The sequence below is a fragment of the Eumetopias jubatus genome, unplaced genomic scaffold (assembly GCF_037043125.1).
Source record: "Eumetopias jubatus isolate StellerSeaLion01/CBP00866 unplaced genomic scaffold, mEumJub1_p1.0 scaffold_16, whole genome shotgun sequence".
Lineage (NCBI taxonomy): Eukaryota > Metazoa > Chordata > Mammalia > Carnivora > Otariidae > Eumetopias > Eumetopias jubatus.
Window position 1 is genome coordinate 39,062,043 of NW_028274822.1, and position 288,358 is coordinate 39,350,400.

General features: G+C 37.5%; 1 protein-coding gene and 1 pseudogene across 1 annotated transcript; one reads left to right on the top strand and one right to left on the bottom strand.

Moving 5' to 3' along the window:
* Nucleotides 1-4,618: 4,618 nt before the first annotated feature.
* ASXL3 (ASXL transcriptional regulator 3) lies at nt 4,619-158,549 on the bottom strand. Its single transcript, XM_028098189.2, has 11 exons — nt 158,473-158,549; nt 123,924-124,032; nt 122,595-122,703; nt 106,678-106,799; nt 95,785-95,902; nt 94,698-94,817; nt 75,913-76,076; nt 19,113-19,209; nt 17,131-17,236; nt 11,101-13,051; nt 4,619-8,332 (listed from the first exon to the last, which is right to left on the bottom strand). Exons 1-11 carry the CDS (start codon nt 158,526-158,528, stop codon nt 4,619-4,621), a joined length of 6,666 nt encoding a protein of 2,221 aa, XP_027953990.2. The 5' UTR covers nt 158,529-158,549.
* A 21,189-nt stretch (nt 158,550-179,738) lies between these two features.
* Nucleotides 179,739-179,817, top strand: LOC148162268 (U2 spliceosomal RNA; annotated as a pseudogene).
* The last annotated feature ends 108,541 nt before the right edge of the window (nt 179,818-288,358 follow it).

A 288,358-nucleotide genomic window follows, 5' to 3' on the forward strand; every position in this document is an offset into this window, starting at 1 on the left:
GCTACTTCATTTCACAAAAAATTAAAAATGACAATTATTTAATGTTTAATTTCTTTATTTTCTCCAGAATATTTTAATATTGAAACCCAAATTGTTACTTTGAGAAAGGGAAAAACAGAGAAACATGAAGAGACAAACATTTCATTTCATTTAACTTATGCTATTGTGAGCAGTCACTTTTGTAGGCAACACTTTTTTCTTTGTAGAAAAGAAATAAAAAACAAACAGCACCATTAAAGAATGCATGATCCCTGAATTCTAAACAAAACACTGTCTAAAAATTGTTTAAATGCTCCTTGCACTCAGTCACATTTAGTCAGGTATCAAAGCAAGCATAACAGTATTAAATTGTAGCAGTCTTACTGAATCAACTGCTCCCCCTTCTGAGGATTTTACACACCTTTTCTGAGTTTTTCCTGTGGGAATAATATATTCTTTGGTAGAGGACTGAAGGAGGGTTTTACTTTTCTGTATGCTGATATAAAATGTCTGTATGTTCAGGGCCTGCGCCCCCAATCTGTGTTTGTCATGCATGTTATGTTTGGGTTGATTTCACATTTTGCTGTTACACTGTAGGAGTAATACCGCCTTTTTTTTTTTTAAAGGCATTAAATGGCTAATGTCAAACAGATGTAAACATTCAGAATACTGACCCCCCCCAAAAAAATACACACACACATTTAAAAAAAAAAAACTGTACTGAAAATATGAATCAGATTAGGTTTCCAGGAAGCAGGGGGAAAAATACAGCAGTACAAGAAAATTATGGCAACCAAGTAAAGCACTTTCTTTGAAACATTCATGAACAGTACAAATACAACAAAGTTTTTCTACAGTCTAAATTATTCTGCAACTATCAAATATAGTACAAAGCGAAATAGTATGTGCTATAAAAAAGCAGCTCCTTTAAATTATAGTAAAAATGCTTTCTGTTCGCTTTACAGTGACAAAGCATGAGGACTGAAGACAAGATTTTTATATTCAGTGACATTTTGGCTACATAGGCCCCTGACAGTCTGACGAGTTCCATTTCTAGGACTCTTCACATTGTTCTCTAGAAACACAGAAAGACAGTGACTCTGGGCTCTGCACGCTCAGCGGGCTCATTCCCACCAGGCAGCTAGTGCGGTGCTGGCCTCCACACCAGAGAGACGCTGCAACCCTAAGCTTGGTTTCAGCTTCTGTGACCTGGAGGCTCACCAGACCAAGGAGGAACTGGGAACCCAAGGCCACAGTAACTTCTTCTCTTGAAATTGTGTGAGTGTTTAAAATGGGGCTGCAACATCACATATTCTTACTCTTGGCTGCTTTATGAAGCACCATACGCACCAGCCCGTTGGGGTCTGTAGGTTTATTCCGAACGACTAAGAACATCCAAGGTCTAGAAGTCACCTAAACCTGCTAGATCGTTCATCCCAGAAACACATACCACCATAAAGTCTTTATAGCAACCGGGCTCAACCTCATAGGTTTGTTTTCAAGTTTTTTCTTCAAACTAGACCTTAGCAGAGAAGTATTATATAGAACTATGGTGCTCAGTTCACCAACATTTCTGCTCTTCTCACTATGGGGAAGGGAAACTATTTTCATTTTGAAAATGAATTTGCATCAGAACGTTCTTATTAACATGCCCATTAACTACTTAAATGTCTTTACACACTTCAGGCATATGCATATCATAAGAGGAGGGGGATGGGGGAATAGCAATTTTCTTCCTTCCCCTGCTCCAAAAGTGCTACTTAGGGAAATACATCCTTTGTGATAAAAAAAAAAAAAAAAATCACATGTTACATGTGCAAGTTCTATTCCTGATAGGGATTATCATAGTGTCCAATAATCAGGATAATGCACACACTAACATTTGCACATCACACCACAATAACCATGTAGTAAATAACATACTACAGTTGCACATGGGCAGACACCTGTGGAAATCAGGAAACTAAGAACCTACTTACCTAATCCAAATATACTGGCTTTCATATATATATGTTAAGGAGACATTTGTAAAACATCTGACCCATATTTTACTTCTGAATTTTTCTTTCCATTATTTTTTAGCCCAAAGATACTAATTTTCACTAATATAAACCATATGCGAACACCAGGAATTTGAACGGGGGCAAAAAAGAGGGCACAGAAAAATTATCCTCTTTGGACCTGGGTGACAGAATCCATGCACGATCAACAATCAGTTCTCCAAAATTATGTGAAAAATCACCTAGTTTGTGAAAAATCAAAACATAGGGAAGGACACTTTTTCGTTTTTCCCAGTAAGTATTCCACAATGATGGAACTGATAATGAGCTCAGTATCACTTTAGTCTCAATTGTACCTCATATACAGAGTACAAAGTTTGGTAGACCAGCGTTTCTTCAACACGCCGTGCCAGTTACTGATGTAGTAATTTTGAATCTGCTGGTGTGGACAGTACCTGACACTGGTCGAGGGGCAAGTGGATTTGGAGGGAGTTGGCATGTAAGTGTCTATATTGTAGGGGTCCCCTCTGTGAGACTAGAGCATGCTCTTCTGAACCAAGATGGTATTGCAGCCAAGGGGACCACAAGAGGATGTCGCTCCAACACAACCTGGTGCAGAGTGAGCTGGGACTTCTGCATTCCTTGGGAGGGGCTGGTGAAGTGCACTGCTAACTTTCTCAGTCACTAACTTTGTTAATTTCAACGTGAACGCCAACAACAGAAGTGACGTTACCGAAGCACCGAATCTCAGCCACAGAGGCAGACCCTTCTCTACTTTTAAGTATCTTTCACTATTAGCAATGTATTAATAAAAGTGACGTTTGTGTCACCTAATAAAATTTTGCAACATCACAATAATAAATATGGAGAAAAAAAAGAAACATATACCATGGTTGATTATTATAAAAAAAAGTCACAAGGTGTTTTTTTTTTTTTTTCCTTTTCTTTTCAGGAATGTAATCTCTGCTCACTCCAGTTAATTTTTAAGACATCTTTTAAGGGAATGTCAAAAGTTTACATTGATGTGAGAATGTCTGTCATTCTTACCCTGGATATAGATGATTTCTGCCCCCCCCATGTTTTTCTTCTTTTTTTAATTCTACAGCCACAATCAATCAATGGGTTAATGGCACTCCACATTTTGTGCTCTGTAATCTGAAGTTAAATGGGCATGGTTTCTGTTGTCTTTCATCTTCCCACAGTGTGCATGTGCTTTTTGAACTTGCTTTGGGGAACAGAGCCTCCTGAACTACAGCTGTTCTCTGGCATGAGGGTGGCCAAAGTATGTGGAATGTAACTCAAATACTCAACACCCATACTTTACTGGATAAACACTGACGATATTTGTAAGATGCAGTATCCCATTTTCAAAAGCAGTTCCACTCCCCCAAATATGAAGAATGTACTGAATTCTACCTGGGGGGGGGGGGGGTGTGGAACCAAAACATGCAATACCTAGAATGATTTTTAAAATAAGAGCTATTTCAGAGTCAAATATAATGAATTATATGGATTGCGAATCATGAGGAAAAAAACCGTTCAGAAATAGATCAACATGTCAGCCTTCTCTAGTTCCTTTTTATCATCAATGACGCTTTAAAAGAGAGGTGGCCAACCTCTGCGGAGTCAGAAGCCAGAATGTATGTACTGGTGTCATCAAGAAAGGGTACAATTATCCCCCCCCAATTTTAGTATCTAGTAGTTGTATTAGAGTGAATAGAATGGACCAATATTTACATTATCAACCCACTTCTATGTGTTTGCATACACAGCATTTTACGTGATTTCTTAAATTCTAGGGCATTTTTTTCATACTTGCTCTTAAAAGTTACACATGATGCTCTGCAATCCTAAGGGCCTCTGGGCCTCTGGTGGTCAACTGACCTTACAGTATCAGGTGTCCAAGGGCTGGAACCAGATTCCTGGGCTTGAGGCCCACATGGCAATTTCAGGTATCAGACACATTTCACTACAATGTGTGCACAATGTCCAAGGCAGACCCAGACATTCTGCCAGTCTCTGAAAAGAGTAAACAGGGAGGGAAGAGAATAAGGAGAGTGGAGTGCATTACTGGCATACCTCCTTTAATGTATCTTTCATGATATGAGCAAATACAAGGAATCATACATTTAAATCAGATTCCCCTTTCCAAATATGATTTAATCACTGCGGTAAAGGTAGGTCCAGAAGAGTCAACTGTGAAAACCCTTGATGAAATGGTTATCTACAGAAGAATGAAAAACCAACTACCTTAAATCACTTTCGCCATTCTCTTTCTACATTTGCATCTCTGGTTAGCATTAAGTAATTAAAAATGTCCTTTTCCTATCTACACCTGGATTAAAAAACAAAACAAAACAAAACGAATGGGTTAGTGACCTGTGTACACTTGGACAGAAATTTTCCAAAGCTGCGGATGGTAACTTAATATGCAAAAGACATGCCGCTGAGCCATTCGGTTGGGATGCGATCTCCCCTTTCTGGGAAACGCAAGTAAAGAATCCCAGAGAGAAAGGATAATCTGTTCCAAAGTAAAATAAATTATCACGATATAAACCACTGAGTTATTCAATGTGTTGCTGCTGACGCCGTTTGGCTTTTCCGTGTTGAAAAGGGATACTGCATCTTGCCTTAGCTCTTTACCGCACAACCAGGCAAGCTACACAGAGTTTGGAGGGACCTATGCAGTCGTCATGGCAGAAGGCCCCACAGCCTTTGCACACAATCATGGCTTTCAGCCGGCAAGAGCATTTCAGTTCCAATTCATCCGCGTTGCTGCTGTCGGCAAAGTTCTGAACGGGCATCTGAGCGTTCTGACCAGGCAGGCCCGTGGCGGGATTGGAGCCGCTTCCCAAAATCCCAATGGACTTTTCAATTGCAGATGCTGCCCTTTTGAAGCTCGTGCTACCAAAGTGTATTGTTGGATAATTTCCACAGAGCTGCTGTTGTTGCTGCACCTGCATTTTCTGAGCAGCTAATTGGGTAAAAGGCTTTTGTGGCTCAGAAAGCAAATAGGAAGAGAAATCTGCATTTTTTAGCGCAAATGCTTTTAACTGTTCTTTCATTTCATTCTGGTCATAGGAAACTTGTTTCATGCCCAGTTCACAGCTGCTGCTTAAACCTTCCTCAAAAGAAAGAGGTTCCGATTTTATATTGCTACATATGCCCGTGGACTGTGGCCAACTAAGTCTCTTAGTGGTTTCCATGGTAACCGGTGGTTGCTTTTGATCGGGTGGGACTTCTGCATTAGGGAGAGGTGGAGGTAGCGGAGGTGGTGGTGGGGGAGGCGGGGGCAAGGCCAAGGGCGGAGGGGGCGGAGGGGGTGGGGGCGGGGGATGCGCGAGTGCTTTGTTTGGCATTGCGTGGGCAGCCCCTCCCACATCATCACCTTCTTTAATGGGCATGTTGGGGGATACCATGTTGGCTAACCTTAGCTGGTGTGATGCGGAAGAAAGGCCAACCTCTCCCAATGCCTTCTGTTCAAGATGCCTGTTGAAGGCAAATGCATTACAGCCCACGGGGCTCTTGGCAGAGGCCTGTAACAGGGCTGCACTCGGAATGGGGCCCCTGGCAGCCACAGGCATTTGGTAAAACTGCTGTCTGTGTGAGGTACCAGCATCAGGGTGGAAGCTGCCGTTCTTTTCGACATGGAAGAGGTTCTGCTGGAAGCTACAGGAGGGGAGCAGCCGCTTCTGCTGTTTGACCTCGGGGCTGTGAACAATTCTGTTCTGCATGGGGTGCTTGTTCAGCCACTCCTGCTTAAACGGCTGGCTGTGTCCTCCTAGCGGGGTCAGGCCCGAGTTGATGACACAAGGCACCCCTTTCACATCTGGCTCCACCAACAATTTCCCTGGCTCGCATTTAACTTGAGTGTGCTCCCCCACAGTCCTGGCGACTCTCTTTTTGGGGTGGTTGTCTCGCTTTCTCATTTGTAGTGGTGCAAGGGTCCCCGCCAGGTAGCCCTTCCCGTCCGGGTTCGGAGAGCTGGACGGCATTTCGACGATGTTCCTCTCCGGTGCTGTCTTCCCCGCTGAGGTAGTTTGAAGAGGCAGAGGGAGCCTGCTGATCTCAAGCTTGGCTCCCAGTCTGGGCTGAGGCAACACTTTTTCCAAAGGCAGGTTGCCCTGGAGTAACTGTGTCACCAGTGGATTGTTAGCCTCCACAGAGGACAGCCGGCAGCCGGAGCCCCCTGTGCTGGGGACTCTTTTCAGGGGGTCTGTAGCCAAGGAAATCACCTCTTCCATGGGGCCAGAGGCGGGAGCCTTCACACTCTGTGTCTGCGGCATGCTAGGTGTGACCTCCGCGGCCGGAGGAGGCAGCTCAGGGCCGGGGAAGTCTTCAGTGTCCATTCTAAAGCCCTTGTCCACTTCATGAGGTTCAGACTTCACGGGGAGAGGGACATTCGTTATGAGATTCCTGGGATGAAGTTCTGACATGTGGGAGTAGCTGGTGTGTTCAGTTTTGACGGCCTTTGGACAGCTCTGCTCCAGATACTCCTTCTGTTTACTTGAAGCAGGGTGACCAACCAGAGGTTGTCCTGCGCTCCGCATGCCCTCATCATTCCAGCAAATCCGGCTGCCTGGGTTGTACTGACTGCTACAGCTTGTGTCGGCTTCACTTTTGAAAGTGGCAGGGCCACGTGCCTGCTCGGCAAAGCTAGTACCAGGAGCGGGCCCTTCGCTTCGTTTGTCCGGAACCACCAGGGGTCCTTCTCGGAGACTCGAGCAGGCTGCCGGCACCGTTGTGCACTCCTGCTTCGCTGCGGCAGCACTGAGGAAACTCGAGCCGTGGTCTACACCTTCGGGGGCAGCCGCCTCCGGCCTGCTGATGACAGATACCTGGGGGCACGCCATGGGCTGCACGGAGGCTTCTGTCCTCGCGGACCTGCTCTGGAGGTCCAAGCTGGCTTCTGCACTCTCGATGGAGACAGTCAGAGACAGAGTGGAGGTCAGCGTGGCACTGTGGTCCACGATGACTTTACACGGGATCGATCTGTTTATGGCTGCTGGTGCGAAGCCCCCCGCGGGTGGCTGAGGTTTCCCAGAATTGTCTGCCCTGTTTCGAGGCCCTGAATGTTTGTCTGAGCTCTCTGCACTTAACTTGGGAGGACTCTCGTAGGAGTTTATGGTCAGCATGCTTCCAGTAAACACTGCGACAGGTGGGCGTGTGGCCAGAGCGTCTGTGGCCGTGGCCGACTCCCTGCAGCTCAGGGCAGCTCTCACAGTGGTACCCAGGGGCCCAGGCGCCTGTTCTTCACTCCCAGGCATGGCTAGCTTCTCAGAAGGAAATCTGCTGCTAAGTCCCGTCGGGGGAATCAAGACGGAACTCGTGGAGAGATGGTTTGGCAAGTTATTTCCAACGGAGGGAGGTGGCACGGAGGCATACTGGCTGGGGACCAGGTTACTAGCACTGCTGCTGGGCAGTAGCAACTGCTTGTCGTCCATGGGGCTCGAGACACTGCAGCCCTCGGCCGGGACGGGGACAGGAGTGCTTTCAATACATTTTGGTATAATGGCTATGCACGGAGTGTCCGTTCCCTGGATGGTTTTTAACATGCTTATATTACAAGCAGAAATTGTGGTGTTTGCACTGTCAACAGACATTAGAACAGAGGATTTATCAACAGAACTCACAAAGGGATGTTCTTTAATTGCTCCCGACATAGCAGTGCTGCAAACAGACACAGGGACAGAATTTTTATTAAAAAGCATGGGCACACTGCTATTTTCAGAAGAGGTAGATGAAACAATTTTCTCAGATAAATGTGACACGGGTATATTCTCATCAGAACTATGCACAGATAAGTCCGTGGCAGTTTCTGGAAGTTTAGCTGGGTTAAGAGACTGCTGTAATACAGTGGTGGTCTCTCGGAGGTGCGCAGACTTGTTGCTAGGAGATCTGCAGTTTGGATTGACAATAATCACGCCGGTTGACCCTTCAATTTTTGTTTCAGGGGTAGAAGAGACTTCTAAGCTTGGAGGCCCTTCCTTTGAGCCGAGCGGAGGCAACCGGGACTCTTTAGTGTTCTGGAAGAGGTGGGCTCGGGCTTGATGCTTTGCAAAGAGCTTTGCCTTTGTCTGCTCTTTGATATGTGCCAGGGTTCTCGCCTTTCCACTCTCTCCTGGGCTCCCCATGGCTCCTGAGACGATGCTCGCCGCAGCGGCTACAGCAGCTGCCGCGGCCGCCTCTCGCTGGGCCCTCGCTTGCTGGGCCCGGGCCTTGATGTCTGCAAGGGTCCTGGCTCCTGTGTTCCTCCCACCGCCGACTGATGTGCTAGGGGATGCTCGAGACTCTGGTTTGGAGACGGGCTGGCTCTTGATAATGAAAGGTGGCCCAATTTTGGAAAGCTGGATCTACAGGAAAGGGAGAATAGAAAGAGAAAGCGCTTGGTACATGATCACAGAGGCAGGTGGAAGGTGATAATGCAAGAGACAAGATGGGCTGCATCCTCTCATAATGTGGCATCAACAACACCTAAATCCCCAAATGGGCCTTTAAGGTATAAAGCGACAATAAATGTGGCATGAATGTGAAATTAAACTTTTTAATCTCTGTTTTTCATCTACAGAAACATCAACCGGTGACTTCATTTGGTATGGAAATGAAACATCTTCTTAATGCCTCTTATAAATGGAAACAAAATCCCTGCTTCTTAAAATGAGGTTAGCTAAAAAAGACTTAGAGATACTTAGCTTTTAAATTATCTTCCTTCCTGGCATGGAAAACTGGGACCTTCATTCTATATGAGTTTCTCTCTTCATTTGCCACAAAGAAAAAAAGCCCTAGCCAAGAGGTCAGAAGACTAGAATTCTCATCCTGCCTTCACTCAAAGAAATTCTGTAATCTTGGGCAAATCATCGTGTACTTCGCTTTCTCCAGTGACCTCCGTGAGCCACAGACTCTGTCGTTTTTCTGTACTCTCATACCACCTGGCAGGCTGACTCATACCTTTATAATCAGCAGACAATAAGAGTTTGTAAACTCACTTGTAAAATGAGACTAGTTATTTCTGGTCTATTTCCTTCACAGGGCTGTTATAAAGATGGAATGAGACTGTATTTGTGAGAGTGCTCTGCTTTCCAAAGGGATTTGGTATCATCTTTTCATAAAAGCAAGGGCAACTCTGGTTTTCTGCCTCTAAAAGCAACTACAGGTTGGGCAGTTTCTTCGGATATCAGTAATCTACAATTTGTTGAGTTTCATAAATATCCCAACCCACACTGTCCACCTAACTCATGCTAATTAAGAGGCTCACAGTCATCACCAAATTAATGAAGCACAAGACTCAAAAACTAACATCCCATAGCAATGCCTGTGATGTTCTAGTCACTAAAAACATTCTTAGGGTCATAGATTTGGAGAGCTGGAAGGCAGCTAGTTAAAGCCCCTCATTTTACAGTTGAAAAAAAAAAACTGAGCCTGTGGAGGGAAAATAGGCTGCCCTGGAGTCATATAACTAGGGAGTGACAGAGAGAGTCTTCGGGTTCCCCATTCAGGGCTCTTGACAGGTACTACTATGCTCCCTTGTTTTCCTTCCTCTAGGAAAAGCTTTTCCTAGAAAACATATCTCCCTTCTTAACATATGTATATTTACACTATAAATGCTTGACACATACTATAGGATCATATCAATCTGAAATCATGCTTTGGAACTTTGGTAGATGAAACGATCTTTCTGAGCTATCTCATTTCTCATTTTCCAACCTGCGATGTCTCTCTTCTAATCCAAAAGCTTCAAAGAAAAAATGAATTTAGAGAGGAGATTCCATTTCCCTTTTAAATATTTTCTTTAGTTAAAAAAGGAAACAACTAAAAACATTTAAAAAATTACACCTAGATAAGCAAGAGCTCAAGGCCAAACACCAAATATACTTATGCTATCCATCTACCGTAAAATGTACATTGAAAACAAGCTTTTGACAAGAAAAATCAGACTGCTGTGTTCAAAAATACTTCCTATGAAATGCATGCTTATATTTTTCTTTCCACTGCTTCAGAAATTAAAATGCATAGTGGGGCTTTAATTGGGGCTTAATGTTCATCTTTCACATCTTTAGAATCTTATTTAATAGGGGTTACTTTATTAAGTAGAATAATTACGGCTACACTCTTAAAAGTCAGCCTTATGGATATCATGAGACACATACATAAAATAGATGTCAGGGCAGAGCAAAATAAAGAGAAAGAAATTAAGAGCAACACAGCTTGAATACGGTTATAATTCTAGACCAAACCTATGGTGGAATAATCCACTTAACTGTTGGACAAATGGACTGAAATGAAAGCACCAAATAAATATAGATTATGTTGGGTAGGATTTTTTTTTTTTTATTAAACAGAGTATTTCTTTTGAATTAAACTTAATTTTCAGTTTACTTAGGCAGGGCCAATTTATATAAAAGATTTGTTTTCTGAGAGTTAAAACCTATCTGGGACCAAAAGAGAACATGTAAGTCGGAATGTTTCACTACAGGTTTTATTATTTGTGAAGTTAAAAAGCTCTTTACTATCTCAAAAATTAAAAAAAAAATAAGATTTGTATATCTGTATATCTACAGCATTTTTCCCTCAGGGTGTGCAAAGCAATTTCATTGATTTCCTCAAGAAATATTTAATGAGGCTCTTCCATAAGTCAGGTCCTTTCTGCTAGGAAATGGTGGGGTGGTGAATATTTGCTGGAAAATAAATGAGCCGATATTCTCGACCTTCTCCTCCTTCGTGTATGCCTCTGACTTTTGACTACTTTCCCTAGTCCTACTGAACTTTGATATCTTTACTTTCCCCAAGTGCATGTAGGTCTTCATCCTATACACCTTGGAGTCCCCAAAAGACCCTCTATCTCATGGCCTATCGGCTCCCCCGGGCCCTGTTCTCCCTCCCCATTTCTCTTTCCTTAAATGTTGAGGTCTAAATATATACATATATCTAAGATTATCTTGTGAGCTCAGCAATCCTTAAAAAGGATCATTTACTATTAGAATAGTGCTGAGAGTATTAGATCATGAACTGCCACATAAAACCTGGAGGGAAGAAAACCTTATTTAATTCTGAAAATTAAGCATCAAAAAAGGGAAAGCCTAGCTATGGAGTTGTCTTTGATGTTATTATTGGCGTTCCATACCTTGAGAGGCGGAACTCTGGGCTCCTCTCTCGGAGGCTGTTCTTTCTCAGGTGGGCCGCCGGGTGCTACGCTCCGGGTTGACTGGTCCTCTTCTATCCTAGCCCTCTTTTCTTTACAGATCCCAAAACTGTGTTGCTCTGCGGTTTTCCTCTTTGATATCTCCGAATCTCTACTTTCATTTCTTACCCCGTCAGGTGACTTGGAGGGCTCTGACAACTTGGAAGAATGTGAGGTCTCCAACCTATTCTGTGAGCCCCCTTGCTTATGTGTTTTATTTCTAGAGCCTTCCGAAAATGAAGTCTTATCCACCGATGAGACATATTGCTTGTCTTGTAATTTAGCTGATGGAAGCTCATTTCCCTTATTCTCTGTCTCTTCAGAAAAGACAGGTAACTCCAGTGGTGAAGACGCCCCTTTCTTTTCTGTTCTTTGCAGGACATTATGATTTTTTACTTTTATCATTTCTATAGAAGGAAGTTCTGGAATTGAAGCAGGATAGGGCTTTTCAGTTTCAACATGTGATTTACAAGGCTGTTGATTCAGAGTCTTACCGTGCAAGTCTTCAGATGGAAATGCTTCAGGAGCAATGGAGGAACCCATTTTGATAGGTTCAGGAGTATTTGATAGAGTCTTCTGTTGAGAGAGAAGGCTCTCTCCCAGCGGCTTGGCAGGGGCAGAACCTTCATCTTTCTGTGGGGAGAGTGGTTCTTCACATAGGGAAGGAGACTTTCTTTGCTGATGCACCATTCTTTCATTCATGGAAGAATTAGAAATCGGAGATGTTTCTGAAGGAAGTGGCAAACTGGATATAAAGGTGGTCTCAGATGTGAGAAGCATGGAAGACACTGAAGACGTTTCTGATGTCAAAGGTAAATCAGACATGGGTGATGTTTCTGATGTTAAAGGTAAATTTGATACTGGGGATGCTTCGGATGTCAAAGGTAAACTGGACATCAGAGATGCCTCTGATATTTCAGGTGAAGTGGATACTGGAGATATTTCTGACATCAAAGATGCATGAAGGTTTTCATCAGGGGGATTTCTCTGATTATATTTGTCTGCATTTTCAGTGCTGGACACCTCAGAACAAAATGTTGTCTCAAGGGAGGCTGGAGTACATGATTCCTCTGAGGTGGATTGGGTTTCCCCTCCTGGGGATGTCAGGCTGGTACAGGCTCCCTCTGGGCTCTCGGAAGAGAAGGAAGTTTCAGAGATGCAAGCATTTTCAGAAAGCTGTTCATCAGGATCACTCTGTAGCTCCATATCTACAGCAATTCCTTCATTGGGAAATTGGCCTTCTAAAGAAGATGACCCTGTTTTTATTTTTGGAATATTGGTCTCTATTGCAGCTTCTGGCTCCTTCTGTTCTGTGTCACTGACATGAGTCACAGATGAAGTGGAAGGAACGAGAGAGTCACAGACTTCTAGCTGATCGATAACAACCGACATTTCTTCCTGGGGAGATTCGGATTTCTCTTCCACCTTCACTTCAATATGAGGCAGAGTTTCTAAAACATCATTCATCATAACACAGGATTCCAAGTTATCTTCCGGAGGTGCTACTTGGGGCTCTTCATGAGAGTTGGCTGGACTTTCAGACACCTCAGAAAATTCAGGTATTGTCTTATGATTTTCATCCTGACACTCACAGATACTAGTCTCTACCTCTTCTGCAATCTCCTCCTGAATCACAGATTCTTCAGGGATCAAGATATCCTCTGATTCTGATTCTGCCATCACATCTTTACCTACATCTACCATAGGACAAAGCGTAGCACAGAACTCAGGCTCTGGAGAAGCTGGACTTTTCATGCTTTTTGGCTGTTGTTCTTCCAAGGGAGTCTGTGCGGAAAGACCTGGAAGGCCAGAGGTTCCACACGAACTACTTTCAGCTCCATTACTGTTTGGTCCAGAAGTGAGCTTCATCGATTCCTCTCTTGACATGCCCAACCTGAACAGAAATTAGAAAGATTAAATTATTGTTCAACCACAAAACATGAAAGGTACAACTTACTTATGTGTGTGTATGTATATTCAACAGAAGTAAATGCATCAAATTAATTATATAATCACTAAGTAACATGCTTAGTGTTTTTATTTATGTAATGTTTTAATTTATGTAAACTAGTTTATGATGACTTAGTTCTTCTACTGCTTTTATAATCATAACTAAAGTAAACTCTACTTCTGGTTAAAAAAGGTATAGATTGATTGATTGATTTGGTATAGATTTTTGTTCTGTAAGCAAGGAGATATGAACTTTGCCAAATGTTATGTAAAAGGAATTAAAAAATTACAGACTACAAAAGATTAGAAAATATGGGCAGAAAAGCAAAAGAATGGATAAGATCAAAAATTTTTTAGTCAGAAATTAGCAATCTATCTTTATCATAGAAAACTGCACAGTCTTCAAAGGATGCCATATAAGCAAATAAGATCAATGGAATATAGGTATGTTGTAAAATCTTAAAACTGAAATGACTTCCAAAGATTAAGTTCTCTTAAACCAATGTAAGAGGTGTTACTAACCTTATTTTAGTCTCTCAGTGTCTAACCTAAGACAATATGGAAATTTCACTAAAGAATAACAAACGTATTTGGGGTCAACAAAGTTGATTCTATTAGATTACATTCGTAGGAGGCAAGACCTTAAAATTCTTTCATGTCATCTCTTACTGTAAGGATACTCCATGAAAGACAGCAAAGAGTATCAAGAAATAATCTAACCTAATATTCTTGTCATAAGGGAAAGTTCATCAGAATTACAAAAATATTGTAAACCACTATTTCCTGTCATACTAACTTATGATGTCAGCATCACATGGTAGAGAAATAAGCTGTTCTAAAAGAAGAGTACAGACAATTATTACAAAGAGAGACATATTCTTGAACATATTTGACTGAAGAAATACAGCTAAAAGTATCGATGTGGGAAAATACCTCAGTGAAATCTCCTTCAACCTTTTACTTAAATTCTCAAAATGAAAGGAAATAATATTGAATAGATTTTTTGGGGTGTATTCATTGTCTTCTTTACTAACATTGAGAAGGCTCAAAAAGAAAGATAGGAAGTACTGCCCTCATAATTAGCCTCTTTTCTTTCAACTTTTCCTAAGATAGGTTCAAAATAAGCTCCAATTTATAACTATCCTACACTGAGAGGAACAGAATAACTACACTACAGATAAACTTAAAGAAGAATAATCAACTAGAAATACGGTCCCTTGGGGCTAGGTCAAGCAGAGATACTACTGATATTAGGTTAGGTGTAGAATATACAGTAACTATCTACTGGCAGCCAAATTTCTGCTAGTTGGTTAATAAGGGTATAATAAATTTATTAATTCATATGAAATATACTTAATATTAAATATCACAAATGTATGGAATATATAAATGTATATATTATGAATGTGTGTATATGTATATTATATATATATATATATATATATATATATACGTGGACAACAGCACTGTATAAAATATACCTATGTCAGCATTTTATTATTTTCATGAAAAAAATGGATTTAAGATGGCATAAGGCATAGAAGGTTGGTTTTCACAGCACACCACATAACAACACAAAGGAAAACAGTTAAGTCCAGAAATCTAGACTGCAAACGAACAAACCAACTCCTATAATTCTGAGTTAGCATACATATGGGTGAGCTCTAAGTAACTAAAGCAAATATGGAACAGTACTATGTTATAAGCAGAGTAACCATAATAAAGAGCTCAAACAAACAGCTGAAAACTACAGCAGACAAATCTTAACAATAGGGGAGTTTGGATGGCAACATTCTTGGGAAAACTTAGAGCAGTGAAAAGGCACATGTCAACTGAAAATTATCTGATGCTAGGAAAAACAATCCTTCACACACTGCGGTAGCTTAAGTAATCTAGAAGTAACAAAATTTGAAGGGTATTCAATGAAATGTCCAAAATATAGCTGTCATCCAATATGTAATCGAAGATGGAAAAAGTCAAGCAAGAATTCCAGTGACATAAGGGGATAGAAACTCTATGGATAACTACAGCAAGAAAAGGGTCAAATAAAAGAAGTGTTTGTATTCAGAGCTCAGGGATGGTAAGACGGAATCATGCTTACTCACAGTATTGTAGCTGTTACCCTCCAGGGCAGGGGCCTTTAACCTGATATGCATGGGAGTCTGGAAGCCCTCAAATTTTATGTAAAAATATTATATATGTGTGAATTTTTCTGAGAAGGAATTGCGGCACTAGGACACTGAGCAAATTACTTAACCACACTGGGTAAACCTGGAAAAATTACTTAGTTTCATGGTCTCTCAGTTTCCTAAACCCCTTTTTAATGTAAAAGTAATAATGACATCCACCTTATAGGACTGTTGGGTGGGTTAGTGAAATAATACTTGCGAAGCCCTTAGACACATATCAGAGCTGACTATGTTCAATCACAGCTTGCTGAACAAGGGAAAGCCTTCTGTAATGCATGTGCTCTAGGGTACACGCTCTCCGAGGGCAGAGCCTAGAAAGTCCTATGAATGTCTATACCTATGGCATCTAGACGAGATGTTGGATCAATTTTGCTGAATTTAAAAAAAAAGGGGGGGGGTCCAACACTCAAGACCAGTACATTGGAGGTAACTAGTTCAGTTGTGCTTTTACCAGCACTGAAAAGGGTGTTCCCAACATTCCCTCTGTCAGACACAAGGTGGGGGAGCCCTCCTGAGTGGTCTGCAATGTCATTCTCCAGGGTTCTTAATCCTGCTGGGCATCAGCATGACCTGAAGAGCATCTAAAAATACGTATTTCTCACCTGCTGGACATTCCCAATCAGTCTGTCTGCCATGGGTCCTGGAAATCTGTATCTATTTTTAAAAGCTCCAGTGAGGATTCTGATGCAGCCAGGCTTGAGTAATACTGCCGGTGACAATATCTGAAGGCATATAAGGAGCCTGCTGCATTTTTAATTTTTGAGAAAACACATTAATTATCTCCTGTTAGTTCTGCTTAAAGATGTATATGCATCCATGGTCCTAGGATAGCAACTAAAAACAAGCCTTCCTACTTGAGAATAACTGCTACTTAGGACACGCCACAAAATGCGAGCCTACTCTGGGTAAGCAGGCTGTTAATCACATGATCCTTTTTTAAGAAGAGCACTCATATGAGACTCCTGACATTGTTTTCCCTATTTATGGGGGGAAATTTTATGAAATTAAATCAAATGATACAGATTTTGTAACTTGCATCCACCTCAGTGTCATTTACACAAAACAACTTCCAGAACCATTAAGTATGTACATGGGAGTTCCAGGAAAAATTCCTTTCTGAGGAGGATCTAAAGTCACTGTCAATTGTCGGCTCTGAAATCCTTCCTTCTTCCTTAGGGATCTGATGGTCTCTGAGGCTTAAATTATGCTCAAGTACAATACGTCCCTTCTAAATGTAAGGCAAAGGAGAAACTACTTTCAATTTAATTCAGTCACTATCACACTTACGTGTGGCTGGCGTTATTTTAAAAAGAAACACACATGAAGAAAAATAATAAATTAAAAACTGGTTACACTCAAAGAGCAAGATGGATAGAGTGAAGAGTAATACCTCAGGCTCTCCCCCAAACAAGGGACTAAACAATTGTATATGCATAGCCAACATTTTTCAGAAAAATGTGAGAATTAAGGGTGTCTAAAACTACTTAGCTCTAAAGTATTCCTTAATGAGTATACTTGGATTAAAAACAGGAGATTTTTACTAAAATCTAGTTAAGAAAGCCATAATTGACTTCTATAGGATTTCATGTGCTACTTTCAGTCCAAAATGAATTTTCATGGACAAGTTATAAACCCTTGAAAATGCATTTTTTTAAAATTTAAGTGCTGATATGCCACTATAATTTTACCTGCAATTTCTTACACTGAGGGACTATTGCCTTTTATCACAGGTTTATTAAGTTTTACAGCATATGAGTGTGCTATGTGAAGCAAAGAATTACATTTTCATTTCCTTCTGAGAGAAATGAGAAAAAAAAAATGCTCTAGTACTTACTTTTCTCCATAAAACCTTTCAAAGAATTTTTCTTTCCAAGGTTCTGTTTTCTTTTCCTTCTCAATTTCTTGCCTTATCCGCAACTGCATTTCTGGAGTAAACTCTCCTAGGAAGCAAATGCTTATATACTGAGTAAAAGTTGTCATATCTTTTGCCGGTTAATAAAGAAAACGTAATTAATTTGAATAAACTTTTATGGATGTTGAAAAGTAAAAGGTTGAGTACTGACAATATTTCTACAGCTTCTCTCTTTATGAACATCGCTCAAATAGTCATTTAGTTGTAGGTGAACTTTAAAACCCTCAGCAAATATACTGTATGCTAGGGGCTGTGAATGAAATGGCATATATTCAGAGTCCTTAATGAAATCAGTCTGGTGGGAGAAAAGGCACACAATTGACTACAATATAATGTTGAAAGCCCTGTACGGGCTGTAAGAATAAAGGTAGTGAAAGCAGAGAAGAAAAGGCACTTAATTCTGCCTGAATCGATTAGGGAAGACCACATACAGGAAATGGTACTTGAGTTGGCTTTTGACAGATGACCAAGTTTTATAAAGTAATTAACTCACAAGGCACAGAGATAAGAATATGTATATTTTTGTTCTTTTGAGTGGCCAGTTGTGAGAACGTAGGAATAGAATGAAATGAAATGGGAAAGGTAGGCTGAGGCCAATTAGCAAATACATAGTTTAAAGAGAGTTCTAAATTTTTCCTACAAGAGACAGAGGGAGGTCCTGATGGCATTCACTCAGGGAGGAATATGGCCAAACAAGTGGCTTAGAAACCAGGTGTAGACATGGGAGGACTCCAGCCAGGAGGCTGCTGAATGGCACAAATGAGAAACATAGAGTACAGTCAGGCCAGCAGCTGTGGGAACGTTCAAGGGCATTCAGAGTCACAGCACAATTGACAGTTCATGCCCAGATCAGGAGAAGGAAGAGGGCAAGAGAGATCATCAAATTTCAAAGTAGGGAGCTCTGTGCACAGTGGTGACATCAGTAGAGAGGGGGCAGAAGGGAGAGCAGAGAGTAAGGTTAAGGGAAGGGAAGATAATGAGGTCAACAGTGACATTATGGTTTTCAGGTGCTTGAAATCAGCTCGGGAGATCCAGCAGGCATTTGGAACAGAACATAGGAATAGGAAAGAAGAGTGAGAGCCAGATGTGGAAGATTTGGCATAGGGGCCATACCAAGGTGGTGAAAGAGGCTGCTTAGTGAATGTGCACAGCTACAAGAGAAAGTATCAGAGAGAATAGTGGAGACATCACTATGTATCATCAGATGGAAGAACAGAAGCTCTGGACGGAAGCTGAGGAATGGTCATTGGCAATGCGGCCGCGGGAACCAATTTAAAATATATTGTAAATGTCTAAGGTACCTGGTTTTAAATTGGATGGGGTAAAAAAAAAAAAATACGATATTGCAGAAGGAACATAAAATGTAAGGACTAAGAAGAGGAAACTGGGCTTTGCCATTAGAAAGCCATTAATATTCTCCAGGAGGCGTTACTTCAGTTGTGGATAGAGGAATCACACCTACCATAACACTTTGAGAGGGTAAGGGAGTAAAAATGTAGTACCATTCGTTATTTTTCGTCTTTCAAGAAGCTTGGTGACTAAAGGAAGAATAAGGTGAATGGTGGCTTTAGGGGAAGAAAGTATTAAAAGAAGATTCTTTAGGCTCTAGGACATTAAGAGAATACATAATGCTTCAAGCAAGTGATTAAAATTACCATTCCAAAGAAAATCTAGCTATATCAAAAATTTTTATGTTCCAGATATCATGCTTCCTTCAAAAATATTGGACCTCAAAACTGCCAAGGATAACAAAGAATTAGTGAAGTCATTTGGAACAGAATGGAAGTTTTTACTAATTTATACTTCAGGGGGAGAAAAAGACTCAGAAATCAGAGAAAGGTGCAAAGCTCAGTACAGTATGTGTACTCAGATATGCCAAAGAATAATGGAAAAGAGAAATTTACCTTCCGCCAGTCGCTGTTTCCATCCTTGAGCTGCATATGCAAAGAATTCATTATTTAGTGCTGAAGAACTGAGGCGTAAAATTCCATCGCTTCCCATCTAGGAAATAAGCCGACAAAAACAAGATCCATCAAGGATAATTCAAAGCAAAAGTACTCAGGAAAGAAGCAAAAACAAGGTGTGTGCATGAGAGAGAAAGTGTGGGGTAGGAGAAAGGAAGAAAAGGAACCTAGCAGAAGGGGAATCTCCCAGTAGAAAAAGTGCACTTTACAGTGATGACTATAATGACAAAAATTTAAAGGAAATCTTTATCAGGCATTTCCATTATTGGTGGTGAGGAAAACAAATGCGTGGGATTTCATCACAACAGTTTGATATCTTTATTGTTTTACTACACCTTAAATGGTACCACATTAAAAATCACCATGTTGACATCTTCCGATTAACTTTCATAAATTAAATTTTCTAAAATTTGTGAAAGCTAAAGAAATCCAGTTGGATCACTTGGGTTCATTCTCTGGCTCAGGTTTAGACAAGAAAAAGTTCTAAAACATTAAAACAAATACCCCCACACTGTCATACATACCCCCTCATCTTCTAATTTGGATGCACACAAAAAACAGTAAGTTTTTGGTAAAAAAAAAAAAAAACAAAACCTTGCTATTTACTAAGGTAAATAGTAAGGTGTACAATATGTGCAACTGTAAGCTACCGACCTTTTGCCTCAAACATACTAATTTTTAAAAACTCACATGTAGAAGGGATTCGGATAAGCATCATCAAACTGGATGCTTTTAACTTTCCAATTATTTACTGCACCTATGTGCATGTAGTCTGCTTGCTAACATAGAAGATAAAAGAAGTGGCCCTGACCTTTACTGGCCGCTTATGTGACCAAGGAGTGAAGATAAAACAATGTCAAGCACTGGGTGAATGGGAATTAAGGAGTACAAAAAATAAAAGCTGGGGGATGCTATCTAGGTGGACATGAGCGGTTAGGAAGAACTTGATGCCAGAGGCACAGCCAGGTCCTGCAAGATAGGATCTGGACAGCACGGTTTCAGAGATAAAGCACGTAGTGCACTGTAGAGCTCGGGAGCTTTACTGCGAAGACAGGACATCACAGGCCATCGGTAACTGCACCGCGTACGAAGGTGTGAGGTGCTTTAACCTGCTGGGCAAAGGCCTGGCAAACTGTAGCTCCAATTACATTTTCAAAGATTTCCTCTTACTCCCATATACACGATTCAGGTGTCCTAATCTCTAATTGTCACTGCTACCTGAAAACACACCCAGAGATTTCTCATCCCCAGGTTTCTGTTTGTTTGTGGCCTTTTCCACACTGCATCTTCACCACCGAAATACTCCTCCGCTTTTAAAATTTTACTCAATGCCTTCATGAACGTGTCAGCTGAACCACCATTCAGGAGCAAAGGAGAACATTGAATCTAAAAGTCATTATTTTACCAACTACTCTGGATAATGCTAGATCCAATTCAGAAGAGAGACGCTGTGAATAAACACGAGGTGTGTTGAATGCTGCCATCATGACATCCAGAGGGAAGCCACCGACTTGGCATTCTAAGTTTCTTCATCTAAGAAGATATGGATAACGACGCTAAAATATTCAATACACTTGGAAAATTTCAGGCAAGACTTTGTTCATTCATTGAATCATTATTTACTCACCCAGAGCTATTTCATCTTTATTCGAGACACTTATTAAGCCACTCATATGAAGCCATGTACCCGGCATGCGTATACAGTGGCACTAAAGAAAAAGCCCCTGCCCTTATACTGAATACATTCTACACATGGCAGATGCTTCTGATTCCTGTAGATCTCTTCCACCCACGCAACTGTAACTGTAACACTGTAACACAGTTATATCACCACACCACCTCAGTGTCCTACCATCCTACCACAGCCCCAGGACCTGAGTGGGTAAGTGCCCCAGCCTTCCTATCTTCTGACTGGACAATTCTAGGACTCCTTCCTCTGGAATGCAGTCCATACATTGAACCAGTGGATGTCATTTGGTCCTGTGTCCCCAATAGAATACATGGGCCTGGGAGCCAAGGGATGGAGTGAGTGAATCTTTGTACTCTCTCTCTCTGGAAACCACTGGCAGACTGTATACTTTCTGTCCCCACAGCTCTAGACCATGTGAGATTAAAAGTCCATGTCCCCGGGGGGAGAATCATTTCTCCTAGGGCAGGGTTTCTCAGCCTCGCACTATTGTCATTTAGGTTCAAGATACTTCTTTATCGTGGTAGCTGTCCTGTACGTTGTAGGTTGTTGAACAGCATCCCTGGCTTCTACCTACTAGATACCTGTGGCAACCCCTCTGCCAAATGTGACAACTGTAAATGTCTTCAAATATCACCAAATGTCCCTTTGGGGAAAAATCATCCCCAGGTGACAATCATCGCAGTATTGGACATGGTGAGGGCTCCACTGTAGCTAAGCTCAGCCTGGTTACTGTGTGCCTCTCATGCTGGTGGGTCCGTAGGCAAAGAAAGGGGCTACTGGACAGGTGGGGTAATCAGCCCCAACAGTCATGAGGAAAGAGGACTGCTGCTGTAGGGCAGAGGCAGAGAGAGGGATGGTGGGAGCACTGGAGATTCACTGGGACTTCCCTGGGCGCTTCTGCGTCTGGTGGTAACCGTGAACATGGATTACAGCAATGACAGCCAAAAAGGGCAAGGGAGCCAAAGGCTCAGACTCCTCAGGGATGACAGTCTGGGCCACCTCCACCAGGCAAACTAGCAGAATTCCTGCTGAGTATGAGGGTGTTCAGAAATGGGTGACAGAGAAGGGAAATGATGAACTTCAGTCACAGCCTTAAGACCAGCTTGAAACTAGCGGAGTCCACAGCTGGTTCACTAACCCCCTGGCCGTAAGTTTTGTTCTTTTGTCTTTTTTTTTTTTTTTTTTTCCTCTCCAAAATATCATGACTGGCCACTCCTTAAAGAGTTAGTGAGAGCACACTTAACATGAAGCACAACGAGGTCTGAGCGGTCCTGAGTAGAGCAGACTGGACACTGGTGATTCTGTATCTAGCCTGCGTGAGTACAGAGCAGCTGGGGTAACAGTTAAGTGCACTTGTCCTGCCCACACCTACAAATCTCTAGGACTTTCTCTGCTGCAAATGCAGCCTGGAAGTGCAGAGTCTGGCTCTGGGGGCAACTCTCCATCCATAAGAGACAAGGGTCTGTGGTGAAAGGTCTTGCTTCCCTGTTCTCCTGGCAGACAACTGTGGGACTCATTTTACACATTTTTGAAGGTCCTCAGTAGAACTGAGACCCAGTCATTTGGAGGGTTTTTCCTCTTCCTGTCTTCATATCATCTAATCCCTGGCTTCTGCTTCCAAACTAACTGTACTCAAGTTCTTGTTCCAGGCTCCACTTTTGGAGGGAAGGGGCACGGGAGGATACTAACTAAGACTCTGAATCAAAGGAGTTTGGGCTTTATCCTCTCTGTGGAGATGGCCCAGTGAATGTCCATAAGGTAATCCTGAGGCTTGAGGCAGGGCTGGAATCAGCATGGCGCCTCCGGCTAGTCACCTCCAGGTCCACGTTTGCCTCCTGATTTGACCCTGCATATTAACTGCTTTTTCAATCACAATAGGGAAAAGGTCAGAAGCACTCTTCTAGGTAATGGGAAACTACCGTTAAAAAGGTTGAAGCCTGGGAAAGTCCAAAAAGATGTGTGTTTAAAAAGATAACTTTATTACCTTTGAAAAGGATGGAATGGCGAGGAATGCACAGATAGAAAGACATCACAAGCAGGTAATGGAATACTTCCATAAAGGATAAGAAAGGCAAATTTGAGATATTCAGGACTAGGTGGAGGGCTTTAGGACTCCTTTAGAGTAAAGGATTTATGTAAAAGCATTGGGAGAGTATTTTAGCAGACAACCGAACATGCTCACGATGATCCTGGGAAATGGGGTGGATGAAAGAGGCAGCTGGGCTTGAGTGGAAATCTTCAAGCAGGGTTATGAAAGAGGCCTAGCAAAGATAATGGGATGAAGACAGTCCATCTAAAAGATATGCTTCTAAGAAGTCTGAAATTTTCTGCGAATGTTGACTCTGTCTGCCCGTGGTTTGGGAGCCTTGGGAAAAAGCAACTTCACTTAGGCAGACTAACAGGGAAGAGATATTCTTATTGTGTAGATTTTAAATAGGACTAGTGGATGGAAGACAAGTTCCCTGAAGAGGTAAAGAAATTTGTTTGCTATGAAGTGCATTTATAGAAGGCACAATGAATAGGTTAGAATTTTTCTGTATTTGAGGACATTCATGGTGCTTTGTTAACTTCCACAGTCTGTGCAACACCTAGCATACTGCGGGTACTCAATAAATGTTTACTGCTGCTCTTGCTTCCTATAATGAAAGATTTAAAATTTAACTTCGGTAGCTGATACACAGGATTTTCATTTCACGTATTCTCCCAGGCCAAGAGTGTGATTAGTTATTAACTGAAATTTCAGCATAATTTTAAGACACAAAGAAATACCAGATCCAGATTAGCTCTGACGTAGTCTCAAGATTTCAGCACATGAAAATGCAAGGCAGTGTGAAATAAACACATTCAAAAATATGGAAGCTAGCCCTGAAGGAAAATGTCTTTCTTTTAAAACAGAAAATATTAACTGCCAGACTTCCAGCCTATATGAGACAGCACAATTAAACACTAGGGCTAAATTGGACTTAGGAAATACGTGCCAATAAAACTTTTAAAATACACTATTAATTTTATGGCCTTTAAGAAATACTGTCCAAAAGACATAACATTTTAATGAGCCGGAACAATAAACATTTCTGAAAGGTTTATTTATTTTTTTATTGTTGAGCTATAAATTCTTGTTTTTCAGATTACCCGTGCTAGAAATGTTCATTCTAAAAATTCCCTTAACTCTCTTATAATTAAGTGTCTAACTAAGCTATTGATAAATTATGCTTCCTTTTTATAGGAGGAAAAAATCCTGAACATTTTAGTTGTTACAGAGGAAAATAAATATGCGTAAAGGGAAATTCCTTCGTGTTGAGATCCTTTCACAAAGGTTTAAATTCCTTATTGGTGAGTCTATCATTTGTCTTTGGTATTGGTTATAATAACATCCATTTTGTGGGATGGATGTCCGTGGAATTCAAAGGGTTGAAATGACAATTCTGCTTGCACCCTATTCAGTTTTTGAAGGTCGATGAATTTTAATTCTGTACACGAATATATCTATTTTAATAATAATCCTTTAAACCTCTAATATATTCTTTATCACTTTTTTCTTATTTTACGTTTCCTGTAGGTGATTTAGAATGCATGACATGTGGGCTGCAAAGTGGAACAGTGAGAGATGTGTCGGAGAGTTTGAAAATAGCCCAACAATAATGGGACACCTAGATATACTAAGCAATGTGGATTTCATTCTATAGACAATGGGGAGCCATTCAAAGTGAAGCCACCCCACATTGAGTGTGTGCAGGTTAGTAGGCCGCTGGTTTAGACAGGGCAGTCAGGATGGGCCTCTCTCTCGACTGCTCACTGTTGATAAAGGATGTTCATGTAGACACCTGAAAGAAACAAGGAAGGAGCCTTGAAACCATCTGAGGAAGAGTGTGCGAAGTGAAGAGATGCCACCAGAGACAGACCCTTGGAGGGGAGGGGCCGCCAGGAGACCTGAAGACCCGGAGGCACACTGGACAGGGGAGGCACAGGAGGGGGCAGAAACAGGCTGGGCCGCGGACCCACTTTCCAGCCTGGCTTCTCCAAGTGAGCTGGGAAGCCTTTGGGGGATTCTGGTCTGAGGAATGGGAAGTTCTGACATTTCGCAAGGATAGATCTGACTGCTGTGTATAAAAAAGACTTGAGCGTTATGCCAGCTAATGGTAATATGAATGTCAGCCACATATGTGATTTCAAGTTTTCAGTAGTCACTTTGAAACAGTAAAAAGAAACCATGTGAAATTCTAGTAACACCCTTTATTTAAACCAACCTATCCCAAATGTTACTGTTTCAATATACAATCAATATGAAATATTAAGATATTTTTCATCGTTTTTGTGTATTAATTCTTCAACATCCGGAGCATATTTTTAAACATCTCAGTTCAGATCAATCCTGTTTCTATTGCTCAGCAGCTACCGGCGGCTCGCAGCTACTGTACAGAAGAGCATAGCTTTTGGTGATAAAGACTTATGAGGACACAAGTATGTAGTTACAGCGATGATCCAGGAAAAAGATGATAGTAGCTCGGACTACAGTGGCAGCAGAAGAAATGGTGGGAAATGCTCGGGTTCTGATTTTCTTCCAAGGGCTGAACCAACAGAACTTGATGATGGGTTGGGTGTGTGGTATGAGAGAGAAAGAGATCAGGCAAGGATGACACCAAACACTTTTTTTTTTTTGGTGTTGGCCATTACAAGTATGAAATTTCTATTTACTAAAATGAAGAAGACAATGGGAAGAGGAGGTTTGGCTTTAAACCAGTTAAGGGTGAGATGCCGATAATAATTCTAAGCAGATGCCTCTGATCGATCATTCTGCATATAGTGTAGGGGATGCCCTGGACATAGGCAAGACTAGCAGCAGGGATTCCTGTCAAGAATCATCAAGGGAAGGCCAAAGTATAAATGATGAAAAGTCTTAAGATTATCCAGGCAATGGAAGTAAAGAGAAGGGAGCTATTTAAGAGAGGTATAGGAACCAGACTGATGGGGTTGTGTGCACAGGTAGTAGGTGGTGAGTAAGACTGAGGTGCAAATGATGAGTCTCAGGCACTAAGCTTGGATAATTTGGTGGATGCTGGTAGCAGAAATCAGGACAGGAAAAGGTACAAGGAGGAGCAGTATTCTGGACAAAGAAGTGATGGGTTTTGTTTTGGATGTGCTGACATAAGGATATCTTAAAGGCATCCAAATAGAGATCTCCAATCAATAACCAAGACTTAGGGCGAGAAGCTCAACAGCAAGGGAGGGATCAAATAAAGAAAATGAGAAACTGTCAGCAAAGAAAGTATAGTTAAAAACATGGATATGGATAAGAACACGAAAGAAGAATTTACCAAAAAAGAAGACGGCTTTAAAGCAGAGCCCTTAGAAATACTAATCTAGAAGGAATGGGCAGAAAATTTAGATCCCACTAGGAAGACTGAGCAAAAGCTCTCTGACAGAGGTAGGAAGAAAATCAGAGCATGGGGCCTCAGAGATGCAAGGGAAGTTGTGATCTGTATTATGTGTGTGCTAATATCTATCAAGCCGGGCGGAATTATTTAGGTCAACAGAATATACAATACACTATATAAGTTGCGGTGCCCAATTAAAAACCAAAAATCCATAGGTCTTTACAGCAAAGACAAGTCAGGCAGTGGGAGACCAACCAGGAGACAAATGCAAAAGACTAATGAGCAGATGAACTATACATTGTCATCACTGACCCTCTTATACTCCGATCAAGCACCTGTGCTCTTGCGCTAAGTACCCCAGTAAGAATTAAAGTCAGGGATTCATTCTCTCTAATGGGTAATTTTTCACCTTATCATTTAGCAGGATGCGGGTGGCTCAGGAGACTCCATAAGTATGCTCAAGGTTTATCCATAAGGGAGAAATGCAATTCTTTAAGCATAAAGTTAGGCATAAAAATGAAAGAGGGCTACTGACAGAGAGAGAGAGGACCAGTAAGGGAGACAGGACTGACAATATACTAGGACAACTGGGCCACTAACTTTTGGGTGCTATTTCCAAAACTGCATTAAGACAGTATTTCCCAAACTGTACTTTGCAAAACAGGAATTTAAATAGGTAATTTTAATTTTAATGGGTACTCTATCTATAAGGAAACTGATTCTGCCATCCGATAAATAGAGCTTGTATTTACTAAATATGCTTAAAATAGCTTTCTTTACTGTATTTTCTAATATACTATATTTTAATACCCAAGAATATATCTATTATGCAGTATTTTTCTAATTTTTTAACCCTGTAATCCTCTTACAGAACAATTACCAATATTTCATGGAACAAGTATTCTCCAGAATATAATTTGGGAAATGATGTGTTAAGAGCTGCAAATCAGTCAGAAGCAGTCAAATGAAATAACCTAAGTGCAATGAATTTGGACATGCTAGATACAAAATCCCTGTTGAACAAATGAACAAAAAAATGCTCTCAGATCTGGACATGGGATAATTTTCACTACAATGCAAGAATCAAACATTCAAAATAAATAAGTGAAAGTAAAACTAGAGACTATTATGATAAGTGAAATAAGTCAGACACAGCAAATACCATATGACTCCCCTTATATGTGGAATCTAAAAAACAAAACGAACAAGAACAAAAAAACACCCACACTCTTAAATATAAACTGGCAGGTGCCAGAGGACAGGTGGGTGGGGGATGGGTGAAAAAGGCAAAGGGGAGTAAGAAGTACAAACTTCCAGTTATAAAATAAGTCATGGAGATGAAATGCATAGCATATTGTAATGCCGTTGTATGGTGGTGACACTGTGGTGAGTACTGAATAATGTTTAAAATTGTAGACCTCAAACAAATATAGCATTGTATGTCAACTATACTTCAATAATAAAAAAGATGAGAAGTTAAGCAATGATTTTTAAAAGTAGTGAAAACTGGTTATGGATGATGTAATATGCTTTAGTCTACAGGCCTAAACAACTTCAAGTTCAAAGCCTACTTTAGGAAACAACTATTTGGCATTCCTTAAAAACAAAAAACAAACAAAAAAACCACCAAAATATAAGCAAATATAACAACTTTTCTTTTAAAAAGTAGAGACTGTAATTTTAGGGGCCCCTGGGTGGCTCACTCAGTTAAGCATCCAACTCTAGATTTAGGCTCAGGTCATGATCTCAGGGTTGTGAGATCAAGCCCCACTTTGGGCTCCATGCTCAGTGGGGAGTCTGCTTGAGATTCTCTCTCTCTCCTTCTTCCTCACCTCTCCCCCCCTGCATTCAGTCTCTCTTGTGCTCTCTCACACTCTCTCTCCAAATAAATAAATCTTAAAAAAAAAAAGAAGATAGCAGGAGGGGAAGAATGAAGGGGGGTAAATCGGAGGGGGAGACGAACCATGAGAGATGATGGACTCTGAAAAACAAACTGAGGGTTCTAGAGGGGAGGGGGGTGGGGGGATGGGTTAGCCTGGTGATGGGTATTAAAGAGGGCACGTTCTGCGTGGAGCACTGGGTGTTATGCACAAACAATGAATCATGGAACACTACATCAAAAACTAATGATGTATGGTGATTAACATAACAATTAAAAAATTTAAAGAAAAAAATAAAAAGTAGAGACTGTAATTTTAAAGTTGTAACCAAGATTATTTGGAATTACATGGAGGTTAAAGGAAAAAAAATGTTATACCATGTTCATCCTCCTTCCACCTAATTTTTAAGAAATATGCATGGAATAAGATGAAGTAAACAAAAGGGAAATCTCAGAGAGAATATATCACCCCTCCCAAAATCAACAGTTAGATGGAGAAGTAGGAGGCTTTTGTGTTATCACTGTTATGATAGGGCTTTTATTACAAAAGTCCCTCTTCTGAACTGAACTGATGCCTTTTCTTTCTATTACTTGCTCCTTGAGGGATCACTGCTAAGCACTAGGGCAAAAATCACAGGGTATAAAGTTCAGCATGGAAGGGTTTGGGAGATGGAAGCTCCCCCATGCTCTGGATAATGCCAGGTGTAATGCTTAACTAGAATGAAGTTCTTCAAACAGAGGAATGGGCAAAAGAAGTACATAGCAACAGTTACTTATTCAATGAGATTTCTGTGTATGTAAATTGCAAAGGGCTTTGAGACTAAAGATTTTAAGATGGCATAATGATAACTAGTCCTATGGGAACTGCTTACTGCCTTCTCATTTAAAAATGCATAGAAACATATATGTGTATGAATCTATATATCTATACATATATATACATATATCTGTGTATCCATGCATATATATATATATATATATATATATGCATGGATACACACACATACACACACACACACAAAACCAAACACACACAAAGTTTTCTACTTCCTCTGGAAACACAATTTGTAAGCAAGCCAACCACTTGGCTAAGATAATGGTCTTCTTTAAAATGGGATCTCTTGCACATTCTAAGAGAACTGTTCTCTCTCCCACCAGATGACCTCACCAAGCCCCCAAGTCCACAGAGGAAATGTTGAATCAGAGGTTGGGGAGGCCATTCCCTAGAGCAAGACATGCTGGCAAGCAATTTCTCAGGCCCAAAGCAAAGGGAAAAAGGAATTCCCCAGCAGTAAGAGAAAAACAAAATTTTTCTCATAATTACTGCTATGAATTTCAGCATATACAATAAGGAAAACCACATTTGTGGGGTGTGCATATTAGAAATAGATGAAAAAAGAATTTTTATACTGATTCTTAAAAGTTTTCAATTATTGAGTTTCAATTACTATACTTACATGAGATTTCCTCAGTCTTCTATACAACCTTATTAGCAACAATAATCATTTTCTAATGACATTAATTCTATGTTTTTACACTCTGCCACCTTTTCCACGAGTCATCCCATTTGCAGATTTTAAAGGGAGGAATCTCTATTCAAAGTGCTATACTGTCTTCTATGGTACTGGCACAAAAACAGACACATAGATCAATGGAAAAGAATAGAGAGCCCAGAAATGGACCCTCAAATCTATGGTCAACTAATCTTCAACAAAGCAGGAAAGAATGTCTAATGGAAAAAAGACAGTCTCTCCAACAAATGGTGTTGGGAAAATTGGACAGCCACATGCAGAAGTATGAAACTGGACCATTTTCTTACACCACACACAAAGATAAACTCAAAATGGATGAAAGACCTAAATGCGAGGCAGGAATCTATCAAAATTAGAGGAGAACACAGACAGCAACCTCTTCGACCTCAGCCATAGACTTCTTGCTAGATACCTCTCCAAAGGCAAGAGAAACAAAAGCAAAAATGAACTATTGGGACTTCACCAAAATCAAAAGCTTCAGCACAGCAAAGGAAACAGTCAACAAAACTAAAAGGCAGCCTATGGAATGGGAGAAGATATTTGCAAATGATACATCAGATAAAAGGCTAGCATCCAAGATCTATAAAGAACTTCTTAAACTCAACACCCAAAGAACAAATGATCCAATCAAGAAATGGGCAGAAGACATGAACAGACATTTTTCCAAAGAAGACATCCAAATGGCCAACAGACACATGAAAAAGGGCTCAACATCGCTCGGCATCAGGGAAATCGAAATCAAAACCTCAATGAGATACCACCTCACACCAGTCAGAATGGCTAAAATTAACAAGTCAGGAAACGACAGATGTTGGCAGGGATGCGGAGAAAGGGGAACCCTCCTACACTGTTGGTGGGAATGCAAGCTGGTGCAGCCACTCTGGAAAACAGTATGGAGGTTCCTCAAACAGTTGAAAATAGAGCTACCATACGATCCAGCAATTGCACTACTAGGTATTTACCCCTGAGATATAAATGTATTGATCTGAAAGGGCACCTGCACCCCAATGTTTGTAATAGCAATGTCTACAATAGCCAAATTATGGAAAGAACCCAGATGTCCATCAACAGATGAATGGATAAAGAAGATGTGATACACACACACACACACACACACACACACACACACACACACACCACGCAATGGCATATTATGCAGCCATCAAAAATGAAATCTTGCCATTTGCAACAACATGGATGGAACTAGAGGGTATTATGCTAAGTGAAATAAGTCAATCAGAATAAGGCAAATACCGTATGATTTCACTCGTATGCGGAATATAAGAAATAGCACAGAGGATCATAAGGGAAGAGAAACTGAATGGTAAGTCATCAGAGAGGGAGAAAACCCATGAGAGAGTCTTTTTTTTTTTTAAGATTTTATTTATTTATTTGAGAGAGAGAGTTAGCGAGAGCAGGAACACAAGCAGCGGGAGTGGGAGAGGGAGAAGCAGGCCTCCCGCCGAGCAGGGAGCCCAATGCAGGGCTCGATCCCAGGACCCTGGGACCATGACCTGAGCCGAAGGCGGACACTTAACAACAGAGCCACCCAGGCGCCCAACCATGAGAGACTCTTAACTCTAGGAAACAAACTAAGTGTTGCTGGAGGGAGGTGGGTGGGGCGATGGGGTAACTGGGTAATGGGCATTAAGGAGGGCACATGATATGATGAAAAATTTTTTTAAAAAATAAAAAAAAAACACAGTGCTATACTGTCTTCAATGTTTTAGCCGTTTTCTCAGAAGAAATATAGCCAGCAATGGAATAGGTGAGAATAAATGAAATAAAGATACCTAAAGGCAAAAATAAAGTCACTGACAGATCAAGCTTTGATCAACTTCTCAAAACTAGAAAAGTGTGTTTTGATGCTTATGGTTCATCTCTTTTATTTAATTTTGCAGACAACTCCTGGCCAATTGGGACATTTTGACAGATCTTCATATGAAGTGATTTTTTTTTATACAAAGGCAGATAAATAAAATTTGAACAAGCTTCAGCAAATAGGAGAATGTATATATGTCTTAAAAGAAAATCTCTCTTATAAATGCATTTTCATCAATGTTCCCTCTGTGGGAGGGAAATAAAGAAAACTTTCAATGTATCCAACTATGAAACAGAATACTAATGCTTTATTTAGTGAAAATCAAGCTCATGTTCTTGTGTAGATAAAATAAGATTATGTCATAATGTAGTGGAAAGCAATGAATCACTGTTTCTACTTGTAATACACTGAACAGCTGTGTTTAAGTGACTATCTATTAGTCATTCATTTCTTTAACAAACATTTCATAAGCATCTACTACGTGCCAGGAACCATGAAATGGACAGCTTCTGCTGCTACAAAAGCCCAGCACCTAGAATAAGACAGACAGAATGATAAGTACCCAGAGCAGAAAAAGATACCATGGGAATCCCCAGGCCTGGGGATATGGAATGCTTTTAATTCCCCCTTTACAGTCTGTTAATATCCATGCCTGAACGTAGCTCTTTCCTCCTCTCTACAGTTTAACAATGGCCCCAATCTACTAATTGTTCAATAATAACTAAAATCAGTAACTATAATAACTATATTTAATTTTGTATCTGCAACAACCCTGAAGTGGTGAAGTGGTGATGAAGTGGTAAGTGGTGAAGCAGGATGTAACCCCCTAAAATGATACTTCTTCCTACCATATGGTTTCCTTTAATTAACATGCAGTCATTCATTCTTCCACTCAAAATCTTAAATGCTAGGTGCTGGGAATGCAATGATAAAAAATACACAGACCCTGTCCCATAAGGCTGTAATGACAAATTGTGTTAAGGTCCTTGAAGGAGGAGTAACAAATACTCTAACACAATGTTCTAAGTTCAAGTGTGGGCAGGAAGGATTCTCCGAGGTATTAATATCTAAGCAGAGATGTTTAAGTGAATGATGGGGAGGTGTAAGCCATAAGGTGGATAAAGGAGAAGTCCAACAAACTATTAGCGAACTGAGTTAAAAAAATACATTAAAAGGATCAGAGACCACGATCAAGTGGGATTTATTCCAGGGATGCAAGGAGGGTTCAATACTTGCAAATCAGTCAATATGATGCAGCACATTAACAAAACAAAGAATGAAAATTATATGATGATTTTAATAAATTCAGAAAAGGCATGTGACAAAATTCAACATCCATTTATGATAGAAACTCTCAACAGAGTGGGTATAGAGGGAATATACAACATAATAAACACCATATATGACAAACCGACAGCTAACATCATATTTAATGGTGAAAAGACGAAAGCTTTTCCTCTAAGATCAAGAACAAGACAAGAATGCCCACTCTCATCATTTTTATTCAACATAGTATTGGAAGTCCTAGCCACAGCCAAGTAGGCAAAACTAAAACAAACAAAGGAAAGAAAAGAAAGAAGAACAGACACACGGATCAATGGAACAAAACTGAGAACCCAAAATGAAGCCAACACATATATGGACAAATAATTTACAATAAAGGAGCCAAGAACATACAATGGAAAAATGACAGTCTCGTCAATAAATGGTGTTGGGAAAACCAGACAGCCTGCAAAAGAATGAAACCAGACCACTATATTACACCATACACAAAAATTAAATTTAAATGAATTAAAGACCTGAATGTAAGACCCCAAACCATAATATTCCTAGAAGAAAACATAGAAGATAAGCTCCTAGACATCAGTCTTACCAATACTTCTGTGAATCTGACTCCAAAGGCAAGGGAGACTAAAAAACAAAACAAAACAAAAACATAAACAATGGGGGACTGGTAGAGCAAGATGGCGGAGGAGTAGGAGACCTAGATTTCGGCTGGTCTCAGGAATTCAGCTGAATAGGGATCAAACCATTCTGAACACCTACGAACTCAACAGGAGATCAAAGAGAAAAGTAGCAACAACTCTCTGAACAGAGAAGCGACCACTTACTGGAAGGTAGGACGTGCGGAGAAGTGAATCCGAGGCGATATTCGGGAGGATAGACGGCGGGGGAGGGGCCTCCGTCGGCCGCTTCTGGCAAGTGCTAGAGCCGCGGAGCACAAAATCGGACCTTTTAGAAGTCGGCTCCGCTGAAGGACGTCGCTCCAGTGGCTAAGCGGGGGTTGAACCCTCGCGGGACAGTGGGGTCTCAGGACCCTTGGGGTCACAGAAAGACCGGGGGAGCCTGAGTGCGCCAGAGCTCCCAGGTATCGGAGCAGGGAAGCCGGCTGCAGAGACGGAGCAGAGGCACGGGCTCTCAGCTCGGGGTGGCTATAAACTGTGATCCGCGGCCCAGTCGGGCCACTGCTCCTGCAGCCGGGACTCAACAGGCGGCAGATCCGGGGAGACTCCCCTTCCTTCCCGGGGAGGAGCGGCGCGGGAACGCACCGCAGGGATCTGCTGGGTTTGGAGACTCCACACGGGGTCGGGTACCAGAGATACAAACGCTGGGTCACAGGCCGGGTGAGCACGGAGTGCGGCCGGAGACCCGGGACAAGGGAGTGACTGCTTTTCTCTGGGGGCGCACTGAGGAGCGGGGCCCCGAGTTCTCAGCTCCTCCGGGTGGAGATTGGGAGGCCACCATTTCTGCCCTGGTCCTCCAAGGCTGTACGGAGAGCTTGCAGGGAACAAAAGCTCCTGAGATCAAACCCGAGCAGCTTGCTTAGCCCGGACCGACAAGGGCGGGGCAATTCAGCCTCCGGCAAAGACATTTGGAAACCACAGCAACAGGCCCCTCCCCCAGAAGATCAGCACGAACAGCCAGCAAGCCAAGACCAAGTTTACCGATCAAGGAGAACGGGAGAACTCCAGCGCTAGGGGAATACTGCACATAGAATTCATGGCTTTTTTTTTTACCATGATTCATTAGTTCATCAAAGTTAATTTTTGTTAACTTTTTTTCTTTTTCTTTTTCCCTTTTTCAACCAACATCTTATCAATCTCTTTTTAAAAAAAAAAACATTTTTTATTTTTCATTTTTAGAGTCATATTTTATCCCTTCATAGTAGTTACCCTTATTTTTGGCATATACATATATGAGTTGTTCTCTCTTTAAAATTTTGAGATACAGTTTCTTCTAACAGATAAAAATATACCCTAAATCACTAGTGTATGGTTCTGTTCTAGTCTCCTGCCTGATCACATTCTCTCCCTTTTTTCTTTTTTTTTTTTAAATCTTCTTTCTTTTTTCAAACAACTTCTTATCTTATCAAGTCCTTTTATAAAATCTTTTATAATTTTCATCTTTACAGTCATCTTCTATCCCTTCATTGTATCAACCCTTATTTTGTACATATATGTCTTTCTTCCTTTAAAATTTTAGGAGGCACTTTTTTCTAACAGACCAAAATACGCCCAAAATCTAGTGTGTGGCACTGATCTATGCACTAGCCTGATCATATTTGATCACATTCTGCTTTTTTTTGTATTGTTCTGTTTTTGTTTTTCTCTTTTTTTTCTTTTTTTTTTTTCTCTTTCTTTTTTCTTTCTTTCCCTTTCTTTTCCCCTGCTTTCAGGTCTTTTCTGATTTGTATACAGTATATTTGCTGGGGATGTTGTAAACCTGTTAGCATTTTGTTCTCTCATTCATCTATTCTCCTCTGGACAAAATGACAAGACGAAAAAAATCACCTCAGCAAAAAGAACAAGAGGTAGTACCGTCAGCCAGGGACCTACTCAACACGGACATTAGTATGATGTCAGACCTAGAGTTCAGAATCATGACTTTAAAGATACTAGCTGGGCTTGAAAAAAGCGTGGAAGTTATTAGAGAAACCCTTTCTGGAGAAATAAAAGAACTAAAATCTAACCAAGTCGAAATCAAAAAGGCTATTGATGAGGTGCAATCAAAAATGGGGGCACTAACTGCTAGGATAAATGAGGCAGAAGAGAGAATCAGTGATACAGAAGACCAAATGATGAAAAGTAAAGAGGCTGAGAAAAAGAGGGAGAAACAGCTACAGGATTACGAGGGCAGAATTCGAGAGATAAGTGATTCGATAAGACGAAACAACATTAGAATAATTGGGATCCCAGAAGAAGAAGAAAGAGAGAGAGGGGCAGAAGGTATATTGGAGCAAATAATAGCAGAGAACTTCCCTAATGTGAGGAAGGAAACAGGCATCAAAATCCAGGAGGCACAGAGAACCCCTCTCAAAATCAATAAAAATAGGTCAACACCCCGACATCTAATAGTAAAACTTACGAGTCTCAGAGACAAAGAGAAAATCCTGAAAGCAGCTCGGGAGAAGAGATATGTAACCTACAATGGTAAAAATATTAGATTGGCAACAGACCTATCCACAGAGACCTGGCAGGCCGGAAAGGACTGGCAAGATATCTGCAGAGCACTAAACGAGAAAAATATGCAGCCAAGAATACTATATCCAGCTAGGCTGTCATTGAAAATAGAAGGAGAGATAAAAAGCTTCCAGAACAAACAAAAACTAAAGGAATTTGCAAACACGAAACCAGCCCTCCAAGAAATATTGAAAGGGGTCCTCTAAGCAAAGAGAGAGCCTAAAAGCAGCAAAGACCAGAAAGGAACACAGACAACATACAGTAACAGTCACCTTACAGGCAATACAATGGCACTAAATTCATACCTTTCAATAGTTACCCTGAATGTAAATGGGCTCAATGCCCCAATCAAAAGACACAGGCTATCAGACTGGATTAAAAAACAAGACCCATCCATATGCTGTCTGCAAGAGACTCATTTTAGACCCAAAGACACCCCCAGATTGAAAGTGAGGGGGTGGAAAACCATTTACCATGCTAATGGACACCAAAAGAAAGCTGGGGTGGCAATCCTTATATCAGACAAACTAGATTTTAAAACAAAGACTGTAATAAGAGATGAGGAAGGACACTATATCCTACTTAAAGGGTCTATCCAACAAGAAGATCTAACAATTGTAAATATCTATGCCCCGAACATGGGAGCAGCCAATTATATAAGGCAATTAATAACAAAAGCAAAGAAACACATTGACAACAATACAATAATACTGGGGGACTTTAACACCCCCCTGACTGAAATAGACAGATCCTCTAAGCAAAAGATCAACAAGGAAATAAAGACTTTAAATGACACACTGGACCAAATGGACTTCACAGACATATTCAGAACATTCCATCCGAAAGCAACGGAATACACATTCTTCTCTAGTGCCCATGGCACATTCTCCAGAATTGATCACATCCTAGGTCACAAAGCAGGTCTCAACCGGTACCAAAAGATTGGGATCATTCCCTGTCTATTTTCAGACCACAATGCTTTGAAACTAGAACTCAATCACAAGAGGAAAGTCGGAAAGAACTCAAATACATGGAGGCTAAAGAGCATCCTACTAAAGAATGAATGGGTCAACCAGGAAATTAAAGAAGAATTAAAAAAATTCACGGAAACCAATGAAAATGAAGACACAACTGTCCAAAATCTTTGGGATACAGCAAAGGCAGTCCTGAGAGGAAAGTATATAGCAATACAAGCCTTTCTCAAGAAACAAGAAAGGTCTCAAATACATAATCTAACCCTACACCTAAAGGAGCTGGAGAAAGAACAGCAAATAAAGCCTAAACCCAGCAGGAGAAGAGAAATAATAAAGATCAGAGCAGAAATCAATGAAATAGAAACCAAAAGAACAGTAGAACAGATCAACGAAACTAGGAGCTGGTTCTTTGAAAGAATGAACAAGATTGATAAACCCCTGGCCAGACTTATCAAAAAGAAAAGAGAAATGACCCAAATCAACAAAATCATGAATGAAAGAGGAGAGATCACAACCAACACCAAAGAAATACAAACAATTATAAGAACATATTATGAGCAACTCTATGCCAGCAAATTAGATAACCTGGAAGAAATGGGTACATTCCTAGAGATGTATCAACTACCAAAACTGAACCAGGAAGAAATAGAAAACCTGAACAGACCTATAACCACTAAGGAAATTGAAGCAGTCATCAAAAATCTCCCAAGAAACAAAAGCCCAGGGCCAGATGGCTTCCCAGGGGAATTCTATCAGACATTTCAAGAAGAATTAATACCTATTCTCCTGAAACTGTTCCAAAAAATAGAAATGGAAGGAAAACTTCCAAACTCATTTTATGAGGCCACCATTACCTTGATCCCAAAACCAGACAAAGATCCCATCAAAAAGGAGAATTACAGACCAATATCCTTGATGAACATGGATGCAAAAATTCTCACCAAAATACTAGCCAATAGGATCCAACAGTACATTAAAAGGATTATTCACCACGACCAAGTGGGATTTATCCCTGAGCTGCAAGGCTGGTTCAACATCCGCAAATCAATCAACGTGATACAATTCATTAACAAAAGAAAGAACAAGAATCATATGATCCTCTCAATAGATGCAGAAAAAGCATTTGACAAAGTACAGCATCCTTTCTTGATCAAAACTCTTCAGAGTGTAGGGATAGAGGGTACATACCTCAATATCATAAAAGCCATCTACGAAAAACCTACAGCGAATATCATTCTCAATGGGGAAAAGCTGAGAGCTTTTCCCCTAAGGTCAGGAACGCGGAAGGGAAGTCCACTCTCACCACTGCTATTCAACATAGTATTAGAAGTCCTAGCCACAGCAATCAGACAACAAAAAGAAATCAAAGGCATCCAAATCGGCAAAGAGGAAGTTAAACTCTCACTCTTTGCAGATGATATGATACTTTATGTGGAAAACCCAAAAGACTCCACCCCAAAACTGCTAGAACTCATACAGGAATTCAGTCAAGTAGCAGGCTATAAAATCAATGCACAGAAATCAGTGGCATTCCTATACACCAACAACAAGACAGAAGAGAGACAAATCAAGGAGTCGATCCCATTCACAATTGCACCCAAAACCATAAGATACCTAGGAATAAATTTAACCAAAGAGGCAAAGGATCTGTACTCAGAAAACTATAAAATACTCAGGAAAGAAATTGAAGAAGACACAAAGAAATGGAAAAATGTTCCATGCTCATGGATTGGAAGAACCAACATTGTGAAGATGTCAATGCTACCTAGAGCAATCTACACATTCAATGCAATCCCCATCAAAATACCATCCACTTTTTTCAAAGAAATGGAACAAATAATCCTAAAATTTGTATGGAACCAGAAGAGACACCGAATAGCCAGAGGAATATTGAAAAAGAAAATCAAAGCTGGCGGCATCACAATTCCGGACTTCCAGCTCTATTACAAAGCTGTCATCATCAAGACAGTATGGTACTGGCACAAAAACAGACACATAGATCAATGGAACAGAATCGAGAGCCCAGAAATGGGCCCTCAACTCTATGGTCAACTTATCTTTGACAAAGCAGGAAAGAATGTCCAGTGGAAAAAAGACAGTCTCTTCAACAAATGGTGTTGGGAAAATTGGACAGCCACATGCAGAAGAATGAAACTGGACCATTTCCTTACACCACACACAAAAATAGACTCCAAATGGTTGAAAGACCTAAACGTGAGACAGGAGTCCATCCAGATCCTAAAGGAGAACACAGGTAGCAACCTCTTCGACCTCAGCCGCAGCAACTTCTTCCTAGAAACATCACCAAAGGCACAGGAAGCCAGGGCAAAAATGAACTATTGGGATTTCATCAAGATAAAAAGCTTTTGCACAGCAAAAGAAACAGTCCACAAAACCAAAAGATAACCCACAGAATGGGAGAAGATATTTGCAAATGACATATCAGATAAAGGGCTAGTATCCAAAATCTATAAAGAACTTATCAAACTCAACACTCAAAGAACAAATAATCCAATCAAGAAATGGGCAGAAGACATGAACAGACATTTTTCCAAAGAAGACATCCAAATGGCCAACAGGCACATGAAAAAGTGCTCAACGTCGCTCGGCATCAGGGAAATCCAAATCAAAACCTCAATGAGATACCACCTCACACCCGTCAGAATGGCTAAAATTAACAAGTCAGGGAACGACAGATGTTGGTGGGGATGTGGAGAAAGGGGAACCCTCCTACACTGTTGGTGGGAATGCAAGCTGGTGCAGCCACTCTGGAAAACAGTATGGAGGTTCCTCAAACAGTTGAAATTAGAGCTACCATTCGATCCAGCAATTGCACTACTGGGTATTTACCCCAAAGATACAAATGTAGGGACCCGAAGGGGTACGTGCACCCCAATGTTTATAGCAGCAATGTCCACAATAGCCAAACTGTGGAAAGAGCCAAGATGTCCATCGACGGATGAATGGATAAAGAAGATGTGGTATATATACACAATGGCATATTATGCAGCCATCAAAAGGAATGAGATCTTGCCATTTGCAACGACGTGGATGGAACTGGAGGCTGTTATGCTGAGTGAAATAAGTCAATCAGAGAAAGACAGGTATCATATGACCTCACTGATATGAGGAATTCTTAATCTCAGGAACACACTGAGGTTTGCTGGAGTGGTCGGGGGTGGGGGGGATGGGGTGGCTGGGTGATGGACATTGGGGAAGATATGTGCTACGGGAGCGCTGTGAATTGTGTAAGACTGTTGAATCACAGATCTGTACTTCTGAAACAAATAACGCAACATATTTTAAGAAAAAAGAAAAAGAAGAAGACAGCAGGAGAGGAAGAATGAAGGGGAGTAAGTCAGAGGGGGAGACGAACCAGGAGAGATGATGGACTCTGAAAAACAAACTGAGGTTTCTGGAGGGGAGGAGGGTGGGGGGATGGGTTAGCCTGGTGATGGGTATTGAGGAGGGCACATTCTGCATGGAGCACTGGGTGTTATGAACAAACAATGAATCATGGAACAGTACACCAAAACAAATTATGTAATATATGGTGATTAACATAACAATAAAAAATTAAAAAAAAACATAAACAATGGGATTACATCAAGCTAAAGTTTCTGCATGGTGAAAAAAACCATCATTGCAACAAAAAGGCAATCTACTGAATGGGAGCAGATTTTTGCAAATTATACCTCTTACAGGGAATTAATATCCAAAATATATAAAGAATTCATACAAGTCAACAACAACAAAATAAAAACCTGATTCAAAAATGGGCAGAGGATTTGAATAGACATTTTTCTAAGAAAGACATACAAATGGCCAACAGGAACATGCAAAGGTACTCAACATCACTAATTGTAAGGGAAACACAAATCAAAACCACAATGAGATATCATCTCACACTTCTTAGAATGGCTATTATTAAAAAGAGAAGAAATAACAAATGTCCACAGGATGTAGAGAAAAGAGAACCCTCATGCACTGTTGGTAGAAATGTAAATTGTTTGAGCCACTATGGAAAACAGTGTGGAAGTTCCTCAAAAAATTAAGAATAGGGGGCACCTGGATGGTGCAATCGGTTAAGTGTCTGACTCTTGGTTTCGGCTCAGGTCATGATCTCAGGGTCCGTGCTGTGTGGAGTTGGGATTCTCTTTCCCTCTCCCTCTGGCCCTCCCCCTGCTAGCATGCGCTCTCTTTCAAATAAATAAATCTTTAAAAAAATTTAAGAATAGAACTACACCATGATCCAGATATTCCACTTCTGCACATCCATCGGAGGAATACAAAAACACTATTTGAAAAGATATATAGACCCCTATGTTTATCCATAAACATAAGCAATGTTTACAATAGCCAAGAAATGGAAACAACATAAATGTCCATTAATGCATGATAAAGAAGATATGGTATATATAGTATATATATATACACATATATAAATATATATATATTTATACATAAGTATTACTCAGTGATTAAAAAAAAAGTTCAATCTTGCCATTTGCAGCAGAATGGATGGACCTTAAAGGTATTATGCTAAGAAATAAGTCAGGTGGAGAAAGAGAAATACCAAATGATTTCACTTATGTGTGGAATCTAACAAAACAAAACAAATGAACAAACAAAACAAAAACAAACTCATAGATATAGAGAATTGGTTGGTACCATAGGGGAAGGGAGTTGGGGTGGGTGAAATTGGGGGTCAACTGTACGGGGATGGATGGTAACCGGACTTTGTGGTGATCACTTTGTAGTACACAGATGTCAAATTATAATGCTGTACACCTGAGACTTATATAATATTAAACACCAGTTTTACCTCAGTAAAAATGAGAGAAGCTACCAAAACTCTGCAAAGGGAGGTAAAGAGCCATGTTATAAAGGAAAACTCAGTAAGTGGTGGCAGCTGAAGGAGTAGTGTGGCACCAAAAGTTGTTGCTGTTGTTTTGCCGGTTTACATTTATTTATTTAATTAATTTATTTATTTATTATTTATTTTTGATGGATAAGGATTGGCTGAGAAGGTCCACCTCTCTATGCTTTAGTTTCATCATATGTAAACTAAGAATAACAAACTCTTCACGTCACAGAGTTTTTGTGATTATTAAATCAATAAATATACGTATAATGCTTGGAACAGCGCTGGTTTAGGGAAAGAGCTCAAGAAGTGCAGCTGTAATAATAATTATTATTATTTGGTAGAAGGTGTGACAGTCACACCCTAGGGTACCCCCAAGGAGTCACACCTTTGTATAATCCCCTTCCCTGAGTGTGGGAAGAACCTGTAATTTGCTTTTAGTCAATTGAAAATGGGAAAGAGGATGGGCCGTCCGCCCTTTTGATTATGTTACAGAGAACTCCATCTTAACCAACAGAAGCAGAAACACTCTCCTGCTGGCCCTGAAGAAGCAAACAACCATGTTGTGAATTGCCTATGGAGAGAGGTGACCTCTAAGAGCTGAGGGCTTCAACCCTACAGCTGTAAGGAAGCGAATTCTGCCAGCAACCTAAATGAGCGGGGGAAGAGGATTCCAAGCTGCAGAGGAGAATGCAGCTAGCCAAGCCCTGGTTTCAGCCTGAACAGAGAAATCAGCTAAGCTGTGCACAGACTCCGGACCCATGGAAACTGTGTGATAATAGATATGTGCTATTTTAAGCTGCTAAATTTGTGGTATCTTGTTACACAGCACAGAGAACTAATATAGGGGAGGTGAAGAAAATTTATTTGATTGCTTCTATCAGTTGAGAAAATTATCTATTGATAAGTGTGTGTGTGTGTATTTTTGTCTAGGGGATGGGAAGAGAGAACACAGGAATACAAGCAGGATTATCAAAGATGATGGATTATAAAGAAAGGGCAGGCTGTAATCTCTATGAGGGCAGCAATTGGCATGCCACGACAGATTAGGTGCTTAATAAATATCATGGAATGAACCAATTTTGTTGCAGTTTAGCTGTATCATTATTTGATGCATCTGTGTAACCCTATCCAGTCTTTTGATGAGGCAGTACCCAAAAGACACTTTTGTTAGGGGATATAAACAATGGATTTTGTAGGAAACACACAGGTAGCTGGAGATACTTTTAGTTACTGTCTTTGATGTAAAAAGTATTGAAGAGGGAAGAAAGCAGACAATGGATTTCCGTTAGGGGTTATCAACACCACAGTTATGTTAATGTAACATCACATTCCAGAGTGTAACAATTTATCTCTTCAAATTAAATCAATCCGTTGTGTGCAAAACAGAAAATGGAAGAAATACTCTGGTCGGCTTTAAATTTTATGTATATCCTGGTCCCTCTAATATCTTCTTTCATTTCTAATTAAAAAAACAAAAACAAAAACAAATACCTTCTGATAGACGCAAGAAGTTTCCTGATACTCTCCTCCAGTAAGGAACCCAGCATACCACAGTGAAAAAGGGCGGACTGGGTTTAAAGTTAGAAAATGGAGCTGCTGATCCCAGCTCTGCTGTTTTCTTAGTTGTCTGAGATGTTCCAGTTTTGTAACAGCTTTGAGTCTCTGTTTGTCTCATTATTCAAATGAGAAAATCAAACATACTTTCAGAGCTGTTAGATAAATTGCAAGTAGTAAGTGTAAAGAACCCAGTATACTACTTAGCAAGGAGTGAAATTTTAAAATACTGCATATGAAGAGTGAGATTTTAAAAGATTTTGAAAGATTCTGAAATTTCTAATAACACCAACAATCAGTTATTGAATGCTGAGTTTGTGATCTTCCAAATCTTGCAATTCTCAAGTATGTCCTCTTAAGTTTGTATCACCTAAACAGAGATACCATAATTATCTTTTTTTAATTTTTATTTTTTTAAAGATTGATTGATTGATTTGTCAGAGAGACAGCACAAGCAGGGGGAACGGCAGGCAGAGGGAGAAGAAGGCTCCCTGCTGAGCAAGGAGCCTGATGCAGGACTCCATCCCAGGACCCTGGGATCATGACCAGAGCCGAATGCAGACTGAGCCACCCAGGTGTCCCGGTACGATGATATCTAAGAAGCAACATTTGGAGGGGACTATCTGCTTTGACATGAGGCATCACAGCTGGACAGAGTCTAGTTTACTGGGTAGGCTTTGCTGCCTCAGTCCCGGCTTGTCACCTAACCTCTACTATCCCCTGAGAAATCAGCTCCTTAGCCAGGAGCAAAACCAGTTGTACTACCCAGGCCATAGCTGATTGGCCATGAGACCAGTGCCAGAGACAAAGCTGCCACAGAGAGACATACTGTGACTTAAGATAATCACCTTCTCCTTGTTTAAGGGAAAGGGATAAGGTCTGAAATACCACAAGAGACCCTTGAGAAGAACAAAGATACCCCAAAATCATATAGCAACAGAAAAGAGGTCAAATGCATGTTTAACTCCCTCCTCTTCCCCTGCGATTACTTAAAGTTCCTCCTGCCCCCAACAGATCTCTATTTCTTGCAACCTGCGCAAGGCCAAACTAACATAACTAGAAAGTATTACACTGAGTAATCTATTAAACATTTTCCACTTTGAAGAGAGTGTACAGTTCATTGGAGAAGGAAATTCCATTTGCAAAAAAAGCCAAAGACCATGAAAAAAGTTGGGACTGCAATGCAAATTACTAACGAGCTAGCAGTTCAACTTACAGCACACTCTAAGGGTAGAATTTCATAAATCTTTAAATTTTCCCAACAAAATCCAAACATGCCACCTAAATCACACTAACGCCAAGCACCTCGATGAAAATCCTAAGACACCCAACTCTCCTCGTGTTAGTGATAGAGAATGCCTGTCCATCACCTCCTATCTGCAATACTCATGTCACCGACTAGTGACATACATGCCAAACCTTCATTCTTTACTTCTTCATTTCCCAAAAGACTTTCTATGATAGTAATCCATGAGATGTTCCTAGGGAAATAAAAGATTTTATCACCAATTAAGTTCAAGAAACTCTGTTTGACACAAAGTTCAACAATTTCATCCACTCCAGAGCTTTGGAGCCTTTAGTGTGCACATGAGTAAAGCATTTCTCGGACTCCTGAAAACTCAGAGCACAGCCCTCTGTTGGATGATTCTGGGGAACTGATGTTCTACTGATTATGTTCACTATGGGAAAGGTTGCCTCACAGGAGCAAGGCAACAACTGCAGTAAGTACAGCCGGTTGGAGCACTAGAGAATTAGAGAGCTAGACTCTCCTACTCTACCCCTGAATTGACACATCTTCATAAATTCCAATTTAATGAACTCTCCGTCTGTTGTCAAAGGCCAGAATAAGAAATGGCCTTTGTGTACTATGTGTACTATGTCCTTGCCATTCTCACAAAATTGCCACTGAAACATTATTCAAATGCTGTTTGTTTCCTACATGCAAAACAATGACGCCTTCCTCAAAAAATGAGGTCTATATGATTTTTTGTGTTTGGCTTTTGCCTTTGGTCTCAGAAATATTTGAAATAAATTGTGTGCTCAACTGCAGGGCCTTCACTCAAGAGGTGCTCTATAATGACCATCCTGAGTCCCCTCTTTATGAGCTACCATGGGTCTCTTTACCTATTAACATTTCACGTTTTAATCCTATGTATACCAATATTTTTTAAATGTAAAGAGATCATTAAAAGTGAAGTCAATTTTAACATTCTTGATTTTTCTGTAAATAATTTATAAATATGAAAAAAATATAGTATCCTTTCTAAAACTACACAGAAAAATAGAAACATTGCTAATGACAAAAATATCACTCACACAAAGACGTTTCAGGCATTAATCACATGTATTTTTGATAACTGCAAGTCCACACTGGGTCTACTCCCTACAGAAAAATCATCCTTCCTCCAATTACTAATGGCTTGAGGGATAACAGAAAGCTAAACTGAATGTGATAAAATGTCTAAATGATATGTAAACGGCTGATTGGACAAGCAAGGAGCTAATGTTCCAGCTGAAGGAACAGGCCTACCGTGAGTTTTTTCATATACGAACGTACAGGGCAATCCTCTATGTGCCAGACTGGTCTTCAGAGTGTTAGGAATAAAACTGCAGAGCTTTTAGAGAATTTTCTGGTTCAAAAGCAGAAAACAGGACAAAAATCCGGACAGAACTGGGAGCTTAAGAAGTCCTGGTAAGGTCACGCAAATTTAAATTTAAGAACGTACGCATGTGCACAAGCTAGTTAGTTCAGTGGACTCATGTCTCCAACATGGTCCTCAGCTCCAATGTGTGGACACCATGACGTGCTTCACTGAGAAGCAGGAATAAAGTAAAAAGGAGGTGCACTCTACTCCTTCCCAGTCAAGTGACTTTGCCAATTATAAATCTTAACTAAAATGGTCATCCAAAAATGGACAAGGGTCTTGAAAAAGTCCCTGCCAAGAAATGGATTCAACACTAATGAGCAAATTGAAGCAAACAGAAATACAGTAGGTCTAACATAGGTCCTTGGGTATCTACCTACTAACTCAGGACACAAGTTGTGGTCTAAAGCCAGGTTGGGCGAAACTTGGACAGAATAAAAAGGATGGTTGCTTCTCTCAAGGGAAATATGCAAGCAGTAAGAAATACCCTTGGCCTACGTTAGAGTTAGAAGTAACCATATGTCCTTGGGCAAGTTACTGTAGCCATTTGGAACTTATATAAAAGGTCTGTAAAATGAAGTGATTAAAATAAAAGATCACTAATGTCTTTTCCAGATCCAATGTTCAATGACACAGGTAGAGCTAGGGAAGGAAAATGACAGTGATCCCAAAGACCAAGCCCAATGAAGGGACAGTAAATGACAAGAGGGTGAAACAGGGTTGGGAGAAAGTGGGCGCCCATGAGGACAACTAGTGGTGGGATTCTCTGGGCTGGTGGCCACCTGCACTGAAGGGAGTCTGGATGCTGGAAGGTGGCTATGCTAAAACACGGGGACCGATCCTGCTGAGATGCAAAGTATGTGGGTGTGCACGTGTGTGAAGGACTAAGAGAGCAAAAGGCAGGGATGAGTTCTAGGGGGAAAATTTTATAAAGCCAACACCTGCCACTTGAAGTGGGTGTGTTGGTGGGGGGAGGGTATTTTTAACAATTATGGGGGGCATTTCTGGTCTTTAGTGGTCAAAGAGGAAAGATCCAGAGGCCCTGGAGTGTGCACACAGTCACACACACACACACAATGGAGAATTTCCCTGCACCCCACAGGCCTTACAAATGACTTAGAGGCCCTGCATGCAAGGAACACTTGCTGTAAAAACTGTTAGGATAGGGGCGCCTGGGTGCCTGTCAGTGGAGCATCCGACTCTTGGTTTCAGCTCAGGTCATGATCTCAGGGTCTTAAGATCGAGCCCTGCAACAAGCTCTGCGCTCAACAGGGAGTCTGCTTGAGATTCTTTCTCTCTCTCTCCCCCTCTCTCTTGGTCCCTCCCCCACTCACGCTCTCTCTAAAACAAATAAATCTTAAAAAACAAAAAACTGCTAGGATGATCCAAGATGACAATATCACTGCATCTTTTTGCATGGGTTTTAATATGTACTGTATTTTCTTTCTAGGAATGTACCTAAGATGTATTTTGAGAGAATCCTGAAATTGCTGTATTCAAAACATTTATAAACATTGCTCACAGAAAACTGTAGTGTGGATGCTAACTCTGAATTTCTAGACAACCTATTAGTCTCCAACTGCAGCCATGGCCACCACAGCCATCAGACGTGTGTGCACGGCAGCTCCACTCCCCATCACGCCTCACAGATGCTCGTGCCTGGCCTACTGACACACTGCAACACAGGTCTGAGTAATCACACTGCCTTTTTTCATTTCTCTTGAGTGCCATGTTGCTGTATATTATTTATACATTTTTAAAATGTGTGTGTAGGAAAATTACATTTTTCTGTGACTTTGAAGACTGTAAAAGGGCTTTAAATATGTATTTTAGAATAGGGTCACTACTTCCAGAACTTTGATTCTCTATCAGTGGTTTTACGTGTTTTGGGTCTATAGTGACTTTTGTATATTTGATGAAAACTGCAGATGAAAACTCTGTGTGGCAGACTGCTAACCATCTCCCAGTACCCATTCTGCCCTTCATTCTTGTATGGTAACAGACCTCCCATGAGTTTGAGCAGGATGAGAGACAATATTTCCGAGACTCTCTTGGCAGTTGGTTGTGACCACAGGATGAAGTTATCAACATACGCAACAGCCAAACTGTGGAAAAAGCCGAGATGCCCTTCAACAGAGGAATGGATAAAGAAGATGTGGTCCATATATACAATAGAGTATTACTCAGCCACTGGAAAGGATAAATACCCAACTTTTACATCAACATGGATGGGACTGGAGGAGATCATCCTAAGTGAAATAAGTCAAGCAGAGAAAGTCAATTATCATATGGTTTCACTTATTTGTGGAACATAAGGAATACCATGGAGGACATTAGGAGAAGGAAGGGAAAAGTGAAGGGGGGTGGAAATCGGAGGGAGAGATGAACCATGAGAGACAATGGACTCTGAGAAACAAACTAAGGGTTTTAGAGGGGAAGGGGTGTGGTAGGATGGGTTAGCCTGGTGATGGGTATTAAAGAGGGCACGTACTGCATGGAGCACTGGGTATTATACGAAAACAATGAAGCGTGGATCACTACATCAAAAACTAATGATGTATGGTGACTACCATAACATAATAAAATAAAATTAAATTAAAAAAAAAAAAAGAATGTGAGCACACATCACTTCTGTATGCTTGCCCTCCACAACCCTTGAGCTAGAACAGGGATGTCTCAGCTTCAGCCTCGGGACTGAGCCACGGTGAGGGCAGAACTGCTTAATCACCATGGGCCAACTAACTGTCTGCTTGTAGACTGTGATGTAAGAGAAAAACTGCTGCCTCAGTTAAGCTGCCCTTTTCTGGAACTCTTTGTTACAGCAACACAGCTTCTACCTTGACCGATACATCTGGGAAATAAACAATAAACAAATGCATAGACATGTGCATGCACACACACACACACACACACACACACACACACACTCACATGGCAAAATGCTACACAGAACTCCAGATGTCATAGAACCTACAGCCTTTCTTGGTGCTCCGAGCTAAAAATTTTGCAGTGGTTGGGGATAGCTAAGAGTCTCTTAGGAAAATTGGCTTAAAAAATATCAGAGGAGCTTTTACTTTAGAGCAGGCACAGGGAAACTCGTTTTGTCAGCCAGTATTGCAATCTATAGGTGAGACAGGAGAGCATTCTGAAACAAAGTATGAATAAATGATTGACTCCTTCCCCAATAACTTAAATTCTTTCAAATCTCTTATCTCTATTTTCAGGCCTGCAAGCAAAACATCTTAATGAATGTCAAAGCGTATTTAGCTGTGTTAATGTACATACCGAGTAATAATCATTTTGACTCTACAACTATAATACAATTCTTCTTTGAATGAGAGAACTTACTACAATTTTTTTGCTCATTTATAAAGGATGAATATCTAAAGCAAACATCTTGCAATAGATATATGAACTAGAAAACGAAGAGCCAAAAACAAACTTCATGACTAACCAATATAAACAAATAGGCTTTAGGGGGCGCCTGGGTGGCTCAGTCATTAAACAGCTGCCTTCAGCTCAGGTCATGATCCCAGGGTCCTGGGATCGAGCCCCGCATCGGGCTCCCTGCTCCGCGGGAAGCCTGCTTCTCCCTCTCCCACTCCCCCTGCTTGTGTTCCCTGCTGTCAAATAAATAAATAAAATCTTAAAAAACAAAAACAAAAAACAAATAGGCTTTAAAAAGAATATGAGAAGAATTTTAGCAAAATAATGGCAACCGTAAGATCAACATTAGTTCTCAAATTTTTTGCCAAAACAATGTCGTCTGTTTTCCCTTTCTATATCTTTCTTCTAGATCTCATCTTAGCAAGCAAGGAATAATACTACGGAAAAGTCTATTGTGTGTAAACTGGAAATTGCAAGAGTGTGTGGAACTAATGAATTAAATTTCATATAGTGAAAATGTAAGAATAAGGATTGCACATTCTATGACTGTATCGCCAGTTTTTTTCAGCAACTGCAGGATGGTTAGAATTTTGCATTGCTGAATGATACACAAGTGACTAGACCACAAGTGTGAGAATGTGGGAGCCCAAAGAATTCATAGGGAAGCAATACTGTAAAAATGTAGCACTGTCTCTGCAAGGGATTCCCAGCCCCCCGCCCCTGACACAGAGTAATCCAATCACACCATATGCTCTCACCCACAGGACATGTATGACCTATGTGCAAACAATCAATTCAACCACCGGATTTGATTCAAATGATAAAGGGGAGGAATGGCTTTTAAAATTCCAAGCTGTTTAAAAATCAGTTACCAGTGACACAATTCATTATCATAATAACCGAAAATTATTTCCATCTAATTAAATAATAACCGTACACTGACAAGTTAACAATTAGTCATTTGGGAATTCAGACAGTCCATGATGTGGTTCCTACCTCAGAAGCAGGAATAAAATGCAGCTATATAAATATCGGATACAATTAGGGAAAGGGAGCCAAACTAAATTTTAGAAGAAAATCATGTATATTTTGAAAGCCTGTTTAAGACATATGGCACAAAATCAAATTAAAAATTAGATGGGAAGAATATTCACGCAATTTGTATATAAAGACAAAAAAAAAAGAGAGAGCAAATGTGAATGCCACTGAGATTAGAAATAAAAAAATGATGTATTTTGCCAAAAGGAATAGAGCAATTATGGCAATAAAGTAAATTCAAACATCTGTTTACAAAATAAGATGTAATTTAGTTAATTTAGAAATCAATTGAAGAAAACTATGATATCTACATGTTCATTCTCAAATGACAAAATTGTTCTGTTGGGCTAAAATACAGGAAACTAAACAGAAAATCTAAATGAAATAATAAATCTGAAAAAATGAAAAAAGCATAACATTTTAAAACAACATTATGGAATACAATGATATACATAAAATTTAGCAGTGCTTTATATAAACTTTTTTATCATAAAATTTAAAAATCATTTTGTAAAATAAAGGGTTGGTAAAATATTAAAAAATCAAACAAAACCCAACTCTTCAGTAAAAGAAATAGAATCAAAAATCAATATGGTCAGAATAAACTGAAAATTCATTTATTTCATTATATGGTTAAAGGCATAACAAAACCTCTTATGGTTGAAAGAAAAAAAAGAGAGAGAAAGTGAAATTTGTTAAATTTTTCACCAGTAGATCCATATTTAAATAAGTAGGGAATTCTAAATTAGATAATCAAATCAAGGACAAAAATTCAAGAAAATTTACATTGGCTGGAATCAATACTATTTAAAAAGACAACTTCAGAAATACACACCTTTAATAAGACAAAGAGGGAGAATCTACTTTTTGTGTCTTTGATCATATGTTCAGAAGCTCACAGGTATCCCTTCTAGAGTGAACTATGATCAGATGAAAGAGAAAACACACACACACAAAATAAAATGCTAATTTTGAAAAAACTCTTTCTAGTCAAGACACTCCAATTGTGGATTCAATTTTTTAAACTGAAATATTGCTAATTACAATTTCCTAGCTGGCCTTAATGAGGTACCAATGAAACAAGGTACAGCAAAAAGAAAAATTACACATTTCATCCAGATCAGAAGCTACAACTTGGCTTTTAAGTCAGACCTACAAGACATCATGGGTGACAGTGGGAGTGGAGGTGACTAGGAAGTAGAGGTGGGAAGGAAAAGTAAGGTGACTCTAGCTGCCTGTGTGATAGAAAAGATGAGCTTACTGCAGAGCCAAATTATGGGAAGAAGAATAGTGGTTTTTTTTTTTAATTTTTGTAACTTTTTAAGTTTTTTTTTTTTTTTAAAGATTTTATTTATTTATTTGACAGAGAGGGACACAGCGAGAGCAGGAACACAAGCAGCAAGGGTTGGAGAGGGAGAAGCAGGGTTCCCGCCAAGCAGGGAGCCCAACGTGGGACTCAATCCCAGGACCCTGGGATCATGACCTGAGCCGAAGGCAGATGCTTAAAGACTGAGCCACCCAGGTGCCCCATAATTTCTGTAACTTTTTATTGAAGTGTAACATATATAGAAAGTGAACAAATCACAACTATATACCTTGAATCATTTTCACAAACTCCCCACCGTCATGTTACCAGCATCCAGATTAAAAAAGAAAACGGTAACAACACTCAGAAGTGCCACCTCCCAAGTACTAATCCTCAGGGATAATGTAACACCATAGATTACTTTTGCTTGTCTTTGACCCTAACAGTGATGGAATTAGCACATATACTTTTGTGTGTCAAAGACTCTTGTTCCACATGTTTCTGAGGTTCATCCATTTTGTTACATGTAGCAGATCACTCACTGTCACTGTGGTAAATTCAAACACTGGAACACTATATAGAAATGTATCCATTCTGCTGTTCATGGGTATTTCAGTAATTTCCACGTTTGGAATCTTGTGACTAGTATGGCTATACAAACGTTTTTGCTCATGTGTTTTGGTAAATATGTAGAATATTCCATTGGAATATAAATGTGGGAATTTAAATGCTCAGTCAACTTTAATAAACACTGTCAAATCACTCTTTCAAAATGGTTGCATACTCCCACCAAAGGGACTGTTCAGTGTGCTTCACTTCTTCGCCATTGTTTGTAAGTGTCTATGTGTGTTTTTCATTTTTTTTATTTTTTATTGTTATGTTAATCACCATACATTACATCATTAGTTCCCGATGCAGTGTTCCATGATTCATTGTTTGTGCATAACACCCAGTGCTCCACACAGAACGTGCCCTCCTTAATACCCATCACCAGGCTAACCCATCCCCCCACCCCCCTCCCCTCTAGAACCCTCAGTTTGTTTTTCAGAGTCCATCATCTCTCATGTTTTGTCTCCCCCTCCGACTTACTCCCCTTCATTCTTCCCCTCCTGCTATCGTCTTTTTCTTTTTTCTTAACATATCTTGCATTATTTGTTTCAGAAGTACAGATCTGTGATTCAACAGTCTTGCACAATTCACAGCGCTCACCATAGCACATACCCTCCCCAATGTCTATCACCCAGCCACCCCATCCCGCCCACCCCCACCACTCAGCAACACTCAGTTTGTTTCCTGAGATTAAGAATTCCTCACATCAGTGAGGTCATATGATTCATGTCTTTCTCTGATTGACTTATTTCAATCAGCATAACACCCTCCAGTTCCATCCACGGAATTCAGTAAAGTTGCAGTGTTTTTCATTTTTATGTTTGTTTGTAACACTAGCCATCTTCTGGGGTATGTGGCTGTCCTGCATCATAGCTTCATTTGTATTTACTTGATGACTAATGAAGCTGAGCACCTTTTTAAATGTTTATTGGCCTTTTTTCATATCATACTCTTTGAAGTGCCAGCTCAAGTTTCTTGCCTAAATTGATAAAAATTATTAGTATTAACAAGTAAATTTAGTGAAATTTTTGGATTCCAATCCATTGAAATCGATGTCATCACTAAATGACATCTCCAAACAGAGAGTAAAAATTTAGAAAGATACTAGAATATACAACAGCACGAAAAATACTTTGGTATAAATAAGTCCAAATGAAAGATGTTTGAGACCTCTCTATACCAGTGGTTCTCAACCTCTTAGCCTTGGGAATTTTATCCTGCAGGGGACACTGGGCAATATCTAGAGAACACTTTTGATTATTAGAACTGGAAGAAGGGGACCCTAGTGACATCTAGTAGGGTAGAGGCCAGGTATGTTAACAAACATCCTACAATGCACAAGCCGGTCCTCTATTTAAATAATATTTAAATTCCATACCTGCCCCCTCCCCCCCCAACAAAAAATGACCCACGGCAAAACATCTTTAGTGCTGAGGTTTAAAAACCCTGCTGTATACTGAAAACTACAAAACATTAAAAAAATTGAAGCTCTAAGGAAATGGCAGGAATGGAGTATACAATGCTTATAGACTGGAAGATTTGCTATTGCATAAATATCAGAAGGGTATGAGGAAATTCTTTAGGGTAATGAATATTACTTATTCATTTTCTTAACTGTGGCAATCGTTTCATGAATATATACATATTTCAAATTATCAACATGTACACTGTCAATGTTAACTATACTTCAATAGAATTTAATTTTTTTCATTCTCAAAAAATCATAATTTGCAAAAACTGACTGAATTCAAGAGAAGTTGTACATCTGCTAAAGAGATTCACTCTGTAATTTAAAGTCTTCCACAAGGAGATATCCAGACCTATATAACTTTATGAGTGAATTTTTCCAAATATTTTAAAAAGAAATGATAATCATATACAAACTGTTAATAAAAATAGAACATTTACTAAGTGATTTTAAGAGGCCAGCATTACTTTTACTGGCAAAACCTGACCAAGACATCACCAGAAAGGACTATTACAGGCCAAATCTCCCTTGATCAGAAATGGAAATATCCTAAACAAAATAATAGCAAATTGCATTTATAGGTGTGTGTTTTGTCTACTCTAGGAATACAAAGTTTGATATCTGAAAAACAACTGGTCATTTACCACATTAATATGATAAAGGAGAATACAATCATCTTAATAGATGCAGAAAATACACCCTTTATGATTAAAACTCAGAAAAGTAGGAAAAGAATGAAACCTCCTTAATATGATAAAATGCTTTTAAAAATCTGCATTAAGCTTCCTACATAAAGTTGAAATAGTAAAACCTTTGTCCCTGAAATTGAAAACAAGAGCTGTCACCACTTCTATTCAACACTTGTACTGAAGATATTATTCTGCGCAACAATGTAATAAAGACATAAGTATTTTAAAAGAATTTTAAAAAACTGTAATTATTATAGACAACATAACTGTATACTCAGAGTCCAAAAGAAACTATACACTTTAAAATTAATGAGTTAGCACATTCACTAGGAAAAAAATCAATACACTAAAGTTTATTTTTATATTATCAACAAGAACTAGAAACAATTTAGAATACCAGCAAAAAAACAGCAAACATGTAGGAACAATCTATGGAAAGGTGTAAAAGACCTTTCCTAAGGGAACTACCAATGATTACTGTGTGAAATTAAAGAAAACCTAAATAAATAGAAGGACAAACTATTTTCATGGGTGAGAAGACAGAATGTGGTAAAAGCTTAAAATCTTCCCCAAACTGTTCTATATATTAGATGCATTCCCTGATCAAAATCCACGTACTTTTGATACTATTATTCCAAAATTTCTATGAAAATACAAAGGGCCACTGAGAGTCAGTGGGGGGGGGGGGGAGTTGGTAGACTGCCTCTACCAGATATTAAGCTACCAATAATCAAAATAAAATGATTTGGTCCAAGAATGGACAGAAAACCCATGTAAAAGAAAAGTGTCCACAACAGATGCACATGTTAACTATACATTTTTTCTTTTTTAAACAAAGGTGACATTACATTGCAGTGGGAGAAAGGATGGTCTTTTTGATAAAACATGTTTGGTAAATTGAGTATCATAAAACAAATCAAACAATCTGTACCTCATTATCACACACATATTCAACTCCGGGTCGTCTGTAGATCAAAATCTAAAGGTATCATAAGGACATTTTTATCATGACACAAAAAGGCTTATTAACAAAAATCAACAAATTGGGGTACATTAAAATTAAGAACTTCTCTCCATCAAAGGACAACAATTAGAGAATCATCATTTAGAGATAAGCCAAAATGTGACATAACACCAAGAACTGCCACAAATCAATACAAAAAAACAGCCCAAGAAAAAGGTGGACTAAAGACTTGAACTGGTAATTCATGAAAAAGGATATCCAAATACCCAAAACCATGCAAAATGTTGCTCAACTTCATTAGTTAGCAGAGAAATGCAAATTAAAATCACAAATAAAATTATAAAGACTGACAATATCCCATCATGGCAAAGATGGAAAATAGTCTGAATGCTCATATACTCGTGGTGGAATTAAGGTAACTACTTTGTGCAGTTGTTTATTGCTATTTTAAAAAAGGTGAATACATGTAAAACTCTGTAATCCAGCAGTTAGGCCACAGTCATATACCCTGAAGAATTTTGTACTTAGGCAATCCAAAAAACATGGAAAAAAGAGTATTCAGAGCAGTAATACTCAAAGCCTCAAACTGAAAACAACCCAAATGTCCATCAAGAGAATCAATAAGGAAATTATGGAATAATCACCATATGGCATACTACACAACAAGGATAAATTAATTACTGCTACACATAACAAAAAGTATGAACCTTACAAACACAATATTTACCTAAATAAAACAGAGTACATACTGAGTGACTTCATACATACACAGGACAAAAATAGACAAAACTAAATTATGGTGACAAAAGTCAAGGTAGTGGGTTTCTCTGAGTGTTAACTAAAGAGGGCAAAAAAAAAAAAAGAGTTCTGAAGTGTAAGGATATGCTTGCTCTTTTTTAAAAACCCATATGCCAATTCAAGAGTGTGCTTATTTTTTAAAAAATTCATAAAATGACACAATTATCAGATGGGCATTTATCTGTGTGCATGTTACACTTCAATAAAATGTTTACATAAAAATAAAGGGATAATTATGTTTTCCTTCCATTACTCCCTCAATTTTAGAAACAACTGATCTATAGAACAGCCAGGATTAGATAAAGGGGGCAAATGAGGAAGACCTGGCATTGGTAAAATGAGAAAGGACCAAAGCACACTGGGGGCTTGCTTAGAAATAATGTTGGCTTAACATTTTCTATAATTATCTGTAGTTTGGCTTATGTTTAAAAAAATCTAGAGTTCAAACAGTTCTGCTACTGAATATGGTTCCTTTTATATAAAACTAAAAGCTTGTAGTCGTTCACTGATCACATTTTTTAATTTAAATAAAGATGTCAATCACATGTGGCATAAGAAAAATATTTTCAGTTCTATAAAAAAAATTGCAGCATTATCTTCAAGTTTTGGAAGTAGATCTCTGTGGTGGGATGGAATCCCAATACTTGTTCTTCCCCAGTGAAATACACTCTTAAGGGATATTAAAAAACACAATAAATTGTAGCTTCATATTGCTATAAAGTTATTTTGCCTTTTGTAATATAAAATGTATAAATGTGTATTGTAGGACATCCAGAAAGCAAATATATTCCTTATTTCTTAAGAATCAAATGTATATTAATATATCGAAATATGTAGTAATTGAAATATATTAATATATCTAAGCTATTAAACATATAAAATAGTATCTGAACATTAAGCGGTTTATTCAATCTTGTTTTACAAAGTTTCTTTTTTCCTAGCTTCTTTCCTTTCCTTTCAATGGAATCTCTGAATAGATAAAACATTAGATGAATAATTTAAATAAGAACACAGAGTACAAAAAGTAACATTCTGGAAACTATCCCAAGAGAAGATTAAAGAAAATGGGGAAATTGAACCACTTGAAGCATTTCCTCAACCATCCATTAATGCATTCTTTCCTTCTTCCCTTCACTCACCATTTATTTAATGGTAGCTCTATGTACAAAACACAAAATTTAAGTAACCAAAATTTTGGCACTAAAACACCAATTAATAAAAACAGATCTATAAAGGCTTGATGCAAAATTACTCTCGGAAGAAAAATAAATGAGACATATATTCTAAGTATCATTATCACCTCCGAGCTCCCACATTTCAATGGCATACTTCTCTTTTACAACTTATCACATTATTTTCGAAGATTGTAAATCCTGTACAGGCATCTCTTCAAGAACTTTATCCCCACTGCTTACCAAAGAAACAGGATACTTAGAAATAGGCTCAATGTTTATGAGCAGCAAAATGCAATTTTATTATGACCACTGAAAATCTAACATAAATTATTTTTACCATTCTCCAAAGCAAATACAAACTCCTCAAAATCATGAAAAATAATGATAGGTTAAAGGTACAATCAAAACAAATAGTCTCCTTTGAGGAAAAAGTACTTTAAACAATTACTACAGGTAATTAATATAGGTATTAATAATGGTAAATGTCAAGCTCTCTACATCGTTTGCAGATAATCTATGCTTTAATACAACTCTCTCTTTACAAGCTTCTGTAATATAAAAAAGCTTAGCAAAACTGCAACTTCTCACTGAAGTATAAATGTGAAATGTAATCTAAGATGATAGGAAGAATACAAAGCAGGTTTTTTGAGGCATTTTTACTCATAGAAATAAGATGTTAATATGAATTTCATTGAAAAATATTTATCGAGTATCTACTACATTACAGCATATATCAAAATATCCATCTATTATTAACATGTCACTTTTGGAAAGAGGGTGGTTTACTGAATAAATGACTTTGGCATACTTGGTAATCTAGCAGAGAACAACATTTGAATCAGTATTTATTACCGTATATAAATGTTACATTAAAAATCTATAGGTAGTGGAGTTCCATTTCCGGAATGGTGTTGTGAGTAGCTGTGTGAACCTGTCCCCAGTGGAACAATCATAATGGTGAAAACTATTTAAAAAAACATTGAAGTTTCTGGAATTTGTCCTAAGAGCATATAGCAAATGAAGAAAACAGTTATTCAAAAAATCTAATAAATCTCTGTAACCACAGCAAAGGTCTATGCCACTTAAGCCCCAGACCACTCCCTCTACTCAACAGGTTTCTGTGAGGTAACTCCTTTGCAGGTGTTTGTGGCCAAAGAAGAGAGACTGACTCTCTTCTCAGCTCAGTCAAGGAATACAGTCACTCAGTGAAAGGGGCAGGCCAATTTTATCGTTTATCCTCTCCAACCCTGAGCTGCAGAGGCTAAATTCCTGGCAAGTATAGCCAAGAAGTCACAGGGTCTTTTTCATCACGCAGTGACCACTCTGGGGTGGTGGCTCTACCCCTGGTATGGCAGGCCAATATTAGTGGGGCCCTGAATACCCTCATTTCCACTCACTTAGAGGGTAGAGGTTCTATTCCAGCAGAGGCAAGATGAGAAAGACCAGAGGCGACCACCCTACCCTAAATTCTGCTATGAAAGCAAAAGGGTTGCACCTGTTCCCACCTCTGGAATAGTGGCTCTAGATTTTGCCCAGGCAGAGAGGAACTTCATAAGAACAGAGAGTTTCCAGGTTCTCCCAAAAGGAACCCATTTTATTTAAAACAGAATATAGAAAAGTTCAAGCCAAAAGGTGCTCTGGAAACCAATGGAGATTTTGCTGGCGAGCAACTAAAGAAGACCGGCAGCTCTCTAAGGGCAACAAGCTAAATAAACCAAGGCCAACTAATTTACCAGAGAGAACCAGGGAAAGAGATAGCTAAAAAGAGCCCTGCTGGTGGCCAAAGAAACCTCAAACACTGGTCTCAAAACTAACCCTGCAAATGGGCTCTAATTTAACTGGATCAGAAATTTCTGGAGAAATTTATGCCCCAAGGCATTGTTAAAAACAATAAGGCAATTAGGCAGCAATTAATGGAGCCTAAAGGTTGGGTGTGATACCAAATGGGATTATAAAATCATTGAGCACCGTCTGTATTTACTCATTAATTGCATCTCCACTGCTTTCCAGGGAAACAGAACACTTAGATATAGGCTCACGATGTTTATGAACGGCACATGTAATTTCATTGTGACCAGTGGAAACCTAATATAAAATAATTATCTCATTCCCCAAAGCAAATACAAACAAACCCTCAAAATTATGACAATGACAAAATAAAGGTATAAACAAAAGAAATGCTCTCCTTCCTTAAGGGAAAGAAAATACTTTAATGTAGGTATTTGTAATTTCCCTGAGAGAAGAGGGACAGGGACAAAGGGAACTCTACCATGACTGACTTTGGCCAAGGCTGAGCTCTTTGAGAAGCAGTATTAGAAGCTTCACACTGCAGGGAAAATCAATTTCAATAAAATAAAATAATCCAGACAAGTCTCTAATCAAATTAATAATTAAACAACAACAGAAACAATCCCTAGAGATTGGGGTGGAGGAATCAGCGTACAGATTGTACACACAGAACTTATCCAGAAGAGAGAGAAGAGGAAGGAGAGAGGCACAAGGAAACAGCTGTGACCCACACACACTGGGAAACAATCAGAAAAGAAAATTCCTGGTGAGAGGGAGGCCCTGACTTCGGATTTAACAAAAAAAGTCTTCAAGCAGCCAACACAAATATGTTTAAATAACTAAATGAAACCTTCCTTAAATAAATTGGGGAAGATATGCTGACAACGTCTCTTCAAATAGAAAATATCCGTAAGAGATAATGACTATGAAACAGAACCAGTTAGAAATTTTGGATTGAAAAGTAAAATAACTAAAATGAAAATTTCACTAGGGAGGCTTAACAGTAAATTTGAACAGACAGAAGAATCAGCAAACTTGAAGATAGAGCAGTAGAGACTATATATTCTAAATAATTGAGTGAAAAAAGAATTAAAAAACAAAACAAAAAAACCCAGAGCCTCAAAGAAATGTGGGACACAACTAAATGTACCCACAAATAAGGAGTAGAAGTAACATACACAGACACATGGGAAAGAAGGGAGCAGAAAAAATATTCAAAGAAATGATGGTTAAAACTCCCCAAATTTAGTGAAAACCACTAATCTACAAATCAAAGACACCTGACATACTTTAAGTAGGATAAATACAGAGGTATTCACGCCCAGACACTTACAGTAAAAATGCTGAAAGCCAAAGAGAAAATTTTGAAAACAGAAAGAGAAAAATGACTTACATCCAAAAGGACTAGAGTAACATTATCAGCTGACTTCTCATTAATCAAAAAATGAAAAAAAAAACATTTATAACATTAAAAAGAATAGGAAGGAATGAACTTAAAAGAAATGCAAAAGTTACACTTTTAAAACAAAACAAAAAGTTGAAATTAAAGAGTCACGTAAATGGAAAGACATCCTTTGTCAATGGATCAGAGGACTTCACATTAAGATGATAATACTCTCCAAAGTGATCTACAGATTTAAGATAATTCCTATCAAAATTCTCGTTGGTTTCTTTACAGAAATTGACAAACTGATCCTAAAATTCATATGGAAATTCAGGGTCCCAGAAGAGAGAAAACAATCTTGAAAGAAAAACAACTGCAGGACTCACAATTCTAAAAATCCAAAGGGACAAGTTTAAGAAAAAAAGATTAAAATACTTTAGAGACCATCTGTATTATATTGATGTAGAGAATATATTCTTAAACTAGACACCAAACTCTGTATCATAAATAAAAACTAAAATTTTTGTAGAGCTTCTAATAACTAAAAAAAGGCAAAAGACTATAGACGTCTGGGGGGAAACAGGAAAATCTTCCAAATCGCTCTGTCACTCTAATACTCAGTCATATGCATATTATGCTGCCCACCTCGCTCCTGGCTTGCTTGCTCACACAGCCCTGCTCTGACCATTCCTGACTAAGACCCGCTGTCACTCATCCCTTTGCTTCCACCCAGTCCATTTTTCCTCTTCATGCGTCATTTCCTTCCTTTTCCAGGTGAGATTTTCTGATCTATTAGGTTCTTAAGATTCTTGCTCTTCTCATCATTTGGATACACAATGTATGACAAAGGCCCAACCCGTGGTGGACCTTACCTTTCTACACCCAGTACTTTCGGTAAAAATTTGCTCTTCTCATCAAACAGGTGATAATTAGGTCTTCAGTGGGTCACTGACCACTCTCCAGCTAGCCTACTAGGCTTTTCAGTGAACTCACTTTCTCCCTCTTCACTGATTTTTCCAAACTCAAGCTTTTTACCTTCTTCCCCACCTTCATCCTACCCATCACTTCCTGTGCATGCTTTTGTCTCCTACTTCTGCAGGTGAAAAAAAGAACTAATCGTATAGGAAATCCCTAGATTTTACACTACCAGACTCCACACCCATCTTCTTCACCCATTTTCTCCCTCTCTTCCAGTATTCCTGGAAATGGTGCACCACCTCCTTTCTAAGGCAAATTTCTCAACTAGTACTCTGATTGCTACCTTCTCCACCCCTGCCTTTTAAGGGATCATTATAGTAAGCAACCATTTCCCATTTTTATCTTGATTATTTAACTGCTCCCTCTCAGCGGACCTCTATCTCTTTGATCACTAAACATGCTAACTCCTCTCCCAACTGAACAAATAAGCAAAATCCTACCTTTATCCTTAAATTATGCTGTTTCCATTATCCTTATGACTATTCCACTTCATAACCAAATTTTTTAAAAGATACATCCGTCCATATTCTTTCCTTCTTTAACTTAAGCCTCATCAAACCCTAATCTGGCCTTCTTACCTATCAAATAAATGAAATGGTTCTAAAAAGTATACTAAATAGAAAGAAGATGAAATCACCATTCTTAGTAAGTGGTATGATTATCTGGGAAACTCGAGAGCATAAAATGAAAAGGAATTCAAAATTATCAAACATTGAGTAAGAAGGGTAAGAAAAAAATAGCTTTCTTATACACCAAACCCAACAACTCTATTATGGCAGAAAAGACGTCATTTACGACAGCAATCTTTTAGAAACACATTAGCCTCAATGTAGTCAACAAGTAATTCTAAGATCTACTGCTCCATTTCTCTATTCACTTCACAGGTAAGGGGAAGAGGGCACTCCATCCAAATTCTCTCTTTCCATTCTCTTTTGAAGTCCCTCCAAACTGGTATATCCTCCCCACCATGCTTTCAAAATTGCTCCTGTCAAGATCACCAGTGAACTACATATATGGAATACGATAGTTAACTCTTAATCTTCACCTTACTCAATACTTAAGTATTAAATAAATCACACCCTCTTTCTTAAATATTCACTCCCTTGACTTCAGTGATACACACTTGGCTTTCCTGTCCCTTACATCACTGGCTATTACTTTCCACTTTCCTTTGCCAGCTTCAGCTCTTTTATTCAGCCATTAAGATTTGGAAATCCCAAGCCTTAGTCCTGGGACTTCTTCTCATTCTGGTCTATACTACATATCATTTATATTCAGGGTTTTCATTAACATGTAGATGTTGGTGGCTGCCAATTCTTTTGGAAGGGAACCATAGCACCACAGAGAGAAAATTCGGGAGTTCTTCCGCTGAGTCCTTATCAGTGTATAAATGTGAGGAAACTACCAGAGGCTGGGCAAGAACTACTTGAAATGAACAGAAGTAACAGAGCCCCGTGCTCAGTGTCCATTCCCACCTGCCAGACTAGAAAAACACATGCCTCAGTGATGAGAGGAATTTGCCAGAGACGGAGCACTGTTCTGGTTCTGCCAAAGATATCTTAAGATTTCAAAGCATCAAGCTGCTTCCATGTGCCTTAACTGCATCACTCAGATGCCGCCTCAAAAGCTTTATTTCACGTCTTCGAAATGGTATTCCCACGGGACCCCGTGAATGTGCACTACTACCAGTGCTGGACTGGAAGCTCCGTGAAGGCAGATTCAGAGCAGTCTCAGGTAACATGATGTCCCTACTGGGCAGCACACGCATGGCCCACTGTACAACTTATAAAAATGCCTGGATTCCCATAAAGCTCCTTCAGTTTATTAACAAATGTTCTCAAAACCATTTTTGTCCTCTTTTAGTAACACATATTCTTGTTCTCTGAATTGTCACACTGGGGCTCTTTTTTGAACTGCTAAATCTTTCCTGTGCCTCATTACTGATCTCTGTCTTTTCATCCTGAGCGAGAGGTCAGTAGGTGTCAGATCAGTATTAGCTACTGAGATGGTTTCTGTCAGAAACTTTGTTGGACTTGGTATCAATCTCTCAGGCTCAGGAAAGGGATTAGGAAAAAGTACATGTTTACTCCACTGATGCTTGCACAAGTAGAGGTTTGGCACTTGTGAGGAGAGGGATTGGTTCCTTAATAAAGAACACCTTAACCACATATTTAAGGACACTTCAATGAGACTAGGCCTCCCCTTACCTAGCAAAACAGCTAGCTTCTGGACAGAGAACACAAGGCAATCCCTCAACAAGCACAGCCTGGAAACATTTTCTGCAGTGGTACCCCACTAAATGACTAAATGCTAGCAAACATTCCCAAAAAGTAAGCAAAACAGCTAGCTTCTGGACAGAGAACACAAGGCAACCCCTCAACAAGCACAGCCTGGAAACATTTTCTGCAGTGGTACCCCACTAAATGACTAAATGCTAGCAAACATTCCCAGAAAGTAAGAGTTAGTACAGAGATCTCTGGAACACTCCACCCTTTCCTCTGACCAGACCACTCGTTGCTGGTTGTGTCTAAGAGAAATCTACAGTCCCTTTTAGTCAGACCCCACAAAGAGTGTTCCTTTCCAGGCAGCCCCTTTCATTTTAGTAATCTCTTAGCTCAATCTAATCTCACCTTCATTATCTCCTGCAGAAATTCCTCATAGTTTTTGGCATCTGGATGGCATTCTTCCCTAGATTTTAGGACTGATAAAGAAATATAATGGGAAAAGCCAGTGTCATTTTAATGGAATTTAGAAGCAGGGAAGGGAATTAAATAATGCTGCCACTTTAATCTAGAGGTTCAAACACTACTACACTGTTCACTCCCTGCTTATAATTGATTCTTTATTTCTTTACAACGATCTTTAATAAATTTTACAAATGGAACCAAAGTGTTTTCTTAGGCAACTATATTTTTTTGAATAGGGTTTAATAACTACCATGAGTTCTAAAGGTGATTTAATGAGCGAAATTCGTTTTCTTCCTTCTACCCTTGAGCCTATTTTAGGGGTGAGTCACTGAATGACACCTGTTCATAATGGTCCATGGCAACCTGGACATTAGAATGTCCCTTATTAAAATGACAGGCACAGTCACTAATGTGTAATCTACCATCTGCATGACTCCCTTTCTCAAGCTCTATTCATTTGTGTGATAAACTAAGTTAAAGTTCCTTACTCTCCCTTCTCGTATAACCTAAGTATTACACATACACATATTATTTTAAAACTTACATAAGATGACAAAAAAGGTAATTATGTAAATACTAGATGATAGTACCAAATAGTTAATCATCCAGTATGCTTGATCATATGTAGTTGATCATACATGGCCAAAGACAGCCTCTCAGGCCATGAGGCTGCCACTTAATATCTCCACTGAAGGAGGAAGAAAGTGGTTTAATGCACAAAACAGGATGTTCTCCAGGCTAAATGAATCCTGGTTCCTCAGTTAACTTCCTTATGCACAGGACTGAAATAAGCTCCATTTGTCAGATTGCCTATGACATGAAATTACTTGCACATATGTACTTCAATCCAGTCTACACATTATTTGACATACTTTGAAGCAGATACTGATAAACAGGATTTGATGTTAACTATCCAGTTAGCTAAGAAATGGATAATATCCAGATAGAATTAGTTCCCTCCATAAGCATAAAGCTCAAATGGCGAGCATGGAAACATCAGGCGTGGTCTGTGAGGATATCTTTGGCCATGTATGATTTACTATCATCAGTAAGTGACTTAGGCTAGAAGGAATATTGGATTTCCTAAGTACTTTAAGATATGCTTTCAGAAGCAGGGAAAAAGCCAATGTCAGTTCCATTAAAATAATTACATCTCAAGTACACACTTACTTTTTACCTAAAGGCTTAAGATACTAGTATTTTTTCATATCTTTAATACTTTTGAATTTCTATAATCTGTTAGGTAAATTGACATTTCATTATAAATGCTATTTGTAGAATAAAATAACGGCATAATTTTAAATCAATATATACAGTACATAGAGCAATCTCTAAGAGGAGCCTGAGTTATTGCAAATGTATGAGCTATTTCCATGGAGGAAAAAGATGGAAAGCCCTTTCCCATTTGCATTTATAAAGGCTGCGTGACTTCTTTAAATATATACACTGATGCCAACAGAGCCATCAGAAATCAATAAATCACATTCTCATGTGCTGTAAAATGTCTGACATGCACATTCATTTTCCTAGTCCAAAATTCTCTGCAAAAGGAACTGTGTAAATGTTCCATTTTAGTTTAATGACATTCTCCACAGTTAAAATTATGTGCATTATTGCCAGTGAGTGTAAAAAACCTGAAGAGCACAAAGCTAGATAGGATTTTAAAGAGCCTACACAGTACATATCCTTCAGTGGCTAGTCATTTAACAGACCACAGAGACACTGATATGAATGCAGAACAAAATTGGGAGATTAGTAAGAATGGATTGAAATGCTGCAATTACCATTTTGACAAAAATAATAGGCATAATTTATTTAGAAGCAGGTGGGGGATGGTTTTGTAAGTGTCTGGAGAGACAGCCCTAATAGTCCCAATACCACCAAACGGAGGTAGAGATGAACATCACTTAAAAATGATACAGATGACAGGAATGACAACTTATTCATCAGTGACGTTCAACTGGAAAGTGTAATAAAAACCTAAATATGACTCCACTTTAGTTGACATTTATTCCACCAGCTGCTATATATTTTTTAAAAGGTCACAGCATTGTTCCATGTAGATACAATTTATGAAGTACCAATTCTTAAAGAAAGGAGGGATCTGCTATGTTTTTAAGCAAGGAGGTTCTAAAAATTCTCCAAACATACTTTGCAGAGAGTTATACACAAAGGCATGACTGGCTACAAACATGAGCACTGAATTTATTCAGGTAATAGTCCTACATGGGAACTGAATGAAGAACTAGCTACAGTTCTCCCTGCTCACTAGCGCTGACTAATGGTGCTCTCACCCTTTAATTTCTTTGCATTTGATCTCTGAACGAAAATGCTGTGGCCAAAAAGATAGCTTTTGACCTATGTGTTTACCAAAACCTGATTATATTTGAAGTGTGTTATTTTGAGGCCCTATACTACATTCAACAACATATCTTTCTTCCTTTCAAGCCATATTTTCCTCTCCCGGAGACCTACACTCACTCCAGGCCCCCTGACCCTAACTTCTCTCCCTAAAGCCTGGACTCCATAATCAACCATTCTAACAAGCATCTCAGAGTGCCCTAAAATCTCTCAGCTCTTTCAATGTGAGCCTTTGAAAATCTCCAATCTTGGCAAAGCCCAACTCCTGGCACATCGAGTACCAAGCTAAATGCACAAATATTTAGCATTGCTGGAGTGAAAAACATGTAAGTAGGCCAACTGGACCCACTGCCATCTAACCTCACATGGGGCCTCAAAGCTGTTGAGCAACCACTTTTTCACCAGGATGGGTCCACAGAACCACCCTTCAGTCTGCTTTCCTAAGCCTTGTTACTCTCCTGACACCCATAAGCCTCTAGTGGCTGAGCAAACACACCGCCATGCAGCTGAAAACCCCTCACTTTCTAATCTGTTCTTCCCATTTAGCTATTTCTTCACTCCTCCTTTCCTGCTTCTCTTCTCTCTGATCTCAGAAATCAGTACTTTTTTCCCCTTAAACCAGCTTCTTCCCCAATATAGTCCATCCTGTCCCATCTCTTCTAAAATTTGGTCAATAAATCAAATCCTCTTTGGGGCGCCTGGGTGGCTCAGTCGGGTAGACACCTGCCTTCAGCTCAGGTCAGGATCCGGGAGTCACAGGATCGAGGCCCGCGGTCTGCTTCACCCTCTGCCCCTCACCTTGCTCTCATACTCTCTCTCACTCTCTCCCTCTCACATAAATAAATCTTTAAAAAAATAAGAAATAAATCAAATCCTCTTTCGCCCATCTTCAATTTCTACTATCAATGGCCTCAATTTTTAGGACAAAAACATGTTTAATTCTACCCTGGCTTTTAAGGCACAGCAATCTTTTGCTATTCTCAAATGTGCAATAAACTTACTGCCTACAATATATATTTAATTCCTCCTTCTCACCCAAACCCAATTACCAAGTCTTGATGGTTTTATCTCTGAATGTCTGTGTTGGATTGATTTGTGCACCCCATCCCACCCCCAATTCCTGTGTTGAAGCCCTAACCTCCGGCGTAACTGTACTTGGAGACAATGCCTTTAAAGAGGAAATTAAGCATAAATGAGGTCGTAGGGCAAGGCCCTAATCCAAAACGGCTAGTGTCTTTATAAAAAGAGGAAGGGACAGCAGGGATGTGGGCACATAGAGAAAAGGCCATCTGAGGACACAGCAAAAAGGAGCCTTTCTGCAAGCCAAGGAGAGAGGCCTCGGGAAAAGCCAACCATGTCAGCACCTTGATCTTGGACTTACAGCCTCCCAGAACTAGGAGAAAACAGATTTGTTTTTAAGCCACCCAGTCTGTGGTATTTTGTTATGGCAACAATAGCAAACTAATATCTCATGAAATAGGCCTTTCTTTTTCATTCTTTAACGGTTTTGGCTAAGTTCTTATGTTTATCAGACATGTTACACTAGCTTATAAGTGGATTCCTAGACTATATTAATTAATTAATTAATTCATTCATTCATTCAAAAAACATTTACTGAACACTTACTACATGCCAGGCACAGTGACTAGAAGAGAGCCATAAAGCCACTGTCCTGAGGCTTTTATTCTCATGAGGAAAGATAAATGAACAAATCCATAAGCAAGTAATTACTGACAATGATTAAGTGCTGGGAGGGAAATAAACAGAAAAATAAGAGAACAGCTGAAGAGGCTACTTTACATGGGAGGGAGGACAAGAAAAGCCTTTGTGAGGAGAGGACACTGACTGGGTGGAGGAGAGTAAGCTGGCCTTGCCGAAAGACGCCGTAAAGCATTTCTAGCAGCGCTCTTAGCAAGCACCAGGGCGAGGAACAGAAGGTTGGGGTATAGGTTTGTGGGACAGGAAGGAAGATGGAATGGTTAAAGCATAGCAAGGTGGAAAGTGGGAGAATCTCTCTCCTCTACTTCATGCTTTACTCCTTCAACAGAGTCCTTTTCTAAAATATAAATCTAATAATGTCATACTCCAAACATATATTCCACATTGCTTACTGACACAGAAGGCCTTTTTTAAAGATTTGCTCCAACCTCCCCTTCTAAACTCAGTTTGCTCACTCTGTACCCCTCCATCTCGAATTACATGTTGAGGGGCGGCAGATACTTCTCTGCCTGTGTTTGGGGGGCAAGGAACACCATGAACTTGGAGTCAGATAAATCTGTGTTCAAATTTTGGCTCTCATGTTTTCACTCGGAAGAAGTTGGGTGAATCCTTTTCTTCTCCTCAACCCTTATTTCCACATAGATACAGAGGGGTGAATAATACGAACTCTTTAGAGAGTTATAGCAAGGATTAATGATAATTGATGTAGGAGGCTTAGCACTATATGTAATCAATATTATTACTGGCACATATGGTCTCCTTTACTCGGAATGCCTACCATACTTCTTTTCCTGGTAAACTTTCTCCATCTTGCCAGATGCAGTTTAGATGACACGTTCTCTTTTTGAAGCGTTCTCTAACTTCCACATACAAAATATAATTATCTCCTCATTGTTCCTATAGCACAATGCATATACCACCACCATGGCATAGTAACTAGAGGTTTTTACATCTCTCTCCCCTCTAGAACCATCACTTCTCTCAGGGTTGGAACTGTGACTTTATTAATATTTGTATTATCAGTCCTTATCTGGCACATAATAGGTGTTAAATAAACATTAGTTGGATGAATGAATGAATGAATGAACTATATATTCCATTCCTTCCCTGAACCACTAGAATTTGCCTACATCCATATTATTCTACCTCTTCAAAAAGTCTGTCAGTCAGGAGTCCCAGTAGGCACAGATGGCTCATTCAAGTTAGCATCATTTGAAGAGGGTAGATTAAAGTGACTACTTACAAAGAAAGGTATGGTCAGGGTGCAGCAACCACCAAGGATACTTCAGTAAACTAAAGCCAGTAATAGGAAGTAGTATTTGACCTGAAGGGTACCAGCAGAAAGGGTTTGTCAGAACTTGGACAGAAAGAGGGCTATATGGAAAGGACCTTGTGATAGGAGCTGGTCAATGGATGCATCATATGTTGACCACACAGGGCAGGTGAGGGGCTCAATCTCACTCTTCTTTTGCCCAAATCCCTGTTGGGGCTCCCCAGTAGGTGAACCCAATTAAAATCCATCAGGCTTTCTCTTCCTGCTTCCAAATAATTCAGGCCTGAAGCTTAAAACAATACAGGCCCCTGTGCCAGAGAAGGAACAGAGGTACCCAGGATGGCTCAAAGTGTGATCACAAAGTCTAGTAGGGTGAGGTAGGTATCCATATGGACGGAAGCCTGGAGAAGAGCTATAGAGGCAATGCACAGTGAGGAACACTTCCTACACAGAGGAGGGGCCTGATATGTAGTGTCAGAGGTCAAGCAGGAAGGGGAAGGTGTCCAAGTGGGATGGGTGGATAAGTAGTCTGTCATGGAGTCTGAGCTTAAGTATAGCAAAGAAGACCATCCACACGGGGCAGTATGGAAGAGTGGCTACTTATAAGGGGATTAACCAAACATTTAGATTTATTAAGAGTAATAAAAACAGGGTTTTTCACTGTATCAGCTATGGAAAGGGAGAAAACTAGAATAAACCATGGAGTATTAGATTAAGACTGGAGGTATTAGTGTAAATTCCTGGTTTACAAGATATAGACACACATAAAGAAATAAATGTCAAAATAAATTGTTATGTTTATATATTCCGAAAGACTCATGCTTTTTCATCTATAAGATGTTCCTTGTCTCCCACAGTTCACACACACACACACACACACACACGTGCACAAAGAGTACACGTGCTATGAGCTCCTGATTCCTAAGTACCATCCTCCACTTGAGGGAAACATGGCTCCTTGAAGAAAGGGTTCATTCCAGGGCCTGGGCAAGAAAAGTATAAGAAGAGAATGGGACAATGTGATGCGCTTCAAAGTAATGAAGTGATCTGAGGGCAATGGAGACCTCAGAAGATACAGAAGCCAGCTTGAACAGGCTCTCAGTGACCAAATGTGGGACAATTCAAGCATAGTATCTATTGAAAAAATAAAAAACAATGAACCCATACAGATACAAATAAATGAGTAAATTTAAGTTCTGAAGAGAAAGGATATTTGCATAGTTTAAAAGAACCTCCTCACAAAATACTATTTAATTACAAAGAGGGAAGAAGTAACTGTGCACTGCAGAGGATTGGCAGATACATTTTAATCAAATGATCAAGTGAACATCAGCAGTATTGTGACAAATAAAAATTATGTGCCAACTAATAGGTGCAAGGTGCAAATATATTACAGTCATAATATACTGGGGGAAGGGGGTCCTGGATGGATCACCAGGCTGGAAACTAATTCTCTAATGTATCTTCAATTTTCTAAAAGTGTATGATTATTTTTAAAAATTAAAAAAAAAAATACAGAAGGCATAGGTCCTCCTGGTGCATTAGTCCGTATATGGTTCAGCCCCCTGCAGCAAAGCACAGTAAAGAAGGCTGAAGGGTGGATCTAGAGGGACAAAGGAAAGATATCCCACTCACTCCCCAGCGACCTCCTAACAGCCATGACACTGTTGCCGGTATACAACACGCACATGACGATCTCTGAAGTATTTGCTAATGTTCTGTCTACTCCCTGGCTCCTTCCCATACTCTTTCTCACCCACACCCTCTCACAAATGCATGTATCCCTCTGGGATAGCTATATCTGCTAGCTCATCAAATCCCACAGTTGACACCAATATCTATGTAGATTTTATAAAGAGCTATAAACTAACTCCATCTCCTTCAGTTTTAAAACCTGTATAATTACTTCTCAACATTTCATATAGTAGAAGCATCTCAGTCCAACCTGTTAAAACCAAACTCAATACCTACCCCCCTATAGTGGGCACTGTTCGTGGACTGCAAGATTATCCCTCACCCCTGGTTGCAAATCCTCTAACATAACTTCCTAAAAGCCAGATTTCTAAAGTACTCCTGACCTCTATCACAGTGCATCATTTTTACTGGAGGAGATGGTGAGCACACTGAGGTTCAAGAATAGGTCCAGATGCTCTAAACAATTTGCATATTCCATTTCCTTAGCTAGAGGCATTGTTTAAGAAGTGGTCTTGTGATCTTAGTAGTACCAATGGTGTGAATCTCAGACCTCTCTTTGAAACCCATTTTTTTTAATCAGGTAGCCATCCTATCACAAAGGAGAATTAGGAAAAAAACAAAAACAAAAACAAAAAAACAAAGGGGGATTAGAATAATGCCAACAAGAAGAAAGATGATTTTTAAAATTAATTCGTTAAATAATAATGAAATGGGTTCTTGACAATAAGTAGATCCCAGGACCCACTCTAATTTCTATCTTCTAATTACCTAAGCCAATAAATCCCTTTATATCTAAGTCAGTTTGAGTTTGATTTTCTGCTACTTGCAGTACATTGTGTAAAATGCTATAAAACAACTAGAAGTTAATATACATGAAATCTAAGATAAGCAGCCCTATATAAAAGAAAGAAAAGTAGAAATACAGAAAAACAAAATACCAGACAGGTTGGCAGAATGACCATTGGCACTGATAAGATAAATGGGAAACCCAGCTTCCATATATGAAGATGTAACAACTGAATGATCCCCAGCTTTCTATGGTCCAGAGTCAGACAGAGGCTGATAGGGACTGCTTCAGGGGAGAAATCTGGTAGAAACCTGGGGAGTTAAAGGAAGGGAACAAGAAACCTGGGACTTTCACATTCTAGACAGATATATAAAGACAAGTTTTCATACAAGTGAAATTCTGAGGTATTTCATATAATTATAGTACTTTCCACTGGTTCAAATAAATCTATGTAATTAGCTTCACGTTTGCATGCCTTTTCTACTCATTCTGGCCCAGAAAGTGGTGGTGTTCAAGGCCATCTGGATTATTTCTAAGCTGTGCTGCAACAGCAGCAGTGTGGGGAGCTTGCTGCATCAAGACGCCTGCCCCTTTCTGATAGGAGAGAGGGTGCTTCAGCTCACCTCAAGCAAGGCACACAGACACTGAGCTCTAAATTTCTTGGCATCAAATGGTTGATAGGCCCACAGAGCTTTACTGTCCTCCCAAGTCACCCTAGATAGAATATCCGGTTGCCTTCTAGACCTTTTACAACCCTATCCCACAGGCAATCTGTCATTTATTCCTACTCAAGTAGGCTGAAACTATGTCTGGAATTCAGTCCTTTCTTCTCATTTCCAAGGCCAATGCCCAAGGTCACACCCTTATCTCATATCTCAACTAGTACAATTGTCTCTTACCCAGTTTCTCTGTGTCTTATCTTTCTGCCTGTCCAATCCAACATTCACAGGGCTACTAGCTCCTAGGAGAAAATAAGGAATGCACTTTATTTATCCCCTTTCCCTCCCCTATGTCCAGGCATGAAAATATCTGTTTAAATTATTGTATGCAGGCCATTTCTCATTTGAAAAACTCTACGATGGTTTCAGAAAAAGTTTGGAAACCTTAATCTGCAACTAGGTCATCAAGGTTGTACACCATACTCCCCATCAGCAGAGTAGCTCACCACTTTCCCCCATAGCATGATCCAATCATACTGAACTACTAAATCTTCTGGAACACACAAGCAGCAGATCTTTATAAATGACATGCTCTCCCTCTAGAGAATTCACTTTTCCTTGGCTCTACTTGCAAAACACCTATTAGTCCTTCAAGGCTCAACTGAGGTATCTTCTCCAACCATAAAATCTTCTCCAATGTTAGTTTACGATTAAATTTCTTCATCCTCTGTGCCTACATAAGACTTTCTTTAAAAGTCTACTTTGACATTTATGTTGCTCTTCCTGGTCTTATACCAAATTTGGTGCAGGTTTACCCAGTTATTAGACTTCTTCCCTAGTAATAAGCAGTGTACTGTATATCACCATGAGGTTGTCTTTCTCCTACCTGTGATTTCTCCCCAAGATTCATTCTTACATCCTCTGTATTTAGCAAACTGTATACAGTACACAGTACATGCTCAGTAAACACTGCCTGAGTAATTTGCCAGTGGACTAATTGTTATATGAGGACAGGTATTGTGCCTTATTACACTTACCACACTGACTGGAAAAAATGAGAAACAGAAATGGCTACAGGTTGAATAAAATACTAGGCTTACACTGGCCTTCTGGGTTACCAAAATATTTGGCTAAACCTAGAGCAGTTTGTCATTTCTTCATTCCAAAAGATTTATTGAGTACCTTGTGTGTGCCCAATCTTATTCCAGGAGCTGGGGACAGAATTGTAAACAAGATGAACCACATGTATGCTAAGGCGGAGGAAATAGTTCTATCGCTAATAAATCAGTCTCTCCCACCCCCCCCAAAAAAGTTTTCCTTAACTCCCAAACTCAGTTCTCAGCCACACAAATGTGAAACCCAAGAGTCATCAGTGGCTTCTCCCTATACCTTGTTCAAGTGTTATTTGACAAAATGTAGAATTGTTACCACTGGATGATGATGGTGATGATCACATTATCTTCCTCCTCTTTAATTTCAACAGTATTCTCCAAATTCAAGCCCTCATTTTGCCTTTTTGGAACAACTAAAATTGCGTCCTAACAACTCTTCCTACTTTTATGCATCCCATCTCTACACTCCCTTTCAAATATTGCCAGAATAATTTTCTTAAAAAGCAACAATCTTACCATATTACAGCTGTGCTCAAAAGCTCTCAATGGCTTTGCAAACACAGGGAGAACACTGTTCAGACTCCTTAGCCTCATAACTCAAGGAATCTTCCAAAATTGACTTCCAATTTGTCCACATTCTTTTGCACTGTTCATCCTACAATCTGGAGTCCTACAAAAATAGCTCTTGATTTTGTATCTTTGAACTTTTCACTTGGAAGTCCATCCATTTTATTCAAATCCTGCCTACATCTCAAGGCCCAATGCAAGGACCTTAAATTTGTGTCTGATTTTTCCCTTCTGCATATGAAAGCTCAATATACTTTGTGCTTTCCCCTCAAGGCTTACCTATTTCTACCTCACATTCTGATTATTCACAAATATAGCTTATGTATCCAACAAAAGCATACTTAATCATCAATAAATACTTAATAGGCACTTACTGTCTTTCCATTACTCCAAAGGACCTAAAACATACCATATTGAGTAAACATTAAACAAATTTTCATAGAATGAAGGCAAACTCCCAAACAGAAATGTACCCAAAATCACAATAATCTTTTTCTAAATGCGAACAATAATCTCCACCAAAGAGGTACATATGAGTGGTAGAAAACGGTAGCTCACCACATTTTAAATATATATGAAAGGAGGCAGCTAAGTTAGTAGAAAATAGAATCAAATAAAAAGCTAAGAAAATTTATTCAAAGTAATATGGAAATATTGAATAATCTTACCCATTTCAGTATATGAATGTACCTCTCATTTTGAGATGCAAATACATAAACACATATACATTATGTCCATCAACTGGAAACTATATACAGTGTCAAAATTTATTGAAATAAGAATGACAAGGAAATTTTTCCTAGTTGCCATTTAATAACTTTTGTGAAATTTAATAAAAGTTTATGTGATGAAATATTTTTTCCTTCTCTTTTCTAAGGAAACAGCTTTAGAAGATGATTGATGCCTGCTATTATGGGTCTATATTTGTATTTCCTTATTTTAGAGGCCTTTCAAAATACAAAAATAAACTTAAAGCATTTCCAGTTATACTAAAAAAAGAAAGATAAAAGGTGATTATTTATAGGCAATCATATTCATGATGATAGAGTCTCAGAAGGCAACAGCAAACATAAATTTTAAATGCTTTTTGGAAAGAGTTGAGAATAAAAACATTTACATAATTTCTTAGAAACCCTGGCTTTTTATTGCTGCACTTCAATATTCCCTCCAGGCAAAAGGAGCAGCTACTTCAAAGATTTATTTGATAATGGAATGTTTGATTTCTTTGTTTTCCCTTTCCAATGTGGAAAGGACTTTTGTTTTCACTCTACAGCAATGTGTTGTATTTTAAAATTTGAATTGGCTCTCTACTGATAATAAAAATGGTTCTGTTTTGGCAAATTAAACACACCAATGCTAGCAACAAGTATATGTTATAAATAGACTATCTTGTTATAAAAAGGGTCCATACGTGTATCAGTCATCTTTGATAACAGAACTACCACTTCATGATAATTTAACTAGTGACTAATATTAAATGTCTAAAACTCTCACTTACCTGCCTATCCACTTCTGGGAGCAAAAGCAGGAGGTATTGTTGAAAATGCTGAGGTAAGGAAGCAAACGTATGTTTATTTATTAAAGCCCTCAAGTTAGTGTTGACAAGAATAGATCCTGGGGTTTCTATGTCAATGTCCTCAGCTTTGGTCCATTTCAAGTGTCCTGTGATAAACAAGGAAGAGCATTAATTCACTGTAGACTGGGGAAAACATGCACATGCACATATACACATATGTACATATTGAACATATTCAATAATATGTCTGACTCTGTCACTTTTTAAAAGTGACATTTCAGAAGGAACTCTCCAAAGCTTCTTTCGTGTTTCTGTCTTGTCTTACTTGTCTTTTATTTTCATAATGTATACTTCACTCATACCATCTATATATTTTAGTCAAAGTAGCATCAGGTCTAGATAAAGAAGTATTTTAATTATGGTCTTCCAAGTAATCAGAATTTGGAATCAATTTTTATAGATTCTAAAAGACCTAAGATCAATAATAACAATAATAACAGTGTTGTTAATTTTAATAGAGGTATTGATAGCTAGCTCAGAGCTATGTGATTCCCCATATACCAGGCAGAGCACAGGCACTGGATTATTTCAAAAGATGCCTGTTCAGGGTATTTTGAAAATAATAATTTAAAAAGCAATCTTTTATAAAAACATTAGTTTCAAGATCTAAAATACCAATACACTTTGAAGGATAATTCTACAATTCAAGGTACACTGACCTTCAACAGAAGGCTGTGTGTAGAGTCCACAACTCAAAATTATGACATACAAGAAAATTATCCACTCTAACAAACAGCCAGATGATGCATCAAACAGAAGAACTGCCACTTTCAGTTACTTAAGAGAACACCAAGAATGTGAGCTGTTTATTAATAGAGTACGTTTTAAATCAAGGGTCAGCAAATCATGGCTCATGAGCTATATCTAGTCCAACTTTTGTTCTGGTAAATAAAGTTTTACTGGAACATAGTAAATGCCTGATTGTTTAGCTACTGCCTAGGTATGCCTTTGCGCGACAACGCAGAGCTGAATAGTTGTGCCAGAAATCGCATGACCTATATTAGCTTCTCAGCCCTTGGCAGAAAAAGTTGCCATCTCTTGTGCTAAATAATTAGTGATGAAAGACAGAATAAAAGTCATTATTAATAAACGGGGAACTATGATGAAATAATAGGCAACTTTGAAACAGAACCAGACAGAACACCTAGAAATGAAAATTTAGTTTTTAAACTAAAAAAAGTAATGGACACAGCAGAGGAAAGAATCATTAATTAACATACAGAGTTGATGACAATATCTAGAATGCAGCATAAAAAAAAATGATGGGTCAAAAAGTAGGCTAGTGAAGAAATGTGGGGAAGGGCACAAGCTGTCAGGATGAACATCTATAGGAGATTCAAAACAGCGGATAGAGAACAGGCAGTATTTGAAGAGCTAATGGCTCTCGTTTTTAGAAGTGAAAATATTATGAGTTCTTGGATAAAGCAATACACCAAATCTCAAGAAGGACAAATACCCACTTTCATCTGATGTGTTGAAATTATAAAATATCAAAAACAAAAAGAATATCTTATAACAATTTTTAAGAAAAACAGATTACATCCAAAGAGATGATATTAGGAAATTTTATCAATGAATAACAGATAGCAATAGAATATCTTCAAAGGGTTAAGAGAATATAAGCATCAGTCTAGATGATGGCAATAATATAAGAACATTTTCAGGGTCAGGGCACCGAGGTGGCTCAGTCAAGCATCTGACTCTTGATTTCAGCTCAGGTAATGATCTCAAGGTCCTGGGACCCAGCCTCCAGTCAGGCTCTGCAATCAACAGGGAGTCTACTTGAGATTCTTTCTCTCCCTCTCCCTCTGCCTCTCCCACCACTTGTGCACTCTCCCTCTCTCTCTCCCCCTCTCTCAAACAAATAAATAAAATCTTAGGAAAAAAAAAGAACATTTTCAGGATCCAAAATGGAAACTCTGTGCTTTAGAGAATCTCGCTAAAATAATCACTAGTGGATGTTCTCAACAAATGAAATTAAATCAAAGAAGAAATAAATGGGTTGCAGAAGCCATGGTTAAGTAAAAGACTAATAGATCAGAGTATCTTCAAGTAAATATTAACTGTGAAAAATAATACTAAGAACCAGTAAGAGTTAAATAAAGGAACTAAGTTAAATACAGAGAAAATAAAATGGAAAATAATTGCATGCAAGATGGGATGGCGTAACTGAAATGAGAGTATACAAACCCTGGTCTGATTTGGGAAGGAGAGAGATTTGGACTAGTCTTTACTTGGTGAAAGCTCTAGAGGTGACCACTAGAAGCAACAAGAAAGAGTGATAACTCCCGAATAAGTGCATGGAAGGAAATCTCAATGAATCAAATGGAAGGCATAAAAGCAGGGGGAAAAAATTAAAAATTAAGTCCAACAAAATCAAAATAAATATAAATGGATTTTCATACTAGATTTAAAAAGCAATACAATCCAGCTATATGCTGCTTACAAGAAATAAACTTAAAAATCATAAGGAACGGATGAAAATGAAATAAACACCAGGCTGAGATTCAAAACAACAACAAAATAATATTAATATCAGACAACATAAACAAAGGTAGAAAACCTTGTTGGGGGTGAGAAAGATCATAAAAGGAATAATTCACTGAGAAGATATAATGACCTTAAATCTGCAACCATTTCAGCAGCATATCATTCAAAAACTTAAAACCGAGAGAACTAAAAAGAGAAAGTGCCATTACGTGATGCTAGTGGGAAGTCTTAATATCTTCTACCAGAAACTGAGACATCAGACAAAAAACTTGTCTTAATAAGAGAATTTTAACAACCCAATAATCAAGGTTGAACCAATGAATTTAACATAGGGCACTGCACTGAGCTGTTAGAGAAAACAATGTTTTGTCACCACTCAAGGAACAATAAAACAAATAAAGGGCGCCTGGGTGGCTCAGATGGTTGAGCGTCTGCCTTCGGCTCAGGTCGTGATCCCAGGGTCCTGGGATCGAGCCCCGCATCGGGCTCCCTGCTCCTTGGGAGCCTGCTTCTCCTTCTGCCTCTCTCTCTCTCTGTCTCTCATGAATAAATAAATAAAATCTTTTTAAATAAATAAATAGATAAAACAAATAAAAATCTGACCAGTGAGTCTCTACAAATACTGATGAACAATATTAAATTTCATCTAATTAGGTAGCAGTAACACAAACACAGCAACTCTCCAATCCTCCCACACCTGTTATATATTTGGACACTCAAAAGCACACTTCTAAGTATTTCATAAGCTAAAGAAAAACAATTTAATAGAAATTAGAAAATATTTGGATTCAAAAATCTGAGAAAGAAGGAAGGACTACAAAAATAAGAGTATACATTCATGAAATAGGAAAGGACAATGAAGACCATCAACACCAAAAAAAGGGGTACTGTTTTTGTTTTTTTGTATTAGATTAATGAAAGAGATATACCTCTGGTAAGACTTGGTATAAATATAGAGAAATGAAAGGCAGAGACATAATTATATAGTATACAAGGAACATACAATGAAAAATAGATTTTAAGTGGCATAATAAAATTCTATGACTTAATCCAATATCTTTGAAGACCAACTATTTTTAAGTTTATATTCAAATTTGAAATAGAAAACCTGACTAAATTTGCAAAAATTTAAAAAAACTGATAAACAGGCAACCTCCCCTAACCCACATACACACAGAATATATATTATAAAAGTTGCCCGAAAGATGAGTTTTACCAGTCCATTAAGGAACTCTTTCACCACTTCATTTTGTACATATTCCAGAGAATAAGTTTATAAAGAAATATTTCCAATTCACTTTATAAAGTTAATATAACCTTTATTCCAAAATAAGGACAAACAAGAACAGTATAAGAGAAAAAAATTATCTTCTCCCATTCCATGGGTTGCCTCTTAGTTTTGTAGGTTCCTCAAGACATTAAAAATAGAGCTACCCTACAACCCAGCAATTGCACTATTAGGCATTTATCCCAAAGACACAGATGTGAAAAGAAGGGGCACATGTACCCCAATGTTCATAGCAGCAATGTCCACAATAGCCAAACTGTGGAAGGAGCCAAGATGTCCTTCAACAGAATGGATAAAGAAGATGTGGTTCATATATACGATGGAATGTACTCAGCCATCAGAAAGGATGAATACCTACCATTTGCATCCACATGGATGCAACTGGAGGGGATTATGCTAAGTGAAATAAGTCAAGCAGAGAAAGTCATTATCATATAATTTCACTCATATGCAGAACATAAAGAATAGTGCAGAGGACCACAGGGGAAGGAAGGGAAAACTGAATGGGAAGAAATCAGAGAGGGAGACAAACCATGAGAGACCCTGGATTCTGGGAAACAAGCTGAGGGTTACAGAAGGGAGGGGGCGTGGGGGGTGGGGGTAACCAGGTGATGGGTATTAAGAAGGGCACGTGTGGTGATGAGCACTGGGTGTTACATGCAACTAATGAACTGTTGAACACTACATCAAAAATTAATGATGTACTCTATATGTTGGCTAACTGAACATAATAAAAATTAAAAAAAAAGAAAAAACTATCAACCAATATGACACAAAAAAGTACAAAAGTTGTATCATTTAAAAAAAAAAACTAAAGCAAATCTGACAAACTCTAACATTTGTTTAGTCAAGGAGATAGGTACATAGGTGTCTGCTTTATTATCATCTGTATTTTTCTATATGTTTAAAGTATTTCACAGCTGGAAAAAAAAATAAAGACCACAAGGAGAGCAGAATTAGGGAGAAGCTTCTTTTCTCAGCAGTGAAGCCAAAGGCAAAACCTAGAGACAGAAATGTTGAGAAATATAGGAAAGGAGTCTGTTTAATTCTCATTTATGACTAAATAATCTCAAATGAAGGAGTTGAGGTCATTTACCAAGAGTGATTCTGACTGAGGAGGAGTGCTGGGGAAATAAGAAAATTGTAAGACTTTGAAACATATATTATAAGCAATGTGAAAAGCAGGACTTATGCTGTAGGTTAATATTTAGTATGGTTCAAAATCTTTAAGAGTATCATGGGGGGGGCCTGAGTGGCTCAGTTGTTAAGCGTCTGCTTTCGGCTCATGTCATGATCCCAGGCTCCTGGGATTGAGCCCCGCCTCAGGCTCCTTGCTCAGCAGGAAGCCTGCTTCTCCCTCTCCCACTCCTCCTGCTTGTGTTCCCTCTCTCCCGCCCTGTCAAATAAATAAATAATTTTTTTAAAAGTCTTAAGAGTATCATTGATAAAAGAATATTCAGAGAGGTACATAATCTTTAATGACAAATCCAAAAGAAGATTTCAAAGATGTCCAACTAAGCAAGAGCATGTTCCATAATTTTGGAACAAAGACAAAGCTGATGAACTTATTGCTAAATTTGTAGCCACACAGGATGTTTAATCCCATTTTAATTATCCTTACACACTTACTCCTAATTGGCTTAAGAACAATCCAATTATATCTGATTGTCTTATCTCATTAGAGCTGGTACCTCATCTCCCTACAGCATTCAGAGGAAGAAAAAGATGTCATTTTAGCATCTAATTCCTGAACACCAGAGAGAATAAAGTAGCTGAAGTCCATAGATGGGCAGAAGAGAAGCATCAGTTGCCAAATTACCACAGTGAGAATCTAGGCCATACAAGAAGAGACTAGGCCGACCTGATGATAAAAATCACGGGGAATATGTCCAATCAGGGTCAGGGAAATTGTCTATTATTTTGACCAAAGGGAGTTCAAAGACCACCAATCTGAGTAACGGCGGCAGACTCTGGTGTACTTGTTGATTAATGGGTAGTCTGCAGGCTTAAAAACTCCTATTTCCACCCAAAGAGGATTTAGGCATAAAATGTACAAAACACAGAGACACAGACATTAACACTCACCCGGCGGGAAGGAGCCCAGGCAAGAGGCAGACCAGGGTCTTTTGTTAGTCTTTTGTTACAAGAGGAACTACCCAAAGAAATACAAAAAGTTCAAAACGAAAGAATTCTTCATTGTCTCAAAGAAATTAGAGAGGAATGATTCTAAAAGAGCTCAGAGAAAAACAGGCTTTCAAAGATTCAGTCCACGGGGGAAAAAAAAATTTATCATAGCACAAAAGCAAATCATCTACAGTGTGATTCAACATAGCCTTCACAAATGAAGTACCTGTATAATGAGTTTATCGGGTAGCAGTGAATCCATTAAAAAATAGTACTGAGATTAAAGAACTATGAAGATTATGGTTATAAAACAGAACATAAATGTTAGCAATCTTGATGTTTAAAAATAATAAAACAACAAAAACATGGAGGTGGGTCTGTAATTGTAATAATTCATACACCCTTCATAATAGATTGTCCAAAGTTATAATGAGTAATCAAAAAAAATAATCACTCTTATTTCAGTTTTTCATATTTTAATACCTTTGGAGAGAACTTTTAGATATGAATATATCTCGTGGCAATGTTCAGCAATTTAATTTTTTTGGTTTTGCTTTTTTATTATTCAGCCAAAATTAATTAAACTTAGTACTTTTAATTAAAATGGTTCATACAGTTTTTCCAAGATGATCTCTGGCTATAGATACACAATAAGAGATGTCAAATCACTTTCTTCCAGCAGGAGAGGATAAGAGAAGTCTGACTCAGGAGAGGGCCTTCACCTGACTCTGCTGGCACCCAGATCTCAGACTTTCAGCCTCCAGAAATGGAATAAAGATGGCAGAGTAGTAGGAGAACCCTATGCTTGCCTCATACCTCCAACACAGCTAGATAAATACTGGATCATTCTGAACACCCAAGGACTTGATGTGAGGACCGAGAGAACCAGCTGCACAACTAGAGGGAGAGAAGAGGCCCCAGTGTGGAGGGTAGGGGGTACGGAGATATGACCTGGTGAGAAAAGGATCGTGTCTGCTGCAGAGGGGAAGAAGCCTTGATTGCAGAGAGAGGAGAGGAAGAGACAGTGCGCCAGCGAGCGGGCAATGCACAAAGGATCACACAAGAAAGACTTCTCCCTAAAGCCACTGACTGGGAAAATAAGGGGGCTGATTATGTGGAGTGTTTACAACCAGTGGAGCTCAAAGACTGGAGTTTTAGAGTTCCATGCTATGGCTGGTGTGGAGCCTGGTGGGTGTAAAGGTGCTCCCATGGAGAAGGCGGCCAGAGGCCCGGGAGTAGATGGCGCAATCTGAGGATCCTCTGGGATACACTGGGAGAGATTTTTCCCCCTTCTTATAGTGCATCTGGGAGAGGTGGCTCTGCCTTTCAGGGGATAAAAGAGCCAGCAGGTGCTGTTGTACTGTCCTATTCATTAGCAGAAGCCCAGAGACATCTGGGGGCGTCTAACCTGAACTCATGCTTTTTGCTGCCCTTTGAACTGCAAGCTCCTGTGCACTGGTGTGACTGCCCTTCAGGGACAGAGCTGCACCAGCCCCAGCACAGCTAGACCTTCCCCCAGATGACCAGTGCAGGTCCATGCTGCACTGGGTCGCTAAAGTTTGGAGTTTTGAAACAGCCAGTGTGCCTGAGATCAAACACACATGCACTGTGCTGCGGGGTGAGCAGACAGCCCAGACACAGACGGAGTGAAGGTAGGAATCCGAGGGACACCTGGGACATGAGGGGAGACTATCTGCTCTTCTGTGAAGGCTTCCCGGACAGCAGTAGGTGTCCCTCCCTGGGGATAAGGGAGAGGGGCTGATGCCATTTTAACCCATCAACATGGACAGGCTTCGGTGAGCAGCACAGCACCCACACTTACACCAAGCCTCACCCCACTATGCTCTGCAGGTGCTTCTTTACCAGGGCAAGTGAGTCTGAGAGCCAGAGCAGCAGGCCCCTCCCCCCAGAAGACCACATAACCCCCACAACCCTGCCAAGGCACCAAGTCTACTGACCACAGGAGAGCTTCTGCTCTGCTGGAAATAGGATCAGGCCTCTTTTAACAAGCAGACCCAGCATACACTTAGGTAAAACTTGCCACACTCTGGAAGAGATCTAAACAATTCTCACTGCAAGCAAGTAAAAATTCTGCAGAGGACTGACCTGAGGGAAAGGGCAGCCAAAACACAGCAGCAGAGTGCACAGAAACACTTCCTGAAGTACCAGACTCTGGACAGCATATGACCTCTTCTTAATAAAGCCATTGTTCTCAGGAGCAGGAAACATAACAGGCTTTCCTTATACACAGAAGAAGACAGACACCTAGACAAAATGCCAAGATGGAGGAATTCATCCCAAATAAAAGAAAAGGTCATGGCCAGGGATCTAATTGAAACAGATAAAAGTAATATGTCTGAACCAGAATTTAAAACAAAAATCTTTTTTTTAAAGATTTTATTTATTTATTTGAGAGAGAGAGAGAATGGGAGATAGAAAGCACGAGAGGGAAGAGGGTCAGGGGGAGAAGCAGACTCCCCGCTGAGCAGGGAGCCCGATGTGGGACTCGATCCCGGGACTCCAGGATCATGACCTGAGCCGAAGGCAGTCGCCTAAAACAAAAATCATAAGGACACTAGTTGGACTTGAGAAAAACAGAAGACACCAGGAAGTCCCTTACCGCAGAGATAAAAACTAGTCAGGCCAAAAAATAAAAATAAAAATGGTATAACCAAAAGGTGAAACTGACTGGATATAATGACTACAAGGATGGAAGAAACAGAAGAACAAATAAGTGATACAGAAGAACTAATTATGGAAAATAATGAAGCTGAAAAGAACACGGAAAGAAGAATACTGAATCATGAATGTAGAATGTAGAATGTAGGCCACTCAGTGACTCCATAAAGTATAACATTCGTATCATAGGAGTCCCAGAAGAAGAAGAGAGGAGTAAACGGGGCAGAAGGTTTACTGGAGCAAATATAGCTAAAAACTTCCCTAAAGTGGGGAAGGAAACAGACATCCAATTCCAGGAGGCACATAGAACTCCCATCAAAATCAACAAAATCAGGACAGCACCAAGACATATCGTAGTAAAATTTGCAAAATATAGAGATAAGGAAAACATCTTAAAAATAACAAGGGAAAGAAATCCTTAACTTACAAAGGAAGACAAATAAGCTTAGCAGCAGACCTCTCCACAGAAACATGGCAGGCCAGAAGAAAGTGGCATGATATAATCAATGTGTTGAATGGGAGAAATATGCAGCCAAGAATACTTTATCCAGCAAGGCTGTCATTCAGAATAGAAGGAGAAATAAAAGAGTTTCCCAGACAGACAAAACCTAAAGGAGTTCGTGACCACTAAACCAGCCGTGCAAAAAATATCAAAGGGGACTCTGAGAGGGAAAGAAAGATCAAAAACAACAAAGACTAGAAAGGAACAGAGAAAATCTCCAGAAACAGTAACTTATCAGTTAATACAATGGTACTAAGTTCACATCTATCAACAATCACTTTGACTGTAAATGGACTAAATGCTCCACTCAAAAGGCATAGGGTATCAGAATGGATAAAAAAACAAACAAACAAACAAAAAACAAGACCCTTCCAAATGCTTCCTACAAGAGACTCATTTTTGACCTAAAGACACCTGCAGATGGAAAGTGATGGCATAGAGAACTATTTATCATGCTGATGGCCATCAAAAGAAAGCCAGAGTAGTCCTACTTACATCAGACAAACTAGATTTTAAACCAAAGACTGTAACAAGAGATGAGAAGGGCACTATAACATAATAAAGGGATCTATCCAACAAGAAGATCTAAGAATTGTAAATATTTATATCTTCAGCCTGGGAGCACCTGAATATATAAATCAATTAACAACCAACATAAAGAAACTCACTGATATTAATACAATAATAACAGGGGACTTTAACACCCTGCTCACAACAATGAACAGATCATCTAAGTCGAAAATCAACAAGGAAACAATGGCTTTGAATGACACACCGGACCAGATGGACTTCACAGATATATTCATAACATTTCATCCTAAAAAAACAGAATACACATTCTTTTCGAATGCACATGGGACATTCTCCAGAAGAGATCACATACTGAGTCACAAATCAGGCCTCAACAAATACAAAAAGACTGAGATCATACCATGAATATTTTCTGACCATAATGCTATGAAACTTGAAGTCAAACACAAGAAAAAATTTGGAAAGACCACAAATACAAGGAATCTAAAGAACATCCTACTCAAGAATGAATGGGTTAACCAGGAAATTAAAGAAGAAATAAAAAAAAAATACATGGAAACATCTGAAAATGAAAGTTTAATGGTCCAAAACCTTTAGGATGCAGGAAAAGTGGTCTTGAGAGGGAAGTATATAGCAATAAAGGCCTACCTCAAGAAACAAGAAAAGTCTCAAATACACAAACTAACCTTACACCTAAGGGAACTAGAAAACAAACAGCAAAATGAAGCCTAAAGCCAGCAGAAGGGAAATAAGATTAGAACAGAAATAAATGATAGAGAAACAACAACAACAAAACAAAAACAGTAGAACAGGGGCGCCTGGGTGGCTCAGTTGGTTAAGCGACTGCCTTCGGCTCAGGTCATGATCCTGGAGTCCCGGGATCGAGTCCCGCATCGGGCTCCCTGCTGCTTAGCGGGGAGTCTGCTTCTCCCTCTGACCCTCCCCCTCTCATGTGCTCTCTCTCTCTCTCATTCTCGCTCTCTCAAATAAATAAATAAAATCTTAAAAAAAAAAAAACAGAAGAGATCAATGAAACTAGGAGCTGGTTTTTGAAAGAATTAATAAAATAGATAAATTCCTAGCCAGATTCATCAAAAAGAAAAGAGAAAGGACCCAAATAAATAAAATCACAAATTGAAGAGGAGGGATCACAACCAACACCACAGAAATACAAACAATTATAAAAGAATATTATGAAAAATTATATGCCAACAAATTGGGAAATCTGGAAGAAATGGATAAATTACTAGAAACATATAAACTACCAAAACTGAACCAGGAAGAAACAGAAAATTTGAACAGACCCATAAGCAGCAAAGAAATTAAATCATTAATAAAAAATCTCCCAACAAACAAAAGTCCAGGGCCAAATGGCTTCCCAGGGGAATTCTAGAAGACATTTAAAGAAGAATATCTATTCTTCTTGAACTATCCCAAAAAATAGAAATGGAAGGAAAACTTCCAAACTCATTCTACAAGGCCAGCATTACCTTGATTCCAAAACTAGACAAAGACCCCACTAAAAAGAATTACAGGCAAAATATCCCTGATGAACATGGATGCAAAAATTCTCAACAAGATACTAGCAAATCAAATTCAACATTAAAGTACATTAAAAGAACTATTCACCAAGATCAAGTGGGATTTATTCCTGGGCTGCAGGGGTGGTTCAATATCTACAAATCAATGTGATACACCACATTAATAAAAGAAAGGATAAGAACCATATGATCCTCTCAACAGATGAAGAAAAAGCATCTGACAAAGTATAGCATCCATTTTTAATAAAAACCCTCACCAAAGTAGGGACGGATTGAATATACCTCAACATCATAAAGGCCATATATGAAAGACCCACAGCTAATATCATCTTCAATAGGTAAAAACTGAAAGTTTTTCCTCTATGGTCAGGAACAAGACAGGGATGTTCCTGAGAATTATACTAGTTAATTCTCAGCCTTGTTATTTAAGACAGTACTAGAAATCTAGCCTCACCAATCAGACAACACAAAGAAATAAAAGGCATCCAAATCGGCAAGGAAGAAGTCAAACTGTCACTAGTCACAGATGACATGATACTCTATGTAGAAAACCCAAAAGACTCCATCAAGGGGCACCTGGGTGGCTCAGTCGGTTAAGTGTCTGCCTTCAGCTCAGGTCCCGCGATCCAGTCGGGCTCCCTGCTCTGCGGGGAGTCTGCTTGTCCCTCCGCCCCTCTCGTGCTCTCTCTTTTGAATAAATAAATAAAATATTTTTAAAAAAGACCCCACTAAAAAATTGCTAGAACTGATACATTAATTCAGTAAAGTCACAAGATACAAAATCAACATACAGAAATCTGTGGAATTTCTATAGCAAATGATGAAGCAGCAGAAAGTTAAATCAAGGAATTGATCCCGTTTACAACTGCACCCAAAACAATAAGATACCTAGTGGGGCGCCTGGGTGGCTCAGTCAGGTAAGCATCTGCCTTCAGCTCAGGTCATGATCCCAGAGTCCTGGGATCGAGCCCTGCATTGGCTCCCTGTTCAGTGGGGAGCCTGCTTCTCCCTCTCCCTCTGCTTCTCCCCCTGCTTGTGCTCTCTCTCTCTCTCTCTCTCTCTCAAATAAATAAATAAAATCTTAAAAAAAAGATATCTAGGAATAAACCTAAACAAAGAGGTAAAAGATCTATACTCTAAAATCTATAGTGTTCTGTAAGTGTTCTACAGAAACTAACTGTTCAATAACACTTATGAAAGAAACTGAAGATGACACAAATAAATGAAAAAACATTCCATGCTCATGGATTGGAAGAAAAAATATCGTTAAAATTCTATACTACCCAAAGCAGTCTACACATTTAATGCAATCCCTATCAAAATACCACCAGCATTTTTCACAGAGCTAGAACAAACAATCCTAAAATTTGTATGGAACCACAAAAGACCCTGAAGAGCCAAAGCAATCTTGAAAAAGGAAAGCAAAGCTGAAAACATCAAAATTCCAGACGTCAAGCTCTATTACAAAGCTATAGTCATCATGACAGTATGGTACTGGCACAAAAACACACACATAGATCAATGGAACTGAATAGAAAACCCAGAAATGGACCCACAACTATATGGTCAACTAATGTTTGACAAAGGAGGAAAGACTATCCAATAGAAAAACATCCCTTCAACAAATGGTGTTGGGAAAGCTGAACAGCCACATGCAGAAGAATGAAACTGGACCACTTTCTTACACCATATACAAAAATAAATTCAAAATGGATTAAAGACCTAAATGTGAGACAGGAATCCATGAACATCTTAGAGGAGAACACAGGCAGCACCTTCTTTGACATCGGCCTTAGCTGATGGGGAACCCTCTTACACTGCTGGTGGGAATGCAAGCTGGTGCAGCCCCTCCAGAAAACAGTATGGAGGTTCCTCAAAAAGTCAAAAATAGAACTATCCTATGACCCAGCAATTGCACTACTAGGTATTTACTCAAAGGATACAAAAATACTGATTCAAAGGGGCACATGCACTCGATGTCTATAGCAGCATTATCAATAGCCAAAATATGGGAAGAGCCCAAATGTCAATCGACCGATGAATGGATAAAGAAGTGTTATGTACATATGATGGAATATTACTCAGTTATCAAAAAGAATGAAATTTTGCCATTTGCAAAGACACGGATAGAGCCGAGTATATTATGTTAAGCAAAATAATTTAGTCAGTGAAATACAAATACCATATGATTTCATTCATATGTCAAATTAAGAAACAAAAATGATGAACAGAAAGGAAAGAAAAAAGAGAGGGGGGCGGCAAACCACAAAAGGGACTCTTACCTATTAAGAACAAACTGATGGTTGCCGGCGGGGAGGTGGGAAGGGGGATGGGCTAGGTGGGTGATGGGTATTAAGAAGGGCCCTTCTTGTGATGAGCACTGAGTGTTATATGTATATGATTATAAAAAAAGATGTCAAATCATGTTTATACAACACTGGGAAAATTATTTTGGATGATAGGATTTAGGGATATTATTCAAATTTTATTTTAGTTTTCTTGCATTAATTTTAAAAGTATATAACATTTTATGAAACCAGCAAAATTGTAATTTTTCACTACAAAAAGATTAAACCAAATAAAATACACTGACATGAATCCTAGAAGTTGGGCTCAGTAAAGACATTCATTAAAAACCCCTCAGAGATAATCCATTAGAAGCTTAGATTTGTTTAGCAAGTACTTCTTTAAAATTTTTTATTGTTATGTTAATCACCATATATTACATCATTAGTTTTTGATGTAGTGTTCCATGATTCATTGTTTGTGCATAACACCCAGTGCTCCATGCAGAACGTGCCCTCTTTAATACCCATCACCAGGCTAACCCATCCACCTACCCCCCTCCCCTCTAGAACCCTCAGTTTGTTTTTCAGAGTCCATCGTCTCTCATGGTCCGTCTCCCCCTCCGATTTACCCCCCTTCAACCTCCTACTGTGTGACCAGGTAGGAAAAAAGTATAATTAAAAACTGGTTTAGCTCAATGACCCCTAATTCAAAGAACTTACGTTTCAGTTAGGGAAAAATGTGAGAAATTAATACAAAACAAGTGGAAGGAGAGAATATCATTAAACAATTTTTTAAAATGTTTAAAACCCATCCTCTAAGTGCCCTGAAGACCATGAGATGAAAATGTACCAGGGTTAGCTCAGAAAGCTCCATAGGGGGAGGTTTTAAATGAGTTCCATCTTTTGCTAAGGCCAGGAGAAACTGGTGAGGCAAGAAAACATACACTTCAAACCCTATTTTCAGCCGTCACCAACCTTTCATCTCACCAGCTGCAATTTCTACTGCCTTTTTACTTGGTGATCTAATATTTACTGTGATACTAATTTGCAAGACCTTTGACAAAAGAGCCCAGTAGGTATTATTAGCATTTGTTTGTATGCTTATCAGAATAGTGTTTCTACCATGTATGATGTAAAAATGGGTAACAGACGCATTTTTATTTTCACAGAATTAGAGAAATAGTCTTTAGACCCATTAATTTTATTCAGTTGCACCCACTCACTCTGTTACCATGTCTATTCAATCAGAGAGCTACTCGTAGAAATAGTGTCATAATTTTCATACATAACCCTGGACAAGAACAACCAAACCAAACCAAACAAACAAAAACCTATGTTAGAAGTAATGGGTTCCCATGCTAAGTGATATATTTCCCATAAAAGTTTCAAGATCACCATCAGAAGAACTAAAATGACTGAGGGATACAAAAGTTCAATGATTTTTTAGAAAGATTTATTTGTTTGTTGTAGAGAGAGAGAAAGAGCAAGTGAGGAGAGGAACAGAGGGAGAGAATCTTCAAGCAGACTTCCCACTGAGTGCATGACCCTGAGATCATAACCTGAGCTGAACCAAGAGTCGGATGCTTAACCAACTGAGCCACCCAGGCGCCCCCTGGTAATTTTTTATTGTGTGTTCCTCACCTTCTCCAGGGAAATTGGCATATGAAGGGCCTGAAGGAGGTTTATGGTGCGTTCTTCCCGCAGTGTCCTCAGGGAAGTGCACCAAGCCCTGGGCTACATGCATGAGATTCCAAGACCCAGGTGAAATCTATACCTGAATAGGGTGACTAGCCTGCAATTTGACTGAGTAATTGTCACAGACCAAAAGGAAGTACTTAGGGGACAATGAGAAGTATTTTATATCCTGTTAGGGAAATCTCACAATAAGGATGACAATTTAGACTTACATCCTAACCTCTGATTTTGACTGGATTTAGTTTCAGGGTTACCAATTTAAGTTAGAAAAGATTTACACCATTGGTTTTAATTCAGAATGGTTTCAACAGGTTAGGAGTTATATACAGTTACCTCTACCTAGAGAAGGCAATGATGGTTCAAAGCACATTTCTAAAACTGTATGAATTAGACATCTAACCCTGATGGGGAAAACATGGGAAAGAACCAGCTCTCTCCCTGTCTGGCTGGCTCCTGGGTGTTGGCTGGGTTCATCTTTCTTTGCACTGTATCTGCAGCTATACAAGAATGACCCTCCCCAGGAGCACAGGACCATTTTTATTCAAGGGTATGTAAGCATGCTGAAACCTACAGGATGCCTCATTCATCCAAACTTATTACCCCTTCAGCTACTTAAACATAATTCATTCAAAACTCATCCAGCACCTACTAAACGAGAAGAGCATAATGGGTGTGGTGAGGACCTCAAAGACAGACAGGAAGGTCACTGCACCCACGGAATTAACAACTTAATGGCAAAGAGGGGAGAGCAAAATATAAATAAATATGCCTTGAGAAATCTTAAATACCATTCCGATTCGAAAATCCTTCACAGCATTGAGATTCTTTTATTCCGTAAGATTCCTAAGGTCATAGAACATCAAACATATTACTTTCTAAAAGAGACACGGGGCATTGTCTAGAAATGGTTACATTTAAGGCTCTTTCTTTCATTTCATTCTTCCATTTCTTCACTTTTTATTTTACAGTGCTGGGACTCTACTGGAAGCTTCATAAGCCCCACTGAACTTCACTGGCGCAGAATAAGCCACTCCCCCCAGTTGTTTGCTGCTTAGGCATCACTCCCATCGCCTTCCCAGTAATCACCTTCAGCTTCTCTTTGGCAGTTTTTTACCTTAATTGACTTATTTTAAGTCCCATCTTCTTCTTCCATCTGCCCTGATTTTACAGGATCAGACAGGAAATCTTAGAGTTGCTAGCTCTCTCTTCTATAGGTAACTAGTGAACCTGCATTTTAACGCTTACGGTGGACTTGTGACATCACAGTGCGCCCTGCCGCTCCTCAGTGGTGCCTGCAAGTCTGTGGTATGGGCTGAATGACGTGACATTCAGACCCCCAAGATAATGGTTTAGACTTCGGAGCTAGCTATGCCTTGGCTAGTATCTTAGCCATGTCATTTATGGGAAACCTCCTTAACACCCTCTGGGCTTTGGTTTCTTCAGCTGAAAAATGGGGATAATTCTACTGTACATAATTGAAGGCAGTACTAGATGAAATACCTAGACCATTGCATTAAATATGGGCAGTGACTATGATTTCACTTCTACATCCCTTCACTAAGGTAGCTTCATTATTCTATTACTTTGCAGTCTTTAAAAAAAAAAAAGCAGGTTAAAATGAACACAATGGTTTCCTTTATCAACTTTTTATTTGGCTAACAAGTCAGCTGAAATACTCTTGACAATACAGTTTTTAACATGTAAGATGGTTACTGCCACACAGGGCTTCTCGATAACAGTTAGAATACAAGAGCTCCTGACTAAAGACCTGAACACCTGACAGGAGCCTGAGGACATAATACACACTCTTCTTGACTCCCAATCCTGAAGTTAGCCAAGTAATTAAATAGGGAGGCCCCTGTGCCTTGATTTTTTTTTTTTTTAAACTCATGATATGGCACTGACTTCACAGACGTTGGTAGCAGGCCATTTTTAACCGAAGGTCACTGACTTTTAAATTACTTAGGGTATTATAACATGGCGTTTTTTTAGTACATCCTTTACATATCACTCTCCCATTATAGTTTTCTATTTTAGAAGCTACTCCTATTAAAGTACTTACTTTACAACCTCCAAAAGACTAGAAAAAAAAATCACAACAGTCTATCTGTAAGTGAGGTTATATACAAACACACATGCATACATTTTGGGCTACACAAAAATTATAAAATTATTTAGCCTTGGAAATAATGCAAAACAGGTAATTATGCTCCATGTCAAGAATGTAAAACAAAAATAAATTCTGCCTCCCTAAGAGATCTTATCTAAGGATATATAAATTCTATTCAAAGACTTTTTTTTTATTTATTTTTTTTAAAGATCTTACTTATTCATTTGAGACACAGAGATAGAGAAAGAGAGAGCATGAGCAGGGAGAGAGGCAGACGGAGAAGGAGAAGCAGGCTCCCCACTGAGCCAGGAGCCCGATGTGGGGCTTGATCCCAGGACCCTGGAATCAGGGCTGGAGCCAAAGGCAGATGCTTAACCATCTGAGCCACCCAGGCGCCCCTATTCAAAGACTTTTTATTGAAAGCATGCTCCCAGGATTTAGCAAAATTCCTGGTATACAATAGGCAATGAGTAAACCTTTACTATATATAACTATCTCTCTCTCTCCCTCTCTCTCTTTGTATATATGTATATATACAGAAAGTAAAACTCTTGTTTGAATTTTATAAACAGATGAACTGCAAATAAGAATTGCCCTAAGTTGTCAAGAAAGTACGTGGCAGAACCAATAATAAAGTTCAGGTCAGTAACATTGTAGTTTCCACCAACCATTTTACAAAACATTACAATGATCCAGGTCACTATCATTACCCTTCCTCAGAGGTGAAATAACTGAGAGAGAGAAATGAAGCCAGTAGGTCCAGATATCCAACGAGGCAGGTTCAGTAGAGAATTACAATGTTCAGCCCTGGATATGTTTACTTTTGTCTCTTTAATTCTCATGTTACGTTTTCCCTGAATGCTGCTGTTGAGATCCTGACACAAGTGATCAGGAAGGAAATCTGCAGAAGAAAAGCTGGTGCTGACTTGCAGGACCCAGGGACGGTGTCTCCTACACTTCTCAGCAATTTTACACTGTTTTTCCGACAAGCACTACTGAATATTTCAAGCAGCATGGATGGCAAGCAAAGCACAGCAGCTTTACTGAAGCAGACCTCAATGACAATGTCCCCGACGGCTGAATGAACTCTTTACCAAAAGCTGCATTTTCCCCCCCAATACAGTATATTCCAATAAACTGAAATCCAGTTGCAGGAACAAAACATGGTACGGTAGATAAAACCATGACTTGGCAGATCATTTCTTGAATACAGTGATCACTTTAAATCTCCTATCTTTACCCAATAATATCATTTGCAAATTCAGCAATAGGCTTAAGCCCAATCTCTTGGAACTGTTATTTTCTTATTTGGTATCCTTTTTGGTTTCGATAAACTGGGAAGATTTTTAAGTTTCCTTGTTTAACCATTAAAACATTTGTTCTAAGAATTTTCCATCATTTCTTTGAAAAAGATATAAATCTCTAAAATGTGAAATGTCATAGTCTATTGAACACTCACCCAAACCAGACTTTTTTAATCGTTTTAAGTGCTGACTTGTTTGTTTTCCAGTGGGAGATTTTTGCCCATGTTTCATTTCTTTATCTGAACTGTCTGCTTCACCATTTTTAGATTCGGATCCTAAAAAAGGAAATAGTTATTATGTCATTATCTTCCTCTTGCTGTCCTTGAAAAGAAAAATCTAAAATTATTTCAAAAACCATAGATATAATCTCCTTTTCTATAAGTTAATTCACTACCTTTGGCCACAATCTGATTCCTCTGCCAGATATAAAGAGAAAAGCCCAATAAATCAATCAAACAGAACAAAAAGCAAGAACAGATGGCCTAATAGCGGAGTCAAAAACACATTCACTGATCTGATAGCTTTTAAAAGAACCACTCAGATCTTTTGTAAAAACACACAGATAAGCTTTGACAATTCTATACAGTTTAGAGATGATGCAAGACAGAGATAGAAACGTGAAGGAAGAAGAGAAACTTGAAGAGAAGGAGAGATCATACCTTTCTAAATAACTTTACGTGGAAACAGGAACAGAAAATGCAAACATCAATCTATAATAAATAGAATGGTACACAGCTGATAAAGTGACAGAAGGTAAATTAGAAGAAAAGGTCAGGGCTTCACTGAGGTGAGAAGAATGTTCCCAGAACACAGAAACTAATAAAGGATGCCTGATTTTGCAGCAGAAGACTGAAAAACAAATTCACACTCACGGAAGAACTGCTTTTGATGGCATTACACATCAGCATGTGGTCCACCATTAAAGTTCAACATTCAAACAAAAGCCAAAGCAACAACAAAAAATCCACGGAGCAGTACCACACATTTTCTTAACACCTATTGACATTAGCAAATGAAGTCCTTTGATGATGAGCGAGCTGGTGCCTTTTATTTTTTTTTTTTAAGAGCGAAATGCCCTATTATTTTGGACTCCCTGAAAGAGTCAAAAGTATAAAAAAAATTAAAATGAAACCTCAAGTAGAAATATTATTCGGTTGTAGAGAAAATTCGTGACGTCTCCCTCAGTGAAGAAGTCTCCTCCGGGAAGAAATTGGCCAAGCATACGATATTTTAGCTCTTTACCTGAAGGTGAATCCGACTGCTCATCAGACACCTTTAATGGTGTCAAAACAACACGCGGGACAGTCTTGTTTACCATCATTGAGACTCCATTTCTTCTCTTCTGCTGCTGCCTCAAAGCCTACAAAACATGATAATAAAATGTAACGTAAAAATATAGCCAAAATGATTTCTCATAATGGAATTAAATGATCCATTTGCCCATCATTAGCTACAATCTCTTAAGAGACTTAAATTCCACAGAGTCACTAATTGGTCCTGATTCTCAATAGTCATCTTCACGTCATTTTCCCTCAAAAGCAGAAAATCAGGCTTTGGCAAAGGGCAGCAACCTGAGACCATGTGGAGTATAATTCTGAAAACAAAGCAGCGCTTAAAGGTTTGTTCTACCTTAGCCGTGTGGCTTGGGAGCCCATGGAACTTGAAACCATGACTCCCAAGTAAAATAAATGTAAAATAAATGTTTCGAGACCAGGATAAAAATAGATGTGTCTGCACTTCTCTTGCAGGTGCCTGCCTCCTCCCCAGTGCACTGCTCGGTCAATCAAGTTAACACCGAGTGTCATCAGTATGTACAGCAGGTAAGGACTACAGTATTGATGCACTCACTCAGCCGTGGGGAGCGCTGCACAAAATCACTGAACATGGCAGGAATCATTTATTTCTGTGAAGGGAATCAGTCCTAATCTTGGAAACCTTGCAGCACTTGGCTTCTGTCTGCTTGACTTTGGGCATTAACCTTCAGAACACGAACATGACGGCATTCCGGCAAATCCGGGGGAAAAAAAAAAATTGAGACGAGCATAAATCTCTCCAAATGGGAGTGCTTTGTGTTTCATAAATGAATCAACCAGGGTGATGATAATGTAATAAAAGACATTTAAAAAGTTTTGAAATACAGCTTATCCAGCAGATCGCTTTACACAGAAAATTACCTGTAATAAAAAGGGTCTGCAGCACACGAAACTGAAGAGACATTAAATTCACAGTTACAGGGATGCTAAAACTCCTCAAAAGGTTAAAAGGCTGACCACAGACAGCCTCAAACATTTTTATTCCTGGCTTCTGTGTCATTTCTACCAATTTTATAACAACTCAGTTACTTGATTAATGTTCTTCGACTAGAAGTTGTCACAACCTCCTAAAATACTGCATTGGCTATATATCCCCTGCTGTCAGAAACAATGTCATTTTATTTGCGAAGGGTATTAGTTGAATGTCCAACTTGTAGATCATAAGATTTAGCAATCAAATAATTACAGAAGTAAAAAATTAAATACCATTTAAATGAGAGAAGGCCTATTCGGATGAGATTTAGAACCGGATGGAAAAGTGGATGGCTTGGAAAATCTATTACAAATGGTACTGTGGGCTAATGATAACACAAGCAATTTCCCTTCAATTCTGACATCTACTTAACTTTTAGAAAGCACCAGGCACTGCTTGGGTTACAAAAATGAACAAAATGCCCTCCTCCTCACCTTCAGCTTGCTGTCAATAATATATTTAATGACAGTATGTGTGCTATAAAATATTTAAGACATTTACCCTTTCTTTCATCAAGGTGTACACAACTGAATAAATCTCTACAGCCTCATGGAAGAGCTCAGAGCACTTCACAGACATTAACCCATCAATCCAATAATAAAATGGAATGAGGCAACACGGTGCCTTATATTACGATTAAGTCCATTTTTGCCCACTACATAAGACAATAAAACTTGTACAAAGAATGATTAATTTTTAGGAGTCTATACATCATACACTTCAACTACTTCCCTTGGCAATCCAAGTGGGTATTTTAAAAGCATTCATTTTATGTTGGGATAGGTATATATTTGAAAATACTGGTAAGAAAAAAAGAGGTGAAATAACAAAGGGCCTACCTAGAACCTGGAATCATAAAGATGACATGTCTTTTTACAGCATTTGTGGTAAATAATTATTAAAGTAATAAAAATTTTGCCCTCAACTTTTAGAGCTGAGAGGACTCTACTATAGACAAATTAGTAGCTGGACAGAAAGGAACCATGACAGAGATAATAATAATAATAACCCATAGTATCAAGGTGGAGCCAAGGTAGGGATAAAGGAATACTACTCAATATTGAGACCAATCAATGATATTTTTCTAAATATGTATTTCCTACTCAGAAATTTGGACAAATATATCTGAATACAGTATTTTTTAAATGCTGAAATGAAACAATGTATCTACAGGTGGCCAAAACTAAATGCCCACCATATTAAAAAAAATTATCTTAAGTGTATTTAAAATATGCATACTTTTTAATTCTGAAAAACATGCATTATATCTGGCCCTGAATAACGTTTCTAGGGGCAGACAGCCAAAACTGGGAAGTTTTTGTTTCCTATGAGGCCAGTCACATCAGTGAAAGCAGCAAGCTACTAGGCAAACTTGAGGAGCATCGCGGCTCAGTTATCAGAAGGGGCATCTCGATCACATTTACTAGATCCACAGTCACTTTAGGCTAATTTGCAGATTCCAGTTCACTTCCCACAAAGCAGGGTTTATCTGACTCTGGACACTAGGGAAACTTCCAAGCAGATCAGAATGTGAACGGGGATGGAGAAAACAAGCTCAGTAACTGAGATGTCTGGGACAGTGTGGGCTCCACACAAGAGAACTCTGGCACCTGCCGTGGGCATGAGGCAGGCGGTACAACGGCTCCCGCATTATAGTAATTCCTGTTCTCTTGCTGTAGGGTGATCATCCTGCAAGGAAAGAAGCTAGCTGTTCTTGGGTTTTCGGGTTGTGTAACTCTATTTCTGCAACTACGTGCACATCAACCACTCAAACATATGCTGCATGTCTCCTTACAATGCCCTGAAAAATGTGCAATGCTTTTTTGGACATTGGGGTAAGACAATGGCAGAAGGCGAGGTTGAAGTGAGTGAGAAAAGCACATACCCCATTGGAGGAGGTAGTAAGCACTCAAGAGATGAAACACAACTGGATTTTTAGGTGAGTTTTCCTGTTTTTAAACAAAGTACCAGGCAAAACAAAGATGACTCTGAGCTAAATTCAGCCTGAGGGCACCAATCTTTGAGACCTACTACACACCATTCCCAATGCTCCTCACCTCCCCAAATGAGTCTGACCACTGCCCAACAGGAGTGTTAAAATCCCCCTCTTCTAATGTGCTGACCTGCAGAAGACTGGGGACCGGTGCAGAGCCATCTTAATGACTGTGTGGGGTGATGGGTCGCAGAGTCAGAGAAAGAATGAAATAACCAGCTGAGTATGCTGGGTAAATTACTTGATTAAAATGTCCCTATGAAACAAAGACAATAGCGTTGGTAAGGTGTTTTAAATAGGAAATCCACAGAACAGTATTCAACGCTATTTGTAGCACATAGTAAATAGTCAATAAATGTTACTTCTTATATTATTTACCCATTTGGCAATGAATGCATTTTTTGAGGATTTACTGTTGGTAGTACACTGCTGATCCATAGCAAAGAAAAAGACAAAAAAAAAATTTTTGTTTTATTTTACATTTTAGCAAAAGACTGACAAGGAATCACAGAAAATAAACATAATAATTTTACACACATATAAGCACTAAGAAAATTATGCCATATCAAGGAGGTAGAGTAACTGGGGTGAGAAGAAAAATCTCTTGAGAGGTGACAGTGGAGATGAAACCCCAAATGACAAAGAGAACCGGCCACGTGAAGATGGCAGAAATTCCAGTCAGGGAAAGAAATAGTATTAATACCTCTATCAGGAAAGGTCTTTGGTGGTTCAAGGAATTAATAGCTGGGGTAGCTCGGAAGAAGGACTAGGAAGATTACAGAAATGGAGAAGAATTCCCTGAAATGATTGCCAAGGGTTTATATTAGGATCAGGAGATTTATGTTCAAAGCAAAGGCACCCCTCAACCCCAGTCTCTCCCCACAGCCTGCAGGGTCCATTCTAGCACTTCTGCCTCAAAGATGCAACAGAGGCCCAGCAAAGAGAAAGCACAGTGTGTCTTCCAGCAAAGGATTGCCCTTGGCCTTTATGCACTGCTTCAGAATACATTTTAAGGTCCCACTGCATGAAGTACATTGCATCTCACACCTTGGACAAGCTTCCTAACAGTTCTGAACATTTTGAGCAATTCAGGGAAGGGGGTCCTTAAACACTCCAGGAAGCCTTCTGCCTCAGAGCCTCTGTGTGAATTCTCTTCCGTGCATGGTACACTCTTCCCTCAGACATCTGGCTCAGTTCCTCAAATACTTGAGACTTTACTCATTACCTTAGCCCATTGGGCTGCTCTAACAATATACCCCAGGCTGGGTAACCTGTAAACCACAGAAATTCATTCTCCACAGTCTGGAGGCGAGAGATCACAGTGCCAGTGTGATCCTGTGAGGGCCCCTCCTCTGGACTGCGGGCTTCTCCCTCACTGTACCCTCACGTGGCAGACAGGGGCCAGGGAGCTCTGGTGGGGTCTCTTTTGTAAATACACTGATCCCATTTATAATGGTTCCATGCTCGTAAGGTAAGCACCTCCCAAAGACCCCATCTCCCAATACCACCACATTGAACCTTAGGATTCCAACATATGAATTTTGGGGGACAGAAACATTCAACTCACACACTCTTTACTGCTTTTCCCACCATATTCTCTATCCCCACCATCCACTCTAATTTATTTTCCCCCCATGGAAAATATATTATACCATGTGATGTCATTTTGTCTTCCCTTCCCCAACCTAGAATACAGACTCCAAAAGACAGGGATTTTCATCTTTTTTTGTTCACTGACATATCCCCAAATGCCTAGAAGATTACCTAGGCTACACTAGGTGTTCAGTAAATAATTGCTAAGAATAAATAAAAACTCTTAAAAATAATTTTAATAAAAATAGAAAAGCCCTCTTCTCTCTTTAAAATATATAACTGGTTTATTCAAAAGGCAGAAATCAGCATGAAACAATCAAGAAATAATTTTATTCTCTTAATATCACCTTCACAGATTTCTGACCAATTTCCCTTTCTCATTTCTGGACAATATTTTACACAGAACACATAGCTTCATGGGTCGCCTTCAAGTATTTATACAGTCTCATTTTCAGGCTTAAAAACATGAGATCTAATATGAAGTCTTCTTTCTGCTCTCCCCAGGCTACACCTATGTCTCAGTTCAAAAAACTTCATTAGCAAAGAAATTCCTGATTTCACTCTTCCTCCATTTCCTTCCTCTTCTTCTGGGTTCTCCAGGATCGGAGTTGAAAATGAGAAGAACAGGTCAAAGTTGTCTTACCTAGTGTTATCGTAGACACAACATCACAATCTTTGGGGAGACAGAAGGCCAGCTGCTAGATTTGTATGGTGTACCTTATCTATTTATACAGATACTGTTTACCATACATCTATTATCTAGGTGAAACTAGATATATGTGTGATATATGTATATATCATATATATATATATAAATATATATGTGTGTGCGTGTGTGTGTGCACACCTCCTAACAGTGTGTGACGTACCAGATTCCCCTCTGGGAAAACTCAACCCTTCACGAGTGTTTCTCTCTGAGTCTTCCTCTCACTTAGACTGTACCTCCTTTCACCGAGAGAGAGGGGATGTAGCAGAACTCTATCCACTGTTATAAAATCCCTTCAATTAATGCTCTTTCAAATGAATCGTGAACTATTTTTTATATTGGCTGTTGGGGGATGGTCCGGGGCCATCTGGCCTCTCTCACTAAGTCCTCTGAGGTGGTGTCTAGCACCTCTCTTTACAACAGGTATACTTGTCTCCCACTGTCCTCAGCTTTGAGCTTTAGCTAAAATTGCAAAAGAACAAGAAAATTCCTGTTTTACATTATATGTTACAAATATAATAGAAGTTAAATGCAACTTAACATTATTTAAATTTGGATATCCCACAGCCTGGAAAATATAAAGCCATGTAATAGATTAAGAAAATAAGACTAGGAGGGTCACTTTAGATGGTCATGGGAGGTTTGCTCAGCATAAGGGTACCCTGAAAGGGGAGATTTTATTTTGTTGTGGCAAATTACGAGAGGTGGCCTTTTCTACTCCACTAAAGGTTTCAATTAGCTAGAGGTGGCCCTGTTGCTCAGTCTGTGACATGGTTTTATTTTGACACTGACATTATATAATAAGTCTTACTGTATTAGTCTAGATTAAATTAAGGGGGATGATATCAATGAGGTACTTTCCAACTACTCAAGCCTTAGTTATAGTTTGAAATGCTAATGGAATAGCTTATTGAACAACTTTAAATCCTGTAATTTCAAATCCAGAAAGAAACGCCATCAAAACTTAAATAAGGGTGTCTAGGTGGTTCAGTTGGCTGAACCTCTGCCTTTGGCTCAGGTCATGATCTCAGGGCCCTGGGATCCAGCCCTACATCTGGCTCCCTGCTCGGCGGGGAGCCTGCTTCTCCCTCTGCCACGGCCCCTCCCCCCACTTGTGCGAGTGTGCGCCCTCTCTCTCTCTCAGATAAACAAATAAAATCTTAAAAAAAAAAAGCTTAAATAAGAAGATGGCAAGTGTAAATGCAGTCCACTGTGAAGGAATATACCTTTAAGCTGCCCATATATATAATATCCAACATGACCAAGCTCCACAGAGTACACAGTACTAACCAAGTTTAATATTTCCAGGTATTATTCAGTATGAAAGAAATTTACAGGCTGAAACTTGGAAATAAACTTATTTTTTAAAGGAAACACATAACAGAGCTAAATCAGTCAGGGAAAGGTAAAGATCCCATCATGCATCAATTACAATTCTGGCTTTAAGCAAAAGGAAAGAAATCAAAAGATGAGGACTGAGCATACTTTTCTCTAGAGATGTATTGTGATATTCTCCTGTAAAAAGAAACCAAAAAAAAAAAAAAAAGCTAACCCTTTAAATAAACATTTTATTTTTTCAACAGAAAGCTTGCCAGATAACTCTAAAAAATGGAATGGTTTCTCATTTCTACTCTAATGAAAAATAAAATAAAACCTCAAATCACAGGCTTTTGTGTTAACTTGGAAGTTAACTTGGAATTTGCATAAACAAGTACTGCCTGTTTTATTGTAATAGAAAAACAACACTAACAATAACTTAAGAATGCACTGAATGCAATAAGCCCTTCACTGAAAAATGTGAAAATATCACATGCTGTGAATGCTAAAATAATTAGAAATACACACATATGAAACAGCTGGCTGAGTCAGGCCCCACCAACTGGCATTGTTGCTCTTACGCTAAATGTCAACGCCCGTGTTCAAGAAACTGCTATTATGCAACATAACCTTTGGAATTTCACAGTATTGGTCAAACATATAAAGCTAAAGCAAATTACCAACACTATATCTGTTTTGTGATAAGAAGAGAGGGCAAAATACCTGCAACTTTATGAACAAATTCTACCACCCTAAGTAAATAATGAAGTCAAATAAAACAACAGCAACAACATAGAAAGGTTCTGTTCCACACCATGTTACATCCCATCATCACAGAACTCACCCTTCCTTAATCTTTCATGTGATTCTGCTGTTTAAAAACTTCCAAAATTTAATCTTTCTTAATTACCCTTCTTTAAAATTCAAAATCTAATCATTTCTTATTTTTTAGAGTCATTATAACTAAAATAACGAGGCAGAAAGAAGACAGGGAACAAAGTAATAATCAGCAAGCTGCTACTCTCTAGAGGCTTCTGAATATGTTTATTTGGAATATGCTTATTCAGAAAAAAAATCTACTAAGATAACAATATATTATTCATCCAATTATATCTAACATAGGATGTTAACTAACATTTTGATGATCAGAAAGTAAAATGGACCCAAATATTTGGAAGCAATGAAAATATTCTATGTCAATAGTCAAGGGACATTACAGCCTCCATATTGCCCAGCCTGTAATTATATTGCAGTTATAACAGTATTGCAAAGTAAAAGGACCCATTCCTATGGCAACATGCTTCGGGTGGCTAGGGGGGCCTCAGATCTGAGAAATTATGTCTAGCTTATTTTGCATGAAGGTTTATTTTAAATTATTATTTTTTTTTACTACATTTATGCTTATAAAGCTACTGGACTTTATCTTTTTTTCCCAACTACTTCTTTCTAAGAATCTATACTGGCCAATGTACAGTCGAATTACTGAAGGCTGACTGACCCAGAATATACTTCTAGTAAAATGATAAGAGCTATATAAATGATATATTTGAGTGTCTGCCCGTAACATGTGTTGATACTGAACATAAACAGTCTGTGTTCAAAAATAATATTCTTAATGATTATGCTGTATTGCTTTCCTTACATTATACAAATACCGAAGAATGTAAATTTCTTCAGATGTCAAAAATTCACCTATCATATTACATACCATATGCTAAAAGGCAGTATCAGTTAAGAGGGAAGAATCTAAAACTACGATTCTGAGTTCAAGTGTCATCTCCAAAATGTACTCGCTGAACAACTGTGAGCAAGTAATCTAGATTCTCTGGGCCTTATTTCCCTCACCTGAAAACTGGGAATGTTAGTACATACATTAAAGGATTTCTATGAGGATTAAATGACATAGTATATATAAAATACAGAGCCGGAATGTCTAGAATTCAGAAAAGTAAATATCAGCGAATGTAACTGTTATTAGGGTCATTCAGCTGGCCCTACATTCATGAGATGATTTATACACGCATATATACACACAAAACATATATTCACGAATGCAGAACACATATAATATGTATGTACACAAATGCATGTATACACTTACAAAGAATTCTACATGGTCATAGCCATTCAAGTACCCAAAAGAAAAGAAAGCTGCAGATGTGCTGAGGCTGCTACAATTTAAAATGCCTCATGTTCAGTCAATTTTTGAAATGCTGTCTTAAGAAATTCAGCAATTACAGGGAATCTGGGCAAAATTCTGCAAGAGCAGCTTTTTTCTAATGTATTTCCAATATGAATTTGATTATTAATCAAACATTAGCATATCTGCTACATATTGTGCCATATTCCCAGAGTAGCTAATTTGCTATTTGGTTATACCATACGAAGTTTGAAGAAATTAATACACGGCTCCTCCAGGACATTAAGAAGCTTATAGGACCGGTTTCTTAAAACAAGGCTCAAATCCTAAGCAAGCAAGTGGCACTTTCCATGAACACATGCTCTGCAACAACACAAAAACACTAACTCAAAGTTGTGAAATGATTTAGCCCTTGTAAAAAATGTTCAAATGATATGAAACCAAAATGGAGAAAGTAAAAAATAGTGAGACATGACAAGACATAGATCTGAATCTTTATCTTTACATTCACATACAGGAATATTTCATGGTGTACACATTTTCTAAATCACTGCCTTTCAGAAGTATGACTTTCATTTATGACTGCATCTATGTTTCTTAAATGCTACAAGTACCGGTATCCAGCTTTGTATCCTTTGTTCTCTCCTGGTTAGTATTTTATTATCTGCATTCCATTTGCTGCCTGAATAAGCCTTTTCCTGGACTTCCCTACTGTCATCCATCCTTTATTTCATCAATTAAAAAGGGATCTCAACACTGAATTCAATTTTGTTCTTTGGTCTAAAACATTTCACAAGATATTAATGGCAAGCTCACCAAAGATTATTTGATGTAACACTAATTACCTTAAATATAATACCAATGAAAGGAAATACTGCAATTTCAATAATTAATACAGAATAGAAAAGTAACATAATTCAGTACAAAAATGTTGAGTTTCTTTCCTAAGTTTCCTTGTTTGAAGTAGAGGAGGAGGTAGGGGCAGACATTCTAAGTCTAGGAAACTGGATAAGATTATTAAGAAGCTTTACAGGTTAGTGAGACTTAAAAAAATTAACTTTTTTTTTTTAAGCATGGCTTCTCTTGTTATGTCACTGGAATGATACTTCTATTCCTACGCTTGGTAAGGGGATTGAGGGGGCTGTCATAGAAAGAGCAAAATAAATATGGAAGAGGAAGGCAGTTAAACAAGGGAAAATCATGAATTTTCACATCAACGGTCACATATATAAGCTTTCCACTTCTCGACCACATTACGGTCATGCCATGTCCCCTTTAAGCATAGCGTCTCCTCCTCCCTCTTCCATGCCCAATTTGGAATTTGCTGGCGTGGCAGCAATAGTTAACATCTACTGAGTGGCTATCAGGGGTCACTCATTCTGCCATGTGCTTTCAATGTCTCACCTCACAGACTTCTCAGATCATTCCTATGTGGAAGGTACTATTATTTTCCACATCCTCTAGAGATGAAATTCAAGATTCAGAGAAGAAAAGTGTCTTGCTCAGAGTTGCAGGAATTCAAACCAGGGTATTTCAGAGCCTAGCGGCCAATTTTGCAGCCATGCCCTCCCATCACCATCTCGGTGCACGGACACAGAGATCAGGACCACTTAGGTAATATCAAGATGATATTGCACGTTAACCTCCACGCAGCACCAAACGCTGGTAGACATTCTTGATAAAAGTAAGCCACAATTCCTATTTTTCTTAGTTGTAACTTAATGCATCTCAGTCACAAGGAAGAAATTATCTGTTTATTTTTTACAGTTAAGCATGAGGCCACAGAGACATCATTTTCAAGATATGCAATGCATTTATGGAACCCAAAATGTTTACTATAAACCTCACACAAGAAAATCTTAATATAAGTTTTTATGGTTCCAAGTACATTCTCCCTCTTCTATTTTACATTAAGGTTCTCAGCCAAGCCTCTCCTAGTTTTTAGCATAGAGTAAAATTAGCGTATGAATATTATGGAAGTGGTTGAATTCAGGACATCTCTGTTGCTTTCTGGCGACTGCTCTTACTGATTTCACCTTCTCTACCTCACACCCATTACTTTAAGGAGGTCGAACAAAGAACGAATGCTAGCTCTTTTACCTGTTTAAGAGCCTTTTTGGTGTGTTGCTGAAAGGAAGACGCCAACTTGCTTTGCACTGCTGTGTTAGTAAGGCTTGAATCTCGAGTGGAAGACGCTTCATCAGTTACCTGCTTCGCACAAACTAGAAACAGAGAGAGATAATGATATTACTAATTTGAATTCCTTTTTTTATATCCACCGTAATTAACTCACTTGGAGCTTCTCTCCAGTTGAAAATGGATACCTAAAATAAAGCCAAATGGCACAGTGAAAAGAAGAGTATCTAGATTTGAGAGAAGAGATCACTTAATAACCGTGTGGTCACAGTTACAAGTAACCTTTCTACTCCCCCGTCTCCTTACCCACTAATTGATGATAATTCCTATGTCATAGGGCTATTGTGCGGACACACAAAAAAAGAGCATAATATCTGCCTCAAGACTTGGGAGTCAGTAGATACTTTCCAAATCTGAATATGCAGATTGAGCAATGCATAGTCTTTTGAAGAAACAATGTAAATTTATGAAATTGTTTCAAATCTGTCAACCGCCATGGTGTTCTTCCATTTAACAGCCCTCCTTCTACAGACTCCCTGGCCTACTGGGACATGTTTATCTTGTCCTACAGGCCAAGTCATCTATCACAGAGAAGGAAAAACAAAAGCCAAGATGCTGGATGTCAATTTAAGGCAATTATTTTCAAGAACATCATGCCCTCTGCAGATAACCATATAATCTGCCCATTTTTGCCAGAGTCAAGCTTTCCTGTTGCCTGTTCTAGAGAGGACATTTTCTTCAAAGAGGCTGTTTTTTAGAAGAACCAATGTTTCCCTGACATGGGTGACAAGGGCTCACATTCACTTTCGGCTCTGTGGAACCTGGGTTATAGCCGGCCCTCATCCTCGGCCCTCAAACGTTCCACCCGAGAGACAAGGCTGAACACTGCATGACTCTGGCCACAGAGATGCAGGCCCTCTTCTGTGCACACCAGAGGGGAAGGCATTATTTGGAAAATCAAAGTAAGGAAGCACTGTGATTGGTGTCAGAATGGAGACAGATGTCAAAGGCAGGAGGCAAGAGGAAGTTAGATGGAAAAAAAGAACTTGAGAACATATTGGAAAAGCTCAAAATATGACTTTTAAGGGCACCAGGGTTAACACTAATCCAAGAAAATTTTCCAAGGAACAGTAACTTGAGAGGATTCTGACCTGAGCTTTAGAGGCAGGTGGAGGAGTAAAAATTATTCTAGTCAAAAATGGAAGCATATGCACGTGCACAGTGTTGAGAACACTCAAGCTGCTTTAGATAGACTCAAGCACATGTTGCCTAGAAATAAAAATGCGGCTCATGAAAGAGAATGTTGGGAAAAAAGAGACAAGTTTTGTTTTAAGACAGAAAGTCTTGATTAAGTTCCTGAGGACTAAACAAAATGAACAAGTTTTAAACAATAATTATTAGTTATTAATCCCAAGCGCTTTACATATGTGATCGCATTTCATCCCTGCCCCTTCATTGCTGCTTCCTTGCAAGATGGAAAGGTACTGCTTCTGTTTTGGAGAGAGGAAACTAGAGCTCAGAAAGACTCAACAACTTGCCCACAGTAACACAGTCAACAAAATAGCAGAGCTAAGAGCCATGGCCAGACCCATATTAAAATATTTGGCCTCAAAGCCCAGAACTGATGCAGAAAATTCAATGTCTAAAGAAGTTTAATTTAGTTGTATCCTGAAGGTACTGAGACAGGAGGTTAATAAGGGCAGGGAGATCAAGTCATTTAACCACTGACATGAAAAAGTTAAGAACTGTGGGTGAGAGTGATTGGCCCAGGAAACACTAGGGTTGAAGAAGCCAAAGGATTTGCCCATGGACGAAGTCAGAGAAGTCTCCAAATTAATGATCAGGTGACTTGTTTCTATTTGATTCCATCCAATACTTTTCCTTAAAACAGTCTAAACACTGTAGTCAAGAAACACTTTATAACACTGCTCTCATGACGTATGGCTCCCTAGAATTTTCTCCTTGCAATGATCACTAGAGTGAATGGTAACACTTTGCCAAATCTTACTCATCAAGAAATATCAGAAATTAATCATAGGTTTACATTCCAAAGATAAATTTACTTTTACAGTAATTACACAGATGGCCTTTTTAATGTTCTGAAGTCTCTATGAAGTGAGACAAACTGAGGAATTGAGAGGAAGGTGGCAGAGAGGACAAATGATTCTAACTGAACAGACCTAAAAGTTGCAAAATAAGCCCCGCCAGAAGTAAAGTGGGCATTAGCAAATATGTTTTATTACTTCACATTCCCCCCTTGACAAATGGAAACTTACTGATTAGTTAAAAAGGAGCACCAAATGCCGTCCGTGGATTTTAGGGACTAGGGAAAATATGAGAATGCTTCTACATACTGGACATCCAAACAAATTTACCCATTTGCTTAGGAAGTGCTTTTATTCATAATCAAAAAATGACAGATGCTGAATTAGTCTGTTTATAGTGAAAGCCTTGCCCCCCGCCCCGCATTCATCTGACTGCGACAGTAAGCAGTACACAATTAGCCCTCCTTCCTGAGCAGAACAGGTATCTTATAACTTGCTCTATTCCCTCTGACCTAGGAAACCATAGGGTATCATGATACCTATTTCAGTATCAGAAGATATAATGCATATTTTGATTTAAATTCACTATTACACCAAGTTAATAGTGATTCATTTATTTAGTGTTTCCAAAAGGAAGAATTGGTTCAATTTGGGGCCCAGAACTTCAGATGGAGGGCAGGACAATAAAATGAAACAGCCATCAAGCAATCCCTTAAAGGTTTTTCTCAAGATGATTCATTTTTCTTTAACTTACCTCTATTTTGCTTTATCTTACATTCCATCCTATGCTCAAGTGAAGCATCATGAGAATTCCTTCCTACATAGTCAATTTCTTCCCTGATCCCCTTTTCTGGAACTTGGTCCTACTTCCCCAGATCAAACCATGTTTCCCTAATTATTTCTGATCAACTATTTATCGAACCTCTAAAAACAGTAAATGTAATAGAAAATGAAATCTACAAATGAGTATTCCTTTGGGTTAAAAAAAAAACAAATACCTATTTTTAAGGAAAAAAGTCAAGAAATAATAAAATGCACAATGTAATCCATAAGTTCCAAACAGTGCACCTGCGTGTGTGCTGTGTACATGCACGTGGGGTGTGTGTGTGTGTGTGTGTGTGTGTGTGCTGACAAAAATGAACCCTTAAGACGGGTGTATGAGTGATTTTATTCATTCTTTTGCCACATATATGATGAGGGTGGCTGAGTTGAAAAACACCAACTAGTTGGACTGTCGAGGTTCATGCAGATTCATATTCTGACAAAACATACGGTTTTTCACTTTTACTTCATTCTTGCAGCTTTCTTAATAACAATGTGATAAATAAATAATGTGGGGCTCATTTTAAACAGTTGCCTGAATATTTATAGAAGGAACTGAGTTTGGCCTCTGAAATACAAGCCAAAGAAAAATTAATGTTAAAGAAAGGACCAAGGGAAATGCCCTGTATGTGAAATTATAACAGAAACCAGGAAACTGAAGAATTAGGACAGATGTTTTATCCAATGAATATCAAACACTGACAGGCAGCTTAGAAAGTGATATCTTTTTGGCATCAAACAAGAATGGGGCTTTTTTTTTTTCTAACTTCACTGGCATGATCACAAAACGAATGCCAGGATTTATACCTCAAAACCCCACAAGACTGCCTGCCCTTTCTGTAGGTGGACAAAATGAAGACAAGGAAACATTTTTTTTTAATGGTACAGAAATGCTATTTCTGTCTACATTTTGCTTGGCTGCCAAAACTAGGCAAAGCCAAAGACATAGTTAAAAGCTAATCTGCTTGTTTTATATTCAAACAGGTAATGAGGTTCTCAGTATTTGTTGCTCAACTACCTCCACTCTCACTCACACTCAGATTCCCAAACCTCCCATCCAAAATATTCTATTTGGAAGGCTCAGGACCAAAGAAAGATGGAAGATTCCACATCATCATGAGACCATCTTGAAAGCTAGAGAAACTGGTAGCTGTCCAGCAAGACTGGATTTCTGACGCTCAGAGTCTCCATGTTGTCCTCCTCGCTCCCCTTTCATTCACCCTTCAACTTGAAAATGTGATCAAACTAGAAAATATGGGTTAGAGCTCATATTTTTTAAAGTTGAGTGACATAAGGTATCGGCACTACTCCCCCCCCAAAGTGTAATTACTAATCCATTGACAAGTGTACAAGAGGGCTTTGACCTTTAAACCAAAACACAAAGAAAGGAGAAATTAGAATGCAACCTTGACTTTGTCTCTCTCTCATCTTACATCTTGTCTGCTTCCCCAACTCCCATCCTCTATGATCCAACCAACTGAGACGCTGCTGTGTTTCCTGAACACAGTGACTTGCTATATTTATTGTACTTGCTCCAACTGTCCCTCACCAAATACCCTTCTCCATTTCTTTGCCTGGTGAATTCATCTTGACAGACCAACCTGGAACAGCTTCCTCCAAAGCCTTCCTGACTATGCCTGTCTCTGAGGTGGACTGACTCCTCCTCTTCCCACATTTCCTTGGAACTCAGTATATGAATTCACGGCATTCTTTGCAAACAGTGCTTCTGTCTGCCTCACCACCCACAAGTCCAGCCACTCAGGGACTTACACTTAGGTGCAAAGACAGGTGCAGAGCAGTTGATCTATAAATGTTTATTAAATGAAATCGTCAAACTCGATTTTCATGAAATGTATCTAAAGGGTCTATTTTTAATGTTAACATTCAATTACTGCTTTTAATAAGAATTCATGGAAGGGGAAGTCAGCAAAGCAGAGTTTAATTATTGTGGAAAAGCATACATAAAGTGAATTTTTTTATCTTATGAAATTTTTTTAAATCATTCTAAAATCAATTAGGGAAAATATGAAAACCAAACCACAAAACATCCTATGCATGTTCGTGGAAAGTCACATGACCTGCCGCTCAATGTAAATAAACTTCCTTCTGCCATCCTGACTTGTTACCTTATTTTAAGAGGAAAGCCACAGTTTGGGGATTTTGCATAGTTAAATAAACAATAATTTAAAAGCCAAAATTAGAAATCACAATGCTTATCTGAAATGGCAGGAGCTATGTGAGGGCAGAACCACAACACAGACCAGGATCCGCACACAATATAGTCACTGCAATGAAGATATTAATTGCTGTATGCCCCACTAAACCACATGATAAGTAATAGGCTCTCAGAGGTAACTGGTGTTCGCAGGTCTAATCCAGGCAGGAAGAAGAACAGCCTTTGATCCATTTCATTTCTATCAATTCTCCCTCCAATTACTCCCTTTCAATTTTCTGATCAAACTAGATGCTATCAAAATAGTTCTCTGTAGAAATAATCCTGACATACACTATAGGCTTAATACAGTTTTTATAAATAAAAGATATAAATTGAAGAGCACAGAACACTGTGCACAGTTAGAATTCAATCACATTTTAAAAGAGAACTGAGACTTAGAGGAATCTTATTTATTTATGAATCATTCATTCAGGTGCAAAATTTTGGCTGAGCACCTTTGTGCCAAGCACTGTATTAAATGCAGGGGAGCAAAAGCAAATAAAACCCAAGACCTGACTTTGAGACGATAAAGCTTTTTTTTTTTTAATGTATTTTTTCTAAGAACAATGGTATAGAACTATTAATTCTATCTGAGGAAAACCAAGTGTACGAAAACCTACCGGTGATCACTAAAATTTGTTCTGAAAGATCGATAAGCACATAATTCAAAAGTATCCCCAGATGGCAAATAATCAAAGAAGCTTATGTTTGGATTGTGTATACTTTATGTATCATACTTACATTGAAATTGTTCATATCAGATGTTCTGGATATACACAGTAACAAAATACATGCCAAAAACTGTTAAAAATGATTTAATGAGGACCAGGCAAACCCCATCTGACCCCAAAATCTTTCCTGGACTCCATTTCTTTCAGAGAAAAGGTAATTCCTTAATCCTTTTTGGATCCAGACTAAGGAGAACTACCTTCTCTAAAAGCATTCCTTATTCCAAGATAGTATAGATACTGAGATTTAAACGATTTCCCTCATTGTCATAAAAGACAACATTCAAAGCATTTGAGATTCCAAGAAAGGCCAACAATTACATAGAGAAATACTGGCAATAAAATAATGAAAGTAACAATTTTCCCCTAAGAAATCTTCAAGGGAGAAACTGTCTAAACATTTGAAGTATTGATACTCGGTAACATTTAGACTATCATCTATGAATAAAATATGGCTAGAATAACTGAAATTTTTACCGTATTTTATATCTTGCTTCATTAGCCCAATAAAGCCCTCTTCTTAGTCAGAAGAGGGTTGCAGAAAAGGGAGCAAAATAAAACAAAAGGAATGGTGAATCAGATGATAATTATACTAGCAATTTCTATCAGTAAGAACATGCTCCTAACAAGATGTAATCAGGCTGATATCATAGGCTACAAGTGGTGCTCATCTGATATCATGGAACTGGATAGACTGCAATTTCATTGCAATGTCCACAAACGGTTCACAGGCACTTTGGTTTGCCCTGGACAGGACACTGAAGCTCCACAGTTAACTAGGAAGAACATCTGCACACTGAAGGTATAGTTACGGGAATCCCTCCTACAGGCACTCAATTTATCACCGGAGCCATTCAGTTATACTAATATCTCTGGATATCCATAAAAATATCCCTTTAAACTCAGAAAAGAGAAACTCAAACCAGAAATAAAAATATTTAATAGGAAAAGCTTATCCTATAGGTAACTGCCTTTCACCACCTAACCCTTCCTACAGATTCCTCTCTCAGAATTATGGAGAACAATAACACAATAAACTGCTTGCACGGGGCAAAACAGTGGAAGCTATTTCTGTTATATGGCACAAAACCTGTGATCTTCTACACTGCATTAGGTTCCTGAAACATCGACACAGAAATATAGCAATCCACTTAGAAAATGAGAAATAGCAAGAAGCAGGCAAGAAGATTATCACTAAAAGGTTGGTACAGGTCAAGGGTAAGTGCTTCCTCCACTTGTGGGCATCACTACTAAGTACTTTATACTTTGACACGTAAAAGATAACTCTAGTATATAATAAAAAGGAGTTAGATAATGTACTAAGGTGGTTAACTGTTTGAGAAATGGCTATACACTGTCACTTTACAAAGGAGAGAATGGATTATCTGGCATCAACGAAAAAAGTACTTTACTTTTTAAAGAATGGGTGCTTTGTTCATATATACTAATTATAAACTAACAAATTAGACAGTGGCTAGTTAAGATGAGTAACTGAGGGAATACCTTTAATTCTGATTTTATTTGAGAGGGAGTTTGCTTTTATTATGAGATCATACTCTCTTTGCAATCTTTATCTCTATATTTGGAATATTTCTCTCAAGGCACAAGAAAAGAAGGGGAAAGTACACTTAAATTGGTTACTTTATCAGCACTTAGAAAACTTTCTTTTCCTCCATGAAAGCAGGCTATTAAAACTGATCAAAATCCATTTACACAAGAACAAGGTTCACAGTTCAAGAGGAAGCATGTAAGAAAACGAGGTTCCTAATGGGTAAAAGAAATAGAAAATAGTAAACCAAAAATGTATGAAAGAGCTGGGATAAGTCATTTGGAGAAGTTAAAATGAAGGGGGTGCTATCTACATGATGCCCAGCTGTTCATCATCATCAGGGAAAAAAAAGAGAAAGTCAGTTTAATTAAAAGCACAAGAAGATTTCAGCATAAGGAAAAAATTCTTGACTATAAAGGTTATCAAAACACAGAGACAAATATAAAGGAGGAGCCTGAGATTCCTATCCCTCTGGACATTTACTATTAGAAGAGTATCTAACTGAATCGACTGACAAGTCAAATGCTGGCCTGAGGTCCAGCCCACATGAACTTGAAGTCCCTCATACTTCTCATGAACGCTGTGGGCTGGGATGAAAGCAGGGAGAATAAGGAAGGCGTGGGCAGAGGACGTCTGATATCCTGCCGATGGTCATTTCTGACTGTGAAGAATATTCTCTTTCCTCCGTATTTTCTTCCATATGTAACTAAAACAATACAATTTTCACATACTTAAGTTTCAGAATACTTAAGAATTCCCTTCCCTCATCGGCAAGATTCTAAGGAATGGCTGTCAGGTAGAAATTGATCCTGAACACCCAGATGAAGGTGCCATCCTATGTACAGTCACGCTGGAGCAACCACAGACTAGCTACTGGAAAACCTCCAAACAAGACCAATACCACCACGAGGAAAGAAACACCAAATAGGTTAGCAAAACATCCTCCAAAGTTACTCAAAACGCTGTCTTCACAACCCCCTCATTTTCTTTCCCTGATCCCTTCTCTAAAATTGCCACTGATAAACTGTCAGTGTGACTACTCCCTGAGGGCACCTAAACCTTCATTAGTACACTTCTCACTTCCTCCAGGAGGCTCCTCATCTGTATGTAATTGATGTCTCAACAGAGATCCTATCCACACACTTCAGGCCATCTTAAAGCACTTTTCACTTCTGAAAAAAGACCCTTTAAACTGTGGCCTCTGAGCCAATGAAAACAAAGAGTGAGCTGAATAATGTTTCATTAAGTTAACACAACCCTGCCAAAAATCATACGATCAGAAACCCACTTATAAAGCTGGCCATAAAGAATAATGAAAAAGGACCATATAAAATTCTTCAAATGTTGGAAACATTATTTACCCTGGGATCTAAGGACTAAGACATAGGATTTTTGTTCTCTATAATTTTTCCCCCTAAATAGAGACTTTTAAAATACTAATTCCCCTGCTAGAGTGCTGCTTCCTCCCTGAAAGCCATTAGGGTTAATAACAAGCAGAACCTTTTTTGATCTCTGTGGATGAATATTGTACATTCTCCAGTTTCTTCAATTTAAAAAAATAGGATGGTTGCTTCTGATTTTAAACATGTAATATAAATCAGGGCCACGAAAAGAGAAATTCATTTTTTTCTTGTTAATAACAATTTATAAATAGAAGGTGAAAAGGGTGAAGACTATCTAGTGATGCTATCATTTCATATAAAATATGCATGGGTTCTGCAGTCAGGAATGCACTGTAAGTCAACTTATTATGTGTGAGCAAACTCATGATATACCAATGTATTATGCTCAGAAAACAACTCAGATACAAATATACCCATAAATCTCTGACTAAAATAGCCCATAAAATTCAAAATATTTTCTTTGGGTGACAGAGATCTACACTTATATTGATATAAATGGTCATGGGTTGTCAACAAGGATATATCAAGTGATCCACCTAAATCACTCTTCAATCTCTAGAGCTAAAGCCTGTGAAATCTGAAGAGTTTACTTTCTGAAGTCTATATGTCTAATTCTCATTAATTTGAGAAACTGGTAGGAGTCAAAGAAACATACAGATAACTATAGTTCTGTGTCTTGTAAATCCTATAATCAATAATATACCGCCTTCCCCACATTGAAAATTTTTCAACAAAACTTTAAAGTATCTTGGCAAAAGATCACCCATTTAATAAGAATATTTCTCTGGCCAATTGACTGCAAGAAGAGGACTAAAGCATTATTATTATTAGCTCAAATAATAAAGGTTCAAATATTACTGACTGGAATCAAGCTACTAAGATTTTCTATTACCAGTTTTTTTAAAGTGCTTTTTTATTTTTTATTTAATTTTATTTTATTATGCTATGTTAGTCACCATATAGTACATCATTAGTTTTTGACGTAGTGATCCATGATTCATTGTTTTCATATAACACCCAGTGCTCCACTCAATACGTGCCCTCCTTAATACCCATCACCTAGCTAACCCATCCCCCCACGCCCCTCCCCTTAGAACCCTCAGTTTGTTTCTCAGAGTCCATCGTCTCTCATGGTTCGTCTCCCCCTCCGATTCCCCCCCCTTTCATTTTTCCCTTCCTTCTCCTAATATCCTCCATGCTATTCATTATGTTCCACAAATAAGTGAAACCATGTGATAATTGACTTTCTCTGCTTGACTTAGTTCACTTAGCATAATCTCCTCCAGTCCCATCCATGTTGATGTTAAAAGTTGGGTGTCCATCCTTTCTGACGGCTGAGTAATATTCCATTGTATATATGGACCACATCTTCTTTATCCATTCATCTGTTGAAGGGCATCTCGGTTCTTTCCACAGTTTGGCTATTGCGGACATTGCTGCTATGAACACTGGTGTGCATATGGCCCTTCTTTTCACTACATCTGTGTCTTTGGGGCAAATACCCAGTAGTGCAATTGCTGGGTCACAGGGTAGCTCTATGTTGGTGGGAATGCAAGTTGGTACAGCCACTTTGGAAAATAGTGTGGAGGTTCCTCAAAAAATTAAAAGTGCTGTTTTAAAAAAAATATTTCTTTGCTTACCCTCTTTAATGAATGTCAGTTGATCTTTATTAATTTGAGATAACTCTATGGTAGCAGAGGCTTATTCTTTGGATTGCCACAAGGGTATGTTACCATTTGATAGTTATTATTCACCTCAGCACTTCCCACTCTTTCATCCCAAAGGAGGAATGGGAGAGGAGAAGGAAAAAAACAGATGGTGGGACCCTCCCCATTTCCTTCCGCTCTCATTCTCCCCCTGCCCTGGCTCCCAGGTCCACCCGAACCCCACATCCCCCACCTTCTCTCTCTCTCTGATTATATTTTCAAAGTATATTTGTACAGCTGTTAGAAGTGCAGAAATTGTATCCATTCTAACTTCTGGTTCAAATATGTATTAGAAACAAAATCAGCAAGGAAATCACCTGAACCACTTCAATTTCATGGACTTTATTATCGATTTGTAAGAAATCATGCGGTATCCCACTCCTTACTTCGGATAAGCCAGGGCTTCCTCTTTGTCAAATTCTCAAGTCTATAACCAACAGATTTGCACAAATGTGGGAAAAGCAAAATTGTATCAATGACTGCTGGCTAACAGTGTTTCTTGGGATTCCAAGGGAGGATCACAGTGGTTAGAGCCTGGCTTTTGTGCTTGCCACTTGGATGAGATATTTAATTTATCTAAGTTTGTTTTCTCACAGGCAAAAAAAAAAAAAAAAAAAAAAATTAAAATAGAAAAATTAAAAAAAATTAACAGAGCCTAGAAAGATTATTTATGTCATAGGAATATTATGAGAATTAAACCATATACGTGTGAACAGCTTACAAACGCCGGGCAGTGGAGGCAGTCCTTTTCAATATCTAAGTGTGGCAAGTTTGATGGGCTATACACAGAAGTATACGGTATTTACGTGGGTAGGAAATAAACTTGTCCTAAAAAGAAGCAATTGTGGTTTGCCATAAGCTGCAAAAGTGGGCAAGTCAAGGAATACTCAAGGAAACAAGCTATTTACTATCCGTTCAGTGATTCCCCAAAGCAATTTCTCTAATGTAACTTCAAAGGAGAGACCAGGAAATTTAGTCTTGGTCACATTAGCTGGATGTGTGGGTATGTGTTATTTTGAGAAGTTCCTATTCACATTTCAAATTAGAGGAGTTTTCTTTCCCCACTTTGTTTTAGCTATTGGCGGAGTGCCCCCACCTGGTCCTCCACCCCTTTCCAGCCACTACAGCCCTCCCGCTGTCTCCTCTGAAATTCAGGATTAGTCAGTTAGCAAAATCTCCTATTAGCCTCCATCTTTTCTCTGAAAACTCCTTTCGCATGTTCATTTACAAAAACACCCGCCCTCCAATGATGACTCCCTTCCCCTAGAACCCTCTCAGGTCGAAGCCCCTTTCTTTTCCACACATCTTGTACTGCCGGGCCTGGAAATGAGATAGGTGACGTCTATTTTCCCCTGCTGCTCCTTAGATGCCCCCAGCCTGCTATCTCATTCCATCAAACGAAAGTAGCAAGTATCCCTCCCTCCTGCACTTACCTCTCAAATCCCAGGTTACTCCCCTTCAGGTTTCGAAGATTTTAGCTCCTAAATGTCACAGCCTTTTGATGCTAGTTCTAACATAACTGACTGTTTCAATATCTACACAGATGATTCTCTAATGTTTTATACCTGGGCCACCACCAGCCTTTACGTCTTTGTTCAAATAAGAAAAAGCAACATATCCTCCAAGGAGTCCCAGCTCCATCCCATAACACTAGGCTGGGCAAACAGAGGGCTGCTGAATTTCAGCTGCTGCTGATGGCTGCCTTCAGTCAGGCCACCCTGAAGAGGGTGAATGAACACTCTAACCATTCGTGACAGCCTTAAACCTAGGCTCCTTCTCTCTTTCCTCTCATCTCAGATATATATTACATAATATTGTCCTAACCTCAATTTCATGTATTCCCCTCTGACATCACCTGTCCTTCTAACTCATTTTCTCTAGAACACCAAATCCTTCCACCCCAAGAAGACCTCCCCCTTCATGCCATCCCTCATGTAATCCTGTCCTTACTCACCTCCACAACCACCTTAAATACCATGCAGGCTTATCCTAACTACTCCATTTCACGCATCCTGAACTCCTTTGTTCCTCTCTCACTTCTTCATTCACACCTGGCAAAAATCCCAACTTCGGTCAAGTCCAACTCTGTACCTACTCTGCACTTGTAACAGTGGTCATGAACATGACTGGAAAAAAGTACAACCATGTTGTCTGGTCTCATATTAAATTCAGAATTAGCAAACTTAAGAGTATCCTTAATGCTGCCTTTTTATATATTCTCCCTGAATCTGCAAACATTTTATATATTCTCCCTGAATCTGCAAACATTTTATATATTCTCCCTGAATCTGCAAAACTACCTCCCTGGTCCTCATCCTGAGCTGATGAACTTGTTTCCTATTTCACGGAGAAAAATGATGCAATAAGAAACACATTTCCATAAGCCCCTCCCACATACACTCACCTACCTTCATTTCTATCCAAATACCCTGACTTTTCCCTCTGCTTCCTTAGAGCACCTGTCTATACTCCTAAATAAGGCCAATCTCTTCATCAACAGATCCCGTTTCCTCTCCTCTAATCAAGCACATGGCCACAGGACAACTTCCTCATTATCAAATTCTCTTCCTCAATTGGATTTTCTGTATCAGTATAAAATTATTCTCATATTTATCTCTCATAACTTTCTTTTGATTCCACTTTCCCTTCTAGCCATTTTCCCACTTCACTCCTTCCCTTTACCTCAAAAATCCTTGAAAGCATCGGCTACATTTGGCGTCTCCAATTTCTGTCCTCCCATTCTCTTAAGCCCACTCCATTCAGGCTTGTGGTCTCACCACTGGACAGAAATTGTCATTGTCAAGTTCATCAACAACCTCACAAAGCTAAATCCAATGGTTATTCTCAGTCTTCATTATAAGTTGATATATCGAAAGTATTTGAAACATCTGAGGTGCTTCCTCTCCAGAAACACTCTCTTCACTTGGTTTCCAGAACAGACAACATGCTCTCCTAACCATTTATCCTCAGTCTCATTTGTTGTAATTATTTCCCATAACTTTTCCAAGCTCTTAAAATTCAAGTACCCCTGAGCTCAGTCTTTGGGCTTCTTCTCTTTTTTATTTCCCTTCAGTTCCTTTGTAATCTCATCCAGTTTCTTGTGTTTAAATATTGACTATAAACTGACCACTTCCAAATGTATATCTCCAGCAAAGTCTTTCCCGTAAATTCAAGGCAGATAAGTCCAATTATTTAACACATTCACCATGGTGTTAAAAATGAATGTCATATTTAATATGCCCAAAACTGAGCTCCTGATCAACAACCCCCTGCTCCCCAAACTAATTCACTTGCAGACTTTCCATCTAAGGTAAGACAGTGCTAATTCTTCTATTTGCTAACACTGATAATTTGGGGTTATCTCCAACTCTTTTCTTTATTTCATAACCATGTTAATTCTAGCAGCTCCTGTTGGATCTAGCTTCATATATATCCAGAATCCAATCATTTTTCAGTACACTCACTGCTACTCCTTTTATTCAAACCACGATCACCTCTTATCTAGATTATGGTGATAACTTTCTTACTGGTCCCTCTGTTTTTGTCCTTTTTGCCCCTCTACATATATTTTTTTGCAATTAGTGTTCCTGCTATACTTTGTTCCTGCTAAAATCTAAGTGAGATCATTGTCTCTCTAGCTCAAAACCCTATAAAAGATGAACATCTCGCTCAAAGCAAAAGGAAACATCAAGGCACTATAGTATCTGGCCCCATAACTTCTCTGACTTCATAACTCACCAGCCGCTCCTTTGCTCATTTTTGCCCTTCAGCCACACTGGCCTCTTGATGTTTCTGTTAACATTCCAGGCACTCTCCAGCTTCAAGGTCTTTGTAATTGCTGCTTCTTCACCTAGAACTCTTTCCCCTTAAATACCTGCTCCCTTAACTCCCTTCAGATCTTTTCTCAAATGTACTCCTCTCTCTCACTCTTATCTCATTTATTTTGCCCCATATCACTTTTTGGCACTGAATAAGCTATACATTTTACACATTTATTTTGCTTATTATCTGTCTCTCTACCAACCTAAGATCCATGAGAGATCTCTTTGTTCTTGTTTTTTTACTGCTCTAACTGCAGTGTTGAAAACAGTACACAACACATAGTAGAAGCTCAATATACAGGTTCAGAGAGAGAGAGAGCACACACGTGCTCACTAAAGCAGGCAAGGCTACAAGAGGAAGGACCCAACGATTCCCCTTCATCCTCCTAAAGAGGAACTGTTTGCCTTGTTTACCAGCCCTTCCAGAAAGCCAGGAAATTGCTATGCACCTGCCTTGCTCCCTCTGTAAGCACAAGGACCTGCCGGAGTTCACAGTACTACCACAACAATGATGTGCGGTTGAGCTGAGTTTTTAAAAGGTATAAGAATAGGGACATCAAATTCAGTGAAAGTTGGTTTAAAAAAAAGAAGTCTACAGAGCCAACTTCAGCCCTTTTTACAAAGGATCTGTTGTTTCCTACCTTAATTCACAACCTCTATTGCAGATCAGATAGGCACTGAAGCAAAATCAGTCTCATGGGGACTATCAGAAAGCATACCAGCTTAAAGGGCAGGAGTGTCCAGTCAGAATACAAAGACACTCCTATGGCTGTTAATAAAATGAATGGCTTTGGGCTATTACTGAAATACGATATTTCTGCAAGGATCCTTTAAGGTTTGTTTGTTTAAAGATAATTTACTGATTTCTATGAGTCTACCAACAGAGGCTTTAATGACACAGTCTTCCTCCCAAATCATGATCTGGGTCCACTTTGTGGGACTAGTGGGTAGTGTAGGAAAAAGTCCAGCAGCATTTGTGGAACAAAGATTTGTTAAAACTGCAGTACAGAAATTATACACACCAATGGAATCATAATGTAAATGTCTTAAGAAAGATAAAAATGAGTTAACATGGATAGAATTCAGAGGCAGAAAATGCCCCCTTAGAATTCTGAAAGGGTCGCTCACTTTTCAAAAAAGAGTTTCACAAGCATATAACTTACTTGACCCTTGTTTCACTGTGAGGAATACTAACCCCAGACTTCCTTTACTAAGGACAAACCCAGGAAAAAAGCTATCATAAAACTACTTGTGATCACAGGAAAAAGAAATACAATCAGAGATAAAACATTAGCATTCTCTGCCTCACAAAAGAATAAACCACTAGATACCTTCAGTAACACTCTCATCTTACAGGAGAAACATACTGATAACACTCGAGAATATTATCCAGAAAGGTCCATATTGTTAAAAAAAAATAAATTTTGCCAACCTTTTGAGTCAAAATTATTTGATGATGAATCTGTGTAGATGGTAAAAGCTTAGAGAAGGAATTGTATCTCTAATGGTTCGGAATTCAATCAGTGAACTTCTGGAATTCTATACAACTTGTAAGACAATAAGGTTTGTATCTTGACATTTGTCACACATACCTCCATCTCCTTCTCCACTGGCGTTGGCCTCTGCCATTTCTGCGCCATCCAGTTCAGACTCACAGCCTAAATCCAATGTTCCGTCAGCTGGGCATGATGACTCCTCTTTCTATATTATTTTTTAAAAAAATGAAGACTTAATGGAGATGTACTGGCAACTCAGGGTCCTAAAGTATTACCACTGTCATTTGTGATTTGGAGTTTCAACAGATTTATTTCTTAACGTAAAATCACTCCTTAAAAACAAAAAACAAAAACTGGGAAAAGCACATTGCCACAGATGATTTTTTAGGCCTTTTAAAATCTATACAAAGTTTATTTTTGATATACATTGTTTCCTTTTTTTATTTCAATTCTTCCCTCTTCCTTATATTAGGAAATGGCTTCACAAGTCAGAATTTTACCAGTAAATTCAATACCCAAGTAGGTACAAACAGCAACTGAAATAATACAAGTCTTTTTAATTAACCTGTGTTATTTTCTGAAACACACACAGTGAAAAGGGTGTAATGCTTAGTAGCTGAGAAAGAACCCCTGCTTCTTTGCCAGGCATAACTTTTAGCATTAAAAACAGCCTTCTCAAAGGACATTAATGAACTTTAAATGTAATCCATCATGTATTAAAGCAGTGACTTATTTTTAACTTATAAGAAATAATACATTGATTTTATTTGTTCCAAGTTACACAACCATGTGTAGACCATCAGCTTTTATCCTCTGGAATTTTGCATCTTAGATAGCATTTCCCATTCTAGTTGGGAATGGGATTATACTAGAATAATTAAGACTCCATTATCTGAAGCTTTTTATTTCATTTCTCTATTCTCACACAAGTATGCATTATTTAAAATTCCCTTGATATTACTGTTTTAAAATTGAACGATTAATTTAAATCACCAACTTTTCAAGAAGAAAGGATAAATTTATTTTTATAAAACACAGAAAGGCATACAGGTGTGAAGCCTGTATATCAACTGATGGTCATTAAGTCAAATAGTTTACAGCAACTGTGATCATCTTAAGCTCTTGGCTGATGATTCATGACACTCCTCCATGTAAATTTTTAAGAATCAAGAATTTTAAGGAAGCCACAACTATTTTCCATTACCATATGTTAGAGTGAAACCACAGATATGCTTTCCTTGAAGAAAAATGTCATTGTTTATTCTTAATATGAAATCATTTTTAAGACATCTGAAAACATTTAAAAGGCACAGGGGTCATTTTTCTACCCTTCACCCAAATCTAATTTTGTTTACCTTCACATGTCTGAAAAAATGCATGATACACAGTAATAACAGACATAATATGCAGAACAATCCAACTTACTTTGAGAGCATAAAGGCCTGACTTTCCAGGGATTTTGAAGAATGTTCCATCCCCTATTCGAGTGTTAGTGTGAAGCATTGCATTCAGACAGGCTAATGGAGAAGTTCCACTAGAAAATAAAAGTGTGCAAAAATGAAGCAATCTGAGATGCAGTTTCTGTGGCAAAACTGTGCTCTCAGTCTCTCTCTCAAAAAAAAAAAAAAAAGACCTTCTCACATGCCTTTTTAAAATATCCTCCCAACCCCGAAAACATCTACATTACAATAACAGGCCAGTCCAGTTTTGCCAAAGTTAATCAGATGCATCTGTCTTATAGGCTTCAGGCAAAAAGTCTCCTGAATTGAAATTATGCTTTTATTCATAAAGCAACCAACACTCTATTTCAAAGAAACCAAAGCCCAAACGTTTATGTGCTGTTATTTTACAAATAATACCATGAAGCCTCAGTTTTTAAATATTACAGACAACTTGATGGTTGCACTTGAATGATCAAATAAACCAAGTTCAAGGACAGCCCCATCCTATAGGTTGAAAAGCAACAAAAGAATAATAAGAAACCAGGGAAGAACTGATTTGAAATTACAAGTGTTTAAGTTACTCACAGGATTGCATTTCTCACACGGCCAAATAAAAAACCTGTATCTGTGTTTATACCTGATACAGTTTCTACAATGACATCATTTTCTCAGATTTGTCAATAAAAAAATAATAATGTTTGGGAATTCTGCCCAGCTTTATGTTCTGTAGTAAAGATGTAAGTCACTGAATTATGAAAATAGATTTTTTAAAGAAATCAACTGGCATTAAACAATTAAAAATTTCAAAGCACATTTGCACAAACATTGAAATGTATTCATTATACCTAGAAAGATGTTTGTGAAATGTATATGTTATGTATTTTCTGGGGTTGACTTTAGAAACTTTTTTGGTTTTTTTTTGCAAACTAATATTTTTTGCAAACTAGAATTATAGCCAGAATTATTACTTTCGTTTACTTACCCTTCCATGTACATTTTACTTCCTAATATGCTAAAAGATCAATATTTGGTTGAACCAATATTGAGTAGAAGCCCTACTCCACCCCATTTGTGTCTTAGGGGTTCTGAATATTTAACCCAAAATATTCTCAGATAAGATTATGGACCTCTAGGATATTAAGGTTTTATGTTACTATGTTACTATGTTACAACATAATTTTATGTTACTAAATTAAGAGTTTCTAAACACAAAAATTAAGAAATCTCTTACCTACTATGAAAACTCACCAATACAATGAAAAAAGCCCAATCTGCTGAATTGGAGATATATAGATAGATGATAGATAGATAGATAGATAGATAGATAGATAGATAGATAGTTATCTCCAGTGTATGCATGTGTACACACACACAGAGACACACATATACACATATGTGTGTGCATATATATGTGTGTGTGTGTTTATATACCATACATATATATGGCATATAAACTCATCATGGTCATAAAGGTTTATGAGTATTATAATAATAACACTATTATCTTAGGAAGCAGCTTCTCTGTGCCAACATGTCTGTATGATCCCAATGGATCTGACAGGAAGCAAGTGCCCTAATATGAATGTGGTCAGAGAACAACGTAGTGATAACACTAAAGTATATATGGTAATTGCACTGTGTGCACTTATGTAATATCTTTCCCCGTGAAGCTTCTCCAAGTTTACAGATCTCGTTTCATTATTTTTCCTTGCAAAAGATTTTCCGCTCATATTTCAAGTGGGCCAGGCATACCTTATACAGTAAAATATATTCATCTCCCCCAGAAATATCTGTCTATGAACAAATTCCAGATAAATAATGCTGTACATGTTATGTTGAGCACTCCAAAATACCTATTTTTGTCATTTTCTCTTTAGATAAAAGTACAGACAATTTGAAGCTGGGAAATTATTATGCCAGATTTGTGGAGTTTTAATTTAGTGAAACTGTCAGAAACACAGACTTTCTGTAGGGACTTGGCAAGAAAATGTTAACACTACAAGTAAAACAGAATCCAATACATAAAAATGAAAGAATGTAGACTTTCAAAAATATAACAATAAAATTGCCCACCTAAAATCGAACCTCACACACATTCTTCCTGCTTTTTTCCTAAAGTCCCAACACAGATTTAGAATATAAAAGAATAATACAGATTTCAAGACAACTAAAAAATGCTGAACAAATATAATTTAGCATCACTATAATTTTCTTTCTAAGGTACAGTAAATGAACGATAACTGTAGAAGATAAATTGACTATTAAGTAGAAGTTTAATGCTATGCTTGCTGCAAATATAAGTGATAAGCACCTAGTTTCATAGAAATAATAAGCTCTGTTGAGCATGAATATATTATTAAATTATACTGTTTATTAATTCCATAAACTCAAGATTTACTATGGACATATTTAAAAATATGTATTTCACAATCACATGACAGTTATCCCAAGTCTCAATAATCACTATAATTCTCTCAAATCTTTCCCAAAACAAACATATGAAATTTGTTTTATTTCAAAACTAAACAACATTTGCATTTTAGAAGAATTAGAAAATATTTTGCAATGAAATGCAAATTTTACACCTCAAATCACTGGCTAATTAGTCACTTAGTTGTAAGCATATCACCTGCATTTCTTAACAGGAAAAAAAATAATCATATGGTCCATTTTATTTAAAAACAATAAAATACTAGCATCAATAGAGTTAAATACTTAATAAAGGGTAACTGTTTCATCCAATGCAGAATACACATAGGAAAATGAATTTTTTAAAGGTTTTTCATACCATTTACTTATTGCTATTCTCAACAACCCCATCCAGTCTAGAAAATTTGGATTGCTTTTCCTGAAGAAATGGATGTCTTAATGAACTGCTATTGAACAGTAATAAATAAAAGTCTTATTTATGTATTTTTATTATTTTCATATTCAAAAAAACCCAGAAAGCATGCCTTGGCCCATTTTAAGGAAAATATACTTATATTCATACATATTTAAATATGTTTATATATGAATATATATTACAATGACTTACTGTGCGTATGAAAGAAGGTGAGGCAAATATATGTGAAAAGTGTATTCTTACATAGCATGAACACCTTCTATGTAGCAATTCATATTTTTAATGAATTAAAAATATTTCATTCACAGTTAAGGCAAGGATAATTAATTACCTCAATTGGAATTTAGAAGTTAAAAATTCTGTAATAAAATAAGTGTATGTGTATATGTATACCTGAAATAATAAGCATCAACATTTTAACAACAACAACAAAAAACTCTGAACTTTCAAAAGTTACTTACTTTCTAAAAAGATGAGTTGGAAGAATCATGGTGTCCCAAATTTTAAAAGGAAAACCAAGAAAAAAGGAAGAAAAGAAAGTTAGTTTTCCAACTTAGACTGCAATTCTACATCTTATCATTTCAATAAACAGGAAAATATACAAGAAACACACCAATCTTGCAGATTTGGCTGCCAATGGGGAGGAAAAACCGGGGAGCTGGGGTAAAAGGCAACTCGTACTTCCTTCCCTAATGCCTCTACCATGTTTTCATTTTGTCTGCAATGCACATGTATTTCTGTATCAGGGATATAATTAGAAATAAACAAGAAAGACAATATTTGTCCCTAATTCTTTTCTTTCTACCGTTCTCTGTAATTGGGCCCTTTCCTATACACCTGCCAGGGTAGATATACAGCTTATTCTACTTGTTTGTTTTTCTCCCTAGACTGTAGGGTTGTGGAACCCTTCTGGTTTGTTTTCATTTCCCACAACCCCTGAAGCAGAACAGGGGTGGAATTTGGAGGCAGGGGAGCAGGCATAATTTAAACTGTCTAGACATCAAAGAACCCCCAGAGATGCTTTGCAGAGCCCTGGTGCTGTGTGAACTGCAGAAAAACCATTGCTTTATCACATCAAATTGCTGACAGAACACATAAAATTTTACTAATAGTGCACACTTAGTGAAGGGAATGGATGGCTTATCTATTTTAATAATTTTAAAAACCACAAAAAATACCCAGGGAATGCAATTGGAAGAAAATTTATAGACATGACAAAGAAAATATCGTAAGTGTGGTCCTTCATTCCTTTATGTATAAAATAATAATGCTATACAATATTTTTAAGTAACCCAAATTATTAACTACTTTATTTTACTAAGTATCTCTTAAAAATGTCAAATGAGGGGCGCCTGGGTGGCTCAGTCGTTTAAGCGTCTGCCTTCGGCTCAGGTCATGATCCCAGGGTCCTGGTATCGAGCCCCACATCAGGCTCCCTGCTCAGCGGGAAGCCTGCTTCTCCCTCTCCCACTGCCCCTGCTTGTGCTCTCTCTCTCGCTGTCTCTCTCTCTCTCTCTCTAATAAATAAAGTCTTTTTAAAAAAATGTCAAATGAAAGCTTTTCCCCAAAACATTTTTAATCTCATTTTTCAAATATGGGAACATCAAAAAATTAATCCTGAACAATGTAAGTCTAAAAACTCAACAAATGCAAGAAGCAACTGTTAAGCAGCATTTATTGTGTTATTAAGTTATGGTGCTAATTGCTATTAATATAAATTAACAGAAACAATCATATGTTCACTCTCCTTTCAAAAAAATTCATAATAGCTCCTTTCAAGTATTTCCAGTGTTGATGGCTTAGAGAAAATATCTTAACTATAAAGGATATATTTTTAAGAGGAAACTATGTGAGTCTCTGGTGTGCAGGTAATATTTTAGTTCTTGATGGCAGATCTTTGTGTTTGCTATGTGAAAATCTAATGTGTTTACTTAGGATTTGTGCATCTAACTCTTGTATATGTTTTACTTAACTAAAATGTTTTTAGAAAATGTTAAAAAAAAGAGCAATGCATTCTTGGGTTTGTCTATTTATTTACATCTTTAATGGGCAGGTCATTACTAGTGGTAGTGGAGAAGAATAAACTATTTCTACCAGTGAGTGTGAGTCCTTAACACATATAGGCACAGTGTACATCCATTGATCAGTCAGTAACCTAGATGATTAAAAAACATTGTAGAAAGGCAAGGCCAAACTAACTTCTTACTCTGAGAAAAATTACCACTAGTCTGGAACTCCTGAGAATGACTGAAAATAAAAACTTAAAAGCTTAATACGTTACCTAAATAATCCCAGCACATAAAATGTTAACCAAAAAAAGACCTAGAGCAACACTGAATTTTGATTTTAAAGACAAAAACAGTGTCCCAAACTTTGTAGTGCCTTAAGAAGATCACTAATGAACATTTTTCATGAGCACAGACATGAGAAATAACAAGTATTAGAGTTTTAAAAATATAAAAATAAATAGGAAGAACCAATTAACTCGAGATGGGTCATAAGAAGAAGATACTTTGCATATTTCCACGTGAAGAATATCAACATGATTTTCAATATTCAACATGTCTCTAAGGTAAAATTAGAAATGTAGCCCCAGTACTCTTATGAAGTGGATATACTGAGGCATGAAATAATTACCAAGTGACATATGCTATGCAAGTTAATTCTTAAATTTAGAGGAACAATTTCAGACTCCAAACCTAAACACATGGCTCTGATCGGCTTGAACAATATAAAAAGATATTCTTCTTAGAATATAAACAGAGATTTTGAACTTAGACCTTTCATTCACTTTGGAGACATTACCAAGCTGCCACCAGATAGACTGCTGTGGTTCATATAACCATACTCATTAAATTGACCTTTTGTTTTAGGAGACAAGGTTCTCAAAACATTAAAACAAGGACAAGAGCTTGCTTATTATTATTTTAAAACAGTATCTATAAGGAAATTAAGAAATGGGCCTATAAAGTATAAACTAAAGCCTATATTCTGAATTATAATTTTTAAAAGACCTCCAACTAAAATCTGAAGTGAGGTGTCTATAAATCTTTTAAATCTTTTATAGACACTGAGTAAACAACACCACGCACATATAGCTGGATATTGGCGATTCTCTACATGCCCTGTTACCACTGCTATTCCAAGAAAGGCAATGGAGCACAACGAATAAGGCTGTGGCTTCTGGAGCCCATCAGCTTGAGTTCAACAGAGGCTAGACCATTTACTAGCTGTGTGAGTTGAGACTTGACCTCTCTGGGTCTCAGGTTCCTCGACTACAGAATGTGAATAATAAAAGTCACTATTTTATGAGGAATTATTCTGAAGAACTAAGGAGTTAAAACACGTAAAACATTTAGAAATGCATCTGGCATACCGTGTTCAAAAAATTGTGAGCTCTCATTATTATGAATAGTCCTCCTCCTCAAAGCAACGAAAATCTAGAGGTACAATGGATGGCAAATGGAAAGAACTTAAATATTTCATAACTTGTCTAAAGAATCGGTTCAGGTAAGATTTTGTCTAATTTCACTTTCACTTCATGAGGAAAACTAAGAGAAGACACGAGCGAGCTTACACTCCAACCCCACAGCCTTTCACATGTGAATAATATTGAAAATAACTTATTCTGCAAAGGTAGAAGGAAAAGAATGATAATAATAAATATCTGTCATTATGGTTACTATTTACTGAGCATTTATAATGCGATTGGGCTTTCATCCCTATTATCTATATTCCTTAGAGCCACCATGAAATGTAAGCATGATGGCCAGTTTTGCAGATGTAACTGAGGCCGAGAGATTAAGAATCTTACTGCAGTCAAAGAACAACTAAGTGATATAGCTGAAATCCAAATTCTATTCTGATTCCAAAGCCCATGCTTTTCTCAATCCCCCACATTCTTCTCCCCACAGTTGCCTCCTCCACTTAATTAACCTTGGATACTAAAAAAGAATATTTAGCACTTGAAGGAAACACACAAAGGAAAGCTAGATGCTGGCAAACGGTGAATACGGTTGGCTCTTTGTTCAATGCCACCTATAGCAATGATGCCCCTCTGGGTAGATTTCCTTATTCTAAGAACCAGGCTGCAGAAGATGACGTTGTTGTTCATCTTCTTCAGGTAATGCTACCTATTCAAACTAGAAAAGAAAGAACTTTGAGAAAATATGGTAGAGAATTCAGGTCCACAATTGAGATGCCTCTTTGTAGAATTGGACCATTAAAAAATAGCACAATCCATTAATTGAATAAACATCTATTGAGCACATTATATATGTCAAGTTAATCTTGAAATAAATTTGCATTCTGACAGTGCTTTGCACATAATAGAAATGCAGGCTGAGCTCAAGTGAATTCTCTGAATACATACAAAATGACAAGGGATCTAGGAAAAAGGAGCCTGAGGCATGTGGCACAACAGGAGGAAAATCATTTCAAATTTAAATGTTATCCTTAGTTTATTCCAAGGAAATGACTGAGATGGAATCAAATGCCAATTTCTTATGTCACCAGCCCCAATGCAGAGGCAACCAACCCATGGCCACTGGTGACTCTTCAGGACTTTACACTATTTTCCCATCACTGCAATCTCAAAGAGACTATTTTCAATTAAGCCAAAAAATGTATCTTCCAAAATAAAATGGTGGATTTAATATATTAAGAAACAGACATTAATTATATTTGGTATGATAAGTTAGTTTCATATAAAAATGTGAATTTCTATATTCTACTTGTACTTCTCCTCTCCCAACTTGTTAGCAATAGCTAATACTACAGCATTTCCAAATGTGTTCTATGAGATATTAGTCCCAAGTGATGCTACAAAAGAACCGTCAAATGAGTTTCAGAAAAGCAGCATGCTGTATTCTTTGCAAAATCACTAACTACATTAACCATATATACTAAAGTCTCTGAAAAAATCCTACTTAAGAAACCTCCTAACTCACTGTTTCCTAAGCATAAGCATTAAAAAAAAATCCTCCCTACCGCAATATTTAGCAGCACCCCCTATTATAGTATGCCAAGAAATATACTTGAAGAAATGCTATACTATATTTATGACTAGGATCATTAGGAAAAAGTACCTAGCCGTTAGACTCCCAGGAATGTTTAATTTTATTAGCCAAATGCTTAAAATATTATTTTAAAGGTACACAAAACATCTGTTCTTCTGTGGAAAAAAGTAATGCACTGTGGTGAGTAATTTTCCCTGTGTAAATTTATAAAATTGAAAAATATATCCAGGAACTTTGAACAGCATTGACAAATTTACATATGGTATCCACGCATAATTGAAAATACTATGTATTTGCAATATTACCCAACATAAAGGTCATCTTACTCATCCTCCCAGTGGAGATCTTCCTCCTGTTTCTCTCTTTCTCTCACTCAGTGATGGGTACTACCCATCTCCTCATCACCTAGGACTGAAGCATTTCTCAGACTCTTCAAATCATTGCGCCTCAACAAAGTTCATTTTCCAATTTACCTTTTTGCTTCCTCACCTTCTAATTAAAACATTATTTGCAGCACAGGAGGATAGTTCTATAGCCCCCAGCCCTGCCTTCAGTATCTCCTTGCTCCAATGCAGCTGACCCAATGGAGCCAAAGCAATGTTCTCATTCAAAAAACAAACAAAAACACTGCTTAGATGCCTCAGGTCATGCCACACATTGGATTTTATTTATTTATTTTTTAAAATCAGTGGTTTCAGAAGCACAGACTTTTAGGCTGAAATTACAGTCTCCTATAGTGTAGTTGGCTCATCTTCTCCAAAGCTCAGATTACTCTTCACTCTCAGGCCACTCTCCTAGAATCTGATCCAACTCTGTAAATCGTGTGTCTCCATGGTTTCCCATCTCTCTGTTTTGGTTCATATGAAACCCTCTGTCTGGAAACGCATCCCACTCCTTGCTCCATTTACCACTCAAAATAAAACTTTTAACTATGGCCTGTGCAGTGACACCTTTCGTGAGCCCAAGGCATTCCTGTATTACAATCTCAACACTTTGCATATCCCTTATGGTTTCATCAAAATTTTTATACCTCTAACTTTCCTGCCCCCCCCCCCACTTACAAGTTTGGGAACTCCTTAGGGGATAGTCACATATTTATTTATTTTTGTGTTATGTGACAAGCAATCCCAATGCACTCAAAACATGTTTGTTGAGATGAACTTGATCACTCCCATGAAAGTTGGCATTTGTGGACATAAAGCACCTGCAATGACTACTATCCATATTCTATTTAAATTGATGACTACAAGCATGTGTGTCAAACACCCTACACACCACTCAGGCATTCCTCTCTCTTAGGGACTTTCCCCTCTTCAGTAATGTGATTCCAGGTTAGTTCTCAGTGAGATGGTCCTGATTTCCCCACCAGGAAGACCAGCCAGATTAAACAAAATGGCCAAAGGGTGGGAGTTTGGGGAACTGATACAGACATAAAGAAAAAGAGCATACACTATTTTCGGTAGAAACATAAGCTGTGAAGGTACAAAAACAATTAGCTGGTGCCTACCTCTGCCTCCACGAGGAGAGCCTGCCAAGACTAAGGCTAACCAGAGGAAAGCTGAGCAAAACATCGAAAGAAAAGGGGGGGCAAAAGGTGATATCACTTGAACTCCTGCATTATCTAGTCATGCTGAAGATCAACCCGTCAGATATCCAAGTTAAATAAGCCAAGGTACCCCCTTTTTTTTTTTTGACACTTGTCAAATAGGCTAAATGATTTATACAAGCAGACCTCCTTTTTCTAAGCCTCAATCTTCTCACCTGTAAAATGATGAGTTTAAAATAGGTGTGCTTTAGAGCTCTGCTAATCCCTTTCTGGCTAAGGTTTTAAGGACAATTAATAATGGTTTGACTATTGGCTTCCTGTTCATTCCAGCCATGCTGCCTGTCTTCCTACTCCCTTCACTTTCAATGCCTTCTGTTCTCCTCTCTTCCTATTCATTTGTGAAGGCCCCCCTCACCTTCACCTCCTAAAAACTTCCAATTACCTCTCCAGTCCATGATCATCTCTGTACTTCCAAAGGCTTTATAGCCAGTCCCAGGAGTGTACCATTTAATTCTGTGCATCTAACACCACATTGCTTGATGGCATCTAGCAACTCAGGACTCCAACTTCCTTAGGGTTCTTTGTGGTCCCCTCAGAGGCCTGCCAGGCTTGGCCACTCATGAAACATTCATGGGCTCTTGATAAAGTAACATTTCACAATTTACAGAGTAGAACGAAATTTGAAGCTTGGCAATACCAAGTACTGGTTGAGAATGTCCAGAAAGAGAAACTATGAAACTGTCAATAAACTAAATAGTCAGCAATAGATTATAGCTCTAGACACAGATATACTTTCACCTATATATTCAGAGTAAAACAATACAATTCTGAGCTACAATGATATATGGCAGATCTATGACACAGATTGCCTGAGAAAAGAAGGAAATCAAAGAAGCTCCAGCCTTTCCTGCTAGACTTAATTTTAAAAAAATCCAAAGCAACTATGACAACATATATGCCTGTATTCAAGTCTACGGTTTGGTATTTAAAATTATTTTCAACAGAAATGACAGCAGTTAGTGCATACTGGTAGGTACATGCTTTTTTGCTTAATAACACAACCAGGAGATTTTTCCCACAGAATATTTTTTGCTCTTAATATTGTACAGATTATTGGATATTCTTAATATTCCTATAGTACTTTTAATATCCTATATAGTAGATATGTCATAATCTTTAAAGTATTTCCTTATTAACATTTAGTTTGTATCTAATTTTACCCATTAAAATAGTGCTGCAATAAGTAATCTGGTATACTTCTATACAGTATATACTATATACTTCCCTCTATATAGGAGCTATAGATTGTTTGTGTCCCCAACCCCCAAAATTCCTATGTTGAAACCTAGTCTCCAATGTAATGGTATGTGGAGGTGGGGGCTCTAGGAAGTGATTAGGTCCTGAAGATGCAGACTTCATGAATGGGATTTGTGGCCTTACAAAAGAGACCCCAGAGAATTCTCTGTCCCCTTCCCACATAAGGACTCAATGCGTAGTGGGACATCTATGACCCAGAAAGCGAGGCCTCACCTGACTGCAAATCTGCAGGAACCTTGATCTTAGCCTTTGCAGCCTCCAGAACAGTGAGAATCAAATTTCTATTATTTATAAGCCACCCAGTCTATGGTATTCTGTCAAAGCAGCTCAGACTAAGAAAACATGTATTTCTCTAGAATAGATTCCTGAAATAATTTTTAGATTAAAAGGGTGATTTTAAAATTTTGATCATTTCTTCCAAATTACCTTCCCTTGAGAGTAACTCTTTTCCCCACCCTAGTCAATGGTGGAGAGCATTAATCTTTAAATTTTTGTTAATCTATCTAAAACAGAAGTGAAGAGGTCATTCCAGGTAAAGGGAACAGCATGAACAAGGCACAGAGGGACAGAACTGAATGTGGTGCACAGAAACATGATTAATTATTTGGCATTTTCAGAGAGTGAGGGGGAGGGAAAGTAGGGTTGGAATCAGTTTCCAGAGGGAAGATATGCACCATGCCATGCACTTGTCTAAATCCCGTGGCCAGGAGCTTAGTCTTCATGCAAGAGATGATAAAGAGCCCCAGAAAATTTTAAGGATGAAGATGCCTTTGTCCCTTTGTTAGCATGAGGATAGATCTGGAATGAGACATGCCTAAAAGACAGATGGATCAGGAGCCTGCAGTACCAGACTGCAGGGAAGATAACAAGAACCTCAAAAGAGCAAGGATGGTAGGCCAGAGACATGGACAAAGAGTCAAGAAATGCAGGAGAAGAATTACGGTGTGAGGGGGGATCAGTAAGACATAAAAACTAACTAGATGTGTGAGATAAGGGAGAAGAAGGAATTTAGGATTGCTCTAATGGCTGGGGGCAAATGGTGGTATAATTAGTTAAGACAGTTAATATAGAAGAGATCAATTTGGAAAAAAATATGATGAATTTAGTTCTGGGCTTACTAATTTAAAGGTATGCATTCAAAATTCAGATACATACATGCATCACAGAGTTATTGCTGGGGTTAGAGATAAACACTGGGGAACCATCAGCATTTAGAATGGTATTTAGAAAAGTGAAAACGGATAGGCACAGATGTAGAGTAATAAAAGAAGAGAAAAATGACTGACTTGAGCTTATTATATTCCAACAGTCAGAAAACTACATGAGAAAATATTTCCGAGATGACAAAAAAGGAAAAAAGAATCCTGCGAAGGATTTCATTATAATAATGAGGTGTAACTCTAACCTCAGGATATGATTATTTTAGAAGTCAGAATAAATCTCTGTATTCATAGGTAGAAATAACCTATAAATAGGAAATTACCTAGATGATCTTGCCAGCAGGAAACTTTCTTTTAAATATAGTTTTCTTTTAAAAGGTAATACAAGAACCTTACTAAATATCTGTCAATGGATGAAAAGATGGGAAAAATCACTCAAAATTTGAACTCCTTAAAACAACTCTGAGCATTTTATAAATTTCCTTCTAGCCTATTTTTTTGGTATGTTTCTAAAGTTATAAGTTACCTAAATGCTGAATTACAATATTTCATTTTATACTATACCCTCTCCATTCTATAAAGCCATCATAAATATATCAAATGGTTAAAAATATTCTATCAATTTGTTTCAAGTCCATGGTTCTCAATCTGTCTATACATTAGAATTTTTAGGAGAATTTTTAAAATGTAAATCTTTAGGCAACTGAAACTTACTAAGTAAAAAATCTCTGGGTGGGGCCCAGACACCATGCGTTTTCTTGCATCCTTCCAATGATTCTTATCTACAGCCAAGTCTGAAAAGCATTGATACCCCTGGTAAGCATTTAAATTATGTCCTTTATAATCAAAATAGCATTAATACAAATATCCTAGCACATGTATTTCTTCTTATATTCAGGAATATTTTAAGATAGGCTTGCAAAAGTGGCATAATTAATTCAGGATATATGTTATGTAATGATCTTTTACAAATAATGCCAACTGGCTTTTCAAATGAGTTATTTTGGTTTTCATTCTCACGGGTAATATATAATAGGAAGCATCATTTGGAGTCAGGGTGAAGTGTGTGGACTGATTAATTTATTAGGTAAACTAAGAAACAATCTCCAATGGTTACTTTACCTTGCATTTCTATGATTATTAGTAAGATCAAATGCTACTTGCTTATTCCTTAGTTTTATATATTGGAGCTCCTCTGTTCATGTCCTTTGACCATGATGCTCTAAGGTCATTGTTTATTTTCTTAACTGTTTTAATAATCTCTTTATATAATACCTCTAGCATATTAACTAAAAATATTTTCTCCACTGTCACAATATATTTTGATATGCAGGCACAAAAATTTCTGTAGTCAATTATATCAATTACTCCCTTTGCACTTTGTTTTATAGCTTTTCACTGTGAAAAGTCACTTCCCGATCAAAGGTGGATTCAAATGTTGGATCTGAATTTTTCTAATTTTCTTCCCAATGGTATGACTTTCCACACATAAGTTTTCAATCACATACATATCTTCTTCAATATAAAACACAATTAACACATTACATGTTCAATAAACATTTATTGTTATTAATGGCTTTCTATGGTTCAGAAAGAATAAGAGAAGTTTCCTTGACATTTCTGATTCATGCTCCTACTCCTTCTCTGCCGAAGAATCTGGTGCTACTCATTGGAAATTCCTTGATCAGCAGAATGTCAAAAGAATTCAGCTCAGAGTTTTACTGGCTATGTGGAAATTTTTACCTTTATATGTTTGATAAAGGAAATGTCTAAAATTAACTATGCCAACCACTACTGTTAAGAGTTGCATTCATGCCACTGTTAAATGTCAATTAGTTGTGTTTTCTCCTCTTTCCTCCCCCTCTTCCTCTGTCTACTTATGTTCTTAAGGCAATTTGTTCAGTGGTAGTTATCTGCTTTAATTAGATGTATTACTATTGAAAGATATTTAGTAAACATAGCTTTCTGCTATAAAACAGAAGTTTTCTGAAATTCAAACGTCACAGTTACTTGGGAGGGCATGAAATACAACCACAAAACTCAGATTGAATTATAAAGTAAAAACAAACTTTACAAAGGGCCTAACTTCTAGGCAAGGTCTCTCATGGAAACAATATGCTCTGAGAAAGGAAGCGTAAATGCAGAGCCTAGTGAATTTAAAGCATCCTTCCCTTCCCCAAACTTAGTATTTGACACTTAAAAATACATCTAAGAATCTGGCAGTAGGCCTATAAGAAATTTAATACACCTAGTTCTTGCTTTAATTTCACCCTCAGGAAAATATAATTCCTGAGAGGCATAGGCTGGGAGCAGGGATTGCAGAAATGCTTATGTCTCCTATAAGCCATATTAATACTCTTCCATACAGAAAAAAAACCCAGTAAGATAAAGATAAGAATGCCTGAGATCAGTGCAAATGTAAAAAGAGAATAAACAATACTGTTTCAGGCTAATGGCTTTGGAAAACTATGAAATTATACACACATACATATGAATAAATTCCAAAAGTAATGCTACTAATACGTTATATATGTGTTACCTCTGTTTTATAGAAATAAACATCTTCCTTAGGAAAAAAATGCGCATTTTGATGACCCATGGGGAGAAATGTATCTTTAGACAAAAGATTTCCTGTACATTATTTTACAGCAATATCAGTGTTCCAGCCAGGCGCACAGAGACCCGCCAGACAACAACTCCGGTAACGAAAAGGGAGAAAAATATGTAAATGTAATTGGAGGGGAAAGGAAGCGAACTGGTGAGCCATGATAATAATTCAGGAATAATTATTTTTAACCTGGACCCCTATTTAATCAGCTAACTAAAGGGTAACTGATTAAGCAGCTGCCAGAACTATAGACAACTATCTCTATGTTGATGTAACAATAAGGGAAGTATTTTTGTGCCTTCCTTCATTTTTCAGTGTTTCAAAAAACAAAACTTGACATATCATGGCTTCTGGCCATTTGGCAAACATCTGAAGTAAGCATGACTCCAACCCACTCATTTAACCTGAATTAATATTCTTGAGGATTTATATAGCCACTTAAAGTTTTCAGGAAATAGTTCCTCGATGCACCTGCCACCTAATTCCATGAGATCAATATTTCACTTAAGCTAAGTCAGGAAATCTTAAGGTGCTGAATTCAATTATGACTGTTACTTCATGAGCCACTGGTAGACAAAACATATCATTGAAATTGAAAATCATTACAGTTAAAGAGCTTTACCTCCTTTGGGGGGTTGTTTTATAAGGTACCATTAACATAATTAATAACAGTGTATCACATTAGGATAACAAGAACAACTTTACTATATGGCACAGTACTTTTCTATTGCCAAATGTCAGTTTATAAGCACAGAAACAACGTTCTCTCTGGCTATGCCTGAAATAAATCTATTGTGTGATGGTGGGAGCAAGCTGCCCATCAATATGAAAAGAAAAACTGATAATACTGATTCAAACTTCATTTAAAGATGAGAACAAGTATTTGTTGAAATCCAGATATAGCACTAGTAAGAAGAAAACAAAAATTCACACCTTCAGTCATAAGCACCATGTTATACATGACAGGCAATGGTAAGCTGAAGTTCCCACATGGCAAAGTTTTGTAGACACATTAAAAAGATAAACAAAAAAAGCTTTTATAAACAGCAAGCACCTAGAATCGGTCTTCAAATGCTATCTCTCTTCAGATAATTGCTAACTCCCTGATTGACCTCCATGCACTGATCCTTATAGTTTTTGAGGATCCAATGTGGGATATCGCTACTTCATTTTCAAAACAGAGAATGGACAAATGTTCAAAAAGATAAAATCCAAAATTCTAAACCTGTTTATCCTGTAAGTGGCAAATCTCTGATGATCCTAAAATTGTTCATTTGATCACCTGGCTTGTTAAACTGAGTTTTAAGAAAACTCTAGAAATTTTCAAAACAATCGCAATGCTAGTACATTCCTGTCTTTCATTTCCTCCTTGGTTTGCTCATGCCTTCTGATAGTCATTCTTTTTCTTCTTTTTTTCCCCCCTTCCCTTTGGGACCCCCACTACAAGTCTAACATTTGCCTGTGGCTTAACATTTGACTGTGATGGAAAGACTGAGCTTTGCAATCAGCAAGACCCAGACTCAAATACCAGATCTTCCACGTATAACCGTGTTAAGTTAGGCAAAAATACCTAACTTCTCTCAGCATCAATTTCCTCATCTGTAAAACGAAGAAACAGCACCTACTTCTCAATGTTACTGTGTGGATTAAATGAACTAAAAAATAGAAACTGCTTGGCTCAGTGCCTGACACTGATCGGTTACCACATAAATGTTAGTTTCCTGCCCTTTTGCCAAAATGACATTCAACAGACAGTTCTAATGATATTTACAGACACATACATCTGTGTTTCTTCTTTTCAGTTCTTTACCTGTATTCTACTATTAGGCCTAATAAACTTCCTCCATGTTCAACACTCAGCAAGCTTTTCATTACCCTAAAGGAAAACAACTGAAATAACATTTCATAAATAAATAATAGCCAAGAAAAGGCACCAAGTTTCTAAGGAACATGTTCAAAATTAAAGAAACTCTAGCATATTCTCTGTAAAAACTTAAAATGCCTAATCAGTTTAAAGAAAGAAAGACAGTATTTATGCTGCAAAACTCCTTAAAAGTACAAGCCAATTTGATTCTTCATAAAACAGGGTGAGAATAATGAAGTGCTCTCAGTGGAGATAAAGCAAAACATTTGCTGGGAAAAATCAGCCACCACCCTCAAGAATATTTATTAACGTAGTCAGGCTACTTCACTTAAAAGAGCCCCAAGCAAAAGGGTGAACAAGCAGACTACAGCTTCAGCAAGAAAGATCATGGAGATGCAGTCAATGTTCACAGGGAAGAAGGCTCAGGTATATAACAAAAAGGAAAATAAAACATGTCTACCTAACACTGCAATAGGATTTGCATGTGTAGATAAATTGGTAGTCAAAATATGGCCAGAGTTTACACAAACTGTAACTGAGACAGAGGAATTAGAAAGCACACCAGGGCCTCCCGAATTTTCCCTTTCCAACAAGTCACACTTCTCAGTTTCGATTCTAGTCTGCACTGTCACACTGACAAAACAGAAATAACGTATGTGAGCGACATCCATCTGGGAATCTGGGAATCACCCTCATAACCTTCTACACAGTCATTCAAATCACACTGCCTGGCCTTCAGGTGTCCAGTTGTCTTCTCAAACCCACTAAACAGGAACGGGGGGGATGAGTGACAACCACACGGTTCCACACAGGAAGACCCTCAATGTCCATTTTCACCCGTCACTAGCTGGTACCTACCCGGAAGGAATGAACGGAACCACTCCAATGCAATCCCAGCCACTCCTGCTAGTTCAAGCATTCGGTTCAGCATCACCTCATGACCAACACGAAAGCAGCTGAGGCTCTAATATAATCATCATGGAAAGTTGTCCCAAATCCTTCATTCGAGGAAGATCCTTCATACACACCAACGCTGTCTCCAAGCCATGCCGGGGTCTGAAACCAGACTGGAAAATATTATATATGTGTATATATAGTAAAACTCCCACAAACCACTCTTCTACGATGTCATATTTATTTACAGCTGCTTAATCCATCCTATATATACGTATATATATAGATTGCCTTCTCAAGGTGAAATATGAACATTCAAGGAAAGATCCTTTTCATAGCAGAAGGTAAACTGATAGCATATGAAGACCTGGTGCTGCCTGGTAAGGTAGTTGAGGTGGTCCCAAATGGAATATACTCTGTCCTGAAGGGAAGAGAGAAAACACAATATTGGTTTCCAAGGCTAATCTTCTAAACTTGGTATACAGGATCAAACTATGCTGGTGTTTAAAAAAACAACAAAACAAAACAAAAAAAACCTTGGCTTTTTCGGGAGATGAGAAAGCAATGCCAGATTAACTCTTGAAGCTCTGTTTCATATTACCAAACATGTGCCTTCTTCCTCCTGAATCCCACTATGTGGACACCACTTTCATAATCCTAGCTACCATGGCCTTGACTGCATTATCAGAACCTCTACTAATCAAGGAACTCTCTACTTGCTCATCATGCAGACAGGACCAGAAACCTTTGAATGAATAGCAACTTCAAATGGTAGGAATAAAAAAAAAAGAAAAAAGATCAATGAAGCCCCATGAGCTCTTATATGTTAAATAACAAGAACAAACCAACTTATTTAAAATATCAATTTTCCCTCTCACTGCTTAATGAATAGGCTTTTAAGAAACAAAGAGATAGACATTATATAGAGTTTTCAAAGTTAAACCAGAGAATGCACCATTTTTATCATCTTGAGAACTTTATTACAATATTAAAGACTATATGTTTCCTTTTTGCTTCCCCTTTCTCCAAACTAATATAATACTGAAAACTAAAACTTTCAATTCCAGCACAAAATGTTACTAAGTTTCTCTATTTCCAGAATGTGTCTAAAATAAAATTAAATGGGTTAAATCATCACAGCATTATTTCCTATGTACTTACCCTAAATTATTATTTGCATTAAGCAAATGGCTATCTGACTGCTTGTCATATATAATTCCATTTAAAATAGAATTCTGTCTTCTAATCTCCACTTCACTTGCTCTACTGGCCAGACTCATCCCATCCTTGTCAGCTATATTCAGTCTGCACTAACATGAAAAATCTCAGGAATGTCCATCCAGTGCACTGCCTCCTCCACCCACTCAATATACTTTGGTATACTTTGGTTCCCAAGTCAACTACTCCACTGATATCAAACATCCAGAAATCTATTAGACAGGTTTGAACCTGAGATTTATATCAAACATAACACTCATTATATTTTTTTTTCTGGACACTCTCCACTGACTCCACCACATCTCATAAAAAGTGACATAGCTCTCATAAGGAAGATGCAAAAACTAAATGGATCACCTAGGCAAAGGACCTAGAAAATACTATACCGAAAGGGACAGACCCCAGGTTGACAGCTCAAACTTACAGTCTACTTGGTGCTTAGCAATATACAATGTTTTTCCTCCTAAAATTTTAAAGTCCTCTTGTTTGACATACTGACCCCCTGTTGTGTAACCTGAGGGTCTGACCAAGTACAGTGAGTATAAGAGTCTTCTCAGATCATCCCATATATATATATATATATATTCAGCCAAACATTTGCTGAGATATCTTCTATGATCTACAAACTATATAGGATATACAAACATGAGTAAGACAGGCCACTAGATATCTTGTAATTCATAGTTTAGATGGAAGACATATAAACAAAAACAACTGTGATAAGGATACATTTAAAACATCCCCTGAAGAAGGAACCATACTCTGCCTCAGAATCATAGGGAAAGTTACCCGGGGGAGGTAATAATTTACATCTTAAATGATAAACAGATAGTAGCAAGGTAGCAGTAATGGTAATAATCAACAGAAGCTAAGCATTAGCATATATGTAATTTAGTAGAATCTTGGAAATCAGATCACTACTCAAAAGTAAAATACATTCTGTCCTATATTTAGTGTAATAGACAGCATTTCCATTTCAGTATAATGGAAAACTCCCAGTATACTATGAACATTTAATACATATTAAACAAGCCAAAACTGTGAGAACCTTAATGACAGAAGCATACAAATAATGACATGGATTTTCCAAATAGTCATTTCCTACATGTTTAAATGGAGACCTCCTCAGAGATAGCAAAGTGTTTTTTATTAAAGTCTATACTCCAAAATTTCACTTTGTATATTTGAAGCTTCATAATCAAATATCAAACAGAATTTGGATGATAGTACAAATACACAGGACTCTGAGTGAGACACCTCCCCCCGCAACATACCAATTAGATAATTATCAGGAGGTACGATCAGGGACACTGTATTAACATAGAAATCTGGAGGGTAGGAAAGCAGGAAATACCACATGGATATCATTCATTCAAAAGGCTAAAGTGGCCCAGGGGTTAAGTGTTTGACTCTTGATTTCAGCTCAGGTCATGATCTCGGGGTCTTGAGATCGAGCCTCGTGTCAGGCTCAGCACACACAGCACAGAGTCTGCTTAAGACTCTCTCCCTCCACCTCTGCCCCTTCCCCCTGCACACATTCATGCTATCTCTCAAACAAATCTTAAAAAAAATTTTAAAAAAAGGCTAAAGTGGCCCGAATATGAAAGCTAGCTAGAGAAAAAGCTTCTCAGTTACAAATAGGACCCCCAAAAAACTATCTCATTTAATGGAAAATTATTTACTTGTTGGTATATTATAAATCGGGAAAATCCCTGATCCTACAGTTCCAACACTGGTCATTGACAGATATATTAAAAACATCTCAAAATCAGGGCACCTGCATGACTCAATAGATTAGCGTCCAACTCTTGATTCTGGCTCAGGTCATGATTTCAGGGCCTTGAGATCAAGCCCAGCACCTGGCTCTGCACTAAGCAGGGAGTCTGCTTGAGATTCTTTCCCTTTCCCTCTACCCCTTCCCCCACTCCCATGCGTGCATGCTCTCTCTCTCTCTAAAAATAAATAAATCAATCTTAAAAAAAAAAAAACCTCAGGATCTGCTCAATCAAGTTACAATGGCTTTCAATCTTATCACTGCATCTGAGCAAACATAAACCAAAATCCCTTTTCTAACTTAAGAAATTTTAGATTAAAACTTAGGTATTAAATAATATTACATACTTACTGAAACAACCTTTTGGCACCAGTGTGCCAAAAACACTACTGTGAAATACCTTAGAATACAAATTTGACTTGAAATCCATTTAATCTTGATTAATTTCCCCAAATTCCTAATAAGGCAGCAAACAGTGAAATCTCATTAATCAAGTATCTTGCAATTGACAGCACATTTTTGAAATTATATTATTTTCATAACAGTCTTACAATGCAGATAGAGTTGCAATTTCCCCCCATTTTACTGGAAAGATAAAAAAAGACTGAGTAACTTATCCAGGATAACACATTATGTTAGAAGCAGAAATAGAGAATTAAAATTTCCATCCACTCAATCAGAAAATATCATGAACCTATTACATGAAGGGCATCATGGGGAAGAGACGAATCAATGAGACATGAACTCTACCATTAAGGAAATCGCAGTCCTATTATCACAAGAGAAAATCGGAGAGAGTTTATTAGATGCTACAACAAAGGCACACATATATTATGTTATAATGGAATAGGAAGGATAAAACAATGAATTAGAGCTGGAATTAAAGAATTCTTTACTGAGGAAGTGGTATAGGACTTTGGAATTGGGCTTTGGGGGCGGCAGGGAGGAAAAGAAATGGTGAAGGTCATTACAGGCTGAGCAGAGTCAGAAAGACTTGAAAATACATGGAATGTTTGCATCAAGTCAAGTAAATAGGTAATTATGTTTTCAAATGTCAAAAATGATAATACATATTTAACCTATATCAAGCCCAAGAATGAGATTTAATTTAAAAACAGATACAGCAGAGGCTGTTAGTTGTTCCTCAATAACTACCTTTCCCTACAGTGAAGACTCTTACGTCTTAGCTAGGAACACACCACCTGCAACAGAACATAGTCTCCAGGTTCCCATTTAGCTAAGTGCAACTCTGTAACCGGCCAATGGACAAGAGGAAAACTGTTAAGCTCAACTTTCAGAAGGTATCAATAAAGGGACTTGCATGTGTCCCTTCTTCCAGCTGCTTCTTGGAACATGGATTTGGTGGCAAGCCATGTTAGACCATCAGGATGAGGACAAAATCCTAAGGATAATGGAACCGTAAGACAGAAGGACACTGACTCCCTGGATAGCCTGACATAGCAAAGTTATCTCATCATTCCTGGGACTACCTACCTTTCAAATATAATGTGAGAAATTAACTTTTATTTTGTTTAATCACTTATTTTGGCATTCCATGATACCTGCACAAAACTACACACTAGCTTATATAAACAGGCTATGCTGTAAGGTAAATGCAAAATCAAAGTAGTTTCTTGGAGAGCAATTCGCAAAACCTAAGAAAAATAACCTGAACATATGTAAATTAATTGCAAAGGGTTTAATATAATCAGCAACATATAATTATAAAAGGCTTTCAAATTTTAATCTATATAACAACCCTAGGCAGAGGAAAGGTCAGAAGTCAGTATTATTATATTGTAAGTGAGGAATAAGACAACATATCATGAATTAGTAAGAATCTGATAGCTCCAAATTATACCGAGTTTAACCTCACTTAATCCAGAAAATAATCATCACATATATTCCATACCACACTGATGTACTAGAGATCCATTTATAAGAAAAGTCAAATGACTCATCAATGCCAGAAAAAATAATCGATAAGTGAAAAGTAGATTTTTGCAGGAAGTTGACAATTTACCCATTGGACTTCTCAGTCCACTCAGTTTTATTGTGATTACATCTAAATATTTAATTGCTATCCATTTTTATAGAGAATAGAGAAAAATTTAGTAAGTAAACAGAAATATATTATCACAGTGTGAATGAAGAAAGAGAGCAGGCTGTAAGAGCCCAAAGGGGAAATACGAACAGAAGAGAATGGCTGTCGGATGACCGTTTGCATCAACTTGTCTGCACGCAAATCTAGTCACCCTTGCTTCACATATTACCTTATATTACAGGCATTCCAAGGAATAATTGGAATAAGAATATTCAATAAAATGATCTAAGGCATTGTGGTTTACTGAGCTCACTGGCTAGCTACATCAGCCCACAGAGGAAGGGACATAAAGTGGTTGCACCCTCTTCCTCTGTTCTTCCCAAAGTCCTTTGAGCAAGGTCTTGATGGCAACAAGGAGCTACTGAGGCCAAATTCGAGAATATTAGATCACTAGTTGAAGTATAAATTACAGTACAATCTCTCTCACACCCCTAACTCCTGCCAACGGTGTTACAAATATGTACTACTGGAGGCCAATAAAATCAGGTAACAGAGGGTGACTGGATCAATGAAAACCCATCGCTTCAGGAAAATCAATTGAAAGACATGTCCCTTCTAATAGTACCTTAGAATAGATTTATCTTCTTTTCTTTATATGTTCTTGCCTTCACTTACTACTAGGCTTTTGTACATTCTTAAATTCAAAACTGATCAGCCTCATCTAAGTTTTAAGATGAGTCAAATATTTACTGGTTCTATTATAGTGGACCACTCATCTTCTCTAAGCTTTAGTTTATTGATCCGTAAAATAAAAGTTTAAGACTATATGATCTACAAAGTCCTTACCAGAAACAGAATGTTATAGTACTGAGTTAAACTTCATCTCAGATTGCAACCTAATGTAGTAAAGGCTGGTCTGAATGCATTGTTTTAGAGGAAGCTCGCTTTCAAATAAATTCTCAAAAGCATTGCTTAGAGTTGGAATAGTAATGACAATAGCAAACGGTGCCTTGTGTAAAACAGTCCTGACTTTACCAAAGAGTCTAATTCTTCAGCTGTTAGGAATTATTCAGCCCACTATTCTTCTATCCCAAGAAACTCTTCTAAAAAAGACTGGAAACTGCTTGGGTGACCAGGTGGGTGAAAATTGAGTAAGGAAAGGACTAGATTTAAAATTTAGATAATTATCTGCTCCTACTCAAATTTCTACAGACACTATTTCACACTTCCTCATCACTCTGTTATGAGAAGTAAGAATATACCATTGTATCTAATATCCAAACTAATTTATAAAACTTTGAAAATTAAGTTATAAGTGGCTGCCTCAAAAGGGTGGTATCTAAAAATAGTAAATTACATAAATTCTAATTCAAAAAATCAAGTTAACATTTTTAATATTAAGGCTGGATAAAATAAGTGAGCAGTGAAAACTGTTGTAATTCCAAATAGTACTTTCTGTATTCCTGACTTAGCCCTTCCTTCCAAAGTGATCTTTGCTCATCTTAACACTTCAGAATTTAAGATTGGAGCCATTTAGACTTTCCCACTAGCAACAACTTTTTCCAACAAATCTTCATGAATGCCATTCTTCTGTATCTAGAACCAGCAGGTCACCTTCAATAAACACAAATTAAGCAACAAACTGAAAAATAATCATTGTACAAATTGTTGTATTTCATGCAGACATGCTAGAAAGAACTGAGTAATGAATTCAGGTTAGCTATAGTGGCCTGAAGGAGAATGTGCTCTGCTTGGAAATTTTACATCTGTCTTTTGAAAAATGAAAAATAAAAATAAAAAGGAAAGAGTAGTGTTTTATATCTCCCAGTGGAAATACAATGGATGGATGAGATGAGGAAGGATGGATAAATGGTCATGATACAGATTACCAATGACAGGAAAGTACATCTGCTCCTTCTTTGCTTAAGATAATTTCCCCCAAAAAGGCAGTAATGCTGCTTCTGAAACCATACTCACTTATTCATTTGGGCCTCCTTTTCTCCCCCTAGATGCACCTCTTAAAAGAAGAACAGTGTTAATAACTTAGCCTCCCCTCCCCCCATCTGAGCATAGTTTAGTCAATCCCATCTATTTTCATTCAACTGTTTCACAAATGGAGTCACTGCCACCCTCTAAAATTGCCCTTTGGATTATCTACATTTTGTTAGCAATTATGCTTTGACCGGTCACAGTTTGCAAGCTCCCCAGAAACAAGTTTCAATCTGTTAAGTCCAATATCAACAACAATATGGTGAGAATCCTCTGAAGCCTTTGATCCTCCCATTACCTGAGGCATGTTTCCCATCCTCAAAGCATTACCTTCTAAAACAAACAGGAAGAAGGTACATTCAAATATGTCTTGCTGCTGTCTGTAAGCCCAAATGTTCAAAGTCATCGTCACGTTGGACAAGCATAAGAGTTAAAAACTCATCTGAGGCTTTGCATTCCCCAAATCTAAATAGATTATTGAAATGTCTTTTTCACCTTTCAATCCTACTTATCATTAGGCTATAAACTTGAAGAGTCTGAACACACCTATCTATAGACTAGACTTTAACTCAGTAAGTAATACATAAGAAATTAGCCTGAAATCAAAATTAGCCTGAAAAGCTGCTAAAGGGATAAGTTTGGGGTGGCGGTAATTTACTTAATAGAATCACATAACCAACACTTTCCTTAATCTAAAATTTTATTCGGCTCAAGCTATAAATATTTTAAAAAGGTTAAGTGCAATGGGTTCTGAATCAGACATCAAATCCAAGATTTGCCAATTGCTAGCTGGGTGAACGATCTCAAGTTACCTAATCTCACCTGCTTCAATTTCCCTATCTGTGAAATGGATAATAAAATATCATCAACCCACCTCAAAGTTTTTAAAAAGATAATTCCTGTAAAGTCCTTCGCATTGGGCCTAATATAAGCAAATGATTTTTAAAAATTAAGAATCCTTTGAACCATCAAGCCCCTACTCATTAATTTGCATAAAGCATGGTATCTCAGCTCTATGCCAAACAGATTAATGGATACAAAGATGTAAATTCCTAACCATAACAGCCTTATATTTGTGATGGAAAGACAATACTGCTTGACATGTTGAAATATCATATATTTTATCAAAAATTCAAGAGAGAATTAGGGCGCCTGGGTGGCTCAGTCGTTAAGCGTCTGCCTTCGGCTCAGGTCATGATCCCAGGGTCCTGGGATCGAGCCCCGCATCGGGCTCCTTGCTCCGCGGGAAGCCTGCTTCTCCTTCTCCCACTCCCCCTGCTTGTGTTCCCTCTCTCGCTGTCTCTCTCTCTGTCAAATAAATAAATAAAATCTTTAAAAAAAAAAAAAAAGAATTCAAGAGAGAATTAGAAATTCCCAAATTTAAAAACTAAATATGTATATTAATACATATGTATATATAAAGCTAAATATATATATATTTATTTTTTTAATCATTATGTGCTAGGCTGAAGACATGCTTTACAGAGAAGAGATTAAAAGACCTTATTAAATGACACAGAAAAATGGTCTGGAACTGTGTTGTTAAATCCTCAAAAAGCCGGGACTACATCTTATTCATTCATTAATCCAGCGACCTCTACCCTCTCAATAACATAACATGTGCTTAATAAATGTTAATGGAATGAATACATGCCTAAAGCTTCCACAAAATCTCAGGATCTAACACAATGAGCACAGTGTGTAGGCACTTAGTAGGTATTTAATTGATTACCATCATGTTATGATACCAACATCTCCACAACTTTCTTTTCTTTTCTCCGATGTCCTCTAAGTTGATCACCAAGCACCAGACAAAGCCCCGCACCTATACCTGGTCAGACTGAAGAGAGGGCTGAGCCTGAGCCCAAAACAAGCCTTGCACAGCACCTACAGTAGATCTTCACTTCTTTTTAAAAAAAAAATGTTGATAGAAATCACCTGAATTTCAGGCAGAACCCCAGTCCACAATTATCAATTTGATTCTGCATCTAAGCATCTCAGGAGTTGCAGGATAAATAGTCTTTAATTGTCCTGAAGGAACTAAGACTTGTTCTTAGGAATTACTCATTGTAGCTTTTAGAAAACCTGGCTTAACAAAACGTCGTAATTTTATTCTTCTGAAAACAAACAACTATAAAAAGAAGTCCCCATGTCAGCATATCAACTGTTTTGCATTTGAATTATGTTGTCAAGCTCAAAACAACGAAGTAAAACTAAAATCATAGGCATGTGGCAATTAAGAGCACAAGCAATGAAATTAAGAGATAAAGAGAAAAATACCACTTAGAAAAAGATTAAATAAAATCACCCCAGTTTAATGCCTATTCCCTCCCAAAGGTTTTCACCTGCATAGGCTACTTAGACTCACATACAATGTAATTTTATATCCATATCTGCTTCTATTTCTGCACTGAAATATTTATAGAGTGCTCGGTATTTCTGGAGTAAATTATACCTAGATCTTGATAAAGCTGAAATCACCTAAATTACCTTTTTTTGTTCAATTATTTGGTAGAATGGAAAAAGAAAGCTTGACAGAATAAAAAGATGTATTAAGAAATGGCCATTTCATAGCTATAATCGCATTCCTTAGTGAATATTGATGCCTTGAGGGTTACAGGCAATCAGCACAGCTACTTTCACCAAAGGCTTCAAATAAAACCCAAATAAATTTATGTTATATGAATACAGACATTATATTTGAACACAAAACTTAAGCCGAGTATTCTATGGTTTATATGTTAAGAATAACATATGAAAACACATATTAGGAGTATATAAAAACAGAAGCACAGTACAATGTTAAGCATATTGTTATGAATACCCTCCAAGATAAATCAGCTATTCCAAATTCTAGAAATATTCTTATATTATGCCATGAGTTCTGGCGATCTAAAGTTCCAAGTTCTGAATCACTATTATGAACTGAATTTTTGTGTCCCCCAAATTCATATGGTGAAGCCCTAGCCCCCAGCGTGGCTCTATTTGGAGATGGGGACTCTAAGGAAGTGATTAATGTTTAATGAGGTCTAATAAGGATGGGGCCTTCTTGATAGGAGTAGTGTCCTTATAAGAAGAGACGGCAAAGAGCTCACCCTCTCTCTCTGCACGCACACACCCAGGAGAGGACATGTGAGGACACAGTGAAAAGGGGACCATCTGCAAACCAGGCAGAGAGCCATCACCAGAAACCTACCCTGCTGGACCTTGACCTGGGACTTCTACTAGCCTACAGAACCGTGAAAAATACATTTCTATTGTTTAAGCCACCCAGTCCCTGGTGTTTGGTTATGGCAGCCTGAGCGGACTAAGCCAATCACTATTAACATGACTTCAGTCAGGAAACTAGAAGAGTCCTGTTCCAAATTTATCACATTAGTGTGAGGCATTCTATCTGACAAGGGCTACCTCTCCTTCTGGCAACCCGATCTTCTAGGCTCTTATGGAACACTGTGGTAACTACTACAAGTGCGTGTGAGTACGCGTGCACACACACGGCATAGTTCATGAATGCCTCCTGGGGCTCTACTTCTACCTTCCAAAATCATGAAAAGTCCGAGTGGAAGGCAAGCAGTTACCTGTGGCTATAATAGCAGATGCTTGACTACTAAGGCTTTAAAGCTGCCCACGACCAGTTTGCTAGGAGCTGAAAGCCTACCTCACAGGGCAATGTTTCACATACTTTTTTTTTTTTTGATCTATAGAAAATCCTTATATCACATAATTACTTTTTAACTCAGGAAATGATTCCAAAGGAATATTTAATCTTATTCCCCTGAATCACTTTTCACAAAAAGAAAAGCAATCATAATTTAAAAAGTTTAGATAAAATAGGAGAATGGGATTAAGAGGTACAAACTTCCTATTTTAAAATAAAGAAGCCATGGAGATTACAAGTACAGCATAGGGAATACAGTCAATAATATTGTAATAATGTATGGTGACAGACAGTGACTGCATTTTTATGGTGAGCCCTGAGTAATGTATAGAACTGTCAAATCAGTATGTTGTACACCTGAAACTAAAAAAAAAAAAGTTGAAAAAGTTTAATTTGTGACAGATTGCAAAGTTATTTTTAAACAATTAGTGATATTCATGTATAAATTCTGAATTCTTATTTAACCAGTTTTACACCATTTAACTTAAAGCAAGTTAATTATGTACAATGCCAATGAATGATATTTTAAGTGATATTTTTTGGGAAGAACCAAATATATACATAAATGACCAGATTGCAAATTCAAAATCCCATCTAACTATAAAATATAATGGATGTTCTCATCATTTACATCATAAACCCTACATTATCAGAAAATCATGCATTTATTCAGGTATCACGTGACTAGGAAAAAAATAACATACCCCAGTTTCATCTAATTATCACCAAATATACAATGGACAATACCTACTGATTCATAGTTTGCTAGGTGCAATATATTCTCTGGAATATTTCGGATTATTAGTTAAGAAATCCTACTATAAATGGTAGTGTTTATTTGAGGGAAAAAACATACTTAAAATGGGGAAGGCTGGGTTTAAAGAAGACCAGATAAGAAGATACTACATTAATCTAGTTAAAAAATTACAAGTGCAAAGACTGAATGGGAAGGAGTAGGGATACAAAGAAAGAAAGATGTAATTAAGAAGTAGAACTAACACTACCCAAGAACGAACTGGCCATGGGGGCATCAAAGAAGGGAGTTGGGAATGAATGACTGAGACTTCTAATCTGAGTAAGGATAACAAGTAAAATTTTCTATCAGCGAAGAGGTAAATTATTCTCAAGGCTCGCTTACACACTCACATTCACACAGCTATACACATGCATAAATAAATGCAGATTGTCCTATGTTTCTGTTTAGTAACACCATTGTCTCATTTGCCCCCTCTAAGTAGCTGACCATGCACACCATTTACACAATGAAAGGATTAGATGTTAGCAAATGGCAGGGGTGACACTGTCAGTTAACACTGTAAATCTAAAATGCCTCAGCACAAACTAGACCACCATTTCAGTGTGAAAGGAGGGATGCCAACATGGAGTCTGGAGATAAGAATTGATTTTGCAGTAGAAATTATTTGTGTTTCTTTCTTATCTCTAGACAAAACATTTCAGCAGCAAGAAAGAATCATCTCCTATAGTACTAATTAGAAACGTAAATCTCACCAAGAGAAATGCCAAGAAATTTTATTGTTTGTCACTATACATGGTAATAGAATTTTCTGACATTTATCCCCCTAGAAAAATGCAACATCTTTAATAAGCCACAGTACGAAGCAGAGATCCTAATTTCAGCATATCATAACACAGACTGCAAAACAGAAAACACGCAAAACCTTAAGGCGAGTCGCTAAAAACAAATTTATTCTAAGAATTATCAGTGGGGGGAAAAAAGTTCTCATTGATACCAGAATAATTACAAAATCTTGGGTTGTCAATTTCATGTTCCACATTCCAAAATCAAAAATACATCCATATTCTGAGTAACACTAAACACAACAGAGACTGTTGATAAAGCTTTTCAAATGTCCCCACTGTGATATATAATTATAGGCTGTTGCTCTGCAAATGGTTGATGAAATCTAACAGATTTTTTTTAAAGTAAGACATCTATAATCTTGTAAAAATGTACCTCATAAATATTGCCCTGCCCCCAAACCAACAGAGGTTTTCTTTATTGCTTTGTGTATGTGGGGGCGGTTTTTGTTTTGTTTTGGTTTGGTTTTTGCCTTTATTTTATGACTGCCTTATCTCCATTAGAAAACCATCTGCCTATTAGCAGATAATATGAAAACTAAATCAAGGTTCATGCTACCTTAATGACAGGTATCTTGTAATGATGATGCCCAGCACATAAGAAATTATCCCTCACTGATGAATGGTCTGCTCTCACTAGGTAAGTGCTGCAAGCCTCACGGCTTGACCTTGCCACCCCTGGATGTGTTCCCATGTGAGAGCACATACTTCTTTGGAAGCATCACTTTAAAAATTACATAAGCAGAGAAAAACATATCCTCAGGCAAGAAAAATCCCTCAGTCCTCTTTGTAAAGGAATTAGAACTTCTGAATAAGCAAACCAAAGACAGAAGAGCAGAATTAGGACAACCCCAAATGTCATCCAAACCAACATGGTAACTGGAGTTACTCCTCTTTTTCTATAAACATCTTTCTAACTACTGGAGACAAGTGCTCACTTTGGCAGTACATATACTGAAATCACTGCAGACAAGACCATATTCTACAGTAGCACCCTGACTCCCTGAGGAAGGGGGAATGTTTAGTCAAGCAGTTCAAACAGGCTTTATATCAAATATCCATCCACAAAAGCAGCAGACTGGACTACACACATTTTTATCCCCTCTATACAAGCAACATGGCTATTTGATTGATTATAAGATTCTGATCATCTGAAAAGCATTCCAAACAGCTATGTCTTATCAATGGTTCACAACTCATAAACACAAAGTAACAAAATCCTGGAAATACTCAGAATCAAATACATAGGTGGACCAGAGTAAAATTATATTGATAAAAATCTTCTATGTTATTATACAGAAGGGAATTAAAACCTACCAAATATGTTTTCATTAAAAATTCTAGCAAATCATGCCACGATACTATTTTTTTTCAACAAAAATCATATGGCCTTCTGACCTTTTTTAAAACCACATGGCAAGTACTTTTTGCAGTCTGTCTTTTCCAAATAGAATTTAATCACACACTACACATTTCATCGATAACATGAAAAAGATACAAAGAACATGATATAGAAAAGCTGTCCTCTTTTTATGTCTACATAAAAAAGTATGCAATTTAAAGTATCACTTGAAAAGAGGAAAAGATAGCATAAAATGTCAAGAATTTCATCACAGTCAAATAAATTAACAATATCACATATACTGAATTCTTTCAAATACTCCTATCAGCTTTGCCAAAATTATTTGTGAGTTTTCTATTACAAATGACAAGTTTAAACCAGAGGCACTTGCAGTGTTTGAAAACAGGTGACAGCACAATAGCCTCACTTGCTCACATATAATCTGCCAGAGATTATCAGCTTGCATATACTTAATGGGGTACCCACAAAACCGTTAGGTTCCTTTTGATTAAAACACACAAAGTATTAAATAGGATGAAAAATACAACATATAACGTTAAAAAGAAGCTTCTAACCCCAAATGGAAGCCAAAGTCATCACTAAGCACCAGAAAATTAACATCCTGAGAAAGAAGATTATTTACTCAACAAATACTGATCGACTATCTGCTGAGTGTCAGGAGTCTTAGAGGCCCTGCCCTTAAAAAGTCCACAGGCAGGCACAGGGAGACAAACAAGGACAAAATTACAGGACAGTGAGGTCAGCACTACACGGAACGAAGGACCCCCATGGAACCTGCAACAAACGGCATTAGTTTAAATCCAGGTTCAGAATGATGATGGATAAAGCCCCAATCTTCTCTTTTCTAGAAATGCTAGGTACAGTGATGGACTGTCTGGGGGAGGACCACCACTGTGACCTCTCACCCACCAAGACCACCAGCAGGTCACGGCCACCTTAGTAACTTTCACAATCACTCCCCTCCCCCTCCATTTAATCAGGCATATCATAAAACCCGCATTTCTTGGAAAACACATCATTAATAAATACCTAGAAATTAAAGTCATGTATGACCTTATGATGATGGAATTTCTAAATGTAACTTAAGAAAAACAGATACAGTTACACTTCATTTACTCAGCTACCATAAATATTTGGAAAACATTTAGGAACTTGGAAGGTAGCAAAAGAGTACATTAAGTAGGCAAAATAAATGTCAGAATCTGCTTCCTAAAACAACATACAAAACAGGTAGCAAAGCCCAAAACTCATTCAAAGCATGTACTTTTATTTTAGAGATGATCCTCATAAGCAAACCAGGAAACAAGGGAAGAGTGGTCACAGACACACAGGCCATAAATAACAGGTCACTATTGGCAAGAGAGAGAAGACTCAAAGAAAGCAGAAAGAAATATGAATGAAAATGTGTAGTCTGAGGCCCGTTGACGCAGAGCTGATTTTACAGAATAGAACTCAAAGAGAACTATGGTCTCTTTCTTCGCCTGCTCCCTTTCCTATTCAACTTGTGAATTCCTTACAGGTACATCCAATATTACCATACTGATTCATCAGTACTTGTAACAACCAACATTTTTTTTCTTTATAATAATTGGGTGGAGGGGACAGAGAGGGAGGGTTATATTCGGAGAAATAGCAGATTACGTTTTTCCATTTCAGTATTCTTGCAAGGAGCTGTTTTGTGTTTTGCTTTGTAAACTACCTATGCGTAAAGCCCTTTAATGTACCATTCTGGGAAGACCAGCTTTTTGAAAAATATGAAATAATGTTGTTACAATAATAAGTGTGATTAAAATGCTGTTCAGAGGCACAGTACAGGAATTTTAGATCTCAAGGTATGCAACGACTGATGGCAGCACAGTCGCTCCTATTAAGAAGAATATCGTAATGGACACATTTCAAATGTCTGCTTCTAGGAGATGCTTTTTATGTCTACGTTGGCAGATTCCACTGGCACAGAGCCTACATGCAACAGGAGTTGATATCCTTAGATTGTTTTTTACCTCCTCTTTTCTTTTGGCTGCTGTACAAACATTTTCAGTGCTTTCTAAATGGCATAAATATTTTCGGGGCTTCTGACAGGCAGCAAAGAGAAAATTTCCAGGGGTCCCCATTTTGGTCCCTAACTCTGCAGGCTGACATCTGGCTTCGAAGAACAGGATTACCCTTAGCAGAGCTGTTAGGCTCTGTCAGCAACTTCTCTCCCCACTGTGGCCTCCAGTCTGCTGGGGACACAATTCTTCCAAACGGTGTAGCTACATACTCAGGCTGTGTCTTCAGAACAGGCAGAAAGAGCCTCCAACACAGACATGAAAATCTGAGCCCAGATGTCCTACACCCCTCTAAGTCGTGATGTTCGTGGATCAAACTTGCAAAGGATGCATTTTAAACAGCTAGAAGCTGATGTTACCCACCCTTTACAGTAAGAAGAGTTACAGGTGATACCGATTTTTTTTAGGAAAAGTTGGCATCGGGAAGATATTCCTTTCTCTCAGCAGTTCTACCTCAGTTATCAGTAAAAACATCCAAAAGGTAGCTCTGCAGCTCTAATTTTCACCAAGCTGCAACTACTATATGCTCAATGGCTTATAGGCAGACAACGTCATACAAAAGTAATTCACTCTATGTAACATGGATGATTACATACTCATATGACAGCTCTATGTTTATTTTATTTTGTAACAACCTTCTTTTTTCTCCTTGAGTAATATCAAAATGGCCCTCAACTGATGGCTAAAAGCCAAACTGTAAAATTAATAAAGGCTCATCATAGGTAAACAAAACGCAGTATATATCCATACAATGGAATATTATCTGGCAACAAAAGGGAATGAATGCTACAACATGGATGGACCTTGAAAACATTTTGCTAAAGTGGAAGAAGCCAGACACAAAAGGCTACATATTGTATAATTCCACTTATATGAAATGACCAGAACAGTCAAATCCACAGACACAAAAAGTCAAATCATGGTTACCAGGGGCTGGAAGGAGTAGGGAATGGGGAATGACTGCTTGATGGGGATGGACTTTCATTCAGGGTGATAAAAATGTCCTAAAATTAGATAGTGGTGTTGACTGCACAACTGTGAATATACTAAAAACCACCGAATCATACCTTTTAGAGGGGTGAATTTTATGGCATATGAATTATATCTCAATAAAATTGTTATTAATTTTAATAACTGATTAATGACACTCCAAGTAGAGGAAGTCTAAAGAGAAAACGGCTAAATTTCCAACCACATTTATTAGCACTTTGAATTTTATCAGAGTGCCCTAATCTTTATACCCTGGGACCTATCTAGTAAGCCCGTACAAGTGTTCCTCTTTACTTTCAGAAACAAAATCTCCTCTTACAAGACACAGGGAAAGAGGAGTAACTCCAATGAAGGACTAATTCAGGCAGCAAGGCTCTTTGTTAACAAAGTACAGTCTATATTAACCTGTCTAATGTATTTTATTAAGCCAACAGGCAGTTCCAAGGAAATCTTCGGTCATCCAAATATTTGGCAATCACAAAAGAATTTGCAGGTAATTACTTAATCCACAATCAACTACAATATCAAAATCTAGATATATCTACTGCTTTGCAATTAGTGGCAATGAAAATAGAAAATGTAAATATGAATACTGACCTTGTTTCTTTTAACCCTTCTTTCTGAATGACTTCCAGTATCTGCTTCGCTGTCATTGGTGAATTGGGGTGTTTTTCTAGTGCCTAAAAAATAAAAATAAACATAAAATTCCTGTATTATTGTATGAAAGCATATGAAATAAAAATGTTTGTGAATCATGCAAGGCTTCCTTAAAATTTTAAAGGGGGAAGGGGCCATTACGTCAACATAAGGTCCCATCACACAGTTCAGGTGTCTAAAGTGAGAATAATTCTTTTCTGGACATTTATGGCAATTTCTGCAACATGGGGGTCGTTCTTAAAAAAAATATCACAAAGGCATACACACCAAAAAAAAAAAAAAAGTGAAACCTGAAAAAACCAAGTTAATAAATGTATATAATTTCCTTTATTAAAAATTACCAATATTTTATGGTTAAAGACAGGTTTTCAGGCTATTAAAATGTTTCCTAAATCTCCAGGACCTTGGAAACATGGAGCCTGGACACTAGCAACAGCAGAAAACAAAGGGCTGCTTAGAAATAACCTCACTGGATTCACATTTTGATCAACCTCTTTTATATTAAAAAAAAAAAAATGAGGGGAAAAAAATTCCTTCATGGCCAAAATGGGAAAAAAGCCTACAGAAACCCAAGTAAGCCATTACAGGGTGTGTTCCAGTTCAGCTCAGTTTCCTTTCTTCTGCCTTTTTCCTTAATTTCAAGTAAACCCCTTCCTCTTCCCACTCAGCCCACCTCAGTTTTATGAACTGAGTCCCATTTTTCTTTCTCTCCCCTTCTGGCCTCCTTATTTTTGAGTGGAAGGGAGTTGTTTTAAACAAAGTGTGGGGAATGCATGGGACCTGGCTCATTATTTCCACAGGCATTAGACCATCAGACCTGGAAATCAAGTTTCTTTATTTATCCAGGGATTTCATTACATGTAGGGAAAGCAGTCAACAAGAGCGCCCACACTGCTCACCAGCACGGATGACAGGAGCCACCTCCGGGGATGAGAACCAAGTCTACACACATCCTCACAGTGACTTCCTCCAAGGGTAGACAACACCTACCTAAAGATGCCGTACAGAAGTTTCTGCACATTCTAGAGTTCTAATTTAGGATTATTTACTAGAACGATCATAATTAGTAACAGGGTCACTTTAAAAACTAAAAATCGAAAAGGCTTCTGCACCTGTTCAAAATAGCTCTGTGATCTCTCCTAACTATCAGGGCCAAATTGCAACTAGCACTGGCCAAGGTCTCCGGTGACTTACAGACAGCCTGCCCCATTCCAGCCTTCACCACCGGGGCCAATTTCCTGTTCTCCCCTCTCTCTAGTTCTCAGGAAAGGTCCCCATTTTCCCCAGTCCGGATCTGTCCCTTAGCCGTAGTCGGTAAGTCCTTTAAAGAACCCAGCAACGTGAGCTACACTAGAAAGCGGGTACGGCAACGAGTTTGTCCACAGGAAAGAAGGAAAATGGTCCTCACAGAGGAGGCCACTGGAGAGCTCACCTGAAAACTGGGAAGGGGGACAAAGAAACATAGGCACAGCTGTATGGGGAAGAGGACTAACGTGTAAAAATATTGGTTAAAAAAAAAAGGCAAGAAGGAAACTGCATCGTAGAGCTGAAAAGGAGGAAGATTAGATCACAGAGAAAGGCGGGAAAGAAGTAGACATGAAAACAAAAAGGCGAGAACTGTAAGTAGAACGGTGCATACTTATGAATTACTGAAAGGAGATGCTGTGGGCACATGGACTGTATATAGGGTGGGCATCACCCCAAATGACAGGCAATGCTGGCGACACTCATGGTCTCTCCTAAGAGATATGGGCAGAAGGTCAAAAGACACAGACAGACACAAGTAAGCAAGCAAGGAAGAGGGAAACTGGTGGGGAGAGACACAGGACGGCAGAAAGGGGGGGAGAGGGCACGAGGGAGCGAAAGGAGGACAATTGAGCTGAACTGGGAATGTCCAAAAGGCAAACTGATTAAATCTGGAAAGGGCCGAAGAGGAAACTCCAGCGTACTGGGCAACGTTTTAACGGAAATTTGGGTGCACTCAAAAGTGGGGTTACTCACTGTGGAGGATTCCCTGTTTCTCTTCCTGAGTACAGGCCCCTCAGCACACCTGGGCCGCTCCTCCCAGCAATTGAGAGAATTTGGATAGCCCTGTCCCCTTCTCTATGACATCACATCCTACTCTATAAAGGAAGTAAAAGTGCCAAGAATTACATCATGAAGTGGGTGAGAGGCAGGAAGGAAATGATGAAGCCACACAGAACACCAGAAGCCACCCTCAGTTCCTGCAAGACAGAGAAAGGAGACAGAGAAGGAGAGGTTCCTGGTTGTGAACAAGCTTCACTGAACTAGCTGTGTGAACATGGACAGAACAAAAGAGAGAGAGAAATTACCTTCACAGAACAAAACATTGATACCATCGAAATAACGCGACACATGGCGGAGACATGAATCAGACTCACAGGCAGCCATACTCAAACACCACAGTGGGCACGAGCCACAGTCGGAGTGAGACAGCATGCTATGCTACCAGGTCCAAACACCAGACTGAGTAACCGCCCTTTGCCCCAGCGCTCTCCTGGCTGTGAGGTGTAACAGTTTCATACACCCTGCAAAATTAAACTTCCTGAATGATCCTTCGTGACGTTTCAAATACAACTAATATTTGAATATGTTTTCATGGTTATGTAATACCTGTGTTGATGTTAACACATTCCTCCAATTTGTTTCCCATCTTGTACCTACCTCTTTAGAAACGGGGGTCAAGGATGCATTAGGACACGGAAGAGAGTAAGATTACTCACAATTTTTAAGACTCTTTATCATAATAAGATGTTATAGGGCCAGTAAATATTTCAGAAAATCAAAACACGTTGAAACTGGCTTGGGCAGTAATGATGTTAATTGTGACAAAACAGAAAATTCTAAAGTTTTCCACGGATAATAATCATTTAAAATGATCTTATTTTTGGATAGTAAAAATTGGAAAAATGCAAACTCATACCTATATTATGGAAAACAAAATGTACCCATAAGCCCATAAACAAGAATATTTGTGCCTTCCTTCTAGTTTTTCCTATCCATACATATCAATTTAATATAATTATAGAAAGTATATGCAAATATTGTTAGCTATCTGAATTTTCTCCATGCAATACGAATTCTTCAAAATGGGCATAATTAACACTTCACTGAAGATAGGGATTTATAGTCTTTTAAAAATTCAATTAATAAAGACTATGTTGAATGTAACTTTCTTAGAGTATTATTGAATCAAAGGATGTGAGCTCTTGTCACGTCTCTTGCCAACTGCTTCCAAAAAGATTTTAACAATTTACACTCTCACCAAGCAGAACTAAATCTGCCTCTCTTACCACAACTTTGCGAATATTCAGCATTATCTTTTAGTAGTATTTGTCAACTTAGTAGGTCAAAAAGTAATGGCTCATTGTTATTCTAATCATACTTCTGTAAATACTAATGGGGATAAAGTTTTGTTTTTTTTCAAATGAGTATCATATGGGATATAACAGGATATTTCTGTTTTCCTTATTAATGTATAAAAAGCCCTTCATACAGTAAAATAATACTATTTTGTATATTAATAATAGATATTTATGTTTTTGTTGCTTTTTGGGAGGGTATTTTAGGGAGATAAGCAAAGTTTTCTATTTTCACATGAACAACTCCGTTAGTTTTTTCCATTATGACTTCTGTCCTATGTTTAGAAATTCCTTTTATCCAGAGAGCAAGCAAATATCTACAAATATTTTTTCAAGTATTTTTATGGTTTTACTTTGGAATTCATCTATATCATTTTGTAGCAAGGTGAAACACTGACTTAAGCCCCACCACCTATGAATAAGATTCCCCACTATAATTTGTTTCATAAGCCAGTCAGAGTTAATGAGTCATCCTCTACCATATATTAATATTAGGGCAATGGAAACTCTTTGGGATGTGAAACCAAATAAATGTGGGAACCCAATATATAAAATGCACAAAAGCAGAGCTATTCTTGTTAAGGTGGAGATGAGAGTGCTCAGAGCCCTCATACTTATTCCCTCTAATGGCCAAAGGCACTTCTGGGAATTTTCAGGGTGTCTAAAAAATGAACTAAACCACTGTCCCTGGGGCTCATCCGGGGTCCTGAAAGATGCCCTGATCTTTCATTCAACTGCTGTGCCAGCACCACACTGTTTTAAATTGCTCTAATATTATAATACACTTCACCATCTAGATCAGCCACTGCTCTCATTATTCCTTCTTAAATTTTTAATTGTTCACTTCTTTATATTTCCAGATGAAATTCAGACTGGAATTAAATGAGACATCTAATTAAATTTTAAGCAATTTACACAGTGTTCCATGTGTTTAAGTTTTGTTTTATAAACTGTAATAAGCATTTTATTGTTTATATTTTCAGTTGCAACTATGAATAAATATACTTTTTCATATAATATTCTCACGTTTTATTGCTACAACACACAAAAGCCACTGAATTGTGATAATTACTATCTATATGAACAGCTAATTGAATTCTTAATAGTTCTAACAGTATAGAAGCACAGAATCATGTTTTCTACAAATAATGTGAATTGGGTCTCCTTTCCAACACTTCTATGTTTTCTCGTTCCTATATTATTTACTTTGGATAAAAACTGATCTTTTCTAGTCCCTTTCAAAAATTTTTTTTGCTGAAAATTAAGCTGCTTTGTCATTTATTTCCTCAAAAACAGGCCCCCAAAATGGCCGAGTTTCACAAAGAATATCCAGAGCTACAACTCTCAGAGCTGCCCTGCCAAGGGAGGACTGTAATTAGAACCACTGGCCAGATATCAATGTCTCTTCTAGACAAATCAGTCTGTCACGGTGTTTAATCTTTACATAAAATACCCTCCCTTTCTTTGTAAAACCAAATCGTGCTCCTGTGTTCAAGCCGTATTTGTGAGTCTACTACTCTCACTCTCTAGGAGCCGTGTCTTGCACCTCTCAGGCTTCCGCCTGCCCGATGCACCAAAGTCTCTTCAATCCTCCTTTCCCTCCTTTCTTCGGCAGTGCTATGCCCCAGGAGGTTTCAAATTTAGCATCACTCTCTCCAAGAAGGGGGATTTCCATGGCGAGGGATACAACGTTTGTATACAAAATGGATCCCCTTGTATTTTTCACAGGACCTCGACAGATGTACAGGATTGCCAAATACACCACCGGATTTCACCTTCTCTACTTATGTGACTATCTCGGAGCCTATCTCAACAACATCTAGCCTCATGCTACTTTGAGACAAGACAGACTCATCCCAGAAACCCTCTCCTCCAGACTTCTACATGTCCCAGTAGAAGGAGGAAAAAAAAAAAAAAAAAGCCTGCAAAGAAAGAATGGCAATAGAGTTAAGAGAAGGACAGAGTTGGTTTGCCATATCATTAAGGGCACAGGCCAAGCTAAGAATGTATTTTTCTATGTTTTAGTTTCAAACATTTTAATCCAATAAATAAAACGTTTCTATTTAAGGCTTACTCCAGATTTCCTTGGTATCTCTCAAACACAAAAGTCATCTCCAGCATCCCTAAGATAAACACATTAGACCAATGTTCATCTAATGGGTAAAATCTTGGTCCTAAATAAAATAAATAAAATTTTAAATAAATAAAATTTTCTGAGCTTATTAGATTGCAAAATAAAGAGATTTCCACAATTTGAAAGCGTGTCAATGGTATACGATTAGATTTGTGGAATCCTACAGGGGCCATCCAGCACCCAGTTCCCTCCCCTTTTCTAACACCAACATGTCTTGCTTAGTCCATGTTGGCAATTCATTCAAATGTTTAGCTCTTTAAGGTCTCACGTCTTAGGTAAATGATTAAGGGGTTATTTCAATAAACCATTATATAGCTCTCTACAGTAAAAGAGTGCTTTCACATAACATAGTGTATTTGCTTTCACATAACATGTATTATTTTATTTGTCCCTTACAACAACGTGGTGAGACGCATAGAGGAGGCAGGATTAACTTTGTCAACAATGCACCAAGTTGAAGTAATTGGTTCAAGCTCATAAGCTAGTAAGTGGGAGGACGGGACTTGTATACATGATAATACTGATGATGGCAATGTTTAAATGTAACAAGAATAGTTCATACTTATTAGACAATTCTGTGCAAAGTCTGGAGGAGCTTTCCATGTATTACAGTAGACTCTGGGATTCATGTCTTTAGCTTTCCCTACTTCCACGATTCCTGAGAAACCTCAAAGGCCCATGTCATTCTGATGGCACATGAATTTGGATCACTGACAGTATTCCGAGGAGGAAATCAACCACGTAAGAAGTGACAGCGCCTTACCAACTGCCCAGTATCTGCAGCTCGGTTAGGCTGTTCTTATATGAGGGGGCTAGTTAAGGGTCTAAAGATGACACAATTTTTCTATTCTACTTGCATGCATTTTATGGGGGAAACTATGTGCTGTCCCAGTATTTATGAATGTGTAACTTAAAAGATGTGGACATTTTGTTTTAATACCCTTGAGAATCAGGCCTACTTCACCCAGAAGCAGCATCCTCCAGGACGCCCCCAAGATCAAATGCCCCCAAGGTCCAGCAGCTAGTAGGGGAGAAGTCTGGCCCTTCTGACACAGAAGTCTGCTTCTTCTACTACATTAAATTGCTTCTCCTCATGGGCGCAGGGGTTGTGCAGAAACTGAGGGTCTATAATCAAGATATTATACACAATATCTACCTCATAATCCCCACTTCAGCAATCTATCACTTAAGAACAATCGAATATTTCTTTGAACTCTCAGATAATGGTTTAAATGGTATCTTCCCTCGGTAGCACCTGTCAAATAGATAATTAGCAGTCTCTGTTTAATGCTATTGTGGCTACATTGCAAGCTTTGGCCCTCATTCATGTCCACATCCCCAGACTGCAGCACGACCAAGCAGGCTTATACAGAGACCAAGTTAATCTGGGGAGATGTGTTCAGTCACTCTGTCTGAGGAACGTTTATGGAATAATAAAGAAGGTTATGGGATCTGGAGTCAGATGAACCAAGAGCCCCTACTCACTAGCTGTCTGATCTCAGATATTTAGCCTCCCTAGATCTCACTTTCCTCATTTCCTCATTTATAAAAATGCTGCAAGGACAAAATGAGATAATGAATGTAAAGCACTTATTATTCCAATACGTCAAATGACTACCTAGAGCAATATGTGCTAATAAACATTAGTTAACACTGTTGGTTCGGAGGTGGGGACCCCTCTGAGCACATCCTAGAAAATGAGGAGAGCTATTGAAAAAAAAAATGATGGGCATTAGATGTCTCTCTTTGAGATTTCCTGTGTAAACTGCACTTGAGCTTCTACAAATAGGGCGAGCCTCCTACTGTGATCCCTCAACGCCTGACCACTGCCAAACTTCTTCTACCACGGGCTCACAGGTAAACACTGCACACACTGTGCCTAGTTTCATCATCCAACAGTCTTTCTGTGTTTAACAAGAAGGGTTAGACAATATGGCACTCTTTTAGACACTGCTGTGTTACCCAGAAAGAAAAGCACACTACAGGGACAAATTATCCTGTTATACTTGTGGTACAAATCAAGTAAAAATAGAGAATATCAACAGTAACTACTTGTTTCCGAGTATATACACTTAAAGACAAGCTTTCAAGCAACTATAACAGAGTATCATTGAATATCCATCGAAAAAAAATCTAAGATTATTTTAATTGCTCAGCCTCATAAAACTGAGCACAGCTGAGAATAGAAAAATGGCTTTGTGAGGCCTAGAACAATTCATAGTGATCATTACCTGAATTTGTAGATAAAATTCTATGCGACTGAGAGGTGACTTCTAATTTCCTGTGGGGTTTTGGCAACTTTGTTCTACCTCATTAAGTTTCTAATCTTTTGAAACAGTAGCCATTACTTATAACACAGAAAGAAAACAAAGTGAGAGAAACCCAGAATTTCTACAACATTCTAAAAGGGGTAAAAGAAAAATATTAATAACTACTTAAATGATAATACATATGAAACCTGTTTTAAAAAGTAAAACAGCTCTTTAAAGAAAGAAATACTTCTCCCACAGAAATTTGCAGGCAGTGTGCTCTATTTAAAACCCACTAAACATTAAAAAGCTTTTTCTGCACATCAAGTAAAAATTCTGGTTCCTATGACTTCTACTATGTAGTCCTAGTTTTTGCCTTGGAATGTGACAATTATTTAATATTAAGTTACAAACACTTTCCTAACATGAAAACTCAAAGTGATTGTGTTATATGAATTTACAAAATGGGGTCCAATCATTTATTCATATGCTATATTGTCACCTGTTTTGAACACAGTATTAAGGGCCCAGTCTTCTTTTATCTCTCGGCTAATGGATCCTCAGTTTCTTCCATCATTCCTCACATAAAATAGTTTGCAGACACTGTCTCGCAAAACACCCTTTGAACATTCTTGAGTTTGCCGTCACTTGTAAAATACATGATTTAGGAATTATACTAATTGAAAGAAAATAGCTAAATATCACTAACAAGTACCCTAAATGTAGTTTGAGTAAAACATAATATAGTGAAACTATTACTTCCCTTTACCTAACTTATATAATTATATTAATACAACCTACTATGACACTCACTCTTTCTTAGCAGTCCTCATACCGTCAACCAACTAAAACTTCCAGAACTTTCAATATTTGTTTCTGAAATCACATGCATAATTCTGTGGTGTATATTTCCAAACTTGCTGGATGTAAATGTGTATTTGTTTAATGCACCAGTGTTTGTTTCAATCCATTTTTACAGGCTCTGAAATCTTATTCTTCCAAAATATCTTTTTATTCCAGGTACCAGCTAAACTTTGTGGTATCCACAAATTTGAAAAATACTTATCTCAGTCAAATTTCATTTTTTTAGGTGAAGGTTGTTTGTTCTACCTTATAAAGTTCTTTTCGAATCATCATTCTCTTGTTCAACTGTCCAGTTTCCCTTATTTTGTGATATCCGCACATATGACAAGTATGACTTTGATGTATTCCTTCAAGTTACTCATGACAGAGCTGAACAAACCAATGGAAAACAAAGCCACAACCATGCGGTTGCTGCTGGAATCTTCTTTCAGATGGATCCTGATTAGCCAATCAATATACTTGGCTATAGATGTTCAGTCTTCTAAAAATTCATTTAATTATACTTCAAATGACTGGCTGAAATTTAGCTCCAACAGGAGCATCCTCCCGATATGTAAGTCTAATAAGCCTATCAAAAACAAATTAATTTAGTTTGACATGAATTAACTTAGAGAATCCATAATGCCTTCCAGGGATCACTACTTCCATTTCTAAATGCTTACAGTCATCTGTTTAATAATACACTCTAGAATTTCACTGAGAGTTGAGATAAAGCTCAATAATCTGTGATTTCAAACACTTATATCTCTTTTTATAATAATAACAATAGCAAACACACAGCAGTGACTCTGCATCAGGCATTATTCTAACATGTATATAAATTCATTTAATCCTCATAGCCACCCCCTTATCACGTAAGGACTATTATCACCCTCATTTTATGACAGGATGAGGTAACTAAGGTGCAAAGGGGTTTATTTAATTCTCCCAAAGTCACACAGCTACAAAGTAGTAAAGCCAAGATTTGAACCCCAGTAGTTCAATTCTTAGACAATTACTCCCCAGTCTCTGTGATTTTCCCTGCGATTATCAGCAGCACTCCTTATCCTATCTGCAGATTCCTTCAGTGTCTTGTCATCAAACTCACATTTCATCATTTCATGTCCCATTTAAAATACAGTGCATATTACTTCTCTGTTACTTTCTTTATCACACCTTCTTAAAAAAATCTGCACTACTTTATTTTCTGTACTATTTTAAAGGAGAAAAATGTAATGAAATATTTCAAAACTGAGAAATCATGCCTAGTAATAAAGGTGTTACCACTCTGATCTGGAATATCTTACTAATTTCATGGCAGCCAAAATGCAGAGGCAAACAGTCAGTTAACTCCTGTTAGCTGAATGAAGGAAATATTAGCCTGTCAGAGTTAATAAAGGTTTTCCTATTTCTAAACTACGAGAATTGTCTCCTATGGAAATTCATATAGTGGCACTGGGGGGTTATGAACAAGATCTTCAATGAAAGTTTCACAAAAGCAAGCATAGGACAGTTATAAATTTTGTCATAGAACCTCTCGTAAAAATCTAAACATAAAAATTGAGAATAATTAGGTAAAATCATCCAAATAGATAGTCTTCCCAAGGTCCAATATAATTAAATTAGGATTATATACTCTAACAACTTGAAGTTTATTTATATTTTATTATTATGGATATAAGAACTAAAAACCAGGTTTGCAGATGGCAAAATACAATATTATGAAAATTAAGGCTCTTAATGTATATTTTTGTCCACGCTTGGAAAACTAAATACCTGTCTACATGGAGACCTATAGACAAAGTAGCATTCTCCTCAAGATAACATTCTGAAGCAGCAATTGGTTGAGACCCCAAATTTCCATATCTTGGTAATTCTTACAAGGTGCTTGTGGTGGTATGGAAGCTAATGGAAGGTAGTACATACCTAATGCTAGAAAGCATTCTGTAATAGAAACATGCTAGGTAATTTTGCAAGAACTTGAATTACGTTAACATATTTAATTCTTACAACCACCTGTCAAGGTAGGTATTAATGTTGTGGAGAGGAGGACTGAGAGGAGGACACAGATGCATTCGTTCACTTCTACCAGGTTATCCCTAAGTAAGAAAACAACCTGGGACCCAACCCCAGCCCTCAGACTCCACGTGTTTCACCATCACAATATACCATCTTGTAGTATATGGTGCCAACATACTCGGAGGGTAATTCGGCAGTACTATTAAAATGTACAAAGTAGGTGGTCCCATTTGTTCACCTTTAGAAACTTTTCTTACAGAAATCTACAGCCCATCCTGCAGGTTCAATGAAGTATTTGAAATTTTTTTTAAAAGATAATCTAAGAGGGAGATAGTTAAATAAATGAAGGCACATACATATCATAAAATAATACACCAGCATTGCAGAGAAAATACGCACTGACAGAGAAAGATGTCTGTGAGAAGGTGATGAGTAAAACTGAGCAGGCTGGATGACAGCACGTATAGAGAAAGCATGTATTCAAATGTATGTGTTGTCCATGCACATACACACCTCCCCCACACACATTCACACCACATAAAAATATTCTAGCAGTTAACAATTGTTACCCTGGAGAGGGAGAGAAAAGCAAAAGTTCAAGGAGGAACTGTCATACTTTTTTTATACTTGCATATTTAGAAGCACAAGTTGCTTTCATAATCTTTAAATTGTATATTAATCTCTACATTATGCCATTTATATAATTTATGCCTATGTTATATAAATTACATAGTATTTAATAAATAATTTAAAAATCCACTTCAAACAAAATAAAAACGAATACTCAAACAGCAACAGAAGCAGTTATATACCTTATACTATAAAGCACAGTGGAGAAAATAAAATATAGGTATATTGAATTTTTTCCAAAGCAAGTATTACTCATCATTCAATCTGAGTCAGGAAAATTCTTCAGTGTAATTCTCACAGACTCATCTGAAATGACACAGCATCCAGATGTAGCTGCCAGAAGGAATTAGTTGCAAAATATATCTTGAGATAATTGCAGAAAATGACTTTGTTATATGGAATTATTTGATTCTGACCACTTAAATGTTGAAGAATGACAAAGACAATGATGCTTGCTTTGTCACAGTTAATAGTCACCCTTTTCTCCTGACTATAGTTAGACAACAACATCACCTCCTCAATAATTCATTGATTTAACAAATATTTACCAAGCACACACATACACCAAAATGAAATACAATAAAACATGTCATCACCATCTCAAGAGACACTTATCCCCTGGTTTACTACAGTTAGGGAGGGGAGGGTGGCAAATAGCTAATTTACTTAGAAATGGACTCAAAATAAAAGAAAGGAGACCGCGCCACATGCCTTCGTTCATATTCATTCAAAATGCTAATTTAGTCTACACAGAAATTACCCTTGCCTACGCCATTTCCAAGGGTAGTATTATAATTCAGATTCTATGCAAGTAGTGATAATCATCGCAGTATTTTTTTTTTTTTTTGGTCACTGCTTTATGTCTAGTACCTGGCACAAGGTAGGCACTTAATAAAAACTTGGCTAATGAATGAAAACCAGAGGAACAACTGACAAGAACTAATGTGCTGAACTTATTGTCTTGTGTACACAACTCCTTATTCTCTCCTTCTGAAAAATACCCTTTCCTGTTTTGATCTGAATGGGAGCTATCATATTCCTGTAGATACTTCAGAGTTATCTACTAACTATGGGAATGGTGGGATGGAAGGGGTTGGGTACACAGGGGGGCCAATCATCGTTCTTCCCCAGGACACGTTGGCCTAAATCTCAAGAAAATAAATCTCAGTTGCTTTCTGATAATAACCCCATGTGATGAGAGCCTGAGATCTGCAGGAAGCCAAGTTTCTAGCCATGTGGAAGGAGCCTGGTCCAGAAAATAAGGCTTCTGTATGGAGAGGAAACAGAGATGAGGGAGTCCTAGACACATTCACTCCTTCTTTCCAGGTGTTGCTAAGGACCTCTGATCTCCTATGCTGCTTTAGGCTTATACAAGTTGTCCAATAAATTCTCACTAAATTGGTTAGAGTTCGATTTTAGTCACTGCCCATGACCAAATGTTTATGACTAATGTGTGCGTTATACTAATTAGTAAGCCCTTAGTTGGTTCTTTTCACAGGATATTTTTTAAAAGACATGTTTCTAAGCCTGAATGTTAATGTTTTATTCCTTTAGAAAATAAATAAAAGAGTAGCTGTTGCTAACACTTACTTCATCATTGGCAACCCAAACTCTTAATGAAATAAAACTTGGGAATGCAGAGTGTTAGCCCTTTGTCAAATACACACTTTGATCCAACCAGACACACAGTTAAAAATTAAAAAACTGTATAAAATTGGGAACTCACCAGGCAAGGCTATAAATAATTCTTGCAGTAAGAGGTCCTTACCTAGAACACAACTTTGATGAGCAACAGCTAAAAGAATTTCTGAATTCCATGCTTCAGAAAGAGGACCAACATTTTAAAAATATGAAGCAGGTACCTTAATATTTTTGTGATATATATCCTAGAGGCCTTCTGAAGGCCAAAAGGGTTATGTGATATGTCCGTCCCCATTTCTAACTGGAGTCATAAAGTAAGAATCTAGCCTAACTGTTTATACTAAAAACCAAGTCAAAGATTTCCCATCAGATTTACTATACTCAAGGAATTAAAATATAATTTAAGTATCTGCATATGGATTTATGCTAAGTGCATTCCTGGGGCAATTATGTTTATACTCTACTTGATGTACTACCCACCTTAATATTAGCCAAGTTTTCCAACCCTCTCCATCCTACCCCCCTTTCTGTCCTGTTTCTTAAACTATGTAATGGAATAAAGCCCATATTTATCAGGGCACAAAGCAAACAGAACTGTTTTCAATCAGCCAATATTTGTTGATATGAAATATGGGCTGAGTCTCTTTAAGGAGGCAAAGGAGCATTAAAACTTACCTTCGCCAACAAAAGATTCTTTATGAAATCAGATAGTCCCTGTTGCTTTCTAGCCTTCCTCAGTCCTGATTCTACCAGTTGAGTTCTGCCTACAACCAGGCTGGGAGCTCATTATACTATAGTACCACATTTAGATGTCAGGATGAAGAAAAATGATTAGCTCTGATGTAATCAAAATACATATTTCCTTCAAAAGAAATACAAATAAGAATTACCTATTAACCAACTCTAAATTAGTGGTTACATAAAGTCTTACGTAGATTTTTCTCAGAGGTTGCCATTCAGCATTATTAAATTATGCCTGAAGATAAATTAGGCCAGATGTTTTTCTCTTGGATTCACTCAACTATAGGCAGTAGGCAGTAGGCCCACAAGGAATCAAATGCTCCCTGTAGAAGCTATCTATAGGAAAAGCTTTGAGAGTTCCGTTAACTATTCTGCCGTTCAGGTTTTAAGAGATAACTATGTCTGCCATCAGGTATAAAGAACATATAGGAGAAAAAACACTGGAATATTCTGTAGGTATCCTGGTGCAAAGGGGAAATAAACATAAAACACATTATCTCCATATTACTGGAAATTAAAACAGGGAAATGAAAGTCTGTTTTGTGACCCTAGCAACTCAGAAGTGGCCTTGCCTACGATAATTATAATTAATATGCCCCCATATAAAGGCCTAAAAATTTGAAGGAATTCACTGTGAAAATCAATGTCCCCTGCAAATGAATAATACAATTCAACATGTACTGGACTGTGTATTAACAGCTCCATCCTTATTTGAGCAAAAGATTGGTAGGAAATCTGGTTTTGAGTTTTTGCTTTAGAGCATGGAACAGACAGGGCTGCACACTGGCGAGCTGGAAGGGCTGGACAAACATTGTTCATCTGGTTTTAAGATGCATCTGGTCAACACATTCCTTGTGGTGTGAAAGTCTGCAGGCTTTCAAGACAAGTTTTCTTCTCTTTTTTTCCCCTTTTGCTCCATGAAGGGGTAAGACTCAACAGGGAGTCTATCAGCTGTCAGGAATTTCTGTATGCTCTACCTAGAGGAGAGTGGACACTGGTGGGAAACAGCCCGAGGGTGACTGAGCCCTCACTGGAAGGGAAATGGAGACAGACTAGGAAACCTAATCCCTTAGTGGGGGTGTTCCCTCTACCCTAGGCCAAAAGAGAGAGAAAAAGAGAAAGAAAGAGGTGTTATTACAGTGTCTGCCTTCCTCTTCTCAACGGTATGGAAATCTGGTCATACCTTTTCAATGAAGTACAATTTGTCTGGACTTGGGAACGTGAACTCATTGAAAATGTCCAGGTGCCCTTTTTCTATCTCTTTAACTATCTTGGAATTCAATTCCCTATGAACCCTACTTGTTCTACTCCTTCTGGTGAGAAAGCTTTCCTCCTCCATAGACAGACAGAATGAAAAGCAAGTATTTTAAAAAGCCAAAATATAAACAGAATTATCTTAAGATGGAATATAAAAGAATTTTCCTGGCGATGAAAATTCCCTATTGTTTACTGGTTTGAAAATACCAAAGAATAAATACGAGAGAGGCTGCTTTTACAGAGCAATTTAATGTAATGGAGAAGAAAAAAAGGGACTTAACCTTGTTTGCCTCCCTTACCTCTTAAGCATGTAATTATGCATTTAGTGTCTCATAAACAAAGGTAGAAGGCGCCCTAGAACAAAAACACCTGTTTTGCTATAAGGGCTGCCTCTGACAGGATAGGCAGGGATAGAACATAGTAAAAACAAAACAAAACAAAACAAAACAACCCCCCCCTCCAAAAAAACCCTGAAATCTCTGTGGCTTAAAACAAATGCTTATTTCTCACTCACATCTCTAAGTCCACATCTCTAGAAGCAGGATGACTGAAATTCCATCTTGTCACCAGCTTCTGTGATCAACACAACTGAGAAAGAAATAAGGAGCATCAAAAGCTGACTGGAGGGAAGAAAACAGCTCACAGGGTTAATGCCTAACTTCAAGGGGGTGACAAAGTACAGCCCCACCATTTGTCCCTAAGGAGGGAAAATGAAAGAACCATGCACCAGCCTACTGACTAACAAAATATCCAGCCAACCATTTGTTAAAGATAGAGAAAGATCTTTTAAATAACTCAGAAGACAATCTTTTTTTCCCTGTAGACTCTATCCAAAACAAAGATATAAGAACAAACACACAGGAAAAAGACTGTAACAAAATGCTAAAGTTTATTAAAGTCCTACTGTTTGTTTCTTCACCATCCATTTTTCTGGGTGAAACCTTTCATGTATGTGCTTAGGGTTGCTTTTTTCCCTGGAAGCTGCCTCTCATATCACCTAGAGCCAAGAGAATGAGACAAAATGTCATGAAAAGATGGAGTGGGAAGACTGGACAATTAAAAAAAAAAACAACAAACAAACAAAAAACTCTTTTTCTCTCCAGCTTTTAACAATGGGAAAAAAAATGTTTAACTTTCATGCAGCTTGCATTTCCTACTATGGAGCTGAGCTCAGTAAATAGTGAATTCTGGGGAAAAAAGGGGGGCAGAGTCATTAGAAGATTTTTAAAAATGCAATATCTCTATTTGTTCTTCAGTCTTTCTTATTTAGTTACTGGAAGTTGGCTTGTAAAGACAGCATTAGTCAAAAAGTGACAAGACGTATAAAAACTGGAGAAAGGATGACAACATCCTTGCATATGTTTAAGAGTGTCTTTCTTTTTAATCCTGGTGGATTAAAAGTGTTCTTCTCTTTATACACAGTAGCATCTCTACCTAGAGCAGACCACACATAAACATCAACTCTCAGTACCATGCACCTTGAACCAAAATGAGAAAGTATGGTCAAATTTCCATAAGACTGGGCAAAGGGGAAGAAGAAATTTCCCAAAGCACTATCTTTGATTCATTTAATCTCTAGAAGAGAAATACTATTAGATGAGTAGACAAGAAGTGACAGCAGTAAGATTGTCCATACAATTCTAAAATGAAATAAGGAGTCATTATGTTGATCTTATCTCAGTATTCAGAAGAATAAATGAAGATTTACACTACAGAAATGTTCGCTCTCTTTTGCTAAGCTCAGATCCTTTAAGGGTCATGGTCAACCCCATAAAGAAACCGTGGCATTTAGTTGGTGAATAAAAATATTTACTTGTATTCAGAAAGTACCTGGAAGCTTCACCCAGAATTATATATTTTGTGAATTCCGATCCTAAATTATGTTAAACTATGTTGTAAATGTTATATATAGACTGTTCATATAGAACTCTAAAACTGGTCTGTGAGGGAAAATAGAACAGAAACCATCCATTGTAACTTTTAGCCTCTAAATCAGGAAAGTAAATTTCAGAGGAAACAGACCAAAGAAATCTTTAGAACCTTTGCAATAGCTGCCTTGGCTTTAACATTTTTTTTAATATAAAATGAATATCATAAAAATAATACCAGAAAGAACAAATGAGGAAGTAGCCACATTAACATGCTCAAGGACTAGAGCCCAAAATTTGGACAGACATGGATTTGAATCATTGTTCCACTACTTACTAGCACAGCAAGTTAATTCACCCTCACTCTAGTAAAGGCAAGGGCACTTATAATTTGTTTTCCCAACATACTTTCCATCTGCTTTTTATTGGTGCTTTTGTGTAATTTCCCTCTGTTCCATGTGATCCTTGTGTGGCAATCAATCATGTTATCTGATCCTGGCCATTGCTGTGAGGGATGAGTATATCAACCAAGTAGGGCAGAGTGAAGACTTCCCTGGGATTAGCATTATAATAATAACCAATAATAAGAATAGAAAAAGATTGAGTCTTTTTATACTGGTGTGCCAAGCTTAGAGGATGCAGGTCTGGGGTGCCAGTGACCACCTTCTCTTGCCCAAAACTCTGCTTGAACCCTGCCTGAAGGCAAGCAAAAACAAAGACAAAAGTATAGAGAAAGCAAATACCTTGATGGCGGTCTCTAAATCTTGACATCTACTTAGAACTCAAGTCTATCCTTGGATTTCTCGGTTATGTGAGCCTTTTTACATAAACCAGTTTGAGTTAAATTTATTGCACTTTCAACTGACAGAAATTCAACTACAAGATATTCTAAATCTAAATTTCTTCACTTAAAAAAATGTGGATTGAGGGCGCCTGGTTGGCTCAGTCGTTTAAGCTTCTGCCTTCTGCTCAGGTCATGATCCCAGGGTCCTGGGATGGACAGCCTGCTTCTCCCTCAGCCTCTGCTGCTCCCCCTGTTTGTGCACTCACTCGCTCTCTCTCTCTCTCTGTCAAATAAATAAATAATCTTTTTAGAAATGTGGATAATATTACAATGTGTCTTCCAGGGTTGCTCTCAAGATTAAACAATATAACACATATAACAAGTTAATGCAGTGTCAGGCATATAAGTACCCAATAACTATTAGTTCTTATTAGCTATTATTATTAATTAGTGTTACTTTAGCAATAGTAATATTTTATGGCAACTGACACGAGAAGACCATTCTGTTGTTATATAAGATTCCTATACTCTATGGCTATGACACCAAGCTTATAAATATTTTACTTATATGTAAAAAGGAGATTATTCACTCTGCAAACATTTCCAATCTGCATTGTAGTCAATATACTAGATAATTCTCTTGCTCTGGAAGTCTCAGAAAGCCTTTATAAATCATCATTGTGCCTTATTAAAATCAAATACAGAAGATTACTTTTACTCCTCCTACCCTACATAACTTTAAATTTACAGCGAAGTATCTCTTGGGCCCTAAGAAATTTTTTGGTTTTTTTTTTTTTAAAGTTAATTTCCCAAAGGTCAAGGTCCATATCTTATTACATTTCCAAGGCACCTAACATATTAATGGCAGGAACTGAATATTTTCCAGTGCCATTACGCATGATGACTATCAAATTATTATCCCAAAGTAATAAAAGGTGCTAGTGAGCTGAAAGTAGACAGAGGCTTTCAAAATCCATCAGTTGTCCAGTTGGTTCTTGAGAAATTTGATCCCTTCTCTAGATTGTACAGTGACAATTCAGCATGGCACGGAAATAAATCAAGGAGACATAAGTTTTATAGTTCTACAAATATGTTGAAAACTTTTAGACTTAGCTCTAACAGCTCCCCTGAAAAACTCTCTTTGACTCCTTCACTTTATTCAACTGTAATCAGCAACAACTTAAAACGAGGTAGGGCATTAGGCACTCAGGAAACAATTAGAAACAAGAAAGTAAACAACTAATTATTAATATATTGTCACAACTATATAATGCATTGAGAACATATAAAAGCTTCTCTAAGGAGACTGAAATCTGAAGAAAGCACAGAAATTTGTCAGATAAAAAGAAGGGGGAGCGGGACGATGTTACAAAGAGAAAAAACAACATGTACAAAGTTAAGGCAAAGTATGGGAAAGTATAAATTCAGAGATCTCACACAACTTTTATATGACTGGAGAAGAGAATCAAGCAATGAAACTGGAGAAGTACAAATAAGAGAAACCTAAAAGATTTTGAAACAGATGGACTATACTTTTAGAATAATGCAAAGCTAATAAAAGGTTTTTGAAAAAGTGGCATTTTGTATATTCCCCATTAGCAACTCCAGATTCACTCTCTGCCCTCCCCCACACAGCTCTGTGACCCAGTAGGCTGACATCTATGAATCTTCTCAACCAAGACTTCCCTGTCCTCTAGCTTCCGGATGGGTTCAGCCAACAGGAAGCCAAGGGAAGATGAGTGAATAGAAGGGAGAGGGGTAAGTGTATTGATGTGATGTGCCCCCTCCCCCCAGCAGGAGTAAAGACCACCAGTGGCTACATCCCTCTGCCTATGGTCACAGTTTGTGTCAGGCACCCTTCTCCTATAAGCACAGACCACATCACTGCAGTAACCATTCCCTACTCTTCTTGGCCCCTCGAGTCTAAGGGAAGTGACAGTTTCTTGCTACTAACATCCCTGATTTGCCTCGCTAACCCTTGTTCTTTTCTTTTACTGGTGTCCTAACTTCATTTAATCACCCCTTTAAGATTCTACCATCTGTTTCCTACAGAAACTAAGTCAGCCTCAAGGGGTACCATAAACCAGTTTCACCTTTAAAGATACGGTTACGGATGCAATAAGAAGAATAATTCTGAGTGGAGGCAAGTCTGTAGTCAGTGAAATCAATTACAAGGTTGTTGCAGGAACTTAAGGAGAAAAGGAAAACTAGCAGACATGGATATTAACTGGCATCTTCTAATGTCAGACGCTGTACTAAATACATTATACATGTTACCTTATTTAAATAGTCCAACCACTCTTTTATGTTATTCCCTGTTAATACACAATGAACTAAAATTGAGAAATGTTATATAATTTGCCCAAGGTCAAATACATAGTAAGGGGCAGAACTGAGACTCAAACATTAGCTACGTGACTTTTAGGCCCATCATTACTCTATATTCTTTTCCTTCCTAACCTATATACTGCCTGTGTCAAAGTAAATTACAGTGGAAATGGATAAGAGTATAGGATGTAAAGATAATGATTTGAAGATTTGAAGAAAAAGAGATAAAACTAGTGCAACTCAGTGATTACTGGATAATAGGGGAAAAACACAAAAAGAAATTAATGATGACAAAAAGGTTTCTGGCTTGAACAACTGTGAAGACGGTGGTGACTTTCACCAAGAGATGAAAGAGAGGAAGAGCAGACTTGCTGGGAAGCAGGAGGTGGGGAAGAAATGAGGCATTCGGTTTTAATCTTGTTGACTTTATCAGTGCTATGAAAATGCAGATGGAGAGATTTTCACTATGGTACTGAAGAGGCCCTTTACACCTTTTCATCAGTACCTAACAACTAAGGTATAAATACGGGCACTAGAATTTGACAGACAATTAAACACATCTGCCTGTGATTTTGAATCTTGAACCTGCGAGGAAAGACAGAGCAGATTGTGATACATTCATATGATACATTGGCAACAAGGGCAGTGTCCTATGTCAACACTAACTCACAGTGGTGACCATAAGTGGTGCCCATAGCAATATCCCAACTATTGTTGTAGCATGACTTTGTGTGTGTCTGCTGCCCAGCCAATATTGATCCTTGTCTATTTTTCCAGCCTGGTTTTTTGGATCCTTCCTGATGATTATATGAACTATTTTATGGACTCCAAAAAAACCTTTTCTACTTAAGTTACCAAGACTTGCTTTCTGTTGCTTGCAACCCACAATCCTGACTGATGAAGCTAACGCATTCACTGCTGTATCTTGTTCAGTATGGGGGTGGGGGGAGTCCCTTCTGCATCGTTCTTAAATCATTTCCAAACCAAAAACTGAATATGCTAAACTACTACATGTTGAGGGAACTCTTAGAAGATTTCAAAGAATTCATGGTCTGGTGGGGATACAATGCCAAAAGTAAGTTCTACACTACAACATGATTAAAATTGTAAGGCATAAAGAAGGCAACAATTAAATATACTCTAAAATACACACACACACACACACACACACACACACACACACACACGATACCAAGCAGAACAAAGACAAATCAACCCATAAACATTTAAGACAGAGTATTAAAACTGCAGAATTTCAAGGGTAAAGAGAACACATAACAACTCTCAGATACAAAAGCTTATTACCTCTTAAAAAGTAATAAACTTACCATCGCTTCTCGGCCTTTTGGCTAAGATCAAGTGTAGTAAAAAGTAATAAACTTACCCCAGACACAGTGTCACAACCACTGATACAAGAACATAATGAAGAAACATTTCCAAAATATTAAGAGTAAAAAACTGTCAATTAAAAGTTTTATAACTAGATAAATTATCACTCAAAGGTGAGAACATTATATCTTTTAGTTTTTCCCTATCAAGTTTCTCCACTTTTTTTTTTTTTTTTTAATGAAAGATGTCGTGAGCTTTGTGAAGACATCTCTTTTTTGAATTATAATCTACATATTTGGGGGATAATCTTCCTAAAGGCTTCTCTTGGTCACTTTTGTACACCCAATCTGGACTGTGTTCAGATTAAATTTATGAGGATAGGAAGGATTTAGGGAGAGAGTGTGGATAACAGTGGAGCATGTGGCCATTTGCTTGCAGTTCTCTTTTTTAATTCTTAGAACTTCATATGAGTCTATAATTCTTTCAAAATATTAAAGCTTAATAAAAAAGATTAAGGAGTGGGCAAAACAAAAACATTTTAGATATATGAAGACTGTTCGTGAACCCAGAGTCCCCTCATTTAAAAACAAAACAAAAACTGTTAAAAGGAGGGGGAGTAATTTACAAAGAAGGGGGAGTATGATACAAGAAACAGAGTTGAGCACAGAAGGTGATAAAATGTTGATAAGCGTAACTACCCACTGATAAGTTTAACTATCTTCATTGTGTTTTAAAAAGAATATAAATCTGTAGAAGGCTGTAGAAATTGGAAAACCAGTGTGATGATTTATAACGGACAAAAAATGCAAAGTTCTGCATATTATTAGGAAAACCAATCATCACATACCACTTTAAAAAGTGTTGCCAATATTGAAAAGGGTTTCCCATGACCTGTTCGACTTTAACTTGAAGATAATCACAAGAGTTTTTAAGCAGAGAAAAGATTCAGTAAGATCAGATCTACTCTAGAAAGAGAAATACAGCTTAAGATTTTGAAAAAGAGATTAGAGACAAAATTAGTTGGAAGGTCAGAACTATGTAAAATATAGTGAATGAAAAGAGGAGGAGCTAAATGTGCACTATATTTAAGACAGAATTTACCATTCCCCACAGATACCAGGTGTTTAGATAGGTGTTACATAGATAAGTACCCCCACCCAGATAAGAATGCTATCACATTTCTCTTTTTGTACTCAATGAACAACACTTTTGTGGGAGATATCCAATAATTGTTTAAATGAACTGGATAAATTTCATTTGAAATACCCAGTGTACCTAGAGATACACAAAGGAATTGTTAATGTAAGTTTGAAATTTAGGGAAAATATCAAGGCTAGAGTTCTCACCATGAGAGAATGACCACTGAAGCAGGCGAGAAGGTCAATGGACAGGAGGAATATGAGAATAAAATGGAGGGGCTAGGCAGCATTCTAATATACATTGACACTAAAGGGGAAACTGAGAGAAGAGACCCTCAAACAAGCAGGAAAGAGCAAGGATAGTGATGGAAAGGGAACAAGAAGAATATCAGAGTAGTTTGATGCAAAATGTTTTAATTTAATTTCCTGGATTGCTTTAAAAGAGAAAAATTAAACAAAGGATTTAGGAAAGACGACTTCTGGTTGCAAGAATTTGAAGACAACATATTTTACAGGAAGGAGATTTTCTTATAAACACTTTTTAAAAATAAGAGTCTCTGTTGTGTGTGCACGGTGTGGGGGAGGGCGGGTGAAGGGGTGATGCTGTGATTTATAATGATATGCATTTGGTCTTTGTCCTTTTTCTGGCATAGAGTTCCTAAAACCTCAGAATTTCCCAAGTGTTGAGAATGATAAAAGTGTCTCATTATGTTAATGAGATGACTTCTGGAAAGTACCTAAGGATGGGGGTTGGCTGACAATGGAGCCAATCATGTGATTAGAAGGTTTGAACTTTCAGTCCTACTCCGGACCTTGGGGGAGGAGGAGGGGCTGGAGGTTGAATAAAGTGCTAAAGGCCCATGATTTGATTAATCATGACTATGTAATGAAGCCTCCATGAAAACAGGGGCAGAATTCAGATCACTTCTGGGTTGGTGAACACGTGGAGACTTTGAGAGAGTGGCTCACCTGGAGAGACATGGAAGCTCTATTCCCTAACCCCATATCTTGCCCTATGCATTTCTTTCATCTGGCTGTTCCTGAGTTATAACCTTTATAATAAACCAGTGATCTAGTAATCTAGTAAGTAGTATGTTTCTCAGAGTTCTGTGAACTGTGTAGCAAATTAATTGAACCTGAGGAAGAGGTCTTGGGAAGCTCTGATTTTATAGCCAGTCAGAAATACAGGTAACAACTTGGACTTGCAACTGTCCTCTGAAGTCCATGGAGAGGTCATTGGAACTTCCAATCTATAGCCTGTCGGTCAGTCAGAAGCGTAAGTAATAACCACCTGGACTTGCTATTGGCTTCTGAAGGGGGTGGGGGGCAAGTACTGTAGGACTGAAGCCTTAACCTGTTGAATCTGATGGTGTCTCTGGGTAGACAGTGGCAGAACTGAGTTGAATACTTGGATACCCTGCTGGTGTTGCCTCTCGTATGTGTGGGGACCCCTTCCCCCACACTGAAATTGAGTTTCAGAACACTAAAAGAGCATCATACAGAATCCTGATGATCCAAACAGCAACTCAGTTCTTCAGTCAACAAGGTTTTGATATATGTACAAACTATATATGCAGTCGTTTATTTTTGACATTAAAAAAAAAAAACTAAGAATAACCGACAGCTTCATTATATCATGTTTTCTCTGTAACTGATCTGGAAAACAAGCCCAAAGATCCTAACTCAATTTCTAACTCCTCGACGTTATTAAAATAGGTTCTAATACCTTTTAGTTAATGAAATCTCAGAAATGCCATCTGTCTTCTGAATAAGGTGAAGAGGGTCCATCCTATTCCGTCCTTTAACTCATAAATAATATATTTGGAACTCAACAACTTCATAACTGAAGAAGAATACAGCACTTGCCAAAAAAAACAGCAATTCTGGAGTTATTTTAAACATCATTATGTAGTTTTTCATGGACTAATTTATGCTAATATATGCAAAATAAGTCCATGGTAAATAACTATTGTAAAATAAATTATACATCTGTATACTTAGAAAAAAAATCTTACAATTTCTAATGTGTCCACTAAGTACAGATCGCAGTGCCTTAGAGGATTCCTCAGGCTCTAAAAGTTCCACCAAAGGCTAAGGTCTTGGATGTCATTTAAGTTATACATTTCAGCTATTAAAGCCAATGTTCTGACAAGCCCTTTGGCTCTAACCCCAGGGCATGAATTTGCCTTAAAACACGTAAGAATGTGTCAGAGGGCCATATGTCAATCAACCAGGAGAAGTGCCTTTTCCCAATTTAATGTTGTCAGTTGCTGACATTAAAACCAGCAACACTTAATTGTTCCCACTTCAAGTGGGAATATTGAGGGGAGAGGAGAGGTAGGTGTCTAAGTTCAGGCTGATAAAGCTGTTAATTGCTACCCTTTTATGTAGATTTGTTTAATAATGAAAACAATGTGGCTAATCATATAATGTTTCTATTTGTTCCCCAAGGGCTCTTCAGGGACAGTTTCAATCCGGGCTAGATTTCCACAGCTACCAACTGTGCGGGGACAAAAGCAGAACAATCAAGGCACTCAGTGCTGGCAAATAGCTGAAAGTGGTTCTATACAGATGCCCCTCCTCCCAGCCCTATCAGGAAGGAGCCTGGACCTGCTATTGACAACTTCTGCAGGAGGGGTGAGGGGGGATTTTAAATTATAAATTAATAATAATAAATTAATAATAAAAATTTTATGCAGACTTTTGATGAAAAAGAGAAAGAGAAATGAAAAGCAGTCCATCCGAAAAGCAGGAAATGAGTCTGCTAGAGGCTTGGATCCTCCCTATGCCTCCATGCAACAAATCAGTTAAATTCACATCAGTTAAAATGCCTGTGTTCGTTTTTAAAAATCAGAAAGACACAACACAGATTTAAAAAAAAAAAAAAAGAAAAAAATCCTGTGCTCCTTACAGACAGGGTGATGATATTGGGCATATCATTAAACCACACATTTGGCGACTGAGTTACTGAAATAACCCTAGCTACCTACTGATCTCAAGAGAGTATTTTAGGTAACAGAGTGCCCTGTGTGTTTTCTACAAATGTAATGTATATTACTCACTGATGTTTACTTTGCCTCATTTGGCAAAGGCTATGGGACAGAATAAAGTTGCGTTATTTAAAATGTTTCTAACATCAATTTTGTTTTCGGACTCTTTTACCCAATAATGGAAGCATTTAGAGACATCCCCAGAGCACTGGTGTCCCCTCTCTCTATAATAGATAGTCATTTTGTTTTGTGTGTTTTTAAAAAAAAAAATCCTATTTCTATACCTACCCCACCAGCCCAACTTTCTGTAAATAACTTGCAAATCGCTCCCCAATTTGGTCACAATGTAACTTTCAACTTTATTGCCATGCCAACCCCCCTCAAGTCTTTGGGTATTTCTAGACTTGTCCACTCATGGCCTCCTGAACCCATCCTCTTGCCTGACATGACACCTTTGCTCATGCAGGGCTCTCTTCTTAGAATGTTCTCCTCTCCTCACTGGTTCAATCTTACTCATATTTCAAGGACAAACCAAGTTTCACCTAATCCATTAAGCCTTCTGCAATCTCCACATACCACACAGCTTCTCCCTTCTGTAAATCCATAAACTAGCACCTGCTTGATCATTCCTGTGACACCTGCAGATGGTGTCTGCTCAGTCTTCCTCCAGTTTTCCTTGTCTCCCCTACTGAACTCAACACTCCTTGAAGATGTATCTTTGTATCCTCTCCAGCATTTGAGCTGTATATGTAGGAACCATCAACATGGTTAGGGACCATACTTCACATTTCCAGTGCATTTCAGTGAAGGTTGAAACTATTATATTATTCAATATGAAATTTCACTACTTTATAAGTTCACTTCTCTGTGGTGAAATTCCTTTACAGGTACAACTCTACAAAAGCCAGAAGACACCAAGAGTCCATTTCTGACATCCAAGGAATCACCTGCTACCAAAGACTTCTCAAAGAAGAGAAAAACTTAAGAAAGGATCAACTCTTAAAATTCCCTTTCATGTCAGCAGGAAATAAAAAATTAACAACCTAAACACTAGGCCTAAGTTCACATTTCTCATTTATTTCAAACACGTTTTTCCCAACTTGAAACTCAGAGGCAGAGAGATTGCTAAACTCTTTTCCATCTTTCAAATTGCAATGAAAATTTAGGTTCCCCATCTGAAAGAAGAGATGATGAGATACAGACATAAAGAGATGATGTTACGTGTAGATCACAGAAAACAGCTGAATCAAACCAATTGAAATGTAAGCGACTGAAAATAAAACTCCATTTGCCATATACGTTAGCCAGGCTCATAAGCCAATAAGCACTGTCACAATTATGCTCATGTGCACCTTTGGGGCTTACCCCAAATCACAAGTAGAAATGTTCTCAACTGTCAAGGCCTGGTCATAACCTGAAATCCAAGCACAGTGAGAAAATGCCAAAAGCAGTACCAATGCTCTCCCCTCCATCCCCATGTTCATCATTCCTGAAAAATTATATATATTTCTAAAATACAAAGACAAAAGACAAGGCAACCAGTAAATTAACAATTGTGAATTGTTTTCTATGTTAACAGCTACCAATATCATTCGGCTTTATTTCGTAGGAACCCTAAGAGTTTATTTAGCATATAATGCATTATGCAAAAGAATCTTCTCTGTGCAAAAGATTCACACAGATTTCCTTTTAATTCATAAACCCCTACTTAATTTTTAATCTGATTTACAGAATTTCAACTTACTAAAAGCTTCAGTAACTCTTTGCTATGGCATAAAGAGATATGTATCTGTTTTCTCCCAACAATGAGGCAAATTTTCCATTAAAAAAATTTTTCCCCCAAAGGTCACCTTGAACTACCAAAAAACAAAAAAACAAAAACAAAAACAAAAAAACCCACAAAAAAAAAAACCCTACTAATAGTCATTATCTTTGTGAACTACAAGCAAATAAATCAGCCATGTTACCAAGCACAAAGCTACTGAAGATTGTTAAGATTTATTTTCAGGTGCCAGTGAGACTAAATAAAGATTGTAAGGAATGAAACAAACAGAAGAAACTCAGGGAACAAATTAATACACTGAATCATTATCTTACCAGTGCATTCCCCTATAGAACAAAGTGATGAAACTATCAAAAAGGACTTCTCAAAGCAACATTTTTGCATGTCAGAAAAAAAAAGAATTAAACTAGAATAAATATATAAATAACAGTATGTTCTGTGTTAAGTCAGTAACAAAGAAACCCCTTAGTGCAGTAAAACAAAGTCCTGTCAAATCCCCATTTTTTTTTTTTTACAAAGAAGCATGAAGATCCTTTCACAATGGTTTAAACTGTATTTATAGTAACAGAGTGAAGACTTGAGATAAAAGTCAAAAGGATTAAAGTCAAAGCCCCAGCTCGACATGAGTTATGGTTTTGATTTTTATTCTTATTGTGGTCTACAAATATTAAGACAGAAGATACTTCCATGTGATTGTGGGATCCTCTGAGACTCTATAACCTTAGAAGAGCAGATAAAACAGATGAAAATGCATCTGGTTTAGGAGCAGCCTCCATATTAAATGGAAATGCGCAAAGTAACAACCACAACTGCAGAACGCTGAGGGGGAGTGGAGGACGCTAAAGGCTGAAATTTCTCCAACTGATGCAGGGCAAAAAGACCAAAAAAAAAAAGAGAGAGAGAGAGAGAAAGAGAAAAGATGTGGTGTTACTGTTTTTAAAATGGCAGCCTGTTAATAATCACGACATTCCTGAAAGTACAGAAAAATTATACTACCATTCCTTCTTTCCTAAGCTAAGCAGGCTCACCACATACAAACATGACATACTTCTGTGAGAAAACTGGTAGGGCTTGATAGCTGCATCTCTATCTAAGGCAAAATCCCTGGAGTTGCCACTCAGAGTTTGTAGATTTACAGACCATATACTTTTCTCACAAAGAAAGCAAGCACAAATTCTGTTGTCGACTGGAAGTTCTTACTCTGCAAAGAACTGTTCTTCTTCCATCTATATTTTTCTTAAAAATGAATGCAAAGCTACATTGAAACATAAGCTTTTGGTCACAGTTCAAAAAATGTATTTTGCATTTCCTCTCCCCTGATACCCGCTCTTTTAAGATAATCTCACTCACACACACACACACACACACACTACAGTAGGAGATATACAGTATATACGATATGATTGGAAGGTTATTCTTAATGTTAATTTGGATACTTTCTTTAGTTCATATATTTCAAGAACCACATGCATATTTTCTGTCCATCCACAGTCTTTACTTTTAAAATCAGACACCTAGTTTAACATTTGATGGAGAAAAGGCTAAAAGTCCTTAACAGCAACAACCACAGCAAGACCATCAGGGGCAGTGTGAAATGTGTAATGATAGTATTTATAGCACAGAAATGCCCCCCAAAACAGCATTCCTTTTTAATTGAGTGTAAATTAATACTAAATTATAAGAATAAAAATTTTTTCATGCAAGTTTGTAAGAGAGTTTAAGTCTATATGTATTCATGTAATCATAAAGAAAATATGAAAAAAATCACCATTACTCAAATGGATCCCTTTTTAATCACAAAGTTAAGAAGGATCATAAGTCACAATCACAAATCACAAATTTCTCAGAAAGATATTTCTAGTATAATTACTTGCTATTTTGTTCAGTATTTTATTTCAACTGTCACATTTTGAATACATACACATTTATACAACTATCAGGGGAAAAATAACTTGAAACAAATTGAAAAATTACCATAACTACAAGTTCAATATGTCTGGTTAAAATAGAGACATCTGGTCTATGATTAATTCTTTTGTGTTGATGACTCCTAGTGTGTCTTTTCCCATCAATGAAACTTTGTAAGAGGAAAAGGCAACTTTTAACAAAAAGCTGTAACTAAGAAATCTGTTTCAGGATTTATCAATACAGATCCATTATGATTACATCAAATAGAGCACAGTATTTTCAGGAATAGTAACAGATACTGGTTGAATACAAATGGTTAGCTTTAAATTCCATCAGGATGATGTTATTTATTAAATAATTCTCTGCAGGCAGATATAGGTAATTCATGAAGCATTGTTTTAAAATATTTATAAGTCAACTCACTCATTTGTTTAAAACACATACACTGAAGCTCTATAACACTTGATTGCCACTCTAAGGAACCTGAATAATGCATTTTCAGAAGCCTTGCACACCCCCACACAATTCCGAATTAGTGGCTGAGCAAACAATAAGTAACGTACTATGCTCTAGCAAAAATTCAGTGATAACATCAATCTGGCATCTACTTAACACTTACTGCTTACTTTTCACGTATTCCTCACAGATAAGTTTCCTCTCCCAGATGCAGTTCATTAGAGAATGACTATCACCTGCCCATTCATCCACAGACAGTGAGTGATTTAGTAATTAACACAATCACAGATAAGAGGAGAAATCATAATATACACTACTACAAATTAAGAGATGAAGTAAAGGGGCCTATCCACTTCAGCTTCCAATAACTAGACCGTAATTAAAAGGGACTTTTGTCACTGCTTCATAGGGCAATAGGGTCAATTATTTAAAACCCTTTGCTCCAATCCAGAAACATACCAGCAAGGCCCTTCAACCAAACTCAAATAATTACTTTTGACAAATGTTCTCCTTGAGCATGATGCAGTTACTCCAAGGCTTAAAAACAAACAAACAAAAAAAACAAAAAAAACCCAGTTATAGTAAGACAATCTTTACAAAGTCAACCCAATAACATGTTCTGTAGTCTTCCACCCCACACCCCGCCCTCTATTGCATGCAGTCTGCTTTCTTTTGGCCAATTATAAAAGACAGTAAGTTCGCTAAATAAATATTTAATTTATGCAGCCCAAATCCTGAAAGGCTGAGCTTCAAATGTAATGCCTCGCATTCCCGTGAGGCACACTGTAAAGAAATATCCTTTTTAAAAAATCCGTTTACAGCTGTCCTTTAAAAGAAAAAGAAGAAAAAAAAAAAAAACCCACACATACACATGCATCAAACCAAAGACGCCGACGCCCCTCTGCCAACCAGCATTTCTATAGAGACATTCTTTCGATGATTAAAACGTAAGCTCCGAAAGGTTAAAGAAAAGAAGCCAAGTAACACCGCCCAGGAAGCCAGCATTAAAAGACACCTAGCTGTACACTCTTAATAACCTCCCACTACAAATGACACTGACCCAACTTCACCAAACACACACACGCCTCGACACACACACTCAAAAACTGCACACACGTGCACAGAATGTACACACAAACATCGAGCAGAACACAATACCTACAAAACACAAACGAACTTGATCCACACAAAACATGCACGTATCACTGTGCATACATAATGCACACGACACGGCACACAGACACGCACGACCTAGCCCACATGCACACACGCCCCACAAGTCCGTGTCGGACACACACCGTGCATGCACGTGTAAAATGTATGAACTCACAAACGCCGAACATACACACAGACCGTGCACAGAGTGTTATTGATGAAATTCCGGGAGGTGGAGGGGCCGGGAGGGAGTGGTAATTGCCACACAAAGGTCTCCGGAGCGGCAGAGAGGGAAGTCGAGCGGGGCCGAGCGCTCGGAAATTCACCCGTGGCGAAGGCACAGCTGAGCCCCGAGAGCGAAGTACCGGGAGAAGTGTCCCGGGCGGTCCCGGGCGCGGCGGGCGCGGGGTTCCCCGAGATAATCGCTGCGCCCCTCCGCGCGCGCACGCACACATTCAGGGGCCCCTGGGCGAGCCCACTCCCGCAGAATAACAAAGAGCAGGAGCCCGGCGAGCGGGCGGCGGCTCGGGCTGGAAGTGGCCGTCTCCGCCGCCGCGGGCCGGCGCGGGGCGAGCGGCGGGGCCGGCGGGACGCGCGGGCGGCGGGCGGGGGGCGGTACGTACCAGGCGGGCAGCCTCGGCCCAGGTGCGGTCCTTCTTCTTCCTCTTGTCTTTCATGTTTGCATCTCATTGATGGTTCTGATGATGACGTGGGGGATTCCACGGGGTGCTCGGGGTTCGGGCGCGGAGACAATGACCCAGTGACCCGGTGACCCGCACTCGCTCCGCGGGGGGAGGCGCGCGGGCGGCGGCGGCGGCGGCGGCGGGCGGGAGGGATGGAGCGAGGGGGTGGGGTGGGGTGGGTGGGGGCGCGCGGGCGGCGGCGGCGGCGCGCGGCGGGCGGGCCGGGGGCGGGGGCTGGGGCGGCGGCGGCTGGGCCGGGGACAGGGGCGGGGGCGGCGCCGGCCAGGCTCGCTCGTGCGGGGCTCGCGCTGCGCCGCCGCCGCGGCCGCCGCGGTGACAGCTCCAGGGATGCTCCGCTCGGCCCCGCTCACAACAATACACTCTGACGTCACGGGGAATGGCGACGCGGCCGCACACTCGCCGCGCTCACACTCGCCGCGCTCACACTCGCCCTCTCGCGCGCGCACACCCGCGCACACTCGCCGCGCGCCCCCCACTCCAGCCACGCCCTGAAACCCTCGCCAGACCCCTCTCCTTCCAACCCAGCCCCCCAAATCCACGGGGCGCTACCCGCTGGGCGCAGGCCGTGTTCCCGGGGCCCGCTAGGGCCGAAAACCGCGGACGCTGTGGCCTTTGGAACTTGTGTACGAGTCCGCTCCGCAACTCGATGCTTCTGTCCTGTGCGCTCACCCTCACACTCTCTCTCTCTCTCTCTCTCTCTCTCCTCTCTCTCACACACACACACACACACACACACACTCAAACTCAAACTCACTCCGCACTACTTCCCTCTGCTGGACTCCTTTAACCCTTTTCTGCTTGGCTGGGTGGATTCCCAGAGCCTTGCTGAAAGGGTACAAAACCAGCCTCTTACAGAACTAATACTGAACGTGCAACTTGACACAACATTGAGCCACCTACATCATCTTAAACAATGCAAGACCAAAGAGTTGTGGCCGTGGCGTAGATCAGTGCCATGCTATGCCTTAGCACTATTTTTAAATACCGTACGGTCATCATTCCATAGCGTAAAACGTGATGCATCTGTAAATAACTAATTGCACAGCTAGCACTTGCGTGTTTTGAAAATTATTTATAATTGCCGGGCTTGGAATGCATGAAAAGTGGGATTGTTAACCTTGTTAGCGAACTACAAAATGTTATGTTAAGACTTGAAAGTTTATTGTAACCTTTCCACCTTCTTAGATCGCTGGTAAATTGTTTAGGTTAAGAAAGTTATTGTTAAGCAAAGAAAGAAGTGGCTTTATGACCCACACATTAATTATGTGTGTATTTGAGTATCTAAAAAACAAAAAGGACGCTCATACTGGATTATTTATGTAAGGTTATTTCCTAAATGTAATAATAATGGTATGTAAATAGTACTTGGTGTTTTTTCATATACATTATCTCATTTGACCCTTTCAAAACAAGACACTCAAACATAGATTTTTATGTCTACTGCACAAATGAGGAAATGAAACTTAAAAACATTACATTTCATGCAAGATCCCTTGCCAAATCAGTTTTAGGAACAGAACCCAAGTCAGTAAACTGTGTGTGTCTATATATATATATATATATATATATATATATACCTAACTAGAAATGAACATCTACATCTAAAGAAAAGACATATGCCTAAGAATGAGAACAACACTAGTAAGGTGATTCCGTTGTGAATAGTGTCAAATGACTAAAGTAATAAAAATGTTTGATTTCCTAAAATTAAGCAGAGGCAGTTCACAATCCTAAAGAGCTGATTATATTAATTCTTTAAAAATATTTACTTTATTAATTCAATATAATAAAAAAACTATGCATCAGTTTAAGGAAATATCTAAAAATTATCTCCAGTTTCCTACTTTATTTTTTTAAATAGATTTAGAGAACACGCTGAAGTTATCCCTAGGGGAAAAAATTTACCCATGCAATTTGCATAACTCTATCCAGGTGTATTATATTTTTACTTTACATTTCAAATATATTAAATTTGAATCACGTTCACATCTGCTTTTATTTTCAACAATTCTCTTTATAACTAAAGCAATTGATATATTTCAAAGTATTCTCATTCTAATGTTTTCTCTTCTATTCAGAAATACCTATTTTTAAGCAATCAGACCACAACATATAATTTGTTATTTTCTGTGAAATAGTGCTTAATAAGAAGTTTTAGAGCCAGCTAAAGGAAAACATACTTATTCAGTTGCTTTGCAGTAACTTATTATTCTCTTTGGTCTTGCATTGTTTAAGATGATGTAGGTGGCTCAATGTTGTGTCAAGTTGCACGTTCAGTATTAGTTCTGTAAGAGGCTGGTTTTGTACCCTTTCAGCAAGGCTCTGGGAATCCACCCAGCCAAGCAGAAAAGGGTTAAAGGAGTCCAGCAGAGGGAAGTAGTGCGGAGTGAGTTTGAGTTTGAGTGTGTGTGTGTGTGTGTGTGTGTGTGTGTGTGAGAGAGAGAGAGAGAGAGAGAGAGAGTGTGAGGGTGAGCGCACAGGACAGAAGCATAATATATATATTTTCAGAAGAGAAAATATATCATCCCACTTAAGCGGGTATAAATTGTACATTAAAAACAAAAAAACTTAAAACTAAATGCAGTTATTTGTGCGCTGGTTCTTTGACAGTGAGCCAAGTATAAATAATCAATATTATGAAGACTCTTAGATTCTACCTCTACTTTTGGATATCTGAGTATAAATAGTCTGTAATTGGTAAGTTCTTAGTTAAAGACTTGTGTTTTATGCCAAAATAACGTATTTCACAGAGCGCCAGGACTGAGGTGGGCCACCCACTGCAGAGAAGCTGTTGCCATGGTTATATTCTTTCCTTCTACATTCACCTATGTACGTTCAGCCATACTTTTCCTTATGACTCAGTCTCTCAATAAATGAAGTGGAAGGAAGGAATATATGAATCAATGTTAGTTCTTTTGTAGTTTGGCAAATGATACAAGTATCTTTTTAACAGAGGCAGGAAAGAATGAATGTCACAAGTGTACAAGTAAAATTACGTGAAAACTAATAAAAAAAAAAAACTCCCTACTATGGAGATTAAAGAAGGCTTTAAGAAAGAGATGTCCTTTAAAATGAGACTTGAGTGTTGCTGAGTGGTGGAGGGTGGGAGGGATGGGGTGGCTGGGTGATAGACATTGGGGAGGGTATGTGCTATGGTGAGCGCTGTGAATTGTGCAAGACTGTTGAATCACAGACCTGTACCCCTGAAACAAATAATGCAAGATATGTTAAGAAAAAAGAAAAAGAAGAAGATAGCAGGAGGGGAAGAATGAAGGGGAGTAAGTCAGAGGGGGAGACGAACCATGAGAGACGATGGACTCTGAAAAACAAACTGAGGGTTCTAGAGGGGAGGTGGGTGGGGGGGATGGGTTAGCCTGGTCGTGGGTATTAAAGAGGGCATATTCTGCGTGGAGCACTGGGTGTTATGCACAAACAATGAATCATGGAACACTACATCAAGAACTAATGATGTAATGTATGGTGATTAACATAACAATAAAAATTTTTTAAAAAATGAGATTTGAAGGATGGGAAGGATTTGAATGTTCACATTTGTAAGAATGGAGAGACGCTTTTCTAAATAGAGTGCAGTACAAGTCAGGACAATTTAGAATGAGAAAAATACTCACATGGATAGATGACATCTACCAAGTGCTGTTGGCATTCATTTAAATTTCATATGAGATCACATGTATTTCAAGAATCCTTCCTTTAAATGAGGAGGAATAACTCAAAGAGCAGAGGTTCCAGTTAGAACTGCTCTACACATTCTTCCTTTTCATAGATGCCCATCCAATTAGACAGAATAGGGATAACTCCAATGTTCATTTGGCATGTAACAGCACCTTCTCTGCCTTACCCTGCTTTCTTTATTGCCATTCCTGCTTTTAGGTTCAAAATTCGACAATTCAAACTTCTGTTGCACTTGTGTGCCTTCGTCAATTCCAGCAGACCTTTTCTTTTCATCTCCAGGAATATTATTTCATTTTATTTTATGAGATATTTAACAATTGATAAACACTCAATACAAACCAAACCCAAACAGTAATGAATATCAATTTATATAAGACAAAATAGAGGTGATGGTGTGCTGGACAAGGGTTAACGTTTGTATGAGGCTCCAGTACTACGAGAAGAGAGCCTTAAAAATTTGGGGACAGAAGTGTCATGACTGGTCTCTTAGGAAATACAAGGATTCACCATGAATCTTCATCAAAGTGTTGACCAAGTATGTGCAAGTTTAGGTGTTACAGTCAGGAATGAGGGACAGGAAATGCTTTCCTGCCATCCCACACACTCATGGCATGTGGAAGTCTAGAATTAATGGAAATCTCTTCCACCCTTCCCCCACACATGCCTGCCAGCAGGCAGAACACAGACCAGAAGGTGGGGTGGGAAGGAATAATAAAAGTTGAGAGAAGAGACGGAGGCAAAGGTTGCCAGGGGGATGGAAGAGGTCTTCTTCAGTGGTCTTGATGACCATGTAATGTGAGTTTTATTTCTGAAATATCTTTATTCTGTATAAGCTGAGAATCTGAATTCTACAGATAAGAACATTTAATAATCTTATTTTTCCTAAACATCTTTTGTCAATGACCAATTAGGATCTCACTTGTCTGGAAAGTCCACGAAGGGAGTCACCTTCTCTGCTTTGTCCCCTACCCAATTCACTGAATTTCCAGCACGAAGCAAATTACTTGTCATAATGTAGGCCTCAATAAATATTTGCTGAATAAAAATAAATGATTGGACATTTAGTAAATTGATATCTTTTATTGTAAATACAAGTCCAATCAAGATCTATTTCTTTTTCTCATTATAGCAAAATGTTTTCTTTTTCTACCCCTCTCCTGTATTTCACTGTACAGTTCAGGAGTAATACAAAGTGAAGTGAAATAAAGCCAAATATCAGCATTATTAATTATGTATAGTAAGATATTACTGAGTGGAGCTCCTAAGGGCTAATGAATTATGACCTTGTCTCTCTTATTCTAATCCTATATATGCTATATAATGCACTTTTCAAGTCTCTCAATATATTCATTTTAAAGTCTGTTTATACTATGAATATAAACATTATCCTTATTCCAGGAACATACAGAAGTGTTTTAATACTATTATCTGGGACTAATTTTATCAAAATTCATGACAATTCTTCCACTAGGAAATGAGTGGATTAACTGTGATTATTTTGGTTTTTAGTCAAAATCTACAATAGTTTAATATGTTGAGATTTTAGTACACTGTAATTATAGATAGGTGTAGCTAAAAAGAAAAAAAAAACACTTGTGAATTTTCTTCAAAACTTTTCTGTAGCTGATTTTATTTGCATTGTCAATGCATATAATTTTCTTTTTTTTAGTTATCAGAGCTACTTTGACAGTCTTTTTTAATTTTTTGGTCAATCTGTATTATTACTACATTTCAGTGCACTAATTAAAAAATAAAAATTTCTACATTATACCTGGACACTTAGGCATTCTTAAATCTGAGGAGAAGTAGAATAAAGTGGCCAAAATATTTTCATAGTTTTCCTCTTTTTTTTCTGCTTTATCTACTTCCTTTGTGAAATAACACACTGCTTCTGAGTAGAGCCCTTCATTCAAGAATTTACCTTTTCCCCCTTTAAACCCTTAATTAGGCATAGAGAACACAGTCTGATTTATGGCCTAGTGTTTAACAGGACTCACGCTTAATCCATTACACAAAGAGGGATACACATATTCCCTAACAGCACCACTCATTAGTTTATACAAAATGAAAAAACACTTAGGAAATGTAAATAAAGCTTTGCTTGATACTATCTTCTTATGCATATGTAACATGATCAGAATATCAACATTACCGTCTAACAGCTTTTTGCTTATTTTCAAAACTACAAATTAGATCTCTCTAGGTAAACTCTAATTCAATCCCACATTTAGTGGATAAGAGGGAAAATTACATGCTGCTAAATTCATCTTTGTGTGGAAAGAATGTTCTTAGTTCACAAAGGAAAAGACTAGAATTCTGATGACAACTGTTGTTTCAGGCTCTGTACTTCAAAGGAAATCTTGGCCATGTTAACTGATAATCTGCTTGCCTCAGTTTCCATGTTTACCCAAGGGTAACGTTTGTGGTTGAGACCCCCAAAAAAGAACTTTGGAGGAGTCACTAACAAGGAATTTGTTCCAGTGACTTTTTCACCTACCTGCTATTTTAAGTTGTACCATAAGATATGTAAAGTATACACCGTGGGTATTAATCTAGAAGTGGGACTTCCTCTTCATTTCATGCCTAGCACCAAAAACTCAAAGGAAGATATAAGGCCATTCTACAACTTTTACAAGGATGGATTGAAGTGGTGGGGAGATAGGGCTCCTTTTGTAACCGAAGAATTCTTATTGCTTTCCCATTGAGTTTTATTGTGGGGGACATGGCTGATCATCTGAGCCAACACACTTCCAGTAACCATGGGGTGGGTGACATGATTGATCAGCTAAATAGCGGGAATAACTTGAAGATCTCTTAGGAGCCCATTGTAGCCAAGGAAATGCCATCCAATTGTCTACTGGTTTATGTGGTGAGAGAAAAGAAGTTGGCGGGAGGCGGGGAGTGGTGCGTGCAGAAATTGCCACCTCCACTCAGAGTCTCACCTAGCAGTGAGGAAAGGCAGAAGAGAGGACAATGACCCTGCAGTGTCTGAAATCTGTCCAGGATTTTCATTGCCCCAGTGAGGCTTGGGGTAGGAGTGGAGCTAAACATATTTGCCTTTTGTGTGAGAATAGAGAGATCCAGAAAAAGAAATTCTTGTTCACCCACTCCCCCTGACTTTCTACCACTCTGTCACATTTAGGCAAGGTATCCCCAAAGGAAAAGGATCAAAGATAGTTATGACATTTAGATGTCAAAATAATGAATCATGCATTTGAACAATATCTGGATTGAGTTGCTGGTAAGAACTTTGATCAATGCGCATTTTTTAGCAGGAAATTATTTTCTCTGGAGACTCTCTTTCTTTTGAGACCAAGAGGTGATTAAGTCTGTAGTAAAGATCCAAAATGTCTAGATCACAATTCTTCTGCCTAACCCATAATCATTTATTTAGTTTCATTAAACCAATTCCTTCCCCCCTTCTATTTGTGAGCTTATTGCTGAGTTCTTTAACCAGGCAAGGAGTGTTTTGGCTCTGGTAATTTTTTTAAAAGTCTTTTTATTTCTGTTCTTTTTTTTTTTTACTTGAGGTATAAGAAACATATAATAAAATGCATAGCTCTCAAGTGTTTTGTTCAATGACTTTTGATAATTGTATACACCTCGGTAACTATCATTCACAGCAAATGTAGAACATTTCCATCGCCTCCAGAATGTTTCCTTATGCTATTTCCAGTCATTCCCCACACCTCAGAGAAATAACCACTTTCAGACTTCAATCACCATAGAAGAGTTTGGCCTGTTAATGGACTGTTAATATTTTCCCCTGCCTGTAGCTTGTCTATTCATTTTTGTAATGGTGTCTGGTATTTAATGAAGTCCAGTTCCTGATTTGTTTTTCTTTTACAATTAGGGCTTTTGACTGTTGTTGAAGAAATCTTTGTATACCGCAGCTTCAAATATTCTTCTATTTTTATTCCCAAGTTTTTGTATTTTCTATACTTTTGGAAATAGTATTTTAATTTTATTTTAGGGGTTTTTTTGCTGATATACATAGAAATAAAACTGGGTTTTTTTAAGTTTTTTTTTTTTTTTTGACAAAGAGGGAACACAAGCAGGGGGCGTGGGAGAGGGAGAAGCAGGCTTCCCACCAAACAGGGAGCCCAATGCGGGGCTCAATGCGGGGCTAGATCCCAGGTCCCTGGGATCCTGACCTGAGCTGAAGGCTGACGCTTAACGACTGAGCCACCCAGGTGCCCCAAAACTGGTTTTTGAATATTGATCTTTGATCAATATTGAATTTGCTAAATTCACTTATTGGTGTTATAGATTCAAGGAAAGTTTCTATGTCTATAATTATGTTGTTTACAAATAACAAGTCCACTGTTTTTCTGATTTAATGCATTTTATTTATTTTCCTTGCTTTCTGTAATATATGCAAAGTTATTAATTCACGCTACTGTTTCTCTGAATTCTATTTTGTTAAAGTTTTATCAATGTTATTGAGGTATAATTTATACACCACAAATTTACTCAATGTAATCCATGAATTGATGTTTTTATTTTTGTAAATGTATATGGTTGTGCATCCATAACCTTAATCTAATTTTAGAAGCTTTTGATCACCCCAAAAGATGCCCTCATGCCCGGATGAAACTCAAACCCTGAGTCTTCTTGCAGGACATATAATCACACTATCTGTAGTCTTTTATGTCTGGCTTCTTTCACCTAGCATAATCTATTTTACATGTGTCTATTTTGTTGCATGTATCAGTACTTTGTTTCTTTTTATCTCTACATAGTATTCCACTGTATGAATATACAACATTTCATTTATCCATTCACCAGTGAAAGGACATCTGGAATGTTTCCATTTTTGACTATTATAAATAATACTCCTATGAATATTTGTATACACATCTTTATGTGGACATATATTTTCATTATTCTTTATAAACACCAAGTGGAATTACTGTATCTTAAGTAGATAAGCTTTTAAATTGCTGTATCTTATTTTAAATATGTTCACATTTTTAAGAAACTGACAAACTGGTTTCCAAAGTGGCACTATATTCTTTGATGAAATGCATATTCAAATATTTTCCCCATTTTTTATTGTCACTTATGTTATTATTGAGTTTTAAGAGTTCTTCATATATTCTTCATAAGAGAATAATTTTTTATTTTTATTTATCAATTATGTGATTTACAGATATTTTCTCCCAATCTGTAATTTTTCTTTTATTCTTTTTATTTAATTTTATTTTACTATGTTAGTCACCATACATCATTAGTTTTTGATGTAGTGATCCACGCTTCATTGTTTTCGTATAATACCCAGTGCTCCATGCAGTACATGCCCTCCTTAATACCCATCACCAGGCTAACCCATCCCCCCACCCCCCTCCCCTCTAGAACCCTCAGTTTGTTTCTCAGAGTCCATTGTCTCTCATGGTTCATCTCTCTCTCCGATTTCCCCCCCTTCATTTTTCCCTTCCTTCTCCTAATGTCCTCCATGCTCTTCCTGATGTTCCACAAATAAGTGAAACCATATGATAATTGACTTTCTCTGCTTGACTTATTTCACTTAGCATAATCTCCTCCAGTCCCATCCATTTTGATCTAAAAGTTGGGTATTCCTCCTTTCTGATGGCTGAATAATATTCCATTGTATATATGGACCACATCTTCTTTATCCATTCGTCTGTTGAAGGGCATCTCAGCTCTTTCCACATTTTGGCTATTGTAGACATTGCTGCTATATAGTGAAAAGAAGGGCCATATGCACCCCAATGTTCATAGCAGCAATTTTTCTTTTATTCTTAATGGTGTCTTTTGAAGAGCAAAGGATTTTGATTTTGATAAAACCCAATTAATCAGCTTTTTTCTTTTATGTAGTAGACTTATGGTACCATATCTAAGAAATCTTTGCCTGACCTAAGATCACAAATATTTTTTGTATGTTTTCTTCTAGAGGTTTTCTAATTTCAGCTTGTAAATATTTATATATGATTGATCATGAGTTATGGTGTGGATTTGTGTATGGTATGAGGTAAATCAGTTTATTGGTTGTAGCACATGAATATCCAATTATTTCAGTACCATTTGTTGAAAAGAATATTCATTGAAGTGTCTCAGCACATTTGTTGAAGATCAATTGACCATAATTTTATAGATAATTTTCTGGGCTATCTATTAGGTTGCATATATATGTATGTATATGTATATACACACATGTGTACATATATATTTTTATCTATATATTCTTTATAGCTCTATAGATAGGTCTAGATCTAGATCTTCTATATATAGTCAATATAATATATGTATTCTTATACCAATATCACACAGTTTTGATTATTGTAGTGTTAAATATTTTTAAATTAGCTTGTGTAAAATCTTCAACTTTGTTCCCCTTTTTTGAAGTTGTTTAACCTATTCAAAATTCCTCACATTTCACTTAAATGTTAGAATCAGCTTGTCAATTTCTGTCAAAATAGGGGTGGAAGGTGGCTGCTGATATGCAGTCCCTATCAAAACCCTCCACTGTTTTCTCCCTTGTGTTATTTTTGATGAGAAATCTGCAGTAGTTGTCATCTTTGTTCCTCTGTTCATAATGAGTCTTTTTTCCCCTCTGGCTGCTTTAAAATTTTAAAAAAATTATTAGTGGCTTTGAGCAAATTTTTTTTAAAGATTTTATTTTATTTATTCATGAGAGACAGAGAGAGAGAGAGGCTGAGGCAGAGGGAGAAGCAGGCTCCCCGCCGAGCAGGGAGCCCGATGTGGGACTCAATCCCAGGACCCTGGGATCATGACCTGAGCCGAAGGCAGACACTTAACCGACTGAGCCACCCAGGTGTCCCAAAGAGAGAAGCAGACTCCCTGCTATGCAGGGAGCCTGATGCGGGGACTCGATCCTGGGACTCCAGGATCATGACCTGAGCCGAAGGCAGTTGCTTAACCAACAGAGCCACCCAGGCGCCCCGGCTTTGAGAAATTTTATTATAAAGTTTTTTGGTGCAGTTTGCTTCATGTTTCTTGTGTGAGGTTCACTGAATTTCTTGCATCTATTTCATCCATTATATCTTCAAATGGTTTTTCTATTTAGTATTTAACCTCTACCACCTCCTCACTAACTGGATGCTTTCTAAGGAAAGAAATGGTATCTTTATTGTCAGCATTGTAGCACTATGATTAGCCCAGGGTTTAGTACATATCAGTTGTTAAGCAATATCTGAATGAACTAATGCATGAATTGCAAAGCAACAAAGAGCATTTGTTCTACTCACTTATTTTGATTAAGTAGTATGTCTCTGAACATCACCACATTAGTTGGATTATATACCATCAGTTGGATCTAGGTTTGCACAATTAAGACCAACCATCAGTCAGGATACTCTAATATGACCTCTCCATTTTCCCTTGTAATTTTTTTAAAATTTTTTTTAAATGCTGTCATTCTCACACTTGAAAGGAGCAAGAAAAATAAAAGGAAAAACTGAGAGAGAAACAAATGGAGAGGAAGAAAAGACAGGAGATGAACTTGGACTCTCCCTTTCAATGCCTTGATAACCAATAAAGAATTTTCTGATCTTCACATCTATAAAGCTACCTTTAGACGACTTTTATTGACTTATTTTTAGGGATCGATATAGCCAAATATTTGTCCATGTTAAAGACAATATATATGTAGAAATGGTTGGTTCTTAGGGTTATGCCAATTGTAACAATAGCCACCATTTATTGAGCACTTATGCTGTAGCAGCTATTATAAGGTCTTGTTATTTGCAAGAACATTATGAGTTATATACGATTATTATACCTCTTTCACAAATGAGGGAATTAGGTTGCAGAGAGATTAAGTAAATCTTGCAAAAGTTCATACAACTTGCAAGTGACAGAGCTGAGATAAAACTTTATGCAATGAGTCAAAATTTCTTACTTTCACCTCCTCCAATTAAGCACACCACCACATGACAGTGTGCATTTTTTTCTACTATAAAATATTTTGCTCTTTTGTTAACAAGTGAAAGTAAGGCTACATATTTTACTGTATCTAGAATTCTGCTGCAATATATGCCACGAAGAAAGATACTGAGTCAGTTAAATTATTTACATAATTTATCCACATACATTTTTAAAAGAAGCATGTGCTTCCCTTTTTTTTCATGTTTGTGTGTGTATGCATGTTTATTTAAAAAAATATGTGCAACTTAATGAAAAGCATGCACTCCATAACGTAAGGAAATTATAGTAGTATTACTTTCCAGCATCGCAACAAGATATAGATACTAATAAGTAAAATTAGGTTAATTGCTGAAAAAAGTACAATTCTTAATAAGGCTGTGTTATATAAATGTTTGCACATGTAAAAGTCCTTTAACATACACGGGCTTCGCTGCATTGGCATGGAAAATTACCAGCTCTGCTGCTACTAGCTGTGTGATCTCAGGTAACTCTCTTCCCCTTTCTGAGCCTCAATTTCATTGGATATAAAATGAGACTAACATTTTGTTACTTGCAATAAAGGACCAGAGAAGTTAATATGTGAAAGAGCTTTGAAAACTGGAAAACACAATACTTTCCTTAGGTATTTAATAATTATTATAACTAATAATCATCCACAATAACAATGTAGTCAAGGAAAAAAATAGATAAAACTACATAAAATAAAAAAAAATACCCAACATGTACTTTAACTTTCTTAGGCCCTTTGAGACAATTATTTTTTAAATAAACTTTGTGTTTTAGTTTAGTTTTAGATTTACAGAAAAACTGCAAAGATAAAGTTTCCCCACACCCCACATCTAGTTTCCCATATTATTATATTATAATGTACATTTGTCACAATTGATGAATTAATATTGATATATTGTTATTAACTCAAGTCCATACTTTTTTCATATTTCCATAGTTTTTACCTAACATTCTTCTTCTGTTCTAGGATTTCATCAAGATATCATCGTCCATGTAGCCCATCAAGTTTCCTTTGGCCCCTTTCGGCTGTGACATTTTCTCAGACTTGTTTTTGATAAGCTTGACAGTTTTGAGGACTTCTGGTCAGATATATTTTCAGGTATATTGTAAGATGCCCCTTTATTGGAATTTGTTTGATATTTTTCTCATGCTTAGACTGGAGTTACAGGTTTTTGTGAGGAAGACCGCAGAGGTAAACTGCCATTTTCATCACATCGTTCTAAGAGTACATACTATCAACATGCTTTATCACAGTTGATGTTGGCCTCGATCATCTGGCTGAGATAGTTTTTGTCAGATTTTTGCATTGTGAAGTTTCTTTTGTCCCCTCATTTCCATACTATACTTTTTGGAAGGCTGTCAGTATGTGCAACTCACACTTAAGTGGGTACATTGCTAGATTTTTCTGCATGACAATTTGTATGTTCTCCACATTTTATTTATTTGATCATTATTAATATCACTATGGGTTATAAACCAATACAACATTATTTATTTTTTACTCAAATTGTTCCAATTTGGCCATTGGGGTCTCTTTCAGGTGGCCCCTATGTCCTTTTGATACACCCCCATTATTGTATTTTTTGCTTTTCGTTGTTGTTCTTGTTGTTTTAAATCACATCCCTACCTTCAGGCACTACAAGATGCTCCAGGCTCATCTTGTACATTTCCTACCCCAATTATAGAATCAGCCATTTCTCCAAGAAGCCCTCATGCTTTTATTGGAAAATGGTATTAGAAACCAAGATCTGATGGCTAAGTGTTCTTGTTGCTCCTGAGGTATTTTTTCTAGCCCTCCTCAGCTGACAGAGCAAGGAAATATATGTATGAATACTAACCTATGTATATACATGTATCTATATTTCCAAATATAACCATCTGTATGTATATTAAGCTAAACATGAGTTCATATAATCACTCTTCAACAAATTAATTACCACATGGATCATTCTAGCCTCCTCTCCTTGGCTAGTTATAACCTTCCACTACAACAGTGAGAAACCTGACTCCCACCATCTGCCATCTATTTATTTAATTGTTCAATTCCAGCATAAATGCATAGCTATATTAGAACAATTACCCAGCACTGCCATGGCAAAAAAAAAAAAACAACAAAAAAAAACTTCAACAAAACTTAATAATGTTTAAGAACTCTTCATTGACCCCTTCAATGACATTGTTTCAAGATATTTCAATGGAAAACCATCTTTTTTGACAAATGATGAAAAGGCGGATGTCCACCCCTTCAATGACATTGTTTCAGACATTTCTAATAAAGCTAGATTCCTTTGCCATATTCTGCATTCCACTTTGTCATTCTATAATGTCATGTATCAAACATTACCATGTCATACTGTAAAATCCTTAAAAGAATTTTCTGTGCCTCCTGTATTCATACCACCCACCTATCCCCTGAAACCCTGTCAGACACTAATCAGTTTACTATCTCTATACCTCCTATTTCTAGGAGGTCGTGTAATGGGAATCATACAGTCCATAGCCTATTTAGACTGGCTTCTTTCACATACCAATATGCATTTATGCTTCATCCATATCTTTAATTGGCTTGAAAACCCATTCCTTTTTATTGATGAATAATATTCCATTATATAGATGTACTATAGTTTATCCAGTCATCAATCAAAGGGCAACTTGGTTGCTTCTAGTTTCAGGTAATTATCAAGAATGCTGCTATAAACACTTGGTTTTTGTGTGGACGTGAGTTCTCAAAACATTTGGGTAAATACTGAAGTGCAATTGATAAATCATACAGTGAGACTATTATCTCACTTTGTAAGAAACTGCCAAACTGTCTTCCAAAGTGGCTGTAAGACTTTACATTCCCTCCAGCCAGGAATAAAAGTTCCTTGTTGCTCTCAATACTCACCAATTGTTTTTCTGGGTTTTAGGCATTCTAATAGGTGTGTAGTGGTATCTTATTGTTGTTTTAAATTTGCATTCCTCTAATGACAAATGATATTAAGCATCTTTTCACATGCTTATTTGCCATTTGTATGTCTCCTTTGGTGAATTGTCTATACATATCTTTTGCCTAATTTTTGTGGATGTTTTTACTGTTGTGTTTAAAGAGTTCTTTGTATATTTTAAACACAAATCCTTTATCAGATATGATTTTGCAGATAGGTTCTCCCAGTCTGTGGCTTGTTTCTTCATTCTCCTAACAGAGTCTTTCTCAGGGCAGAAATTTTATATTTTCCAAGTCTAATTTTTTTTTTCTTTCACAGATCGTGTATTTTTGTGTGTATTGTAGGTAAAAATTCACACCACCACACCTAAGGTCACATACATTTCTTTTCTGAAGGTTTATAGATTACATTTTGCATTTAGATGTATGATCCCGTTCGAAAGGTGTAAGGTCTATGGCTAGGTTCATTTTTTTTTTTTTTGCACATGGATGTCCAGTTGTTCTAGCATCATTTGCTGAAAAGACTATTTTCCATTGAAATATCTTGGAAACTTTGTCAAAGATCATTTGAGACACATTTAATATGTGTTTGTAGTCAACTTGGTTGTTTAAAAGATGGTGCTAGTGAGGTCAATACTGAAGTTAAGTCTTAGATAAGCAATTTGGATTCATACAACAAAATGTTTTGAATACATGTGCCTCTATATGCTGCAAGTTTTCTAGTCTTCTAACTGCTTGCTGATTTGCAGATGTACATTCTTGCTTATAGAGAATATATTCTAAATCGTTTATCCAGGTAAAACCCAGCCTCACAAAGTATATATTGTGAAAGTGGTGGATTTTTATCGCCTTGTTGGAATAAATAAAAACAAAACAAAACAAAAATACCCAGAGGACAGGTAAAGCATGTGTTGGATTAGTAGCCAAATAAATGTTGAATACTCTGGAAGTCAGTTGTTCTATCCCCGTAGGCAGATTTGCAGGCTACTTTTGATACTGCAGCTCATCATCCTGGCTCCTATAGCAACTTACACTCTTGCACCCCACCAATGGATGAAAATGTTTCTGATCATCATCGGGTATGTTTTTTCCTCCTAATAAAAAAACATCATGACAAAAATAAATAAATAAAATAAAATATGTTTGGGGAAAAAAAAGAAAAAAGAAAAAGCACCATGCCTTGGAATTCTTTCAGCAATAAAAAAAAATTTAAACCACAAATGCCTAACCAAAACAACAAAAAAATCTACCCACATTCATTTTGCAAGATAAGTCACTTCTATTTAAAAGCGATTAAAATAGCACCAGCCCAAGCTCTGCCCTGCCCTATAGCTTTGAAATACATTGAATCATAAAAGAGGTTATGATGATGTCTATCTCTGAAAGTGCTGCATCTCTTCCTTGAATACACAATTAACACAAAGGTAATAGGTACATCCATAACTGTGAGTTTTTAAAACCCACTTCAGAGTCCAAGTCAATGTCAACAAATTCCTCTCCTGTGAGACGTGCTCCTTTAGAATTTTGTTGGCTTGTCAGCTGTTTCATTAATATTTTATAACAGAAAGGAAATGTCTTGAGATTCCAGAATCATCACAAACTGCCCCAGCTCTACTCTATTGGTTATTATAATGTCATCAAAATCCTTTGATATATGTATAGAAGCCTCCTTATAGGGAATAGTTTCTATTCTCAGTTTATACATATGCAGAAGTGAGAAAACCTATAAAACTCAACTTTAATGCAATTGAAGGTTTGGAAGGCTGTTCTGGAAATCTGTGTACATTTTTGTCTTCTGGATGGTTCCCATGGCGAAGGGTATTCAGCACCTTTTTCAGGCAACATCAAGCCTCTTGAGTTTTTCATCTTTTTTATCTGGCCTCCTGTTTACAAATTGATAAAGAAAATATTAAAATGGAATGAATATAAATAGCAGCTGTAGAATGTATTCTGCCAAGAATAAATCCTGTGTTAGAACTGCTAATGTATTAGAACTGTTTTATAGGGAAAAATACTTTTTATGATATTTCTTAGTGACGAATCCATTCTAGCTGTAATTGCAATTTAGGATTGCCTATGTATAGAGAGAAATACAGATTAAAGTGGGATATTAAAACAATTATTAGAGAAATTTCCTTTCAAATACATGTCTTCATATAGCAGGAGTCCAGTAAGTACTTACAGAATAGAAGTGATATTTAGAAGCTAAATTAATATTAAAAATTAATTTTTCATACTGGATCTACACATAAAGAGCTTTAGTCTTCACATTTTTTAGCTTAAAAATGTGTAAACAAACCTAAAAGCTAAAAGAATGAATACACATAATATTGTCCACTTAGATTCAATAATTAAAGTTAATATATTCTTACGTTTGCACTTCCTTTGTGTGTATGTGTTTGTGTCTTTATATGTAAATAACTTCAGCTATGAATTTGTGAGTTTGTGATCAGGAGCTCCTTTTTGTCTCCTGTTCACATTGGTTTGGAGTCCTAGAGTACAATTAGCCTCAGGGAAGACCTATAGGGCACTTAACAGGGTCAAATGCAGGGTCTTGCAATACATTTTGCTAAGCATACACCCTAAGAGTTAAAAAAATCAAAATGCATTATATGCACCACTATATTGCTATATGCAATGTTGGTACGGTGGCAAATTTATATATTATTAAACATACATAAATTACAAAATTAAAAGAAAATTCTAAAGATTAAATAAGACATTTTTCACTTCATTTATTAATGGTACTAAATATTTTTGCTGTCACTGAAATACCAAATAATCAACATTAGTTTTTAGTGAGAACATCATAATTAAAAATATTTTATTATTTTTAGCAAGACAGTTTAATCCTAAACTATTAATTAACTAATTGAAATAGAAATAAATTAGGTTAACTTCAAGTCCTGTTTCTAATGGCTACAGAACTGAAAAATGTACTTCACAAAAATGCATAAAACTAATGGAAGAAAGATTTCATTGGCTGCACTTACTAAATTATGATACACATTTGTCAACTACATTCGCCAATAATGAAAAGGTTTTGCTGAAGTTCACCTAATATATTTCCATTTTCTTCAATGCCAATTAGTTGCTAAAGCAACTAATTGGCATTAATCCAAGATGTTGGATTTTAATCATTTTAGCAAACTGGTTAAAAATAAATTCCTAAAATTCTTTAGCTCATAATGGAAGTCTGATGGGAGAGGAGTGGAAATGAATGAAGGAACAGAGTGGCCACAGTGGGCCATTAGATCCCACATGTGAGTGTGACTTTTCCAAGACCAGTTGGGTGTTGGGGGTGTTGTATTAGGGGCTATGCTATATGCTTTTTTCCTCAGTCAGGACTGGCTCTAAATTTGAAGGAGATTATGCCTCCAGCACTTGAGAGAAAGAGCCAAGAAAGAGACTGATTACAATATAGAAGAGAAATTCACTAATATTTCATAAGATATTATTTAAAATATTTGTGAAGCCATTGAAAGGCAGTATGGTGAAATTCAGCCAAGCTTCACATTCAGTGTAATCGTCAGGTTACTTTTTATGCTTATCTTTATCTGTTGGATCATGACTTCCTAAAGGTAGTCACAGGGGCTACTGAATAAAAAGGACTTCAGATTCTGACCTGGGTTTGAAACCAAATCCCACCATCTGCATCTGTGTGAACTAAGGAAGTGGTACAGTCACTGTATCAGTTACCTTAATCCCTACCTCATAGGTTTCTTCTGAAGATTAAATAAACTGTTTTTAAAGTTCTTAACATAGTGTTTGACATATGCTAAGTGCTTAATAACTGGTAGCTATCATTATTATTACTTTTAAGATCTCAGTGTTTAATAAATAAAAGAGCAAGGATGTCTAATTTCAAATGTTCATATTTTTAAAACTAGGCTTACACTAAACTGATTTACAAAATAAAGACGGCAGTCCTGGGTTCTGCAGGTTCAGGGAAGACACGTAAGATACACTTTTCCCCATTCCCCCTGCTGAGTACGGCTAAAAACCCAGGGCGTTACATATAAACAAACATAAGAAGACTGAAAGGTAAAGAGAAGGAAGAAGATTGGCTAGAAACTTTGGTATCCAAATCCCAAAGCAATGAATTCCCTCAGTTCTGTTTTTGCCTCATATATCCCCAAACAGGGTGTTGGAGAAGTAAACTACCCAGAAATACCAAAGGGTACAGGGAAAAGAGAAACAAAAAACAAAATAAAACAAAACCATCAAGGCCAGAAGAGGGCCAATCTAGGTCAGGAAAGGGACAATCTAGTAAAACAGACTATGTTAAGAGAATTACTGTGCTATTACAGCCAAATACCCCAAGGAAAAAACTCTGGCTGCATCTCCGCCCATGCTAGCAAAGGCCATATGGGGCGTCTATACTTACTCTTACCTAATCATAATGAAGTGCCCCAAACCCCCTTGTCCATATCCCCTGCCTCAAGACAGGCTCGTGTTAGAGCTGAGTGGGAATCTGGGATTTTCATCCATTCCAGGTATTAAAGAGCTTCCCTGCTTCTGCAGTATCAGTAAAAACCACACAATGAGCCCAGACCTTTACCCCCGAACTGGTGGTAACAAGTTACTTTTTCCTTTCCCTGGAGGGGCAGTGTCAGAGGTGACCTAAGGACTTTCACCAGAGCTCAGAGTTAATAGCCACACCCTCACTGCAGAGGCTATACAGAGCCTGAACTCCCACCCTGTTCAACACCCCTTCCCTCCACTCAGGTATTAAAGAAGAATCTACACCTTCCACTGTCATTTGGCAGTAAGAGGCTGAGTCTTCCTTTCCCGGATGGGAGCAGTGTCAGAGAAGACCTGATAAAACACAAGATTCAAATAATTTTTGAGTCTTATAATACCCAAAATATTCAAGCATCCATCAAAAATCACTCATATCAAGACTTAAGATATCCCAACTTGAATAAGAAAACATATCAATAGATACCAATGCTGAGATGACTGAGATGTAAGGATTATTTGGCAAAGAATTTAAATCAGTCATCATAAAAATGCTTCAATGAGCAATTATAAACACACTTTGAACAAATGAAAAAACAGTCTCAGTAAGAAATAAGAAATATAAACAAGAACAAAATGGAAATGTTAGATCAAAAATATATAATAACTGTAATTAAAAAATTAGGGGATGGGCTCAACAGCAGAATGAAAAGACAAAACAGTGAACTTGAGGGTAGAACAATAGAAATTATGTAATCAAAACAACAGAGAGAAAATCAACTAAAATGAGATGAACAGAGGCTAAGGATATGTGAGACTTTAACAAAAGATCTAACATTTAGTATTTGGTATTCCAGGAGAGAAGAAATATGGTAGAGCTGGGGAAAGAAGGAAGAAAGGGAGGGAGGAAGGAAGGTAGGAAGGAAGGAAGGAAGGAAGGAAGGAAGGAAGGAAGGAAGGAAGGAAGGAAGGAAGTAAACAAACCTCAAAGAAATAATGTCTGAAAACTTCCCAGAATTGGCAAAAGAAAAAAATCTATAGATCCAAGCTGTGTGAACATCAAACCGAAAGAAATCCATGCTAAAGCCCATCACAGCTAAACTTCTGAAAATTAAAGACAAAAAGAAAACAAATCTTGAAAGCAGCAGAGAACTGCTTTACTTTTAAGGGAACCCCACTTTGAATGAACAACAAATTTCTCATCAGGATCCATGGAGGCGAGAGGGAAGTGACATATTTTTAAAGTGCTGGAGGGAAAGAATACTTAATCTGGGATCCTATATTTTGCAAAAATACTTAAGAAGACATTCTCAGGGGCCCTGGGTGGCTCAGTTGGCTGTGTCCAACTCTTGATTTCGGCTCAGGTCATGATCTCAGGGTCCTGGCATTGAGCCCGGCATCAGACTCCATGCCCAGCTTAAGATTCTCTTTTCCCTCTCCCTCTGCCCCTTCCCTGCTCCCCCTCTTAATAATAATAATAATAATAATAATAATAATAATAAAACAAATAAGAATACATTCTCAGATAAAGAAAAACTAAGAGAATTTGTTGCCAACAGACCTAACAAAAATGAATGGATGATAAAGGATGCTCTCTAAACAGAAAGAAAATTATAAAAGATGGAATCTTTGAATATTAGGAAGGAAGAAAGAACACAGTAAGCAAAAATATGCAGAAATACGGTAATGTGACACCCAGAGCAACCACTTAAAAAAGCTATACAGAGACACTAAAAACACTATGGAGAAATAAAAATGGAACTCTAAAAAATGTTCAAAAGTCCCCAGGAAGGCAGGAAAAACAAGTCTTTGTGTAAGCATAAACAAGATTATTTTAAAACTTATAATGGAAAGGCAAAGGAATTAGAATCATTAACATAATAAATTTTATTTAAAAAATAAAGTATGAGGAATCAGTTTACTCTATTTCACAAATTATATAGCTACACTATTTAAGTCTGGGTGGTATTGGCAGAAGGATAGATACATAGATGGAACAGAATATAGGGCAGAAAATAACCCAAACAAATACAAGCTAACTCATTTTTGACAAAAAAACATGTAACTCAATGGAAGAATAGTCCTTTCAACAATTGGTGCTGAAGCAATAGGATATTCATAGGCAGAAAAAATGAACCTCAACTTAAAGCTCGTGCCTTTCATGAATTTTTTTAAGTAGAAAATTTATGTGTAGAGCCCAATGCGGGGCTTGAAATCACAACCCTGAGATCAAGACCTGAGCTGAGATTTAAGAGTCAGATGCTTAATGGACTGAGCCACCCAGGAACCCCTTTCTTTAAATTTTTCTGAGTTAACTGGGAAAACAGGAAAACACTAGTAGTGAGCATTTAATGTAGACAATTGTAGATCTAACACTAAAACCAAAGTGGGGACCGGAGTGAAACAATAAAACAAAATAAAAATAGAGTTTGCAATTCTGATATAAAACAGAGTAGACTTCAAGTAAAAAAGCATTGAACCATGACAAAGAAGGACATATTATAAGTCTAAAAGCCATATTTTACAATACAGATATAACTTTTATGAATATTTATGCTCCAAATAACACAGTATCCACCTTTAAAAAGCAGAAGACAAAAAGAGAAATAGATACAAATGTTAATAATAAAAGATTTTTAACACACCACTTTTGATACAAAAACAAAATATAAGTTATTGTACAGGAGACCTAAACATCAAATTTTACACAATGAGAATAGAGATTAAAACTTTTTTTGGATCAGATCTGAGATGTTTGATAAAACAAAAGAAGATAAAAATAATTATCGTGATATGGAGTAATGATGTTTACAGTGTACTTGCATGTCTTTTTTTAATATTCAAGATATCTAGGGGCACCTGATTGGCTCAGTTGGATCTTGATCTTCTCTTGATCTCAGGGTTGTGAGTTCAAGCCCCAAGCTGGGTGTAGAGATTACTTAAATGACTTAAAAAAGAAAAGTTTAAAAAATATTCAAGCTATCTATCTACCTATTTAGATCCAACCTGAGAGCTCCCATTGTTTCTAGTATCACACTATGAGGACTTGGGGAAAGAAAATTAGAAAAATAATGAGTATAAAATAGAATTAGTTTCAACAACTAGATATATATGGTTGATGTAAAATATGATACAACTGTAGCATTGCAAACAAAGACTAAAGCTAAGTGTATATTTTATATACCAGAGACACAGAACAGCATGCATTATAAAATCCTTAACTCTGAAAATAAATCATGTAATTTCTGTTATAGGATCCGATTAAGGATCCCATATTGCATTTGGTTGCTTCATCTCATTAGTCTTTTCCAGTCTACGATAGCTCCTCAGTTTTTCTGTCTTAAAACATCCTAAACATAGGGTGCCTGGGTGGCTCAGTCGTTAAGCATCTGCCTTTAGCTCAGGTCATGATCCCAGGGTCTTGGGATCGAGCCCCTCATTGGGCTCCCTGCTCTGCGGGAAGCCTGCTTCTCCCTCTCCCATTCCCCCTGCTTGTGTTCCCTCTCTCGCTTTGTCTCTCTCTGTCAAATAAATAAAATAAATTTTTAAAATCTTTTAAAAAAATCTTAAACATAAAATTTTGCAAAAGTTAGTCATATGTTAGGTCACAAAAAAATGTATCATTGATTTTCATAGAGAAATGTTATAAATAACACTGTTATCATGCAATACAAGTATGGTGTTTGCAAGGGACTAGGTGGATGGGAAGTGGGGAGGGATTAGACAAAGTGTATAAAGTTTCAGTTATGCAAGATGAAAAGTCCTAGAGATCTACTGTACAGCATAGTGCCATAGTTAACAACACTGTATTGTTATACTTAAAAATTTGTTAAGAAGATAAATCTTATGTTACGTGTTCTTTTTTTTTTAAGATTTTACATATTTATTTGAGAAAGACAGACAGACAGAAATAGTGACAGAGGGCATGAGTGGAGAGGAGAGGGAGAAGCAGACTCCCCGCTGAGCAGGGAGCCCGATGTGGGACTTGATCCCAGGACCCTGGGATTATGACCCGAGCCAAAGGCAGGTGCCAACCAACTGAGCCACCCAGGTGCCCCATGTTAAGTGTTCTTATCACAAAAATAATAACAATAATAATAAATAAATAAAGTGGTTTTAAAAGAAGAAAGTAATGAGGTAAAGCAGGATAAGTGATAGTTCTAACAAGTAAATATACTGTTTTTCTTTGAAAAATGACAAAATATTCAAACTTCCAGCTAATTTAATATGTGAAGAAAACATTGACATACAAAGTAAGAAATAACATGAAGATAAAAACACTAACAGAGAAGAACTATTTAATTTTTTTTAAAGATTTTATTTCTTTATTTGACACATTGAGAGAGAGAGCACAAGTAGGCAGAGCAGCAGGCAGAGGGAGAGGGAGAAGCAGACTCCCCGCTGAGCAGGGACCCTGGTATCATGACCTGAACCGAAGGCAGACACTTAACTGACTGAGCCACACAGGTGCCACAAGAAGAACTATTTTAAAAAACATTGGAGGAGGTTACTTGGAAAACCTCTATGCAAACAAATTTGAAAACCTAGTTTAAATTAATAAATGTACGAAAACAACATGCAAATTGGTGCCACGAGAGATAGAATGTTAAAAAAAAAACATCTTTCTCTGTAGAAATTTTTAAAAAGTTATTAAGGAGCTACTCTACAATAAAGCCCCAGGCCCAGTTAGAGTCCCAGGAGAAATATGCCAAATATCTAAAGAACAGATAATTGAAATGCTACACATAATGTATTAAGTGGGGTAAACAAAGAAAAATGCCCTTAATTTTTTGAAGCTAGTTTAAAATTAATAATTAAACCAAATAAAAATAGCACAAGAAGAAAGTTACAAACCAATGAATAAAAAATTCATGAAGATAAACTGACTATGTAATGACAATTAAGTGGTATTTATTTCAAGAATGCAAGGTTGGTTATCCCTCTCTCATGTCATCCACACTCATGATCAGGAAAAGGGAAATGCTCCCATTCTCCCTTCCATTATTTATCACTGTGCTGGAGGTATTGCCCAAGGCAGTTAGAAGAAATCAAATCGGGAAGTATGAATTAGAAAAGAAGTGAAAAATTCTCTAGTAGCAAAAGATTCAACAGTATACATAGAAAACCTGAGAATCAATTATCATATTGTCAAATAAAAAAATGAGTAAGGTAGCAGAATGTACAAATAATATGCAAAAATCAGTAATCCTCATATATATAAATAACCAGTGAGAAGATAAAATGTTAGTGAAAACCCCATTTTAAGACATCAAAGAAAATTACTTAAAAATAAATTTAATAGGAAATGAGCAAAACCAGTATGAAGAAAAGCTTGAAATATTCCTAAAATACACAAATATAGGCTTGTACAAAGGAAACACAACAGAACCAGTCAACATCATATAGATATCAGTTCTCCCAAAAGTAATTTGTAAATTTTATACAGTTCAATAAAATACCACTAAACTAGTTTTATACAGCTAGAAAACTTGATACTAAATTTCATGTGAAAAAAATAATCATGGAAGAATAGCTAGAAAAACAATGAAAGAGAGAAACTATAAGGAACTTGCCTCATAAGATATTAAAACATATGAGATAGCTTCTATAATGAAAGCAGTAGAGTACTGGCCCATAAATAGGCTAGTGAACAATAGAAATTTCGAAACAGACCAGAGTACATATGGAAATTAAGCACATAATAAAGATGGGATCACAAATCTCTGGGCAAAGATAGGATTTTTAATAAATGGTGCTGCGACAACTGGGTAGCCATTTTAAAAAAGATGAAGATGAAGATACATGTCACAGAGCATATATAAGGGAAAAAAAACCCAAATGGATCAGGAACCTAAATATAAAACACACATACATATGAGTAGTAAAAGGAAATACAAGTTCCTCAATAACCTCAGTGTAGAAAAGGATTTCTAAATATAACTCAAAACCCAGATGTAATATTGAAAAATTAGCAGATTTTTCTATATTAAAGAAAACCTTTGCATGAAAAAGCACAATAAGGCAACTCTAAAGATAAGTGACAAACTGGAGAAAAATTTACAATTTATAGCACTGCCAAAGGGCTAGTATCCCTAATATGTGAGGAACTGTGATGAGCTTCATAGTATTAAACTAGAAGTGGTAGAGTAATTATTCACTTCATTTCTGAAACTTCCTTGCACTAATTATGTTTTTCACGTAGAATCATCCATGTGGTAGTTTTAAAGAAAACATACTACTTCCATTATTTGAATTACAGTTGGGTGTAGCTGTAAATTCAGAATACCGTGCCTGGGCAAAATTGTCTTTTTGGAAGGTTGAACTGAGAATCATCTGATTGCAAAAGTCATAACCACAGCCTGATTTTATGTTAACTGGCCAGGTGATTCAGGTTTTAAAGGTAAACTCCTTTGCCTCATCCCCTAATCAATTTACTGCTCTGTCTTTGAAGTTCTACTACACATTCTAGACTAGTCTGTGGGTAAATCCACCACAGTCTCTTTGACTAAATGGATGTTAATGAAAACAATATTGAGCTTTTTCTTGGCTAAATTACCTCTAACAAGACATTTTAGAGTTAATTTAATGAAGTGCACTAGGAAGTTAAGTAAGTGGCTTTTTTCATTAAATGAGGCAAATTGGAAGAGAATCAACACAATAAATGCCATAAGGTGTGAGTACTTTTATTGACTACAAAGTATTTTGAAATCCTTCAAGTGAAAATGTAAACTGCTGATATTAATCACTTCTTTCTATGTCTTATCTCCCTGAATATTAAGTCGACAAATTAATTTTACTTCTTGCTATTTTGATCTAGGATGATTTAAATCATGTATGAATAGTATATGATGCTGCTACGTAACCTCAATAGATGTATCCAAATAGTATCCTAAAGTAGAAAAGGCTGCATTTTCAACTTATTTTACCTGCAGGAAAACATGTGTTATTTTCAAAATGTGAGTTAGAGATAAGAGAAATTGCATAGCTATCTTTCCTACTTCTAAAAAATGCCTTTCACACTAAATATGTGCATACTGATTTAAAGTTCACATAGCACTTTCACATACCTGACCTTTTTGATTCTTACAACAAACTTTTGAGACAAAGAAGGGATTTTCTCTTCTGTTTTAAAAATAAGAAAACAAAGGATCTAGGAGATTAAAGGACATAAAATCACATTGCTGGTATTGCTGAACATCTGTAAAATAAAGTACTTCTATGTCAAATAAAGTTTATTCATTAAATGGTCTAGGGATAAATTGTTGCTATGTGCATAAAACAAACAGCTGATATTGCCTGTTCAGTATAGATAGTCCACTATCCCTTTGTGGAATTGGCAAATGCTTCACATTCATTGGAGTGCATATATATTTTCACCAAATACTACAAGCTCTTTTTAAAATCAACAAGAAACAGTGACAGGCTCTGAACAACTGGTCCAGAAACTTGTTGACTTGTCACAAACACATGCTGTACTGTTGTGTTGAGTTGGAAGCAGTTTAACCACTGGCTCTCCAGAAAATCAGAAGTCCTGATTTGTGGAGTTTGACAGTTCTGTTCTGTAAATATTCTCACCATGCCTGATTTCAAGTTTCTAGCATGGTTGTCACTGGACACAGAGTTGGGAAGAGATGTGAACCATTGGCTCTTGTGGGTCACTGCAGTCCAACCCTGGCATATCACTGGTTGGAAATTGCCATCAATGTCAAAGGGTCTGAAGGTAATATTTAGAGAAGTAGTGGAATATATCCTTTTGCATTTAGATTAGCTTTTGTATCTTGCCTAGGTCACTTGATCCACAACCAATTTAAGACCAGAGAAATGTAAAAATACAAAGATGAATACTTCCTACTCCCATTTCACCAGAAAACTTTCAGAAGTAGAGGTTTGAAGGAATCAATCCGCTAAGAATTTAGTCTGCCTTGTGCCACATAAAATATGACAGTCCACAGAGCTCCAAGGTAATGTATGCTTTCTGGGTTTGAGTAAAAGAGATCTTCATTGCATTGCACAAATAGAATTTCCCTCTCAGAAATTCATAGCTTAGTTATGGTCATGGCAAAATATTAGACAAGTTTGGTATGCTCTATTCTCCTGGGGTCTACAATCTAGCTGGAAGGACTGGAGCACAAAGGAACAATAATGCACGTTGTAAGAGGAGGCATTTGAAGTATAGCTTTGATGTAATAAATGTCTAAGGACTTATCCACTTCACATCCATTTTTGAGATCTCATGTTTCTTGTCCTTTCTCTTCACACATCAATAAATTGTGGTGGTTAAATAGAGATTAATTTAGATTTTTCTATGGATTGATATGTTAAACAATTTCTTCTAACACCAACATCGGGGATGGTCCTGTGTGATGATAATCCATGGCAATTCTAAGTGGTTTTCTGAAGATCTTCCTGGAGGGTCCAGTGAATAAATTGCCCTTGACCTCTGAGTGCTTTGTTGAAGTGTTGGGAAATATCCTTCAGTGAGAAGAAATTATCCTCTTCTGTTTGGGTGACCTCCTGATTCTCAAAAAAGTGCAAGGCTGAAAACAGATGAGCGAAAGTCTGTTAAAATAGCTAGGTGAAACTCAGAACTTCCATTATAAAATTGTCAATGTCTAACTATGCGCATCCCATACATCAATGATTTTCAAAGTGGAGGCCTCAGAGCAGAAGCACATGGGAAAAGATTCTTGGCCCCATCTGATATCTACTGAATTAGAAATTCTAGAGGTGAGACACAGAAATCTATGTTTTAATAAATTCTCGAGGTGATACTGATGCAGGCTCAAGCTTAAAAATCATTGTCTTAGCATAATGATCTTTAACATGGAAGGTCTTCTTTTTCTGCCTGTGGGTTTTTCTCTCCATTGGTTTATTGAGTCAAATTTTAGGAAAAGATACGGGCAAAATTTTTCTTGATGTTCTTTCCTTATCTGGATGGATTTTTTTCCCATTTTTTTTCTCCTATATTAATGAAAATCTTCAAATGCTGTCTACCTATTAGCTGTTAACTTCTATGAGTACTTCCAGGATTAACTCACTTTATTGAGAGAAAGTTACCTGAATCATCTAAGACTTCTGAACCTCTTCAACTAGATTTAATACCACTTTAAACACAGCACATGTGGATTTGAATTACAGGAGTTTTAGAGAGGGGTTTATTTTGTAGCTAATAAAGAGTGAGGATTGAATCCTTCCAGAAATTTCTGCTTGAGTCTCTGGCCTAACACTTTTATGTGTAGGGACTCTTTAGGCTAAATTTAAGTCCTAAAATGTACAGTGAAATCCTGTCTTCCCTAATCTTCAGAATGTGGTTTAACTTGCTGGCTCCCAGGTATTTGGAAATTATTTTAGAAGAACGTGGTTTGCTGCATGTGTGTTTACCTGAAGATCTGGCTCCTCTCTGACGCTGTTAGCTGCACCCATTTGAGAGAAGCCAGTTTTCATAATTACTTAAAATGTCAACAAAATCCAGGTGTAGTAGGCCTTTTCTCCACTTTTCCCAGATATTTTTGCTTCTTTCTTCCCTAATCGTATTATTTCCCAAACCACCTCTCTCTAGTTAATCCCAACTTAATTTTTATTTATTCCTTCTCTCTTGTTCTGACTCTACTTTTCACTGTCTAAGCTTTATTCTGGTTTCTTTGTCATGCACTGTGACTGGCTCCAATTCTGGAAACCTTATATTTACTCTTTTGGGATACATATTTGAAAATAAGCTCTTTCACATAAGTACACTTTTCGTTAACTAGACTAATCCTATTCAGAGAAATACTTACTGACTTTAAAAATGAGATTAGGGGGTCTGGGTGGCTCAGTCGTTAAGCGTCTGCCTTTGGCTCAGGTCATGATCCCAGGGTCCTGGGATCGAGCCCCACTTCAGGCTCCCTGCTCCGCAGGAAGCCTGCTTCTCCATCTCCCACTCCCCCTGCTTGTGTTCCCTCTCTCACTGTGTCTCTCTCTGTCAAATAAATAAATAAAATCTTTAAAATAAATAAATAAATAAATAAAAATAAATAAAAATAATGAGATTATTAGTTCTGGTTTCAGATACACAGGAAAGAAAAACGTTGGGAATGTCCCCTATTGGGAACTAGATTTGCTGGACTTTTTTCCCCCTTGAGTGCTTAAATGGTTTATAACTTTTTGAAGGTAACTTCTCAAAGCCGGGAAGCTTTAAAAACTATCCTCCAGTAAGTAGGTTTCTACCCACCTCTCATTTTGTTTATCATTCTTTACAAAGGATAGATCATTTTTTCCTTTCTTCTTTAAAAGACATTATTCAGATTATTTTGAAGAACATAGCATCCAGGAAACACTGTAATTTGTAGTGTCTAAATATCATAATTAAAACATTTTTCTTTTAAAGATTTTATTTATTTGACAGAGACACAGCGAGAGAGGGAACACAAGCAGGGGGAGTGGAAGAGGGAGAAGCAGGCTTCCCGGGGAGCAGGGAGACCGATGCGGGGCTCGATTCCAGGACCCTGGGAACATGACCTGAGCTGAAGGCAGATGTTTAACGACTGAGACACCCAGGCGCCCCCATAATTAAAACAATTTTAACTTGCTCTTTTAATATCTGAATATCCTACATAGGATCACAATATCTTGCTCTACATTTTCTTAGACAATGTAAATGTCACATACCCCTGGAGATTCTTTTGCGCTATACCTGAAGTTCATAGAACTTAGCTTTACTCTTCTTTTAACTGAGTTACTACAGTGAAGGACGGGGCTGATATATATTTCACTTTACCAATGAAATCTGCAATCTTATTCACTTGTGATTGCAGATTTTTATATATAATGCTTTTAAACATGCTTAGAGTCTTTCAGTTATGTTAAGGAAGCCAGTGTCCTAATGTATCAGTTCTTGATATACTAAAAAACATGAAATACTCATTTATCAGACCACTAATTCTTTGGTCCTTCAGTTTATAGGTGCTCTTCTGATATGCAAATATGTGGAAGATTATCCTACAACTTCCATCCTGTATCAGTGGAGCAACTAAGAGCTGGTTCTTTGAAAGAATTAATAAAATTGATAAACCCCTAGCCAGACTTATCAAAAAGAGAAAGGACCCAAATAAATAAAATCACAAATGAAAGAGGAGAGATCATAATCAACATCACAGAAATACAAACAATTATAAAAGAATATTATGAAAAATTATATGCTAGCAAAGTGGGCAATCTGGAATAAATGGACAAATTCCTAGAAATATGCAAGCTACCAAAACTGAAATAAAAATAAATAGAAAATTTGAACCAGTAAAGAAATTAAAACAGTAATAAAAAATCTCCCAACAAACAAAAGTCTAGGGCCAGATAGCTTCCCAGGGAAATTCTACCAGAGATTTAAAGAAGCGTTAATACCTATTCTTCTCAAACTGTTCCAAAAAATAGAAATGGAAGGAAAGCTTCCAAATTTATTCTATGAGGCCAGCATTACCTTGATTCCAAAACCAGATAAAGACCCCACTAAAAAGGAAAATTACAGGCCAATACCCCTGATGAACATGGATGCAAAAATTCTCAACAAGATACTAGCAAATTGAGTTCAACAGCATATTAAAAGAATTATTCACCACAATCAAGTGGGATTTATTCCTGGCCTGCAAGGGCGGTTCAATATTTGCAAATCAATCAATGTGATACATCACATTAATAAAAGAAAGGATAAGAACCATCTGATCATCTCAATAAATGCAGAAAAAGCATCTGACAAAGTACACCATCCATCTTGACAAAAACCCTCATCAAAGTAGGGATAGATGGAACAATACCTTAACATCATAAAGGCCATATATGAAAGACCCACAGGTAATAACATCCTCAAAGGGGAAAAACTGACAGCCTTTTTCCCTCTATGGTCAGGAACAAGGCAAGGATGTCCATTCTGACCATTACTATTTAATATAGTATTTGAAGTTCTAGCCACAACAATCAGTCAACAAAAAGAAATAAAAGGCATCTAAATCATCAAGGAAGAAGTCAAACTTTCATTATTTGCAGACGACATGATACTCTATGTAGAAAACCAGAAAGATACCACCAAAAAATTGCTAGAACTAATACATGAATTCAGCAAAGTTGTAGGATATAAAATCAATCTACAAAAATCTGTTGCATTTATGTACACCAATAATGATGCAGCAGGAAAAGAAATCAAGGAATTGATCCCATTTGCAATTGCACCCAAACCAGTAAGATACCTAGGAATAAGCCTACAAGATCTGTACTCTGAAAACTATAGAACACTTATTCAAGAAATTGAAGAGGACACAAAGAAATGGAAAAGCATCCCATGCTCATGGATTGGAAGAAAAAATACTGTTAAAATGTCTTTATTACCCAAAACAATCTACACATTTAATGCAATCCCTATCAAAATACTACCAGCATTTTTCACAGAGCTAGAACAATCTTAAAATTTTTATGGAACCACAAAAGACCCTGAATAGCCAAAGCAATCCTGAAAAAATAAAATAAAATAAAACTGGAGGCATCATGATTCTGGACTTCAAGCTATATTAAAAAGCTGTAGTCATTAATGACAGTAAAATACTGGTACAAAATGGACCCACAAATACATGATCAACTAATCTTCAACAAAGCAGGAAAGAATAGCATATGGAAAAGACAGTCTCTTCATCAAATGGTGTTGGGAAACTGGACAGCAATGTGCAGAAGAATGAAACTGGACCGCTTTATTACACTATATACAAAAATAAATTCAAAATGGATGAAAGACCTAAATGTAAGACAGGAAACCATCAAAATCCTAGAGAACACAGGCAGCAACCTCTTTGATCTTGGCCATAGCAATTTCTTACTAGACTCATCACCGGAGGCAAGGGAAACAAAAGCAAAAATGAATTAACTGGGGCTTCATCAAGATAAAAAGCTTCTGCATAGCTTTGAAGGAAACAATTGAAGGAAACAATCAACAAAATTAAAATGCAGACTACAGGATTGGAGAAGATATTTGCAAATGACATGTCTGATAAAGGGTTAGTATCCAAAATATATAAAGAACTTATCTAACTCAACACCCAAAAAACAAATAATCCAATTAAGAAATGGGCAGAAGACACAAATAGACACTTTTCCAAAGAAGACATCCAGATGGCTTACAGACACATGAAAAGATGCTCAATATCACTCATCATCAGGAAAATACAAATCAAAACTACTATGGGTTACCACCTCACACCTGTCAGAATGGGTAAAATTAACAACAGGTTTTGGTGAGGATGTGAAGAAAGGGGAACACTCCCAAAGTGTTGTTGGGAATGCAAACTGGTGCAGCTACTCTGGAGAACAGTATGGAAGTTCCTCAAAAAGTCAAAAATAAAACTACCCTAACTACCCAGAAATTGCACTACTAGGTATTTACCCAAAGGATACAAAAGTACAAATTCAAAGGGTACATGCATCCTGATGTTTATAGCAGCATTATCAACAATAGCCAAATTATGGAAAGAGCCCAAATGACCATTGACTGGTGAATGGATAAAGAAGTAGTATATATATATATATATATATATATTACCCAGCCAACAAAAAGAACTAAATCTTGCTATTTGCAATGACATAGACAGAGCTAGAATGTATTATGCTAAGTGAAATAAGTCAGCTAGAGAAAGACAAATACCGTATGATTTCAATCATATGTGGAATTTAAGAAACAAAACATATAAACATATGGGAAGGGGAAAAAAAGAGAGAGGGAAACAAACATCAGAGACTCTTAAAGATAGAGAACAAACTGAGGATTGATGGAGGGAGGTGGGTCGGGGGTGGGATGGATGGGTGATGGGTATTAAGGAGGGCACTTGTTATGAGGAGCACTGGGTGTTGTATGGAAGAGATGAATCACTGAATTCTATTCCTGAAGCCAATATTGCACTGTCTGTTAACTAACTAGAATTTAAATAAAAATTTGGAAAAATAAAAAAGAACTCCAGGCTTAATGCAGAAAAAGTACGAACAAACAAACAATAAACAAATATCACTCCAAAAAACTGTGTTTGTTCACCTAATTTGCATTTGTTAGAAGAGGTCGATTTTATTTCTTAACCTGGTAAAGATGAGCCCACTGGCTATTGGTAAATCCCTCACTTCTGCAGTTCTAATCAAACCCTACCATTATCAATGATGTACAGATTCATTTAGAATTAGGAATATATCTATACACATTCCTCCTTCCATAAAGGTATTTGAAAGAAAAATAAATAAATGGTTCTTTAAAAAATTAACTACTTTATTTAATTTACTGCTATATATGATCCCATTTTGCTAATCTACATTTTTTAAACCTATTTCCTTATTGACAGCCAGGTTTTTGCTGTTATAAGCAACTCTGCAGTGAACAACTCCGTATATGTATCACCCTATGGCCAACAATTTTCAAGATACCTATCGTAATGCAAAATACTTCCCACATAGTAATATAGAGACAAAATACAAAGTTGAACAAGGTGTACTGAACGAAGTACCAATGCACACTCCTACCAGTTGTGAATAGTTCCAGTTTCCTTACTTATTGGCCAACACATAATGGTGTCAGCCATTTAATACACGTCAAAACTGAGTGAGAGATTTCATTATGATGTTAGTTGCACTTTTTCTTATATTCAGACTTTCTCTTTTCTTAATTTCCTATTCAAATACTTTATGTTTCACTGCATTTTTAATATTTTTAAAATTTATCTAAGGACCTTTATATATACTAGATATAATATCTTTGTTTACTATGTTGCAAATATCTTTTAGTATGTTGCTTATCTTTTAAATTTGATTATGGTGTTTTATATACATGACTTTTCTTTTTAAAGATTTTATTTATTAGACACAGTGAGAGAGCACAAGCAGGGGGAGCAGGAGAAGGAGAGGGAGAAGCAGGCTCCCCACTGAGCAGGGAGACCGATGCAGGGCTCCAACCCAGGACCCCGGGATCATGACCTGAGCTGAAGGCAGACATTTAACCATCTGAGCCACCCAGGTGCCCCTATACATGACTTTTAAAAAAGCATTAATTCCAGTATAGTTAACATACAGTGTTATATTAATTTCAGATGTACAATATAGTGATTCAACAGTTCTACACATGACTCAGTGCTCATCATGATAAATGTACTCTTAATCCTTCACCTATTTCACCCATCTCCCCACCCACCTCCCCTTTGACAAATGTCAGATTGTTCTCTACAGCTAAGAGTCTGTTTTTTGTTTTGTTTTGTCTCTTTTCTTTGTTTTGTTTCTTAAAATTGCACATATGAGTGAAATCATATAGCATTTGTTTTTCTCTGACTGACTTATTTCACTTAGCATTATACTCTCTAGATCCATTCTTGTTGCAAATGGCAAGAATTCTTTCTTTTTTATGGGCTGACTAATATACATGACTTGTTTTTAATTATAATGTATGGTGATTAACATAACATAATAAAATTAAATTAAATTAAAAAAAAAACTTGAAGTAACCAGAAAAAAAAAGAAAAAAAATGTAGATTATAATGTCTCTTCTGATTGATCACGAAAGTATAATTATCAACAATTCTTGTTCCAGTTCTTCTTGACTTATAATTCCAACTTAATATTTAGGTTGAAAAATAGTATTTTAACTTTTAGGAAAAATGTATTTGAAAGAATGACCTTATTGGGAATATATTATAATTATTATGCTTCTATGATTAATAACATCAGTGAGCTTTGAATTTTTAAAAGATCTAGAACTGTAGGGGTGCCTGGGTGGCTCTGGGATTAAGCATCTGCCTTTGGCTCAGGTCAGGATCTCAGGTCCTAGGATTGAGCCCAGAGTCAGGCTCCCTGCTCAGCGGGGAGTCTGCTTATTCCTCTTCCTCAGCACCCCCCGCCCCCATGCTCACGCTCTTTCTCTCTCTTGCTCTCTCTCTCAAATAAACAAATAAAATCTAAAGAAAAAGAGATATGGAACTTTAAAGATTAGTGTCACAAACTTGCTACATTTTAGCACTTAAAGGACCCTTAGAGATAATCTTTCTCCCTTTGCGCATGGTAGCACTAAAGTACAGAGAATGCTATGGCCAAAAAGCTAATATCCATAGGAGGTGTATAGGCAGCATCAATGTCTACTTATTCCCAATTCACTTCAGTTCCCATTGATTCACAACTAAAGGAGCCCCAAGAGCCAATAGATGTATTTTGCTTTTCAGAATTAGAAGTTTATGGTATTTCTAACTAGTATGTTTCCTTTCATTTCAGAAATGAGTAACATTGGAAAATTAGTACTCTGATTTTAGATACACCAACTTACTTTGTAATGAACAAAGATAAGAGCATGATTAATATTAGGCCTTTTAAAGCAATGAGTTAAAGAGAAGTGTAAGTGTGCACATTCACCACACACACTGCTCTTCCTGGTGACTCCACTTAGCAGGTAGCAAGGAACAGAAATGAATCTAACTTGAAGTTTTACCAAATTCAGCCCCTAGAAAATTGTTTTCATATTTAGAGTAATTCTCTAGTAAAAGCTGAATTAATTCAGGTTTCCACATGCAAAAGTTAAGTTTTGGTATTGTTCATAATATGGAGAATGTTAACCACAGTGTAATTACAGTGTAATTGTCCTGTTTTAACTTACTTTTATCTTTATAATATCCACATTATACACACATATCCATTTATTACAGGAATCAATTTATCAATTCAGTTTTGTTGTTACTTTCCAGTTGAAAGAACCTGTGGTTGGTACAGGGATTAAACAAATATGACTAAGAATACAGCTTTGGGTTGGTGTGCAGGAATTTTGAAGGCTAGCTGAAATGCTTTCAAACATAACCTGAGCTTTTTATTTCCTGAGCTGTTTGTAAGTAAGAGTCCTTTCATCTTTTCATGCTGGTTCACCATTTATTTACATCTTTTAAGAGTATATTTTATAGTTCTGACATCAAGGACTATATATCCTTTCCAGTTTGTTCAGTTTTGGATCAAATAAAACTGGAGAGTATTAGAAGGAGAAAGAAAAAAAATAATTGTCTTAACATTGTAGTACTCTCACATAGGAAGAAAATCTACATCACAATCAAGTATGCATATGCTATCTCTATACCATAAAGCACTCTGAGTCTTAGAGGTCAATTTGTGTCTCATGTGATATTCTCTAGTTGCCATGGTAATTACTTGTTTTCATTGGGTAACTGAGCAAATGGTCACATCTGTTCTTGCTGAGCTCTCTTTTCCCCAACCTAACACAGAGCATAGGGAATAGATTCACTTCTTGGTGCACAAAGATTTACGTGCACAACTGTCTCCACATCAAGGAGAGACCGTAAATCTCAGGTCAGAAAGTCACACTTGCCCTTGAGAGCCTTCCTTTTTTCTGCCCAAATGTTCCTCTATTCTTCTATAAACACAACTAAATATGCATTTATTCAATGGAAAAAGAGACATAACATTCCCTTAGGCAATAAAAAAAACATACATATTTGTAAATATATCGAAGAAATGGTAATTTGTGCATTTGGCACAATGATATTCTGGAATTTGAAATAGAAGATTCTCATGGGTAAACTTAGATGAATTTCTTTTTCTTTTAAGCAAATATGTCTTAATTGATAAAGTCTTTTAGGTAAGTATTCAGATATCTTAAATTGGGTGCCAAATGGAACTAGAAACCCTTTTCACACCTTGATAAATCTTTACTAGCCTCAATGAAATAAGTAACAGTCGAGCTGAGTCAATTCTTTCCTATTTCCTGTGCCTCTGGAGAGAGAAAAATGGTAACAAAGATGCGTAGAGACATTCACACTAACATTCGACTCACTAATACTGAGAGGCATGAAAGAGGTTTTTTTCCCCCCCACTATTTACTCTATATCCTTTTTTTAATCTGAGAATTATAGGATACCATCTGAGAGAATAGACAGCATAAGGCTTCTATTATTCTCTCTAGCTGTCAGGTACTTTCCTAGGGCTAAAGCCTCATATTCATATTTTTTTAATATGGTAGAACCTACTACACATCTTTTGCTAGATTTTTCTTGGGAGGATCAGGTTGAATAGTCAAGATCTAAGAGATAGTCTAAAGATGGTGTTGCTCTGGGTGATTTGGAGTTTTCTTGAATAATTCTGGAAAAATGAGGGAAGTCTGAAATTCTTGGGTATAGGACATCCTTTTGGCCAACTATAGTCTACCCAATTTGAGAGCCAATTGGTTTTCCAGATATTTTTGTAAGAAGTTAAGACCTAGAGTTTAAGAAACAGAAGGACTCCACAGTCATAAAAAATTCTGGCTAAGAAAAGCTGGATGCCCGTTCCCAAGCTGACCTAACAGTTAAGCCAAACATGAAGAGATAAAGGAGGCAAGATAAAAAGTGAGCATATGAGTATACGGGCAGGGATGAGCTTAGTCAATGGTGAGAGAATCCAATAGTGGTATCAAGCTAAATTCAAGATTCAAGTTGTTCATCCACATAGGCAGGAAATTCAAAGTGGCCTAGGCATGTGAGAGTTTAATTCTTCTTCCTGAGGAGTAGGCCTGAGCAAGATATCAGGTCACACTGGCTGAAATGCAGTTCCAGGAACAAGGGTTATGTTACATTACAGTTATCTAAAGCAACCAAGAAAGAGCAGGTTGAGCTGAAGGGTGAGCTCAAGCTCTGACCTAGAGAGTATTGAGGTGTAAGGATGAGAACTCAATTTTCTCCTGAGCATGGGGCTAAATCCATGAGACCAAATCAAAAGGTCAGAAATCAGATTGGTGCTGAGAAGTAGAGAATGTTGGCAAGAAGAGCCTCTATAACACATCACTTTCAACGAGGCTAGTGTGCCTTTGAGTGGGTATGCCTGATTTAAATGTACAGTATCCAGCTGGTCATTCAGAAGGCTTGAGGGATCAGGGTAAAGAGCCGAGAGACCACTCTGTCGGTTACGGTCTTTAGGAAATTTGCACATTATAGACATTCATGTTCCTCTGCTAAATCCACAGCTAAAAAATCTTTAGCACTGGCTAATTCATGGATTTTGTGATTATCACAGAAAATAGGCCAAAGAGTTGAAAGCCAAAAGCAGATCCCTCAACTCTGCTCTGGGAGTCAGAAGGCATGGAGTTGTATGCATTTAACAACTTGCCTATCAATTATCACTAGCATTTAATATTAATAAGTCAGATTAGGCTAATACATTGGGTTTCTCCCCTCCTCCTTTCATTCAACAAATGTTATAATACGCATACTATGTACAAGACAGAATGCTAGGTGACATGGCGATGATGTGTAAGTAAATAGTAAGAAAGGTTCAGTCCCTCCCTCAAGGCACTTAGAGTCTTGCAGAGAAGGAGAGAGATGGTACATAGCTCAACTTGCCTATCAGAACGCTCCTTAAGCATTTTCTCTAGGCTAGCTCTATTTCTGCCTTTTCCTTTCAGCCCTGACCAATCATCTATGCTTTTTCCATCTCTTTTTGATTTTTTTGATTAGTACTGCCTTTCTTGTCCTTCTCTAGAGGCTCTTCTTTGTATGTGTCCTCTTCCCCTTGGCACCTTTCATTTGGTAGTTGGACTCTTATGAGAATGTGACAAGATAAAATGCACAGATTTATATTTTATTTGAGTTTTCAGATGGTTCCTGAGGGATAACATTGACTGGGGTTGATGATGGAGATATGTAGAATGAAGTGATTACAATTTAAATGTTTATTATTTGTGTAATTAGAATACCTCCATAAGGTTGTTCTCAGATATTATTAGATGGTAATTCCACAAAGGCAAGAATGGGGTCCGTTTCGTTCATGTTTATAGCCTTGGTGCCAGAGCAGTGCCTGGCATTTAGTAAACAATATTTAATGAATGAATGCATGAATGAATGAATGAACACTTAGATAAATGAATAGTGAAAGGCAGAGCAGGAAGAAACAGGAGGGACTGGGAAGGCATTACTGATGGCTCTTGGGTGAATGGGAGAGTACCTTTGTTTACATCTGGGGCATGTTCTAGGAAATGGAAGCATTAAAGAGCCTTGAAACAGTAAACCAAAGTTTTGTCCGCTTCACAGTTTTTACTGGATATGGTTCATGCTCACCTCTACAGAACTCCACAGGAGGATCAAAACACTGTATTCAGGCACCTTGCAGGCCTTGGAGACAGCCAGACCTGCCTTTGCATGCCATAGCTCTGCTTTTATTAACTGATCTGGGGCAAGTTACTTCATCTTCTTGATACCCAGGTCCTTTAAAGTGGAAAATGATAATTACCTAACAACATATCTGTGAGGTTAAAAATAAAGTGCTCAGAATCACTCCATATAAATCCTCAACTAGTGTGTTTTTCCTTCTTCACAATGCTCACTGTTCCTCCTGCCATTCCCCAATGGCTCCCCACTCATCATCAGGCTATTTTATTTCTAACTCCTTCCATATTTTCTTTGTTAATGGAAAAAGTAAACTCTTTAAATAAATGATAGCAATAATAGCACATTTGAATTGTAAAGAGAATTCTGACAAATAAATTCCAGATAAAATGTATAATTTCGAAGACTGCAGCCAGTCAGAATAAGAGAAGACAAATAATATGAGCAATATCTGTAATAAAGAACTGAAAGTCTCAAGTTGTTCTTTCAATGTACACTCGAGTTCCTATTATTCATAAATTTCTATTTACATAATAAATATAAAAATGAGGGTTTCAAATGATTTTATTAACATTAATCCATCTTCATAATTGATGCTATTTTTTTCCCATTTTCAGACATAAAAGCTAGTTAAATTACAAAAGAAATAAAGTATTCTTTGCTTCTAAGCTTGATGGATTTTTCTGAGGGAAATCTCTACAGTTTATTTAAGACAATTCTTTGGGTGAAATTAAATGTCAATTACCAAATTATTAGTTCACATTTTAGCCACATAGGTGAATATATTTTTGACACAGATTTATAAACTTTCAAAAGAGCAATAGCTCAATTGTTATACAACATGATAGTTGTCTTTCATATGTATGAACCAATACAAAATGAACAAGCTTCATTCAATAGTACCTTTTTACATTTACCTTAATTGACTAAAAGTATCCCATTGATTCTTCTGCATATTGATCAAAATATTGTGACAATGACATAGAGAAGAAAATTATCCTATTTAAAATACTGGTAAAAACATAGTTACTCTGAACCAAGCTTTATTGAATATGTCAAATAATTATCCTTTTAAAAAAAAACCCTATATTTTCCTTTAAAATGCCAAGAAGATACAATGAGTTCACTATCACATTCTGCCTAAATGAACTAATAAGACTATAACAAATATGGGAAAATAAAATTATAGTAGAGATTTCTGTGAAATCATCTTTGTGTGCTTATTATATTTGTAAGAACAAAGTAGTTCATGTGAAAGGTAAATAAAACACAAGCTGTAAACTAAGTGAAGGGCAATGCTTTCACTTGAGATTTTAGATTTCCTTTTCAGTCAAGATTCAAATCTTGTCTCAGGGATAAGTAGAAATCATAAAGTGCTCTTGCCTTTTTTTTTTTCTGAGTATAAAAATGTTACAATGTTTATAATGTTACATTAGTTTCAGGTGTTCAACATAGTGATTCAACAACTGTTACTCTTTGCTCCCCACAACTGTAGCTACCATCTGTCACCATATGATGCTATTACAATACATTGACTATATTCCCTGTGCTGTACCTTTTATTCTCATGACTTATTCATTCTATAACTGTGGAACCTATAAACCAAAACAAATGAATACACAGACAAAAGCAGAATCAGACCTATAAATACAAAGAAGTGCTTTTGTCTCTAGCACTGTTACATTAAGGCCTTTCTATAGGATTGAAGTGGTAGTGTCTCCAGGCCCAGCCTACCCAGTGGTCATCACCACAGCTCACTGTCTGTAGTCCTGAGACATAACTAGGATATAAAGTGTTTAGTCAATTTGCCTACTCTACTTTTTTTCTCTCAGATAAAGTCAGTTGAGTAAAAAGTTGCGTCTTGCAATTTCTTAAAGTTAACCCATTGTACGTCTTTTGAAAATGACAAAGCCGATTCTTCTTTTAGCTAAGATTGTTCTGGAAGAAAAAGTACTTTCTTTCTAGCTGTGAAACTGACTGATGTTTTTAAAACCCCCAAGGAACTTCTGCTGGCAGTTAACGTTGCAGGTTCAAAGATGAAATAGACGTGGTATGTGTTTTTACATACAAAAATGTTCTGGATTTCTATTTGAAGAAGCAGAATCACTATGCAGCAGGTATTGAAAAGTCAATGCAATTAATCAACATTTAAAAAATTGATCTTACTAGTCCTTAAATATTTTAAAATTTAAATTACATTATTTAAAAATATCAGTACATTTTTTAGACCACTGTAGCATTACAGAAAGAGGTGCACCGGCTATGAAATATCAGAATACTATATTTTTTAGGAGATTGTTTAGAACTGGAAAAATCCTTAACCTATTTTTTTTTAAAGATTTTATTTATTTATTTGACATGGAGTGAGACAGCGAGAGAGGGAACACAAGCAGGGAGTGTGGGAAAGGGAGAAGCAGGCTTCCCGCCAAGCAGGGAGCCCAATGCGGGGCTCGATCCCAGGACCCTGGGATCATGACGTGAGCCAAAGGCAGTCGCTTAACCAACTGAGCCACCCAGGCGCCCCAAGAACCTATTTAATGGGGATTAAATACATTGGAATATCTATATGCATACGCTGGAACTCTGTCCTATGGGAAGGGAGGAGAAGGAATATAAGGGTGAAGAAAGAAAGGGAATAATAAGAAATCAAATTTTTTACTCCTAATTTAAAAGAGGTATTATCATCACCTGATCTGACCCAGACAGTTTGTCCATCCAGAATTGTGACATTCCTCATTAATCCCAGATAGGTGAGAGCTTTAGAGACCACCCCAACAAATTTTCTAGCAGGTTGTATGTTATAATAAAAGCAATTCTTAGACAAATTCTGCCACAATTAAATATTTATTAGCAGGCAAGTATAAAAATACTAAACAACTATTCTTTTCGACTTGAAGTCCCACCTCTCTCTCCTTAAGGAATTGTGATAAGTACTTTGCATGAAACTTTTATTGGAAGCAGATGCTACAATATTCTAACACAATCAGATAATCATCTAGTCATTGGGTACAGGATTCTCATGCCTAAATGAACTAACAATAACAACTCTAATAAATATTTCAAGATAACATTATAATAGAGATTTTTAAATAAAATGATCTCTGTGCTTATTATGTTTGGGAGTAAAAATCTAGTTGAAATGAAATGTAAATAAAACACAGTTGTAAACCAAGTAAAAGGCAGAGCAGAACAGAGTCCTAGGAGCCTGAATCCCCTTTCTGAAGAATCTTTAAGCCATGTTGAAGCAACAGGGCAGATTGTACAGTATTACTAGCAATTCAGTTTGATTACAAAATTAGTACATCAGAGGTAACATGAATTTTAAATATATCAGTTTCCTAATCATGAACTTCCATATAGGCCATTTCCTAAAATCATTTTGTTTCTTCTTTCTCACCTGCTCTTCATCCATCCAGAATCTTACTTTGGTGCATTGCCCTGAGACTATCAAATCTGAATATTTAACAGGAGGATAAGATAAAATATTGTTTGGGGAAAGTGTCCTTTTAATAACAATCAAAGCAATTGGTCTATAACTAACTAACTTCCTCCCTTCTTCCCTCCCTTCCTTTTTCCTTCCTTCCTTCCTTCCTTCCTTCCTTCCTTCCTCCCTTCCTTCCTTCCTTCCTTCCTTCCTTCCTTCCTTCCTTCCTTTCTCGTTTGTAATAGAGTTTTCTGGTTTTGATATCAGGGCAATGCTTTTCCATGAAGTGAGTAGGCACATGTTCTTCTTTCCTCTATTGTCTGAGGGTTTGTATAGGAATGGTATTATTCCTTATGAAATGTTCCACAGAATTTGCTATTAAAGCCATCTGGCACACTTTTACTTTAAATTCAATTTTTTAAAGAGACATAGGGCTATTAAGATTTTCTATTTTTTTTCCATTGGAAGCTTGTTTAAAGAGTTTTATGGTGCATTTATAGTGCCTTTCTCTGAAATTTAGCCCTCTACTAAGACATACCCCTTCAGAGGTCTCTTCTGAATGCCTTAGGTGTTCACAGATTCTGTTTTCTGACTGACTAAACATGTATGTGTCTAGCTCTGGGTGAGCTCTGTGGATTATCCAGCTTACACCTTCTTGGTCATTCTGTGGTCAGACTTGACATCTGGAGCCCTTTTTCTGCATGGTTCTCTCCTCTTTGTTACAATGGCCTGGCGATTTCCAGATGCCTTTGCCTCCCAGAACCCTGATCTATCTCTCCTCCACTCCACTGGTAACACTGCCTGCCACTGTTTTGGTTCCCTTCCCCGTGTCACAGATCAGAAATGTCTCCAACAGTAGTACATACCAAAATAGGTTATACCTTGTGTGCATAATTAGTACTGGTTTTAAGTACAATTTTTAACATATGAAAAGATATTGTACTTTATTCACAATAAGAGAAACACAAATTAAAAATACATGGATATGCCACTTCCTCCTATAGTAAGACTGGAAAAATTTAAAAATTAGGTAACATCATCTGCTGGTGATGCTATGGAGAAACCCACACTTTTATATAGATCATATGGTACACACATAGGTTAGTGCAATCTTCAGGGACAGAAGCTCAATGAATACACAAATGCTTTTTATGTACAATTTTCTTTTTTTTAAAGGGTAATTTTTTTAAAGATTTTATTTATTTATTCATGAGAGAGGGAGAGAGAGGGAGAGAGAGAGAGAGAGAGAGAGAGAGAGAAGCAGAGGGAGAAGCAGGCTCCCAAGGAGCAGGGAGCCCGAAGCGGGACTCAATCCCAGGACCCCGGGATCATGACGGGAGCCAAAGGCAGATGCTTAACCATCTGAGCCACCCAGGCGCCCCTATGTACAATTTTCTAATAGTAGGTTTACCTAAACCAGATTTCTTTTGATTGCTATTCGATGGAATGTTTTCCCTTTTTAAAAAGCTTCTGTCTTTGCATGTCTTTATTCTTTAGATCTTTCTCTTATAAACACCATATACTTGATTTTGTTTTCTTTTTAATCCAATATGAAAGTTTCTTTAACAGTGAGTTTAGAAAATTTACATTTAGTTTAATTCTTAAGATATTTTATCTAGTATTTTGGTTTACTACCTTATTCCATATTTTCTAGGTCTATTTTAAAATTCATTTTATTTATTGTCTTCAACTGTTATCTCTTATCTCTAACAAGATGATCTATTAACCGTACTTTCTTATCCCTCTGTTATTCCTTCTCTCCTTCCTTTTTAGTTTGATGTTATCTGATTTTAATTCTGGGTTAATATGTATGTATTTTTTCTCTGATGCTCACTGTGTTTTTAAAGAAAACAAACTTTACTGACATATTTAATCTCTTCTTCATTTCTTTTTTCTTAATGTTTTGTGTAGTAGCTCATAGATTTATCTTAAGGATAAAAATATGATTTTAAAGGCTACTAAAAATATTATCCAAAATGATTTCAGTTTTTATTCCATTCCCATTTTTTTCAAGTTTTTATTTAAATTCCAGTTACTTAGCATACAGTGTAATACTAGTTTCAGGAGTAGAATTTAGTGCTTTATCACTTACATATAACACTCAGCACTCATCACTACAAGTACTATCCTTAACACCCATCACCCATTTAGCTCATTCCCCCGCCGACCACCCCTCCAGCAACCCTCATCATGTGCCCTCCTTAATGCCGATCACCCAGTTCTATATAGTTAAAATTGTTTTATGGTTTGCTTCTCTCTTTTCCCCCCTAAGTTTATATGTTTCATTTCTTAAATTCCACATATGAGTGAAATCATATGGTATTTGTCTTTCTCTGACTGACTTATTTTGCTTAGCATAATACACTTTAGCTCCATCCACACTGTTGCAAATGGTAAGATTTCATTCTTTTTGATGGCTGAGTAATACTCCATTGTATATATACACCAATTCTTCTTTATCCATTCATCGGTTGGTAGACATTTGGGCTTGTCCCATAATTTGGCTATTGTTGACAATACTGCTATAAACCAAAACTATTTTTTTTAAACCAAAACTATTTTAAATGCAAGTCTTTTTTTGGGAAAAGCCAAAGTTTTGAATTCATGTGAATATTTTTTTATCATACTCTAATTTGAAGATTTGGTTTGGCATATATGTTCAAATTCCTTTTTTCTAATTTAAGTTCAATTAGCCAACATAGAGTACATCATTAGTTTCTGATATAATGTTCAATGATTCATTAGTTGCGTATAACACCCAGTGTTCATCACAGCATGTACCCTCCTTAATGCCCATCACGCAGTTCTTTTGATACCTTCAAAATACTGTTCCATCTTCATATTGCTTCCAGTGACATTGAAAAATGTATTGTTCTGATCATTTTCCTTGGTCTGCTCCCTCTTTCTAAAACTTTTAGAGGTTTCTTGTCTTTGATATATTCTTTAATTCCTAGGGTTCTTTTCAATAATTTTCTTCCTTTCAATAATCTGAATGCTTGCAGTATGAATTGTTCCATTTACTTTTCAATTCCAGGAAATGTTTCTCCATTATTTTTTTCAAAAATTCCTCTTTTTAGTTTCTATTATGCTCTTCCTAGGGTCTCTTATCCATATATTTTAAAATCCTACTTTTATTCTACCTTCCATATCTCTTAACCTTTATAAATATTTTCTTTTTCTTTATCTTTTACTTCCTTTTGGATACTCAAGTAGATCTTCCAATTACTAATTCCTCCCTCACTTATATCATTTCAAATCTGTATAGCCATTGTACCCTTTATATCAACTGTCTTATTTTCAGATAGTTTTTCTGGTTTGTTCTTTTAATGTGTTTTTATTATAGTTCACATTTAAAATACCTTGTTTATCTTTTAATATACTATATTTAAAATTTTTGCTTTGTTCATTCTAATGCTTCTCTTTCTGAAAGACTTTCATGCAGTGCATTCTTTTGCCTTGCAGTTGTTCTCTTCAAGTATCTTGTTTCATTTTGTGAGGACATTTCCTCTGGGAGGTATCAGTTATCCTGTCCAATAATGAGTAGGAAAGGTCAGATCTCGGGTTATAAAACCTTGTAAGTTCCAAGGGAGAATAGATATAGTCTGTGATTACAGAGGTCCAGACACCAGAAAACCACAAATAATCACTCTTTATTTATGAAAATTTTTCTTATTAGAGTTTCAAGTTTTGTCTTTTGGATAGAAGTCAAATTAAGAGGAATGACTCCTTATGTTGTTTTATTAGCTATTAAAGAAGGTGCATTGAAATATGTTGGCATCACTATTTAATTTTGATAAATTTTCAAATACAAAATTGTGCACATATAGACTTAGTATTTTTATGCCTATTTGTTGGATTGTCTCATCATTATCAAATGTCCCCAAGTAACTCTGGTTATTCTCACTCCTTTATGTTCAAATGTTCTGTGTCACAGGATCTATGATTTATCTCTTCTAATTGCCATGTTATTTTTAAAAGTGGAATCTAATATTCTTACTCCTTAATTGAAATACTTGTTTCATCTAAATATTGGTATACTTGGAGCAATACCTACCATCTTGCAACTTGCTTTACATGTGATTGATCTCTTTATGTTCACTTTTCTATTCTTTCTTGTCTTTCTTTGAATTAATAAAATATTTTATATTATTTTTCCATCCTTAACTGGTTATACATTCTTTTATTATTCTTTTAGAGCTCTCTTTCTTAGAGAATAGAAATGTGACATTGCATCTAATAAAATTATTAATTTTATCATTTCCCTGATAATGCTGGATCCTAAAACTCTTCAATTCTATTTACCTACCTCTCATCATTTGCCCTAATATTGTTATGCATGTTAATTTTGCACATTACTATTATTATTCTGTACAGCCAGTATACTTTATAAGTACCCACTCACTTACCATTTCATTGCTTTTTCATCTTACTCCATTTCCAAGGGGCTGTTTAGAATCATTTTCCCTCTGCTGGAAATATTTTTCTTGGTTTATCTGGCCAGAGGTTTATACATTTAATTGACATTTTTGAAGAACCAGCTTTTGATTTCATTGATTCTATTGATTTCCTTGCTTTCAATTTTACTGATTTCTGCTTTAATTTCTCTTTTCTGCTGCTTGCTTTTGGCTTAAATTACTTGCCTTGGCTTAAATTGCTTTCCTTTCTGTAATTTCCTAAGGTAGAAGCTCAGATTTTCTATTTCAGGTATTTTTCTTCTCCAACATATGCATTCAATGCTATGTTTGCCTGTAAGCTTCTCTTTCGCTGCATCCCACAAATTTTAAGTTGTATCTTCATTTTCATTTAATTCAAAAATATCTAAAAATTTCTCTTGAGACTTCTTTGATCCCCACGTTATTTAGGATAGTATTATTTAATCTCCACTATACATATATTTTTTGCTTTGCAGTTATTTTCCTGTTACTCATTTCTAGTTTAATTTCATTGTGGTATAAGCATATAGTTTAAATGATTACTATTATATTAAATTTGTGAAGATATGTTTTGTGGCCTAGAATGTGGTCTATCTTGTTGACTATTTCATATGTGCTTGAGAAGAATGTGTATTCTGCTGTTATTGTACGTAGCATTCTAAAAATGTCAATTTATAGACCAACCTGACTAATGGTGCTTTTCAATTCAACTACATACTTATTGATTTCTCTCACTGTTGGCATTACTGATAAAAAGGTATTGAAGTCTCTAACTGTAATAGTGGATTTGTCTATTTTTCCTTGTATTTCTATCAGTTTTGTATTGTGTATTTAGACATTCTGCTGTTAGGTGCATACAGAATAAAGATTGTCATGCCTTCTTGGAGAACTGACCCTTTTATCACTATTTAATGTCTCTAATTGACCCTGATTTTCCTTGTTCTGAAGTTGGCTTTGGGTGAAATCAATACAGCTACTCCCACTTCCTTTTGATTAGTGTTAGCATGGAGTATCTTTATTTTTCTCCATTCCTTTACTTTGAACCTGTCTGATTTTATAATAAAGAAGTTTTTTTGTGGATAACAGGTAGTTGGGTCTTGTTTCTTTTCCTTCCCCTATTCTGACAGTCTTTTGTCTTTAAAATATTTAGGCCACTTACATTTAAACTATCATTGATATAGTTAGATTAATATGTACCATGTTTGTAAGTATTTCTTATTCATTATAATTTGTATTTCTTCCTTTCTTAAATCTTCCGCTCATTTTCTTCCTTCTAAGGTTTTAACTGAGTATATTATATGTTTCTATTTTCTATCTTCTCTTAGCATATTAATTATACTTCAAAAAACTGTTACTGCATTAGAGTTTGTAATTTACCTTTTTTTACTTTAAATTTTTTATTGTTATGTTAATCACCAGCCATTACATCATTAGTTTTTGTTGTAGTGTTCCATGATTCATTGTTTGTGCATAACACCCAGTGCTCCACGCAGAATGTGCCCTCTTTAATACACATCACCAGGCTAACCCATCCCCCCAACCTCCTCCCCTCTAGAACTCTCACCTTGTTTTTCAGAGTCCATCCTCTCTCATGGTTCGTCTCCCCCTCTGATTTACTCCCCTTCATTCTTCCCCCCCTGCTATCTTCTTCTTTTTTTTTCTTAAAATATGTTGCATTATTTGTTTCAGAGGTACAGATCTGTAATTGAACAGTCTTGCACAATTCACAGTGCTCACCATAGCACATACCCTACCCAATGTCTATCACCCGGCGACCCCATCCCTCCCACCCCCCCACCACTCCAGCAACACTCAGTTTGTTTCCTGAGATTAAGAATTCCTCATGTCAGTGAGGTCATATGATACATGTCTTTCTCTGACTGACTTATTTCACTCAGCATAACACCCTCCAGTTCCATCCACGTCGTTGAAAATGGCAAGATCTCATTCCTTTTGATGGCTGCATAATATTCCATTGTGTATATATACCACTTCTTCTTTATCCATTCATCTGTCGATGGACATCTTGGCTCTTTCCACAGTTTGGCTATTGTGGACATTGCTGCTATAAACATTGGGGTGCATGTACCCCTTCGGATCCCTACATTTGCATCTTTGTGGTAAATACCCAGTAGTGCAATTGCTGGATCATATGGTAGCTCTATTTTCAACTGTTTGAGGAACCTCCATACTGTTTTCCAGAGTGGTTGCATCAGCTTGCATTCCCACCAACAGTGTAGGAGGGTTCCCTTTTCTCTGCATCCCTGCCAACATATGTTGTTTCCTGACTTGTTAATTCTAGCCATTCTGATTGGTGTGAGGTGGTATCTCATGGAGGTTTTGATTTGGATTTCCCTGATGCCGAGCGATGTTGAGCACTTTTCATGTGTCTGTTGGCCATTTGGATGTCTTCTTTGGAATAATGTCTGTTCATGTCTTCTGCCCATTTCTTGATTGGATTATTTGTTCTTTGGGTGTTGAGTTTGATAAGTTCTTTATAGATTTTGGATACTAGCCCTCTTTCTGATATGTCCTTTGCAAATATTTTCTCCCATTCTGTCGGTTGTCTTTTGGTTTTGTGGAATGTTTCTTTTGCTGTGCAAAAGCTTTTTATCTTGAAATCTCAATAGTTCATTTTTGCCCTTGCTCCCCTTTTCTTTGGCGAAGATTCTAGGAAGAAGTTGCTGCGGTTGACATCAAAGAGGTTGCTGCCTGTGTTCTCCTTTAGGATTTTGATGGACTCCTGTCTCACATTTAGGTCTTCCAACCATTTGGAGTCTATTTTTGTGTGTGGTCTAAGGCAATGGTCCAGTTTCATTCTTCTGCATGTGGCTGTCCAATTTTCCCAACACCATTTGTTGAAGAGACTGTCTTTTTTCCATTGGACAGTCTTTCCTGCTTTGTCAAAGATGAGTTGACGATAGAGTTGAGGGTCCATTTCTGGGATCTCTGTTCTGTTCCATTGATCTATGCGTCTGTTTTTGTGCCAGTACCATACTGTCTTGATGATGACAGCTTTGTAATAGAGCTGGAAGTCCGGAATTGTGATGCCGCCAGCTTTGCTTTTTTTTTCAACATTCCTCTGGCTATTCGGGGTCTCATCTGGTTCCATACAAATTTTAGGATTATTTGTTCCATTTCTTTGAAAAAAGTGGATGGTATTTTGATGGGCATTGCATTGAATGTGTAGATTGCTCTAGGTAGCATTGACATCTTCACAATGTTGGTTCTTCCAATCCATGAGCATGGAATGTTTTTCCATTTCTTTGTGTCTTCCTCAATTTCTTTCACGAGTATTTTATAGTTTTCTGAGTACAGATCCTTTGCCTCTTTGGTTAGATTTATTCCTAGGTATCGTATGGTTTTGGGTGCAATTGTAAATGGGATCAACTCCCTAATTTGTCTCTCTTCTGTCTTGTTGTTGGTGTACAGGAATGCCACTGAGTTCTGTGCACTGATTTTATATCCTGCCACTTTACTGAATTCCTGTATGAGTTAGAGCAGTTTTGGGGTGGAGTCTTTTGGGTTTTCCACATACAGTATCATATCATCTGCAAAGAGTGAGAGTTTGACTTCCTCTTTGCCGATTTGGATGCCTTTGATTTCTTTTTGTTGTCTGATTGCTGTGGCTAGGACTTCTAATACTATGTTGAATAGCAGTGGTGATAGTGGACATCCCTGAGGCGTTCCTGACCTTAGGGGGAAAGCTCTCAGCTTTTCCCCATTGAGAATGATATTCGCTGTAGGTTTTCCATAGATGGCTTTTATGATGTTGAGGTATGTACCCTCTATCCCTATACTCTGAAGAGTTTTGATCAAGAAAGGATGCTGTACTTTGTCAAATGCTTTTTCTGCATCTATTGAGAGGATCATATGATTCTCGTTCTATCTTTTGTTAATGTATTGTATCACATTGATTGATTTGCGGATGTTGAACCAGTCTTGCAGCTCAGGGATAAATCCCACTTGGTCATGATGAATAATCCCTTTAATGTACTGTTGGATCCTATTGGCTAGTATTTTGGTGAGAATTTTTGCATCCATGTTCATCAAGGATATTGGTCTGTAATTCTCCTTTTTGATGGAATCTTTGTCTGGTTTTGGGATCAAGGTAATGGTGGCCTCATAAAATGAGTTTGGAAGTTTTCCTTCCATTTCTATTTTTGGAATAGTTTCAGGAGAATAGGTATTAATTCTTCTTTAAATATTTGGTAGAATTCTCCTGGGAAGCCATCTGGCCCTGGGCTTTTCTTTGTTGGGAAATTTTTGATGACTGCTTAAATTTCCTTAGTGGTTATAGGTCTGTTCAAGTTTTCTATTTCTTCCTGATTCAGTTTTGGTAGTTGATACATCTCTAAGAATGCATCCATTTCTTCCAGATTATCTAATTTGCCGGCATAGAGTTGCTCATAATATGTTCTTATAATTGTTTGTATTTCTTTGGTGTTGGTTGTGATCTCTCCTATTTCATTCATGATTTTGTTGATTTGGGTCATTTCTCTTTCCTTTTTGATAGGTCTGTCCAGGGGTTTATCAATCTTGTTAATTCTTTCAAAGAATCAGTTCCCAGTTTCGTTGATCTGTTCTACTGTTCTTTTGGTTTCTATTTCATTGATTTCTGTCTGATCTTTACTATTTCTCTTCTCGTGCTGGGTTTAGGCTTTATTTGCTCTTTTTTCTCTAGCTCCTTTAGGTGTAAGGTTAGGTTGTGTATTTGAGACCTCTCTTGTTTCTTGAGAAAGGCTTGTATTGCTCTATACTTTCTCTTAGGACTGCCTTTGCAGTATCCCAAAGATTTTGAACAGTTGTGTTTTCATTTTCATTCGTTTCCATGAATTTTGTTAATTCTTCTTTAATTTCCTGGTTGACCCATTCATTCTTTAGTAGGATGCTCTTTAGCCTCCATGTATTTGAGTTCTTTCCGACTTTCCTCTTGTGATTGAGTTCTAGTTTCAAAAGACTGTGGTCTGAAAATATGCAGGGAATGATCCCAATCTTTTGGTACCGGTTGAGACCTGAGTTGTGACCTAGGATGTGATCTATTCTGGAGAATGTTCCATGGGCACTAGAGAAGAATGTGTATTGCGTTGCTTTGGGATGGAATGTTCTGAATATGTCTGTGAAGTCCATCTGGTCCAGTGTGTCATTTAAAGTCTTGATTTCCTTGTTGATCTTTTGCTTAGATCATCTGTCCATTTCAGTGAGGGGGGTGTTAAAGTCCCCCACTATTATTGTATTGTTGTCAATGTGTTTCTTTGCTTTTGTTATTAATTGCCTTATATAATTGGCTGCTTCCATGTTAGGGGCATAGATATTTATAATTGTTAGATCTTCTTGTTGGATAGACCCTTTAAGTAGGATATAATGTCCTTCCTCATCTCTTATGACAGTTTGTTTTAAAATCTAATTTGTCTGATATAAGGATTGCCACCCCAGCTTTCTTTTGGTGTCCATTAGCATGGTAAATGATTTTCCACCCCCTCACTTTCAATCTGGGGGTGTCCTGGGTCTAAAATGAGTCTCTTGCAGACAGCATATCGATGGGTCTTGTTTTTTAATCCAATCTGATAGCCTGTGTCTTTTGATTGGGGCATTTAGCCCATTTACATTCAGGGTAACTATTGAAAGATATGAATTTAGTGCCATTGTATTGCCTGTAAAGTGACTGTGACTGTATATTGTCTCTGTTCCTTTCTGATCCATGCTGCTTTTAGGCTCTCTCTTTGCTTAGAGGACCCCTTTCAATATTTCTTGGAGGGCTGGTTTCGTGTTTGCAAATTCCTTTAGTTTTTGTTTGTCCTGGAAGCTTTTTATCTCTCCTTCAATTTTCAATGACAGCCTAGTTGGATATAGTATTCTTGGCTGCATATTTTTCTCGTTTAGTGCTCTGAAGATATCATGCCAGTCCTTTCTGGCCTGCCAGGTCTCTGTGGATAGGTGTGTTGCCAATCTAATGTTTCTACCATTATAGGTTACATATCTCTTCTCCTGAGCTGCTTTCAAGATTTTCTCTTTGTTTCTGAGACTCGTAAGTTTTATTATTAGATGTTGGGGTGTTGACCTATTTTTATTGATTTTGAGAGGGGTTCTCTGTGCCTCCTGGATTTTGATGCCTGTTTCCTTCCTCACATTACAGAAGTTCTCTGCTATAAATAGCTCCAATATACCTTCTGCCCCCCTCTGTCTTTCTTCTTCTTCTGGGATCCCAATTATTCTAATGTTGTTTCATCTTATCATATCGCTTATCTCTCGAATTCTGCCCTCGTGATCCAGTCGTTGTTTATCTCTCTTTTTCTCAGCTTCTTTATTTTCCATCATTTGGTGTTCTATATCGCTGATTCTCTCTTCTGCCTCATTTATCCTAGCAGTTAGTGCCCCCATTTTTGATTGCACCTCATTAATAGTCTTTTTGATTTCGACTTGGTTAGATTTTAGTTCTTTTATTTCTCCAGGAAGGGTTTCTCTAATAACCTCCATGCTTTTTTCAAGCCCAGCTAATATCTTTAAAATCATGATTCTGAACTCTAGGTGTAACATCTTACTAATGTCCGTATTGAGGAGGTCCCTGGCAGACGGTACCGCCTCTTGTTCTTTTTGTTGAGGTGATTTTTTTCATCTTGTCATTTTGTCCAGAGAAGAATAGATGAATGAGAGAACAAAATGCTAACAGGTTAACAACGTTCCCCAAAAATATACTCTGAACAAATCAGAAAAGACCTGAAACCAGGGGAGAAGAAAGGGAAAGAAAGATAAAAGAAAGAGGAAAAAAAAAGAAAAAGAAAAAGATAAAAACAAACAAAAACAGAACAAAACAAAACAAAAAAAACAGAATATGATCAAATATGATCAGGCTAGTGCATAGATCAGTGCCACACACTAGATTTTGGGTTAATTTTGGTCTGTTAGAAGAAAGTGCCTCCTAAAATTTTAAAGGAAGACAGACTTATATATGTGCAAAATAAGGGTTGATACAATGAAGGGATGGAATATGACTGTAAAGATGAGAATGATAAAAGATTTTATAAAAGGAATTGATAAGAAGTTTGAAAAAAGAAAGAAGAAGATATAAAAAAAAACAAAACAAACGGAGAGAATGTGATCAGGCAGGAGACTAGAACAAAGCCATACACTAGTGATTTAGGGTATATTTTGATCTGTTCGAAGAAACTGTATCTCAAAATTTTAAAGAGATAACAACTTATATATAAATTCCAAAAATAAGGGTAACTACTATGAAGGGATAGAATATGACTCTAAAAATGAAAAAATAAAATTTTTTTAAAAGGAATTGATAAGATGTTGGTTGAAAAAGGGAAAAAGAAAAATTAAAAAAAAAGAGTTAAAAAATTAACTTTGAAAGACTAATGAATCATGGTAAAAAAGCCATAAATTCTATGTGCAGTATTCCCCTAGCGCTGGAGTTCTGCCATTCTCATTGATCGGTAAATTTGGTTTTGGCTGGCTATTCGTGCTGATCTTCTGGGGGAGGGGCCTGTTGCCGTGGTTCCCAAATGTCTTTGCCAGAGGCGGAATTGCCCCACCCTTGTCCATCCCTGCTAAGTAATCTGCTCAGGTTTGCTTTTGGGAGCTTTTGTTCCCTGCAAGATTTCCGTACAGCTTTGGAGGACGAGACTGAAAATCGCGGCCCCCCAATCTCCGCCCCAGAGGAGCTGAGAACTCGGGGCCCCACTCCTCAGTGCACCCCCAGAGAAAAGCAGTCAATCACTCCTGTCTCCCCGGTCTCCGGCCGCACTCCGTGTTCACCTGACCTGTGACCGAGCGTTTCTATCTCTGGCACCCGACTCGGTGTGGAGTCTCCAAACCCAGCAGATCCCTGCGGTGTGCTCCCACGCCGCTCCTCCTGGGGGAGGAAGGAGAGTCTCCCCGGATCTGCCATTTGTTGGGTCCCTGCTGGAGGAGCAGTGTCCCAACTGTGCCATGGATCACGGTTTATGGCAACCCCGAGCTGAGAGCCCGCGCCTCGGCTCCGTCTCTGCAGCTGGCTTCCCTGCTCCAATACCTGGGAGCTCTGCCACTCTCAGGGACCCCCGGTCTTTCTGTGACCCCGAGGGTCCTGAGACCACACTGTCCCGCGAGGGTTCCACCCCCAGCTTAGCCACTGGAGTGATGTCCCTCAGCGGAGCCGGCTTCTCAAAATTCCGATTTTGTGCTCAGCGGCTCTATCACTTGCCAGAAGCGGCTGATGGAGGCCCCCTCCCCCGCTGTCTATCCTCCCGAATATTGCCTCGGATTCACTTCTCCGCACGCCCTACCTTCTAGTAAGTGGTCGCTTCTCTGTTCAGAGAGTTGTTGCTACTCTTTTCTTTGATCTCCTGTTGAGTTTGTAGGTGTTCAGAATGGTTTGATCCCTATTCAGCTGAATTCCTGAGACCAGACGAAATCCAGGTCTCCTACTCCTCCGCCATCTTGCTCCGCCCCTCATATACATTTTTAACTAATCTAAGTCCACTTTCAAATAACACTCTCTCACTTTATGGGTAGTGCAGGTACCTTACAATAGATCCTAGAACACTTGACTACCATAATACACTATATATTCTACTCTACTATAATGCGGTAGTCTCAGTGCCTCTTTCCCACCCCTTACAACATTTCTGTTCGTCTCACTTATCCATTAACAATAATCACCCAAAACATTGCTTCTATCATTACTTTGAACACTTATCTAATAGGTAAGAATAGGAGAAATAAAAGGTTTTATTTTACTCTGACTTATTCCTTCCATGACAATTTTTCATTCTTTATATAGATTTGAGTTTCTCTGGGTTTCCGACCTGCATCATTTCTCTTCTCTTGGAAGAACTTTCTTACAGGGAAAGACTGCTGGCCATGAATTCACTCATTTTTATTTATATGAGAAAGTCATTCCTTCTCTTTATTTTTTGAAGGATACTTTTGCTGGATATAGAATTTCAGGTTGGTATTTCTTTTTTTCCCAACATTTTAAATATACTACTCTACACTCTTCATCCTTCCATTGTTTCTGATACAAAATCTGATGTAATTCTTATCTTTTTTTCCTATAGGTAGGGTATGCCTCCTTCTCTCCCAGCACTTTTCAATATTTTGTCTTTAATTTTTGGAAGTTTGTAGATGACATACCCAGGTTTTATATATTTTGGTAGTTATCCTGCTTGGTATTCTCTGAGATTCCTGGATCTTTAGTTTGGTGTCTGACATTAATTTTGGAAAATTCACAACTATTAGTACTTCAAATATTTCTTCTGTTTTGTTTTTTTTTTTCTCCTTCTGGTATTCCAATTATGTGTATTTTATAACTTCTAAATGCTCTACAATCTCATAATTCTTGGATGTTCTTTATTATTATTATTATTATGAATGTTATTTCCTTTCCCATTAAAGCCTTTAACATATTAGTCATAGATATTTTAAATTCCCTAATATCTTCAAAATTTGTGTCATATCTGAGTACATTTCTGATGCTTGCTTTATATCTTCAGATTGTTTTCTCTTGCCCTTCAGCATATTTTGTAACTTTTTGTTGAAAGTGGACCATGGTATATTGTGTAATGGGATCTGAGGTAAATAAGCCTTTAGTGTGAGGATTTATCTTAATCTAGCTCAAAGTTGGGCTGTGTTTTATATTTGTTGTAGCTGTATGTGCAGAGGCTTCAGCTTTCTATAGTGTCTTTCTGTTTTCTTCCCTGTTGTCTTTGGATTTCTCTAAGAACTCTTTCTTGAACAGATTCTGGGTCTTATAGCAATTTTAATGCAATTCACTGTTCTTTTTTTTTAAAGATTTTATTCATTTATTTGATGGAGAGAGAGAGAGCACAAGCAGGGGGAGCTGCAGGCAGAGGGAGAAACAGGCTTCCCGCTGAGCAAGGAGTCCAACGCGGGGGCTCAATCCCAGGAACCTGGGTTCATGACCTGAGCTGAAGGCATCCACTTAACGGACTGAGCCACCCAGGTATCCCATGCAATTCACTGTTCTTATACTGTAGGTTGTTGATGTGGTAGTAAGGTGAGAAGGAGGAGAAGCCTTCTATAATCTTTTGATTCAAAATGATCCTTAAGTGGGCCTGAATCTCTGGGCTGTGACTTTCAAAATATTTCTCAGCTTCCAGCCCCCTGGAGGTGAGACAGGAAGGGTAGAGGGAGTTGGAGTTGGCTAATTGCCATTCCCCTGGATCAGATAGGGCTCTGATATAGTATTTTCTTTCAGACTGTAGGTCTTCTTTATGGAGAATGATTTGGGTATATTTCAAAATGCATACTCTCCCTCTCTGCCTGACAGAAACAGGTGGTGTTTTTTCTTAGATCTTTTCCATTAGAATCTGGCAGGGTTCCTAGAGGGAAAACCCATGAGAGTGTGGGGGTCCCCAAGAGTTTCTCACCCTAAAGCTAGGGTACCCTCAGCCTCCAGAAATTCATTAAAATTGCCCTTTGAGTGTTCACACCATATTGCGGCCCTAGCAGCTTCTGCTCCAGGTACTCAGTTCTGAATTGTGACTCTCTGTATTCACTTCTCTCTAGTCTTCAGGGTGGTGGTTTGCCCAGGGACGCCATTTCTCTGATGAGTCTAAGAAAAGTCATTGGTTTTCAGTATACTCAGCTTTTGTCTTGTTGTAAAGACAGGATTGATGACTTCTAAGCTCTTTACACAGCAGAGCTCTACAAGTTTAATTGTTTTATATTTGTTTTGAAGGTTTGCAGGCAACATACTGTTGCAGTTTCTATTTGTCTCTTTCTTTCACCTTCATAAAGGTATATAGAAAAATATTCTAAGTAACAAATTCTACGTTGGAAGTTTTTCTTCTCAGTTCTCTGTGTCACTGCATTGTGTTCCTGTGCCCATAATCAGTCTTAGTATTCCTTCTTTGAAAGTAATAAGCCTTTTCCTCCTTTTTGCTACTTTTAGGATTTTCCTTTGTCATTGCTGTCCAGCAGTTTTACTGTGATATGCCTAAAATAGGTTATCTCTTCATTTGTGCTTTTAGGGATTACTAGAGGTTTTTGAGGATGCTTAGTTATGACTTTTTTTGAGTATTGCTTCTGGTCCATTCTCTCTCTTCTTTTCTTCCAAGATTCTTATTACACATTTGATAGGCTTTTCTTTATGCTTTAGTTTGGGTTTCCATTGTTCTGTCCTTCAGCTTACTAATCCTGTCTTCTAGTTTAATCTGCTATTATACCTATTAGATAAATTTCTACTTTCAGCTATCATATTTTAAGTTCTAGAATCTCAGTTATATATTTTTCTTGTTTAGTTCAAGTGTCTGGTGAAACTCTCAACATTTTCATGTATTTTCTACAACTTTTTCTCTATTCTCCAGGATAGGTTAATTATAATTATTTTAAAGTCTTTGTCTCCTAACTCCAATATCTGGACTAAGTTTGATTCTTTTATTATCATGTATTCATTCTCCTTGGCTTGGTCATGTTGTCTTATCTCTTGGCATAGCTAATACATTTTTTACTGAATCTTTCTGATGATGTTATCACACCCAGAGTATTTTCCCTTTTTTAATGCTAGGCAGAAGAAGTTGGGTGCTTGATTGCCATTTTAATAAGCCGCAGGCTTCCTAGCCTTCTGGGGCTTTTCAATGAGACTACACTTGCGTTTGTCAGGGCCCCTCTTTCTAGTTAGTCTTTATCCTCCCAGCACTGCAAGATGACATAAAATTCTGCATTCCTTTGAGAGATTTTTGGCTTAACTTTCTAGTTTTCTGTACTGAAGAGCTTCAGAATTATGTGCTTATGTGTTTTAAAGGAAACTACTTCTACATCAAGACCCCAGTTTGCCTTTGTCTCTCCAATCCTGTGCTGCTGAAAGTTCATCTTTGCCTGCAAAGGCCCTCTGTCTTGACGAGCCAGGAGTCTAGGCCTCTAGCACAAATTCCCCCACAATAGTAAAATCCCCCCTTGGTAAAACTGGCTTCAGATCATCCATTCACTAGTCCTGGTATATTCACTGGAGCCACTTCCCTGAATGTTCTTTGTTTCCTGAGATTGCATACAATTCAGCTCTGGTTTCTATTATAGCTTGTTTGCTTCCCACCCGACATAACTTCAAAATTTAGCAAATGTGTCATGTATTGAGACTCCATTTTTCTCCACTATTACTATTTTAGCTAATTTAATGACCCAAAGTTCTACTATTTCCCTATTGGGAACTGCCTCCTGCAGATACCTGTACCAGAACTCTGTATCACCCCTGCTATGACAATGGTGGGGCAATGGTGGGAAAGAAGCAAAAGCAGAACTCCAGCTACACTGTTCTTACTTTTTTCTCCCACAATAATCCCAGGCTGCCAACACTGTCTTGGCTAAAGTCTAGAATCAACCCCCTCCTAAACACACAATTGCAAAGCAATTCCCCTACTACCCAGAGGAATTTTACACTTCTTTTTTCTTGGTATTTTCCCTATCTAGTTTGTCTGTGGTTATTCTTGGAGGAGAGAGCCTTCATTATACCATTTTAACATCTTATTAGAAAACAGATCAAGAACTACTCTTAAGTTATTTATATTAGTCTATTTTTGTAATACTGTTATCAGTTTATAGATTTACTCATATTACTATCTATAGATAATTAAACCTCACTATCTACCAATGAAATAACCATTTTAAAATAAAATATATATAAAGAAAATATTCAAACAAATGCTAATTCACAATAGATAATGTAACAATTCTTATTTTTATCAATGTTTTACCTATCTAGGAAATGTTTTTTAAGTATCATCTACCCAATCACCTGTATCAGAATGACCATTTCTGGGTGTGTGTATGTGTGTGTACGTGTGTGTGTGTGTGCATGCAAGGAAGGGGGAGGTTGTTAAATCCATGTTCAAGGGCCCTTTTCACATCTAATGAATTTAAATTTCTGGGGGATGGGACTCAAAATTTACATTTTTAGCAAGTCTCCTCTCCGAAGGAGATTCTGATTCAAAGCCACTATACACATATTTCTTTTCCAAAATGTTCATACAAATGCAAATGCCAAATTGTTATTAACATCATTGTCATAATTAATTTAAAATGATTAATGAACATGGCTATAGTTTTCCTGGTTTAATTATTTGCTAATGACACTAGTTTAATTAATTGTTCATGTCGACAAATATATGATTCCTGTTTTCATAGCTTTTCATAATCCCATTCGGAAAGCAGATCTTTTATCAATGAAAGGCATGGCCTACCTGTCACCGTTTTATATTGCACTGATTTGCTAATTTGATACTATCTGAATAGTGCTATATTCATTTCTGTTTTCAGCCTTTTATTTGAAAGTTTCTCAGTCTAAACACATCAGAGGGATTTATAGCTAGTAAGTTTGCCTAAGTATTCACAAGCATAGACTCCACTCATGAAAATAAGCACCTTCAGTAATGCAAGTGAACACATATTTATTATGGGAGGGGGCGGAGAATGTGAAATTATAAATATTTTAACATTACTCATAAGGAAGGAATCCTCTCCTCAGAAGCAAAAACATTTTTTTCTCAACCCTTAGAATAAAAAAAGCATAAATATTTTAATTTTCCCTGGAAAACTGAATTGAATAGTTCATTGCTACCAAGTCCCTAAACTTATTCCTTAGGAAGTGAAGGGCTTTCTTCCATGTTTCTATTGTGGTTTTTGACATCTGTCTGTGCAAAAGAGTAAAAAATGTAAACATTTCATCTCTGCTGGTGCATCTAGCAGAGATGTACTTATTTGTGTGCTTATTTGCTTAAAGTCTTCAGATCATGACCATTCTGTTCACCTCTTTACAACCAGCCATTTAACAATCCTTAGACCATCATAGGTACTCAGTAAATACATCTTGAATCTCCGAGATTTGGGTTATGTCTTAGAATTTTAGGGTAGTGCACTGTCATCTTTATATACAACCTACAGGCAAGATATATTTTTCCTTGAAATATTTTCCTGCTGAATTTTAAGTTTGTAGCAAGTAATTATCTTAACCCAAAAACCTGTGTGCAGAACAAACTACTTACTTATTTTTATTAATTGCCATGATTTTGGCTCAGAGGTTGGTGGGAAATTTCCCTCTTATTTGACTGCTATTTTTACTAGGTCAGGAACCAAAGTTTGAACTCAGCAAAGCACTGGGAACTGAAATACAGATTTGGAGAAGAGAAAATTTAAAGGCATAAATGATTGCTGACATATGAATAAACTGTACCTACCCCAAAAAGTTCAATTAAGTATTACCTCACATTATCTGAGAGAGACATCTGGCTTCAAGATGGCAGGCAAAGTAAATGAAGGAGACTGAGTATAGATTAAATCTTGATGCTATTAAAAAATCCGATCTTGCATTAAAAATTTAAAGCAAACCACTATTCTAGAAATAGTAAAACTTCTGTACTTATAGAAAAGTAAATGGAACAAAAATGTAATCAGGCCAATAATAGAAATGTTATGAAACAAAAGAAAAAGAGAGTATCAAATATGAACCACCAAATAAGATGGCAGGAATAAGTTTAAATTAATAGAGCAAAATAAGTAAATCAGAGAAAGACATGTATCACATGACCTCACTGATATGAGGAATTCTTAATCTCACGAAACAAACTGAGGGTTGCTGTAGTGGTGGGGGGCGGGAGGGATGGGGTGGCTGGGTGATAGACATTGGGGAGGGTATGTGCTATGGTGAGCGCTGTGAATTTTGCAAGACTGTTGAATCACAGACCTGTACCTCTGAAACAAATAATACATTATATGTTAAAAAAAAAAAAAAAGAAGAAGATAGCAGTAGGGGAAGAATGAAGGGGGGGAAATCGGAGGGGGAGATGAACCATGAGAGACTATGGACTCTGAGAAACAAACTGAGGGTTCTAGAGGGGAGGAGGGTGGGGGGATGGGTTAGCCTGATGATGGGTATTAAAGAGGGCACATACTGCATGGAGCACTGGGTATGCAAACAATGAGTTATGGAACACTACATCAAAAACTAATGATGTAATGTATGGTGATTAACATAATAAAAAAATAACAATAAATAGAGTTTGGTTAAAGTATGTCAGTAAAAATACAGCTATATTTTATTTACTAGACACATGTCTAAAACAAAGTGCCACAGACTGATGGAACATAAGGAAATAGGAAAAATACTAGTCTAGCTAATACTAACAAAAAGAAAATAGTTTACCTTTAACAACATTCAGAATTCAAGGCATAAAGCATTAAAAGGATCAAAGAGAGATTTTTTTTTGATAAAAGGAACCCTCTTCCTCAAAATAATGTAACAGTCATGATCCTTACAGAATGACTAAACTTACAAAATTCAGTAAAAAATATGACAACTTCAGTCATGTTGGAGATTTTAAAATAGTTCTTTTATTAACAGACATGAAATAAATAAAATTCTAAAAGTTTTAGATATCATAAATGAGTTTGATCTAATTGATATTTATAGAATTATTTGCACACAAAATAGATGTTATAGTTTTGTAAACACTCAAGAATTTTAAAAGACAAAAGTAACTGCATACTAGAGTCATAATAATCTTGAACAAATTATAAAAAATTGAGAAATAACCTATGCATTATATATCTTGACCTATATGCAATAAATATAAAAGTAGACAACAAAATGAAAGCCAGCATCTTGCCAAATGGCAATGTTGTCCAATGAACTTGGAAAAAAAGTCATGGGTCAAAGAAAACATCAAAATGGAAATTGCTAATATTTAGATTTAGAATAATGACAGCTAGCCACCTATATATTAAAATTTGTATGGTACTGTACCTCAGAGAAAATGTAGACCTTAATTGTATTTATTAGAAAACAAAAAGGTAAACAATAAGTAATTTGAGATTTTGCTTCTGATTAGCATGTAATATGGTTGTAATACAATTTTGCTTCCATGGTTAACACCAACAGCAATAGCCACTTGCAGATAAGCTTAGAACTGTGGCAAGTTCTACAGCTGGAGGTGAATATCTTGTCTGAATTCTGGCAAGTGGAGACTCAGTCTGCTTTAGATGGATAGACTCAAGAATGTGGAGACTCAGTCTGCTTTAGATGGATAGACTCAAGAATGGGAAGGAGTCAACTGGGTTGAAGAAACATACCAAGATCTAGAAGAGCGCCAATACCCCAAATGAATGGATTAATCTAATAATACTTTCACAACACATAGCTTCCCTTTCCAAATTCTACAAAGAAAACAGGAGTGGAAAATGGGTTCAAACAAGAGGGAAATGGGTTCAAATAAGAGGAAATAATCCTGTGCATTCTTTGGTAATTGAATTCTAAGGCTCTCAGTTGAATTCCCCATTAAATGAAGTGATCCAAAAATGCAGCTACCCTCTTCCAGTTCAAATAGTGACTATATTAAAAAGCCAGATGTGTGAGAGGTTGGGTATAGGAGACATAACTGGAGAAACCCACCTAATTAAAACCAAGGAATGGTATCAACTTAACTTGACTCTAAGATGAATCTGAATAATCAGTCTTTCATTGTAGTTGTAGAGGAAGAGATGTGCCCAGTGTCTGAGGGGAAAAAAAAAAAAAAAGCCTACAAAATCTTATACTTCAATCTCCATTTTTTTTTTTTTTTTTTTAGACAAGGTACTGTATTTCTGCAAGTTCTTCAGATAGTTTCCTTTTGTTCTTTGAACATATTTAAAACAGCTTTGTCTAGTAAGTTCAATGCCTGGGTATCCTCAGGAAATGTTTCTATCAATTGCTCTCTTGCCCCCTGAGTATGGGATATATTTTCTTATTTTTCCACGTCTTATAATTTATTTCTTTTGAAAGTTGGACATTTAAAATAGGTTTGTTTTTGCTGTTTGTTGTTGTCATTTTCCTGTTTAGTAGCTTCCCTGGATAAACTCTTTTAAGTCTGTATTTTTTTTAATGTATGGCCACTGAAGTCTGTGCTCAGTTTGCTTAATGATTAGCTAATGACTGTATAGAGATTTCTTTAAATGCCTGAAGCAAAGAGTCTCTGATATTTTGTGAAAGGTCTCTGTTTGATTTGGGGGTCATTACTTTAATGTTCAGGTAGCCATTTTACAAGTCCACCTTCACCTTTATTTCCCATTTGTGCAGAACTTCAAATTCATCCAGAGGTGAGAGCTTAGAGCTCTCTCAGGTCTTTCATGGCCATAGCATGTGGCCTTCCAGATATTAGAAATATGTCAGAGCTTTTCAAAGTCATCTACATACATCTCACTCAAAAGCTTTTAGATTTTAGATTTGTTTGATATTTTTCCTATTTGTGATTGCCATCTCAGGCATCTGGGATATTAAACAATTATGGCTGATTGTTTTTTGACAAACACCCCCAGTGAAAGGCTATTTACATTAGGCCAGCTCTGTGTCAGCCAAGCCTTGCTAGTGGGATTGCCCAAGAAACTGCCAGACAGGTCAAATAATAGCCCTTCTTTAGGAACTGGGCTTTTGAAGAGATCTAACCCTGTTCTTTCACCTCCAGAGGCTGTTAAGCCACTGCTTTTCAGCATAATTGTGGAGGTATTGCTTTCAAGGTAACCACGGGGCTGATGAAAGGGTCATGGAGACTAAGAAAAACAAAAATAGCACAAAGATCACTGTTTTTTGTTTGTTTGTTTGTTTTAACCAAGATTCAACCAGTAGTCTTGAATAAATACTCTATACATTGTTGAATATCTTTAGTTAATTTTCATAGTTCTGGAAATCTTGATTTTGACAATTTTGTGTTTTATCATTGCTTTTGTGGAGGAGAGGATTGTTAGACATCCTTATTGCACCATTTTTAATGGACATTAAGCAAAAAGTTCTTACATTTGACACCAAAAAGCATGATCTATACAATAAAAAAAAATTTAATACATTAGACTTTGCTGACATTAAATTCTTTCTCTGTAAAAGACTCTGTTAAGAGAGTAACAGAACCAGTCACACAGTGAGAGAAGTTTCTATAAATCACATATATGACAAAGGACTTGTATCTAGAATATATAGAGAACTCTCAAACTTCAAAATTAAAAACAATAAAATTAGAAAGTGAGCAAAAGACTTGAGTTGCAATTTTACCAAAGAGAACACACAGATTGAAAATAAGCATGTAAAAATATGTTCAACATTACTAGTCACTAGATAAACTCAAATGTAGACCATAGTGGGATATCACTACAGCACTATTAGAATAGCCAAATAAAAAAATAGTGGTAATACCAGAAGTTGGTAAGGATGTGGAAAACCAGATCTCTCCTACATCACTGGTGGGAATATAGTTACAGGCACTCTGGAAAATAATCTGGTAGTTTCTTTTAAAATTAAAAATGGACTTACCATATGACCCAGAAAGTGTACTCTTGTGTTTATCTACCAAATTAATGAAAATGTATTTTCATGCAGAACCTTGTACAGGAATATTCTTAGCAGCTTTATTATAGTAGCCCCAAACTATCCAAATGTCCTTCAGTGGGTGAAGAGAAAAAAAAGCTAATATCAAAAGGATATTATGATACTGCATGGTTCCATTCATATAACATTTGTGAAATAACATAATTACAGAGAAGGAAAACAAGTTATCAATTGCTGAGGGTTAGGATGGGGAGCAAGAGTTTGTGTGGCTATAAAGAGGTAGCATGGAGAAGTCCTGTGATGGTACAATTAAGTATCTTCATTGTGGTAGTGGTTACTTAAAGCTATGCATGTGATAGAATTGCATAGAGCTATACCCCTCACCCCTCAACACACAAATGAGTGCATATATAACTGGTGAAATCTGAATAAGCTCTAATGGGTTGTGCTAATGATGATGTGGAGCTACAAATTAAATATTAGCAATTCATATCAAGCAATGTGTTAAAAGAACAATACATTATGAGGATAAGAGGATAATTAGTTATCTACTAAATAGACTCTTTCTTCTCTAGTAACAAAACCCTAATTTTAATCTAGTCACTAATATGACCAGCTTAAAAAGCATATTCCTCTCAATCTTCTGGAGTTTGAATAGCTAATGAAATACAAGAAGAAACTTTGGGTTAGGACTCTTAAGAAATTATTACCCTACTTCTCTCTCTCTCTCTGTCTTTTTAATTTTTTCTTGCATCTAATGAGGACATGATGTCTACATCTCTAGTGGTAATCTTCGGTCTATGAGGAAAAAACAAGAGAAGACGGAGATGTGCTCCTTTATATCCTTAGGTTGCTCAACCAATGACAGCAACTGTTTTCCTCCAGACTTGATTATTTCAGAAATATAAGTCCTAGCAGCTCTTTCTGTCCATGTGCCCTGCCCTGTTAATAAAACCACAATTTTGCACCAAAGAGAGAGAGAGAGAGAGAGAGAGAGAGAGAGAGAGAAATATAAGTCCTCGTGTGTTTAATCCACAATAGTCAGGTCTCTCTTACTAGCAGGTGAATGCAATCCCTAACTGATACAGTAATCAAGACTTAGCCATGTATTGTAAAGATGGAACAACATGAGAAATTCCTTCAAAACAATTCTCTTTGTTTAGAGACTAAAGGAGAAAATCATATATTTTAATGGATGCTGATTAAGAACTTTATAATATCTAATATACATTCATGATAACAATTCCTCAAAAATGATGAGTAGAACGATACTTTCTTAATTCATTAAGAGCTATCTGATAAAAACCTATGCAAACATATTTAACAGTGAAATATTAGAAACATGTTCAGTAATGCCATAAATGATAATATTCAATATTAGGAAAATATTAACCCCCATTAGTCCAATCGGGGAAATCTATATAAAAACAAAAATCAGATTATTTTATGCAAATTTTTTTAAAGTCTTGTAATAAAGTGTCAGTAAAAATGTGGAAAACAGCTTCCTACCAAAGCTATTTTTAGGGTATGAATACACTGATTTACTCACTTAGGCAGAAATTTGAAAGTACAATTAAAACTAAATTTTCTGAGCCTGTGACCTTCCAATTCTATTTCTAGATATCTGTGCCTGAGGGCAAAAGAATGTTCACTGCAGCATTATTTGAATTATCAAGACATTGCAAACAAGCTTAGTATCTTTGCTAAAGAATTTTAAATCAAACATGAAGCATATAATTTATGGAGTACTGTCTACAAACTGAAATACACAATCCACAGGCATCAACACAGTTACATATTATATAATACATAGAATATGATACAACCTAAATAAAAACAAATACACTAAACAATTGGAAACCCACACATATACACTAACTAAAGGTAAAAAACAAATTGGAAATATTACTTCAGGGAAATGGGAGAGCATATTGGAATTGAGTCATAAAAGTCAGGGGATTTTAAATTTAGGTCTAATTTTTTTGGAAAATGTAAACAGAAATTGGAATTATGCTTTAGTTGTACAATTAAAATTGCAATCAAAAGATCTGGTGAATATTTGCATAAGTGGATTTTGATGGTGCTCAATTAAAGGGTAGAACAAAATTTCATACCATGCTGAATTAATACTGGTATACTTACCAGAGATTTGCATTTGACACATGATGGGGGCACCTCTAGGCATAAATCACCAAATAATGTGGAAGTGTTATGACAGTATTGGGAATAGAAAAGAGGAAGTTGCTGGTTTTCTCTTAGGAAATATGAGGAAGTAAATTTGAGTTCTGAATTTGAAGGGAAAATAAGAATTTTAAGTGAAGTGGGCCAGAGTGAGCAGAGTGACTGTAGGCAAGGGGAGCAGCCTGTATGGAGGATGTGAGTCCTGAGAGGGTCTGACGTATTTGAAGAATAGTACAATTGAATGCTCAAGCTTATATGAGGAAAAGGCTGTAGGGGCTATAAAGAGAACAGAAGCTGCAGATTAAAAATTGGTGCCAGACTGTAGGGCCTTCCTGCTGTGGAAAGACCTATGTTATTTTCCTGATATTGAAGTTTTTCCTGACATTTTCTACTTTTTCTAACCATTCTCAAATTTCTAGTTCAGGTCCCATGATGCCTTCCTCATCTACTTCAATCCATTTTGAATTTTCTTTTTCAAAATGTTTTTAGTGCCTACAGTCTATATCCATCATTTTGATACTTAAGCACCTTCATTCTGGCAGGTTCTTTATTGTTTCAGGTGTCTTGACTACCCCCTCCACCCCCCCCAAGAAAAGGAAAAGAAAAAATTAAATTGGGTTATAGAATTTTCTTGTATCCTGAAATGACTAAAATGGGTGTTGGGAATACAATGGATTCCTGTGCTTTCTAAATTGAATTGAGAGGAGATTAAGTGGTTTGTTCTAGGTACTCCAACAAAATTAACCATTATTATTGGCAACGGTGTTACAAACAGTAAGGGCACAAGGAGTACTTTAACATCCATTCTCTATTACTTAGCTCTGGTTCTTGGGAAGGTTGTTTACCTTCTTGTGACTCATTTTCATCATCTATAAAGTAGGGGTGATAATGCACTTAATTTCGTTGGCTGTTTGCCGTATGCTAGGAATATTGCTAATTTTTTTTTAAACACAAAGCAGGTACAAATTGGCATCATGACACATAAAATAATTGTTACCTTTTTTAGTTTTTTTTAAATAAAGTTAAATCTAGCTTAATTCCCACTTACCAGGGTTTATGAAAAAAAACATTCTGAATAGTCCACCCCCAATCTTGGGATTGATATGAACTTTAGGCTTACATAATCCAAAGAAGTTGGACTTTATTCTATATGTACACCATTTTATGTGCTTATTATGCAATTTTAGAGGCCCATTTTAAGGCAGGTGGCATTCTCCTCTAGGATTCTGGTTTCCTGTCTCACATTTAGGTGTTTCATCCATCCAGATAGCTAATAGACATATAAAAAGATGCTCAGCATTACTCAGCAGGGAAATACAAATCAAAACCAATGTGAGATACCACTTCACACCTGTGAGAATGGCTAAAATTAACAACACAGGAGACAACAGGTGTTGGCAAGGATGCAGACAAAGGGGAACCCTCTTGTACTGTTGGTGGAAATGCAGACTGCTGTAGCCACTCAGGAGAACAGTTTGGGAGGTTCCTCCAAGAGTTAAAAATAGACCTATTCTATGATCCAGCAATTGCACTACTAGGTATTTACCTAAGGATACAAAAATACAGATTCAGAGGGGTACATACACCCTGATGTTTATAGCAGCATTATCAACAATGGCCAAACTATGGAGAGACCCCAAATGTCCATCAACTGATGAATGGATAAAGAAGATGTATAGATAGATAGATGATAGATAGATATAGATAGATAGACAGATAATGGAGTATTATTCAGCCATCAAAAAGAATGAAATCTTGCCATTTGCAATGATGTGGACGGAGCTAGAGTATATTAAGTGAAATAAGTCAGTCGGAGAAAGTCAAATACCATATGATTTCACTCATCTGTGGAATTTAAGAAACAAAACAGATGAACATATGGGAGGGGAAATAAAGGAGAGAGGGAAGCAAACCATAAAAGACTCTTAACTATAGAGAACAAACTAATGGTTGATGGAGGGAGGTGGGTGGAGGATGGGCTAGATGGGTGATGGGTATTAAAGAGGGCACTTTTGATGAGCACTGGGTGTTGTATGTAAGTGATAAATCACTGAATTTTACTCCTGAAACCAATATTGCACTGTATGCTAACTAACAAAATTGAAAAATAAATAAAGGTAGGTGGCTTTGTAGCTCTTGGTATTTATTCCCTCCATCCTTTCCATACCAAATCAATATCTAGCCCTTTGCTGTAAGCCAGTAGTTCTCAGTGGGCATGAGGAGAATGTGGCCCTCTAGGAGACATTTGGCAATGATGAGAGAGATTCTGGGTTGTCACAACTTGGAGGGGAGGTGCTAACGGCATCTAGCGGGTAGAAACCAGGAATGCCGCTAACCATCTTACAATGCACAGGGCAGTTCCTGACAACAAAGAATTATGCTGTCCCATATATCATAGAGTCAAAGTTGAGAAACTGTGCTCAGGTACCACTGAAACTGCAGACAGACTCATGGGAATGCTTCTGTTTGCTGAGAACCAAGGAGTATGACCAGAACTCAGCTGATCCCAGAATCTGCTTAGCCTCCACCTGCTTCAGATAGGGCCCTAACTATCCCTTTCTTCTTCCTCAAAATGCACAAGCTTCCCTTCCTCTTCCCACCTCTGCTGAAATTAGAGTTTCCTTTCAAACAAATACCAGTTTGTTTCTTGCAAACAAAGATGGTTTGAGATTTTCTTAAAGATGGATCTTAAAACCCAAAGAGAGTGTTACTTCTGAAGTAAGGAAGCCCAGAAAACAGCAGACTGGCTCAGGGAAAACAAGATTGGAACTAATGTCTCATTAAGTGGTCCTATAACATTTTCCAAATAGAAAACTGAGACTTGAGAGCAGTAAAGCTACTTGTCTATGACCACTATGTGATTAAAGAGCTGTAGCCATAATTAAAAGCTAAGTTTAGCAGTTCAAGGTTGCCTTTGATAAGAAAAGATCATATTTAACTGTGAAGTTGATAGATGGCCTTAAGTCACTTTTGAGATCACTTCATCCAGGTAAACTTAAAACAGATGAAAAATAATACATGTTTCCCTGTAGCACACATTTTATTTTAAAATATTTGAATGAAATATAGAAAATATACTTTAGTGAAATATACATGCTCAAAAACACATATATGTGTGGGCAGTTTGATTAATTATTACAAATTGAACCTATCTATGTAACCAGTAAGCAGATCAAGAAACAGTATATTACCAGTACCCCAGAAGCCATTTTGAGTTCCCCTCCAGTCATGAACCCTCCCCTCCCCCAATCCAATATAGGTTTTCACATTTAGATTACCTGCAGGTGCCTCTTAGGAGCCCACTATAATACCAACAATATCAAATTCTATTTTCTCTCTTTTTTCATCTCTCTCTTTCTCCCCCCCACCCTCTTCCTCCTTTTTTCTCCCTCCCCGCCTCCCTCCCTTACTTCCTTTATTCTTGGCTACCATGAGTTCACTATATGTTTTCTTTCATTACCTTTAATAAGTTTGGACAAATATAAAGAAGACTAGGCATGAAGTAGAGGACTATTATGGCAGAGGGAAAATACTGCAAAGTTATATCACTATCACAGTAATGCTAGTTGCTCATCTAAATCCATTACTACCAAGTACCTGGGTCCTACAGAAGTTGGCACTGCAAACATGAATTTTAGAATAAAATGTCTTATACTGGAAGAAAACCAGTATACTGGTTTACCGCAAAACAGTAAACAGTGAAATGACAGGCAGTATTAAAAAAAACAAAAACTGGGGCACCTGGGTAGCTCAGTCGGTTAAGCGTCTGCCTTCGGCTCAGGTCATGATCCTGAGGGGGTGGGGTGTCCTGGATCCAGCCCCACGTTGGGCTCCTTGCTCAGTGGGGAGCCTGCTTCTCCCTCTGCCTGCCGCCCTTCCCATCTCTCTCTGGCAAAAAAATAAGTAAATAAAATATTAAAAAAAAACAATGAAACAAAAACTGTCTCTCCTGGATTCTTCTTTCTTCTATGCTGCTTTGGGGTGTGTTTAACATTAAAAATCAATAATTTATCACTTCCAAATATTCCCTAGACCAATTTTCCCCTCATCTAGTAAAGCTTGGTAAATTTTAACCAATTAGGGAATTGGCAGAATATTTGAATTATAAATCATATGATCGATCCTCTTTTTTTAACAGTGAGACTGAGGGATGGAAGAAATAGGAGTTACACCTGTTTTATAAATTAATTATATTGCAACAGGGCTTTACGCTGGGTAGCTGTTATGTTTCACAGGGTGAATTTGATGAGTGAGATACCCAAATTTGGGGAATAATCAGCCATATGAAATTGGAGTTTTTCTTGTTTGTTAAAAAAATGAAATCTTATTTCTAAGAATATTCAGTTCTTCAAACCAAGTGAAAAGCCCTGCCAAACAGAGGGCTTCCTGACTCTAAAGAATAGACTAAGGCACATCTATTAGCACGTTAACTGCTTTAGTACAAATGGTGAGTACTACAGTATTTGAAAACAGTAGATTAATCATTCCTAGGATCTTCTTCACCTGTGAATTTGCTTAACCTGTGCTTTCCTCATATATAATACAAAATCTGAGGTTTAGTAAAACTTTCATGTATTTGGACTATCAAAGTTTAGTAAAACTTTCATGTATTTGGACTATCAAAGTTCTAGTAAGTGAAATAATCCTATAAAAATCTGGGGAAACTACTACACTTTCTAAGGGCCTGGCTATACCAACAAATCAGCTGTTTTTCAGTTGTTTTAGCTTCTAAATCCATCCTAACATGGCATAATCTACTTAATGAACCATACTGTGATTGAATGGACCATTAAGACAGCCCTCAACTGTCCGAATTTGGATCTTGGGTCTTTTTCATTGGAATGTGAGGAAAAGTTAGTTGTCTATTTTTTCCTACAAAACTTTAAAGTATCTGTACTTTTGGAGCACAACAATTCTGTCAAATATATTTATGAAACAGAAATTATTCTACTTTACAATTATTTATCAAACTTCATTGAACATTATTTTTTAGTATTTTTTTCCTTCTGACTGGGATTTTGATTAACCTCTCAACTGATGAGTTAATACAGGATATAATTCAGCAGGCATTCCTGATATTATTGGAACAAAATTTTCTTCTCATAATTCATAGGTACCACCACCATTACATAACCTCTTATTTTTTAAAATAATAGAAACTTTATACTAAATAATAATTCTATAATTTCTTGAAACAATTTTGGTTCTCAGCTTTTAATACATGAATATTACATAGACAGATACCAATGCATTATATTTAAGGTAATACCATTTGAACTCAGGTTTTCAAAAAGATAAATCATAACCTTTAACAAGACTTTTCTAGGGCAAAAATCGAGATTATGTATATGGTGCTTAAAATCAATGTTAACGCTCTGTATTTGTCCTGTGGCTTTGGCTGCCCTTCCAGTCCAGACTGCAATTTAACAAGCATAGTAGTATCTGTCTTTACCACCTCACCGCTGGAATTAATCTTCCCAGTTAACTAGTCAGTGACATAGGAAGACCCTGAAAAAAGGGGACAAATTTACAAATGCTGGATTTGGGAAGGGCCTTCAGGAAACTTCCTGAGCCTGTGTCCTGACCTGAGTGGGGGAAGGGATGAAGAGACCCCAGGATTGGGTCTCTGGGTAGTGAGAGATAGTACTTGTAACATTTCAGTTCAATATATTTTATAGTTTTGTCTAAAGGTAATCCAGAGGAGATGGCTTCCTCATGGTGCACTGTATGACTGCACTGGGCGGGACCTAACAAGATATCTCATCTAGTTATTATTCATAGAATGGGTTCTCAAAAAATACTTGGCTGAGGAATGAAGAAAATAAAGGTGTAGAACTCACACATTTTGGGGGTTTTGTTAGTAAGATATTTTGAAAAAATGTCTCTATTTTGTCCCCTCCTTTATTTTTGGCTCCTGGAAATAAATAGATTTACATGAATGACATGCTATCTAAACAAAATGCTTTATATTAGAGTGAGGAAGTTTAGTACACATTCCAATTATTCATTCTGTCCATTTTTCAAATAGTATTAAGTTAACTGAAATTTATAAGATTGTGTGTGTGAATTCTAACTACCCAATTCCTACTTCCATTCTATTAATAAATGTGACTATCACTCGCATTAAATAGTAATAACTCTCCTAACTTTCTAGAAGTTACACTATATTGCTTATATAAAGAGAAAACCTGAAGTTGTTTTATTTCCCTTTTCAAATGTTTTATCTTTCTTTTCATGGCATTTGTCTGTATACAAAAATAGAAGCTCTTTCTGTTTTATTTGAATAATAGTCTTCTCATTTTGAGCTTCATGAATATTTTTCTCATAATCCTTATTAAACAAATTTCCATGCTAAAATTTGGTTTAGTTATTTTGCTTACATCCTATGTTATTTTTAAGACTTCTTTTTTGAAAATGCATTTAGCTCAGCAATGTTAATGAAAGATTGCATTACAGGCATTTGCAGAAGCATCTGTAAATCATGAGATATGATAAAAATGTTTCACAAATACATATTCATGATTAATTTAATGACATGACAAGATAGTCCAAATCAGATACCTATGTATTATGAATAATTAACACTGCCACTCTATTAAAAATACAAGTTTAACAAAAATAATTTCTAGCCAGGATTTACAGTGAGTAAATTAATATGCTGTGATTACTTTTGTTGAACTTTAAGGTTTTCTCTGCCTGAGCATATAAAAAGGAATGAATCTTTTATAAGTAAATTATACCCAGAATGTGAATCTCCCCACTGCTTTTATACCCCTTTATATCTCTTAAAATTGGCTGTTATCAAACACCCCTCTGTTGGCATAGCTAGAACACCATGTAATAGTCCTTCCCTGTAGCATCCCGTCGGATTTGTTATTGCTGAAACCAAGCAGAGGGTGGCACTCTCCTCCACTAAACTCTCTCAATATTATCAATCAGGCTTATCCCAGAAGGCTGTTTGTGAGCTGCAGAAACAGATAGGAAAAGGATTACATGATGGGCTGTTGCCATTCAGGTTTTCATTTCAGTTATAATAAAATGCACTTGTTATTTCCCCCTTCATTCTGAAGTGGGGTCATTGCAAAATTCTTTCCTAAGTAATTCACACTCTTCTTGATTGTGGTTCTTAAATTGGACAGGTTTTGTGTTACCTATGTTACTATTCTCCCTTTTCTTTTACGTCAGCAAGTCACATCTCTCTCTCTCTCTCTTATTTTGGCTTTTTATGTTATTTTAATTCCAGTTAGTTAACATACAGTGTAATGTTAGTTTCAGGTGTACAGTACAGTGATTCAACACTTCCATATATCACCTGGTGCTCATCACAAGTGCACTCCTTCACCCTCATCACCTATTTAACCCATCCCCCTACCCACATTCCCTCTGGTAGTCATTAGTTTGTTCTCTACAACTTGGAGTCTGTTTCTTGATTTGTCTCTCTCTCTCTCCCTGCCCTGTTCATTTGTTTTCTTTCTTAAATTCCACATATAAATGAAACCATATGATATTTGTGTTTCTCTGACTTATTTCATTTAGCATTATACTCTCCGGCTCCATCTATGTCATTGCAAATGGCAAGATTTCATTCTTTTTTATGGCTGAATAATACTCTCTCTCTCTCTCTCTCTCTATATATATATATATATATATATATATATAATGGAATATAATTATATAAATTATCTCACATCTTTATCCATTTATCAATTGATGGATACTTGGGCTGCTTCTATATCTTGCTATTGTAGATAGTGCTGCTGTAAACATAGGGGGTGCATGTATCCCTTTGAATTAGTGTTTTGTGTTCTTTGGATAAATACCCAGTGGTACAATTGCTGGATCATAAGGTAGTTCTATTTTTTTCTTTTTTTTAAGAGAGGGAGAGAGAAGGAGTGGGTAGGGGCAGAGGGAGAGGGAGAGAGAGAGAATCTCAAGCAGGACCCATGCTTGACATGGGGATCCATCCCACAACTCCGAGATAATGACCTGAATTGAAATGAAGAGTCGGATGCTTAACTGACTGAGCCACCCAGGCACCCCTCTATTTTTAACTTTTTGAACCTCCATACTGTTTTCCAGAATGGCTGCACCAATGAGTATTCCTTTTTCTCCACATCCTCACCACACCTGTTGTTTCTTGTGTTGTTGATTTTAGCCGTCCTGACAGGTATGAGGGTGATATCTCATTATAGTTTTGATTTGCATTTCCCTGATGGTTAAGTGATGACGAACATATTCGTCATGTGTCTGTTGGCTAGTTGTATGTTTTCTTTGGAAAAATGTCTGTTCATGTCTTCTGCCTATTTTTTTAATTGGATTATTTGTTTTTTTGAGGTGTTGAGTTTTATAAATTCTTTATGTATTTTGGATACAAACCCTTTATCAGATACGTCATTTGCAAATATCTTTCCCCCATTCTGTAGGTTGCCTTTTAGTTTTGTTGATGGTTTCCTTCGCTGTGCAGAAACTTTTTATTTTGATGTAGTCCTAAGAGTGTATCTGCAAATCACATCTCTTTTTTAAAACATGAAATACATCTGGCTATAATGATGGGTTGCTTCTATCTATGCTTCATCAAAGAACTGTGTATGACTTGATTTTATTCTTTGATGCAAAATCCCCCTTATTTTTCCCTTCTTATCCTTCTCTTTCTCAATTTCCCCTCCCTCCTCTCTCCCTGCCTTTTTTTTCCTCCTTTTTCTTTTTATTCTCTTAGGTGAAGCACTTTTATAATAGGTTGAATAATAACCACCTAAATATGTCCATTTCATAATCCCTGGAACCTGTCAGTATTACCTTATATGGCAAAAGGAACATTACAGATGTGACTGAATTAAGATTCTTGAAATGCAGAGATAATCCTGGGTTATCCAGCTAGGCCCATTATGATTATAATGGTCCCTATAAGAGGCATGTAGTAGTTAGAGCTAGAGGAAAAGACAGTGTGATGATGGAAACAGAGAAATGCATTTTGAAGATGGAGGAAGAGACCACCAGACAAGGAATACAGGCAGTTACTAGAAGCTGAAAGAGACAAGGAAATTGATTCTTCCCTCAGAGCTTCCCTAAAGAACCAGTGCTGCCAACACCTTGACCAGTGAAATTAATTTCAGACTTATGACCTCCAAAACTGTAAGCACATAAATTTGTGTCATTTTAAACTACTAAGTTTGTGAAAATTTGTTATAGTAGCAATACCAATCTAATACAGCTTTCAAGGAGAAAAACCAAACACACAAAGAATCTGGTATTATTACACAAACTGTTAAAAGAAAAAATGAAAATGATTAGAGACTAAACATTGAGAATCGAGTGAAAAATTTTCCTGCCAAGCAAAGAATTCAATCCAGCAGAGTCTAGGTAGGCGGTTGGCATGAAGTTCAGCGTAGGAGAATGGAGGAGGATCTTTAAAGGCAAAATGCCATGCACACTATCTGCCCCACATTAAGAAAGGGAGACCTCTGAGCCATTTGGATTGGCTGCAGAACCAGGTTTGCCAGCTGTGTAAACACTGGGCTGGTGAGCGGTAGACCCTTCTGGGGATGACAGCCTCCAGCTACCTTGCGAGGTGGAAGATCAGGGTTTAAGGCAATAGTAAGGAAGAGGGGAGCCATACATAAAGTGTTAGTAACTCTATTAGAAGGGATGAGGAGAAATAGGAGGGAAGTAGAAATAAGAATTCTAACAAAATATGAGCTAACACTTATGAAATACTATCTGCTAGGAATATCTTAAGTGCTCTGCATGTATTAAATAACTTATTACTCACAACCATACAAGGGAGATACTATAATCACCATATTTTATAGATTAGGAAACTGGAGTTCTGAGAAGTTACATAATTTGGCAAAGGTCATGAAAGCTCTGGCCAAACGAGATCCAAACTCAGGCCTGCCTAACTCTAAAACGGAGCGCTTCCCTTGTCTCCTGTTGAAAAGAACTTGCTTTGACTTTGAGTATAATTGGAGCTCCTTCTATCTTTATTATTTTTATTATTTACTGTGTCACAGTTACTACTGCTGCCACTAAAAAGTACCACTTCTGCAGGACTTAAAGAATTACAAACAATTCTGTTAAAAGATAAACTGAGGCATATTAAAATTTTAAGAGTTTATTTTGCAAAAATGTATTGGAATCAGATTCCAAACCAGAAGTGTTTAGGAGCACTCCACTGAGAGGAGCTAGGGGAAAAAGTTTTACAGAAGAGGTAGAAGTAAAGCAAGGAAATCATTTGCTTGGCTACAGCTTAAGTAGTCATTTTATTTGGGAAAGCCTATTTGGCTGTCTGTGATGGGTTGTCCTTAGGTTTTGATTTCTTAAGCTCGATGCATTAGAATCTCAGGTTTTGGTTTTCTTCTGTAGGCTACTAAGGCATTGAAGCCACTTCAACCTAAAGCCTCCTTATTCAACTAATTTGACATCTCATATCAGAGCAACACTCAATTCTAGTTCCTGTAGATTCACAATGTTTCACTCTTAACTTGATTTATATAAATTGCTATATATGTAAAATCAATAAAAAACATATTTGGTCTTGCCTCTTTTCTACTATATTTGTAACATGAAATTCATGGAGCCATATTTACATTTGGTGCCAAAACTCAAGGTTATAAATACCCTTGTAAATTCATCATTGCTTAATTATTTTCTTTTTGTTGTTGTTGTAAAACCCATATTTTATGCATTTGCTTAAAAAGTCATAGTTGTGATCATTTAAATTTCTAGTTAAGAGTGTGAGACGTAATATGTTTTATTTGATCAAGAAACATTCTTCAGACAAATGTTGACTATTTAAAGGATAAACCAATACGTGTAATTAGGGAATGACACTTTTTTGTGTCTTCTCCTCCCTTCTTAAGGAAGGCTCATCCCAAGACAATGGTAACATCTTATCCTTGTGAAGACAAATAAGGAGTTAGATGTATTGAACGTGAAATAAAAAGAGACAGACAAAGAAGAGCCCCCCTTCACAGTACAAAATATCTGTGTAATAGATACATTACTCATAGAAGTCAAAACCTCCCTCAAGAGGGTGGCCTGCTATAAAAATTTGGTTTCCAAATACAGAGGAACAAAGGTGGTAAAGGAATGTTAAGATCACAGGGTGAAAAGGGAATAGGGTTCCAATGACTCTCCCCAGTGACTCCAATGACAGAGATGGCCTCTTGGTACACACAACCTATGCTGAAGAATCTTCACATATTAAGAAACTGGACTAAAAGTTGGAAAGATAAAAAGAGAAATTTCAGGTCCTCTGCATCCTTCTCCCACTTCATAGATTGCATTTAGTTTGGAAAATAAAGCAAAACTGAATAAAAATAATGTTTTGTACATATTCTGGACTATCTGTTCACCTAACTATGAAAGCTACATATTTTTTGATTATCTACCATACCCTTTGCATTAAGAGTGGTTCTTGTGATCATATGTGTAGATGCAGAGCCAAATACTTTATTATATGAGGAGGTTCAAGGAAGCATTGCTTTGATGATCAAGAAATCTCCCACTTCTAACAAGAGCAGTTAAAACTGATTTACTTAAAAGCCCCAAGACTCAGCTGAGGTTCCAAGATGTTTGTGACACAACTATTCCCGAAGAATGTTCACCTAGTTGAACATGTAGTGTTTCTGTGGCTGATGACTAGTAGAAAATAAGAAATAATTTAATAAAAGTCTGAGCAATTCTGGAAACTTGGGAATGTATACACATCAGTGACTCCCTCTTTTTAATTAAGCAAAACTGAGTTTATTACACTTAATACAGCTATTTTGGTATGCTTGATTTATCTGGTATTGCAGAGGTGCTACTGGTCTCTGTTGGTGCTATCTGAGGGAGTGGAAGGAGTTTCCACAAACTAGGCTGGTTGATGTCTTCTCAAGCTGTATGCACTTCCCAGGTTGGGTGCTTTCTATAGAGGGATTCCTCTTTATCTTCCTCCACCCTATCCCACTGCCCCAATGTCTCTTATTGGGAAGAGGATTCTCAGCCTAGTCAGGAAGGAGAGCCCTTCCTGGACACCTGACATTTGATGTGATGGGACTTACCTTCCTGTGACAGATGAGAGATGGAGAGCACTACTGGGCCAGGTGCTTGTTGTGGTAGGATCCCCCTTTCCACTGCTACGTGGTCACCTGGTGTCTCTTGGTGGGGGAGGTAATCTCAGGAGAAACACTGTACTTCCCTTGTCTGCTATCATCAGTAGGGCTCTCTATCTATCACTCTTGCCAGTGCTGTTGAGTTTGCATGGTGCTGGTGTTGGTTTGATTTATGGGAGGAATTAGCCTCTCTGGGCCACATCCTGTTGTAAGATTGAGGGTCACAAATGCTAGAACTGAGTGGCCTTCTTCTGTTGGGCAGGGGGTCAATATGATGCCCTGTTGCTGTGTTATTCCTCAAGCCTAGGGGTCCCTAGCTAGTTTGCCTTTCTCTTCACATCTTTCAGAGTTCTCTGTTGGTTGCCTCTTGTATAATTTTCAGTTTTTAGCTGTACTTGGCAGAGAGAAGCAAGTCTACGCCATATCCGGTGATCTCCATCTTAACCACCCTAAAGAACTATCGCAACCAGCTAAGGAACTGACTTGGTCTATTATTTTATATGATGCTGGCAGATCTGAATGGGAAGGCAAGTGTGGGACTTAGTTTTTCCTGTACCTGGTTTGAGCTCAGGGGTCAGTGACAGAAGAGAAGCCAATAGGAAAAATGCTTTCCTTTTCTCATAAACAGAAGTTTCTTATCTCTACCTGAGGGCTTCCTCCTGCTGCAGAGTACGCTCTGTCCATTAACAGGGCAAGTAGGAAATACACTTGATTGTATGAAGATTATACTTCCATAAAGCTGATTAAAAAAAATTAAGCCCAGGATAAAATCTGATTAAATCAATTACTATTATTACATCAGAAAGATAATTTAAAATCTACTTTTTAAAAATTTTTTATTGTTATGTTAATCACCATACATTACATCATTAGTTCCTGATGTAGTGTTCCCTAATTCATTGTTTGTGCATAACACCCAGTGCTCCACGCAGAATGTGCCCTCTTTAATACCCATCACCAGGCTAACCCATTCCCCCACCCCCTCCCCTCTAGAACCCTCAGTTTGTTTTTCAGAGTCCATCGTCTCTCATGGTTCGTCTCCCCCTCCGACTCACTCCCCTTCATTCTTCCCCTCCTGCTATCTTCTTTTTTTTCTTTTTTCTTAACATATGTTGCATTATTTGTTTCAGAAGTACAGATCTGTGATTCAACAGTCTTGTACAATTCATAGCGCTTACCATAGCACATACCCTACCCAATGTCTATCACCCAGCACCCCATCCCTCCCACCCCCCACCACTCCAGCAACACTCAGTTTGTTTCCTGAGATTAAGAATTCCTCATATCATGAGGTCATATGATACATGTCTTTCTCTGATTGACTTATTTCACTCAGCATAACAACCTCCAGTTCCATCCACGTCATTGCAAAAGGCAAGATCTCATTCCTTTTGATGGCTGAATAATATTCCATTGGGTATATATACCACTTCTTCTTTATCCATTCATCTGTCGATGGACATCTTGGCTCTTTCCACAGTTTGGCTATTGTGGACATTGCTGCTATAAACATTGGGGTGCACGTACCCCTTCAGATCCCTACATTTGTATCTTTGGGGTAAATACCCAGTAGTGCAATTGCTGGATCATAGGGTAGCTCTATTTTCAACTTTTTGGGGAACCTCCATACTGTTTTCCAGAGTGCCTGCACCAGCTTGCATTCCCAACAACAGTGTAGGAGGGTTCCCCTTTCTCCGCATCCCCGCCAACATCTGTCGTTTCCTGACTTGTTAATTTTAGCCATTCTGACTAGTGTGAGGTGGTATCTCATGGAGGTTTTGATTTGGATTTCCCTGATGTCGAGCGACGTTGAGCACTTTTTCATGTGTCTGTTGGCCATTTGGATGTCTTCTTTGGAAAAATGTCTGTTCATGTCTTCTGCCCATTTCTTGATTGGATCATTTGTTCTTTGGGTGTTGAGTTTGAAAAGTTCTTTATAGATTTTGGATACTAGCCCTTTATCTGATATGTCATTTGCAAATATCTTCTCCCATTCTGTCGGTTGTCTTTTGGTTTTGTTGACTGTTTCTTTAGCTGTGCAAAAGCTTTTTATCTTGATGAAGTCCCAGTAGTTCATTTTTGCCCTTCCTTCCCTTGCCTTTGGCGACGTTTCTAGGAAGAAGTTGCTGCGGCTGAGGTCGAAGAGGTTGCTGCCTGTGTTCTCCTTTAGGATTTTGATGGACTCCTGTCTCACGTTTAGGTCTTTCAACCATTTGGAGTCTATTTTTGTGTGTGGTGTAAGGAAATGGTCCAGTTTCATTCTTCTGCATGTGGCTGTCCAATTTTCCCAACACCATTTGTTGAAGAGACTGTCATTTTTCCATTGGACAGTCTTTCCTGCTTTGTCAAAGATTAGTTGACCATAGAGTTGAAGGTCCATTTCTGGGCTCTAGATTCTGTTCCATTGATCTACGTGTCTGTTTTTGTGCCAGTACCATACTGTCTTGATGATGACAGCTTTGTAATAGAGCTGGAAGTCCAGAATTGTGATGCCACCAGCTTTGCTTTTCTTTTTCAATATTCCTCTGGCTATTCAGGGTCTCTTCTGGATCCATACAAATTTTAGGATTATTTGTTCCATTTCTTTGAAAAAAGTGGATGGTATTTTGATGGGGATTGCATTGAATGTATAGATTGCTCTAGGTAGCATTGACATCCTCACAATGTTTGTTCTTCCAATCCATGAGCATGAAACGATTTTCCAATTCTTTGTGTCTTCCTCAATTTCTTTCACAAGTATTTTATAGTTTTCTGAGTACAGATCCTTTGCCTCTTTGGTTAAATTTATTCCTAGGTATCGTATGGTTTTGGGTGCAATTGTAAATGGGATCGACTCCTTGATTTGTCCCTCTTCTGTCTTGTTGTTGGTGTACAGGAATGCCACTGATTTCTGTGCACTGATTTTATATCCTGCCACTTTACTGAATTCCTGTATGAGTTCTAGCAGTTTTGGGGTGGAGTCTTTTGGGTTTTCCACATACAGTACCATATCATCTGCAAAGAGTGAGAGTTTGACTTCCTCTTTACCAATTTGGATGCCTTTGAATTCTTTTTGTTGTCTGATTGCTGTGGCTAGGACTTCTAATACTATGTTGAATAGCAGTGGTGATAGGGACATCGCCGCTGCATTCCTGACCTTAGGGGAAAAGCTCTCAGCTTTTCCCCATTGAGAATGATATTCGCTGTAGGTTTTCCATAGATGGCTTTTATGATGTTGAGGTATGTACCCTCTATCCCTATACTCTGAAGAGTTTTGATCAAGAAAGGATGCTGTACTTTGTCAAATGCTTTTTCTGCATCTATTGAGAGGATCATATGATTCCTGTTCTTTCTTTTGTTAATGTATTGTATCACGATGATGATTTGCGGATGTTGAACCAGCCTTGCAGCCCAGGGATAAATCCCACTTGGTCGTGGTGAATAATCCTTTTAATGTACTGTTGGATCCTATTGGCTAGTGTTTTGGTGAGAATTTTTGCATCCATGTTCATCAAGGATATTGGTCTGTAATTCTCCTTTTGATGGGGTGTTTGTCTGGTTTTGGGATCAAGGTAATGTTGGCCTCATAAAATGCATTTGGAAGTTTTCCTTCCATTTCTATTTTTTGGAACAGATTCAGGAGAATAGGTATTAATTCTTCTTTAAATGTTTGATAGAATTCCCCTGGGAAGCCAACTGGCCCTGGGCTTTTGTTTGTTGGCAGATTTTTGATGACTGCTTCAATTTCCTTAGTGGTTATAGGTCTGTTCAGGTTTTCTATTTCTTCCTGGTTCAGTTTTGGCAGTTGATACATCTCTAGGAATGCACCCATTTCTTCCAGGTTATCTAATTTGCTGGCAGAGAGTTGCTCATAATATGTTCTTATAATTGTTTGTATTTCTTTGGTGTTGGTTGTGATCTCTCCTCTTTCATTCATGATTTTGTTGATTTGGGTCATTTCTCTTTTCTTTTTGATAAGTCTGGCCAGGGGTTTAGCAATCTTGTTAATTCTTTCAAAGAACCAGCTCCTAGTTTCGTTGATCTGTTCTACTGTTCTTTTGGGTTCTGTTTCATTGATTCCTGCTCTGATCTTTATTATTTCTCTTCTCCTGCTGGGTTTAGGCTTTATTTGCTGTTCTTTCTCCAGCTCCTTTAGGTGTAGGGTTAGGTTGTGTATTTGAGACCTGTCTTGTTTCTTGAGAAAGGCCCGTATTGCTATATACTTTCCTCTTAGGACTGCCTTTGCTGTATCCCAAAGATTTTGAACTGTTGTGTTTTCATTTTCATTGGTTTCCATGAATTTAATTCTTCTTTAATTTCCTGGTTGACCCATTCATTCTTTAGTAGGATGCTCTTTAGCCTCCATGTATTTGAGTTCTTTCCGACTTTCCTCTTGTGATTGAGTTCTAGTTTCAAAGGACTATGGTCTGAAAACATGTAGGGTATAATTCCAATCTTTTGGTACTGGTTGAGACCTGATTTGTGACCTAGGATGTGATCAATTCTCGGGAATGTTCCATGGGCATTAGAGAAGAATGTGTATTCCATTGCTTTGGGATGGAATGTTCTGAATATGTCTGTGAAGTCCATCTGGTCCAGTGTGTCATTTAAAGTCTTTATTTCCTTGTTGATCTTTTGCTTAGATGATCTGTCCATTTCATTCAGAGGGGTGTTAAAGTCCCCCACTATTATTGTATTGTTGTCAATGTGTTTCTTCGCTTTTGTTATTAATTGCCTTATATAATTGGCTGCTCCCATGTTAGGGGCATAGATATTTATAATTGTTAGATCTTCTTGTTGGATAGACCCTTAAGTAGGATATAGGGTTCTTCTTCATCTCTTATTACAGTCTTTGTTTTAAAATCTAATTTGTCTGATATAAGGATTGCCACCCCAGCTTTCTTTTGGTGTCCATTAGCATGGTAAATGGTTTTCCACCCCCTCACTTTCAATCTGGGGGTGTCTTTGGGTCTAAAATGAGTCTCTTGCAGATAGCATATTGATGGGTCTTGTTTTGTAATCCAATCTGAAAGCCTGTGTCTTTAGATTGGGGCATTTAGCCCATTTACATTCAGGGTAACTATTGAAAGATATGAATTTAGTGCCATTGTACTGCCTGTAAGGTGACTGTGACTGTATATTGTCTCTGTTCCTTTCTGATCTACGCTGCTTTTAGGCTCTCTCTTTGCTTAGAGGACCCCTTTCAATATTTCTTGGAGGGCTGGTTTCGTGTTTGCAAATTCCTTTAGTTTTTGTTTGTCCTGGAAACCTTTTATCTCTCCTTCAATTTTCAATGAGAGCCTAGCTGGATATAATATTCTTGGCTGCATTTTTTTCTCGTTTAGTGCTCTGAAGATACCATGCCAGTCCTTTCTGGCCTGCCAGTCTCTGTGGATAGGTCTGTTGCCAGTCTAATATTTCTACCATTGTAGGTTACATATCGCTTCTCCTGAGCTGCTTTCAGGATTTTCTCTGTGTCTCTGAGACTCATAAGTTTTACTCTTAGATGTTGGGCTGTTGACCTATTTTTATTGATTTTGAGAGGGGTTCTCTGTGCCTCCTGGATTTTGATGCCTGTTTCCTTCCTCACATTATGGAAGTTCTCTCCTATTATTTGCTCCAATATACCTTCTGCCCCTCTCTCTTTTTCTTCTTCTTCTGGGATCCCAATTATTCTAATGTTGTTTCATCTTATCGTATCGCTTATCTCTCGAATTCTGCCCTCGTGATCCTGTAGTTGTTTCTCTCTCTTTTTCTCAGCCTCTTTTTTTTCCATCATTTGGTCTTCTATATCGCTGATTCTCTCTTCTGCCTCATTTATCCTAGCAGTTAGTGCCCCCATTTTTGATTGCACCTCATTAATAGCCTTTTTGATTTCGACTTGGTTAGATTTTAGTTCTTTTATTTCTCCAGAAAGGGTTTCTCTAATAACTTCCACGCTTTTTTCAAGCCCAGCTAGTATCTTTAAAGTCATGATTCTGAACTCTAGGTCCAAAATCGTACTAATGTCCGTATTGAGTAGGTCCCTGGCTGATGGTAGTATCTCTTGTTCTTTTTGCTGAGGTGATGTTTTTCGCCTTGTCATTTTCTCCAGAGGAGAATAGATGAATGAGAGAACAAAATGCTAACAGGTTAACAACGTCCCCAGCAAATATACTCTATACAAATCAGAAAAGACCTGAAACCAGGGCAAAAGAAAGAGAAAGAAAGAAGAAAGAGAAAAGAAAGAAAAAAAAGACAAAAAGAAAAAGATAAAAGAAAAAACAGAACAAAACAAAAAAAACAGAATATGATCAAATATGATCAGGCTAGTGCATAGATCAGTGCCACACACTAGATTTTGGGCGTATTTTGGTCTGTTAGAAAAAAGTGCCTCCTAAAATTTTAAGGAAGAAAGACTTATATATGTACAAAATAAGGGTTGATACAATGAAGGGATGGAAGATGACTGTAAAGATGAAAATTATAAAAGATTTTATAAAAGGAATTGATTAAGAAGTTGTTTGTAAAAAGAAAGAAGATTTAAAAAAAAAAGGGAGAGAATGTGATCAGGCAGGAGACTAGAACAAGGCCATACACTAGTGATTTATGGTATATTTTGATCTGTTAGAAGAAACTGTATCTCAAAATTTTAAAGAGAGAACAACTTATGTATATATATGCCAAAAATAAGGGTAACTACTATGAAGGGATAAAATGTCTCTAAAAAGAAAAATAAAAAATTTTTTTTAAAAAAAGGGATTGAAAAAGGGAAAAAGAAAAATTAAAAAAACAGTTAAAAAATTAACTTTGAAAAACTAATGAATCATGGTAAAAAAATCCATGAATTCTATGTGCAGTATTCCCCTAGCACTGGAGTACTCCTGTTCTCCTTGATCAGTAAACTTGGCCTTGGCTTGCTGGCTGTTCGCGCTGATCTTCCGGGGGAGGGGCCTGTTGCTGTGGTTCCCAAATATCTTTGACGGAGGCGGAATTGCCTCACCCTTGTCGGTCCGGGCTAAGCAAGCTGCTTGGGTTTGCTCTCAGGAGCTTTTGTTCCCTGCAAGCTCTGGTACAGCTTTGGAGGACCAGGGTGAAAATGGTGGCCTCCCAATCTCCACTCGGAGGAGCTGAGAACTTGGGGCCCCACTTCTGAGTGCGCCCCCAGAGAAAAGCAGTCACTCCTGTCTCCCTGGTCTCCGGCCGCACTCTGTGCTCACCTGGCCTGTGACCGAGCGTTTCTATCTCTGGCACCCAACCCCGTGTGGAGTGTCCAAACGCAGCAGATCCCTGCGGTGTGCTCCCGCGCCGCTCCTCCCGGGGGAGGAAGGGGAGTCTCCCCGATCTGCCACTTGTTGGGTCCCTGCTGGAGGCGCAGTGGCCCGACTGGGCCACAGTCTATGGCAACCCCAAGCTGAGCCCACGCCTTGGCTCCGTCTCTGCAGCCAGCTTCCCTGCTCCGATACCTGGGAGCTCTGCTGCACTCAAGCACCCCTGGTCTTTCTGTGACCCTGAGGGTCTTGAGACCACACTGTCCCGTGAGGGTTCCACCCCCCGCTTAGCCACTGGAGCAATGTCCGTCAGCAGAGCTGGCTTCTAAAAGGTCCGATTTTGTGCTTCGCGGCTCTAGCACTTGCCAGAAGCGGCGGACGGAGGCCCCCTCCCCCGCCGTCTATCCTCTCGAATATCGCCTCCGATTCACTTCTCTGCACGTCCTACCTTCCAGTAAGTGGTCGCTTCTCTGTTCAGAGAGTTGTTGCTACTCTCTTCCTCGGTCTCCTGTTGAGTTCGTAGGTGTTCAGAATGGTTTGTTCCCTATTCAGCTGAATTCCTGAGACCAGACGAAATCCAGGTCTCCTACTCCTCCGCCATCTTGCTCCCTTAAAATCTACTTTTTAAAGATATGTCTTTAAAGCTTGTCTTTAAAAGAACATGGGTACAGCTTTTGTCTGATTGAGAGGAATTTAATCCAAAAATAAACTAATACATAGAAAGCTTACAAAGTTTTTTAGGAAATTATTCTAGTAAGAAGGTTACCAAATTGGACTAAAATGAACTTAAAGATTCTCATATGCAAACAGGTGCTATTTCTTATGCAATTGTTAATAGGAAGGAAGGACATCTCTGAGGGCTTACTTCAAGAGTACAGAGGGCAAAACTATGACACAAATAGAATGAAACACTAGAGAGGCATTTCTAGGGAGCAGAACCAGGCCTTAACTGAGGTGCATCCTGTGTCCCCAGAGTAAGAGAATCTTGCAAAATTTTCCAGGTGAATTTCAGAATTTTTATGCTTAGCACCTTCCATTCCTCCCATTTTGAAAGAAGTCTATATAGTAGTTATTCTGTTCCTATCTTACTACTGCATTTTGAATGTGTGGGGACAGACAGCTTGTATTTTTATTTCATAGCTCTATGGATCAAGAGCCACATCAAGAGAACCTTATCTAGATTTGATGCAGAGCATAAGATCCCAAGCTACAAGTTTTGCCATACTGGATGATACACTGGGGATCCTGGATTGAGATGAACATGTTTTGCAAGTGGGAAGGATGTGACATCTGTGGTTAGAGAGCCAACCGTGACTGAATAAAAAACGGCCACACATTTCTTTTCTCCTATAATAAGCGGAATATATTTCTTCACTTAATGAATCTGCTTTGGCCAATGGAACATTAACAAACAAGTCAAACAGAGGCTTGAAAGGAATTTGCCCTTTGTAGCTGGGGTCCTCCATCCTCCAATTTCCAATGCATATTTTTTACTTCCTTTTGAGCTCTCACTGATAGTATGTCTATGCTAACAATCTGTTCAAGACAATTTACGCTTTTTCTATCATGTTAATCAAAAACCATCTAGTTGTTACCACTGGGTGATTCCTAAGCCACACCCACATTTTTATGTATTTGTATTTGTTATGGGACCACTCCATTTCCAGGTACCAAAATCTTTATGTTATTTGTAATCATTTAACATTTGCCTCAAAATTTAGCAGTTAAGAAATACACAAAATTCTGGATGTGACTTAACTGGGTCCTCTGTTTCATTGTCTTTAGCAACACTAGAATCAGAGTGTTAGCCACTATAGCTCTACTGAGCAGGATCCAATTCCAAGCCCATGGTAAGATTCAGTTCTTTGAGGGCTGTTGGACTGAGGGTTTCAAGTTTTCACTGGCAGTTGTTTGTAAGCATCCCTTAGTTCCTTTCCACGTGGGCCTTTTCAACATGGCAGCTTGCTTCATCAAGGTATGCAAGGAGAGAATACAATAGGAGAGTTGACTAGCAATAAAGAAATTGAAATGTTTTGAAACTTAATTAAGACATTTTTATGGTATTCTGTTCGTTAGAAGCAAATTATTAGGTTTAGCCCACACTGAAAGGGAGGTGATTACACAAGGATGTGAAATCTGGGATGCGTGGATCACTGAAAACTCTCTTAGAACTCTGCCTATCAGAAGGAGTCAGGAAGACAGAAGGGTTGGAGTATTTTTTGATATTCCTTCTCTGCTTTGAAACATGTTCTGCGTTAGTTGCATCTCTACTAATGGCCTGTCACTACTTTATCGTTCTAGCTCTTACTGGTCTCCAGGAACATTATTTCCTTTCCCTGCCCTTCAAACCAAGGGGTGAAATGTTTTCCTATCATGGGTAGTCTCTAGTTGCTTCAGCCCTTCCTTGTTGTTTCCCTCAACCCTAACCTAACTTTATAGGTGGCTCATTCATTAAAAACTCTTCTAAATGCATCTGAATTGAATTCTATTTTCTGATGGAATTCTCATGAAGACAATTTTTGCCATGAAAGTTCTTATTTTTATGGGATCAAATTTGCCAATTTTGATTTTCGGTTTCTCTATTGTTACAATACTTTGAAAGACTTTCCCTTCTTTCAGATAAAGAGGATATAACAAAAATTGTTAGCCTTATTCCATGTCTATCTCTAGTATGTTTATGGTTTTATTTATCAGACATTTAAATCTTTGATCCACTAAAAACACATAAACAATGAAATTATTTCTCTGATGACTACCCATTTATTGCAATATTATTTGTTGAATAATATTTATTTCCCCAGTAAGAAATGTCACCCATATCACATAATAAATTCCCATATATATTTATTTCTATTGAAAATAATTCCTGTTATTTAATCTAGATCAGACCATATATAAAAATGAAAATATTTTTCAGGTCAGTCTATGAAGGTGATAAAATGCTAATTCCCTGAATCCAAACAAAAGACTGATTTCGGTTCTCAATACAGATGCAAAAGTTCTATATGAAATGTTTGCAAATTAAACTAGGACAGTGAATTTAAAAACAATAAGAATAAAATAAAGTTTATTCTGTAAACATAAAGATGATTAAATACCAAGAGATCTTTCATCAAAATTTATGATTTCAATATTTCTTGATTATGTCATGAGATACTAAAAAGGCATTTGTTATAATGTAGCAATTACCTTTAATACAATATTGAAATATGAATAAAAATCTATTAAATTTATAAAGACCATATTCAAAAAGTAAAGAAGCATTAACTAAACTTTAAAGATCAGAACATCGAGGATGACTATCACTTCTATGACTCAATATTATTTGGTGGTCCTAGCTAAGGCAATTAGAGAAAAACATCTACATGAGAAGAGATCAAAGTATCTTCAGTTGCAATGGTCTGAATCCATACCTAAAAAAACAAAAGATTAATAAAATTCCTATAATTGATGAAAAAATTAGTATTCTGGCTAGACATAAGGTAAATATATAAAAATCAATATGTTTTTTCTAAACAACCAGTAAGCACCCAGGAATGCTAATCGCAAAAATAATTCATGCAGTGTTGGAGCAAAAGCTACAAAATGCTTCGTGTAACTTTAAGGGAATTGTGTATAATGTATATAAAATCATTTATAAAATACAACTGAGATACACAAAGCCAAACCTAAAAAGATAGATATGTAAAACTAATTATGTTTTTAAACAGAACCCCTATAGCTTTTATGGATTCTGAATGGGTAAAAGGATTTCAAATTTCATGTGGAGAACTAAAAATCTGGGAGTTGCCAAAAAATAATGAAGAAAATAGTGATGGTAGACTTAAAGGGATTAAGCATTTATTATAAAGCCATTGTAATATAAGCAGTACAATTTTTACCCAAAACTAGCTGTGAATGGATCCAAGTATAAATAGAAATGTAATGTATGACAAAGATGACATTTTAATTCACTGGAAAAATAACATTTAGCCAGTAAACTGTGGTATCACAATTGGCCACTCATGTGAATATACATTAGTCAAAACCTCTATCACACATTATATTCAAACAAATATTCCAGTTGGGTGAAGGGTTCGGATATAATTCAATACAATAATATTAGAATTAAATTTAAGAAAACATTTATATCAATTTAGTTGGGGACAACATTCCTTAGCAAGACCTGAACTCTAGAAGCTATATTAAAAAAAAAAGTTAGACTTATCAGAGATAAAAATTGTAAATTTAGGTATGAAAAGCAATCATTAAAAAACCCAAAGACCAATAATGTTCTAAGAAAAAAATGACCTTTCATATTATATGCCAACAGAAAATACACGTATGAGAAGAGAATGTCCAAATACTTGTTAGAAAAATAGAGACTATAAATTAGCAATTCACAGACAAGAAAAAATAACAGCCCAAATAAAAGAAAGCTGCTTAACCTCAAAAGTATTTAGGAAAATTTTAATCAAAGTGAAAATTAGATAATTCCATCCTTCATCCTAGCCATAATTTAAAAGAAAAATGATATCTAGTGCTAAACAAAAGGGAAATTAGAAAACTGTCCTGTACTTCTAATGGCAACATAAAAAGCATAAAGCATAAAAAGCAAATGGTAGAGTAATGTGTATGGTACGGAAAATGAATCTTTTCAGAAGTTAATTTCATGTAAGTTGATTAAATATTTGGAACCTAACCAACTACTTTGGGAATCTTTCCCATAAAAATAAAACGCAAACATACACACACACACACACGCACACACACAATCGATGTACAGATATACAAGGATGTTTATTATAGCATTGTTTTTAGTAGAAAACATTACAAACAAACTGAATACTGAAATGTTTAATACAGCAGACTGGCTGGATAAATTGTGGTATATCTACAATACAGAATATTAAGCAGTTACTTAAAAGTGTGATATATATTTACATTCATTTACCTGAAGGAAGGTCAGGTGTAGTATTAAAGTGGCTGTAGTGTTAAGCATAGTTGTAGAGTAATAGATATGGTATGATTCTATTTTGCTAAAATCTAATTAATAGCAGTATTTTGTCTAACCACAAAAATACTATGTGTATGTGTATGTGTGTGTAAAAAGCTGGTGAAGATACATACTAGGCTAACATTTACTATCTGAATGGGGATGTGATTCCAATTTTTGTTATTTTTTCATTTTTTCTCTTTGCTCTAATCCTTTGGTTACAGAGAATTGTTTATGTTATTTAAAAATTAAAGTAATAGAAATACATTAAAATAAATTGTAGTAAATGTTCATTAATATATCTTGCATTTTATGAATCAAATGTTCTGCATTTGAATGATCCTAAAGGGGAGTTTGTTGTTTTCTTTTTGGATTACATAAATATTAAGTAATTGTTAATGGCCAAAAGTGTGGTTGAAATAGTGGGAGATATTTGTAATCTTACAAAGGAGGTGATGCTGCTGTCTACCTGACATTTCTTTCAATCATGTTCCTCTTTCCCTGCCACTGGTGCCTCTGACTGTAACAAAGACCTATTCTGGAAGGAAATCTGCCAGGATTCTGAAATTTGAATTGTCTGTATGGTGTAGCTGGGAAGGCTGGGCTAGCCACTGGGCCACTGATGGGGTTGAATCAGCATATACCCAGTTGAAGAGATAGATAGGGGGCACTCATAGACAGGTATTTTTTTTTCTATAATTGGCTGTTTTTTAGTCCTTTGCTGACTTTAGAATTTTCTCTTGTCCTTGTGTTTTTAAAATCAGTGCAGGTTCTGACGCAGGACCTTCAAATATTAGTGAACTGACTTTGCATCCCTGGAATAAATCTTACCTGGTTATGACTTATCCCATAAATATGGAATATATTCACATATTATGGAATTTTTATTTGTTGCTAGATTTAATCTGCTCATTTTGTTTAATATTTTATATCTGATTGTGAGATTTATTGGTATGTCATTTTATTTTAATGTATTTGTTTTTGATAGGTTAGTGATGTCCTCACAAAATGAGTTGAGAAGTATTTGTTTCTTCTACTTTCTAAAAGTATTTGCAAAAATTGTTATTATTTCTCTTTTTAAAGTCTGATAGAATTCACCAGTGAAACCATCTGGATCTCAAGTTTTCTTTTGGGGATGGTTTTTATGACAAAGTCAGCTTTTAAAATACATATAAAGCTATTCAGATTACTTCACTTTTTTTGGTAAGGATTTTTCCCCCTACTAATTTTCCCATTTGATCCATGTTATCAGATTATCAGCACAAAGTTGCTTATAAATTTCATTATCATCCTATTAATATCCATAGGATGTCTAACAATATAATCTTTTCAATTCTGATACTGGTAATTTGTATTTTCTCTTTTCTTCTTTTTTTTTTTAAAGATTTTATTTATTTATTTGAGAGAAAGAATGAGAGAGAGAGCTCATGAGAGGGGGTAGGGTCAGAGGGAGAAGCAGACTCCCTGCCGAGCAGGGAGCCCGATGCGGGACTCGATCCTGGGACTCCAGGATCATGACCTGAGCCGAAGGCAGTCGCTTAACCGACTGAGCCACCCAGGCGCCCTTTTCTCTTTTCTTCTTGATCAGACTTGCCAGGGAATCATAAATTTCATTAGAGTCTAAAAGGAACAAATTTTGACTTTGTTAATTTTGTTATTTGATTTACAGTAATTTACGCTTCTTTACAGATAAAGAAATTGAGGCTTGCCTAAAGTCATGTAAATGCGAAGTAGTGAACTGAAGGTATAGAGATACAAACACAATTCTTTCTGACTCTAAAGCCTGATCTCTTTCCATTTATCTCAGATTTCCTACTTCTCAATTAGACTTTAGTTGTAGAAGCTGCAGCTCTGTATTTTTTATTTACAGCATATAGATGCTAGATACTCTTATTCTTGGAATAGGTCCAGGATGGCTTCATTTTAGTTTACAGAATTCACATCTTTAGCAATTCTCATCATAATTCATTATTACTCAGTATGAAAAAGCAAAATAGCAATAAGAGAAAAATCATGGCTCTGTCCTAACACCACCTACCATTTATTTTCTTAGAGCCACAAAATACATAAAACATGAATGATGCATTGGTTATACTACCTGCCTATGTGAAACAATTTAGAATTTCTATTCTCCCTTGGAGACAGCTAGAGTAAAAAATGGTTCTTGGCCAGATAAGGGTATCAAGCTCAATTTAGGAGGTTTTAATCTGATGCCTGCCATTCAATTCATGTTTATTCCTTTAAAGTTTTTAAAACAATATGCACTATTATATATATGAATGGGACTGGACCCAAGATTTAGAAGTGGCACAAAACTGGCTAGTCCAGGAGGGGGTCTGACCCAGGACTATACCAGAATATTGATTCCTGTTCACCAAGAGGCTAGTAAACCAAATGGGAGACCCAAACCAATCTTAGAGTGACCCAGATAGAACCTCAGAATGAACCTACCCTTGCCCACTTCTCCAAATAGAAGATATCCTAGTATATAGTACTAAACCTCTGAGACCACCCTTGAGCTGATTTTATTACAAGATGGGGATTTTTTCAGTATTACAGAATTTCCTTCAGGTCACATTTTATCTGGCAAGCCTTTTGACACTATTATATTACAAAAACATCCATGTTAGAGTTATAGCTTGTAACTCAGATAACAAATACAGTATTTTAATAAAGAGTACCCCAGTTTGCATTATAATTAAAGATACTTCTATTGAATTCATCATAGTTAGGTGAACATATCCATATTAAATTACCTGTAGAATACATCAAATATGTTGGAGAAGTGAATTTTTTAAAATTATTTTTAAAGATTTTATTTATTCATTTGAGAGAGAGAGGGAGAGACAGAGTGTTAAAGAGCACAAGCCAGGGGAGGGTCAGAGGGAGAAGGAGAAGCAGACTCATCCCAGGACCCTGAGATCATGACCTGAGCTGAAGGCAGACACTTAACCGACTGAGCCAGCCAGGCGCCCCTGGAAGTGAATTTTTAAACGTTTAACCTCCTACGTTCCATAGTCATATGAATTTCAGTTAATCTTGATAATAAAGACAAATTAAATTGAGGAAAAAATATAAATGAGAACAGTGTATATATTATAAGATTTATCGTTTTAAGTGCATATACGACTAAAATAAAGGGGGTTTTGATTTTTTTTTTACTCCCTAAAAATAGGGTTTCCAGATAAAATAAAGGACACTAATTAAATCTGAATTTCAGGTAAATAACAAGCAACATTTTAGCATATTTCACAAATATTGTGCTGAACATACTTATATTAAAAATGTGTTCCTTATTTCTCTGATAATTAAATCTTACTCAGCATCCTGTTTCTTCCAGCTAAATATGGGAACCCAGTTGATAAAGAAAAAGATAATATTTCATTTTCAAGAGTTACTTAGGATATTTCATGTTTGTTTTCAACTAAAGATTTTAGGTAATTTATTTGAACTATAGTCTTCTTTTCCTTAGTAATTTGTTCCTATTTAGATAGGGCACACTTATATTAATATGAAAATTGCTGCTTAGAATAAGAAAAAAAAAAACTTCACAACCTATTTTTTCAAGATCTAATTCATCAAGATCACTCCTACAAAAATGATTTCAAGCAATTTAAACAGATGGGCAAAGGTGCCAACCACATTCAAAGATTTATCTTGACACAATTTATAGCTCCTGATAAGCTTTTTCTGTGGTTCCTTTCTCCATGTAACTTAGTTAAGCCATTGTCCAGAAGTTAAATGCCAGAGTTCTCTGACATTTTGAGCCAGTGAAGAGTATTTTCTTTCTACCTCCCATGAAAAGGTTCTGTTGGTGCAAATCTAGGCGAATCTGAGATACATTTTCAATCATCTGCAGAATGTGGGCAAAGGAGCAACAACCTAGAAAAAAAGTGCCTCTTTCTATCTCAATCATTAATTTTCCCCAGTGAAATCACTCAAAAATTAGATTATGTTCTACATGCTCCATTTCAGATCATATTTCAGATTCTATATTTCTTATTCAATATATGAGTAGGATATTAAGAGAAAGTTAAACAAGTAATCTGTAAGACAATATTTTCTATGTTAAATGTAGGAGCTTTTCCTAGTAACCCACAGTGCCTTTGTGATTCAGCTGGAGAAAAAAAAATCTTCCTGTTGATGCAGAGAATATAACCTCCAGTTCTTTCTCATCCTTCTAATTAAATACTATCTGAATAAACTGGGATCTTAATTGAAACCAAATTATAGTATCAACATTCAAAGTAAAATTAAAAAGCGCAATTTAATCATTGCCTGTTGCAAATTTGGTAAACATTCTAAAAACTAGGAATCTAAGACTGAAATATTTTAAAGTTTTGACAGAACCAAAACTAGAAAACCATAAAATTCAAAACCTGATTTTTTCATGGCTTGTATTGGTCATAATTTGATATGGAAACAACTAGACTTTAGTACCTGTGTTGACAGAAGCTAAAAGTGCTATGCAAGTGGCATTTCTCTCTCCTGAAGATGAAATATTAAAATATTCTACGTTAGAGGCTTTCAATATAGAATAATATGGACAGTTCTCTTTATTGTAATGGACCCAGCATAAATTTTGCTTAATAGGGGCGCCTGGATGGCTCAGTCGGTTAAGCATCTGACACTGGGTTTTTGGCTCAGGTAACGATCTCATAGGTCATGAGAGAGAGCCCTGCATTGGGCTCCCCACTCAGCAAGGAGGTGGCTTGAGATTCTCTCTGCCCCTCCCACTCATGCTCATTCTCTCCCTAAAATAAATAAATCTATTAAAAAAATTTTGCTAAATAAAATTCTAGACAGCACATTAGGAAACACCCTTCTCACTAGCTGTCCATCCTCCTTCTAGAATTACTATTTATCCAGTCTTAGATGAAGGCACCTCTTTCATATATCACATGTATCCCTCTGCATTCTAATTTTTGGTATATTTTTCTATTTCCCACATCAAATCATAGCTCACATAAGGAAGTGTCAGTGTCTTTCATCTTTAGTGAGAGAAAAAATATATGCCTATGAACCAATCACATGCCACTAGCTAATTAATAAGAGCAGTTCAATTCAGAATGACGATGATAAAGATACTAGCTGGGCTTGAAAAAAGCACGTAAGATTAACTAGAGAAACTCTTTCTGGAGAAATAAAAGAACTAAAATCTAATCAAGTCGAAATAAAAAAGGCCATTAATGAGGTGCAATCAAAAATGGAGGCTCTGACTGCTAGGATAAATGAGGCAGAAGAGAGAATTAGTGATATAGAAGATCAAATGATGGAGAATAAAGAAGCTGAGAAAAAGAGAGAAACTAGTGGCTCACGAAGACAGAATTTGAGAGATAAGTGATACCATAAGATGAAACAATATTAGAATAATTGGGATCCCAGAAGAAGAAGAAAGAGAGATTGAAGGGGGCAGAAGGTATCTTGGAGCAAATTATAGCAGAGAACTTCCCTAATTTGGGGAAGGAAACAGGCATCAAAACCCAGGAGGCACAGAGAACCCCTCTCAAAATCAGTAAAAATAGGTCAACACCCCGACATCTAATAGTAAAACTTGCAAGTCTCAGAGAAAAAGAGAAAATCCTGAAAGCATCTCGGGACAAGAGATCTGTAACCTACAATGGTAGAAACATTAGATTGGCAACAGAGGTATCCACAGAGATGTGGCAGGCCAGAAAGGACTGGCATGATATATTTAGAGCACTAAATGAGAAAAATATGAAGCCAAGAATACTATACCGAGTTAGGCTGTCACTGAAAATAGAGGAGAGATAAAAAGCTTCCAGGACAAATAAAAAATAAAGGAATTTGCAAACACAACACCAGCCCTCCAAGAAATATTGAAAGGGGTCCTCTAAGCAAAAAGAGAGCCTAAAAGTAACATTGACCAGAAAGGCAAAGACAGTATACAATAACAGTTACCTTATAGGAAATACAATGGCACTAAATTCATATCTTTCAATAGTTACCCTGAATGTAAATGGGCTAAATGCCCCAATCTAAAGACAAAGTCTATCAGATTGGATAAAAAAACAAGACCCATTGATATGCTGTCTGCAAGAGACTCATTTTAGACACAAAGACACCCCCAGATTGAAAGTGAGGGGGTGGAAAACCATTTACCATGCTAACAGACACCAAAAGAAAGCTGGGGTGGCAATCCTTATATCAGACAAATTAGATTTTACATCAAAGACTATAATAAGAGATGAGGAAGGACACTACATCCTACTTAAAGGGTCTATCCAACAAGATCTAACAATTGTAAATATTATCTATGCCCCTAACATGGAAGCAGCCAATTATATAAGGCAATTAATAACAAAATCAAAGAAACACATTGACAGCAATACAATAATATTAGGGGACTTTAACACCCCCCTCACTGAAATGGACAGATCATCTAAGCAAAAGATCAACAAGGAAATAAAGACTTTAAATGACACACTGGACCAAATGGATTTCACAGATATATTCAGAACATTCCATCCCAAAGCAACAGAATACACATTCTTCTCTAGTGTCCATGGCACATTCTCCAGAATAGATCACATCCTAGGTTCCAAATCAGGTCTCAACCAATACCAAAAGATTGGGATCATTCCCTACATATTTTCAGAACACAATGTTTTGAAACTAGAACTCAATCACAAGAGGAAAGTCAGAAAGATCTCAAATACATGGAGGCTAAAGAGCATCCTACTAAAGAATGAATGGGTCAACCAGGAAATTAAAGAAAATTTTAAAA

Coding starts and splice junctions, on each gene's coding strand:
- ASXL3 (XM_028098189.2), bottom strand. CDS start 158,528: ATGACAGCGAAGCAGATACTGGAAGTCATTCAGAAAGAAGGGTTAAAA. Junction 122,704..123,923: donor CAGGCCTTTATGCTCTCAAA/GTAAGTTGGATT, acceptor AAAATAATATAG/AAAGAGGAGTCATCATGCCC. Junction 19,210..75,912: donor TCCCAGAAGTGGATAGGCAG/GTAAGTGAGAGT, acceptor CTTATTTCCTAG/ATGGGAAGCGATGGAATTTT.